General features: G+C 42.9%; 14 protein-coding genes and 1 pseudogene across 27 annotated transcripts in view; 7 read left to right on the top strand and 8 right to left on the bottom strand.

The window, feature by feature from the left end:
* nlgn3a (neuroligin 3a) overlaps window positions 1-8,098 on the top strand; it is a 171,642-nt gene extending 163,544 nt beyond the window's left edge. Inside the window, exon 5 of the mRNA XM_080415913.1 lies at window positions 6,103-8,098. Within this exon, the coding sequence (XP_080272039.1) occupies window positions 6,103-6,961 (859 nt within the window). The 3' untranslated portion in view covers window positions 6,962-8,098. The remainder of the gene's footprint in view (window positions 1-6,102) is intronic.
* A 26,913-nt stretch (window positions 8,099-35,011) lies between these two features.
* On the bottom strand, window positions 35,012-42,193 carry LOC308075922 (regulator of cell cycle RGCC). The gene is made up of 5 exons (XM_080415921.1): window positions 42,017-42,193; window positions 40,326-40,508; window positions 39,211-39,291; window positions 38,235-38,297; window positions 35,012-35,739 (listed from the first exon to the last, which is right to left on the bottom strand). The coding sequence occupies exons 1-5, from the start codon at window positions 42,036-42,038 to the stop codon at window positions 35,732-35,734; spliced, it is 357 nt and encodes a 118-aa protein (XP_080272047.1). The 5' UTR covers window positions 42,039-42,193; the 3' UTR covers window positions 35,012-35,731.
* A 4,054-nt stretch (window positions 42,194-46,247) lies between these two features.
* On the bottom strand, window positions 46,248-48,689 carry LOC308075855 (uncharacterized protein; the record flags this gene model as incomplete). Its single annotated transcript, XM_080415833.1, has 4 exons — window positions 46,248-46,313; window positions 46,883-47,228; window positions 47,815-47,905; window positions 48,512-48,689. 4 exons carry the CDS (start codon window positions 48,687-48,689, stop codon window positions 46,248-46,250), a joined length of 681 nt encoding a protein of 226 aa, XP_080271959.1.
* A 10,672-nt stretch (window positions 48,690-59,361) lies between these two features.
* Window positions 59,362-62,758, top strand: pcdh20l (protocadherin 20-like). Its single transcript, XM_080415912.1, has 2 exons — window positions 59,362-59,493; window positions 60,172-62,758. Exons 1-2 carry the CDS (start codon window positions 59,434-59,436, stop codon window positions 62,695-62,697), a joined length of 2,586 nt encoding a protein of 861 aa, XP_080272038.1. The 5' UTR covers window positions 59,362-59,433; the 3' UTR covers window positions 62,698-62,758.
* Window positions 62,759-69,783: 7,025 nt separating this feature from the next.
* Window positions 69,784-77,372, top strand: plp1a (proteolipid protein 1a). The gene is made up of 7 exons (XM_080415917.1): window positions 69,784-69,840; window positions 73,604-73,790; window positions 74,733-74,889; window positions 75,232-75,400; window positions 75,888-75,961; window positions 76,053-76,118; window positions 76,895-77,372. Exons 1-7 carry the CDS (start codon window positions 69,837-69,839, stop codon window positions 76,973-76,975), a joined length of 738 nt encoding a protein of 245 aa, XP_080272043.1. The 5' UTR covers window positions 69,784-69,836; the 3' UTR covers window positions 76,976-77,372.
* A 2,639-nt stretch (window positions 77,373-80,011) lies between these two features.
* Window positions 80,012-86,616, bottom strand: rab9b (RAB9B, member RAS oncogene family). The gene is made up of 3 exons (XM_080415918.1): window positions 86,534-86,616; window positions 84,239-84,499; window positions 80,012-83,675 (listed from the first exon to the last, which is right to left on the bottom strand). The coding sequence occupies exons 2-3, from the start codon at window positions 84,386-84,388 to the stop codon at window positions 83,214-83,216; spliced, it is 612 nt and encodes a 203-aa protein (XP_080272044.1). The 5' UTR covers window positions 84,389-84,499; window positions 86,534-86,616; the 3' UTR covers window positions 80,012-83,213.
* A 2,986-nt stretch (window positions 86,617-89,602) lies between these two features.
* pofut4 (protein O-fucosyltransferase 4) lies at window positions 89,603-96,476 on the top strand. Its single transcript, XM_080415915.1, has 6 exons — window positions 89,603-89,762; window positions 90,891-91,235; window positions 91,664-92,044; window positions 92,703-93,325; window positions 93,513-94,913; window positions 95,020-96,476. The coding sequence occupies exons 2-5, from the start codon at window positions 90,891-90,893 to the stop codon at window positions 93,661-93,663; spliced, it is 1,500 nt and encodes a 499-aa protein (XP_080272041.1). The 5' UTR covers window positions 89,603-89,762; the 3' UTR covers window positions 93,664-94,913; window positions 95,020-96,476.
* A 325-nt stretch (window positions 96,477-96,801) lies between these two features.
* On the bottom strand, window positions 96,802-118,186 carry znf185 (zinc finger protein 185 with LIM domain). Of its 6 annotated transcripts, none has more exons than XM_080415906.1 (32): window positions 117,999-118,186; window positions 116,922-116,984; window positions 116,059-116,188; window positions 115,239-115,343; window positions 114,623-114,649; window positions 114,118-114,177; window positions 113,317-113,367; window positions 112,777-112,857; window positions 112,207-112,287; window positions 111,971-112,033; window positions 111,503-111,616; window positions 109,765-110,148; window positions 108,821-108,889; window positions 108,628-108,687; window positions 107,949-108,017; window positions 107,730-107,804; window positions 107,384-107,458; window positions 107,125-107,205; window positions 105,375-105,545; window positions 104,210-104,269; window positions 103,809-103,868; window positions 103,576-103,641; window positions 102,888-102,953; window positions 102,642-102,704; window positions 101,787-101,909; window positions 101,244-101,291; window positions 100,573-100,608; window positions 99,103-99,177; window positions 98,907-98,981; window positions 98,709-98,768; window positions 97,580-97,685; window positions 96,802-96,921 (listed from the first exon to the last, which is right to left on the bottom strand). In XM_080415906.1, exons 2-32 carry the CDS (start codon window positions 116,929-116,931, stop codon window positions 96,823-96,825), a joined length of 2,643 nt encoding a protein of 880 aa, XP_080272032.1. In that variant the 5' UTR covers window positions 116,932-116,984; window positions 117,999-118,186; the 3' UTR covers window positions 96,802-96,822. The 6 variants fall into 6 exon arrangements, with proteins under 6 accessions (XP_080272032.1, XP_080272031.1, XP_080272034.1 ...); XM_080415905.1 differs by having other exon boundaries at window positions 102,888-102,959; window positions 117,999-118,185; XM_080415908.1 differs by lacking the exon at window positions 103,576-103,641 and having other exon boundaries at window positions 102,888-102,959.
* Window positions 118,187-120,671: 2,485 nt separating this feature from the next.
* nsdhl (NAD(P) dependent 3-beta-hydroxysteroid dehydrogenase NSDHL) lies at window positions 120,672-132,276 on the bottom strand. Its single transcript, XM_080415916.1, has 8 exons — window positions 132,222-132,276; window positions 131,510-131,580; window positions 130,748-130,909; window positions 129,661-129,807; window positions 125,985-126,113; window positions 125,451-125,593; window positions 124,166-124,268; window positions 120,672-122,780 (listed from the first exon to the last, which is right to left on the bottom strand). Exons 2-8 carry the CDS (start codon window positions 131,528-131,530, stop codon window positions 122,448-122,450), a joined length of 1,038 nt encoding a protein of 345 aa, XP_080272042.1. The 5' UTR covers window positions 131,531-131,580; window positions 132,222-132,276; the 3' UTR covers window positions 120,672-122,447.
* Window positions 132,277-132,476: 200 nt separating this feature from the next.
* Window positions 132,477-138,821, top strand: cetn2 (centrin, EF-hand protein, 2). 2 transcript variants are annotated; one of them, XM_080415919.1, is made up of 5 exons: window positions 132,477-132,560; window positions 135,215-135,379; window positions 135,495-135,623; window positions 136,293-136,430; window positions 137,825-138,821. In XM_080415919.1, the coding sequence occupies exons 1-5, from the start codon at window positions 132,540-132,542 to the stop codon at window positions 137,912-137,914; spliced, it is 543 nt and encodes a 180-aa protein (XP_080272045.1). In that variant the 5' UTR covers window positions 132,477-132,539; the 3' UTR covers window positions 137,915-138,821. The 2 variants fall into 2 exon arrangements, with proteins under 2 accessions (XP_080272045.1, XP_080272046.1); XM_080415920.1 differs by lacking the exon at window positions 132,477-132,560 and adding an exon at window positions 133,861-134,101.
* Window positions 138,822-139,622: 801 nt separating this feature from the next.
* LOC308076391 lies at window positions 139,623-143,471 on the bottom strand (annotated as a pseudogene). The gene is made up of 5 exons (XR_013935021.1): window positions 143,334-143,471; window positions 142,393-142,634; window positions 141,789-141,890; window positions 141,026-141,286; window positions 139,623-139,984 (listed from the first exon to the last, which is right to left on the bottom strand). The product of XR_013935021.1 is annotated as an uncharacterized misc_RNA (transcript).
* A 1,313-nt stretch (window positions 143,472-144,784) lies between these two features.
* On the bottom strand, window positions 144,785-156,501 carry gcna (germ cell nuclear acidic peptidase). The gene is made up of 12 exons (XM_080415914.1): window positions 156,408-156,501; window positions 153,385-153,563; window positions 152,781-152,853; window positions 151,970-152,019; window positions 151,625-151,691; window positions 150,881-150,954; window positions 149,607-150,074; window positions 148,881-149,169; window positions 148,529-148,673; window positions 147,730-147,868; window positions 146,605-146,809; window positions 144,785-145,562 (listed from the first exon to the last, which is right to left on the bottom strand). Exons 2-12 carry the CDS (start codon window positions 153,539-153,541, stop codon window positions 145,334-145,336), a joined length of 1,896 nt encoding a protein of 631 aa, XP_080272040.1. The 5' UTR covers window positions 153,542-153,563; window positions 156,408-156,501; the 3' UTR covers window positions 144,785-145,333.
* A 2,745-nt stretch (window positions 156,502-159,246) lies between these two features.
* Window positions 159,247-181,201, bottom strand: LOC308075911 (UDP-N-acetylglucosamine--peptide N-acetylglucosaminyltransferase 110 kDa subunit). 7 transcript variants are annotated; one of them, XM_080415902.1, is made up of 22 exons: window positions 180,671-181,201; window positions 178,165-178,345; window positions 177,145-177,388; window positions 176,452-176,520; window positions 172,658-172,774; window positions 172,462-172,541; window positions 170,789-170,984; window positions 169,953-170,093; window positions 169,706-169,806; window positions 169,303-169,456; window positions 169,109-169,210; window positions 168,740-168,919; window positions 167,892-168,050; window positions 167,259-167,348; window positions 166,999-167,124; window positions 165,502-165,672; window positions 164,859-164,975; window positions 163,520-163,690; window positions 162,650-162,802; window positions 162,038-162,290; window positions 161,376-161,499; window positions 159,247-160,680 (listed from the first exon to the last, which is right to left on the bottom strand). In XM_080415902.1, the coding sequence occupies exons 1-22, from the start codon at window positions 180,705-180,707 to the stop codon at window positions 160,497-160,499; spliced, it is 3,150 nt and encodes a 1,049-aa protein (XP_080272028.1). In that variant the 5' UTR covers window positions 180,708-181,201; the 3' UTR covers window positions 159,247-160,496. The 7 variants fall into 7 exon arrangements, with proteins under 7 accessions (XP_080272028.1, XP_080272029.1, XP_080272026.1 ...); XM_080415903.1 differs by having other exon boundaries at window positions 178,165-178,315; window positions 180,671-181,154; XM_080415900.1 differs by having other exon boundaries at window positions 169,953-170,111; window positions 180,671-181,151.
* Window positions 181,202-218,493: 37,292 nt separating this feature from the next.
* On the top strand, window positions 218,494-235,612 carry fhdc2 (FH2 domain containing 2). The gene is made up of 13 exons (XM_080415897.1): window positions 218,494-218,640; window positions 221,226-221,699; window positions 222,150-222,335; window positions 222,698-222,759; window positions 225,050-225,152; window positions 226,083-226,168; window positions 227,440-227,540; window positions 228,385-228,455; window positions 229,324-229,431; window positions 230,042-230,112; window positions 231,547-231,664; window positions 232,561-232,722; window positions 232,813-235,612. The coding sequence occupies exons 2-13, from the start codon at window positions 221,385-221,387 to the stop codon at window positions 234,802-234,804; spliced, it is 3,375 nt and encodes a 1,124-aa protein (XP_080272023.1). The 5' UTR covers window positions 218,494-218,640; window positions 221,226-221,384; the 3' UTR covers window positions 234,805-235,612.
* Window positions 235,613-239,056: 3,444 nt separating this feature from the next.
* On the top strand, window positions 239,057-243,748 carry rhogd (ras homolog gene family, member Gd). Its single transcript, XM_080415759.1, has 2 exons — window positions 239,057-239,130; window positions 240,209-243,748. Exon 2 carries the CDS (start codon window positions 240,238-240,240, stop codon window positions 240,811-240,813), a length of 576 nt encoding a protein of 191 aa, XP_080271885.1. The 5' UTR covers window positions 239,057-239,130; window positions 240,209-240,237; the 3' UTR covers window positions 240,814-243,748.
* The last annotated feature ends 44,610 nt before the right edge of the window (window positions 243,749-288,358 follow it).

Here is a 288,358-nt window from a genome sequence, read left to right as displayed (position 1 = left end):
GCGCGTATTCATCAACCATTACTCCCCCGGCACTCCGTTTGACCCTGTGCACACACTGCCCCGACCTCTTTACCCCTGCTTTCCACTAATTACATCACTCATCCCACTCTCCCCCCATTCCCTCCCTCCATCACCAACATTTCTCTGGATGCTTTCTCCTGCCCCGCCACCCCCCCCCTGCCAACCACAGCTGGCTCCCCTCACCCGTCCTCATTAAGGCTGACTCCACAGAGCCAGTTTCGACCAGTGGCATGACCTGACCTGGCCTGGCTTGGCACAGGTTCAACCGTGGCAAGCAACGGCCAGTTATCTGGTGTAAACAGGCTCAGTGGAACAACAACAACAACAACAACAAAATCCGTTGACCATCCGCCTATCAACTCCATTATATAGGCACTCACTTGGATAGGAAGTTTGTGTAGCCAATAACCTGATTTGCATTAGAGCAGGTATGGAGGTCATATGGCTCGTTAAAAGGCCCTGTATGTCATTGATCGGCATCCCTGCTGTGGCCATGAATGTAATAAGAGGGGTAGACATGAGTGGGGAGTGGGGAGGGGGGGGGGGGTGGACAGATGGCGTTTGAGTGTGGCGTGCATGTGTGTGCAGCTCTGTGAGTGTCTGCCACTCATCTAATCCAATGTCGTCCATACTAAACACAGTCGCTCAGCCTGTTGAAGCGATGGCAGAGCCGGACGATTGCCATGCAACACTGTTCATCCAAATTGGTAAAAACAGCTCAGGCCCAGTGATCTGCCGGCGCGAGAGATGACAAAATTGCCTCCCTGGGCCAAGCCGAAAGTTTTACAAAACAGAATTAGACTTGGTAGAGAGGGATATTGAATCTTTTTTAATGAATTGCAAAGAATGAGGCACGCGATGGAGTACCTGTCCACCACCGTGGAATCTAGGGGTTTGAATCCACGGCAGTGCTTCCGGCTTGGTGGAGTCTATATGAACACAACTGGCCGTGCTCGAGGGAGGGAAGCCGGGAGGGGAGGGCGATCTTTGTTGATGCGCTAGTGACTCCTAGAGGCTCCAACAGATCCGTCCTGTCAGCGGGTGGTGTTTAACAGGAGGAGTAGGGCGATGGTGCTACGTCCTCCTGATGGGGGCAGTAGCACACAGAAATGTGAGGGGAGGTGTTAATTGGCATAATGACTGAATTGGGGTAAAACTAATTGGCTACTCTAAATAGAGAATGCGTGAAAATCCAATGTACCCCTTCTGTCATAACGGAAATTACAAATAGGTGTGCACCTTGTGTTACCTGGTAAGTAGATAAACACCTGCAGGGGATGAATTTGTTACACAACAACCACAACAACAAAAGAAAGTTAAAAACAGGGTCCAAATTTGCATATTTCAAAGGCTTAACTAAAGTGAACATCAGTGCCACTGCATTAATGTTCCTTGTTGTATATACAGAGGAGAGAGCTGCACGCTGCTCGGATTTATTCACCGACCTGGAGTGGAGTGAAAATAGATTCTTGTCGCCCGCCTCGGGGCACCTAAACGTGTCTTTTCAGATTTGGTGATGGCTCGCTCTATGATCACTCAAGCGCTTCAAATTACACCAGGATGAAAAGGGGAGGGAGGTACATGGAAAAGGGAGGAAAAAAAGGATGAAAATTATATTCATTCTTTCCCCGTATCTACCTTTTACATCAGCGCTCGCAGTGAGCCAGGAATAGGTAATGAGTTAAGTCTTCACACCGTCTCACAGGGGAATATTTGAGCGGTGTCATTCTGGTAGCACAGGCGGTGACAGACGTTATAGAAAAGGTGTTTATCATTGGTACAAGGGTTCAGCTGGACAGCCGTGTCTGTAGACTAGTCCCAGAGGTCATCTTACAGGCACACATGAACACACACACACACACACACACACACACACACACACACACACACACACACACACACACACACACACACACACACATAGTCAATCACGGATACAAACACACAGGCGGCGCCAACCCGCTAACCTGGCTGGTCAAGGTTAGCGTGGGTCTGCAGGTCACACAGAGGGGTGGGGCGCGGGGTGGCTGGGGGGCTCTGGAGAGATGAAGGAGTGGTTTATAGCGCCGTGGCCAAGTGGCCCCGGCCATATGAACACATCAGAGGAAATCAGAAAGGCCATTAAAACGCCTGCTTTTATGGGTGTAATAATCCCCCCTCAGCCTGGGAGGCAGGCCATGGTTCCCTACAACCATCCGGATTAAGTGGGAGGCCTGACAGGAGGCAGGCTATCAGCTAATGCAGGGGGAACACAGAGAGCCCAACAGGGCCACAAACATCGCATTATGACGGGGTGGTGCATATGCTACTGAGCCCAAAGCACACAGAGCGCTCGGTGGGTGTTTGAACAGCGGCAAGCTGTGTGATGATTTAACCCGTATCGCTTCGGATGTGAAACGACCAAAGTGAGCGCCGGGTTTAAGTGCAGATGTCGGCTTTGAATTGAGGTTGTCTTGGGGCAAATAAAATGGACAGACAGGTGAGGAACTGCTTCCCTTTTAGCAGCACTACCCCACACATGAACACACACACACACACCCTTCCTCATGCCAGAAGTATTTGGAACGATTAATATTCTAAAGTAGACTTGAAACTCTGCGGCCTATCGATGCGCATATTCATTATATATTTGCATAATTTTGCTCCTGGCTTTTCTGTATTTCAGTGCATCTATATTAGGATTCAGCTGTGACTGTGACTCAGCTGACATCATAGACATTGTGTCACTTCCCATCCAAAAGCAATAAGAACATCAGAGAGTGCCACTGTCCAAACATTTACCAGCCGCCTTCCTGCATGTCCGATACATGAGTCTTAGGGCTTCCCCCCAGCTTAGCAGAATGGCTTATAATTTTGTTGTCACACTGTATTTCATAGTTGGCGTACAGCATTTACACAGATTGTTGTCAGCAGGATATTATGGCGCTGTGTAAATAAGGCCACTATTGAGCCAAATACTGCAGGAAAAATAAGAAGTGCACTTCACTAAAGCGGATCTGACAAGGTTGTATCAAGCCTAGTTCAGACCAAAGATTTGCGAAGAGACTAAACCGTTTTAAGAGGGATTCATGCTTCGCCATACGACGGTGTCAGGTGCCAAAAATAGCCGATCTACAAGCTCACCACATTGTTGTGGGCTTGTACATCTGTTATTTCCGGCACACAACAGCACCATACGACGGAGCATAAATGTAAGCATTATAACGTTGCAGATAAAAATCACAGCGGTCTCAGTTACCACTCACGTTTTACCCATATTGCTTTAAAGTTTAATGCAAACATTGCAGGGTAGCCTATACCCTCAGCACCGACCCTGTCCAACAACAAAGACCCAGCTCAGATCTCTACCTCTAAAGCTTATTACATGACTTCAAGGTTTTACCTTCAGCAGCCGGCCCAAAGTTGTTCAGAGGAATGTAGCCTGTTTACTATTGACATTGCAACAATTACCCAAGCATATGTGTGTGTAATTAGATAAGGCAGCCAGTTGTTCTCTAATGCGGCAAATCAAATTAACTAAAGATGCCACATTGATTTCTTTGTGTTCCCTAAATTATTCATCTTCTCTTGCACTGAACCAGCCAGCCAGCCAGCCACCACCACACAGCATTTGAAACCCTGCCGCTCCCAATAGGCTCTGATTTGTTCTGTGAGATCTACCGCAAATACTTTGTACATATTTTTGCCATCACAATTTTACAGATTGATCCCCATGAGAAGAAAGCATTTACGGTGTTATGGAGACGCCAGGAATTCCCATTAACTGAAATTGCTCCGGCCCACCATGATTGGTTGTCATCTGTTCATGTGTGTGAATGTGTGTGTGTGTGTGCGTAAGTATGTGTGCATGTGTGTGTGTCCACGCCTAGGGAGGGAGAGAGGGAGAGAGAGAGAGAGAGAGAGAGAGTCCTGTGAATTCATGAAGCGTCTCTGCTCCAGACGGCCGTGCAGGTCTCTGCTGCTACATTGACGTTCTGTACTGTGGCATGTTGCGCACGGGGAGATCAATATGACCTTACCTCTGCTGCACGCTCCTTTGAAACTTAATTACTGATATTCAGCTACAAAGTCATCATAGCATGGCTGTCAATATTCATCGGGGATCATTACAGGCCTAATAAAGGAGGTTATTTACGGGCCGTTCCACTGACATGGCCCATGCCCAGGGACTCAGATTCAGCCATCTCAATTTGCTCTCCCATTCCATCTCCCTCTCTCTACCCCTCTCTCTCTACCCCTCTCTCTCTACCCCCTCTCTCTCTTCTCCCTCTCTCCCTCCTTCTCAATATCAGCCTCTTTCTCTTTCTCCCTCTCACGTCTCCCAGAAGCACTGACCTGAAAAAGAAAAATTGACAGCAGAAAAACGAGTGGGAGGGGATGGAGGGTGAATTCTTCTGGCGTGGCTTTTAATTCACTTGGCTGTGTTCGGAGCGTTTCAGACGGTGCCCAAAAACTGGAGCTGCCACATCCCCAAATCCCAAACTAAATTTGAACTTTGTTCGCCTCTGACTTCCCTCTCAGACCCGCACAGGGATATTTGGTGACATTTACAGCAAATGTCTCACAGATCCTCGCCCTTACACAACAAAACAGCCTGTTGACATCGACTATTGTGTTTTCGAGGCCACGGCACAATCCTTTTGCATTCTTCAACACAAGAGAAGTCATTTTTTCACAGAACATATGAAGCAATAATGCGCGCACGCACGCACGCACACACACACGCACACGCACACGCACACACACACACACACACACACACACACACACACACACACACACACACACCCTCCTTCACGGGCATCCATGCCTGACATTATAGCAACTTGGTCACATGGCAGAGTGTGATTGTAAGAGATTGCCATATGTTAATTAATTCACTCAATACCTCAATAGCTTCACTGGAATGGCTGGCCATCCAGGATGCTGAGAAGTGAAAAGTGAAACAGTGACCTCTGTAGACCAAAGCTGGTACTGCACCTTGGCACGCAGCTCTTATCTCGTTCTTTCTCCCCATTCCTCCCCATCCCTGTCTGTCCATTGCACACCGTGCACTCTTGTGCACATTCCCCATGTCTTGTATACACATGCATGGTCACAGGCATGTGTAGGCTATACACAGATACACACACATACAGCTCTGCAAGCTCCCTCTTAGTTAGCACCTTGATTAATATGGTCCACTTTCCATCAGTACACTGGAAGCTAATGCACACTGCGCTGCCTTCCCCAAGCAATTAGTAGAGGGGGCTCCACCGGCGCTGGATTATCAACAACTAGATGCCTCCTGACGTGAGCCCTGAAGCCTGCTGACTTATTCATATGTGTTTACTTAAAATGAAAAAAAAAAGCCTCATCCTGGATCTGTGATTGGGGGGGCGGCATCAGAGCCGAATTAGGAACGACATCAGGGGAGAGGAGACAGGTGTGATGCCTTATTTATGCTCCGTCGTAGGACGGTATCGCACACCGAAAATAGCCGATCTACAAGCTTGGGAGGTTGGCTGTTTTCAGTGCGCGACACTGTTGTCGATAAAATATGAATCAGATCTTATAGGAGACAGGCGGGCATGCTTTGCCCACCGAGGGCGAAGACTAAAAAAGGGAAAGCCATGGTTCAAACATGGCAGATTATCCTGACGATAGAAGTGATTTGGGCCGGAACAAATGAATGAGCAGCAGATCCGTTTTGTCAATTGTCTGCCAAGGACTGTATCACTCAAGACAGATGTAGAAAATGTAATACAGACCTCACCACAGACACCTGGATCTATTATTAATAGCCATCCCCTTGTATTCAGGGAGTGTTTGCTTTTGTCTGGTTGGAGTGCACTGAGGGCTGGGCTTTGTGCCAGACGAGATCAATACATCTGACAGTCGTAACTGAGCTGACCTTTCACAGTGTGACTCAAACTATATCCGATACCGCGTACCATTGTTTAATTGATTCATATCTTCCACAGCATGTTAGGGGAATCTCTCAATGTCTCCGGCTGACACTGACTCTCACCCTCTCTCTCCCTCTCTCTTGTTCTCTCTCTCTCTCTCTCTCTCTCTCTTGTTCTCTCTCTCTTTCTTCAGGGACCCCAACAAGCCTGTACCACAGGACACCAAGTTCATCCACACCAAGGCAAACCGCTTCGAGGAAGTGGCGTGGTCTAAGTACAACCCCCAGGACCAGCTCTACCTTCATATCGGCCTGAAGCCGCGCGTGCGGGACCACTATCGCGCCACCAAGGTGGCCTTCTGGAAGCACCTGGTGCCCCACCTCTACAATCTTCACGACATGTTCCACTACACGTCCACCACCACCAAAGTGCCCCCGCCGGAGACCACGCAGAACACCCTGTCCACCAAGAAGCCCAACGGAAAGACGTCCTGGCCGCTCAACACCAAGCGGCCCCCCATGTCGCCGGCCTACAACAGCGAAGACAAAGAGTCGTGGGACGACGACGAGGAGTCGGGCCCCCTGGTGGTGGAGAATCCGCGGGATTACTCCACGGAGCTGAGCGTGACCATCGCCGTGGGCGCCTCCCTGCTGTTCCTCAACGTGCTGGCCTTCGCCGCTCTCTACTACCGCAAGGACAAGCGGCGCCAGGATTCCGGCCACGGGGTGCCCAGCCCGCAGCGCCAGACCACCTCCAACGACATCGGCCACCACGCGCCCGAGGAGGAGATCATGTCGCTGCAGATGAACCAGACGCACCACGAGTGCGAGGCGGGCAACAGCAACGAGGGGGCACTGCGGCTGGCCTCGCTGCCCGACTACACTCTCACCCTGCGGCGCTCTCCGGATGACATCCCCCTGATGACCCCGAACACCATCACCATGATCCCCAACTCCCTGGTGGGCATGCCCAACCTGCACCCGTACAACACCTTCACGGCGGGGTTCAACTCCACCGGCCTGCCGCACTCACACTCCACCACTCGCGTATAGCTTTAAGGAGGCCAGAGGTTAGCCAGCGCGCGAGAGGCGGAGGCTAGCTGCATCGGTGTAGGCGGAGGACGAAAAGAGAGCGGAGAGGATTGTGTTTTATAAATACCACAGGGAGGGGGAGGGGGGTTGGCGATGGGAAGGGCAGGAGTCGGATTAAACGCGAAGAGATTTAAATATACTTTTACTACGAGGAGAGTCACTGAAAGCTCTCTGTGGATGTCAAGTTGTGCAGAGCTGCCAAAATAAAACTGCTTGCCCCCCCCCCTCGTCCCAACCCATGGGGAGGGGGACCTTTCTGCAGTGGTTTTCTGTTGTTGTTTTCTTTTCTAAATAATCATTTTAAAAGCCTTTTTAAGCAGACTGAGGAGAATATATCTATACACACTTGGTTGTTTTTCTTCTTGAATTCATAACGAAAACAAAGAAAAGTGCTTTTTATTTCCCATTCCCTCACTCCTGCGGGAGACATACCGAGAACAATGGCCTCTATACGTGAATACTCGCGCAATGTTTTTAATTGCTTTTTTCGGGGGGTTTTGTTTTATGGTTCTATGCCTTACAGAAGCTTGTTTTGTTTAGTTTTCCTATCTATTCTCTGAGACTGAGACTATTCCGAGTGGAGTGTGTTATACGCCGACTTAGACTCAAAGATGAGAGACTAAATCCTGGTTGGAATGGGAACCTTGACGTGCAGATGTGGAGATTTTAAACCCATTTTGGGCAACCTTTTTTTTGCGCTGCATAGCCACACAAATGGCGTCATCTTTTTTTTTCTTTTTTTTTTGCTCGCATAGAAATGATTTGTTTGGGACCGACTTTTGCCACGATTTCAGAAGGCCGAGATTAAAACTATGTTACTGTGATTGTTTTTGTTAAAGGAAAAAAAAAGAAGTGCATCTTTTACAGCCAATTTATCTGTTAAAAGCTATCTGATATTATCTCCACAAAGTGTGCACGTACCACATGCTGCTTAGAGCACCTGTGTGTTTGTGTGCATGTGAAAATGGTTTCCGGTTTCCTGCGCGCCCTCGCGGTTACGAGACTCCAGATAAAGGACGAGGCAGATTGTCTGAACGTGAGAAAGAAGAGGCAGTATGGGGGTGTGTGCGTGCGCGCGTGTGCGCGTGAGTGTGTGTGTCCGTGCACCTGTTTTGTTTTTGGTTCGTTTGTTGGGTGTATAATGTGGCAGGATGGGGGCGGGGTGGGGTTTATCTACTCATGTTGTTAATTTCGTTTCACAACCACCAGTGTATCTGCTGCGTCTCTGGGTGTCTGTCTTTGCGAAATAGCACTTTTGTTATTTTAAGAAAAAGTTATATATGTCTAATTTTTTTGCTTAAAGATTACAAAAATAAATCTATTATTTTACGTGTAAGAGATGAAAAAAATATAGCTAAAGATTCAAGCAAACTAACTGACATGATTCCATTGACTTTGTAAGAGTTCCTCTTAAGAAGCAGAGAGTGGCCTGTTTGCACTGAATCAACCTACATCAGTGCACACTTGTATTTCTTTGAATATATATAAATATGGGCATACATACATATATGTATAGGGCTTCTATGGAGATATCGCTCCGCTTGACAGGGCGATTACTGTTGGGGTCACACTGAAAAGCACCAACATAAATAAAGTAATTTCTATGTAATGTTGTCGTCCTTCACAACATCCCAATCCAACACCACTCTAGGTGTCTTTGTAAGAGCTCTATATGTATATCTATGTATAAATATATTTAATATTTATTTATGTATACCAGATGCATACATGCTGATTGTGCCATGTGCCAAATTAAAACTGTAAAAATGAAGAAGAGAAGGATTCTCTCAACTTTTTTTCCCCCTCGTGATCACAGTTTGTTTGTTTCTCTTCATATTTTACAGTTTCCCTTTCGAGCAAAGAGGAAACACTTGGTTCACGTCTCCCTAAAGGATTTCCTGTCTGCACCCCTTTCTCTCTCTCTCTGTCTCTCCATCTGTCTGTCTGTGTGTCTGTCTCTCTGTGTCTCCCCCCCCCCCCCCCGCCCCCCCCCACCCCACTCTCTTTCACTCTAAAAAAAAAAACCTTTGAGAAGAACAGGGTAACAGCTTGGGGGTCTATCTGCGCGCAACATTTCACTCTTAATTCATGCAAAGTCGTGCATGCAGCGATGGGAGATTGTGCAGAGATAGGCTCCATGGTGTACACATACTTTATCTTTTACAATACATTATCCTCATGGAGGAAATTATAGCTAATCATTGCTTGTAACAAACTACAGTGGAAAGTAACTAACTACATTTACTCAAGTACTGTACTTAGATACAATTTTGAGGTAATTTTACTTTACTTGAGTACGTCTCAGATATTGTCTCAAATATGGTACTTTTTACTCCACTACAATGATTTGAGATCTCTAGTTACTTTGCACATTTAGATTATATTATAAAACAATCATTACCACTTCAACCGTATTTTATACTTCAGCTATTCGAAATTACCGCTCTACAAGCTCACAACGCGTCGCAGTGTGACACGTTGTGAGCTTGACATTTCCCAAACATTTTGACCCATTTTAGTGCTTTTACTTTTGGTACTTTAAGCAAATGCCAATACCTTTGAACTTTTATTCAAGTAAATACAGGACTTTTATTTGTAAAATAGTATTCCCACATGGTAGTATTGCTACTTTTACTTAAGTAAAACAAAGAAAGAAAAATAATTCTTGCACCACTGGCTGTGACAGCCTGTCAGGCCATATTATGCATAAAGTGTTTTAGTACAGGTGCACACCACATGCATTTAGGACATCCTAGTAAAACCCGTGCAGATCTGAAACCAACCAGCCTCTGGAGGTTATGGTGCAGTGAAATGATAGAACTGACTACTGGTCCTAACTCAGCACTCCATCTCTCAGACACTTTGCTCGTGAGGGCACCAGACATTTCCTTATGAATCACCTACAGTATCTCTGGCACGTTTAATGACTGGAGACGCAGTCGAGCGGGCGGCACACTGTCCGGTCAGCTCATCGCTCGTCGGGCCGCTAGCACAGAGAGAGAGAGAGAGAGAGAGAGAGAGAGAGGGTTATTTGAGGGGAAGTGCTGAGCATTCCACTGATCTTTATGAGTCACCTCTCGCTCTCGCTCGTCCTGCCGTATATGGGCCTCACATCCTGGTCGACTGCTCTCTCGACTCTCGAATCATTGTCTCAAAAGTCCAATTTATACTCCATCGTACGACCACATTGCTCACGGAAAATAACTGATCTTCAACTAAACAACCCCAACAGGTTATTTTTGTATTATTTACTTGAAAATGTTCAGTCAGCAGTTATTTTCGCCGACTTCATAATAAAGTGGTATTGACCACAGGTCCTGTTATGTCTGTGTGACTACTAGAATATAAACAGCTGACAACAAAAAAAAACTCGACATCACTGTTGCCTTATAGTCCTACGCTGAAAATGCATCCCAATTGCCTGAGAAAACTTTGGGCATTTTACATTTCTGCAAACCATGGATAGTTTTTGTGAAGAATGCAGACCATGTCGGTTCAATAAACCAATGCAGGCACGCCAACAGAAGCGGTTGAAGCGTGTGTCGAGAATGCCGAGCGGTGTGATCGCCGTGGTGTCGACTCAGCGCCATCGGTGTTGCATACCAATAGGAATCGCTTATAATTTACTATAGCTCCAAGTACTTGGAGTACTATTACAATAAAAAATATAATTTAGGCAATCTAGGCCCCTACCCGTATGCTTCACATAATTTGGCCGTTGGGGAAAACCCTCACTTTAGGTGATTTTTAAGATTTTGCAGGGGTGGTGGGTTTAAATGTGAGTGTATTACTGTGTGTATGAATTAATGATTTATTTTCATGTTTAGTCTCCTACAACTCATCCGTTACAAGACAATACTGTAAGACACCAAGAACCCATAAAAGGTTAAATTCTCAACCATAGCTGCACAGTAAACAGTTTACCGAAAGAGAAGGAAGCGTTGAAATATTTGTAGCCTATCACACGAGCCAACATATGTCACATCATGTATATTCTCTTTGTACGCTTAATCACATGCTCTCATCCCATTCTCTAAAAAGTCAGAAAATGCAAATAGCTTGTGTTCAAAGACCATCTGAATGTATCTGCAATGTATCACGTAGGCTACACCTTTTTAAACACTATCTAGCTAAATGACAATAAAACAGGAGTTTTTTTTATTGCTTTCATTGTGTTAATTACAAAGCCATGCATTCTAAACACCCCCAGGAACGGTCAGTCTCAAGGTGCAGGGGGCAAGACCACAGACACAATTTGGGCACATAAGGATCTTTGTCTTTTTGATAACAGAGCACAAACATATGTTTCACAAGAAGAATATGTTCATAGATAGACCTTTATTGATCCCGCAGGGGAAATTCAGTTGCCAGTGTGCTTTTTATCATGCTGAGTTTGCTTCATACAATTTGTCCCCTGACCTTTTTTCTGATGTGAAACAAACAGGATTTGTTTAACCTAAAGGAGGTGTCTGCAGTATTTTGGAAAACATGGTATTGCCCTGATTTCTTTTATATGCTGTACAGTGTACACCTTTCTGTCCTCTAGCAGTTTTGTCACTGTGGGTTTGGCTTGTATTGTACTATGTGGGTCAGGAAAGCACCTGTAGACACTTTATCGACAGGATTTACAGGACACAGTATTTACTATTTACAGGATATTGATTTGCATGTAAAAAGAATCATCTTTATAATATTCCAAGTGCCAAGTCAAAAGGAGGATGTGTGGACTCTTGACTACAATGCTTCTCTTCCCAATAACCTGCACAGTAAAAAACTGTGTTAATTTATCACCACGTGGCGTTTATAAAACTTGATATTAAATAGGATATGCCAAAAGCCCCGTTGTGCAAAAGAAAAACGCACAATCTCTATACATAGGTGTGTTATTATCAGCAATGATAATTATTTCATCACAACAGAGTCGGTGCTGCTGCTATTGTTAATTAGAAGGCTATCATATTGGTAAAACCTGTGTTTGTGTGCCTTTTTCACAGCCATATGCCAAAATAATAGGGTAGGCTAAACACTGTTTACCCTATTCTTTTTGGCATATAGCTGCCGTGAAAAGGGTGTAGGCTATATAATATAGAAAAGTACCATTTCTTTAACTTTATAGGAGTCTCTCGTCTTCTTCCTAAGGTCGTCCACTCTACTCCATCGAGTTCAGCTTGTTTGACAAGTTCTGACTTAATAACTCATATAAGCTATTGTATAGGCTACTTAATCGATAACTAATAGCAAGCCTATAACCCATTATATACAGCATTCATATCTCTGAGTCCATACTATGGTGTCACGCTCATAACACATCAAAACAACATGTCGCTCGCAGAATGTCAAGTTCCGACGTTTTTGGTGACTTCCAGTCAGTGGTTTTTGAAGAAAATTATGAAATGAAAGGAACCTTTTTCATGAAATTATTCCCCTTCTTCCTTGACATCTTTCCTTTCCTTTGGGAAGCACCACTAGTGTTCAACGTCTCACAACACTCACGGCATCACTGAAACACAGACCGCTCAAGCCTCAAACAGCCCGCAGTGAACTGTAATCTGATTGGACAAACGACCATCCAACATGATTACAGTGGAATGAAAAAAATAATAGTAATAATAATATACTCTTTCAAACATGATGTGCTTCTTTGGCTATTCAAATATTATACATTCATTACAACAACGTTTTTGCATCATAACATTCCAATCTTTTCTGGTGTTGGGGATGAGTTCATTATTTCAAATGATCACCATGACCATCTGATTGAACAGGTGGTGTCAATGGGTTTGAGCTTGCAAAAAAAATTGAAATGTAGGGCTTACTCATAAAGTTTCTGCGAAATGGGGTGTTTGCACTGGATAGGCCTGTTATGACACTTGTCCTGTGAGAACTGTGTGAGAGATTATGAACAGATTTATATAGGCCTACAGCCTACTATATCGATTATATGTAGCAGCAGTGGCTCTGAGCCTCATGCCTGATGACCAAAAGCCTAATATCTCCCCCGGCCAAGGGGAATTCCACTTTAGGCTAGTGGTAACCTCGCATCACCAGTCTTTCCACCTCGGAGGAAAGCCTGGTATTCGTTATTAAATTGCCTGTGTGATCCGGTCTAGGCCAAGCCTACTGAAAAAAGGGTCTTGGTTCCCCCTGTTTGTTTCCCCAATCCCTATTTAAAAGGAATAGAATTTCCCCGTGGGATAACAAAAGGTAGACAGACACTAAATAGTCTCCAGAAAGTACACTCACATTTATATTTGTTTTGTATTTTAAAAAAATTTGCTAAACTACGCCGCATCAAGGATTTTATTAGGTAGGCCCTATTACAATGCCCTTGATCGCGGCCAGAGTTATTTTGGGGTGAGGCTTGCGGGTTCCGGCCGCCTGATGTTTTTTTTGTGTGGTTTTTTTTTGCATACTGCGAAAAGCCCAGAAAGTACACGCGCATCTTTATTATTGATTTGAATAATTAGTCATTGCAATTTTATAGTGTGCACAAACTAGCAATGTTGTCTATCTGTGCCATGGTGCGCTCTGCGCTGTCACCAATGTGTGCCGACAGTTTTTGTCATGTACCCCATCATAGTAGGCCTATCTTGATTTGAATTGCTAATTGCGAATGCATTCCTTCTTCTGTCGATAATATAAATTTAGAACCCTTTCTTTTTTCTCTATTCCTATTAATGTACAGAAATGACTGCAGTTCTGCCTATTAGTGGCCTGGTTGGTGTCCATTGTGCGGTGCATTTCACTGTTGAAGGTAATCTTTAAAGCTGCACGCTTTAAATGTTTAATGTTACCAGTGGTGGACAGTAACGAAGTACATTTAGCATACTTGAGTAGCCTACTGTACTTGAGTATCCTTTTTTTTTATATATTGTACTTTTGACTACACTGCATTTCTAGGAAGGGAACAAGTAGGCTTACATGGTCCGTATCTAGAAATTTGAAACATATTTTGGTCTGTATCTAGAAATATGAAACATATTTTGGTCTGTATCTAGAAATATGAAACATATTTTGGTCTGTATCTAGAAATATGAAACATATTTTGGTTTCAGAAACATCAATATGAAACGTATCCATGGTTTGCAGAGACTTTAAATGCAGTTTAAATGTCTCCAGTAACACCACTGGAAATGTACACCCATGGCGCTGCGGAAAGGAAAGACTTGTTTGGGGCAGAAGAAATGTTTAAACTCTTCAGACTGCAAAATAAGTATACGGGTCAGCATTAGGCAGCACTGATGCGAGGCATGGACAAGGAACTATGGCTGTTTTGTTACAGGAACAGGAAGAAGTTGTACCAAAGAGGTTGTGGGGTTTTGGCACAGTAGACCCTTTCGTTACGGTTAGGTTAGTTTGCACTCGGACAGCGGCACATGTCTAAAAGTGGGTCACCGCTGAGAGACAACTATCAAAGGCAAGAAAACTGTGTGTGTGTGTGTGTGTGTGTGTGTGTGTGTGGGGGGGGGGGGGTGGTCCTGGTAGCCATGGAGACGCGGTTGAGGATACACTGCCTCAAGAAGAGCCGCCTAATTAGCACCGGTGGTGTACCAAGATTTGACTCCCTGCCAGAATTTGACTTTACCTCGTATAGCAGGCCTACGGTGCCATAGATGGGGTAGAGAGCCTGGTTCTTCTCATGGAACGTCAGGCTTAAGGTAGAGCTATGTGTCGGGGTGGAGGTCAGTGTACGGCTAGTGACGGCGTGTAGCGGGACTAGGGTGCACCAAAGGTGGTTATGGGGGAGTTGGAGGGGTATACTGTAGGTGTCATTGTGGACGTCAGTGGGGTCTTGTAGGAGTTTAGTGGGCCTAGGGTGCCCCTCAGGCTGGGTAGGGTGGGTGTGGGTGTCAGTGCGTATCTGTAAGATCATACGTAGGCGTCTACTGGTGCTGTATGCAGAGCTGGTGGAGGAGTGTAGCGGGGCTAAGGTGCACCATAGAGAGCCTGGTTCTTGCAGTCGAACCAGATCAAATGTGAAAAAGAATGACCTTAGTGTCAATGACATAGAAAACGTACATAATGAAGAAAGCCTATCGATTGGATTTTGCCCCAAATAACAAGTCCAGTTCTAACAAGAATAGAGGAGGGGGGGGGGGAGTCGGATTACAGCAGGGGAATCAAATCTCAGCACAACACCTGTTCTGAAAGAGAGAGGAGCGGCGAGAGGGGCGGCGAGTTTCACAGTGGCGACGCGGCGGTACAGTAACAGAAAGAAACGGGGTCAGTCCATCAAGACGTCACCTAAAGGCTTGATTAGATCTGCACAGCGCTGCCTCCCATGATGCAACAGGACACATGAGTTACGCGTGAAACACTTCCCTACAGTTATGGTTTGTTTTGCAGCTCGGTAACCGTGCTTGAAAGTGACATCATTCATGGATTGGCTGGAATGCCCCTGTGGGGCGTCGTGTGACTTCCTCGACAGCACTGAAGACAAACCCCAGTCTAGGAAATGGATGTGCCAAATTACACAGTGCCACCCGTAGGGAGCCCAGGCACAGGTGTGTGTGTGTGTGTGTGTGTGTGTGTGTGTGTGTGTGTGTGTGTGTGTGTGTGTGTGTGTGTGTGTGTGTGTGTGTGTGTGTGTGTGTGTGTGTGTGTGTGTGTGTGTGTGTGTGTGTGTGTGTGTGTGTGTGCGCGCGCGCTACTGAGAATTGTATTTCTACCAGTGAGCATGTTGTTATCTATATTTTCCCTCTCACCCTCATTTCTCTTCTCCCGTCCTTCATCGTCTCTTTGGTCCCGTTCTCTTTCATGATGCTGTTTTTTTTTTTTTGTCCTTCCTTCTCAGACGAGTGCTTCCTTCCTGCACACACAGCTCTACCTCTCTCACCGCACACCTACGCTTTCATCCCCCGCCTCTTCCTCTTCCTCAACTCCCAACACTATGTGGGCCTTTCTGTGTGGAGTTTGCATGTTCTCCCCGTGTCCCCTAGGGTAGGTACCCTCACAAAAAAACATGCAGTAATCCTGGTCTCTATACTGCCTCCCCCAAGTCAGCCGGGGCGCCTGATGGAGGGGAAAGGAACTGGTTGGAATAAAGTGTTCCGATATGGACAAAATCGAGCTTGTAAGCTTCTAGGTCAGCTTAGTATAAACTGGTGATTAAATGAATAAGTGATTAAAACCAGGAAAAGACAACATGTCATCACGATATTCAAAGTCCCAGTCTCATATCATGATATCGATATATTGACCAATCCTATTATAATCTGGAGCACTTATGTTTACTTTTATACCAGTGGTTCTAAAAGTGGGGTCCCGGGACCCCCAGGCGTCCTTGAGGGGGTTCCAGGCAAAGTTCTTTAATATAGCATAAAAACCAGTTCAACCACATTTAACCCTGTATAGGCCTACATTGGCTATTTGAAAAAGTAAACTATCTACAAGCTGCAACGTGTCGTGAGCTTGTAGATCTGCTATTTTCAAGAAATCTTATTTCTGAAACATTTTAACAACACAAATCTTGTATGGGGGTCCCTGGCACAAAATATTTTCAGATGGGGGTCTGCTGCAAAATACAGCACATATTAATTTTGGGGTCCTTGACATGAAATTGTTTGAGAACCACTGCTTTATACACCGATAAGGTATAAATCAGGCTTTATTCATTTCCAATCACTTAGGAGCTCTTTTTTTGTGTGTGTTTCTCTGCTGTGGGAAGAAAAAAAAGAAAAAGCTAATGAATGTTTCTCATTGACCAGTGGAGTAGAACCGACACTCCTGTAGTTTAAATTTAAATGGCCTGTTTTTCTCAGAGGCACGTACGCGCCCACACTCCGTACTCTGCCAAAACATCAATAATCTGTTATATTACATTGTGGATTTTTTTCCCTTTTCTTCACTTTCACATGGAGCATAAACAATATTTGTCCACTTTAAAAGAAAAAGGAGCATTAAGCACAAGAACTAGTTTAAGCCAACAAAATTAGAACCTTAAAATACATAAATAAAGCAAGGCTTTTGACTCCCAATACAGTACATCATACAATCCCTCAGTTTATCTCTGTAATTGTAAAGACGATTAAAGACTATTAAAGATGCCCTGTATCTATCTATATTTATAGATTGTATTTATTTACAGTATACACTCTGCACACTGGTAACATAATCAGAATAAAATATCTTATCTTCTTTCTGTATTTTATCGTGGCTTCCTAATGCAGAGAGAGACATCCAAATTCGATTGTCCTTATGAGCAGGGAGCCATATGAGAACTTACAAAGTCCCCTTTCTGTAAGTGATAGAAGTTTTATGTCTGTTTCTGTTTTCTCTCCCTAAAACGTTGACTCTGTGGGATATTTTTTTTTTCTCTGCTCCTAAATTAATTACGCTGCCTGCAGCAAAGCATGGCAGGATATTGACATCGGTGCTGTCTGTTAGTGTGTCTGTTAGAGTGTGTGTGTGTGTGTGTGTGTGTGTGTGTGTGTGTGTGTGTGTGTGTGTGTGTGTGTGTGTGTGTGTGTGTGTGTGTGTGTGTGTGTGTGTGTGTGTGTGTGTGTGTGTGTGTGTGTGTGACTGTGTGTGTGTTTCCTTCCATTAGTTTGTTAGGAAGATCAGATTTTCATGAAACTTAGAGATGATGATCAGTGGGCTGCCCTTGAGAGAAGATCAGCCATTGGATTTAAAAGGTCAAAAGTCAAGGTAACAAGTCACAAGTAAGAACGGGTGGGTGGACTTTCAACAAACTTTGGGTGGGACTGATCAGTTGTGCTGATGCTCGTTGACGCTCATTAATGTTATATACATCAAGGTAATTATGTTTCTGCACTCATTTCTGGTTTCGGACAAGAATTTTCCTTTTGGTCCTAAAAAACGCCACTTATCAATGAATCGATTAATTGATCGATAAGGTATCTATCAATTAATGAATTCATCGATAATTTGCATCCCTACATTTAACCACTTAAACCCTCAATACTTAGTAAACTTGACATTTGGCTGTGTTGGTCTGCGTTTTTCACTTTCACTTTTTTTCACTTTGCCGAATTTCTTTGCCGAAAATAGCTGATCTACAAGTTCACAACGTATCGTGACACATTGTGAGCATGTACATCTGCAATTTTTTGTGAATGTACCCCCAGAATAGGAATGCTGGGTTTAAGTGGTTAATAAAAATTAAAAAAAAGGTAATGTTCCTATCACACAAACATTTGGCGCCCCCCCCCCCCTGTAGTAACTCTGAGGACCAAGAGATCCCAGCCATATGCCATAACATGTTGAATTATAGCACAAGTGTGTGTTATCTATGATAAACTTTACCTGAACCTAAGTAATAGAAAATGTCAAGAACTAATAGTGAATAATACAGTGAACTGTTAATGACACATTAATCTCGGCTAAGTAGCTTTGAATCAGAATTCTAGCTTTAGCAAAAACTGTTTGATGTTCCATGCTTTAGGCAATGTTTTGTCAAATATAAGGCTTGCCTTTATTAGGATGCCAATTTAGCCAAAAATGTGTGGAACATTAAAAGGGAAGTTTTTAATTGACAAGAAACTGGGCAGACAAAACAGAAATAGTATACATTCAGCTATAACCAGTAGCAAACTAGAAATAAGCTCTGGTATAATGTAAAATGTATGTGTTAACAGTGGGGAATGTAGAGGTACTGTAGAAAAGGCCCCCAACTTATAGATTTAAGCATTTAATTATATGTATCATTTCGTTGGCATTCTGATATTGCATTTCTAGAGGTCTGACTGTGAACACTGATTGCCAAGCTAAAACTATCCAAGTGCCTTTATTCTGAATAGCGGGTCAAATCCCTCGCGATCTCGCGGGATTTCAGTGAGATGCTCTGAAAGCCACGGACATTCTCAGAGACATTCCTGACGTCAATACAGAGTATTCAGTCATGTTAATTCAGTTAGTTTGAGTCTGCTCCTAACTAGAGTGTGTTGTGTGCGTCAATGACCATGTAAGTTCATTGTTGATGTTAATAATATTTATGGAACTAAAACATGCTCATTAAGTTTGTAAAGTGCTAACTAAGCTAAGTGCTATCTAAGCTAGTACCTGTTGCTATGCTAATATCTACTGTCTGAATTAGCTCCATGCTTGACATTAATGGCTGACATTCAGGGATGATTTAGTTGGGCTAATTTATACACTGTCATTCTCTCACAAGTCCTTAATATGTTGGTTATTAAGAATAACTACTGCATATGAGTTTATGACTGTTTATTCTATGTATATTTGTCATGTCATTCTAATGCATTCTGCCTAATTCAAGCTGCAGTACTTTCTACTCACAGCTGCATATGAGAGTTTCTATACATAATAGGAAGGATTGTATTTGGATGTACTTGAGCACTAAACTATACTACCTAAACTGTGAAGTGTTATATTTGGTATCTCCAGCTAAATGTCTCCATTTAACTGGTTTTATATGTGTTTACCTGAACCCCTTTGGTACATTGTACTTGATATTAATGCACATATTTCTGTCTTTATATTCTGTTTATTTCCAGAAAACCACACACACATGTGCATTGTTCAACTGCTTCTACATGTCTGTAACTGCAAAAGGGAGAAAGTAAAAGGAGAAATCCAGAATCAAGCCTCTCTCTGTCCTCTTCTTTAATATCTGGAATAAGGGCCCTAAAGTGGTGTTCTGGCCGACACACCGACATGAACCTAGTGAACAATAGCAATCGGCACCCCAAATTCAGCATAGCTGTATTTCCTTCACTACATTAATGGTCCTTCGAGCCGGATACTACTGGGTTTACGTCAAAGATGGAACCATTTCCAGAATATGAGGTTCAAGATGCACGCCCCAGACGACACATTCATCCCCCTGTACGCTATGCAGATTATGAAGTGGATCATCTGGGCTACATCAGTCAGAGATGGAGAGAGGAAGTAGAGACAATTCCCCAGGAGGGTAAGGCCAGGATGACCCCCCTCACCTTCCCCTATGACTCTCCCTCACCAAGTCACCAGCAGAGGCGGGATGCTATTCCTCTAGAGCTGGACCTGTGCTATGGCGCCGAGAGCCAACAGCACATCCAGGAGAATCAGCTAGCCCCCATGTTGTCTTCAGAGAGAGATTTTAGGGAACGGTTTCAAAGTCACACTACCCCCCTATCCCCCTCACTGAACCCCAGAGCAGAACTACAGGACATTCGCCATGAGAGGCACCTCCTTCAGCAGACACAGCAACACATGTCTTCAGAACTCACCGAGATGAAGGCATTGCAAGCAGAAATGAGACAGCTAGTGAATGCTGTCCGCAACCTACAAACCCCATCATCCCTCTTTGGTAGCAACTTGGAGTTAACGGCGACACAGCCAAAATCAACAGTTAAATGTGAATCTGATGATGAGGAAGAGGATGACTGGCCTGCGCCACCACCGTGGACAGGTCCAGTAGAGCAAGAGGCGGTGCCAGCACGAATCACTAAGCCGTTTGTGGGCCAGCCACGAGTCCCACTCTCAACAGGTAAAGTCCCCCCTATTAAGACACCTGATGCTGCCCATTATACACCTCCCTGGTTCAAGCCCGTCCAGCCTCCAATGCATCCACACAGTTTCACACCAGCTAAGCCTAGTTTCCTACAGTATCCTGTAGCTTATGGTGGTCATAGAAGTGACCCCGCCAGTTACCCAGCACTCCCACAGCAGGCTCCAAGCATGTCATGGGCACAGCCACTGCCCTCCAGGTTGCCTCAGAGACACAACCCTGCAATTTCAGAGTCAAGCTACCATGGGCCACGCCCAACAATCCCCATCTTCAAGAGTCATGACCCAAGTGAATTTACAAGACTCAAGATCTCACTGGAGAACCTCTTACCACCTAGTGCAACCGAGCTGTTTAAATATCAGGTGTTGGTCGATCACCTGCACCTAGAAGAGGCCAAGTTAATAGCGGATGCATACCTCAACTCTCCAATGCCCTTCACAGACACAATGAACGCCCTAAATGACAAGTTTGGCCAACCACATCAGATAGCACTGAGGCGCATCGCTGCTGTGATGGACTCACCAGATGTCAGGCGTGGAGACCTCGCTGCATTTGAGAGGTTTGCACTCAACATACAGTCCCTCGTGGGAATGTTGAGAACACTGGGCCGAGAGGGAGAAGTGGAATTACAGTGTGGCTCGCACGTTGCCCGTTTGCTAAGTAAGCTGCCACCTGAACAGAGAGCAGAGTTTCGCCGCTGCATGTTCCACCAGGGCACACGCACCCACACTTTAACTGATCTTTCACAGTGGCTGAAATACGAATCCTGGTGCCAGGACTCTGAAGGACAGTTAGCTGTGACAGCGCCTAGGGAGAGGCCGGTGTCCAGACCTGAGGTATGGCAGGGTAAGCGACCCACCACTGTGCTCAACAGCATGGAGGATACAGAGGAGGAACCTGAGATTCCAGGGGGAAGTAGCCCCCCCAAATGGAACAAGAGCAAACCATATTGTCCATTCTGCAACAATGAGGAGCATTACCTCAGTCAGTGTACTGCAGTATCCAGGCTGACCAAGGATCAGCTGACAGAATGGATAAAGACTAACAGGAGGTGCTGCCGCTGTGCACAGCCACACCAGGCCGCCCAGTGTAACCTGAAAAAGCCATGTAGCCTCTGTCAAGGGAAGCACCTCCAGGTGTTGCATGAGGTCAATGTGAGATTCCCTAAGGAGTCAACAACAGCTCCGGCTGTGGAGAGCTGTGGCACAAAGACTACGACAGAGGTACTGTACCTAGACAGGCCCACAGAAGGCAACCAGGTCCTTCTGAAAGTAGTAAAGGTCCACCTTCACCATGGTGACCGAACACTCAGCACCTACGCCGTACTGGACGACGGTTCAGAGAGAACAATGTTGTTGCCAGATGCAGCAGAGAAGTTAGGACTGCAAGGAGCCCCAGAGGACCTACCACTTCGCACCATCAGGCAGGATGTGCAGACCCTCCGCGGTGCTTCAGTGTCCTTCTCCATTTCTTCTCCTGCAAAGCCAAAGACTAGATTCAAGATTACAAGTGCCTTCACTACTGAGCGCATTGGCCTAGCAGACCATTCCTATCCAACAGAGCAACTTAAGGAGAAGTATAAGCACCTCAGTAGCCTCCCCCTACAGACTCTCATGAACGTTAAGCCCTTGCTTCTCATTGGCAGCGACCACCCCCATCTAGTCACACCCATTGCTCCTGTCAGGTTGGGACCCCCAGGTGGGCCTGCTGCAATCCGCACAAGGCTTGGCTGGACACTGCAGGGCCCATCTGGTGTAGTCAGCCACCCTGCCAGACCACAAAAGTGCCTACTGACAACAGTAGCACCCCAGGACTCTGCTGTTCCCCAAGCAGAGGCTCCCACGGCTGCTGCTCAAGCAGAGGCTCCCTCAGAGCTGCACAAGTCTACAAGCTGTGGGCTCACCAGAGCTGCATCAAATCAGCCTACCTCAGATCTGAGCAAGTACAAACCCTGGAGCAAGCTGCTGGAAGTGACTGCACAGGAGTTACATGGGGCGGCCAACCCTAATCATCCCCCTACTGGTGGAAAGTACTGCCGAGCTGAGCAGTTGGAACCCCAGAGGGCTCAGATGGAGGGCTTCCAGCTGGAGCACAGCCTAATGAGACCTGCTAAGCCAGTCCGCAGAAGCAGTCAACTTCTGACTCCGTCTCCACAGCTGGATGAGAGTGCAGAGCTCATCGGTGTTGGAGGACGACTTCGTCAAGCAGAGGACCTAGAAGTGACAGCTCTTCACCCACTCATCCTAGACACAGGCCATCGAGTGACAAGGCTTCCCAATGATCTTCTGATGGGGCGGCCTGATGCTTCAATACCTCCGGTAGTCTACACCAAAGACAAGCTCATCAGTCGCAGGCGTTGGAAACACTCCTTTGTGTTGTCTGACCACCAGGCTACACCAGCTGACTTCAAAGTTCCTAATCCTAATCTTCCCCAGACCCCCTGGCCCATTAGGAGGGTGATAAAGACTCACCCCAGCCCTGACGGGCACATCATGTCTTCTGACATGGAAGTGAAGGACAGAGTCTACAGCCAGCCAGTTGCCAGGCTGGTTGCCCTCCCTACCCTTTCTTCTGGACATTATGAGGTCACTCAACCTCCTGCAACCTCATGCCAAGTAACAGTGTTGCCTTTTTCGATGAGTAAATGTATTACATACATTTAGGGGCGGCTGTAGAAAAGGCCCCCAACTTATAGATTTAAGCATTTAATTATATGTATCATTTCGTTGGCATTCTGATATTGCATTTCTAGAGGTCTGACTGTGAACACTGATTGCCAAGCTAAAACTATCCAAGTGCCTTTATTCTGAATAGCGGGTCAAATCCCTCGCGATCTCGCGGGATTTCAGTGAGATGCTCTGAAAGCCACGGACATTCTCAGAGACATTCCTGACGTCAATACAGAGTATTCAGTCATGTTAATTCAGTTAGTTTGAGTCTGCTCCTAACTAGAGTGTGTTGTGTGCGTCAATGACCATGTAAGTTCATTGTTGATGTTAATAATATTTATGGAACTAAAACATGCTCATTAAGTTTGTAAAGTGCTAACTAAGCTAAGTGCTATCTAAGCTAGTACCTGTTGCTATGCTAATATCTACTGTCTGAATTAGCTCCATGCTTGACATTAATGGCTGACATTCAGGGATGATTTAGTTGGGCTAATTTATACACTGTCATTCTCTCACAAGTCCTTAATATGTTGGTTATTAAGAATAACTACTGCATATGAGTTTATGACTGTTTATTCTATGTATATTTGTCATGTCATTCTAATGCATTCTGCCTAATTCAAGCTGCAGTACTTTCTACTCACAGCTGCATATGAGAGTTTCTATACATAATAGGAAGGATTGTATTTGGATGTACTTGAGCACTAAACTATACTACCTAAACTGTGAAGTGTTATATTTGGTATCTCCAGCTAAATGTCTCCATTTAACTGGTTTTATATGTGTTTACCTGAACCCCTTTGGTACATTGTACTTGATATTAATGCACATATTTCTGTCTTTATATTCTGTTTATTTCCAGAAAACCACACACACATGTGCATTGTTCAACTGCTTCTACATGTCTGTAACTGCAAAAGGGAGAAAGTAAAAGGAGAAATCCAGAATCAAGCCTCTCTCTGTCCTCTTCTTTAATATCTGGAATAAGGGCCCTAAAGTGGTGTTCTGGCCGACACACCGACATGAACCTAGTGAACAATAGCAATCGGCACCCCAAATTCAGCATAGCTGTATTTCCTTCACTACAGGTACAGTAAAGCATGTATTTAGCTGCAGATTCCCACTGGAAAATATTCTGTTCCAGGAACCCCATTTGTGTTGTTGGAATGTTTCAAAAATATTCAAAATCTTTCACATTAAAAAAACAAAAAAAAAGAACATTCTTGTGAGCTAGATCTGCTATTTTCAAATAGCCAATTTATTTAGGGTTGAAGTGGTAAAACAGATTTTGATACTGCTGCGGGGACCTCCTGGAACCCTCTCAAGGACCCCTGGGGGTCCCCGGACCCCACTTTGAGAACCACTGCAGTAAAGAACAGCCTATAGTTCATCCAGCAGCAGCAGCAGTGGTCCCACCTGCCCCCCCCGGACTAAAGCTGCCTGTCGGCTCCATAATAATCTGCCCTCTCTGTAAGATGGATGGCCTGAAGATATGGCTGGGGCCGCAGAGACTAAAGCCAACACTCTCCCGGTGCGTGTGTGAGGCAGGGTACACAGGTAACAACACGGGGCAAACGAGCACACTGTAAAGCTCTACAGAGCATCACTCATGCTACTCGTCCAGTAAAGCCGTGCGCCAGGAGACACGGGCAAAGCCGTTTCAAGGCTGTTTATTTCCAGCGTTTCCCCCCCCCCCCTAAGCTGTGGAACAAGAAGGGAGGACTCCACGTTAAAAATTCTCAGCTCGACTAAATTCCTGAATCTTTCATTGCTTTTCTAATTGCACTTGTCAATTGCAACATTAACTTGCAGAGTTAGAGCCATTTTATGAGATTATTCATAGTGAGCAGTGGGCTACTTCTTTGTTTTGCATCGGCTGTATTTCACCATCAGATGGCAGAGTCCACATGTGCCTTCCCTAGATGTGGGTTAATGATGGAGCAGGGGGAAGGTTACATCAATGGACCTTCATAAACTAGGTGGTGTAAACTAGGCTGTGATACTACAGTGGACACCATAATAAGTTCTTCCAGAAGGTTATTGAACGGTATCTCATTCTTTTCATCTCATTCTATTTATGTTTGTCAAGCTGATTTCTTTTCTTTTCTTTTTTTTTGCTAATCTGGGAAACCAGGGCATACACACACAAGAAAAATCTGTCACATTAAATACAGTATGCTATTTTTCTGTGAAACATACAGAAGAGCCTTTTGAAAGTTGGAGCTGGGCACTCGGGTGGCGCAGGGTTAAAGTATACTGTCCACCACCACGGCGTCTAGGAGTTCGAACCCAGCATGGTGCATGCGGTTTGGCTACAGCATCTAGAGTATATGAACATACTTGGCCGTGTTCGGAGGATGAGGGAAGCCGGGTCAGGAGGGTGATGTTTGTTGCAGCGTCCCAGCATATGGGCTGGGGTGGTGGTGTTGAATGGGAGGAGTAGGACGGAGGCGCTACATCCTCCCGGTGGGGGAACCACAGAAATATGTGGGGAGTGTTAATTGGGAGGAAAAAAGGTTAAATATAATGGCTACTCGACATTTCTTTCTTTTAAACATTTTAAGTTGGAGCTGATCTGGACACAGAGGCCAAGACATCCACTTGTCAAGAACATCTACAAGTCAGTTCTGTGCTCTGAATTCTTAAAAGGGATTAAATATCAAATGAGTTTTTTTCTGAGGAACAAGCTCAGGATGTGTTTAGAATTGTAACTTTTACCAAACCGACAAAGGCTGTTTTGGGTTTTCATTGTACAAGTTGAACCTCATAAATCTTTTGCAAAGTCCTTTTAAAGGTCTTTTTCCTTTTTTCTCTGCAAAGAAACTTTCAGTTCCCACAGTAACTCAAATGCAGGTCTGTTTTGCTCCATTGTTCTCGGTTAATTAAAATCGAAACAAATCCTTCAAAACATCTTTTTTTTTCAATGCCCAAAATGCATGTGCAGCTCTATCTCACTGTCACATATTGTGGGTTCTTGTTTAGGAAGCTCAGCTGAAAGAATGTCATTCAAGTGAAATATGATACCAGTCATTGGCACCATAAGAGTCAATATTTCTTTCTTTCGTTTTAAAGTTATTTCTTCTGCATTTTTATGCTTTAAAAATAAAATAGCAAAAATAGCCGATCTACAAGCTCACAAGTGACCTGAGTAGATGACACACTGACTATTTTCACTACTCTTGCACAACCCTGTCATATAGTATGTACACTAACCGGCTGAACCAGGCAACATTTAAATGGATTTTCTTTTGTTGAATTTGTTTCTGTTTAAGCATAACCTTTCACAGAAAAACTGTAAGCATTCGGGAAACATTTCTGGAGCTATAACAAAGTAACAAATTCCAAATCGAGAATCCATTTAGCTTGCCAACTAGATAGACTACACTTCAATCAAGCCAGGGTGCCGGGGCATTCAAGGTTTCAGCACACTCAAATTCACCAGGGCTGTGTGCTCCTTCACCCCAATTTCTGTGGTATGTTCATGTGCACTTGTGGTGCTGGAAAAACTGACGATACAGATCTTTAACTGGGCTGTTCTCTCCCTCTGCTCACTTACCCAGAACTAAAATACTGGTTAGAAGTTTCATTGGATATCATTAGACATCATGGAACGGTCCATAACTGAGAGTAGAATTACAAATAAATCTATTTGACAAATTCTGTCCACCTAGCTTTTTGGAAGTGATTCAGGAAAGGAAATGTGGCAGATATAAAGAGGAGGGATAAAGTAATTCCCAGTAAGCAGTGATGTAATTCTTAATTTGAAGTCCAAAGAGGGTTTGATGAATGCCATTCCTTTGGAATGAGTATCTGCAAAAGGAATTCCACTGGTTTCCTGTCCCACACAATGAGGTCGGACTAAAGTCAGAACTAAACAGGAAATAGCATCGCTACCAGTATAGACGTGGCTTAAATAGTGTTACGTAAATGGGCCTCTAATGTCTCCTTTGTGCTGATGGGATTGAAACAAAGGAATATTGTGTTTTTTCCTTAAAAAGAGGGGATTTTTGCCTTGCATTTTTTACATATTTAATTCAAAGGGATTATTTGGAAACAAAACAGTGAATTAGTCCTGTGTCAACCAACCCCACAGCTGTTTCTATTGGTGCAAAGACTGTTATATCAGTTATGGAAGAATGATTCTGCAATAAGTTATGTAGAGTTTCATGAATAGCTCATGCAACTTTCGAAATGATGTCACAGGAGAGATATCGTTGCACAACATTGCAGAGTCTTTTGATGATGGCCCACGGCCCTCGTTTGGCCTTTTGTGAACTGAGCTCTGTCTGCAGAAACAGCAAAGCAGCCATGTGAGTCCTTGATCCTGGCTCTGGGACCGGCTCGTTTATGCAAGTCCCAGTCTGGATCTGACAGTTCAGCTGGATTGGGGGTGGGGGGGAGATGTGTCTGTAGAGCCATAGAGCCAGCTAATTCCTTGGGAGAGCTTTGTTAGCCCAGACCATTTGGAGAGCTCTCGAGGGAGAGACATAGCTCTGGTCTCTCATCATGCAGATGACAGAGCGCTGCGTGCTTTGCATGCAGGACTCATCTTGTCCACGATAAGCTCCCTGCGCAGGGCCCTATCCCTGGTTCATTTACTCGTTGTTCTGATAATAACACGTGTCTCCTTTCTGCTATAGTCAATTATGTCTTCATTAGGATGCTAACTAGCTAAAAAAAACAGCATTGTGCAGTGCAGAGAGATTAAGTCTGTGTGACATTTATTACTGAGACGCACAAGTCTATAGGTGAAAGCTGTAAAGGGCATAACGTGGTATGCATTGTCGCTCTGTCTGCTGAGACTGTACTTTCCTGTCTGATGATGGTATCAATTTATCATCTAATGAACTGAGTTAGTCCATAAATGTATCCGTCTGTTTCCCAGAAACAAGGCACAATTGAGTGACATATTATTGGCCTTCTTACTTTCATGTGCTGCCAATCAAATGACACTGCCATATATTAATTAGCAGGTAATACTCAATACGGAGGCTGTCCCACATGACAAATCTGATCCATTCTATCAAATCAACATGCAGACCAATTAATCTGGACAGATAATCCGCACAGCATAACCGCCTGCCCTTGATTAATCTAATAAAACGTAATGGCCTTATGGACGCGCCCCTGTGTCACACCTGGTAAAGCGCATAGCCTGCATACCATTATGGTTCAGTTCTTGCACAGCCGTCCTGGATTCGAATCCGACCCGGTGCCTTTTGCTGCATGACCTTCCCCATCTCTATCAAATAAAGGCCTGAAAATGCCCCACAAAAAAACGTTAAAAATAAAAAATAAATGTTGATTTAGCCATTTATAAATTGTGTACACTTTCAAGAGTTAAATGAACAACACTGAGGATTTGTATTGTGTAGGTAAACACCAAGTGCAGAAAAAGCAACGGTAGAACCTAGGAAAGAAATACACTGCCGAAAAGTACATGGGAATTTACTAAGGAAGTGAGTACCCATGAGAAAACCTTTCGGTTTCATCTTCACATAACCATTGTGCTTCTTTCCTTACAGTCATCTCCCATCTCGCACTCTCCTGTTCTCAAACTTTGGGGTAAATTCCCTTACGTTGGAGCCAAGTTTGTTTTTCAGGTTCCTGAACGGCTGTGTCCTCAATCAGTCATCCTCTCTTTTGTCTGAGTGGACCAGATCGCCCAGGAGGATCAGGTTGCCCTCTATACTGTATGATTATCCATGGTGTTTTAAACACTGTTTCTCTTTTTAGCCCCGCTAGTGGTGAGGCCCTAAGGATGTCTGTGTCAGTCGGTTTGTCGGTCCATCCGTCTACCTGTCCACATATGTTTCACTGTGCTCATATAAGGGAATATTTGGGTATCTGACCTGTTTCCTTGTTCTTTGTCTTTGTCTTCTTGTCTTTCTATTTCTATTCTTCTTCCCTCTCATGAAAACTACAAATGATGGGAGTTTGTACAAAAAAAATGTTCACCCACTACATCTTTAAACCTGTGCTGTGACAAAGTTGGAGTGGCTGGAGTGTCATAGAATTTGCTGTGTGTACATTCATGCTCCCCGGAGGATGAACCCTACTGATATTAGTAACCCCGTGATCTTTCCTCTAACTCGACTCTTAGGCCACAATTTCCACTTCCACACAAGATATCTCCAAATGTAATAGCCCAGTTGCTGGTTAGCTGTAGGGAGCAGCACGGCTCCTAGGGGCCACTAGAGGGGCCTTTAGACTCTGGCAGTATAGTATACAAACAAAGTGTTGGCTGCGGTGTCGGCAGGTCTTGCTGAAATGAACAAAGTTCTCTGAAGACTAAACTGTTTCATACTAGCTGTGGCTCCGTTATAAACAGTGATTTTACCACAGATCTCTACTGCTTGTTCACACCAATGTCCGATGTGCTTTGACATAATTTGGCAGAGACTTCGCCACTTCTGGCAACAGACACAGTGGACAACGTGTGTGCTATCTGTCTCCAGGAATTAATTGCCATCAGGTTGTGTTTGTAGCTCAGAGACGGATTATAGAGGATGTTACCTTCGAACAACCTCTGCCAACTTCTTTTCAAAACTGTCCATGGTACGTTGCTGGCAGAAATATAAATCATGAGCACATGGGGTTTCTGACCAATCACACACGATGTTCGCTTTGGTGTCTCTGCAGTGGTGTTCAGCTAGTTCGAAAAAGTTGGAGGTGCATGAACTACCAAAATGAACTTCAGCAAGGAAATGGCTTTGTTTCCTCCACAATGACATCATTTTGTTCTTAAAAAATGTACACTTCTTTTGGAGTACACTGCATGCAGGCTTTCGGCCTCTAGTTTGACGGTGGTAATGTTCGTCTTTATCAGCAGCCGAAATTAATGTATTTGCGACTTTGATAGCAGCGGTACAGGTACAGCAGGTAACTAACGTACCAACACACTGGTTTTTATTGCATTTTATGTTCAGTCTGTGCACCCTATGAGTCTGTGGTTCTCCAAATAAAGCGGAAGAGGAAATAATATTTGTGCACTGGTTGAATATGTCTGTCATTAATCAAACTTGCACATTGTCAGTGAAATATTGCTGACACACTCACATCAGGAACACCACATCCACTAGGACGGTTTCTGTTCCCAATACTCTGAATCTTGATGCTGATGGGAGATTTCATTAGAGCCTGAACAGAACTCGGATAAAATTGCGTATAGGAGTACGTGCCGGCCGAGTGCGCCAGTTTACCTCATACTAAAGGCCTTAGTCCTGTTTCTCTTTCATTGTTGTCTTCTCAACTTTTCAGTATTTACTTATACTTTTCAGTTCATTGTTCTCACTTCCTCTCTCTGCCTAGCCCCTGGTGCATTAACCCCCCCGTCCCCTCCCCTCCCCCCGTCCCCGTCCCCGTCTCTCCCTCCACCCCCCTCTTCCCCTCTCGTCACAGGCCATTGCCAAGGCCTGTCCTGGTCAGGGGGGTTAAGCAGTTGGCCAGAGTTCAGAGGAGATCCAGACGCCCTGAACAAAGTGTCCTGTAATGAGACATAAACAGAGCAGGAACAACATGTTTAAGGTTCAGCTTGGCTTTCCTTTGGACACGACCACTGACTGGAGTCAGGTCCATCAATCAAGTTTACCCATAGACTTTCACAGAGGCGGAGGGTATGGATGGCAGGTTACATAATCCCGCTGCTGCATGACATTATGAGGGAAAACAACAGTCAGACAGAAGACAGAATTACACTTCTTTGACTGTCAGCAGGGTGAGGTTCCATCACATGCACTGGAAAGTTCCTGACCACACGTTGTTCGAGGCGAGGTGTGGTGAGTAAGGGTTAGGCAGCGCCAGTGTTGATTTCGTCGACTAAAACTACGACGAAAAATGTTCGTCGACTACCTTTTTTCACTGACGAACACTAAATAAAAACTGAATAAAAACTAAGCTACGCTGACTAAAACTAAGACTAAATATATTGACAATTTCGTCAACAAATGAAAATTAGACTAAAATGTTAGTGAGGGACTAGTGGAGAAGAGATCCAGTAGAACTAAAAGACAAGTCATTTTATGTTTGGTTGCGCTCGGTGTTGCGCTCTGAAAATAGCGCTGCGACACGTTGTGAGCTTGTAGATCGGCTATTTTCAGCATGCAACCAAGTGTAAAATCAGCCATTACAACGCCATCAAGGCACCGCCAAAATACATTATAGTCGACTAAATCAACTGTAGATTTAGTCGACTATAATCTAATGATATTTACTCGACTAAAACTAGACTAACAAACATTTCAGAGACTAAAATATGACTAAAACTAAATGGAATTTGATTCAAAAGACTATGACTAAAACTGAGTCAAAATTTGCTGTCAAAATCAACACTAGGCAGCGCCTGTACCACCTCAGAGAGCTAAGAAAATTGAAAAGTCTTGCAGAAGGTCCAGAAATCCTTCCACTCAGCTACCACTCAGAGCATTCTGGTGGGGGCCATCACTGTTTGGTATGGGAACAGCTCCTCCCGGGACCAGCAAGCCCTGCCAAGGGTGGTGCGCTTGACCGTCCATGGGGACTTCACTTCCTTCCCCGCAGGACTCATACACTGGTGTTTGAGCAGAGCTCAAATGATTTTAAAGAACTCACAGAGACCATCCCTGGAATGGACCGTTTGTGCTGCTGCAGTAAGGCAAACGCCTGCATGGTCACAAAGTTGCTACGGAGAGACAGAAAGAGTTTTTTTCACTCAGTCTATCAGTCCTGAACTATGACATAACTGCCAGGTCAAATGTTTTCAAACTGTAAATACTCAAGCACAGAGCACACACTGCGTTTGAATTTCTTTGACAATTCGTTGGCACATTTCTGGACTTTATCTTGCGCAGAATTACTACAATTCAGCACATATAAAAATGTTTCTACTATGTATAAACTTTGGCCAGCCTTTGTCTGCAAGTATATCCAAAATAAATGTAGAACGTTCTAAAGTGACTGATAGTGATATTGCTTGCACACCCTGTAAGAGTATTCAAAACTCTCTACACTTTGACACACACTTTACTTACACTTGATCACTTAATTGTACCAAGTTTTATTTGTATCAAGGGTATTCAAAATTATAATAATGACATACCCAAAATAAGGATACCAAGTCTAAAGTAGCTAACATTCTGCTGAATATTTACAAAGCATAAAAAATAGGTAGGATATGAACATCCACATAATTACCTGTATAACTGGCGCACAACAAAAACTCAAACAATATAATGTTAATCCTGGCTCATGCTTTATTATTCAAACAAACAAACATTGTTTGTTTGATTAATAAATGACAGCATTATACTGTATGCAGACATTATCTTTCTTTATATTTACAAAGCATACCATAGTTTGTTTGGTTTTAATCACACACATACTATATGATCGTGAGAAATAAATCTTGATTCTTTCTCTAGATGTGACTTTTTTAGAAGACCTCGGCTCTCACTTTTCTTTTTTCTAGAAGACATCACACGTTTGACACCAAAAAAGGCTGTGATGACGGGCTGCGATCACGTCCTCGCTCAGCTTTTTCATGTTCCACACCTCAACAGTGCTGTTTACAGTCTCGCTTGGCATATTTTCCAGACAGATTATGCCGCTAATGTCAGCCACAGTAAAATCGTGAGTCACAAGTAAAAATATCACGCCTCCAACCACAGCTTTCATGTTTGCCTCGCCCTTTCTTTTAAGCCCCGTCGCTTTGACGACAGGCAGGAGATACCTGTAGACTTGAACAAAGGCTGACATCTGATGCACCCGATGCTGTGATGGAATGACAGCCGAGGAACAGAAAACCTTGTGGTACATATCTATGATGGATAAGTAAAGACAGAAACAAATATTAAAGTGTTGTTTTATCACCAATTCAATCTATACTTTTTTTTTTTTTTTTTTTTTTTTTCAAATCTGGCTTGCCTGTTGATGACTAATAATAGCGAAGTGAAATCCCCTGAAAGGAATAACAACTGTTTCCATCTCAATGCAGAAATGACGCACTTCCAAAACAACCCAACAACCCTCACCATCACTAGAATGTAATTTCAAATGTGGTCGGTGCACCCATTGCCAACACAGCTCAGTGCATTTCCTGCTTCTATCCTGTAACAGGAACCAGTACAAGATTTGGGGCACGATGTCCTGTCCTTATGGTGGTAAAGTACTGTATACAGTACAGTACTACACAAGACTAGAATGGCAAAACATCATCCTGCTTTAGAAATGTAAAGAAAGACAATGCATGATATTTTTACTATCTGTCATACAGAAAAGTATATGTGAAACTAACCCAACTACTGCCAAATCCTTGAATAGACTATGTGCCTGTGTGTTTTAAATAGATTTTTTTTTTTTTACTTTTGTTGTTTAACTATTTTATGCTGGACTTCTTTCACTTCTTGTTTTGTGGGATTGTCAAGAATCAAGACGGTTTATTTGTCACTACTTATACAGGTACAAGAAGCGAAATGCAATATTGTGAGGTCCTCAAAGTACTGTGCTATAAAATACAATGACAATAATAAAAAAAAAAAATAAAAAAAATAAGATACAAATTTAAATAAGAAGCAGCCTTCCACAGAAGCAGAGCCAATTTACTCGTCTACAGCATCTCCTGCCCCTTCTATTAGATTTTTTTGATAGAATTGATCCTTTGAAAGTCACAAACAACAACTTTTTTCTTGTCCTCCTAAAAATATGTATTCGATATCCATGTGTGACTGAATGGTTGAATCGGACTTCATGGAGCATTTGTATACTGTATAGAGTATGTCTTATATAATTTACAAACATTTTCTGAAATGTTAGTACATTTAAGCATTATGTCACTTTATGATTGCGAGATGTCTTGAGAATGGCGTTTGTGACCGAAACGTCGACAAATCATATAGAGTGTGCAGAGTCGCCTTTTTTCTTTGGAAATGACGCACTTCCCCATTTTAAGCTGTCTTCAGCCGGTGTCGGAGCTAAATTTATGGCTTTCCTGACGCGGTGGCAGAAGTGAAACTCTGAGCATAATCAGGAAAGGCATGCGGAGGCACCGGCACAAACAGAGAGAAGTGGGTGAAAGGCTCCACTGTCATGTGGTGTGACACTTGGATCATCCCTTTTTTAGGCTTGGTGGCGGCAGAGTCACACCGACTGCCATTCTTCTCTAGCATTGTTAAGCCGTTCGATCCGGGAACGCATCCGTGTCATTTTAGATTTGAGCTGTAACCATTATTTTGGCTATTTAAAAAAAATAGCAGATCTACAAGCTCATAGCGTGGCACCAAGTGCCGCGCTATGAGCTTGTAGATCTGCTATTTAAAAAAAATCATTAACATTTTAGATTTTTAAAGCGAACATTTGCAACTCAAATCTTTGCTTCTGGGGATTCTACAAATGTCTTCTAAATCTTCTGTTTAAAAAAAAAGCATATGTTGCTATAATCAGTGGTTCTCAAACTCAAGGACCCCCAAAATGATATGTATTTGGCCACGGACCCCCATCTCAAAACATGTTGTTCCAGTGACCCCCCAGAAGCAAAGATTTGAGTAAAAAATGTTCGCTTTAAAAAATATATATATATTCAAAGATTTACACAAAATGTTCACGATTTTTCAAAAATAGCAGAGCTACAAGCTCATAGCGCGGCACTCGGTGCCGCGCTATGAGCTTGTAGATCTGCTATTTTTGAATAGCCAAAGTATAAAATAATGGTTAAAGTGGTTACACAGATGCGTTCCCGGTTTTAATGGGTTAAGGAGTATTTCAAGAAAAGTGAAATGCTTATTATCAAAACTGACAACCCCGGGATACACCAAATATAGTAGCATGAAGGATAATCAGTGAAGCCCGATGTGTAGCATGTAAAATCTTACTAAGCAAAACATATGACGCCAAACATAATTAAACTAAAAAAGAACACTTTATTGATATGTGAACTCCTCTGTACAATATCAATGCTTAGTAAAAAAAAACTAAAATACTAAGTCTTCTCATGTGCAGCTATACAAAACTTTACAATATTAAACAAGAATATTAACAATAACTGTACATTTCATACGGTTTGTCTGGAATGTAAATGTCATTTGATCTGAATGCATAAAATTCAATTGTGAGATTTGCTCTGTGGCAATTAACCATAACTTGAATAAAATGAGCCAATTAAAATCTTCCTAAAGAAAATGATATATATGAACAGAACATAAGAGTATTTTAGGGCTCATAACTGGTGGTGTTGTATTGAGCGAATGTTCTAATGAACAGAAACAAGCCCCCCAAACCTCTAGACGGTGTTCTATGGCGCAGCCTGACAGATGGAGGGCTATGTGGTCTGGGTTCTTCAATATGTCACACATCTGGTCCGACCGCTGCGGGCCGCTGTGTTTCTGAGTGTCTGCAGTGTGTTGCAGAGGGCACTGCTGTTATTCCACCGTCGGTAGAGAACAGAATGCCCTTTTAATTCCTGATGTTAACCTTTTCCCTCGTGGCGGAGCAGAGCGGACAGGAGAGAGCAGGGGGAGCGTTTGCTGTGGTTCAGATGTGAAGCGTTCAGCCCTGTCGCCTCTGGCCTCCTCTCTCCTCTCTCCTGCTGCTCTGAGCGGCGGCTCTTCACTCCGTCTCTGCTCACATCTCTGTTCAGGAGCAAGAATACACACAATGCATACAGTCAGTCACACTGTCTACACACACACACATCATGCATGCACTCATACAAACATGCTAGCACTAACCCATTAAGACCTGAGGCGATTCTTAAAAATGTTTCCTAAATCCTAACAAATCAAAAAAAAAAATCTATATTTAAAATAAATTGCAGATCTACAAGCTCATAGCGCGGCACCGAGTGCCGCGCTATGAGCTTGTATATCTGCTATTTTTTAATAGCCAAAGAAATCTTAAGTGACACAGATGCGTGTGTACATATACTGTGTATATAAAAAATCTAACCTCCCAACTAGGCATGGAACGATTCACTCAACTCACGATTCGATTCACGATACCAGGTTCACGATGCGATTTTTCATGATTTTTAAACACAAAATTAGTTTCCAGACAAAGTCTCTTACACAAATCCAGTATTTTCTTCTCTTTTATTTTTTACAATAGTGTTTTCTCTAATCCTCTTTTCAATACAGTAGCAAATGATGAAATTTGCTACTGTATTGAAAACTAGATTTAAATTGTCACCAGTTTGAATCGATTTTAATCTATTTACGATAAATCGTTACACACCTACTTCCAACACAAACACACACCACCCAGTAACAGAACTGGAGAGCTGGGGGCGGATGGATGGTGTGTGTGTGTGTGTGTGTGTGTGTGTGTGTGTGTGTGTGTGTGTGTGTGTGTGTGTGTGTGTGTGTGTGTGTGTGTGTGTGTGTGTGTGTGTGTGTGTGTGTGTGTGTGTGTGTGTGTGTGTGTGTGTGTGTACGTGCGTGTGCGTGTGCGTGCGTGTGTGTGTGTGTGTGTGTGTGTACTGTATGTGATGCACTGAAACACTACTGCCTTAGTGCTGATAGCAGGAAACATGGTGCTCATGTAGTCTGGAGGACCATTATCACTGAGGGCTTTGCAGATAACCCACCTGAGTCCCCAGACGTGGCATTTACACAGGAGGAGAGGGTGCTCTGAGATAAGGGACTATATGGGGGGCGGGTCTGTATCTCTATAGGTAATGAACATATGATCTGTCATATCCTAAGCCACCCTTACATACTCCTCTGCAGCCCACTGTGTGGTTTATTGAGTACCACTCGCCACCGTATACTTAGTGTATCCACTTAAGACTCATATTGTTGCTGTCAGGCAGAAACCTCTTATCTTCATATTTTGTTCGTAAATGAACAATTACTACTACTACTTGATTATACTGCAACGTCACACAAAAACAGCAAAAGTACCAGATCCGCAAGCTCGAAACGCGGCGCGAAGCGACACGTTTTGAGCTTGTAGATCTGCTACTTTTGCTGTTTTTTAATGTTTATCCTCAAAAGTAACAGTTTTGGACATATGAGGTTTCCACCCGACAGAGACGATTAAAGTTTAAAGTAGTTAACATTCTGCTGAATATTTACAAAGCATAAAGATAGGTAGGATTATGAACATCCACATTAATTACTGATATACAGTAACTGGTGCTGGACAACAAAAACTCAAACAATATAATGTTAATCCTGGCTCACGCTTTATTATTCAAACAAACAAACATTGTTTGATTAATAAATGACGGCATTATACTGTATGCAGACATTATCTTTCTTTACATTAGCAAAGCATACCATAGTTTGTTTGGTTGTCGATTAATCATTTCCGTTCATTTTAGTCCGACATGAGAATCAATTAAACCATTATACGGTTGTTTTCGTCAAAGTTATATTATCATTGCATTTTAATGCATTTTAAAGCGTGGATTGATTTGACCAAATCTAACCGCAAATCGTCCCAGCAGTAAAGCTTGATTTGGGAGTATTGACTCAATTACTCTGGTAAGTTCAATAGTGTTTTAATAACTTTGGATAAAATGTAAACAAATTAACGACAACCATGAAGACCTCTGAAAATGAACGATCAGTGGCACAAGGATCTAAATTATGTTTATGTATGATATAGTAAACATTGACCGGTAAAGTCCTTCAACCACTTCAACCTAGTGTTCGGCATGTCATTATTGGCAAACCTTTTTAGAAAAATTCAAAGATGTTCAGAAATATCTCTACAAGTAATCTACAAGCTCACGACACATCACAGCTATTTTTGCTATTTCTTGTACAACAATAGGCTTAAGTGTTTAACTAAAGAAATGGTTCTCAAACATTTTTATGTCAAGGACCCCCACATTAATACAAATAGGCCACAGACTCCCCTTTGAAAATATTTTGAGCCGGGAGCCCTCATAAGAGAATAGTTTTTTTCTTCATTTCTTTTAGGGAGGGGGTTAGATTTAGTAAAGAATTCTACAACTGTCTATAGATAAGGAAATAACAGTACATATACAGTCTCCCTTCTAGCCGGTGAAATAGAAGTAAAGCTGTTCCCTCTGGTCCCCGGACCCCACTTTGAGAACCACTGAACTAAAGGAATAAATGGAACGTGGAGTGATAGTGGCGTCATTCTTTCAAATACGTACCAGCGAGTTCCCGGTCCAGACTGTCAATGAAACTCTCAAGTTCCCTCGTGTCTCCCAGCTTAGCTGAAGGAAGAGAGGATAGAATGTTAGAAACCAGAGAGAGAAAAGAAAAAAAACAGAATGGAACATTTCTGTGGAGAAACTCAGCTAAGTTCAGTGGTATTTCCTTTGGACCAAAAGCGGTGAGCTAAAGTAACTCTCAGAGTTGCATAAGACCCCAAAATGCTTTCATAATGGAATAAAATGAATGTCCGCATAAAACCTGATGAAACCTCTCAAACTGGGGTGGGGGGAGGGGTGTCTACAGCTTGATGCAACCACTCAGCAGTATTTTTCTGTATCGTGTTAGGCAGAATCTCATTTTTATTTCTTTTTTCCCATGGATCAATGCCATATTCTACACTTCATCATATTACAATGTCACGCAAAAGTATCAGCATTGGTGATCTACAAGCTCACAACACATTGCATGCATTGTGAGCTTGTATATCTGCTTTTTTTTTTTTTTTCTGAAAATGTGGGGGAAAATGTTTGCCTAAAATAACATGCCAGGTTGAAAGTGGTTAAGTCTGTCTGTGTGGGCTTTATAAATATTTAAACAATGGTAAATACTATGAATATATTACAAATATTATGAATATTTAACCCAACAGTGATTATATAAAGTCCGTGCTGATCAACACAGACAGGCTGGCACCCCCTAATCACCTTCCTAATGTTTTCATCTATTGAGATTTATCATCTGCCAACACACACACACACACACACACACACACACCGGAGTTAATCCCACCCGTCCCAGCTCCTGCAAGGCTTTCCTGCAGAGACCTTTAACAGTTGGAGATGCTATTAAGCATTGTTGTGTAAAGACACAGACAATCCCCAAGCTAATGTCCAGGCTGTTTGTGTGCATAACAGTGAGCATGGACACACTGTCAGATAGCCATCACTGAAGACAACCAGTGGCCTGTTATACCTTTTGGTGCCAGCGTTATGCCTGCTGTGTGGAGCTCCTCCTCACTGGCATTCAGGCTGTTACCCAAAGAAGCCTCACTGCCTAGGGGGGAGAGACAGAGACAGACATTATATGTATGTTTCTGACACTTGCATTGACAATGTAAACCTATGTTTTCTTATGCCAATAAAGCTCCATTGAATTTAATTAACTGGTTGAATTGACAGACAGACATACAAACAGACAGGAATACGAGAGAGAGAGAGAGGGGGAGGGGGGTAGGAGGAAACATTAAAGACAAAAAGAGAGGAGGTCAGACGACCACAGAAATGATAAAAGCAATAATCTTCTGTAGTCCAGGGGTTTCCCATAATTGTACGCGATTAAATGAAAACAATGGTTCACCGGTGACGAGCTCTAAGCGTGCGATTTACTGACGCTGAGCTTGCATGATGAAATGTAGTGGGGTGGGGTTTCATGGCAGCTACACACAAAACACTTATCTCATAACTAGAGACAAACTAAAAGATAGGCTATACAGTCAATGCAATAATTACAGTTCATTGTAGCCTATAGTGTGCCAAAGCCATTGTTGCCGGCGAACAGATAATTCTGATAAATGTGTCCCGTTTTTGGACTCATTTCATGTTCCCCAGAATTAATGTCAATGGCGTCACGTCTGACTCATGGGCAAATGACGCACATTACAGCGTGTCCCCTACTCTCCTCATTGTAGTTTAGCCCAGTGGTTCTCAAAGTGGGGTCAGGGGACCCCCAGGGGTCCTTGAGGGGGTTCGAGGGGGTCCCCAGCAAAATTATCTAATATAGCATCAAACTCAGCTTAACCATATTAACCATATATAGGCCTAAATCGGCCACTTGAAAATAGCCTCGCAACACATCGCATTGTGAGCTTGTAAATCTGCTATAATTTTTTAACTTGAAAAACAAATCTGAAAAAAATAATGAATGATTTTAACAACACAAATATTGTATGCCACAAAATATTTTCATGGCCAAATGCACGATTAATTTTTTAACAGGTCTGGTTTAGCCGGTATCTTAATCACAGAAGGATTGGGCATTTGCCTCATTATTAATTATGATAATAATGATAATTATTATTAGTTACTCACTGTAATCGGAGTCTTCAACTCCACTGTCATCCCCTCCTCCTCCTCCTAGGCCGGTGCGACTCTTGGCGTCCTTCAGCAGACGCTGGTACGTGTGATGGTTGCCCTGGGAGGAGGGTGGCGCCTTCAGCTCCTCCACCACATCCTGGAACTCCTGCAGCAGCTCCCCCAGTTCCAGGTCCAAATCTGACACCACAGTGTTTGCAAGATTCAGAGGAGGAAAACATCTGAAATAACTGACGGACTGATATGGTGGAGCGGTTCTCCTCAGCCCGATCAATGACGGTGGTGGAAAGTACTTCCACCAATCATTACACCAAGCTGCCCTTGCCAACAAAGTATACATACTTTGGACATATATGTCTCTGTCAGGCGGAAACTCTTTTAACCCATTAAGACCGGGAACGCATCTGTGTGTCATAGCGCATCTGTGTGTCATGTGCTCATGTGAGCTTGTAGATCTGCTATTTTATGAAAATTCATGAAAATGTGTGCAAATCTTTGAATATATATGTTTGAAGCGAACATTTTGTAACTCAAATATTTGCTTCTGGGGTCTTCTAAATCCCCCCCAAAAAAGTTTGCTATAATATCAGTGGTTCTCATACTTCAAGGACCTGTCAAGGACCACCCAAAATTATATGTATTTGGCCACGGACCCCCATCTCAAAATATTTTGTTCTAGGGACCCCCAGAAGCAAAGATTTGAGTTACAAATTTGCTTTGAAAATATATATTAGATTTGCCGACATTTTCAAGATTTTTCAAAAGTGTGCCTATGTGCTTGTAAATCTGCTATTTTTTAAAAGACATCTAAAATGACAGAGATTCATTCCCGGATTAAACAAAAAACATAGCAAAAATAGCAAAAGATCTGCTATACTTTTGTGTGACACTGTAGTATGAAGGTATTTCTCAGAGGCAAATATTGTAGCCTACCATTATTTGAAAACTAAACTAGTTAGTGGAAAACTTTAATTACAAGTTACTTTGTAGATATAATATCTACCTACAGGTACCTAAAAACAAGAAAATAATATTATGTTCTTATTTCTTTAATACTTTGGCTGTTGAAAAAAACAAAACATCATGCATCATGAGAAGGCTACTTTTACTTTTGGTAGCCTACTTTAAGTAGGCTATATTTTCATGCCAATACTTTTACTAAAATACAATTTTTAATACGGCCATTTTACTTGTAATGGAGTAGCTAGTATATTGCTACTTTTATTACTTAAAGTAAAAAAAATATATATATATATCTGAATACTTCCACAACACCACTGGAATATGAGCCAATCAATATTATGTAGCCTGCTGGAACAGTGACACGCACAGCAGTGTGTGATCCAATAATAGTTGAATTTATTTATTTATCAGATATAGCCTATATCTATTCTCAAAACGGCTGATCTATCAACAAACGGAAAATATATGGTGTCTAGTTGAATTATAGTATTCGAGAAATAGCCTAACTTTGGGTAAATGAAGCTGCTGTAGCCTATATAGGCAGTTTGAAACGATCTAACTCTTTAATCCCTTTGATCAATGCGATCTACCACAAACTGACACGAAAATAAACTCATTCCTATAGCTATACACGCTCTAAAAGTTCCAGGCTCAAACAAACTCAGCAGGCTAATACAATTGTAGTGAGATCAAACTCAAATAGAACTATATAGCCTAGGACTCACCTGCAATTTTCTCCGTGGACATTGTTGAAGAAATAAATGTAAAAATGGCTCTAAATAGAACACAGATCTGCTCTGTCTGAAGTCACACGGGGCTTTGAAGTTGACAGGTCGGGTCGGCCGTCACGTAGCATCAAGTAACGGAATGAATGAGCGGGTGAGAAGCAGCCAATCATTTAACAGAACAGCCTCTGTGTGGCTGCTGTGCTGGAGATCATTGGGAACCGTGCGGAAAGTTTAGGCTACTGTAAAAAAGGGGTGGGGGGGGGGACCTAATGGTTACAGTACTGTCTGTGAGACAGAAATAGAAACTTATGCAACATGGGTGGGAGAGAGTGAGAGAGAGGATGCCTTTACAGCACTGTAAAATCCAATAAGTTAACCTTACTAGAAAAAAGTTGGGAAATCGGTTCCAGCTAGTCAAGTTTACTTGATCATTTACTAGTCAAGGTTACTTGATCATTTACTGGTAAAGGTTACTTGATCATTGACTTGGTAAAGGTTACTTGATCATTTACTGGTAAAGGTTACTTGATTATTTACTTGGTAAAGGTTACTTGATCATTTATTAGTCAAGGTTACTTGATCATTTACTGGTAAAGGTTACTTGATTATTTACTTGGTAAAGGTTACTTGATCATTTATTAGTCAAGGTTACTTGATCATTTACTGGTAAAGTTTACTTGATCATTGACTTGGTAAAGGTTACTTGATCATTTACTGGTAAAGGTTACTTGATCATTTACTAGTCAAGGTTACTTGATCATTTACTGGTAAAGGTTACTTGATCATTTACTAGTCAAGGTTACTTGATCATTGACTTGGTAAAGGTTACTTGATCATTATTTAGTAAAGGTTACTTGATCATTTATGTGGTAAAGGTTACTTGATCATTATTAAGTAAAGTTCACTTGATCATTATTTAGTAAAGTTCCCTTGATCATTTACTCATCCATTACATTAATGAAAATTAAAAGTTTGCATGATCCCATTTAGACAGACAACACATTTGGAATACCGTAGGTTTATTCCTTGACAATAATATGAACAATCAACAATTTGTCACATGAGCTCAAACAGCAGCATCCAATTTAAAATGTACAGTAAAGGCATTTTACAGAAATAAATTGTATAAAACATAATATAATTCAGAAACACAAATCATATCCTGGCCTATAACAAATCAGAAATAAAACTTGTAAATAAAAATAAAAAATGTCTGGAAATAAAAAATCAAAGCCTTTAACATAAATCTGAACATTTAATGCTGTACTAACTTTGCAGACTAAACCAACGGTCTGACAAAACACACTGACAGGTAGGAATGGCTTAATTAATAAAGCCTAACGGGCCATCCACACATGCGTTATATATAAAACTATAAAATATTTTCTATGATTTTCTTTAATAACATTTTAGAGTAGCCAATGATTGTGTACCTCTTTTCATCCACAACGTGATTATGCCAATTAATTCCTCACATTTCTGTGTTGCTACTACAATTGTAGCCTAGTAGCCCCTCCATCCTTCTCAACACAACTTAAGATAGTTCTACAACGATATTGACAAAAGTGTTATGCTGAGTGTGGACAGCCCCATTACAGTCTGAAAGATTACATTCTTTCACACATGAACATACACCTGGCAATTTCAAAAAAGTTTTACTTAACAATTCTATTACATTCAAAGTCTTAATAATTTGCAGCTCAAGAGTGCTTAAAAGGAATAAAAGTGGCTTTGTTCAGAACTCCTATCACTAACATATTTTTTTTTTTACAATTTCTAAATAAAAGCTGACAATTGTGGAAATCAAAAATCAAATCCCGACCTTTAAAGGGATAGTTCACCCCAAAATGAAAATTTTCTATCGATTAGTCACCCCATGGAGACTTGAATTCGTGCTATTTTTTGTCGCATTCCTAAGCCAATAATTTGATGTCCGGTAGGAGACACAAAGAGTCTCCTTTGCATCTCCTACCGAAACCGCTGCCTACAGGTCCGCTGGTCATCGAATTATTGGCTTAGGAATGAGACAAAAAAATTCAAGTCTCCATAGGGTGACTAATCAATAGGAAAAACACATTTTTGGGGTGAACTATACCTTTAATCTGACAAACTGACAAGTGCTCTAGTAATACAAATGGCTTAATTAATAAAGCCTAACGGGCCATCCACACCAAGCACTATATATACACATTTTTAATTTATTTTATTTTATAGAATTTAGAGTAGCCAATGATTGTGAACCTCTTTTCGTCCACAAAGTCATTATGCCAATTAATTCCTCACACATTTCTGTGTTGCTACTGCAATTGTAGCCTAGTAGCCCCTCCATCCTTCTCCTCCTGTTCAACACAACTAAAGACGAACAGTATCTGTGTTGATGATGACAATATGAGTGTGGAACTCTGGAAGACATGAACAACTGCCAACTGAAATGATCATGTCTGCACTGTATTTAAACTAAATAATTCTACAACGATATGATTGACAAAAGTGCTATGCTTAGTGTGGACAGCCCCATAACAGTTTGAAAGAGAACATTATTTCACACATGAACATGTGAACACTTGGCAATTTCAAAAAAGTGCCTTACTTTTACTTAATGGTATTACATTCAAAGTCTTGAGAATTTGCAGCTCTAAAGTACTTAAAAGGAATAAAAGTGGCTTCATTTAGAACTCCTATCACTACTAACATGCATGAGAAAAATAAAATGCATGCATTTTAGTCTACTGTCTCAAAGGAGGGCTGAGGACAACCTGCCTACCAGTGACCCATATACAATCTTTCTAAAATGACAGGAGGTTTTTAAGACTTTGCAGTTTGGGGGGTAGTTTTTCCTTTCCCAAGCCAAGCATCACTCTTTGAATGAAGTTCAAAGTGTTCTTCATATCATTAGGGTAGTTCAAATTTAGTGCATATGTCAGGCCAAACAGCAGGCACAGTGCTTGAGGGAGGTTCTGGAGACTATCCATGACAATACCTCCTTCGAGGATGACGGCTGTTGACACTGGCTTAAGGTCGATACCATCTGAGGGAGGTGAATCTTCACTGCTCACAGTCAGCAAACCGACCGATACCTCTGTCCAGGCGTCTTCAATGTCACAATCCTGTATAGAATCAAACAAAAACATTACAACAGGGAAATGTAGATCACTTCACACACATCTGCATTTAGAAGTTTTATCAACATTGGTAGGCCTACTGTTTTTTGACGTGTATTACTCACTGTAAACTTAATCAGCACAGTAAAATGTGTCATCTATGAAAATATTTTAGGTTAGAAATAAGCAACTTGGTAACAAACATTCTGCATAGTGGCCATCTCTCTCTCCCTTGAGCAGCGTGCACTTGCAGGCTATAAAAACCAACACTGCACACGTGTGAGTGAGATTCCACTGTGCTATAGCCTGAAGGGATGGAACCTTCCGATTGGTTGCGAGGCCGTTTCAGACTGAAACTTCAAAATAAAATTAACGAAAATGTAATTTCACTGGACCTTTAAGATGTAACTTACCAAGGCAGTGTTGTAGAAACTGCTGGGGTCCTCTCCAAGCAGAAGAGGGAGGCCTCGGAGAACAAGTGTACGCAGCGCTGTCACGTCTGGTTTCTAAGTGGATAATGAACAAATAAGTTAAAAATAAATCTGACCCTCAAAAGTTACAGTACAGTTACAGCATGAGACACATGTCACCACAATTTATGCTTTATAGTGCATAGAACAGTTACTGATTGGAGGTGTGATTTAAATAGTACAATCCACAGCATTTAGTTATCAATAGTTAGCAATATCACAACACTTGATGTATTATAAATCGCCAACACTAAAACACTCATACAGCCAGGAAGCTATACAAGTACTATTTGGGGTTATAGGTTGTACATAAACTGGGTCATGATAAATACAAATATAAGCAGCATGTTGTAGACTTACCCCATCAATTTTCTGCACAATTCCGGACAATTTCTCTCTAATGGCACCTTTCTTGGACTTTAAGATAGTGACCAATTGTGGTGTGTAACGATCCAGAGCATCAAAGAAGTCCGTCTCTAGGTGAGTGGTGGTGATCCTGTTAAACTCAGCATAAACCTACAACACAACAAACCACAGAACAAAATACAGTGACTAAATACATTTGAAAGTGTGTATGGTGCAAGCCTAACATTACATGCATGTTATTATAGGGTATAACCAAAAAGCCTATGAATAACAGTACTTACTTGTCTCTCTCTAAAAAGAGCTGGCCACCGCTCCTTCATCGTTGTCACTGGAGGTTCGTCCACCACAATCTCCCGTCTACGCAGTGCAAAGGTCTGGTCCATCATTACAGCAATGCCACTTGCACTGGGGTTCCGTTTTTTCATTTCTTCCACTAGGTGCTCTCTCTGCTGCTCTAGCGTAGCTTCATCCTTCCCGTCAGGGAGATCCGGTAGGTAATTTGCCTCATTCCTTTTCGGTCTTTTGAGGCCTCTTGCTGCAGTGGCACCTCTTCTCCCTCCATTTATAGCAACCTCCAAAAAACACCCTGATTTTCTCAGTTTATTGCGGTAGTTTCCCATTTTGTAGTACAAATTAGTTGTCCAGGAAGAACATCCATCTGTGGAGCCTGGTTCTGTCAGGCAGGGATGCTTGCGTATGAGAGCTAAAGCCACAGCATGGACATGGTGTTCTTTTGGATACGCCAAATATTTGAACATCTCTTCAGAAAGCTTTTTCTTTATTTCATACTTCATTTGCCAGCTTGGATTGAGGCATTTTTGGTCTTTTAGATACACAGCATTAGCAAGTCTTAGTTGGTGTTCCACCTCAACTGGGAACATTGGAATGTCAAAAACATCTGGCCAATGATCTTGTCTTGTTGTTGCTGAAGATGATGTGGAGGGAATCTCAACAACGGATGAAGTGGACGGAATCTCGATATCTCCTGAGGCACCAGGTTGAGTGTCAACAATGGGCACCAGGTTCAGTGTCAATGGAATGACCTTCACAGTAGCTTTTCCATCTGGCAGGTCTTCTATGTCATCAAGGTTGCTGAAGGGGGAATTATGGAATTCAGTGTCTTCGTACTGAAGTTTGAAGTCATCCTGCAGCTGGCATTTTTCTGTTACTTTTATCTTCAGCTCTTCAAGCGTTTCTGGTTTTCTATTCAGTGTCACTTTCCTTATGTCATGTTCATTTATGATGATTCTCAATTTATAGGTGTCCATGGTCCTACAGAGTGAATAAACATATATTTAGTGTCCTTTCCATATACTCATTCAACATGATATGTAACGCTTTAGTGTCACATACACATTTCCTTTCACTTGATAGGAGGATAAGGGGAAAACATCATTCAGCTCAGACAGCTGTGTGACTGTGAGAGACCCTGCCCCACTGGTGCACAACTCGTACGCACGTAAATGCAGTATACTGACCAGGATTACTGCATGTTTTTGTGAGGGTACCTACCCTAGGGAACACGGGGAGAACATGCAAACTCCACACAGAAAGGCCCTTTCACCAACCCCACCCAGGGTATGGGCACTGATGACGCGGAGGAGAACACACCCCCCAGCGCCCACAGCGTACATACTTTTGGTACTTTAACGGTTTTTAAATCTGGTAGCATCACACACTGCAGGATAATCTTATATAAGATGCTCTCATCAGAGAAATGACTTCTCTTCTGGAGGTCCCTGGCACAATATATATTTTCAGACGGGGCCAAATACATATAGTACATTTGGGGGTCCCTGACATGACAAAGTTTGATAACGTGTGAGTTTGATAATGTGATTTTGATGCGAGTTCATACTTTGGCTCTCCGGTGGCAGACAGCAGGGCTCCTCCTTTGGGGTCATTGAGACCATTTCCCAGCAGGGCTCTGGGAGGAAGACCAACAGGTCCTGAGAGACATATAGTAAAACATACATAAGAGAGTAGTGGTCTATCATTTATTACAGTATAACCTGTGAGTAGTGGTCTATAATTTGTTGCTTTAACAGGTCAGCTGAGCCACGTTATGGAGGATTCATCTGAAATGCCCTTTCTTTTGCAGTGCCCTTTGATTAGAAAATGTGTTCAAACGCAATTGAGTATTGAGAAACCATTATGCACGCAGCATGCGCAAATGGTAATGTAGGTAATTAATGTATTTGTGCAAGATGACCCTGCTATATAAAATGTGTATATTACTCGTTCATGTTCAAATAGCTCAATCCATGCTGTAGGCCTAAGTGATGGGCTGTATTTACGCACCTGCTTGTCATTAATGCATAACAAAAAATGATGACCTTTATTTTTATCAGATGTCCGATAAATTTGAATCATTCCGGACATTGGGACCGGAAGATTAAAATCCTAGCGTGACCCCTGGTCTGTATAAGTGAATGTAAAAAAAAATCAATCATGGGGATCTCGGGATGATCACCACCTCAATTATTCGATGAATCCAAAAAGTTATCAATAGAATAATCTCTAAGAAAATAATGGATAGATGCAGCTGTAGATACCTGTTCTAGAAAAGACCGGGGTAACTGGAGCGGTGGTGGAGGGCTTCCTCAGAGGCAGGTTGGGACTAGCCGCAGTGGGACTGAACGAACCGCAGACCGGGGTGACTGGAGCGGTGGTGGAGGGCTTCCTCAGAGGCAGGTTGGGACTAGCCGCAGTGGGACTGAACGAACCGCTCATTGCATCACTCTACAAATATCTGTCAAGTTGAAGAAAAATAAAAACTTGCAATTATCATCCAACACTTAAAGCCTGATCGATAGTGATACTCATAACGGTGTCGCATGTCGAAAAACAGCAGACCTACAAGCTCACAACGTGTCGCCCCAGTCTGCTATTTTCCAGCGCAGGACATCTTGTCAAAAATGGATCAATGAGGCAACCACATTTACCCATGCTGTCTTAACCCTTTAAGACCGGGCTCATAGCGTGGCACTGAGTGCCGCGCTATGAGCTTGTATATCTGCTAATTTTGAATAGCCAAAGAAATCTAAAATGACAGAGATGCGTCCCCGGATCGAATGGGTTAAAATTGGCTTACAGGAGGTCCGCCCGGGACCTCTCATGTAAGCATGAATCAGCCATAACCATATAAGGAGTTCCCAATGCAGCTACGCCCCAATTATGGAGTGTTGTCTAACCTAAATGTGTCATCATGGAATCGGCAAACAAATTAGTCAGCTGCATACACCTCTAGTGTAATAAAGTGTCCATCACCTTACATCCTGGGTTGTACTGCATACAGCACTAGTGCTGTATGCAGTACAACCCAGGCTGTAAGGTGATGGACACTATTACACTAGAGGTGTATGCAGCTGACTAATTTGTTATGGTTATGGCTGATTCATGGTTACATGAGAGGTCCCGGGCAGACCTCCTGTAAGCCAATTTTAGCTGCATTGGGATCTCCTTATATGGTTACAATGTCACATTCCTCTAAAGCATATTTTCATATATCGCCCTGATAGTTCAATTGGACTGTTAATTCCCGACTAAACCCATGTTGCTCTGTAACTCGTGGGTTAAAAGGTGCCAACCTGTTCCTGGATGTCCTTGTAGTCAGATGATGGGCAGTGCCTGTTGGCAGGAAGGTAGCTGAGGTGATCCTGTTCAGGGCCCAGGCTGACTCCAACTGCGCACCTATACAAAACACAGAGGAGTCATTTTACACCAATGTCACATGGTGAGAATACAAGTTTTATCTGAACACCAAGTGCTCTGTCACAGGCTGACCCTGCCAAAGAATGCTTTTCATGTCAGCTGATAGAAAACCACCCAGATAGCATTATGTGAAACCCCAAAGTTGTGCGGAGGGTAACCGCCTTAGGGTCTAAGCTCTGTGGGGTGCAGTGCTCTGCCCTTCAGCATCTCTATGACCAGAGGACAGTGAAGAAAGCAGGAAAGAATCCGAGGGACCCAACTCATAACCTCAGCACCTGCTTCAAGGTCCTGCCCTCGGGTAGAAAACAGTCTAACATCTAAGAAACATAGTTACTGTTAATTATTGTTTATTATTTAACCATTATTTTAAATGAAACCCCCACCTGAAGTGTGCAGTTCTTCCTCTTGAGGAATCCCACCCTAAATTCTCCACACCAGGTGTGGAGAGATTAGATCGAAGGATTGGGTCTACACACAAAACATTATATAAACAATTGTAAAATTAGAAGATTTTAAAAAATCACTAAGAGTCTGTGCTTATAAGAGAGTATGCAAGCAGTAGTGCTCTTTGATAAACACACCCATTGTGTGACAACAGTTTGTGCGATTTATATTATTATAATTGTGACAGGCTTAACCCAAGGCACCATGAGCTGACAACAATAGCCTTAAAGGAGTTCACCCAAAAAATTACTTATTTTCTATCAATTACACACCCCATGAAGCCTTGATTTCATGGATTTATTTTTGTTTTTGTGGCATTCCTAAGACAATAATTTGATGACCGTGTGTATTTCCGGTAGGAGACACATAATCTACTTTGTGTCTCCTACCGGATACATTAGCCGGTAGGAGACGGGAATCAAATTATTAGCTTAGGAATACGACAAAAACAAAAAAGAATCCATGGATTCAAGGCTTCATAGGGTGTGCAATTGATAGAAAATAAGTCATTTTTGGGGTGAACTCCTCCTTTAACCCTAACCCTGTTTTCAACATGGGGGGGAAATAGATAATGATGGAAAACATTCAACATGGATATTCAACCTATATCTCATGTTCTAATGCAAGTACATCAACAATACATAGTGGCAAAAACAACATGTCTGCTATGTCAGTGGTACTCAAAGTGGGGCCCAGGGACCCCCAGGGTCCATGAAGGGGTTCCAGAGGGGCACCAGCAAAAAAAACAATATAGCATCACAATCAGTTTGACCACATTAACCCTAATATTCAGAAATAACTGTCCTACAAGCTTGTGAGCTTGTAGATCTGCCATTTTTGAGGAATTTTGAAAAATCTTGGAATTATTTGGAAGAAAATTAACACTAACACAAACTTTCGGGGGTCCCTGGTTCAGATGGGGGTCTGTATCCAAACATATCTATTTAGAGGGCCTTAAGATGAAAATGTTGGAGAACCACTGTTCTGTTTATTGTCTACACGAAATACACAGAAGACAGGGTATTTCTGCCACACTATTGACCTATTAACACCATGCCAATGGTTAAAGAAACAATGAATTACACACCAACACAACCCTGCAACATAACATGGATTTCCATTTCAAATGTGTCCACAAAGCGTCTATAAGGCATGTTATCTTGTGTAGGATAGCCTACACCAACGTTAGTGTAGTTGCATTTCAAACGCTGTTTTAACCCCAACAACAACAAGCCTCGTTTAGCGACGCATCTACACAGTGGATGCAAATCCTCACTTATATCTCGCCCTACGGCGTGTCGCACGCCGAAAATGGCAGATCTACAAGGTCACAACGCGTTGTGGATGCGACGCGTTGAGAGCTTGCAACTCCAATATTTGTTGGACGTGCGAGGTCCGCCGAAGCGCCATGTCTTAGCCATGGTTCAACCTGGTGTTTGCACTTTCTCCATCTAAACGCATACGTCTTCATAAACGTACAGATTATAAAATATAAAGTGCTTACCCCGCGGCCATGGATGTAACAAGTTGAATCGAGCGGGTTTAAGTACCCGTATAATCCGTATTGTTAAATAAAAAGCATTTTAATCTGATTGGTGGCCATTTTGTCCGAATTGTCATCAAATGCTTTCAACTACGCGACCCTATCGGTTGGGAGGTGTATTTCACTCTGATACATTATCTCTCTATGAGAAAATTGCCGGCGATCGGATTAAAATGCTTTTTATTGAACAAAACTGAAGATACGGGTACTTAGACCCACTCGATTCAAATTGTACCATCCATGGCCGTGTGGTCAGCACTTTATATTTGAAATCTGAACGTTTATGTAGATGTACTGGTTGTAATGGAGAAAGTGCCAACGCTATTTCAGGTTTAAGTAGGCTAAGTTTTCATGTGGTGGAAAAAACATTTCCAGTCGAAACCAGTCATCAATATTGACGTAACGTTTGGCAAATGTTCACTAACATAATGGCAGCAGTCAGATACACAAATTCACACTAGATAACTTACCTTATCGACGAAATAATGTCTTGAATTGTAGAAAACAAAACGTGTTGCTTCCTTCTTCCAAACAAATTACAACCCAGGTGCTGCTCCTCTGCTGATTGCAACTTGTTTCAAAATGTGTGCAGTGTGCAATCTGCGCATGCTCACATTAAGGCACGCCCAGCCAGAGTGACGTTACTGATCAATATAAAGTGTTCTAAAATACGAATTATAAGTAAACCATACTTAAACCACAGTGCAATTAATTGTTACTAGCTCTTGGTAAGTGATCTAAAATATAAATAATAAATAGATAATACTAAACTGGTAGGCCTAGACAAGGTTCATTGTTTGAGGAGAAGAAACTCACAGCAAAGCAAAATTTAAATGTGCTGTTTGATCTGTTAAAAGACACTCTGAGAGCAGACTCACTTGTCTAGTAAGCTACAAAGCAAAGACCTGTATGATTTTTGGAAAGAGGTCTAAGTAATGAACAACAGTAAAACATCGGACCCTACCCACTAACATAGAGGGTGCAACAACAAGCAGGGGTCATCGCCATGCTGGCTTGTGGTGGACATTTTATTCAAAATAAAAAAAAATCCATGGACATTGAGCAGACAATAATATTACCAGAAACACATAAAGAGCTAACCCTGAATGACCATAACAGGTCTGTAAGAGTGTACAAATGGGGTCCATTTGGTTCCATTTGTACACTCTTACGCCACACACAGTTAAAACAAGCGCTTTATGGCTGCCTTATGCCTTACATGAAGCATAAGGCCGTTTCAATTCATTCCCTATGGAAGTCACGTGGTTTGATAAGGCTGACTTGCCTTATGGGAGGGGGGATAAAGCCAGAGAGCCGTGAGGCACGCATAAAACAGCAAACCACGTGACTTCCATAGGGAATGAATTGAAACGGCCTTATGCTTCACGTAAGGCATAAGGCAGCCATAAAGCGCTTGTTTTAACTGTGTGTATGCGGCCTCAGAGTTATGGGGGTCTTTGACAATTAGATGCTTGAGAACCACTACTAGTGGACTCCTAATGTGCCATAATGTCAAAGTAAATCAGTACCATGACATATTGTGTACGGACAAATTGATGACCCCTGACAACAAGGCATGTGGCATGCATCACATCACAGCAGGACACCTCAAATTTGCAATCAATAAAATCTGCCCATTACTGGCCTTGTGTTTTACAGGTCTGTTGGGTCATGGGGTCATGGGTACAATTTGTAGCTGTCCTTAAAGACAAGGCAGGTAAACTAAACAACAGCATTGACAACAATAGACCTATCGCTCTGGCCAGCATCCTCTCCAAAGTTTAGGAAACAATCATGCGTGTGCGCCTTGAAATGTTTGTCCTGACTGCAGATAACCAGTTTGGATTTAAAGAAACACGGCACAGACTTATGCATCTTTGCACTTAAAGAACTGATTGCCAGCTACAGTAGCCATAATTCCACTGTCTTCATGCTTCATTGTCATTGATGTGTCTCAAGCTTTTGACAGGATTAACCACTAAAACATGTTTCACAAGCTGCTTGATAGAGGCACACCTAGACACATTGTACGTATACTGGTGTTTTGGTATGCAAATCAGAAAATGCAGGTCAAATGGGGTAATGTTACATCTGCCCATTTCTCAGTTAGCAATGGTGTACGCCAAGGGAGGATTTTGTCTACCGTTTTATTCAACGTTTACATGAATGATCTATCCATTGAATTAAACAAGTGCAATATGGGCTGTCTGATAGGTAACTCTATCATCAATCAGCTTATGTACGGTGTACGCTGATGACCTGGTCGTGCTAAGTCCTTACAGTGGAGGGTTACAGCAGCTATTGAAAGTTTGCTCAAAGTATGCCAATGATCATGACATAAATTATAATGCAAAAAAGAGTATGATTATGAGAAGCCATGAGGACAAGAAATCGTCTTTCCTAGCCTTTTACCTATGTGACAGGCATCTATCTGTGTGCCAGGAAATCAAGTATCTGGGACACATTGTTACTGACAATATCCAAGATGATAGAGATATGTGCCGCATACTTTATGCCCAGGCCAATATGCTGCTTTGCAGGTTCAGTGTGTGTTCTGATCCTGTCAAGTGTGCACTTTTTAAAGCATTTTGCACTCCCATGTATACAGCCTTCTTGTGGTGCACATACAAGAAGGGTAGTATGCGGAGGCTTAAGGTGGCATACAATGATGCCCTGAGGATTCTACTTAAGGTCCCTAGATGGCATAATGCCAGTCACTTATTTGTGACATGTGGTATCTACACTTGTGAGGCTCTCTTACCAAAAGTCAACTCATTGTAAGGTAACAACATCATCTAATAAAATAAAATGTCTATAATATCAATATAATATCTAATAAATCTAATATAATACAGTGATGTTGTTAGACCTTCAATAAAGTGAGTCCCGGGACTCACTGGTTGTCATTTGAATGAGTCCCACTAATCTTAGATTAGATGTAGGCCTATTTGACAGTGCAGAAGCATGCCTATAACAGTAACGAGTGTCAACGAGCGTCAGCTGGACCTGCACACCTGCCCTCAGTGCTCTAATTTGAAAGTGACTGGAGTCTGTCTCATTTCTCTGCAAAAGCCCTTGAATATGATGGAATATGATTAAGGATTACTGTGATTATGGTAAGCTCACATTTCATATCACTCCTGTAACTTATTTAAAAATGATTTTTTTAAAAATAACGTAAAAAAGCAATACTAAACACAGTGCAATTAAATGTTACTAGCTCTGGGCAAGTGTTCTAAACACAAATAACAAGTAAACAATACTAATCACAGTGCAAATAAATGTTACTAGCTCTGGGCAAGTGTTCTAAACACAAATAACAAGTAAACAATACTAAACACAGTGTAATTAAATGTTGCTAGCTTTGGGCAAGTGTTCTAAACACAAATAAGAAGTAAACAATACTAATCACAGTGCAATTAAATGTTACTAGCTCTGGGCAAGTGTTCTAAACACAAATAACAAGTAAACAATACTAAACACAGTGTAATTAAATGTTACTAGCTTTGGGCAAGTGTTCTAAACACAAATAAGAAGTAAACAATACTAATCACAGTGCAATTAAATGTTACTAGCTCTGGGCAAGTGTTCTAAACACAAATAACAAGTAAACAATACTAAACACAGTGCAATTAAATGTTACTAGCTCTGGGCAAGTGTTCTAAACACAAATAACAAGTAAACAATACTAAACACAGTGCAATTAAATGTTACTAGCTCTGGGCAAGTGTTCTAAACACAAATAACAAGTAAACAATACTAATCACAGTGCAATTAAATGTTACTAGCTCTGGGCAAGTGTTCTAAACACAAATAACAAGTAAACAATACTAATCACAGTGCAATTAAATGTTACTAGCTCTGGGCAAGTGTTCTAAACACAAATAACAAGTAAACAATACTAATCACAGTGCAATTAAATGTTACTAGCTCTGGGCAAGTGTTCTAAACACAAATAACAAGTAAACAATACTAATCACAGTGCAATTAAATGTTACTAGCTCTGGGCAAGTGTTCTAAACACAAATAACAAGTAAACAATACTAATCACAGTGCAATTAAATGTTACTAGTTCTGGGAAAGTGTTCTAAAATACAAATAATAAGTAAACAACACTAAACACAGTGCATTTAAATGTTACTCGCTCTGGGCAAGTAAACAAAGATATGTTTACTCAAAACAATTAAGTAAATTATATTTTTTAGTACACGTTACTTGATTAAACCTAGTATTGTAACAAATGAGTAAAGCTAACTCATTTATCTAAGTAAAGATAGCTATTGGATTTTACAGTGAGTGTACTCAATTCATAGAAACATTTAATGACAGACAAATATACACTACTATATGCAAAACATCATATAAACAGTTTGAAAACAAAAACAAAAATATGTACAGTGGTCAGAGGTTTTCAATTGGTGGTCTGTGGACCACTGGTGGTCCGTGAAGGTATTTCACGTGGTCCCTGGTCATCCATTCAGTAATGTATAACGTGAAGATTTTGTTTTTGTTCATCATTTTGTTTTGTTTTGGAGAAACTTAAAGTAATTTGGTATTTCTGTGATATGAGGACAGTGGAATCAAAAACATTATCAATGGTCATTCGAGGAGGCTTGCGTTTCAATTCCAAAAGTACTTTCAAGAGACATGTAACACAGTCCCTTGTGAAGTTCTGGATGAGTTTTCAGACAGTATGTAATTTACCTTTTGTAATGATGTATCTCTGTGAGAGTGTATCGCCACGCTGGCATACCTGAAGAATGTTAGTATTATATAACAGTATTATGTACAGGGCAAGGTTGGAGCCAGACTCTGTCCCTGACCACCACTATAGCCAAGAAAAGACAGACATGGACCACCTGTAATCATGCCATGGACCACTACTTGAGAAGCAGTGCACTAAATGACCTAAGATGACGAGTCAATGAAGTCAATTACTGAGAAGTGTGAGGTCAAGAAATTCCACAGAAAAGGGAGTTAGAATGTCAAGAAGGTAAAGTGTCATCATTATTAGGAAATGTGGCAGGTTGAAGTCAGGGTGGTGGTCCCAGGTTCACAATCAGTTGAAACCCCCTGGCTTAAGTGGTTAATTCATTATGTACATTTTCCCTTCCTAGAAATGTAGTGGAGTGAAAAGTTCAATATTTGTCTTGAAGTGCAGTGGAATGAAAGTCATAGGCATCCAAAATACAAACACTCAAGTAAAGTACACATACTCAAAAAACATTATTAAGTACAGTACTCAAGGAAAGGTACTGTATAGTTACTGTCCACCTCTGATCCTGTTACTATATTGTATAGTTCAATAGTTGTTATTTTTACATTCAGTGATTCTTCTATTTAAATTAACTACAGAGTGTTCCTGTCTCCTTCACAAACAATTTAGGCATTCAGCACAGCAAACACTCTTATCCAGAGCGACTTACAGAGTGCTAGTTCAGAGTGAATGGCCGTGAACCATGGATAACAAACGACAGGGTAAATGGTCACGTAAATCGAGTGCAAAGAAAACAATTAAGTAAGATAAGATAAACCTCTATCGATCCAGGACCCCGTGGGGAAATTCAGGTGTCTTGGCAGCAACAGCACTAAGCATGAAGCCCAGGATAGATGCAAGTATTACCTCCTTGGTTTTTATTTGATCTCATCCTTATCGCTCTACTCTTACCTGCCAGGTAACTAAGAGTAGAGAGATATGAACTAGATAAAATAAAATATAGATAAATACAAATAAATTGACTAATAGTCTGACAAGATTTGTGCCCTTGTTCTGACTGAGTTAACATTCTATAAATGTACAATCTAATTTATAACCTGAGAGGGAGAGATGAACAGACAGACAGACAGACAGACAGACAGACAGACAACAGTGAATATGAGACTAATATATGTAGAGTGTCAACTGGCCTTCAAAAGTGATCTGGATAATATGCACACAGTCTATAAACAGTGAATATGATGAGTATGATGGCTTCGAAAAGTGCAGTTTGGAAAGAAGAACAGTACAGGACGTAGCCATGCATAGGCTACTAATAATATACTTTAATTTTAAACATTTCTTGAAAAATGGTTCGCCTCCCCTCTAAGCTCTTCTACCTTCCCAATAAAATAAAATACAAGGGGACAGGGAAACCTGATAGCCGAGTTAGGGTGCACATGGTCACAATGTTCTGCTCTGCGAGTCCCTAGAGATAATAATTCTAATTCTGCCATTTAAAGCCATTTAAATAAGGATTATACTTTTTTTACTTAGTGCTCTTCCAAAGCCTTCCCTCTCAGCTTTCCTGCCATCTCTATAAAAGCAAATAAAATACAAAAGGGACAAGGTCTGACCACTTCTCCTGCTTTAAAAATACAGCATGTATTCTCCTTCGTGCCTAGGGTGCTAGAACAGCCAAAAATGACACTGCTAATAACATTCTTAACATCTCTGGACAAGCGAACAGTATATGTTTATCTAAAATGACATATGTGTGAATAAGTAGCCAACTCACATACATCTACATAGACTAACTAGCATCTATAAAACAGACAACAAGAAGTGATAGAAGAAAATGAAAGCAAACACAAATCAACTTCCCACATTCGGCAACAGAGGTCGCTCAAGTGCAAATCGCAGGTGAGCCACCCCACCTTCTTGAGGTTCATGCAACTAAACCTAAACATTATTGAACATTTCATGTTGTATTTTGTGCTGCATACTGAATTGTTGACATAAAATTGCTGTCAAAGACAGCAAAGCCTTTTAACAGGGTTATAAAGACCTGCATATTATGGAAGTGTAAACAAAACTGCACAGTTTTTTTTGTGGAAGTGAAGATTGTGGTGACCAGCAGCAGACAAATACATTGCTTCTAAAATAGGACAAAGGGAAACAAAGCCAATGCTATCATCATACAGAGGTAGAGGAGACCAAGCTGTGAATACTTAATATTTTCCTGTAGGTTTTTGCAGCACTGAATCAGAATTAGAATCAACATTATTGTCACATCACAGGTTTACATGTGTAAAGAAGTGGGTGAAATGTGTTTGGATTTTTTTCAGAAAGAGAAAAGAAAAGAAGAGGGGGGGACAGAGAAAAGACAAATCAAACAGTAGAGAAAAAACTAAGATATCTATATATACACTATAGCATAATCCTGCTGAATGTCATAACTAATTAGAACCGGTCAGAACCTATTTTGGACATGTTATTATAGGCAGAAATAAAAAAATAAAATACATTTTCAAAAATCACAACATTTCTAAAATAGCAAAACAAATAGCAAGCTCACAACATGTTGCATCGCAAAGCATTGTGAGCTTGTAGATCTGCCATTTGTGACATAGGGCTCAAGTGGTTCACATGGATTCCTTGCCCTTATCACTAATCCTAATGAATAATTGCACAAACACAGTTCACACAATCACAGCATCTCAGTTTCCTCTTTCCTGTGATTAAAAAAACCTGAGGAACCTGCTGTAGACTTTGGTTCAACATTCTACTACTGCCTAATTCATGCTTCGTCGCACGGCAGTGTCGCGTCACTCGCGTGCCAAAAACACCCGATCTACAAGGTCCCAACGCATCGCCTCCGCGACGCGTTGGGACCTTGTAGATCGGGTGTTTTTGGCACGCGACACCATCATAGGACGAAGTATAAATCAGCCTTAGCCCATTCTCCATGTAAGGTGTTGTAGGAGGGGCCTCCTTCAGTGAGTGAACCCAGGTACAGGATCCTACCTGGCTGTTCTCAGCACTCACACACTCTCTGGCAAAGAACTCCGTTACCATGAATGAGGGCTATGGGTCATGCTGGGTCTCCAGATAATATGAACCGGGCTGGACTACTGCAGGTTAGTTCATCCACACAATACTCGTGAAAAAATAAGAAGAACCAACCACATTTTTGACACACGCTTGAATGCCTTTTGATTTGACGCAACTGCTAAAAAAAGATGCCATCTATCGTATGTCTTGGTTGTCCTTGAGTGGTTGCGTTACATGGTCGCTTTCATGAGTGTGTGAAAAGTGATACCCTTCGAGTACCTCTGTACTTAATGAGCAAAAGGCTAATTAGAATATTTAAAGAACATATATAGAAGCTACAATGTCCGAAACGTGAATATTCATTTGTAACAGCCAAGATTTGATTAGTCATTTGATAAGTCCTGCGGGTTCGAGTAATTGGCTCGCGGGGGCTGAGGGATATCACATTACCTTCAACAGTTCCTGCTTTTAAAAGGGCTCACTGAGGCATAAATGCCACCATATCATTATCTGGGGAAATATTCATATAGTGTGTGTGTGTGTGTGTGTGTATGTGTATGTGTATGTGTATGTGTATGTGTATGTGTGTATATATATATATATATATATATATATATATATATATATATATATATATATATATATACACACATACACACACACACACACAGTAAATACTGTATATACTGTAATCTGTCTATCATTTTCATTGTGCTGGTGTACTTTCCTGCATGTTAATGTTGACTGTTTATTTTCTCCATTAGAGTGTGCTGGTCATTCTGCATCTCAGGCAGATTTTATGTGGTTCTGTCCGGTTTTCCATTCCAGAGGAGAGGGAGGCCGGTATTCGAGTCGGGACCATCAGCAAAGACTTCCCCCCTCCATACCAGCTCCTGACCCAGGAGTACCTATGGATGGCTGAGAACACGGGGGAAATCTACACCACTGAGCAAAAGATGGACCGCGAGGCGCTCTGCCCTGAGGAGACGCAAGCTAAGGAATGCGTCCTCCCACACAATGCCATCGTGGGGCCCTCCAGAGACCTTATACAGTTTCTCGTGGTGTTGGAAGACATAAACGACAACGCACCTCATTTTGAAAACGCAGAGATCCACCTGAGTGTGTCTGAGGACGTCGCGGTGGGGACCAGTTATCTTTTGGACGAACAGGCCCAGGACAGAGATGCTGGGCCTAACGGAGAAGTGTACTACCACCTAGAAGGTTCTGACGGACTTTTCAGTTTAACAGTGGAAGAAGGCCACATCATTATGCTAGTAGTGGAAAAACCCATAGACAGAGAGACCCGGGCCGAGCATCAGATGACCCTGGTGGCCTCCGACTGTGGCTTCCCTCCTCAAAGTGCCACAGTGAGTCTGACTGTCAGAGTGACTGATGTTAATGACAACTGTCCGAGCTTCACCTCCGACGGACCCAGCAGTGTCACCATCCCAGGGGACGCCCCCAGGGGCACAGAGGTGGCTCGGGTCATTGCCACAGACCAGGACGTTGGCCCCAATGCCGCCATCAGCTACTCTTTCAGTCCCAAGGTCTCTGAGCGGGCCAGGAAGCTGTTCAGCTTGGACAGTCACACGGGGCACGTCACACTTGCACAGGACCTGCAGAGTGACAGCTCAGAGGAGCTGGTGTTGAAAGTGTTAGCCAATGGCTATCACTGCCCCCCAACAGACACTCAGGTAACTGTATCCGTGCTCCCCGCGGCAGGCCAAGTGCCGGCAATAAAGATCGGGTTCATAGCCGAGCATCAAAACCAGACTATAATGTTACCCGAGAACCAGCCCCCCACCGTCTTAGCTCTCTTGGAGCTAGGGGGGGACGGCCACTTAAAAGGCACGTCTCTGTCCATCGAAGGAGAGGTGCCCTTCTCTTTAAGCCTGCAGAATGGCAAGTATCTCCTGTCAACAGCAAACCCCTTAGATTATGAGGTGAAAAGGGAATATGATATTTCGGTGGTGGCGTTAAGGCCCCAAGCTGAAGGTGTCGTGACTCCATATTCCAGGCGAGTGATAAGGGTCCTGGTGGTCGATGTCAATGACAACGCTCCTCACTTCCTGCGGTCTCACTACCAGCTGGAGGTGGAGGAGAACAACCAGCCCGGGGCGTCGCTGCTCAAGGTCAGTGCTTCGGACGCAGACAGCGGCCACAGCGGCAGGGTGACTTACAGGCTGGGCAAGCACGCGGCTGCCATATTTAAAATGGACCGCGTGACGGGTCGGCTGTCTGTGTCGGTCCCACTGGACAGGGAACAGCAGGACGAGCACACGCTCACCGTGTTGGCGAGAGACGGAGGATCTCCTCCGCTGGAGTCAGTGGCAACGGTGTGCATTCGTGTTCTGGACCAGAATGACAATGCACCCGCGTTCCTCACCCCGCACTTCATCTTTTTCGTTCCCGAGAACATACCGCCACTCGCCCAGGTGGGGAAGGTGGGGGTGACGGACCCGGACGAAGGGGAGAACGGCAAGGCAGAGGTGCGTGTCGTAAACGGCAGCAGCGCCTTCGTCGTGGACAACGCCCAAGGCACGTTGCGGTGCACCGCCAGCATGGACAGAGAGACAGAGGACCACTACGAGCTGTACCTCATGGCCACCGATAACGGCCATCCCTCCCCTTTGACCTCGGTTGCCAGGGTAACAGTCTTTGTGGAGGACATCAATGACAACCAGCCAAAAGTCATCCTTCCGAACAGCAACCTGTCCTGTCTGACCGTCTCTCCTTCGACAAGGACGGGCGCCATGGTCACCAAGATCTACGCCGTTGACGAGGACTCGGGACTGAACTCGGACATCACGTACACCATCGCGGCGCGGCAGCCCGCCCACCACAGCAGCCCCTTCAGGCTGGACTCCAGATCTGGAAACATCACCCTGGCCCAGCGTCTGATAGGGAAGGACCTGGGGATGCATCACCTGTTCGTTGTGGTCAGCGACAGGGGGAAGCCGTCCCCACTCCACACCACTGTTTGGGTCAATTTACTGGTCAATGAGTCCATAGGACCCTGCCACCTGGACAGCGTTCCCCGGTCCCTGCCGTACAGGCTGGCTCAGACCCCCTCCGAGGCACCCATCTGTGAGCTGGAGGAAGGGACCGCCAAACAGGCGCAGCTGATGCTGCTAGTCGGGTCGGGCATGATGGTAGCATCCATCTGTCTGTGTGTGGTGACAGCTGTTTTCTACCTGAAACAGAGGCGAAGGCGCGCACAGTGGAGCAGGAGGGGACATAATGACATTCCACTCAGGCTGGAAGAGAAATACTGCTCTGATGAGTTATAGGGGGGAAAAGCAAGCTGTGTTTGTGTATATATGCATATTCCTACACATACATACTGCATTTGAAATCTTTGTACAATGTTAAGGACGTGATAAACCTAAGAATTAAATCAATTTTCAAATATTTTTGTTGTGACAATTCCTGTTTTCATGACTAAATGCTGTTAATTATTCTGAATGGAAAGGTAATCATAGCTTTACGAAAAAAAAGGGGGGGAAAAGGAGAGACTTGATTAAGCTGTAGACTAAGTAAACAAGCTCAGTAGTCAGAAAAACAAATATCTGCGTTGACACATGGCGCATACAGCATCTGTGCCAAAACAAGCAACAGGAGGTAATCTGACAAATGATCCTGTGATGAGTCACATTAGCTTTTAAATGTGTGTGCACATGTGAGATTTTAATGTCAACTATAAAATAAATAAACAAAATACAAGCACAAGCTAAGACTGCAGAAGGACGGAATAAAAGTGGATTTTTACATAAGTAACTCTTGTGGTAATAGCACATCTGTCATACATCATTCTGTAGAATATATTGAAGCCAAAAAAGTTGCCATAAGAGCGGTAACTTAGTCATTCTATCTGGGGATTAGCTACTACCCATGACCCCAGCAGCGAGCAGAGAAGTTGTGACACTGAGGAGGCTGAGGTAATAGTCTACCAAGTTGATCAGGGATTTCCCACTTTTAGAGATGTGGAGTCTCAGGTATTTAGAAGCACAAAAGGGTTTAATGTTCCACTGGTGGGGAGGTGGTGAAAGTCTCTCATGGAGCAGCTTGGAGAGGGCTATTGAGCAGGCCCGGGAGGCACACACACACCAGTCCACCATCACCATCTCAAGTCCCTCCAGCATCGCTCCTGTCATCCGATAGCACCCTCTTCTCGCCCACCACACCTGTGCTGGCTCGCACCCAAAGCTACTTCAACTGACTACGTGCTTTTTTCCTTTCTTTCTTTTTTTCTTAGATGGCCGAGTTTTGAAACGATATCACGCTGTGTTCAAAGGAACTACAAAAGAGCGTTTCTCGCACTAAAGTTCTTTGATAGTGATTTGCTGGCGAACAGGATAATAACTGGTTAACTGCTTCATGCTGCGTTTTAAGACTCCAGATGAATCCTCTTGGTTATCAAAATGCAGCTGAGACAAACAGCAGCAACACTTTCCAGAGAGAGGCCTCTAGGTTCTCTCTACCCCCGCTACCTTCCCTCGGATCCATCCTGCCTCTATAAAGTAAAGTAATTTAACTTCTAAAATATCCCAGTGCAAGGTTATGAAACACCATGTGCAGCATGCCGGTAACTGCATTCAACCCCTGGTGAACAATTACAACAAAATGAACAACCTAATGGTTTACTGAGACTTTCTATTTTAGGAAAAAACCTGACTGGTACCTGCTTGCATAGGCAGGGGAAAGCCTGCCATCTACTGGCCAGATAGAGAACTAATTAGAACTCTTGTGGCATTTAGCCAGAGGAATCAGGATGGGTCCCTGGATGGGCCCAGTGTCCACACCACACACTCGCAGACTTTGATGCGCATTCCGGTTAAATCCGCAAGGGTTCAGGTACGGCTGACAGCCTCTATTGATTTTTTTGCCCAGATGAAGACCTGTTGTGGTCGAAACATGTCGGCGTTAGTCATGTTTTAATAAAGGCTTTTTTATTCATTATGCCTTTTTTTCTCCTTTTATTATTGAGTGCCCGGATCCTATGTTTTTTTCATAACCGGAAAAAAAGAACTGACATTTAGAACCAATAACTAATCTTTCTCATGTAGGTTAATCGAATAATCGAGAGGCAGGTTTATACTGTATACCGTGTGTGTGTGTGTGTGTGTGTGTGTGTGTGTGTGTGTGTGTGTGTGTGTGTGTGTGTGTGTGTGTGTGTGTGTGTGTGTGTGTGTGTGTGTGTGTATATATATATATATATATATATATATATATATATATATATAAACTATTATTGATTTGAAGTCATATCGCCCGGCCCTTGGTTCAGTGCTGTCCCACTATAAAATCGTGGGACTGACAGGCCTTTCATATCCCATGCATGCGAGACAAACGCGTGAGGGTTTCTCTGGCAGACTTTGTAGGTCTGCATACAGACTTTGCTCGAGGCAAATAGTCCACAATTCATAGCGCTGTGTGATGTTTAAAACCGCCGGATGACAGCTGAAGCCCGGAAGCAAGAAAAGAAAAAACAAAACAAAAAGGAAAGGAGCAGGCAAAACTAATTTTACATGCAGGTATAAACACATTCATGTGATTCATAATGGCAGCCCCTGTGTGCAGTGGTGGAAGAAGTAAAGCTAGCTTCTGAAATGTTCCGGTTCTACCCCCAGATAGGGGTCTCTTGCGTAAGTGTGCTACCTGCAGGCAGTACCACTTGTCTACCAGCTGTGTCAAATCAGACCCAGGATCTACAAGTCTCAATAGAAGAGCAAGTAAAGTAAATAAAATGTACCTCAAAACTGTACTTAAGTAAAGTACTTGAGTAAATACTGTCACCACTGACTGTGTGTAGCCTAGTTTCTACTATGATGGCATGCGGGGCAATTTCTAAATATGTTTTCATCTGATTTGATCCAACAACATTAGCCTACTACTACTCTGTTGATAAACATGGAGCAAACATCAAACGCTCCAGTTAATTAAATTAGGTATGCGCTGAAAGATGAGCCTCACTTTATCTCCATGGTCGATAGCGCCAACTGTCGTTGTCATGGTGATGTGACGTCACAAAGTGCGGCCCCATTCCTCATATTTATCACATTTAGAGCACTGGTTCTCAGCGCCAGGTTCGGGGGTCCGACAGGGGTCCAAATGGACTCTTACGGGTCTGTAGCTCAGAGAGTTAAATTGACACAGAGGATTTTACAGTGTAAATAAGTCAAATGGGGGTCCGTGGCCTAATGCATATCAAACACGGGGTCCTTGAAATTTAAAAAGGTTGAGAATCACTCAACTAAACTATACCGGAACCCCCATCTACAGCCCCCTATCCTCAGTCTTAATTCAACTCTGAGAGTGTACAAATCGATTCCATTTGTACACTCTCAGTGTGAGTTACAGACACACAAGGCTCCATTGTTTTTGGACCCCTGGTGGTCCCCGGACCCCGCGTTGAGAACCATGCAGCGCCCTATTGCACCTCTCTTGCACTCACGCATGGCCTGTACGCCGAACACGCAGGTGACGTTAATTAAAATCTGTGAGGGTTCACTGGTCAGGGCAGAGAGCCTGTCGGTTTGCCTGCAACCAGTGATGTTTCTACTGGGTAGTGTTTGAGCACGCTGCTCTGTTCAACTTAATGTGCATTCACAACACGTCACTTTATCACATTATGCAGCTCGAGAACTGGCGATGTTTTGGGGTATTGAGTTTACATTAATTGATATGGACAAAATGAAATTGGCCCTGACCCAAATACTGCAGCTAATAGATGAGCATGGGTGGTTTCAGATTATGAATGATAGAAAATATGCAAAGTTATAATTCTACACAATTAGGCTTATATACTATTAAAGATAATTCCACGTTATTGATGCTCACGGAGGGAAGCCACATGCACGACCATTAATTGACAGAACTATACTTTTAAGATGGCTATCTGGGAATAAGTTCATGCACTAACGTTCCCCGTGGTCATATTCGAGATGCCATGGACCCCTGAGCTAAACACCACCCACCCGCCCCACCATTTCCAGATAGCTGTCACACGCTGCGAATTATGCTTAAAAACATCCAGAATGTCGGACACATTTACATAGAAAATAGCAAATCATCATGGAACATGACAGGACCTATTTTGAGAGATGGTGAGAGAAAGAGGGAAATGAGAGCAATACTGACCACCCCGATCAATCCAATCCAATTCAACAGCCATCCTGTCACATCTGAAAGCCTAATCAGCTGCCACACAACACGAAATACATCGATTCAGATGTCAGTCTCCTTCCATTCAATAGCCAAAACAGTCAATGAACATGATTAATTAGCCTTGAGGTCACAATACAACAGCAATAGAGCCTGCAGGGTTCAGATCCTAAGTCCATGGAACCCTGTACCTGAGACTGCCTCAGGGCCCTCCCACCCGCGCAGTACAGTATTCTCTCTTTTATATCTTTTTGTCCTCCACTTCGTCCCGTAGGGTGATTTTTGCACAGCGAACGCTGAATGTGCGGAGGCTGCTTTTTTTCTTTCATTTGGTTCCCTTTGGCTCCAGCACCTCTCCTGAGTCTACTGGCGGATGAGCTGTGTTTTTTTTTTTCAACTATAAAAGCCTCTGCAGTACAATACTGTAAGGTTTGCAAAACATAGAATATCATACTGGGGCCCTATATACACTAGTTTGTATTTATTTGATAGACTGATTTATGTTCCTTCACTAACTTTATTTGTAACCCTAAAACATATGAGGGCCACTGTAATTACATTTTCCTGACTGATTTTAGTTTCAAGTCGGCCCTAAGGGGGGTCTCCTTTGGCCCCCTGACCTTTTGGCCCCTGGGCCAGGGCCCAGCATGCCCGTGCAGGGATCCAGAGAGCAGAATCAAATCCACACCATAACAGGCAGCACATAGCAGAACAGTAGGGTTCCTACCTTTTGCTGTCATGATGTCTGTGCAGCAAAGTCTTTGATCAGGTTAGTAGCTATTAAAAGACAGAAAACAGCTTCAACAATTGCGTTTGTGACAGGCAATACAAGGTAAAGCCTAAAGCAATATCCACGTTTGGGAAAATGAACTGTAGATTTCTCTTATCATTGGAGACTGTAACAAGTCTGGTGCTCATTCAATCTTTAAACAGAACCATCTCCACAAAACCTCTACAGAATACTCTGAACATCAGCAGACAGCAGCAGTATTTGCACTTGGTTCTTGTGCAGTACATTTACTCAAGTACTGTATTTCCAATTTTCAGTACTTTTACTTTTACTCCACTACAATTATTTGAAAACTTTAGTTACTATAGTTACTTTGTAGATTTTGTAAAATCTACAAAGTAAAATAAACATACATAACCCACTTCAGCCCTATATACATTTCAGCCATTTGAAAATAGCCAATCTACAAGCTCACAATGCGCATTGTGAGCTTGTAGATCTGCTATTTTCAAAAGATTTTTATACATTTGAAAACTTGTGAAATTCTGCATAATGAGTACTTTCTTCTACTTTTTAAGTACATTTTGATACCAATACATCACTTTTGTACTTTTACTCAAGTAAACTTAGAATTCCGGGCTTTTACTTGTAACATTGCAGTATTGCTACTTTTATCAATACTGGAGTTAAAAAAAAGGCTTGGGTTTCCGAGGCTAATACTGGAGTACTTCTTCCACCACTGGCTTAAAGGGATAATAGCCTTGATTATTCAGGAAAACCAAATGAGTGTTTTGTGTGACATTACCTGCGAGCAATTCCAGAAAAAGCCACAGGAGAATTTCCCACTGAATTTGCCTGACATGATATGACACTGACACTCCGTTGTAGATTCATCTCATCTGCTGTTGTTTTGCTGCTGTTTGCGTTTCGATCCATGTCCACTTTATAAACTTCTGCTACTGTGTTTGTTGGGGGCATGTTTTTGTTTGGGCCTCAAAAGAATTAAACTGATTCCGCAAGCAATTAATGCCTACATCTCAACAGAACAGGGACAGTTTTGCACTCTGTCAAAACGCAATACTTTTTCCGACATATGAATCTAATTTATGTAGCTCTGATCGTTTCCCCCCCAGAGAATTTTGAATGATGTCATAGCTTCCTCAGCCTTGGATCAAGACTATATTTTATTGTATTCGTATCTACGATAGTCTTGGCTAGCACCCCCCAGTGCGTCCTGCACTTTCACCAGTAAAGCCCGTAGTTCTCCGTAGATGTACAAAAAAACATATATAAGGTGCTTACCCGGTTGCCCCAAATGTTAACTCACGATTAGGAGTCTTTGTGTGATGTATTAGTCCGTATGAATCAATAGATATATGTTTTAATCCCGTCTGTGTTGGTTTCTGTCGGAAGTTCCCTCCTCAACGGGCGGTAGTGACGGGGCCTTCGGAGCGCATCCGGTGAAAGCCGGTATTACACTCAATGTGAACAGGAAGTAAACAAGGGGGGAATGGCGTTCAGGCACAGACGGGATTAAAACACATATCTATTGAAAGATACGGACCAATACATTGCACAAAGACGCCGAAGGGCGAGTTAACATTTGGGGCAACCGGGTATAAGCACCTTATATATTTTTTGTGTGCATAATATATGCCATGTGTAGTCAGTGACAGTGTAGACTATAGCCTACTGTAAAATCATCAGAGTAGACTATAGCCTAGCTAAATGCAATCAGGGTTATTGTTTTCTTTCTTTATGAAACGAATCCCTACTTTAATATCCACCAAGTCTCATCAGACTTAATATAGCCTGTTATTCTCTATCACATTCCATTCCTGCTTATTTCACTATTATTATTATTTTTTTTACAAAAACATTATTGTGCTCACTAACATTTAATTCTAACAGGCTATGTTGAAACACGCATGTCGCCCTGTGAGGGCATCATCACCCACCAATCAAACCTGCAACAGGTCTTTCTCCTTCCTTTGTTCCTGCTCTACCAGCTCTCCACGAGCCATCAGCGTTCTGTATTGTTCATAATATCAGATCATATCCCACATAGGCTACACATTATGACGCCGAAAATGTTGCCACTCCGGGGATAGCCATCTAAACCCAAAGGAACACCAGAATCATCGTTTTATTCTGATAAATGAGTGACCAACCAGAAGAAGAAGAAGACACTGCCATAGTGACTGCAGTCTTGTGCACATGACTGATGCTGGTGCCTACCACACACAATTGACTTAAAGTAAATTTCAGCACGCCCAAGAAACCTTGACCTCTTCATTATTGTCTTGCCTTGAACCCGAGCCCGCAGTTCATTGAAAAGCAACATTGTTTCTTTAAGATCGGACTCGGCAGTCATCAGCAGAGTCTGTCCATTGTTTGTTGGGGGAACAGAGACTGGGTTCAGATTGATATACGGGGGCCGAAGACAAGTTGTGCATATCATCATCATCAGTGTGGAGCAGCTGCAGTTGGACGCAGCAGTTAGAACATAAGACCCAGATCGCATCCTATCCAGACATGGGTGAGTAAATCTACCTTTAATTGGCTTTAGTTTCTGTTGAACTTGATCAGTGGTGGAAAAAAGTATCAATACTGCAATGTGGAAATACTTTGTATTCCGGAATTCAAAATTTACTTGAGTAAAAGTATTCAAATGTATAAAATGTATACACATCTTTTGAAAATAGCAGATCTACTGTGAGCTTGTAGATCGGCTATTTTCAAATGGCCGAAATGTATATAGAGCTGAAGTGGTTAATGTATGTTTTGTAATAATAATCAAAAGTACAAAGTAAATAGTAACTAAAGTTTTAAAATAATTGTAGTGGAGTAAAAAGTACAATATTTGCCTCTGAGATGTAGTGGAGTAAAAGTATAAACGCATTTAAATATTTGAAGAGTACCTCAACATTTACAGTACTTGAGTACATGTACTTACTAGTTACTTTACACCACTGCCTTTAATTGCCTTTTTTTGGTGAACTTGATCGCCCACTATAATAGGCTGCTCCCTCTGTGTAACGTTTCTCTCTGATGACACAGAGATATGAATGTGCCAGCTGAATCAAAAGTTATGTATTTTTGCTTTGGAGATCGACTGCTATGCGCTTGTTGTACTGATGCTCCTCCAGCCCACATTATGATGAGATTTATTCCATGCTTGAGATAGCAAGGGCCACTTTCAGAGGAGCCCTGTCGCCTTTGCTTTCAGTCGCAATCTCTCTCAATTCCAAAGGGCACTACTCTCCCATGCATTTTTGTTGAGAACTAACTGTGGCCTACATTTGTATTTGTGCCAGACAGTGGTGTAGTAACCAAGTACATTTACTCAAGTACTGTACTTGAGTACAATTTTGAGGTATTTCTACTTTACTGGAGTATTTCCAATTTTCAGTAGACCTACTTTTACTTCTACTCCCCTACATCTCAGAGGCAAATATTATGCTTTTACTCCACTGCAGTAATTTGAAAATGTTAGTTACTAGTTACTTTGTAGATTTTGATTACTACAAAACATACATTAGCCACTTCAGCCCTGTATACATTTCGGCATTTGGAAATAGCAGATCTACAAGCTCACAATGCCTCGCATCGCGATGCCAATACTTTTGTACTTTTACACAAGTACATTTTAATTACTGGACTTTTATTTGTAACGGAGTATTTCTACATTGCAGTATTGATACTTTTACTTACGTAAAAAAAGAGTACCTTTTCCACCACTGGTGCCAGAGAGATAAAGCTGAGGCTGCTTTGAAAACTGGAGTTCTTCTGCTGCTTCCTGGGGCTTATGGGGTCATTAAGTTGAGTTAATTGGTACTAGATTGGCTGTATCTCAAGGGCATGGACAGTCAGACTCAGAACAGTTTTTTGTGCATAATTGGCATGATTCACTATAGCTTGTTTTGTCGCATTTTTGTACAGCTACATTAATAGGAAATGGAAGTCGTGGGCCAGCATTTTTCTTTTTTACACCACCTCAGTTGGCAAAAGCGATTCCCATCGTGTAATATGATTATGTAATCTGGATGACAGCCTGGTCATACATTTGTTATCTATCAGCCCTCCCCCCTCTCTCTCGCTCTCTCCAAGTCTCTTTCTTTCTTTCTCTCTCTCTCTCTCACGCACACGCACACACTGCCATACCATCATGTAGGTATTATGTACCCAATCTGTGGGCCAGCTGTAATGGTACCAGCCACCGCCAGTCTGCTTCCACTACTGTATGTAGGCTGTGTGCATGTGGTGCACAATCATGCATGTTGATGCAACACAATCACATTGCTTGTTTACATTGTTTCCCCTCCTCACCATAGAATTATGCTCCCCTAATGTCACTTCTCCTGTTGCTCCCCAGAGGAAAGAGTGCGTGTGCGTGTGTGTGTGTGTGTGTGTATGTGCGCGTGCATGTGTGTGCGCGCGTTAAACAGCATTGAGGTGCCTCTGGTCTTTGTGTGTGTGACATTGGTGGCCCTTGTATCCCCATGAAGCCTTCAGACAAAGACCGTTGTCTCCGCAGTCACAAAAGCAGCCTCTCTCTTTCTCTCTCCTTTTTTTTTTTTTTTTTACTGTCTCTCCTCCGTGACCTTCCCCCTTTTCTCACACTCTGCATGCTGGGCGGCCAGTGAATGGAGTCAGGGTGAGAGTCGGGGTCAGAACAGGCACATCCCCATGCCCTTGGCTCTTGGCATCCATTCAAACAGCACATGACCGGGGGAGGGGGGAATGAACAGCCACACCATCAGAGCACCAAGCAAACAAGGCAGTCATGCGCTGGCTGACACACAATTCTTAAACCAGTGGTTCTCAAACTTTTGTCAATGTCAAGGATCGTCCAAATGTATTTGGCCCCCCCATCTGAAAACATTTTGTGCCAGGGACCCCCATACAAGATTTCTGTTGTTACAATGATTCAAAAATATTCCGATGAAAGTAGCAGATCCACAAGCTCACAACGGGTCTCATTGCAATACATTGTGAGCTTGCAGATCTGCCATTTTCAAATTTTTTATGTGTGTATATAGGGTTAAAGCGGTTACGCTGACTTGGCTGGGGACCCCCAGGAAACCCCCTCAAGGACCCTACTTTGAGAACCACTGACTTAAACGGACCTGAGTTGGCTCTGTACTTGGTGCCCTCTTTTTTCCCCTCTACACCAAATTTCTTTGCTGAAAAATAGCTGATCTACGCGTTGGATAGATATGTCAGATATGAATAGATTGTCTATTTTCGGCGAACGTTCCGGCCAGAATAGGGATGCTAGAGCGCACGTGGTTAAACTGCTGAAGCTGGAACCAAAGAGAACATATTGTAGTATTAGTAGTGGTGCTGGTCCCTTCACCTTTTAACGGTATCCAGAAAAGTAGTGGTTCTCAAAGTGGGGTTCAGGGGCTCACAGCAAAATGATTTAAAAACATTTATTTCACTAATATTTCTAGAAGTTAGCCCATTGAATGTATAATAATTAATATTCGTATCATAGGGTTCGCTCTCTCCATCGTTACCTCCTAGTCAGTGTATACGTGATGTTTTAGAATTCTGTACAAAATCTAATTTAACAACAAAAATCCTTTCTTATAGCGGTCCCTGGAACATAATCTATTCAAATGGTCGGGTCCGCGGCCTAAAGCGTATCAATTTGCGAGACCTTAGCGTGAAAGTGTTTGAGAACCACTGATGTCGACTACAGGCTGTAGCGTTATGGTGGATGTACCATTATATACTTGAAATATCCTTGCAGTGTCATCTCATCCCTTTCCTGTCTGTTCTCTTCTGGCTGCCATCTAAGCAAAGTCAAGTTTATTTCTATAAAGGCAATTCAAAGTGTGTTACAGTACATAATGCATAGAAAGGCATGATAAGGCATTTTAAGAGAAAGAGAATAAGATGTGGGGGGGGGGTAAATTGGGGGGAAAAAAGAGGTGTGGAAAAATATATAAAGGTCAAAATGCAATTATAGCTTTACTTATTCGCACACCATCTACAATAAACTCATACCGTAAGGAGTATCGTAGTGTATTAGAGCATTATCCTTCTGTTGAATCTCTGTTGCTCAGTATAGGAACCAACCCACCTCTATGCGTGAAACTGATTTCAACGCATGGGGCTCTAACCCGGAGCAGAAATCTCTTTAAAAAAAATCTATTTTAAGCACTGTATAGGGAACAGGCCGAGGCAGAGCTATGCATTATCCATGTACCGTATATACATGTAGTATGAAAATGCACCAGTGTATATGCGTGACATTCCATGTGTTAACGGTGGTGTGGCGTTTGTTCACGCAGGTTGCTATGACTGCTGCATGCGCTGCTTGGGTGGGGTACCCTACTGCTCCCTGGTCGCCACCCTGCTGTGTTTCTCCGGCATCGCCCTCTTCTGCGGCTGCGGGCACCAGGCTCTCACCGAGACGGAGAGACTCATCGAGACCTACTTCGCCCGCAACCTGCAGGACTACATCACACTCGCCTACATGTAAGTGGTCATCACTGAGAAGACCTGCAGTGTTTTCAACCCCCAGAGCTATGGCAAAGTCCTACTGGCAAAGTCCTACTCCTACTTCAGGTGGCTTCAGTTTAGATTCTTTGCAAACCGCTCTATATTACAAAGTGAGAACCCAAAGGTCTCCGGTTCAGTCCCCGGCACCGACAGGAAGGGTGTATTCCAGTTGTTAACTGGTCAGTGGAGGGTGGTTGGTGCTACATCTACAGTGCCCTCCAACTCTGCCAAAGTGCCCTTGAGAAAGGCACCGAGGCCCAAAAATGCCCCAGGGGGTGCTGCGTTGTCATCTGACCTCTGATGTGTAAAACATAGCTGTAGTAAACTCTACATATGAGCAGGAGGGAGAGGCTGAAAGAGACAAATCTCAAATCCATGTTAAAGGAGAATTCCGGACAAATTAAGTGTTATCTTTGATGTCTCGTTACTCACCTACCGATGTGAAAAGTAGCGTTCTTTTTTTTCATATATTCCCCTGTCGTCATTTTTTAAACCCCCTCCGTTGTCATAATGGGAGCGCGTGGCTAAGGGAAATTCGTCTATTATAACCGACGCAAAGTTGTTTTTTTCACTACTAGTATTCATAGTAGAGTCTCATGATAGTCAAACATGCGTTGAAACTATCTGCGAGGCTGCCGTCAATGGCGAACGATTTAACACTGGTTGCTTGTTTCCAGATTCTGGCAACACGAGTTGCCAGGTTCTGGAAGAAACAAGCAACCAGTGTTCCCATTATGACAACGGAGGGGGTTTAAAAAATGACGACAGGGGAATATATGAAAAAAAAGAACGCTACTTTTCACATCGGTAGGTGAGTAACGAGACATCAAAGATAACACTTAATTTGTCCGGAATTCTCCTTTAATTGACATTATTATATATTTGATCACGTTTCTTCTTCTTCCACCTACTCACCAGCATCCAGTACTTCCAGTATGTCATCTATGGCCTGGCCTCCTTCTTCTTCCTCTACTGCATCATGTTGTTGGCCGAGGGCTTCTACACCACCAGCGCCACCAGGCACACCTTCGGAGAGTTCAGGAGCACGGCGTGCGGCCGCTGTCTCAGCTCCTCGGTAAGAACGTGGGAGAAGGCTCTGTGTCTATGTGTCGCGTCACTGTGGCCGGTGCCGAGCGGCAACACTAGGAAGCATTTAGATAAGATAAGAATGCAGATTATATTTTGGACAGCTGGCTCTTGCTCTCACGAGGGAAAGATGGGAGAAATTAAGGTTGAGTTTGATCGTTGGTGAGATGTTGAAGCACAATTATCATCAAGAAGAGATTAGGGCAAAGAATGTCATTGTGGTGGAGTGTGGGCGCCAAGAGGGAACGTGATGGACTGAATAAAGGCTCCTACTATGTGAGTCAGAGCAGATGTGATGCCCTGGCGTTCATTGTGATTCCTCTGTGTACAGTTCATCGTGGTGACGTACATACTGGCCGTACTGTGGCTGCTGGTGTTCGCCTTCGCTGCCCTGCCCGTGTACTTCTTCTACAACATGGACGCCACCTGCCACACCATTGATGATCTGACTGAGACGCCAGCCAGCATCAACCAGCTCTGTGTCGATGCCAGGCAATACGGTAAAGGATAAACTCTTGTTTTTTTTATTATCCGTGAATCAAAGGGCATCCTTCTTCCTACATGAATGGAAAATGAGATGCGATTTAATGTACTAGCTGGTCTTTGTCATATCAAAAGCGCAGGCACTCTTGAAGGAAATGAAAGGGTTCAGGATCATCACATGAAGAAGCAAACTCGTTAGCGGGAAGGGATTCCTCCTCCACGCTAAGAGTGCCTTCTTCATGTGAATCAGACGTAATGTATTCAGTTCAGCTTGTCTGCAATCATCCACTTAATCCTGACACCGTTGTACAAGGAAAATGATACACAAAAGAACATGTCACGATGCAACATGTTTTGAGCTTGTAGATCAGCTATTCTGTGTGCGCAACACGTAACGTGTAGTAAATTTAGCAGATGGGCTATTTTTGAGAATTTCCCCTATAACAACATGCCAACATGGCGTTAAAGAGATGGAGATTATAAGTGGTGACACTTCTTTTGCAGGACTACTGCCTTGGAACGCAGTGCCAGGGAAAGCTTGTGGAATGACCCTGTCCACCATCTGCAAGACCAGAGAGGTGAGTTAGCAGGTTCTGACATCAATCTAACTCGACATAAAGCCAAGCGGTCGTCTTGCCGTCACTGACTCTTGATTGTCTTCCCCTCCAGTACCGAATGACCTACGACCTGTATGTTGCTGCATTCGCCGGCGCGGGCGTCACTTTGTTGGCACTGGTGAGTGATTCTGGCTTTTGGACCGGGGCCAGTATGGCCACTGGCTCAGCAGCACAATGGTGTTGTGGCCCGTGTGACGCTCAACGTGTGGGCGGAGAGGCATCTCAGGCCTCCATTGCTGATGAGTTCTGCACCATCGCTCTCTGTTCCTTGTCTCAGCTGATGCAAACAGCTTAAGGGGCCGTGTCCACAGAACGTCTTTTGAGCTGCCAGTGCCTTTCTATCATACATTTTAATGGTAAAAAAACGTTCTTCCATGCATTAAGATACACAGGAACACAACTCTTCCCAGCGGCAAGCATTGTGGCCATGTTTGGTCCTCCTGGCTGTGTCTGTCAACCCGGTCATTTAGGACCTGACTTTGAATCCTTACCAAAACCATGAGAAGTCTGTGTTTTTAGTTTTTTAATTTAATTTAATTTTAGCTAGGCTATTTTGTGCTAATAACGCAGATGACATGACATTCGAGCAGAACGGTTGATAGGTTCAAACATTGCGGGCGTCAATAACTGCTCCATGTGCTTGGTAAGAAGTGATCTGGACATGATATCCAAAGGTCTCCTGGACTCAAAGAATGCTTTCTCTGGACACAGGCCCTAATAACTCTGTAACATCTGGTGGTTCTCCAGCCAGGCGAATGAAGTGGCCATTAGACTTCATGCTCCATTACAAAAGTCGTTGTATGGAAAGAATCTGATGTCTAAATTGATATTAGTGGATGAATTGTCTATTTACTGTCTTGTTTTCTGCATTTCTCTCTCTCTCTCTTTCCATAGCTGACCTATATCGTGTCGACCACCTATAACTTTGCAGTGCTGCGATATCTGGGCAGAAAGGGCATAGGGGCACGGTGTTAGGCTCACCAGCCTCCTGTTCACTCTATCCGTCACTACTGCACATCAAACACACAGGGACCTAAAGGGACAATACCACCACCACCACTTTCATACCACTTCCTGTTCACTGTCTTGCCTGTGTTGTTGACTTTTATTATTGCCAAGCTCTCCCTTTTCCCCACAAGATTGCCCTTTAACTTTCTATTTTCTTAGCACAGTTTGTTTAGTTATTTTGTGGAACGATGTTGAAATACCAAGATTACCACATTTTTTTTGTTTTTGATTTTTTTCACAGTATTTTTATGGTCTGCTGCTTTTGGGCCTTTGGCTTTTTTATTTTTCTCATCACCAAAATGTGTGTAAATATAAGGAGGTTAGTATATATTTGAGCTTTCTATCAGTCCAAACAAACATAACAGTCTCCTAACAAAATAACATAGGTGAGGCGTTAAAACAACCAATTTATTTTGAAATGTGTGCGCAGCTCGAGGCATTTGGGGGTGGGGTGGGTCGGGGGGGGGGTATGGGTGGGATTATCATCACCATGGCTACCATCCCTCACATCTGGTTGCCATGGTGGCAGACAAGCGTGCTTTTGCAGTGTCACTCTGACCTCAGGACTCTTTCTCACGGGCATGAGAAAAGCCTCGACAATGGAGTCAGGCCCGCTTTGAAAGCCGGCCAATTGGGGGGGGTACCTGCACTGGGGGGCTAGTCCCAGGGGTCATATCGCATGTCAAGGGAGGAGGTCCGCTGGACAAAGAGGGTAAGACTCCTCAAAAGGTTCAATACAAACCTTGTGACAGCAGCCCTCCCCCCAAATAAACAACAAACAAAAACAAAACTGCTACATGACTAAACCACTTGCAACTTGGCATCCCTATTTTGGGCATGTCATTATGCGAAAATCTGATAAATACAAGATCTACAAGCCCATAACGCATCGCATCGACGCGTTGTGAGCTTCTAGATCGGGTATTTTTGGTATTCGTCGTATAACTAAGTACATAGGGCTTATAAGTGGTTAAAGGAAAAGAGTGACCCTCGGATTGAGAGGGATGATTTTTTTTAATTATTTGTTCTAAATGGTTTCTTTCTGACAAAAGGGACTTCCTTGTTTAATTAGTTTATATTGATCTAGAATGGTCTGAAATTGGTTCTCTCATAATTCAGAGATGGCAAAAGTGCTTACGGTGCTTCCTTATCTAGCAGCCTCGTGTTAATTGACCTAAAAGCCACAAGTGCAATGTGACTCCCCCTGCTGTTGCATGCATGGCTGCGCTTCGGTGAGAGAAATAGGGCTGCTCTGTTTCGTCTAATTCTCTAGGAATTTTTTTTGTAGTTATTGTATAACACTTTAAAAATAAACTTTATGTAGATAAAAATGTACTAACGATTTTACACATTTCAGTGTTACTAACAAAAGCTTTTGCGACATACTAAGTAGATTATTCAATTTGGTAAACTTTACCCTGCCGTGAGGGTTGGTTTCTGTGAATTGCCGGTTGGCAGCGTGTTAAGCATTTTTAAATGCGTTTGATAAATCGTTGATACTAAAAAGATTGATCTTTGTTGGTATTTATGCTGTGCCTCCAGACATCTATAGTCTTTTTTCCCTCCTTTTGTTTGTGTCTGTCTTTTGTGCCAGCGTGGGTGCCTGTGTATTGGTACGGTGTTAAACATAAATGCCATCTCTGGCTCAGAGCCATGTTTGGGGGACTGCAGTGGTGGAAGAAGTACTCATATTTGTTTTACTTAAGTAGCAATACTACATTATAAAAAGTAAAAGGCCTGTATTCAACATTTTGAGTAAAAGTACAAATGTATTGGCATCAAAATATAATACGAAAAGTAAAAGTACTCAAATGTTTCAAACTTTTTCTTCTACAGCTATTTTTTTAGCAATTTTACCCCCAGTGGAGTAGAAGTAGAAAGTATTGAAAAATGTAAAGTAAAAGTACCTCAAAATGGTACAGTACTTGAGTAAATGTACATGGTTACTTTCCACCACTGGTGTTGTGTAGTCTCTCCTTTCTTTTCTTGTCCACAGGTGCACAGTTGCCTTCAGCTGGCAGCCGGCCATTTGCACCTGAAGGAACTAAGGCAGAGGGCGGCGAAGGAGCACAGGAAGGTCTGGGACCTGTACGGAACCCTGCGGAGAGACCGAGGAGGGACCCTCAGCTCTCCCTACCCTGCCTACCCTGTGCCCCTCGACCTGACACCCTCCTCCGAAGCACTGACACCCTCTGAACCCGTGTCACCCTCCGTCTTAAGTCTGGAGTCTAATGACAAACAGGACTGAGTTGAGCCATTCAAATGCGGCCAGAGTATTATTGCTTTTTGAGCACAGAATAGTACACTGGTTCTCAATGTCTGATCTAGGGACCACCAGCAGTCCAAGTGGACCCTCACGGGTGTAACTCCCGAGTATGCAATGGTTAATCTCCGGGACACCAATCTACACTGCAATGTTCGTATTGGGTGTAAGTGTCCATTTGTGCACACTCAGAGTTACAGACCCACAAAGGTCCATCTGGACCTCTAGTGGTTCCCAAACCTGATGTTGAGAAACGGTGGTATGTGTAGTATATTTTTGTTGTGCACCAATTCATTTCATGTTCCCGTTGACCATTTTGAAGAATTGTCTTCTGATGTGAAGTTGTAGGATTATGCCAAGGCAGTTAGGAACTTTTGTCTCCTGTTGTGTTTTTTGTTTATTTTAGTTTTTTAATTAAGCCCATGAATATTATTAGAGCTTGCTTCCCAAATACTGTGCTGTATTTGAGATGTTTCCAGAGAATTTACTTTCCTCCATTGTTAGCTAGTGTTTACTCAATATGTCAAACCATATCAGAGGACACAGACTGATGTTGTACAATATCCGCAAAGAAACCTTTGTCATTACCATTCTGTGAGTCAAAACTTTTTTTTTCTCTGCCTATAGGCCCGATTTGTCCAATAAAGACAGTGTTAGCAAAAGTCTAACTATGAAGTCCTGCTGTTGTCAGTGTGTCAGAAACACAAGCACAAAACCCACAATCAGACAGTTTCTCTATTTGGTACGTTGCATGTTTTATTTGTCGTACAGTATTGATAGTATTCAGAACTACGCCGGTCTGTAAACACAACCAAGTCTTATCCTCCGTAGTGCAAAATGAGGAAAAAGGAGAGATCCATATCGGATCACTTGAAGCACAATGATCAGGGGGAAAACTCTGGGGTGAGTTAGGTTCAGTGTCAGTTTTTACAGCATTAACAAAATAAATGCCCTTTGTAAATGTATATAAGCCATTAGAGTGATTAGGCCAAAGTATGCAGTTTTTTTTTTTTCTTACATTCTTTGAAATTAGTGAGACATACATTTGTCTAAAACAAATCATAAAGGTCAGATTAGAGAGCAACAGAGGTTATCGAAAATACAAATAGCTTATTTTACAGATTATTCTCAGGTATCGTTAAAACATGACAAAAACGAATGCTGTGGTAAGCTACATCTTCGACAGCAAGGAAACAAAAAACAGTAGTCTGTATGACATGTTAACACAATTAACAAATAAAATCAACGGTCAGCCCTCATTTTCCCTCCAGATGAATGCAGGCCAACACAGCTATTTCCTGTTCAAATGCCCAGCTGAGTTCACAGTTATCAGATGCTTACAATGTGGGTACCTTGACCTCAACACTTTATAAAACCATTCATAGGAATACTATGGACACAAGGCCACTCTAACATGACCTCGACTAACCAGAAGAACCAGAATACAACTGACAGCGGTTGCTTCCACTTTCACAGTGAAGCCCTTCTGAATACAATTCAATTTCAAAAGGCAGATAATCTGACCTCAGACTCTTAGAGATCATAAGACTAAAAACATAGTATGAAGTTGAACACATGTCATTTATCCGTAAACACATGCAAAAAATTTATAGAAAAAAAAAATTGTCCTGTTAATGGAACACTGAACTGGCTTTTTTTGGTAGACACATTACCAAAATACTATGGAAACAATTAACCACTTAATCCCTTGCGTACCTATTTTGGACCATGTTAAATTATAGGTTCCAAAATATTCAAAAATAGCCAAACAACAAGCTTGTAGTTGGTCTATTTTCGTTATCACAGGGCTCAAGTGGTTAACTGACAATGTTAAGCACTTGAACCCCAACATCCCTACACTGGGGGGAACATTTGCCAAAAACAGACCTATAAGCTCGTGATGCATTGTGAGCTTGTAGATCGGCTATTTTTCGCAAAGAGATGCGGCATAGAGGGGGGGAAAAAAGAGGTCCAAGTACAGTTGTAACTCAAGTATAGACTAGAGGGTTTAAGTGGTTAATACCCGTCTGAGGTGTCACACATCAGCCATGTTAGAAACCTGAAGCCTTCAGAATCTTTACAGCAGTGACCTCCAGCCTACAGCAGTAAAACCAAGGGACAAAAGTCAAGTGTTTCTGTGGCAAGTTAGCTCCTATGTAAATCTGTATGATAAAGATAAATAGTACCAGTCATTGACCTGAATGCACCCAAGCATACAGAACAAGGCATTTTATTATAGTAATGTAACTCACTGGCTTGTTTTACTGACCAGAACCGCATGAACACGGAGGAAATGGAACAAACAATCCACATGTTAAGGTATAATTGTATTAGGACTCAGGCCATTTCCATACAAATGAGACTGAATGAGCTAGGCAGCGGATCGTACACAGCATATGTAACCGTAATATTAAAGCAGAGAAAACTGGCAGAAAACTGGCAAAGCTTAAGAACTGGAACGGAGACATCTGTTGGAAGGACAGACTGACAGGAATATGAATGTGCCATGAAGATCATCAAAAAAATAAATCACCTCCCCTTATTAATAACACTTAAAAAAGAACAGACTTGCCTTATTCAGATGCTGAAAAAGCAAAGTAAACGTCTGACCTCAAACAATGGCAGACAATAAAAGCCACCTGTAGGAATACGGATACATTGTAGAAGACAGGCGATATGCCTCACAAGCAACAACAGGCCTCATAATATTATTATTGATTTATTTTAACCACTTTCAACCTGGCCTCTCTGTTTTGGGCATGTCATATGCATACATTTTTAAAAATTGCGCAAATAGCTGATCTACAAGCGTGTTGCAATGCGACGCGTTGGCAGCTTGAAGATCTTCTGTTTTTACACGCCACCGTCGTACCAACGAAATATAAAACAGAGCTCCAAGTGGTTAATTGATTCTGAACCAGTAAACAGGCCCCCTCTTGTAAGTACCTAGGTAGGTTGAGTGAAACAACAATGACCTAACACTGCAGGTCTCATGTGAGCACTAACTCTTCTGGTGAAACTCCTTCTCTGGAGCAGCTGGGTGGCAATAAACACATAATGAGCAAACGAATAAGAGGACCACCACAACAGCTTGTACCCGCCGCACCATCGTGACAGCTCACAATTCCTTTCCCTTTTAACAGGCAAAAACACACCACCGCCATAAACACACCACCGCCATCTTTCCTTTCACGTACCACAAATTGTTTATCGCCTCGACAGTACCTCCTCGATGCGTGTTCGCCATTACACTGATGCAGTCAGCTCTTAAGGACGAACGCCTGATGGGAACAGGAACTTGCGCGTCACTTACGGGCAGTGTTTGTGGGCCTGTATTGGATTCCATTAGCCCTGCTGCGGCCATGGCTGACAGATTCACTATGAGATAAATTAATGGCGTGTTTAGAGTACAGCTGAAACGCTACAAGAATCAGGCAGCTCGGCAGTTAAACAGTACGAGGACTAGGGTTCTGTGCTACAAGTGTACTGTGCTCTTAAGAGAGATGATTGGGCACCGTGGACAATATTCTCTGGTCCACGGGGTTAAATGGGACATTAAAATTACTTGAGGACATTTAATAACACTCCCGCCCCCACACATACACACACAGACGAAGCTTAAGCTGGCAAAGAAGAGTGAACATTTTCTTGTGCAACACTGCTGGAAGCAGATAAAGAAGTGAAACCGAGTGAGTGCCTGTTCCTGTTCCGTGCGGCATACCGTACCATACCATAACCGTATCCATAATCCAACCATCTCATCACCGGCAGACCGTGTGACAACACTTTGAAATCCACAACATCGTTCAGTTTAGGGATTCCGTTCTCAGCAGCTCGTACCGAAGAAGACACCAAACCCTCAGCAGGCTCGTGAAGCCGCCACAGCTCGGCATCGGCGAGAAATGAAACCACGGATCCCCCCCCTCCACCCACCGGGACCGATCAGCAGCAAGACGAGCGGGAGGGTTTGCGGTTGCCGTGGAGATCGATGGTGCTGCTCAGCAGCGCGTGGTCGATCTGGTCCTCGGCGGCCAGGACCTCCCTGACGGCCGCCTCGAAGGCCGCCGCCACGTTAGTGTCGTCCTTGGCGCTGGTCTCAAAGTAGGGACAGCAGCCGTTCTCCTCGCACCAGGCGCGCGCCTCGTCGGCGCCCACCTCACGCTCCTCCTCCATGTCCACCTTGTTGCCCAGCACCACGAAGGGGAAGCGCTCGGGGTCCTTGACGTCTGAGTAGAACATGAACTCCTTCTTCCAGCAGCCCAGGTTCTGGAAGCTCTGCAGGTCGTCCACAGCGAAGGTGAGCAGGCAGCAGTCGGCGCCGCGGTAGAACGGCGTGCGCAGCGACTTGAAGCGCTCCTGGCCAGCCGTGTCCCAGATCTGCAGCGTGACCAGCCGCCCGTCCACCTAGGGTTGTCAACATCAGGACATTTTAGTTGACGATTAATTTGTCATACAAATAATTGAGATTAACGATTTAATCGTGTTTTTGACATTGAACATAGGAATAAAAAACAGGGCAGATATGACAAATAACTTACATTTTATACAAAACATTACTGACAATGACCGGTACCAATAATCAAAATAAATCATGTATTATGGCAAAAATAGGCCATATTTAATCATTTAATACTTTCAATTCAAAATAGCCGGTAGAGGTTAGAGCACGCGCCCTTTGTGCGGATGGTCGTCGGTTCGAACCCTGCCTGGGGTCGACGTCAGCAAGGGCATGCGGTCGCAACGGGTCCCTAACACCACATCAAATGGGTTCAGATCTGAGCTAAGTCTCCTGAGGAGGCGCGTCTGAAGCCTGTCCTGGACAGGGGTCTCCAGACGTAAAAAACAAACAAACAAAATAGCCACTACAAATGCATGACAATTAAGCAAAAGTAACTGCAATTATCTAAAAATAATTGCGATCAGCTGTCGATTATGTAATAATTGTGACAGGTTCTACGTCCGCCTACCTCCAGGTCGCGGTTGAGGAACTCCACGCCGATGGTGTGGAAGGACTGCGAGTCGAAGCGGTCGGTGACGTAGCGGTTCATCAGGGACGACTTCCCGACGCCGCCGTCGCCCAGCAGAATGACCTTCAGCAGGAGGCTCTTCCCGCTCATCACTGCTGCCAACCCGTCTCACTCCTGCACCGCCCGCTGGGTTTACCGACCGCTGGGACCACGTCCCCCCCACACCCCCCCAAGCGGTTGACCAACCAGGGTCAATTCAACCTGGAGGGACAAACGGGAGACAGAAAGGAGAGAGAATTAAAGAAATGCACAGGCTGACTTAGAGAAATATGCACCATTCACTGAAGGGTAGGTGCAGGACTTGTAAAAGTTTCGACAGTCTTCTTCAGAATTCTGAAAAAGACTGTTTTAGTCGACTGGGAGCCTTTAAGCCACACATGTGCGGACTTGAATTTTGAAGAGAAATAAACACAGAAACACAAGTTCAAAACCTTTGTATGGGCTCAATTTTGTTTTTGTCTTTTAAAGACAAGATCATTTTTAAATGCAGGAAATTCAAATAAGGTTAAAAAACAAAGCATAAAAACACAAGTATACATTTTGGAAATCTGTGTTTGATAAACCTGCCCCCATATTTCAGCTTCCAGAAAGAGCACTGCAAATATATGTATATGCCAATATGAAGTAGTCAGTACTGTTATGTACACTTGCGATGTCATTACTTTGCAGTTCCATTCTGCTACCTGTACAATCAACTTTTCAGAACCTCTCATTTTTAAGCTACCCTCTGCAACTTTCCTGTTTTACCCTGGATTCGAACCCAGGCCTCTTGCACAAGTACTGACATTTTTACCACTGAGCTAATACTAATGAGCTAATGAATTTTGACCTTCTGGCAAGTACCAGTTGTCAACCAGTCATATCAAACCAGAAACATGATCTAAATGTCTCGAGCAGGGAGACCAAATACAACCATCCCAATTGTGTATATTGTTTTAACACCATACATACAGTTTGGACAAAATAACATTGTAAAACAATGTAATCATAAAATATGATATTGTTGTCGAGATATGGACTAGTTGTAAATATCTGAAGTTGTCCCTTTTCTGTTGCACTACCTTTTGATTGTGTAGGTGTAGGGGGCTATTCTTTAAGTAATACCCGTCTTCAATAACAAACCGGCCTTGACTTGTGCTGGTAATGCTTCACTAAATTCAGGGACATTCTGCTGATAGGGAACAACCAGGACCCTTGCTCATTGGCTGGCTAGCTGTGGATCGGGCAAAATAAGTAGGTGATAGTTCCCTTGTGGTTGACAACGGCTCTACTGCTATTAGACCAGTAATGCTGTATCACTATGATCATCTAGACCAGTGGTTCTCAAACTTTTTTGTGCCGAAGACCCCCAAATTGATATACATTTGGCCACGGACCCCCATCTGAAAAGGTTTTGTGCCACAAACCCCCAGAAGAGAAGATTCGGTTAAAGAATTAAAACATTTTCAAACACTAAATGTTTTTCTAAAATGGCAGATCTACCATTTTGTAATAGCCATATTATTATTATATATTAACACATTTTGCTGGGGACCACCTGGACCCCTGGGGGTCCCGGACCCCCCTTTGAGAACCAATGATCTAGACATGGTGGGTTCCCAACTTCCCATATTTTGGACTGATCATCAACCCTTTTGTCAGTCAGGTTTTGTGTAATACACTGTATAATACTAACATTCCTTAAAAAATATGAAGGAAATTGCCATTTTTATCAACGCATTATCAAGACAGTGCGATCAGATTCAAGGTCCAACAAACAAACAAGGATGGAGGACCACCAGCTCACTTTAGGAGGCAGACACCCCACTGCGCATGCGCTCAACCCAAACGTGTACTTGATTGTTGTGACCATAACAATAAACCTGCTTTGTTATTACAAAATGTATATATAATTATTGACACAACCAACTATAGCGAGGAATTCGGAATAAAAAATGCTTAATCTTCTTCTTTTTTTCCATGTTTATTTTAATTTTATTTATTTTTAATTGTCTAGCTACGTGAATCAGCAATGCTATTTCATAATAGCATATAATAGCAAACAAGCTGCGAGTCGGGTTGTGTGTACTGGGTTAAACTGTTGACATCAGCTGCTGCAGCCAGCTAGCATCATGTGCTAGCATTACCAGCTACAGAATAAGCGGTTAACTCAACAACAAGAGCAAGTCAAACATTCACCCGAGCAAAGCGTTCATTTTGTATTTCTAACAATGTAATATTTGCTTCGTTTTTTACCAATATTGTTGTTGTTGCGTGGCTTCTCGTTCAGTTTCCCTGCATCTCAGATGACTGACGGTTCGCCGAGTCTAGAGGTCTACATAATCCCATGGCGGGTAGGGATGGTCGTCCTGTGATTGGCTTAGACTGGGTGCATAATTAGCTTTGCCGGTAGCGGATCCGGTCTAGAGCGGATTCGGAAACAATCAAGTGTGCTTGCGTGTACGCTTATTTTGAAATGGACCGGATACGTTTTTAGGAGTAGGCGGGCTTTAAACCGGATGGTGCTGGTTAAAAATGAAAAGGGTTTATATCAGGTACTGCGGAAAGCCTGGTGACGCGAGGTTACATTGGCTAGTTCATGCATGGGTTTTCAACTGGTGGTCCGTGGACCACTGGTGGTCCGTGAAGGTGTTGCATGTGGTCCCTGACCATGCATTTAGTAATGTAGGAAAGTGAAGATTTGTATTAGATTTTATAATATCAACCACTAGTTGAGAAACAGTATGGTGTATGATGACGCATCAATGTTGTCAGTTACTTGGAAGTCGGATGTCAAGAACTTCCACAGAAATGGGAGTTAGAATTTCAAGGGAAACTGTATGGGTTTACCTGGTTGAGTCATCCTTAGTAGGAAATGTGCCCATATCAATCGCATGTGCTTGCTCATACATACATGCAATGAATCAGTCAACATTAGTTTAATATGGAAGGTTAAGAGAACAGAACAGCATATCTCAGTTAAATAATGACTGTTAAGGGCTTGATTTAATTCACCTCGAATTAACACATTAAATTAAGGCCTTAACAGTCATTACTTAATTTGAAGCTTTTCCCCCCACACCACACCCATATCCCCGACCCCCCTCCCAACACAACAGTGGTCCCCAGGTTGATTCTCAGTCAGGGTGGTGGTCCCTGGCAGGGCCGCACCAAGGGTAGTGCGAACGGTGCGGCCGCACAGGGCCCCGCGCTTGGGGGAGCCCCGCAAAAATTTTAAATGAACAGAATCACATTTATTAAGAGTTATAAAAAGAAATAACCGCAAATAACCACCAAAAACTCGGAAATATCCGCCCAAAACCGCAAAGCGCGCGCGGGGACAGGGGCGCGCACGCGACTTCGCACAGGGCCCCGCATTTCTCCCGCACGGCTCTGCTCCTGGTTCATAATCAGTTGAAAACCCATGGGCTAGTTAGTTAATAAACTTGTTATGTCTGTTCGTTTTTTTTTAAAACTTCTTTATGCAGTATAGAGTGTTGTTTACGGTTATGTGAGGCTGGAGTTAATACTATCTGACTACATAGAACAAAATTTATGGGCAGAGTTTCCTCTTTTGTCAACCCTCAGGCCCTCAGGACCCTCTCTGGGGCCCTGATTCAACCACTTTTTGACTATGCTTGCACCTCCTGGTACTCCAACACCTCAGTGTCACTGAAGACTAAGCTTCAAACCTCCCAAAACAAACTGATTCGGCTACTCCTCGGATTGGGGCCCATGACCCACCTTTCTCCCACCCATTTTGCCAGCCTAGGCTGGCTCAGGGTGGAAGACAGGGTTAAACAACTAAAAATGGGACAGGCCTTCAAAATTGTAAATGCAAATTTGCCCGATATGCCCCCTATTCCCGCATATCTGAGTAAATACCTCCAAAAGGTTAGCGACACCCACAGTCACAATACCAGAGGGAGCGTTAACAACAATTTGGTACCACCCACCCATAAAACAAACATGGGCAAATTCTCCTTCTACAGCACTGCCACCCAGGATTGGAATAGTCTAACTCCATCCCTCAAAACATGCAGTTCGCTGGGCTCATTTAAAAGAGCCTTAAAAAATCACCTTTCAGGTGGCCAAAGGAGGAGGTAGTACCATTTTCCCGTTAGACAGCAGACCCCCCCCCCCCTGTTCTTGTACATATCTTTTTCCCCCTCTTTTTTATTTTTTTGTTGTACATAGTGATATCTTTTTTGCTGTTTTTTTTTTGTAATGATATTCGAACTGTGGTGCCACTATATATGTATATGAATTGAATACCAAGGCCCTCATTGGAAACAAGTCCGCAAGGACTTTTATGAACGGACCTGTTAGACAAAGTATTTTAAATGTAACTGTGCTGTTTTACATTTTTTGCCTAATAAAATATTAAAAAAAAAAAAAACATCTATATCTATCTATAGTGGTGTAAAGTGGACAAAGTGCTCAAGTACTGTACTTAAACTTAAGTACAATTTTTAGGTACTTTTACTTTACTGTGTTTCCAATTTTGTATACTTATACTCCACTCGCCTACATCCCAGAGGCAAAAAAATAAATATATATATTTTTCAGCTATCTGAAGATCTACGAGCTCACAGTGTGCGTTGTGAGCTGGTAGATCTGCTATTTTCAAAAGATTTTTGTACATTTTGAACACTTGTGAAATAGGACATTCTGCATAATGAGTACTTTTACTTTTTGTACTTTAAGACTTAAAGTAAAAGTATTGGCATCAAAATGTACTTAGAGTTCAAGTACATTTTGATACCAATACTTTCGTACTTTTACTCAAGTAAGATTTTGAATTCCGTAATATTTACTTGTAACTATGTCTACATTGCAGTATTGATACTTTTACTTAAGTACAATATGTGAGTAGTGTACTTTTTCCACCACAGCATAAGATAGAATAAAATAATGGTTCCACTCCAGTCCAGTAGATGGAGGTAAAACAGACGGGGGTTTGTTTGAGGGAGCAGAAGTCGAAAGATCAGAGATAGTGTTGCCATGTCCGCTTATTATAAGCGACTTTTGGCTTGCTTTTCTGTAAAGTGGCTTGTAAAAAAATATTGGTAGTTGCGGGTTGCAGTTTTTGGGGCTTGTTTCTAAAGTGTATTTGCTTCTTTGAGCTTGTTTCACATGTCTTAGCTTTTAGCAGATCTACAAGCTTGTAGATCTGCTATTTTCAAATAGCCAATGCATAGGTTCATTTAAACGTGCTTATGTGCCTAAGTTGCTTCTTTTGGGCTTGTTTTCATAGACCTAGTTGCTAGTTTCTCTCGCAAGACCTGGCAACACCAACTCCAGCTGTTTTTTGGTCCTCGTCGTTGTTGTTATGTTATCTCTGTGTGTGATTTACTCCATCTAACGTTATTCCACTAACGTTAGATGATTCATCCTTCATTTACAATCATACCGCTGGAGAATGGTGTCTTTTCATCGCTGCAAGTGAGGAACGAACCTTAATGATCCTCACACACAGTCCAGGGTAAGGAATAAGAACCTTAATGATCCTCACACACTGTCCAGGGTTAGGAATGTTAGAGACACTATTTATGTTGTTGTTTGTTAGTTTTTCTGGAGGCTGTTCAAACAGAGCTCGTGGTGAAGTTTGTACTAGAATGGATGCGAGTCACTTTCAGTGGTGGAAGTACTACTACAGATATTTGACTATTAATGTTTGAAAATAACCTACAAGCTCACAACGATCAGCTATTTTCAAATAGCCTATGTATAAAATAGGGCTAGTGGTTAATGTATGTTTTATAATGTAATAATGTATATCTATCTACAAAGTAACTGGTAACTAAAGTTTTCAAATAATTGTAGTGGAGTAGAAGTAAAAGTAGTGTACTGAAAATTGGAAATACTCCAGTAAAGTAAGAAATACCTCAAAATTGTACTTAAGTACAGTACTTGAGTAAATGTACCTAGTTACTTTACACCACTGCGTTATTGAGGAATGCTTTCACCCAAGACCATCTTCATCTATTTGAAACTCCCAAATTACGGGGTAGCCTACAATGATCCGTGAGGGAGATACAAAAAAAGTGTTTTAATAGTTAAAGATGCAATCCGTGAGTGTTATATTGTTCTAACCCGAGATTTGAACCGTACGTGGTCCCATGCGTGGGAGGCCAAACATCTAAGCAGATATTGTGCTTATAAGCTTCAGGCAGTACTACTTGTCACCCAGTAAATGTCTGAATGGAAGAGTAGGGCGACCACCACTGCAGATGTACTCTAGCTATATTGTATTAACACACTAAGGGCACGGTCACAACGCACTTTTATTTTACCCATTGAGCGGAATCTGCCAATGCTTTGTCAATAAAAATGCGTGGATTCGCAAGAAACTTGCGCAAGACCATGAATCCACACATTTGCATTGACAAAGCATTGGCAGATTCCGCCCCATAGGTAAAATAAAAGTGCACTGGGACCGTGCCCTAAGACTGCAATACAGAATGGTGAAAATACAATTTCATTCATGAAAATAACTTCCGGAATGCAGCTTTAACGTTGGACCTTGGTACTATTATGGCTTTACCCCTGCGGTCTTAAACGCTAACCTAATTGTGTCTGAATAATGAAAGGTCCTCTCTTCCCGCTCCAGATGGTGGTGAAGGGCAGGCTCGTGCCCTGTGTGTGTCTGGCCCTACTGGGACTGCTGTGTCTGCTGTTCTACTCCCATGCTCACCTCCCCCTGGAGGAGCACCACCACCAGCCCCTGATGGATGTCGGCGACCAGGCCGCCTTCCTGCCCCAGAGCGCCCTCTCCGCCGCCATGGAGTTCACCTCCATCGGCACGTACCGGGGCCCCGGGAACAGCGACCAGCGCAGTAACAGGGACCTGCCCATCCTCCTGTGGTGGAGCGCGGGGCTCTTCCCCCACTTCCCCGGCGACACGGAACGGATCGACTGCGCCACGTCCTCCTGCATGGTTACCAGCAACCGGAAGGTACGTCCGTAGTTTGATGATTGAATCGCTGACTTGATCGATCGATTATTCCCCTCTCAGGTCACTGCACGATTAGTCTCTCGAGACTGGTTCACAACATTGTTCAAGTGCTTCCGCAATACAATACGCAACGGAAGCGCCGAATATGCAAAGAATCTGCAGAGAATGTCCCCCCTACACACACACACACACACACACTTCCGTTTAGCCGCTGCAGTCACGTAAATTAGTCGAAGCTTATAGCTTGCTGCTTAGCAGAAATATAAATAAAACAATATATTTTAAAGATATTTTAAAAGATATTTTTGTGTACACAAGTTACAGACTCCATTTAGCGTTTGAAGATTGTGGAATAGCTGTCTGGCTTCAGAGACTACTCCACGAGTAAAACTGAACTTTTGGTCCCCCCCCCCCCCCCGTTTGTACAGGTCCAGCTGTACAAACGGACCGCGTCCATCATCTTCTACGGGACGGACTTCCGGGCGTATGAGGCGCCCCTCCCTCGCCTCCGCCACCAGACGTGGGCGCTGTTCCACGAGGAGTCGCCCATGAACAACTACTTCCTGTCCCATGGCCCGGGCGTCCGTCTGTTCAACTACACCGCCACGTTCCGCAGGGAGTCTGACTACCCGCTCACCCTGCAGTGGCTTCCCTCTCTGGAGTACCTGCTGCGGCCGGCGGCCGTGTCCCTGGCGGAGAAGAACCGCTGGAGGAAGGACGGCCTGGCCCCCGTGCTCTACATGCAGTCCCACTGCGACGTCCCGTCCAACAGAGACCGCTACGTGCAGGAGCTCATGAAGTATATTGAGGTAACTGTAAACTAAAGCTGTGGTTCTCAAGTTGTTGCATGTCGAGGACCCCCCCCACCACCAATTAATATGTATTTTGCCGCTGACCCCCATCTGAAAAGCTTTTGTGCCAGGCCCCCCCCCCCCCCCGTACAAGATTTGTGTTGTTGAAATGTTTCAAACATGTAAAGATTTTCACTTTTTTCAAGATAGTTTGAAAATTCCAGATCTACAAGCTCATGAGCTATTTTCAAAATACCAATGAATATAGGGTTAAAGTATTTCAAATTCTTTTGATGCTTTATTTACTCATTTAGCTGGGGACCCCGACTCCATCGAGGAATAGTGATTCTGCATTTTACTAATGTCTTCCTCAAACACATTGAGGGCAGCCATAGCTGAATGTGTAGAGTCCATCTGGGAATGGGATGGTTACTGGTTTGCCCTTCAACCCGCCCAGTCTGGGTCAAAGTGTCCCTGAGCAAGACACGTAACGCCTAACTGCTCCCTGGGCTCTGTATTAATAGCGCCCACTAATCCTAATAGGATGAGTAAATGCAGAGGACAAATTTCACTTACTGTATGTGCAAATATATAGTGCCAAATATCCTAACAACTACCTCTTATATACATTCAAACTATGTTGTCACTTTGTCTGCTGTCCCGTTTCTTGTTGCAGGTGGACTCCTTTGGGAAGTGCTTGAACAATAAACCTCTGCCCCAGCACCTGGAGGACACAGCCACCGCGACTGGCGAGGATCCGCAGTTCATGAACTTTGTGGCGCGGTACAAGTTCCACCTGGCACTGGAAAATGGCCTGTGCCCAGATTACATGACGGAGAAGCTGTGGCGCCCCCTGCATCAGGGCTGCGTTCCCGTGTACCGAGGTTCCTCCGTCGTGGCAGACTGGATGCCCAACGACCATTCGGCCGTCATCATAGACCACTTCCCCTCGCCGAGGGACCTCGCCAGCTTCCTCCGATCCCTCGACGAAAATGACGAAGCGTACGCGCGCTATTTGGACTTCAAGAACCCCAGCCACATCACCAACGCACGCCTGCTGCGACGGCTGGAGACACGCGAGTGGGGGGTCAACGACATGAGCAAACCCAACTACCTCAACGGGTTTGAGTGTTACGTGTGCGACCAGGAGAACGCTCGGCTGGCGGCCGAGCGGGCCCATCGGAAAGCTCCTAAGCAAAGTCCGCCTCCTCAACCCAAGATGGCCAATAACTCGCACATGGGGTGCCCACTGCCCAGCCCGGGCTACGGAGATGTGCAGGACCTGCCCCAGGACGACGGGTAAATTTGTCTTATTCCATTAAGTATGCAAAGTGTGGAGGCAAGAACTAATTGCTCTGTAGTCTGTACTTTGATTTCTCTCCCCTCGGGACACAGTCCCCCGCCCCCACAGCTCTGATTAATTGGCTTTCTCGTTAGGATAGCCCCTGATGTGATGAGCCTAATCTATTTGTATATCTGTTCACAGATGGCTGCAAATTTGGCCTCAGGATTACTGGCAGAGCTTGGAGCAGGCAGAGGGTTTGGAGTCCCTGATAAGACATAATGAGTCGGACCCTTCGCTGCTGTGGAGACACATGCAGGACATCGCTGTGAGGAGAGCCAGAGGAACACACTGACGCCAGGCCCAAAAAAAGACAAATGGAACGCGGCTTCCGTCCAGAATTACTGGGGGGGTTGTCCCGTTTTATTATGCCAGTCATATTTTAATGTTTGCCTCAAATGAGTCTCCTCCATTGACATGAGGCGACGTCACTTTAATTACTTTTGTTTTAACACAAGTTACAGTATAACATACTGCTGAACAATAGCAGTAACTGTTTAACCACTTAAACTCCAGCATTCGTATCCTGGGGAAAACGTCATAAAATAGCAGATCTACAAGCTCACATTTTATATTTAATGTAGAGAGAAAACCGAGAAACCACTAGTATTGAGCCCTGAGGGACTCCGGTCAACCAAGTATGGGGTTCAAGTGGTTAAAGCTGCAATCCATACGTTTCATGTCCAACCCAGGATTTAAACCTGAGCACACTTCTACCACTATTCCAAGAGCGAATATTGTGCTTATGAGCCTCAGGCCGTACTACTTGTCAACCAGTAGGCGTCCTACCCAGGGTCTAAATGTCTCAATAGAAGAGTAGGGAGAACACCTCCAACCACTGCAGATATACTAGTTAAAATAACTTTAGGTTCCCGATTGCAGCGTGCTGCGTACCCTGTTTTTTTAGGTCAGTTTTTTCCATGGTATATAGGCTTGCTAAAAAACTATTCCCCTCCATGCTATATAGCTATGTAATGGGCATTTGGTTTATCGGATGACTTTTTTCCTTAAGAAAAAAGAATCTTAATGTTTTCCAGGTGTTTAATTTGCATAATTTGCCATCATTCCCCCTGATGTCAATTCTGCACCAGAGCAGTTCTTCCAGACTTCTATTGGCCTCTAAACACCTGGACTTTCTAATAAAGCCAAGATTTCGTCTAACTGCACAGTAAAATCCTGTGTTAATTTATCCATTTGTACACTCAGAGTTAAATTAAAGGTGCAATCCATTAACTTTAATGCGCTACTTGGGAAGTGCCAAATTCTAGTGCTGAGCTGACACAGAAAGCCTGTTTGGACAGAGGATATATTGCGTTTTTGAGCCTCACGCAGTACCACTTGTCTACTAGTAGTGGTCGTACCAAACGACAGGATCTTAATAGAAGAGCAGGTACCAACTACAACCACCGCAGTTGTTAGTGATATACTGTATACATACTATTTGTCAAAAACAATGGTTTATTCACAGGAAAAGTTATGGATTGCAGCTTTAACAGAGGGTTTTACTGTGTGTGTGTGTGTGTGTGTGTGTGTGTGTGTGTGTGTGTGTGTGTGTGTGTGTGTGTGTGTGTGTGTGTGTGTGTGTGTGTGTGTGTGTGTGTGTGTGTGTGTGTGTGTGTGTGTGTGTGTGTGTGTGTGTGTGTGTATAAAGACCATCAGGACCCACCACAGTATTACCTTCATTACTGTTACACAGCAGGGGGCCGCCTGCAGGGTGTTTTTTTTAGATTGTTCTACAACGCTACCACTTAGACAGTGATGTTTCTGCAACGGAAAACATTGTTTAACCAGGAAATGGAGAAGATGATGAATGTAATATTTACCGAGCTAAGCACACCAGCCCAGCGGGAGATCTCTTTACTCCATTTTGTACCCTCTTCTGTGGAACATACTGCATGCTGTTCGGGGCTTTAACTCGCACCCGGGACCACAAATCTCCCATCTGTGCAATACTAAGCTCTCAAGTCTTCCTTGTTGAGCTTTGGGTTTTGTAAAAAGATGCACGCTACTGTCGCATGCCGAAAACAGCCGATCTACAAGCTCACACCGCGGCGCGATTGGCTGTTTTCAGAACCCGACACAAGCGGCAAGCAACCAACTATAAATGAAAGAAACACTACATCTATTTTCAGCCTTATCCTCACATAATTGGTCCGCACTAACGCTCATAAGATGGTACCATTTCCGTATACTTGCTCTGCGTCTAAGAGGTGGGCTGTAGATACTAGTTCCAAAATGTGCCTACCAATGACATCACTGGTGGAGATTCTGGAAACTACAGTACATCCTCTCTCTTATGTAGTAGCATACTGAATTTGAAGCCACTGTTGCATCAATAAAAATAATCTACATTTTGAAATGACCATTAAAGAGGTCATCGGTAGCAACATTTTTAACCACTCACTCAGTCCACCTCTGAGGCAGTAGACAGAAATGGTATCGCCTCATAGTGAGGAGACCCATATATGGAGATGTTGGAAAAAAAGGTGACATGTAGATTTAAAGCATAACTTGTACATGCATCATTTTGAGGACAATCTTGTACCACGCTAGTATTATTTTCTGTATTATATATTTATATACCATCTTTATATAAATCATTTTATTTTGTAAACAATGCATCACAGAAAGCAAACATGGTATTTTGTAAAAAGGAAAAGCCCTAAACAATAAAATCTCAGGAGAAAACCAAACCAGTAACCATTGAGTTTCTCACAGACAATCCTTAAATACAACTTAACTAGCAGAATGTTAACGTACCCAACAACCAACATGAGTCTGTTCAGTTACTTAAAATGTATAACGTTCTACAGACAATTCCTTCATAGTTCACCATGTCATATAACCAAAAATAAAAACTTGTAAATGCATACATTGGACGTTCAAACTGATTAATGTGAATTGTCTAATCATTATTGTTCATTATAGCAATCAGTCTGATAACCCCTAAACGATGAGTAATGCCCAAGTTTGAGCACAATACATTCCAATAACTGTCTTAAGGCCAGGGTTCTGCTTTCAGCATGTAAATGAGCGTAAGGGGGATGGGGAACCGATTTATTCTTGGTCGTACAACGGCGCCACGCAGCGAAAACAGCCGACCTACAAGCTCTCACCGCGTCGTGCATGCGATGCGTTGCGATATTTATTGTACGAGCAGGTCAGCTGTTTTCGCCGCGCAACACCATCGTACGGCAGAGTGTAAATTGGCCGTTACTCAGTCTCACACTTTGGAGTAGCAGCTCTCGCAGTGGACTTTGCCCCACTGTTTCTCAACGTCGGGTCCAGGGGGAAGGTGTACAAATGCCCATTTGTACACTCTCTGAGTTACAGACCCATAAGGGTCCATTTGGACCCCTGGTGTGCTCCGGACCAGACATTGAGAAACAGTGTTTTACCCCTGTGGCTGAGAGGAGGGATGGGGGGGGGGGGGGTCTGTTGGAAGCATGGATACTCAGTCGACTTTGGCGTAGCAGCTCTCGCAGTGGACTTTACCCCCGTGCAGAAACATGTTGTACAGCAGGTCTCCCATAGGTCTGCTACACACACCACACTGAAATGATACCAGCAAAAGAATTACAATTACACAGAAGTGTAGCGGCAATGATGCATAGTGTTGAGATGAACATTATAAACACACTCCTAGCTATTTTCGCTGAATGTTCTTCGCCCATTATGACATGCCCTGAGCAGGGAGGGACGCTAGGGTTAAAGTGGTTATGGGTACGTTTATTCATGGATTATCGCTAGCTTCCTCAAACCCTCCACCGTCCTACACTGACAGCATCTATTCATTGTAAGCAGAAGGGTGAAGTCTCCCCTGAGGGCTTTCAGCTAGAAAAGGGGGGCGGCCCCTGAGAAAGCGTGGCCAAACCCTTGAGGGGAGACTTCTCCCCTGAGCTTCATTGTACGTCCCTCCAGGCTATGGGGCGTTTATTGTCCCTCCAGGCTATGGCGCTTTTAGCGATGCAAACAATACACTGGAACACCCTGCCTCCAGGCCACTGAGCATGGATGTCCCCTTAATGCTAAAAAAAAAAACTGTGTTTTTACGAGTTCTGTCTCGTTTTATGGTGTACGAATTGATTATTCTGATAGTGTGCGTTTAACAGTGCATTTCAGGATCACTTGTTACTGGGTTTGGTTATGGCAAACAATTATTGTTAGAACTGTTGTTATTAATATCATTATTATGAAGATAGGGTGTATACCTGGAAGCAGGCAGGGTGACAGCTAATATTGAGGTGATCGATGGTGATCTTGGCGTCGTTGCCCACCAGTTCTCCACAGTACGTGCAGGGGGACGACTCTGAGACCCTGGGAGAGATGGAGACAATGGCACGTTATTGACAGTGGTGGACAAATAATCAACCCTCAGTACTTGAGTCTAAGTATAGATACTCATTGTCAAATAAAAAATAGCAGATGTACAAGCAAGCTTGTAAATAGTAAAAAAAAAAAGAATATGATTTTCAAGACATTTTCCAAAAATATGAATAGTAGTGTAAATAGCACACCTACGAACTTGTAGATCTGCTATTTTCACTATATTTGAAATAGGGCTTAAATGGCTAATTCATAATGTACTTTTTCCCCTTCCTAGAAATGTGGAGTCAAAATTGTCCTGTAATACTCCAAAAATCGACTCAAGTACAGTACTCAAGTAAAAGTACTTCATTTATTATCCACCAGTGGATGGAGACAACAGAGGCGGGGGCCATATTGACCCGAATGTCATTCACAAGCAACTGCAGCTCTGTGTGGAGATAACCTGCTGTGGCCCTGTGTGGTCGCTGCCGGTTCATGTGAGGGAACTTAAGAAGAGTAAACAATCCTTTGATGTCTTCGCTTAGCTTCCTAATGAGCTCACGAAGTGGAGTTTGTGTCTTATTGCTTACACATATCCAGTTTCCCAAGAGCTCCACAAACACCACAGACGAGCTATAGTCTCACGTAGCCAGACGATCGGAGCGCTCCACCTACCGATACGTCAGGGGAAATCTAAATGCAATGTATTGGGGCGGCAGTGGCTCAGGAGGGTAGCGCGGCCGCTTGGGAAACGCTAGGTTCCCGGTTTGATCCCCGCCTTCCCCTGGGTTAGTGTCGGCCGGAGTGTTGTTGAGCAAGACACTGAACCCCTAATTGCTCCCGATGAGCAGATTGAATGCCTTGCATGGTTTCCTCCACAATGTGTGTGTGAATGTGTGAATATAATGCTCATTGTAAAGCGCTTTGTATATTGTAGGACAGTGGTAAAAAACAAAAACAAATTTTTGCCCCATATTGAATTTAGATGTCACCATTATTGGTAGAGATCTCCGATTGGGAGTGGTTTACTACCTGGAGTAGTTGGAAGGTCTGCTGTAGGAGGAGGAGCTCGATGTCAGATATTCAGATCCGCTACAGACAAAAAGAACAACCAGTGATTGGTTTGTGATGATAGAAACTCCCGTAGTGAAGATTACGCTGAAGTAGTAATCAACAGTATTATTATTGTTGTTGTTGTTGTTGTGATTTGAATGCGTAAATCTGGTTTACCCTCCATCCTGGTCTCTGGCGTTATGTAGGGACAGCTCACTGGCGTTGACATACTCTTTAACAAACACAAATCCCCTAGAAGAGAGACAAGCACCATGGATTAATGGCTCATAGATGGACAAACATAATGGTTATAATATGTTGAAATTCATCTTCAGCTTAAAGCCAGATAATTACTGTCAGCCTTCAAACTCACTTTTTGGACTCGGGTTCTGGCGTTTCAACGCGACGGGCTTCCTCGACGTCTGGGGTCCTGGAATAGGTCTGATACCTGGAGAAACGGGGAGAGAGAGAGAGAGAGAGCAGTGCATCGTAATGTCATCTGTCAACCACTGACACCAGCCTGACACTTTAAGCACATGTCGGAAGAAAAGGACCTCCACTTCAGTCAAACGTGGGCTGGAGTTAATCACCCCCCCTCCCACCCCCACCCGTCAATCGCTAACAGGGTGCTTCTTAACAGGCTGTGATTTGACATCAAAAGGACAACTCTAACACACATCATTAATTTGATATCAGGGGACTGGAATGAGCTGGTGATTAGAAGAAAGGAAGGAAATGAGGGCAAATTGAAAGATAATGGGAGGGAAGAGCTCATCGTTGCCGAGATCAGTAACGCGGTTGATGGGGAGGTCGATGCAGGCCAGTGGACAACAGGTGCCGGTAACCTTAGATCCACACTGCCAGTGTGAAGCACATGCAGCTGTTGTTCCCACAGGGCTTTGGCCTAAATATCTCACTGTACCGGGCCGACACCTAAGACGCCTCTTATTATGAACCACAAAGACAAACGAGCATTAACACATTCTGAAGGGAAAGGGTTAGACCAGTTCAGGTGGCCTATACTATAACACACACACACACACACACACCTGGGTCTTATATGCACACAAAATATACAGTACATACACACACATATATGTACATAGATTGTGCGCAAATACACAGGGGATAATATTTATAAGTAGAGCCCTGCACAGCACCTGCAAGCACCTCTGTGTGTGTTATGACTAATGTATACTTGTCTTTACCTTCTATTTACCATTGTTACTATTCTTTATTTGTTGTTGATGTTACTGCTGCTACGATGTTGAGGAACCAAAACCAAAGAATTGCACTCCTGTGTACTTGTATAGAAGATGTAACAATAGAAGATGTAACAATAACAAATCTTGAAAGAATCTTGGACACCAAGTGGTTCACAAGGCATGGTTTTGAAAGTAGGAATACAGTAATATTTCCAATAGATATATATTGGGTTCTGATTTCACGGTCTGCGCAAAATGTTTGATCCCAAATTCCCAATGCAGAACCAGCTGAGAGCCACTGCAGTGGATTCATTTCAAGTAGCAATTCAGCAAATCATTCATAATACATTCATCAAGAATCCGGAAGATTCTTGATGTGTTGAAAGATTTGCTGAATTGATATTAGCACACTTGAGTCAAGAAGAGCAACATAAGAGTAATATAGTGAATGTATTTCTTTGTCTTATGCATTATAACTATTATCTTTGATTTTAAAACCCATATTGTATAACATACAGGATACATCCTTGACAAACTTCAAAAGACTCAGCAGAAGTCAACAGTCAAATATGATTGACACAGTGGCTGTTTTAAAAAACCACGCTGTGTTGTTAAGGTTAACAAGATCACAAACTCACCGATCCATAACTGGCTGCGGGTCGCTGTGCGTCTCCCTGGGAAGGAAAATAAACTTTTATTCCACTTTTACAAAGAGCCTGCCCCGGTCAATAACCTGGACTCAATCAATGTACCAGAGGGCTCCTCTCTTCATCAGCACATTGAGCGCCTCCGTAGCAGAGACAGTCATTCCGTCTTTCCAGTTTTTATCGAACCAGGGTGTGGTTTGTTTACCTCTTGCACCTCAGGCTTTCCTCTCACTCACCTAAACCCTCCTCCTACGCCGGAAAATCGTCTGTGTTCATTCAACTCTATGAGGGTGTACAAATGGAACCAAATGGACACTTAGGGTCCGTTTGTACACCCTCATAGAGTTACAAATGGATGCATTACCACTGAGGATTTTACTGTGTATTCCAATCCCTTCTAATGGTAAACATTACCTCATCTGATCCCTCCCTCCCTCCAGCTCCCTTTCTCTCCCCCTCCCTCCATCTACCTCCCTTCGTCTCTCCCTCCCTCCAGCTCCCTCTCTCTCCCAACCTCCACCTCGCTCCCTCTCTCTCTCCGTCTAGCTCTCTCTACCCCTCTCCCTACCAGCACACCCCCCCCCCCCACCCCTCTTACCTCAGCTGTTCGGAAGCTGTGACAAGAATCTCAATTAAACTGTTGATGTGAAGTTTGTCCTCACCTGATGGCGCTAATTGTCGGGATGACTGGCGTCATTGTATCCGCGGCGCTGTCAGAGAGACAAAACATTACAGCATCATTATGTCGGTGCCGATACAACTGTGGAAAGTCACTATACTATATAATGAGCATCAACTTCAGTGCCGGCCCAATTTATCCTTCAGGCTGAGCCGCCAGGTACAGTTAGATTTGAGGTGGATTTCGGTTCCTGAGAGTTGCGTTATCAACTCGATGCGTTTTGTCACAGAGTTCATAATAATGTATATCGTCTCTGTCGGGCGGAAACCTCAGATGTCCAAAAACAGTTACTTTTCAGGATTCAAATTCAAAAATAGCAAAAGCAGCAGATCTACAAGCTCAAAACGCGTCGCTTCGCGCCACATTTCGAGCTTGTGGATCTGCTGCTTTTGATGCTTTCGTGTGACGCTGTAGTATGATCAAGTAGTTAGAATATGAAGATAAGGTTTCTGCCCGACACCAACGATATGTAAAATAATGTGCTTTAATCTCCACTTAATGAGCACAGATACTGCGGCAAATATACCTATCCTCCCCCTCCGCATCCTGCTCATCTTCATCACCCTCCTCTTCCTCCTGTGTTGAAGGAGCATCGGTGTAAGCAGTAGGCGACGTCCACCTGTCCCACGGGGAATCGTTCTCCGTGCATCTGCAGACGACAAAACAAACATGAGATCTCCATCACTGTAGGATTAGAAAACAAACGGCCTGTACATTGTGAATTGCCGCGAGCACATTTGTTTACCGAGCTTGTAAGGGGAAAGTGGTAACGGATATGCGCTGCAGATGACCCATTTTGTATTGTGTTTTTTTTTGCAGCAGCACCAGTCAGTGCACAATTTCTTCTGGCTCAGCGAGTTGAGTGTTCACGCTGAGAAAGCCTGGTGCCCTTGTCGTAGTGAAAAAGGGGGCCAGGGGTTTGTGGGCATACAAATGGAGCCGATACGAACCTGGGGGCTTTTCAACAGTGGTGGAAAGTAACTACAGTACATGTACTCAAGTACAATTTTGAGGTAACTTTACTTCTTCCAATTTTCAATAATTTTACTTCTACTCCTTCAACATCTCACAGGCAAATAGTGTACTTCTACTCCAATACAATTATCTTAAAACTTCGTTACTTTGTATATTTTTTATTATTATTACCTGGAACACGTTATTATACCTTTCAAGCCACCAGAACACCTATGTGTGTAGTTGTTGGTATATGTGATATGATTTTTTTTGTTTTCTTTTAATAGAAAGTTACGTTTTTCAGAAAACTTAGGTCAGGATTTAGAAGGCGCTTTTAGAATCGGCCTCAGGTCTAAATGTGTTAACAACTTCAGCCCTATATATAAATATATACACTTTTACGCTTTTAAATAAAGAGGCGACTTACTTTCTCTCAAACGTGACCAGTGTGCGTTGTTCTTCCACATGGCCCGCAGGTGCACGTGCTGGGCTGAGAAGGGAACATACAGTAAAAGGCTTTTAGTGCACTAAAGACATGGGAGGATGGGCGGCAGATGAATGAAGAAGTGGACCGTATAGTGTGTCTGTGTGCGTCTTTGTGTGGTCCGTATAGTGTGTCTGTGTGTGTCTTTGTGTAAAGTGCAGCGGGTAAACCCAAGTGTGTCATCATCACCTCTCCTCTGCGGTGGCGTGTTCTGGGACCCCCGTCTCCCACGCACGAGACCAGGAGCGCTCGCTACTGAGACTGGAGAGACACACAGTGGAGATAGGGTTGTCACCATCAGGACATTTTGGTTGTTATACAAATAATTGCCATTAAAGGATTTAATTGTGTTTGACATTGAACATTGGAACATACAAAAAATAATAATAATCTTAAGCTTTTCTAAACACAAAATTGCACAGGACAGATAATTGACAAATAACTTAAAATGACTGGTACCAATAATCAAAATAAATAATATACTATGGTGAAAACTGGCCATATGTAATACTTTTTTTATAGTGGAAGTGGCTGATCTACATGCTCGCACCGAGGTCTGCTATTTGCGCTATTTAAAAAAATGTATGATTCATTTTTCAACATGGAAAAGATTATGCAAAATAATTTATATTGTCTCAAATTAATTGCCATCATGCGATGATGTAGTAATTGTGTGGCAGGTCTAAGTGGAGTTGGTCGGTGATGCAGAACTTTATGACAGACCAGGCGGAACAAAAAAAACAGCAATTAAGTGAAGTTTGAGACCACGGATTGGCCCACGCGCTGTTTTTCCACTCTGCCAGTCAGTCAGTCACTCAGTCAGTCAGTCACCCAGCCACCCACAACACCATTATGCACCAGCGACTGGCTGTAATACCGTTCAGTGTCAGTGTCGATGGGGATGACGTCCTCGGCGAGGGTGTCCAACGCGTCACCACTCATGCTATGTGAAGCACATACATAAAACATTAAAACACATTTGTTTGCAGCATTCTGTGCCATTGTTTTTGTGAGTCATGGCTATTATTCCATCCACGGATTATAATAACACCACTCAAGGCAATATGAGCTCAGTTGCCAGAGACATTATTTACTTAACTAAAACCTCACCTCATTTGTGGGCTTGGATGTTCCTCTTCGTCGCGGGTATGCGAGGTGCGATCTGCGGAGCTGCAGAGAGCAGAGTCAAGGTTTGCATAACAATAATGCATATCTTCGTGTGTTGATAGGTGGCATATCATGCAGCAAGTTATTACTGATCATAATTTACTAGGGCTGGTAATGGGCTGAGAAAACTGATGCAACTGTCACATTAGGTAGTGCCACACTAGGCATCAGTGGCAAAGGCAGAGGGTACCGTATAATAATAATAACTGAGAGAAACTGCAGCAGGTCACAGGACCTGTGATAGAGGCAAAGTGTCTCACAATCAGAATATGCTGCATTATGCATGCCCAGATACGATCAGCCTGGCTGCAAAACAGTCACAGCTTCCAATCCAATATGATTACCTGTTAGGGGATGTGGGGGATGTGCTCCCTATCGGGTATGGATCAAATGGATCAGCCAAGCTGAAAAACAATTTCACACTTATTTCACTCTCTATTGTTAGCACGCCCTCGTCATGTGTCAGAGGAATTGTTATGTGATCACATTGACTCCAACGATGGAAAAGATTTAATGTGCTCTGAATGGTAAATACAAACACGGAGGGGAGCGGAGGGCCAAACTCAGAGTGTCTCTGGCAAATGGCTGTACGGCAAAACACAGTTTTAATGCGTTGTTTATTTTCTTTGCTTCACCCCAGGCGATCGCTGGTCCTAATCAATACACATTACAATCAATACTCATTACAGCACATAAGCCTTCCATCCTAGCAAGTGTGTGCTGTTCTCTGTTTAGCCACTTTAAGCCTAGATACTTCGTTGATCGGGGTTCCCCAGGGCTCTAAACTTGGCCCGCTACTTTTTTCCCTCTACACCGCAGCGCATCTACGATTCATTGTGAGCTTGTGAGTCTGGTTCGGGGAGTGTGGGAGTTTTCTCATGGGAATGTTTTTTTTGGTTTTCTTTTCAAACTCTGAGCTGCTGGCTGTGTGTGTGTGTGTGTGTGTGTGTGTGTGTGTGTGTGTGTGTGTGTGTGTGTGTGTGTGTGTGTGTGTGTGTGTGTGTGTGTTAGAGAGAGAGAGAGACAGAGATAAGAGACTGGGAGGAGAGAGAGGAGAAAGAGAGAGAGAAGTAGAGAAAGAGAGAGGAGAGAGAAAGGAGAGAGCGAGATGTGCCTGGAGAGAAGGAATGTAAAGATGGAGTGATGGGAGGAGAGGAGGTCAGGATGCTGTCTCTAAAACATCATTTACTATTCCAGTCCATTAACAAAGCCTGAAACACACTGAGACACCAGAGAGGAAGGTTCCATCCATCCTGTGTGTGTGTGTGTGTGTGTGTGTGTGTGTGTGTGTGTGTGTGTGTGTGTGTGTGTGTGTGTGTGTGTGTGTGTGTGTGTGTGTGTGTGTGTGTGTGTGTGTGTTAGAGTTTAAGGAAGTAAAAACCGCCATACTTAATATTCATAAAATAATATAATCCATTCTACTTCTGAACTCGGGATTCTTTGACGGAGCAGGTCATCATCACATATGCAATTGCTTTAAGTGAACCCTGCCATCTCATCTCCTTGTACCTCTGAGCGTCTTTGGCCGTGTCATCCGTGCATGGTGTTGTGTCATCCGTGCGCAGTGTTGTGTAATCCATGCACGGTGTTGTGTCATCTGTGCGCGGCGTTGTGTCCTCTGTGCGCGGTGTTGTGTTGTCTGATGTTGTATCATCATTGCACGATTGCTCAGTGCTCAAGCTGAAGGAGATGAAAACATAGACATAATACTAATCAGTTTACAGCGCTCTGTTGACATTCTAGTCACATCCAAATAATCTATCAATAATCAAATAATCTATCAATCGATGGAGAAAATGTAATAAAATTCCAATGTAATAAAATTCCAGGTTTAGCGCTGTACATTATAACAATAAATATTTTGTACCTGCACTACCTGCAACTGTCACAACAAACTGCGAATGCTTGTCATTGTTCCATATTATAAAAATGAGAGGTTATTGTTTTTCGACTGTTGGGTAATCATTAAACAGTTTCAAGATGGGTTCTGATAACTTGTGGGTGTGAGGAGCATTCATCATCATTTTGTTCCTTATTACCTTATTTTGCCATCATTTTGTGGTCTAAATTAAACAGATTAGTCAAAGAATTGAAAATATAATCAACAGATTCATCAATTATGAAAATAATTGTAAGCTGCAGCGCTTGGCTCAGTCCCATCATAAATGCTGTTGTTGTGATTGTGACTGATGACAAGAGGCTGTTGAATTAAGACTCAGGGGAGAGCCGAGCTCTCCTTCTGACAGATTCTAGACTTAACCATTTAAACCCTATATGATTGACCGGAGTCACTCAGGGCTCGGTACTAGTGTATTTTAGTGGGGAAAGCTATTCAAAAATAGCAGATCTACAAGCTCATAGCGCGGCACCGAGTGCCGCACTACGAGTTTGTAGATCTGCTATTTTTGAAAAGCCAAAGAAATTGTGAAAAAAAACAATTATATATTTTTTTTAAAAACTGATTTTTTTTAAAAGAATCGCCTCAGGTCTTAATGGGTTAAAATAGCCGATCGACAAGCTCACACCGCGTTTTCTGCGAAAGCTTTCCCCACAATACGGACGCTAGTCTTAGTGAAACAGACCTGAGTTACAACTTCCACTTGGACCACTTTTTTTCCGTCTACACCAAATCTCTTTGCCAAAATAGCCGATCTACAAGCTGACTACGCGTCACAGCGTGGCGTGTTTCCGCCTTGGAGAACGGCTATTTTTGCCGAATATTCCCCCAGAATAGGCATGCTAGTGTTCAAGTGGTGCTTAAGTCAAAGAACAAAAGCGTTGACATCAAAAATATACACATTATGCAGAATGCCCATTTCATAATCATATACATCATGTTATTGGACACTTGAGCCCCATTTTATACTTTGGCTATTTGAAAAGTACCTTGAAATTGTACTTAAGTACAGTACTTTAGTAAATATACTTGTTGTGAATAGTCTCTGTGCTTATCCGTAGTTTGAAGGTGGCATACCGGTTTCCTGTTAAGTTCCCCATAGCTTCATTTAATTGGCTCAGCAGCAGTTTTGAACCAGAAACACATACAGTATGACACCTTCATATATTATTGTTATTATTATTATTATTATTATTAGCCATTTTGCAACAGGGGGCAGTAGACAGTCTGTGGCTTTTTGGGGGTCTTTTGACAACTTTGGGAACACCTGAGCTGCGTCATTTGCCAAAAGATCATTTCAAGTGAACACGATGGGAATATGAGGCCATCACCAGCATGTCTGTGTGTGTCTGTCCGTCTGACCTGTGTGTCTCGGTGTTGATGGGGATGACATCGTCAGCCAGCAGATCCAGACTGCTACTCGTCTTCCCTTGATCTGAGACACTACACACACACACACACACACACACACACACACACACACAGCATTAATTCGATACCTTACAAAGGAGACAATAAGACGAGGAAACGCTTTGACCAGATAGTGACAAGTGGACGATTGATTTTCTACTGATGAAGTTTTTCTTCTCCCGTTACTTTGGTGTCAGTGAGGAGGGAGTACCTGTCAGTTGGGCTGAGCAGATCGTGACTCCAGCGTCCTGGGCTGGAGGGAACCGGCTCTGCTGACTCCTCTGGACTATCAAGGAGGAGATGAGAGCAATGGGAGGAGAGGAGGGGGGGTTACATTCGGGGGGGGGGGGGGGGGGGGGTTCAGAGAAGATTTCAGAAAGTGAAGAGGACAGCTGATGTGATGAGACCGTTTTATCATTAGAAGAACAACAGTGTCCCCTTGTGGCCTATCTGTGGATAATATTCACGAGGAGATGATAAATGTCATCGTTGTTTTGATACACCATTTGTTTTGTGGTTTTATTTGTGTGAGGATTAGAAATGAATGTTTAACCAACCCATCAGTGAGAGACAGGAGGTCATCCGTCATTACGATGCAGTCACTGACTTCTGGCGCTGGTTCATTATCAATACTGCAGAGACAGGTGGAAGAATCATCAACACACACACACACACACAAAATGTATCACATAGATTAATCAAATAATCAACAAAATAACTGACAGATCAATCGATTATGAAAATAATGATTAGTCACATCCCTAGTGGTTTTCTACCTGTGATCTGAGGGCGTGTCCACCTGCTCTGTTTTGTCGTCTTCCAGAACGGCCTCAGCATCCTTAAAGCTGAAGGAAACATAAGCATTTATTTAACTTCATTTCAAATCTTTTAATATCATATTTATTGTCCCAGTGGGAAAATGCAGGTGTCATAGCAGCAACAGCAGTAATGGAACACAAGAGAGACTGAGGTAGGATTAAGAGAAAAGAACCAACACAAGATATAGATAAGAATAAAGATTTAAATTCAATTAAATAAGATCAAATGAAATAAAGTTAGATAAGATCATATAGTTAAACTTAAGATTCTGGCACTTGGCATCTGCACTGGATCACTGAATGAGTTAACATGTTATACTTAAATCAACCACTTAAACCTTCTATAGTTAGTAAACTGGACATGCGTTGCGTCTAAACTTAGTGTGCTCTTTTTCCCTCTACACCAAATGTCTTTGCCAAAAAAAGCAGATCTACAAACGCATTCTGAGCTTGTAGATCTGCTATTTTTGGCAAATGTTCCCCCTAGAATTTGGATGCTGGGGCTCAAGTGGTTAATAAAGACAGTCCATCACAAGAGAATACATATTTCATTAGGCCGTGGAGAGAGGCAGGGTAAATAAAACAAGTACATTGAAGGTTATAGTTTTCCGTGTTTTAATGGAAACTATGTCTATACCTGTCTGGGGCTGGTATAACAGAGGCACATGGATCATTCTCATCCTGAGTGTCCAACAGACTATTAAAGAGATGGATTAATTAATAAATAAATAGCAAATGCCATAAAACACAAAAGGCAATAAACTATGAAACAGTTGCACCGTGTGTGCACTGACTGCAACTTAATACTTATTCTCTTCTGTCAAATATACCTTGTTGAGCGCGTGTCAAACGATATGAGAGTATCCGACAAGGCGTCAAGCGATTCAGCAGCGTTGGCGCTGCAAAGACAGATGAGGAGAGCAAACACATGACATTCCATCATACGTGTTCAAAGAATGAGAACAAACAAACCATCGCAGGCAACCTAGAAAGGCGTAACCGCTGGAAAAACCAAGTCGTGTTTACTTCTCGTTTTTTAATGACTGTGAAAATCAAACATGGCAGAAATAAATCTTTGGGCAAACATGAGGCTGGTGCTCGGCTCGCGTGTGAGCATTGATTAGAGATAAGTGAGCTCACAGAACATGATCGCCATACCATAGAGTGCACTGATTCGTGGAGGCAGACCGATATATCGGTTTGGCCGATATATATCGGCCATACTTTTTTGATGACATGACTTAGCGTCAACAAAAGTTTGGAAAATGTTTCAAAAATAGCAGATCTACAAGATCAGAACTTGTGAGCTTATAGATTGGTTATTTTGGAATAGGGCTGAGGTTGAATTGTTGTGTTGAAAAAGTTGTTTTTATTTATTGTTTTACATATAAGTTGAATTTAACTTTAATCAAATCAAATCAAGTTTTTCAAATTGACAAAATACGGCAGAATCTGCCAACAGCATTATTTTTATTCCGACTAACCCTGTATTGAGTTCGGTCAGGTTTGTCTCTAAACTGTGGAACCATTAGGCGTATAAGCCTGTATATGAATTTATGATTTTATGTGGACTATGTCCGCCTTTGTATTTGTACAGTATGTCATTTTATTTTTTTATGGACCATGTGTCCTTAATAAAGTTTGATTGATTGAGTAATCGGTGGTATAGGACTCTCCAAGGTCGGGATTGACATCGGACCAAATTAATATGCCATCGGTCAGACTCTACTGGTTTGTGGTGTTGAAGTTCAAGTTGAGTGTTAAGAGGACTGACCTGTGCTTAGGAGACACATCTGGTCTGGGGTCTGTCTTCACAGCGTCCTCTGGAACAGACGATTCTAGGATGGTTGATGCCTGGACAGGGGACAGTGGAGGGGTGTCTTCTCTTCCAGAATCGTCCGAGTCAATAGGCTGTGGGTCTTTCCAGACCTCCTCCACCAGCACACACTCAGGTAGAAGTTCAGGCAGGGGAATGAACACCTTGATGCAGCCAGGCTTCATGTGCGCAAAGGGGTTTTCTCCTGCCGCAGGGGCCACCGTTGGCTCTTCTGTGAGGGAAAGTACAGGCGGAACCTCTTCTTTCGCAGGCTCCGGGACAACATCTACTGCTGCTGGAGCCACCGGCTCAACCTCAACCGTCTCGACTTTGGTTTCAACTCTGTAAATCAGCAAAAAGGCAGACAAGGGAAATGAATGTAATAAAAAATAACCATCATCTATATTACCTCCATATGGCAAAAGAGATAGAAAATAAATACATAATAATAAATCTCTGACGAGGCAGGCAAAAGTGGAAATGTTCCCAAAGCAAATCGATAAAGATTGTAAGATTATATAAGACTTATTAGCATCCATCTACTCTTACACTGACTGACTGACTGACTGACTGTCCGTCCATCTATATATATATATGTTACAGGGTGAATGGAGAACCAGGTAGATTGAAGAAGGCGCGTTCGTTTTTACCACCCACCCAGCAATTCTGTAGAAGCAACACTAGAGGGAGCCACAAGCCAGGCTTGTGCACAAACATGTATATGGCTGCGACCACACACACACAGTCACACACACACACACACAAGCGCACATGCTTTTTTTGGTTTATTGAAAGCAGGACTGTTAAGATACTTTTATTGTGTTCTGGCTTTTGTTTTACTTTCTCCCTGACACACACACACACACACACACACACACACACACACACACACACACACACACACACACACACACACACACACACACACACACACACACACACACACACACACACACACACACACACACACACACACACACACACACACACACACACACACACACACACACAGATCCATGAAAAGAACTATTCTGTCCCTATCTGTTTACAACTCAAACGGCGCTGAGTCGACTAGTAGAGCATCGGCCGGTCAGCGCGGGCACTCGCGCCTGGAGGCGCGAGGGCGCGCTTCCTCGGCCTCAAGCTCCACTAAGTCGGCGCGCCTCCGTCGTGGACAAGCGTGTGCACGCGTGTTCAGCGTTCCCCTAGCGTAGCTTCCTGGTTGCTATGTGGGGGGGAACAACAAAAGACAGGTCCGCGTCGGCACATCAAAGCCCCGCCTCTCCGCGTTCTCCTTCTCCTCGGAGGAGAAGGAGGACGGTTTATTTCGCGAGGAGGAGCTCCTCCTCGCGAGCCTCACGTAATAAACCCCCGCCTCGCAGCGTCCTCCTTCTCCTCCTCCTCCTCGCGAGCCTCGCTAAAAGCCCCGAAGCCCTGTGCCTAAAAACGAGCGCTCTGTCTTCAATCTACCTGGTTCTCCATTCACCCTGTGACATATATACCCCCAACCCTGATGTAAGCATGAAAGGGTCATGTCAGGTTTGAGATACCATAGCTGCATTTTGTGCAGAAGGCACTGAAAAGTGCAATCAAAATCATACAAATAAAAAGCAAAAAACTAATTGCTATACATCCGAGAGACGTCAAGACAACATGACTGTAGCCCCCAGGGTATTTGCGGAGCAGCAAGTCTTACGTGGTTGGTGTTGTGGGCTCAGGCACAGCAGCAGGGGAGAAGACGGGTGATGCAGGGGAAATGGAGGACAGAGGGGTGACGGAGGGTTCATCATCCTCATCCGTTATCTCCACCCTGTTCACACACAAACACACATCTGGTCAGGACTCCCAGGACTTCTTTTGCTTCAGGGTTGGTGCAATGATAAGATAAGATGTACTTATCTCACACTATGCTTGTTTTGTATTCAGTTTTTACCTCGCATTGTCTTACGTGCTGTGGTATCTGTTTTTATTGTTGTATGTAGCCTTCTTGCTATCTCCTTGTATATTTACACTGCTGTCTTGGCAGCACTGTATTGTGCTGTATGTGAACGCATTGTTCATTGATACATATATATTGACCCTCTCAAATAAACAAAGTAAAGAAAGAGAAGAGAAGATAAACCTTAACTGAGGGTTAGGGGGTGTTGGGAGAGACACTATTTACCTTTTGGCCACAAAAGAGGGACTACTGTTGACCTCTGGAGTGTCTGGTGGCTTTTCCGTGGAACTGCAGGGGTATTTGGAAGTGCACAATTAAGACATTGAAAAAAAGTTACAAATAAAAAACAAAATGTGACTTTTGTCAAGTATTTGTGTGACGTCAACGTGATATTTTCACCATAGAAGTTGGTTTCAGCACAAGACATGCAGCAGATGACAGCGAAACAGATGCATACATACTCATATTTCTTGGCGGCGGAGAGAACGTAGGAGCGCTTTCTGACCGCTGACGTCTTCAGAACGTTACTGGCTGCCTCTCTCCTGCAAGGCACACAGCATACTTAGTTTAATCCATTCAATCTGGGAACGCATCTACAAAGGTCTTCTAAATCCTAACAGGTTTCTGAAAAATGTATACTGCTGCTATATCAATGGCGCTCAAACTTTTTTGTGTCAAGGACCCCCATAATTATATGTATTTGGCCACCGACCCCCATCTCAATATTTTGTTCCAGGGACCCCCCAGAAGCAAAGATTTGAGATAAAAATGTTGTTTAAAAAAAAAAATATCAGATCTACAAGCTCGTAGCGCGGCACTCGGTGCTGCGCTACGAGCTTGTGGATCTGCTATTTTTGAATAGCCAAAGTATGAAATAATGGTTATAGCTCAAATCTAAAATGACGCAGATGAATGTGTTAATGCTAATGCGATCATGTCTTATCATCATCATCATCTGCGGCTCGGAGTTTCAAACCCGATCATTATCAACGGAATGAACAAAACAGAAAGCAGAGAGAATTGTCTCTCACCGTCTCTCCTGCTCCTCGGGGCTCAGCTGACCTTCCGTTTCCACCTGGGTCTCTGGAGTGGTCCGTACGGTGTGTGGCGCTCTGAAGGGAACACAAACACATCGTCACTGTGGGGTGGAAACTGTTACTTTTCAGAAAACGTAAAAAAGAAAAATTATAGTAATAATTATTTAGTCACAAGCTCTTGTTAAATACTTTTCATTGGTTCAATATTTATACTTTATACACTTTCACTTAAGTTTTCTTTTCAGAAAATGTCAAAAACAGCCGATCTACAAGCTCACAATACAGCGTGATGCGACGTGAGCTTGCATATCGGCTATTTTTGCTACTTTTGTGTGACTGTAGTATGACCAAGTAGGGCATCAACTTTCAAAAGAAAAACATAACAATTTGAAATATCTAAGATCTGCTGGATATTTGAGATACAAGGTTTCTGCTGGATATTTGAGATACAAGGTTTCTGCTGGACAGCGACGATATTCACTGAGAATTCTGTATTCTCTGCGATTCCTTCAGGAGTCCCCAGAGATCACTCACATTTTCTTGTAAGTGTCAGATGGCCTCTTGGTGAAGCTGCCTGATCTACCACTGCAAAGAAACAGGAAGAAAATATCAGAGTGTAAATATAGAAACAGATCATGACATTCATGAGTTTGGAACAAAAATGGGATTGAACCATCAAGGAACCAGAAAGGTCTTTTACCCAGTTATGACCTACTTAAAAAATTGCTAGGATTTTTTAAATGTTTCGCCTATAATGACAAAATAGGGACACCAGGCTGAGAGTGGTCAAAGGTCTTTCTACGATCGCTGATGATGTCTACTTATCACCTGAAGTAGTGTTCATGTCGTCGACTAAAACTATGACTATGTCACTGACGAAAACTAAATTAAAAAACTAAGCTATGATGACAAAAACTATGACTAAATCCACTGACAATTTCGTCAACAAATAAAAACTAGACGAAAATGTTAGGGAGGACTAGTGGAGAAGAGATCCAGTAGAACTAAGGCAAGTCATTTTATGCTTGGTTGCGCTTGGGTGTCACATTCCGAAAATGGCCGATCTACAATCTCACAATGTTGTGAGCTTGTAGATACGTAGATTTTTCGGCATACAGCTAAGTACAAATCATGCACTACGACGGCACCACGGCCCACCAAAAGTTTTTGTCAACTAAATCAACTGTAGATTTAGTCAACAAAAATGTGATGATATTAGTCAACTAGACTAAAACTCATTTCAGATAACTAAAATATGACTAAAACTAAAGGAATTTTATTCAAAAGACTATGACAAAAACTAAATCAAACTTTGCCGTCAAAATGAACACTGACCTGAAGCCATTAGTGGTCGAGGATGGAGCTGGTTTGCTCTCCGTCTTCGTGAAAACACCTCTGAAAAAAAAAAAAAAAAAAGTTAATGAGAGTAATTTCATTGGAATCAATTCAGTTTACGTAATTAAGTGAATGAAATTGCGGTGTAGCGTAGTGCTGGCACAGGTGTCCATTAACCCCCACAGTTGTGCTGTTGTACAAGTATTTCAGGGGATGTGTTGATGGACAAAAGCCTGAAACAGCTTGTCTGGCCTTTCAACGTTGATGAATAGTGACTTTTACTGTTCTGAACGCTGTGAAGGTTTTGTTTGTCACAGTATTGATAGTAAACACTGTTGAAATGGACCTGCATTTTGAGTCATGTTAGAGGCTACAGTACTAGTTGCAAAAACCCCATCAGCAAAATACATATTCAAATACATTTAACTTAAGGGTGTATAATTAATGTACACCATTCCGGGGAAATACACGTTTTAGTGATTTCATGTACGTAAGTTATTCTTACCTGATAAGGTAGCCTGAGGGGGGTGCTCTGAATTCATAACACAGACATAAAATGATTATCATCAGCAGTGTTCTTATCCTCACAGGGTTCATTTGAAATAACTTTGTAAGATCAGTACCACAGTGGTGGACAAAGCACTCAACCCCAGTACTTGAGTCAAAGGATACTGTAGATACAGCTGGTCAAATATTACTCAACTACAAGTAAAGGTTGCTCACAAATGAGTATTTTAATAGTTAAAGTACTGAAGTGCTTGCTGTTAAAAAATACATAAGTATTCAAAAGTACATGCCTTTAAAAAGCACAAATTACAAAGTAGAAAAAACTATCAATAGTGAAAATAGCAGATCTACAAGTACAAATTACAAAGTACAAAAAATGTCAATAATAGTGAAAAGAGCAGAAGTTCACAATGAATCACATTGCGACACGTGAGCTTGTATATCGCCTATTATAAGTATCATACAGTAAGTAGTTAATTCATAATCTACATTTTCAACGAGTCAAAAGCACAATATTTGTCTATGAAATGCGCTAATGAATGTCGTTACTGTCCACCACCACGCATCATTTCAAACACTACGGTGGTCCTGGCATGATGAGTATCAGTGTTTACCTTTCAGCGGCAGGTTTAACTGGGTTGGGGTCCGTGGTGGGGGAGGCCACTGGACTGGCCTCAATGGGGGATCCATTCAAACGACCGGCTCTCACCTCAGCCATCCTGCGCAGACAGACAAAGTGTTGCTGAAAACAGCACAGATCTACAAGCTCTTGTAGATCTGGCTATTTTCTGCAAGCAAACACCCTATTGAGGTACAAGAAGCAGTGGCGGAAAGTAACTAAGTACATTTACTTAAGTACTGTACTTAAGTACAATTTTGAGGTATTTGTACTTTACTGGAGTATTTCCAATTTCCAATACTTTTACTCCACTACATCTCAGAGGCAAATATTGTACTTTTACTCCACTACAATTATTTGAAAACTTTAATTACTAGTTACTTTTCAGATATAAATTATGATATTATGAAACAAACATTAACCACTTTAGCCCTATTTTATACATGGGCTATTTGAAAATAGCCGATCTACAAGCTCACAACGCGTCGCGTTGCGACGCGTTGTGAGCTTGTAGATCTGCTATTTTCAAATATTTAGTACTTTTACTTTACATTTTGATGCCAATACTTTTGTACTTTTACTCAAGTAAATTTTGAATTCTGGACTTTTACTTGTAACAGAGTATTTTTATATTGCAGTATTGGTACTTTTACTTAAGTAAAGAATTTGAGTACAAGAAGGCAAACATATACTTTGTGGTACGGCCGCACGTCGCTCGCTGCAAATCACTAAATGCATTGTCACCTCTCCATTTTGCATGTACAGGAAACGTTTATATTTAAACTCATAAATACAAATCATGGCGGTAAACATACCAAGGTTTCTCTTGTTCCTGGGCTTGAAGAGGTTCAGGTTCGGGATTCTTGGAGCGCTGCATCCACGAGTTGTCTCCCATGAGTTTGGTCCGCACCTTGGTGGTCCGAAACACGGTTGCTCTGTCCCCCTCTGAGAAAACAAACACATGTACAATGTCACACACACACACCAGTATATATATATATATATATCTGTAGTGTAGGTTGCATCAATACGTGCCAAAGTGCATGGACGCCTGAGCCACTGGTCTCTCATCGTCGGATCTTGGGACCACTAGGGGTCCCGATCGACCCTTACACGTCTGTAACTCTGAGAGTGTCCAAATGGAACCAAATGGACACTTACAGGTCTGTAACTCTGAGAGTGTCCAAATGGAACCTTATGGGTCTGTAAATCTGAGTGTACAAAAGGACACTTACGGGTCTGTAACTCTGAGAGTGTCCAAATGGACACTTACAGGTCTGTAACTCTGAGAGTGTCCAAATGGAACCTTATGGGTCTGTAAATCTGAGTGTGCAAATGGAATCAAATGCAGCCGTAAAGGATTCATTTGGTTCCATTTGTACTCTCTCAGAGTTAAATGAGCGCTGGGGATTTTTCCGTTTGAATAGATCGGGGTCCCGGAGATAGCAAACTGTATCAAATGGGGGTCCGTGGGCTGATGCATATAAAAATGGGGGTCTTTGAAACAGAAAAGGGCTGAGAATCAGAGGCCATCCTATATGCTGCTGATCGAGCATGGTCATAAACAAAACACTGGCTCAGTGGGACACTGTTTTGAGAAGACATGAAGTTCCATGCTGCCATCAACTCCTCCCCCACCACACAGCAGCTGCTGCAGGGAGGAAGCAGGTTATCTCACCGTTTGACATGGCTGCTGGAGTCTAGATGTTTCCTCTCCAATCTGCTTCCTTTTACAGGCTACCTGCGTGAGGGCAGAAAAGAGAACAGAGAGTTATGAGAGCGGATAGGAATTGATCATGACGTTATATCAGATTGAAAGGAACTTAGCCGAGGCCAGTTCCCACGCTGCGCTCTGCTCCCATGTGTTCCGTCTGTTTATAGGATTCTTTCAGTGTCACCCTACAAACATGCAGAAGAGCCTGTCCTTCCACTTTCTAGCTAATACTGCTGCTGCTACCTGAAAGATGGATGGACACACGCACGCACGCACACATCGATTTCCTGAGTTTTTGGATCCTACCCCCCAAGCCAATGATTGCTTCCCTCGTTTGCATATCCTTATTAGCTGACCCTTGTGTTATTTACAGCCAAACATAGACCGCTGGCAGGCGAACACATTCTGCTCAGGGGAGTTGAGCAGAAAAAGAGAACACTAATGAAACACTGGCGACTTTTTTTTTCCCTTATCAGAAATTAGAAGCCGAGGAGAGCTTATGCAAAACCATGGAGTGCCAGCTCATTCTCATCCCTACTGGGGAGTGCTGCCAATTTAATTCAAAATGCAAATACAAGTTGTAGGAAAGAGGGGAGAGAAAAAGAAAAGAAACTCCTCGGGCTGTGGATTCAAGCCTTCTGAAAGCATGTTGCTTTCAATATCTCAGGAGAACCTTGTGCCTGAATACTAATGACAAAACAAATATGCTGAGGGCTCAAGAATCCTATTTATTCTGGGTTATTATATACTACACAGTCCTCATATGATCAGTGATTAATTGTGAGTGTACTGCTAAAACAAGCCAGTTAAGGCAACCCTCCTGACAAACAATCATGACAAGGAAACACCCAGAAAAATGAGTGAGCAAACACCCCTGAACATCCACATTCTCCTGCTAAAATGCAGTGTAGCCTATCAGATTGATGATTGATTGTTCCCTGAGACTGTTAACCTAACAAGTTAAGCTCAAAGTGCCCCAAAATTGTTTACAGAACCGTGCAGAATCTCAATGGACATGCAGGCAGAGTCTTTGGTACCTACCCCAGTCACTAGGCTTGTTATGTCCAAATGGCCTCCAGATGCTAGGAACAAAAATCCACCCTGGTGAGTTTAGAGCTGGACAGCACGGAGGCAGCACGGTGTGTGTGTGTGTTGTGTACTGAGACTGCTGGCTGGTGTGAGTGAGTAAGCAGAGAGAAAGTCTTGACAGGTGTCTCCCTCCCTCAAGCTGTGAACAGGTACGGGCGTGGGCACTAACAAGCCCAGCAGGAAGGTGTGGTGTGGTGCAGTGAGTTTCTCTGGCCATACGTGTATGTGTGTGTGTGTGTGACTGTGTGTGCGCGGAATTTAGGTTGCTAAGACCTGAATTTTGTTTACTATACCAACCAGACCTTTGTCTTGGCAGAAGTGAGTTTGCACATAGCAGTCACAGGGCTGACATGTAACGAGAAAAGGGTGAGAGAGAGGCAGAAGACAGCGGGGGATGGGCACAGTGCACAACATGCATAAATGCACTGACTCAAGCAGGCAACAGGTCCTGTGGGGCAGCAGCTCTCATGCTCACTGGGCAGGAACTCACCGAACAGTGAACTTCATGACTGAACAAGACAGAGCAAAGACAAATAGCCTTTTCTGTGCTCACATAGCAAACTATAACACACTCATATATTTAACCCATTAAGACCGGAAAGCATCAGTGTCATTTTCAATTTTTAGCTAAAAGCATTATTTTATACTTTGGCTGTTCAAAAATAGGAGATATACAAGCTCACGAGCTTGTAGATCTGCTATTTTTGAAAAATCGTGAAAATGTGTGCAAATCTTTATATTATAGCACAAAATATTTTGACATGAGGGTTGGCGGCCAAATACATATCATTTTGGGGGTCCTTGACATGAAAACGTTTGAGCACCACTGATATAGCAACATAGGTTTTTCAGAAAACTGTTGGGATTTAGAGGACATTTGTAGAATCAGCCTCAGGTCTAAATGGGTTAACTTCAACCTAAACATCATTAAGACATGTCGCGTCGTGATGGTGGCCTTTCCAAGATGATTACAGCTAGTCGGTTAGCTGAATGCCAGTCATAAATTATTTTCAAAACCTGCCACCGAAACTCTTTGTAGCACGGTATGCAAATGAGATCACGTGTGGGCCGTGTGGCACATAATACAAGCTCACGGGATGAAAAGCAGATGTAAGCGGGGGGGGGGGGGGAGGGACTGTTGATACTCTAACTGTTTATATGAACGAGAGAGATTAAGATTAATGTCTTCTCTGGAAACCTGCACTCGTTCCTCCAAAATGGGTTCCAAACAGCAGTAAATAGATCTTTCCACGCTATAGGACACATTATGCCCTGTTTGAGCTGAGTGGAACCAACCCTAATACACATTTTCAACAAAAAGAAAAGGGGGGGAAAAAATCATCTCACACCCGTCGTGCTTACATTTGCCAAGGGCCCTTTCAAATGTGAACAAAGGTGTGGATGGATGTCGCAACAAATCCAGAACATTCATTATTAACGCGCTTCTGAGCCCACAGTGACACCTGCTCATTTGTCTCAGCGCCACGGAGGAGAAAGCGACAGAGGGAGAAACACAGGTAGAGGCAGAGATTAATACCAGTGACCACACAGAATCTGATAAATAGCATGCGAGAGAGAGAGAGAGAGAGAGAGAGAGAGAGACATACACACACACACACACAGGCAGACAGACAGACAGGTAGACGGGCCGAGACAGAGAGATGATGGAATAAGAAACTGGCAAGTAGAGGTTTCACTCTGCATGTTGGCATGTCTGCTTTCACCTCCCACCACACACACGCACGCACGCACGCACACTGAGATTTGTATTACTATACTTGTGAGGACATCAACAAGCTCGTGCTTGTAGATCTGCTATCTTCGGTGCAAGACACCGGTGCACAACTAAGTATAAATCAGGCATGACTAACAACTAACCCCTAATTGTAGTAAGTAAAGTAAAAGAAAATGTTTCAAACATAAAACAACCATTTATTTTGTGAGAACCAGGAAAACTGTCCTCTCAATGGCTATTTCTCAAATTCGACTATACTTGTGGGAACAGTTGGCCCTCACAAGTATAGTAATACATAGTACACACACACACACACACACACACACACACACACACACACACACACACAAACCAGTCGGGTGGCCTTGCCCAGTGGTTGTGACTCCAGCAGTGAATCATTTGGGTGCTGCTGGCTTAACGTTGAGGAGGGAATGCAAGGTATCTGAACATAACCCCCACCTTCCCACAAAACCACACCACCACACGGAATGACAAACACGCATCAACCAGCCCAGGCGGAAACATCCAACACACACACACACACACATTCTTTGAACCTGGACAACTGCAGCCGGTACGATTATTTTGACTTGTAATTGTTAAATGTAAAGAAAACAATGACTAACTATATGTCAGCTGGAATGTGGAGAAGTCTTGATTGCACTATGATTGCCCTGCCCATCCCATTATTGTAGTTTGACTGCCAACCAACGTTGGTCGGTGTTGTAACTGCTTCACTAGAAAAATAAACTGACACATGCCTTCTCAGTGATGCGTGCATTGCAATGTCGCAACAGCAGCGGAATGCCTATATTAGAGCAATATAAAATAAGGTTTCCATATTCATTAATCAGTAGGTGCCACACATCAGAAATATAGTATATATTTTAATGAAAGCAGTATCAAGAGGAACATATTCCACTGGAATGTATGAATGCAGTTTGAAATTAGGCCTACTAGCACTATTTAAATGTACAGCACATTACAGCGATCTACTGATATGTGTTAGTGCAGTGAACAGATCGGTTATGTTAGCAGGGCTTTATGCCATCTGGTTGTAAGTTCTGTTTGAACATTCACAAGTCTTGTTGTTTTCCCTTCAACCTTACGTCCAGGCTTTCAAGTCAACTGACTGAAACCCGGGAAATGTCTGCTGCCATCTGCTGGTGAGAGGTGGGAGTGTGGGGCGATACGAGGTGACTCACATTCACTTCACAGGTCCATGTAAAAGCTTTTAAAAGCCATCAGCGTCTGTCACCGCGGTGAAGGTTTGTGAACCTGCCAGCTGCTTCAACTTGAGTCGTACCCCTGAAACGTGAACTGCAGCCCATTACGCCCTCCCTCTGCACCGGCAAACCATTACAGTAATGTCCATAATTGCACATGACTCGATAGACCCTTCATCGTTTGATCTTCCACTTCAGGTGTTTTCAACGTGGGGTCCGGAGACCCCCGGGGGGGTCCTTATGAGGGTTTCAGCTAATATAGCATCAAAATCAGTTTAACCCATTCAGGCCTGAGGTTCCGATTCTGCAAAATGTCTTCTAAATCCTAAACGGTTTTCTGAAAAATGTATGTTTCTATATCAGTGGTTCTCAAACTTTTTCATGTCAAGGACCCCCAAAATTATATGAATTTGGCCGCGGAACCCCATCTCAAAATATTTTGTTCCAGGGACCCCCAGAAGCAAAGATTTGAGTTAATGTTTGCTTTAAAAGAATATATATATATATTCAAAGATTTGCACACATTTTCACGATTTTTCAAAAATAGTAGATCTACAAGCTCATAGCGCGGCACCAAGTGTTTTAGCTCAAATCAAAAAATGACACAGATGCTTCTTCAGGTCTTAACTCTCTCAGTGCCACGCCCCGACATATCCCGAGTTTTTCCCGAGTACCCTCAGTGCCAGCACGAGAAATCCCGAGTTTTTACTTTTGACTGTGGTCGCGCTATTCTGTATATTTTTCATGATCACTTTCGCTTCCTGACTACATCAGACTCACCCGGAGCCGGATGTAAAAAAAAAAATTCATTTCCGGGTCACGTTGTTTTTCTCCGGTGATTTTCGTCCAGAATAGGGAAAGTCACGGTTTTTCACACGGTATAAAAAGCGAACGGAGAGGTCCACGTCTACTCTCTTTGGTCTGGGTGACGATCAGTCATCGTAGTCGTGTATCGCATCGTAATTTAGCCTGATCAACGATTGTCAAAAATGTCAACATCCGGTTAGGACCGGATATGACGTGAGCCTGTTTGGGAGGGGGCGAGTGAGCCAGCGAGATCATCAATGTGTCGATTTGTTGCTCTCTACTGGTAGAACTGTATTATGGGTTTAAAACCCCAATCAGATCATTTATTTGAATGAAAAATTACAAAATTAAAAAATAAAAAAAAACGCAAATTCCTGGCAGTTTGGGAGTACTTTATAAAAATACTCTTGGCACTGAAAGAGTTAATGGGTTAACCACTTTAACCCTTTTTTACACCCTAAAAATAGCATATCTACAAGCGCGTAACACGTGGTAGATCTGCTATTTACGAAAATGTATGAAAATAATTTCCTCCTACGGGGGTCCCTGGCACAAAATATTTTCAGATGGGGGGGGGTCCTTCACATGAAAACGTATGAGGACCACAATTCCACCTCCACGTCCGATCCCCCGTCAAGCTCCCTGCCGCAGATGAGGGTAGCTGTCCACCGTGCGGGCGATGCCTTCCTTCAGACTGACCACGGGCGCGTAGCCCATGTCCTCCTTGGCGCGCGCACAGCTGTAGTAGTGGTGCGTGCCGGCCAGCGCCACTCTCATCGGGGTGAAGGTGGGCTTGAACGCCACCAGGGGGCGCAGCACGAGGGCCAGCAGCCACAGGAGGAGAGCCAGTCCGTACACCAGCGCGTAGGGGAGGTGATAGCGGGGCGCGGCGTACCCCAGACCCACCAGGATCTCAGACATGAAGTCCCAGAACCGTATGGGCTCGTCGTTGGTGATGTGGTACGGCTGTGGAGACACGACAACAGGGACAAACAAGACAGTCAGTGAAGAGGCCTTTCCCTGGACCGAGCTTTTCTAAAACCGGTCAACGTTGTCAGTCAGCCTGTCGACATTAGGCGGTGAAAAAGAGGGAGATTGTCTGGGGGTATCAGCTAGGGATCCTACGATTAATCGATCATCATATCGGCTTAAAAAGGCAATATCGGTATCGAACCGATATCAAAATAATGTCGCGGCTTTAGCCAATATTTTATCTTATAATATTTATGTTGGAATGTGAAGCTGAAAAAGCCTTTTGTGATGATGAAGGCTGCAGATTCAAAGCAGTCATTTCTGGGAACTTTAAGTTTAAGAACTTTAAGTTGTTTGAACTAATATGTGGAGGCCGGGCGGGGAGGGTGATGTTGGTCATTGCGCGTACTCCTACGGGCTGGGGGCGGCACCTGTCAGCGGGGAGTGTTGGGCGGGAGGAGTAGGACGAAGGCTCTACGTCCTCCTGGTGGGGGCTCCTCACTGGCAGGTGAGTCAGTAGGATACGACAGCAGTGACAACACAGAAATGTGTGTGGGGAGGAATCAATTGGCATAATAAAAGTTGGGGAGAAAAAGGGGTAAAAAATAATTGGCTACTCTAAATTAAAAATAATAATAATAATAAATATGTGCATGAGTAGGCCTAATAAATCTAATAATAAGAATGCACTGAAGTCTGCAACTGCACCCAGAATCAGTTACTGTATAACAGGTGTACTGGAAACTTGTGTTGCAATATCTGTGTCGTATCAGTCGATTTGACCATGAAATTAATCTGTAATCGGATGACAGATTATGACATCGGCCAATATTTCAATATCGTGCATCACTAGTATCAGCACAACCCCGCCCCCATATAAAATTATAAAATTACACCACAGATTAATGTTATACTTCAGCTATTAAAAAATTGCCAATCTACAAGCTAGCAACTCGGCACAATGCGACCCACTGTAAACTTGAAGATTGGTTATTTTGTGAAAAGATTTTAACATTTTAAAACATTTTTGAGTTTTTTTTATGACATTTTAGAGTTAGAAAGGGGAAGCTCTTGTATCAAGTGAACTGAAATGTAGAAGTATATTATTTGGGAACTGTTTCATCCACTTTCACTTTTCAGCAGCAAACTGAGCAGAGCGGCTTTGAGCAGTGACAAGCAACGCATGTCAGGCAGGGATGTTTGCGCATGCATTCCACGCGAAATAGGGAGATTAATGGGAGACATTTTTAATTGGGAGCACAGCGGGAAACATTATTAAAAAGGGGGAGAGTTCCCGTTGTAGCAGGAGTTTTGGCAGGTATGCACACAGGAGCTGCAGAGGGATGGATGCCTCTCTGGTTAATTCCAGTCTCTCTCACCTTGCCACATATGGGCGAGTCTGGCCTCAGGCGCTCAGCAGCCAAGATATGACCATGAACGACGTTCTCCACGAAGGTGAAATCCACCAGGTTGGTCCCATCACTATAAAGACACAAATAAAAGAGTGAACACCAATGACCACAGAATCTGATAAATAATGCAATTATACCTGTGTCTAATAATACCTAAAATGCAAAAACTAGAAGAGAGAAGCCTCTGTATGTAATGCAACTGGATAAATATAATTCTATTTTGTATTCATCACTTGTATGTTTAAAGAGTTATTAAAGAATTGTCTCGTCATTGCTGGATGAAAATGTATTTTAACTATCATTTTTGTATACTGTTATGTTGTAATCAAATTGCCCTTTTACTGACATTTGTGTGCTGACATATTCAGATCCTGGAGATACTGTTTCACCCATTAAGACCTGGAACGCATCTGTGTCACTTTAGATTTCTTTGGCTATTCAAAAATAGCAGATATACAAGCTCATAGCGCTGCACCGAGTGCCGCGCTATGAACTTGTAGATCTGATATTTTTTTTTTTTTTTTTTTTTCAAAAAACAGTTTTTTAACTGATTTAGAAAACATTTTTAAGAATCGCCTCAGGTCTTAATGGGTTAATAATGACTCATAGCAGATTAGTATGCCAGTTACTGCTCATCCCATCCTCTTGTCATGTTGTAACTTGCTATCTGTATCTTTTGGACTGTCCACTTTCTGTTCCCAGCTAACAAGCATTAGTCACATCATGAAGTACAGTCAGCTGGATTCTTGTCGACGTGTCAAAAAATGTAACGCGTTACCTAAATTCGAAGGGTTTAAATATGTACGACCGTTGGGCCACTGTCGGAAAGCTTCCTCTGGAATAAACCATTTGATTGAATCTCCTATTTGGTTCCACGTTCCTTAATGTTATTATTAACAATTTGATCTTTATTTACAATATTTTTAGATCTATCAGCAGCAAACATTTATTAAAACCCTTCAAATAATAATACTACACTTTATTTGTATAGCACTGAGTGCTTCACACAGCAACAAAGGGAAAAATACGTGAGAATTATAACAAAAGCCTGGAAAACATTGCAAAGGGCACACGTTTGAAGTCTTGGATAAATAATTGTTGTTGGGCTTTTTGCATTATACAGTGACTTTCCTCCCTCTCCATTTTTCATATTGTGGACTTTTGCCTTTCTGGGAACCTTTTTATCTTCCACTTTGTGTCCCGTCTGATTAAACCTCCATCTCTCTCCTACATGTAGGACTTGCTGACTCACCCAATAATGAACTTCATCTTGCCCCTGCGAGCCGTGTCCACTAAAATAGGCACCAGCTGGGGGTCCCGGGGGCCAAAGATGCCATGAGGTCGGATGGCCACCGTAAGGAGACCCTGGTCCTTGTCACAGGCCTCCAGAACCAACTAAAGCCCAAGAACAGAAATACATCCTTTATCACTGAATAAAGAACTATAGTACAGTAAGTTGGGCTGCAACTATCGCTTTCTTTTCTTAGCGAGTATTCAATTGATTACTTTATCAATGAATCAAATAATCGAGAAACAAATCAGCGCAAAAGTAATGTTAATCGATTTTTTTATTAATTAGTCTGATTAACCATGCACTTAAGCTTATATTTCATTGTACAGTGGTGTTGCGCCAAAATAGCCGATCTACGAAGCTCACAAGGTGTTACCTCGTAATTATTTTTTATAATGATTAAATCGATTGCTTTGATTAACTGTTGAACGCCAGTAAGCTAATGTGCAATAAAGTGGGATTTCACCATAAATCCAAGTCTCGGGAGAATCTTACCTTCTCCTGTTCAATCTTAGTCTCTGTGTAATAGTCGATGGGCTTCTTGGCATAGGGGAGGTCCTCTCTCCCATTTTTTATGTCTGTCCCCTCAAAGACCACACTGGCACTGCTGGTCAAAACCAGTTTCTAGCAAAATAAAAAAATATATATTGTATGTTACAATTACATTTGACAGAATTTGGTCAAGAAAATCATTTAAATAACAAAAACGGGTGAACACATAACTATTTGCATGATAAACTAGCATCTAGCAAAAGGTTACAAGAAGGGATAAAAGGAGAAAGGAGTGCTAGGGGGTGAGGTGGAGTCTGAAGAGGTGAGTGCTAGGGGGTGAGTTGGAGGCCTAAGAGGTGAGTGCTAGGGGGTGAGGTGGAGTCTGAAAATGTGAGTGCTAGGGTGTGAGGTGGAGTCTGAAGAGGTGAGTGCTAGGGGGTGAGGTGGAGTCTGAAGAGGTGAGTGCTAGGGTGTGAGGTGGAGTCTGAAGAGGTGAGTGCTAGGGGGTGAGGTGGAGTCTGAAGAGGTGAGTGCTAGGGGGTGAGGTGGAGTCTGAAAAAGTGAGTGCTAGGGGGTGAGGTGGAGTCTGAAGAGGTGAGTGCTAGGGGGTGAGGTGGAGTCTGAAGAGGTGAGTGCTAGGGGGTGAGGTGGAGTCTGAAGAGGTGAGTGCTAGGGGGTGAGGTGGAGTCTGAAGAGGTGAGTGCTTGGGGGTGAGGTGGAGTCTGAAGAGGTGAGTGCTAGGGGGTGAGGTGAGTCTGAAGAGGTGAGTGCTAGGGGGTGAGGTGGAGTCTGAAAAAGTGAGTGCTAGGGTGTGAGGTGGAGTCTGAAGAGGTGAGTGCTTGGGGGTGAGGTGGAGTCTGAAGAGGTGAGTGCTAGGGGGTGAGGTGGAGTCTGAAGAGGTGAGTGCTAGGGGGTGAGGTGGAGTCTGAAGAGGTGAGTGCTTGGGGGTGAGGTGGAGTCTGAAGAGGTGAGTGCTTGGGGGTGAGGTGGAGTCTGAAGAGGTGAGTGCTAGGGGGTGAGGTGGAGTCTGAAGAGGTGAGTGCTAGGGTGTGAGGTGGAGTCTGAAGAGGTGAGTGCTAGGGGGTGAGGTGGAGTCTGAAGAGGTGAGTGCTAGGGGGTGAGGTGGAGTCTGAAAAAGTGAGTGCTAGGGGGTGAGGTGGAGTCTGAAGAGGTGAGTGCTAGGGGGTGAGGTGGAGTCTGAAGAGGTGAGTGCTAGGGGGTGAGGTGGAGTCTGAAGAGGTGAGTGCTTGGGGGTGAGGTGGAGTCTGAAGAGGTGAGTGCTTGGGGGTGAGGTGGAGTCTGAAGAGGTGAGTGCTAGGGGGTGAGGTGGAGTCTGAAGAGGTGAGTGCTAGGGGGTGAGGTGGAGTCTGAAAAAGTGAGTGCTAGGGTGTGAGGTGGAGTCTGAAGAGGTGAGTGCTTGGGGGTGAGGTAGCCTGGTAAACCCTCCCTCCGGAAATCTCATTTCTATTTGATTCCAGGAGTGAGTCTGGCCTGATAGCCCTTTGTGGGGGTTTCTAGTGGAATTACCAGCTAACCGAGCCTATCAGCGTCGTCGCTCATTGTTCTGTGATTGACAGCTTACGTTGGCCAATCAGGTGGCGAGTTCGAGTGAGCCCAAAACACGAACTGCAGCCATCTTTTTCTTGTCCGCTATAATCTCCGCTATTTTTTTACTTCAAAAAGCTCTCTAACTTCTATTTTGAGGCACGGAATTTACTTATAATATATCGTTTGGATAGAATTTAGTTGTTTAACTTCATATATGTGGTCAATTAATCATGACAAAGCCTATTTAAAAATAAAAATTTAGAGAACCGGTAGGGGTGGGCAGTGACACCCATGTATCCGAATAAGGCAACCTATTTTGGCCATGGCTGTCTCAAAAGTCCCGTTGCGTCACATTAGACTGGTGAACTGCTGATTGGCTGAAGGGGAAAAAATATCATTGGCTGAAGGGGTTGTCAGTCAACGGTATTACTTCCGCCCAACTCAGCCTGCAGCCAATATTGCAGAATGGGCGATCAGCCCAGACTCACTCCTGGAATCAAATAGAAATGAGATTTCTGGAGGGAGGGTTTACCAGGCTAGGGGTGAGGTGGAGTCTGAAGAGGTGAGTGCTAGGGGGTGAGGTGGAGTCTGAAGAGGTGAGTGCTAGGGGGTGAGGTGGAGTCTGAAGAGGTGAGTGCTAGGGGGTGAGGTGGAGTCTGAAGAGGTGAGTGCTTGGGGGTGAGGTGGAGTCTGAAGAGGTGAGTGCTTGGGGGTGAGGTGGAGTCTGAAGAGGTGAGTGCTAGGGGGTGAGGTGGAGTCTGAAGAGGTGAGTGCTTGGGGGTGAGGTGGAGTCTGAAGAGGTGAGTGCTAGGGGGTGAGGTGGAGTCTGAAGAGGTGAGTGCTTGGGGGTGAGGTGGAGTCTGAAGAGGTGAGTGCTTGGGGGTGAGGTGGAGTCTGAAGAGGTGAGTGCTAGGGGGTGAGGTGGAGTCTGAAGAGGTGAGTGCTAGGGGGTGAGGTGGAGTGTGAACAGGTGAGACTTCAGGCTACAGTGGAAAATTTGGAGTGAGTCTGTAGTTCTGACTGTAATGTGGAGTTTGTTCCCCAGCTTGGCAGCCAAGAGGGAGAAGAGTCTAGTATGTGTATGTGAGGAGCTTTGGTCACGGTGGTTTAGGGAGGGTTTGAACAGTGTTGTTGGGTACCTGCTGAAACAAATCTCAGGCATCAGTCTTATCAGTTGCCTTATAATAATCAAAACAAATGTTTTGCAAAAATCGTCTTTTAATTATTATCATTACAAACTAATAAAAATAACCCTTGTTGTAAAAAAAACAAACAAAGCTGCCCTTTAAGTAAGTCGTCTTCATCTGTGTGTTGCTAAACTGCACTACTGCTGTTCTGTTGCTTAAGTCTGATTTTGTTAAAACTGTTTTGAAATGTCTTGCTCTGCTGTTGCTGCACATGACTGTTCTGCTTACGAAAAAATAAATGGTGTCAAAGGGTGATAGAAAGCATGGGGTGTTGGCAGGCAGCTAGGGAATGAGATTGTGAAATCAAAGTTTGCAAGAGTCAGACCTAATCATCTTCTAAAGGGCTCTACTGTCAGAAATGTGACTGAAGCAGTAAAAAAATTCCAATTTGCATATCTTTGCTGCCTGACAGAAACCTCATATCGCATTATTTAAATTTTTGGATTTTTGTCCTACAAGAGTGCCACACAAAAGCAGCCAAAATAGCAGATCTACAAGCTCACAATGCGTCGCGATGTGACGCGTTGTGAGCTTGTAGATCGGCTATTTTTTTCTATTTTATAAAAGGTTTTTAAAGTGAAAGTTAAAATGGTTACGCGTGGCTGTGGGTTGTAAAATAAGCAAGAGCAGTTGACTAAATAATAACTACTGTACATTGGATCCATTGGAACACAGGCTCTTTTTCCACTTCCTGAATAGTAACAGTTTCGGATAGGGATGCACCCATATATCTGTATCGGTCGATATTTGCCTCGCTGACTGCCATCAGCATATCAGCAAATAAGTTGACATTCAATCACTGACGGCAGTATAGCCGATATTTATCTGTTATTGTAGTGACCCAGCCTGTCAAGCTTCTGAACAGTAATTTTTTTCTATAATGAACATTGCATTTGTCCCTAGTTTTGGACATAATACACCCGACAGCAACAATGTGGTCCCACCTGTACTCCGGCCTCTCTGCAGGCCTCAATCACAGTGCGAGTTCCCTGGATGTTCACCCTGTGGAACAGAGCCCGGTCATCGCTGGCAGGGGCCGGGGAGGCACAGTGAAACACCAGAGACACCCCCTTTAGAGCTGGCAGCAGAGCCTGCGACACGCACGCACGCACACACACACACACACACACACACACACACACACACACACACACACACACACACACACACACACACACACACACACACACACACACACACACACACACACACACACACACACACACACACACACACACACACACACACACACACACACACACACGACATTTTACATGACGATTAGAATCAGAATCAGAAGAATCAGTTTTATTGTCACATCACAGGTTTACAAGGTAAAAAAGTGGGTGAAATTCTTTTTTGTACATCGTTCCCATCGCAACGTTAGTTTCCATAGAAAGAAGAGGGGGGGGGGAGAAGAAGAGGGGGGCAGGTGGGAAGGAGATCAAAAACAAGAGAGCAACAGAAGGCCAGACAAGTTATCTACATATTTACAAATTACCTGAGATAATAAAAAAAACTAAAGAACTAAACTAAGGTGCCTGAGCATAGCAGCAATGTATTGTATACTGTGCATGTTATACTTATACTGTGCATGATAGACAAAGGACGTTAAGGTGCTTAGAGGAAAAGGAGCACAATAATTATTAATTGTCACACTAATAATTGCGATTAACATAAAAATTACATTTCTGTTTTGGCTTTGAATATATATAGATATGACACATGACCTAAATATACAAAGAAATTACTGACATATTTAATAACTTTATACTTTAAAACAACATTAATAGTGGAAATAGCAGCTCTACAATGCGACACGTTGCTATTTCCAATATTTTTGAGAATGTATGAACATCTTTCAACGTGGAAACGATTATGAAGATCATGCCAAATGATTGTGATTATCTCAAATAATTGCGATTAGGCAATTATGTAATAATTGTGACAGGCCTAACACACACACACGCATTCAAGTTTCACTGCCAGTGGCCTTGTAGCTCACCAGGAGACAAAGGGGAGGTGACCCACCTGTTTGTCACACAGGTCCCCCTGGTAGAAGGTGACACCGGGCAGATCGTAGCTTTGTCGGATGTCAAAGATGGACACAGAGTAACCACGCTCCAACACCTTCTCCACCAGGTGTCTGCCCAGGAACCCTGAGCCACCAACGACTGCACACCTTTTACTACCCTATATATATGAGAGAGAGAGAGAGAGAGAGAGAGAGAGAGAGAGAGAGAGAGAGAGAGAGAGAGAGAGAGATGAATTGGTTGATTGAATAGGTTTTGTACACGTCGCGCCAAATGCAGTCCATTAAACATTCAACACAGACACACAGACAGAGACAGAGAGAGAGACAGACAGACACAAAGAGAGAGAGACAGACAGACACACACACACACACACACACAGACACAAAGAAAGAGACAGACAGACAGACAGACACACACACACACACACACACACACACACACACACACACACACACACACACACACACACACACACACACACACACACACACACACACACACACACACACACACACACACACAGTGCGAGCCAGAGAGAGAGAGAGAGAGAGAGAGAGAGAGAGAGAGAGAGAGAGAGAGAGAGAGAGAGAGAGAGAGAGAGAGAGAGAGAGAGAGAGAGAGAGAGACACACAGACAGACAGACAGACAGAGTGCGAGCCAGAGAGATGGAGAGAGGGTTTTAAACCGTAGCTCGTTAAACTATCACATAAACATTACCGTGATGACGCAAGTAGATAAATAATGCTGTATATCTCACCGGTCGAACACGTGTGGTCATGGTGATGATTTACACGTCAAAGGTCGTCAACAGGTTAACTGATGGTCGCACTGGAGAGAGACAAACTTGCAGTCAGTTGACAAGATGCAGTGGTGTAAAGTAACTAAGTACATGTACTCAAGTACTGTACTTATACAATTTTGAGGTATTTTTTACTTTTACTCTACATCTCAGACTGTACTTTTACTCCACTACAATTATTTGAAAACTTTAGTTACTAGTTACTTTGTAGATTGTGGTTATTATTACAAAACATAGAGTAACCACTTCAGCCCTATGTCGGCCATTTGAAAATAGCAGATCTACAAGCTGTAGCTTATAAATCTGCAAATTTCAAAATATTTTTGTACATTTGAAAATTGTGAAATGGGACATTCTGCATAATGAGTACTTTCTACTTTTGGTACTTTAATTACATTTTGATACCAATACTTTTGTACTTTTACTCAAGTGAATTTTGAATTCCGGGACTTTTACAGTTGTAACAGAGTATCTCTGCATCGCAGTATTGATACTATTACTTAAGTAAAACATGTGAGTACTTTTCCCACCACTGCATTTATTTTGAACAACACGTAGCACTGAATGCTAAAATGGTGCTCATTCATTACAATGTGCCAAGCTCACATTAATAATAGTCCACACTTTAGTTTAAAATCCCAATATTAAATGTAAAACATGAATATTTTACCTGCTGCCAGACCAGAACACCATGTAATGAAACCGAACCCGCGCACAGTCCAATGAGCAGGGTATGAGCTGAGTGCAGGACGTTCTACCATTGGACGAGCTGCAACCCGCCCACTTGTGCACAGCCAATCGTGAGAGGCATACGTCATGGAACGCCACTAGTTGGACCAATCGGAGGTGTCACGCTCACTATTCCCCCACCCCCTTACTTGTTGTAACCACGCCCCTAGTGTTGTTGTAGATTGAAAATCCCATACGCCCGAAGGACGGTGCGTCCGTCGCACTCACTGTGATTGGCTGCCTGGTTGTCAGGGCAACGATGGTTTTCGTTGAGATGAATGTAAATATTATTTATACTGAAAAATTATACTATCTTGTTTTTAAATACATTTATATTTTATAACTGTCTACCTACGTAATTGTATACAAACCTTTTTGGGAGAGAAAATTATAGTTTATAAATGAATCATGGGCTCTTCTCAGTATTTGAATGCCATGGAGGTGAGGGGGTGCTTGCCAAAAATAAGAAGAAAGAAGATCTATAAACTAACAACGCGTCCCATCGCGACGCGTTGTTAGTTCATTCATAGATCTGTTCTTTTTTTAACCTCATCACTAGTACATCGGGAAAGCCTGGTTTTGTGGTTTACATTTACTGTTCACTAATCATATCCGGTTTAAAGCCCGCTTTCTATATCCGGTCATTTCCACGACAACACATGCACGTAAACAAGACCGTTTCCGTATCCGCTCTGGACCGGATCTGCAAACCAAACCACACAGAGTGAATGTCCTTCAAAACGCTCTGTGATCCCGTGACTTCACACGACCAATCACTTTTGTGCCCGTTTTCTTGTGGCTTTGATTTGCACCGCTTCGTGTACCTGTGTGGTATGATATGGAAGCATATGTGACTAATTTGAATTGAAAATGCATATTTGAAAATTTAACTGAAATATATATCCTTTTTCATGTTCATGGTGTCATTTTCAAGGCATTTTTGAGACATAATTAACATGCTGGATGAAGTAGTCCTGAAACATGTCATGACTGTCATATAATATTATTATATGACAGTTATGGATGAACTTCAACCTGGTGTTTGCATTTTCTTCCTTTTTGGCCCGTACATCTACATTAACGTTCAAATGTAAAGTATAAAGTGCTTAACCCACGGACACGGATGTTAAAATTATGTACGGACCTTCAGAAATACCCGTATCTTCCGTATTGTTCAATAAAAAGCATTTTAATCCGATTGGTGGCCATTTCTCTTCGTATTTTCGCCAAATGCTTTCAACTACACGACCCCATTGGTTGGGAGGTGTATTGCACTCTAGTACGTTATAACTCTATGAGAAAATGGCCACCAATCCGATTAAAATGCTCTTTATTGAACAATACAGAATATACGGCTACCTTTGAGGCCCCGTACATAATTATAACATCCGTGGCCATGGCATAAGCACTTTATATTTTAAATTTAAACTTTTATGTAGATGTACGGACCAAAAAGGGAAGATGTGCAAACACTAGTTTGCAGTTCATCCATGACTATCATGTATCAGGTCTATGCCGGGCGTCAAGGATTCTCAAAGCGAACGCACCTCCAGCACCACAGCTCATAGCGGTAGGTAGGTGGGTGCGTGGATTTGATCAATAAGAAGAACCTGTTCCAGTTTGCTATGAGCTGCAAAACGTTTAATTTCGTGGCATTTGTAAAGGCGTTGCTGGAGAAACAGATTTAAGAGGTTCCAGGGAAGAAAAGAAAAAGAAGACATTATTTTTTGATCTGTATATTTACACGTGCAACCGATGAAAAAGGAGAAACAGTTTCATCAATATCATCATCTCCCTTTACATCTAGCTACGTAAATAATGGTGAGTGAAATTGTTTATGATCATTAGATGACGGGTTTAATAGGCCTGCTTTCTTTCGGGCCAGGTGCATGTAAGCATGTTATTAAGCCTGTATACAGACAGATCGCTGTATAATAACCAGCTGGCTGTGGTAAACACTATAGTACAGTCAAGGTAAATGTCTTATTTCATGGCTGCAGCCTCTCTTACTCATCCCATCTGCTCAGATCACGTGGCTCATGTCATCTCATCTGTTCTCTTTCACCAGTGCAGCTGTGGTGCACACATCCCTTCTATTAACAAGTGCTTGCTTACTGTAAAAGTAGCAATACCACTATTAGAAATACTACTAAGTAAAGGTCTTGTATTCTACAATGTACTTGAGTAAAAGTACAGATATATTGGCATAAAAATGTATTACAGCACCAAAAGTAAAAGTACAATAAGATATTTTAAAAAAATGATCAACCACCACTGCCCCCCTCCCCCTACACACACACACACACACACACACACACACACACACACACACACACACACACACACACACACACACACACACACACACAATATTTGCCTCTGAGATGTAGTAGAGTAGAAGAATATAATGTATCCAAAAACAAAAAAATCTCAACTAAAGTAAAAGTACCTTGGCGCCGATGGCCTTGTTGTTAAGGCGCATACCACATAGGCTCTAATGCAGCCTGACAGCAAGTCGCAGGTTCGATTCCCGAGCCTGGCGACCTTTGCTTCGTGTCACTCCCAGTCTCTCTCTCTCTGTTTCCTGTCACTCTCTCCACTGTACTATCCAAACAAAGACAGAAAAGCCCCAAAAAATTTTAAAGTAAGTAAATGTACCTCAAAGTTGTACTTGAGTAAATGTACTTAACCCATTAAGACCTGGAACGCATCTGTGTCACTTTAGATTTCTTTGGCTATTCAAAAATAGCAGATCTACAAGCTCATAGCGCGGCACCGAGTGCCGCGCTACGAGCTTGTAGATCTGCTATTTTTGAAAAATCGTGACATTTCTTTAAAAATATTATTTTCTGCTAGGATTTAGATTTTTTTTTACGAATCGCCTCAGGTCTTAATCCACCACTGCTTTTTCACTTGTTCTTCTGTGCTCTCTAGGCGACCATTGCAAAGAGGCCGTCCTTGCAGGGCCCAGTACCGCCTCCCAGGAAGAAGACCAGCCCCAAACCAGAGCTGACAGAGGAGCTGAAGCAGGAGATCAGGGAGGCCTTTGAGCTGTTTGACACAGACGGCTCCGGACACATCGACGTTAAGGAGCTCAAGGTAAAAGGACCCACACACTAGGTCACAATCTGCTGTTAGATGGAGGCAGGTATTCCTGCAGACCAGATCAATCTGTGTCAGCCTAATGACTGTACATGTCTGGTGCTCTGTACAGGTTGCAATGCGAGCCCTGGGGTTCGAACCAAAGAAAGAAGAGATCAAGAAAATGATCAGTGAAGTGGATAAGGACGGGACAGGAAAGATCTCATTCGCTGACTTCCTTACTGTCATGACACAGAAGATGGTAGGTGTACATTAATGGATGGTTGTTCTTTCTTTGAATCCTTTATCCTTTTATTTAACAAGGGTAAATCACCTTGAGATTTTTATCTCTTTTTCAAGTGAGTCAATCTCGGAACCCATCTGCAAAAAAAAAATATATATATATATATTCCCTGTGTAGAGACCGGATGTCGGCCCGTCGGATGTCGGCTCCTTCAGCCCTCCTCCTCCGGTGGTGCTCCTTTGTTTTAATTCCTAATAACAACAACCATACTCGTCACGTTGTAATGCGAGTTGCCGACAGATTCAGCAGCGGAGCTCTGAATCTGTCTTGAGAGAGTACATCCCAGTATAACCACAGTACTACAATGTTACATCCCAGTACAACCGTAGTACTACTCAGTCTGCTACATCCCACTCACGCTGGGCAAGACCTAGCTGGTTGAGTGTTTAAACGGAGGTTTCGGCCACAACCTTTAGGCGGCCGCTGTCACATTACCTGTAACCATAACAGTCACAGGCATACACTGAGGTCTGAGCTGACGAGAATAACTTTAATAATCTGAACAGTGGTTGCGGAGTCATCACATTCCTTTTCGGCAGTGTTTGCTATTTTTCGCAACGTTAACAGCAGGTGAATGTGAATCTGCTGAACGTGAATGAATGTAAAAGGTGTGCTCTCTCAATTCAGGCTGAGAAGGACTCCAAAGAGGAGATCCTGAAAGCGTTCCGCCTGTTCGACGACGACGAGACTGGGAAGATCTCCTTCAGGAACCTGAAGAGAGTCGCCAAGGAGCTGGGAGAGAACCTCACTGACGAGGAGCTGCAGGTACAAATGAACGCACACACGTTTAAAATCAGTGCTTGCTGCCCGGGTTGTAAACAGGCTAGGAGTGTGTTGTTGACCCGTCCTGGCGGAGACCTGCGCCCCGAGGAGCACACTTTTCTAGTCTGGTATAATGTATCTCCTCGGCTATTATAGTCACATGGTTACAGGTTCTATTTTATACTTTTTCAAAAACAGTGAAAAGTGCGTACAAACACACAACGTGTATCAATTTGGAGTCCTTGACATGAAAATGCTAAGTCAGTGGTTCTCAAACCAGTGGTTCTCAAACCTTTCCGCTTCAGTACCCCTTTCCCTGATTTCTGAATACGGACTACAACATTTTACTTAAAGAACAACAAGAGAAAACCACAGCTAGCACATGATGCTATGAATGAAGGACAACCCACCTTTTGAAGAATTAAATATTGCAAATAAGAAATGGAGTGAAAGAGTTGCAAATAGTGCTTCCTGAGCAGATATATGTTAATGGTGACCATAGCATTTCACTAAGTCCTTTGATCAATATGTTTTGGTCAATATGTTCAAATAACGTGCAAATAAGTATTGCTTTCTATCCAACAGTTGTGCTAGTCAAGTTTTTGATTTAATTTGGTTTAATACTTTACAGCTCAGCAGATTCAGACAAAGTTTGTCAATGTTTTATCATTAAACATAACAGTAAAATAAATTCTTCCATTTAACACTTTCTCTCACATACCCCCAAACACTGGTCTAAATAAAGCTAAAATTGTCAAATCTTCTCTGTCGGGTGGAAACCTCATACTGTATGTCCAAAACTGTTACTTTTCAGGATTCAATTACAAAAATAGCAAAAGTAGCAGATCTACAAGATCGAAACTACTTGTTGTTAACTAGTTGTACGAACGCTTGTTTTCTATTGTTGTATTGTTTATTGGATCTTGTTTAGTCGATACACTTATTTGTTTTAGCTCATGCTCATTTGATTTAGCTATTTTGTCTCATCTGTTTAACGAAATAGGTAGCTGATATATTGCACTTTTACCTTAGCGCTAGGTATACTCTTGGTTGCTTGTTTTTGCAGAAAATGCACTTAAGACTTCTGGTGATTAGTAGTTTTCGTTCCCTACCTATGTTGAATACACTTATTGTAAGTCGCTTTGGATAAAAGCGTCTGCTAAATGACTGTAATGTAATGTAATGAAACGCATCGCTTCGTGACGCATTTTGAGTTTGTGGATCTGCTATTTTTTTATGCTTTTTGTGATGCTGTAGTATGATGAAGTAGGGCAGTAACTTACAAAAAAAACACAAAAGGTTAGAATATGGAGAGACGGAAACAAAATATAAATGTTTGCTGGCTGCCTGCTCCTCTCAGTTGCCTCACAACACCTTTTATTCTGTTCCATTCACAGGAAATGATCGAGGAAGCAGACAGAGACGGAGACGGGGAAGTGAGTCAGCAGGAGTTTCTGCGCATTATGAAGAAGACCAGTTTGTACTGAGACACAGTGTGATGTGAGGGTCAGCTTCTGCAGGTCCTATACCACTGAACCACATGAGCCCTAATGCCCCCATTCTGGGACGAAGGTCCTGCGAAAATGGCCGATTTATTGTAGATCGGCTATTTTCGCTATGCTACACTGGCGTACGTTGTGTATTTTATTAAGCATATTACTAAGTATATTAGACTATTTTGGAGAATTTTCCTACCCAAACATGCCCAAAATAGGGGCACCAGGGTTAAATCATTATCTTTCCTTATCAGTCGTTTCTCAGTTCAAAGCACTGCAGTCAATCATCACAGTGAAAGGAAGGAAGTAGTTGACGGACTTGGATCTGGTCAAATGCCAAATAATTCTTCTCATTTGTGTATTAATGTATTAGAGAAATGCAGCAGTGTGGAGCAGTCTCACCTTCACACTGCAATGCAAGGTAGCTGTTTACTTGTATTTTAGTAATGCTGCATATCTAAAAAAGAAAAAATACATTCCATATTTGGAAAAAGTGAGTATTCTCGTGCCCTTTGTTGTCAAGTTGTACATTTATTTAAGACAGTGCCTGCCTGAATATGGTAACAATTTACACTACAATAATAACAATGTTTTGCTTTATGCTGGTGTCAAATTGAGCTTATCTCTGTGCCATATTGTAAAGGCTAAATTATACACCTTTGCATGACTCTTCTGTCCAGAAACTCTTGTGGATAGGGTCATACAATGAAGTATAAATTATCCTTTAGTGTTCCATCTGTAATGTTAAAAGGGTTTATGTTTACAGCTCCACTGTTGTGCATTTTGTCTGCAAGATATTGCATCATTTTTTAAAAAGGATGACATTTAAAAGGTTGCTGCTGTTAGCTAAATTGTGGTGTTGCTAGCCTGCTAGATATCCTCATAATTGTGTGTGTGTGTGTGTGTGTGTGTGTGTGTGTGTGTGTGTGTGTGTGTGTGTGTGTGTGTGTGTGTGTGTGTGTGTGTGTGTGTGTGTGTGTGTGTGTGTGTGTGTGTGTGTGTGTGTGTGTGTGTGTGTGTGTGTGTGTGTGTGTGTGTGTGACCTCAGTGCTGCTCTTGTGTTTGTGCCTGATTCTCTTCAAGGATTGATCCTTGAGCGTCACAATCAGAGAGGCTGACAAATGTCTCTGACCTGTTTGTATTGGATATTTGTACCTTCTTTGTGTATCTACAGTAGCATGTTTTCTCCACACTATTCTTCAATGTTTTGTACAAAACGTGGTAACTGCACGTGCAGATATACCGTATTAGTACATATATTATACATGAATATTTAAAGTACAATTAAATAATCAAACAAATAAGCAGTTTTGTGTGTGTCATTGTGATCATCTTTATTATTATGTAAGAATCTCATCTAACCCTGAAGCTACATTATCAGTTATATCAGACATTATTTGCTCAGTGGCTGAAATTGATTTTGTGTCATCACATTGACTCAGCTACATAAACCTTGAAAAACATTGAACATGTGCAGACAGACAGACAGACAGACTGCTCCCACACACAAAGACAGTATTGTCATTATTAAAGCAATAAAGGTATGTATTCCAGCTGTCTGGGGGGGATGCAAGCATGGGCTTTGCATTCCGAAGGCAAGGCACAGTATATAATAACAGCCCCATAAATACAAATCCCTGCGTTGTATATCGCATTGGTTCTCAAAGTGGGGTCCGTAGAAATAGAATAGTAGTAATATCTAGCTCCTGTTGTGCACGGCGCGGTTCCTCTTCATGCAGCTGGCTGTCTGTAATATCCTCTGCTGCAGCTCTCGTGAGCGGTACCCGTACACCAGTGGGATGAGCGATATTCCCAGGTTGTAGGTGACAACGGCCACAATGTCCAGGGCGTCGCAGTGCATGTAGCGGGGGATCAGGTAGCTCTCCATGACCAGAGGGACCGAGTAGAAGACCATCTGAGTGGCCTGGAGAGTCAGAGTGACCCCTGCCCGCTTGGTCCGGAGCGAGCCTCCGCCGGCGCCGCTCCTGGTGTCCCAAAACACCATGAAGAAACAGCCAGGATGGTCAGGTAACAGGTGGGGAGTAACACTCCGGTTCCCACCTGGCCAGTGGTGGAAGAAGTATACTCAGATTATTTACATAACGTTGCTGTCGGGCAGAAACTTCTTATCTGCAAATTTTAACTTTTTGTGTTTTTTCGTAAATTGATGCCCTACTTGATCATACTAGAGCGTCACACAAAAGCATCAAAAGTTGCAGATCCACAAGCTCGTCGATCTTGCTACTTTTGTTGTTTTTGAATTTGAATCCTGAAAAGTTACAGTTTTGGACATATGAGGTTTCCACCCGACAGACGAATACCACTATAAAAATACTAAAAGTCCTGTATTGTATACATTTTACTTGGGTAAAAGTACAAACGTATTGGCATCAGAATATACTTACAATACCAAAAGTAAAAGTACAAATTGTTTTGTCTTTCAAAAGAATTGCTGATCCATAAGCTCATAAAGGCATCACGATGCGATGCATTGTGAGCTTGTAGATCCGCTATTTCTATATAACAGCCGAAGTAAGACATAGGGCTTAAGTGGTTAATGTATGCTTTCTAACAATAATCTAAATCTGCAAAGTAATGGTGACTAAATCTGTCAAATAATTGTAGTGGTGTAAAAAAGAAAAGTAACATTTTTGCCTCTGAGATGTAGTGGAGAAGAAGCATAGAAAAATGAAAAAAAAGGGGTCCCTCAAAATTGCACTTAAAAGCCTCACAATGTAACTTCTTTTAAATTAATAAAATGTAATTTTGTCCAATCTGTATGGTAGATAGAGTATGTTAACTTATACAATTGGAGTGGTTGTATTTTGTCTCCCTGCTCTTCTATTGAGACATTTACATCGTGTCAAAGGTCATGTCTCACCTCGACACAGCATCTGACAATTTTTTTTACCTGATGGTCAATATTCAATTTATCCCCCGAGCAAGCAGGCCAGCTCTATTAGCTCAATGGTAAAAAAGAATCTGCACTTTTGCGCAGGAAACCGGGTTCAAATCCGGGGTAGAAGAGGAAAGTTACATAGTGCTGCTTTAAGTACAGTACTGTAATAAATGTACTTAGTTACTTTCCACCACACTGCCCACCTGGCAGAAAAGGAGCAGGGGGGAGGCGGGCGTCAGGCAGGGTGCGAGGATGAGCGTGCGGCAGCGAGGAAGGTTGGTGTGGATGTGGAGCGCGTTCAGGCCGAAGCACAGAGCCAGGCTGCCGAGCAGAGCGGACAAGGTCCAGACCACCGCCAGCACCGCTCCCTTCCACCGGGTGCACGGCAGGAGCTCGTAGCGCAGTGGACACTTGATGGCCATGCAGCGATCCACAGCCAGCAGTGTGCTCAACAGGAGCTCTATCTGTAGACCGAGAAATACATATACGCTGTATTAAAGGCCTGGCTCCAGCCCCTGAATGCTAGCCTGGCGTAGGTCTGGTGAAGCTAGGTTGAAAATCTAACCGGCCCAATGGGGATGGGGATGATCAAGTATGAACCAATCGCCAAAGAGTCCCACTTTGGCCACGCCCCCATCTCAGAAAACGGCTGCACTGAGAGGGAAAGTTAAATGTTAAATGTCACTTTTAAGTTAGATGTTCTGAAATAGAAACTTTAATGTTTTTCCGTTTGAATAGAAAATATTGCACTTTTTTGACAAAATATCGGTCAAAACATCGGTAATCGGTGGTCTATTACTCTCCAAAATATGAATTGGCATCAGACCCAAACCTGGCATCGATTGGGCTGTAAAATTTATGTCTATAATCTGTACAATGTTGTAATGAGGAGACATATTATAATTACATGTGATGTTATATAAGATATAAGGATTTTGCAAAGGATTTTGCATCATTTTAACAAACCAGGTTGAGGGTTCCTGAAGCAGCAGAGAAGACGATACACTGGACTACAGGAAGACCCTGCTGGGACAACAGAAGCACAGACTCCACTGTCCACACCAACAGCTGAAAGAACCAGAGAAGAAACAACACAACCAGGTGCTCACAGGAGGAACAAGTAGCCTAGTTAAAAGTATCAGAGGTGCTCCTGGATCAAACGGGATAAAACATGAAATAACATAATAAAGGCCTTTTCCTCCTTTTATTATTGAGTGCCCGGTTCCTCTGTTTTTTCACAGCTGAAAAAAATTTACTGGGAGATGTATCATCAAAAATCAATGTAATAATATAAAGAAACTATGTGTTATCATTCCAGATCATAATCTTAATGACATTTTATATACTCTAATGATGATTTCTAATAATTATGTGATGTGTTATATGGTAGCAGCAATAATAGTTATGATGCGTGAATGCACGCGTGCACATAGTGTGTGTGATAGTGTGTGTGTGATTGTGTGTGTGTGTGTGTGTGTGTGTGTGTGTGTGTGTGTGTGTGTGTGTGTGTGTGTGTGTGTGTGTGTGTGTGTGTGTGTGTGTGCGTGCGTGGGTGCGTGTGAGTACTTACTTGGAGGTCGTCGCAGCAGAGGAGGTGCGTGAGCAGGAGAAATCGTGTGTGTGTGAGGAGCGATGGGGACTGGGTGACGGCCATCAGCAGAGGGATGCTGAGCATGGTGTTGAGGCTGAAGCTCACGCAGTGGCTGACCACTTTGATCAGGTAGAAGACGTTGGAATCAATCTGGGTCTGGGACAGGAGGTCTGACACATTGCAGGGGCTCTCCATCACATCCAGCTGCTCCCCTCACCTGACTTCATAACACAACGATGATCATGCATTATAGTGGGATTCTAAGTCACCATAAGTGGTCATTGGGTGCTTTAACCCATTAAGACCTGAGGCGATTCTTAAAAATGTTTTCTAAATCCTAACAAATAGCAGATCTACAAGCTATGTATATCTGCTATTTTTGAATAGCCAAAGAAATCTAAAGTGACACAGATGCGTTCCAGGTCTTTAAGTAAAGTAATGACATTCCTGAATGGTTGGCATAAACCTTTTGTTTGGTCTCTTGATTTAAACCACTTAAAGTGACTTATAATCACACTATAATGAATTATAACAGTGGTTATAATGATTTATATAAATATTAGAATGTATTACAACGATGAGAATTATAATACACTATGATCCTGCACAAAATAAAAAGTGATTGTCCAGCAATTTTGAATTGACATGTATACTTTACCTAGTAATTATAAATAGCTTTTTAATGTATTATGATTACATTGTCAGTACTTATGAATGCTTATAACGATAATTATACAGTGTTATAAGCAGATTACAATACATGTACACTACCTTATAAGTCCTTATAATGCATTATAGACATGGGATGCATAGCAAGTGTTACAGAATTATCAAAACAAGTCTCCTTGGTGTGCTTTCTTAAAATCAAATAGTTTCCTTATTTCAAAAGTCAGCCAGATTAACAGTAGTGGAGTACTCACCATCAGATGTGTATCACAGTTGTGAAGCCTTCTTGATCATCCAATACCCTGGCAAATATTCAACTCATATCCCTCTCGTCCAGAAAGCCTCTACTTCTACTGAAGCTTTGTGTCCACAAGCTGAACCAGGAAGACCTGTGTGGCTTTGAAGCACATCGTTGTGGTCAGTGGTGAGTCAACAGCTAGCATGGTGTTATCAGGGATTGCATTTGTGTATGAGCAGTACAGTCAGGTGCAAGATGCATTTGTCTCTGCAGAATTGTATTGTATTCTGTGTGTCAATATTTGCCTAATTTTGTATACGTGGGAAAACCAAATTCATCCTACTAGTCTGTTTGGTTCCCTGTCCTTTTGATCTGATCATTGGAATAGCGGTTCCATGATGCTAAGATCCATGAGATATTTACAGTTCTGAGAATGTAAGACTAATTTGATATGGTATTTATTTATATTGTATTTAGCAAATAACTGTGTAAATTGTTGCTACTAGTACATATATTCCGATAGTACTCATTGCTAGTGTTCAGTAACAGGAGTCTCCATGTCTCTCCAGCTCTTTATTAAACAAAAAAAAACGATTTTATCCAATTAGGAGACTAAGGAGAGGGAACTCACACAGGATACAGATTAAACAAGTTTAATAATGACAAAAGAACTGGAACACTATCAAATTGAAGCTGATAAATGGGTACTCTGTCCTGATTGGCTGAAATTGTAATTGGACCTGAAAATGTATTTTCTGTTTATTAAAGAGCTGGAGAGACCCCCGTTACTGAACAAACACGCTGTAACGATTACTATATCAGAATATAGCGCTTTAACCTTTTAACAAAAAACGTTTTGTTTTAACCAAAATATATCTTTAATTCAGTATGAAGGGCAGCTATGACTTACTCCTCAAAAGCTCTATCTTCATGAAGGTGTAGGACGGTTCACATCATGTTTGGATTCCTGTCCCTTGGAGCGGTGAGGTGGCAGCAGAGAGGGGAACATTTTATGCTCCTGTATTTCCAGGTGATAGTTCATAATAGGTGATTATTACACTTTTGTGTGAAAGATTATATGCATTTCCTTATATGAAAAATAGCAATCTCACTATTAACACAAACGTTTTCAAATAAATATTGTGTTGCAGTGGAATTTTCACTCACTAACTTTCAATTTTCATTGGATTTGACAAAAACAAGTATTTGATGTATTCTTCTGCATAAACAGCCAAATATATTCAATATCAAGTTTTGGCCCCTCCCCCTAACAAGCAGGAATGTGTAATCATTTGCCACATAATTTCCAATACAACAAAGAACACATTAACAGCCATTTATTTTTGCAGTATCAAAACTCAAGATAAAATTTTCCCTTCCCTTCCAATAAATGAAGAAAATCAATCCTATCTGACTGTAGGAAATTAATGTTTAATAACAAAAAATACAAATAAATGTAGCCACAGGGACAAAAACAGAGCTTTTATTTAAATGATTCATACAATTCCCTTTAAAAAGCAAAAAAAATCAATAATTCATTCATGACAACAAATGCAAGACCACACACACCTCATCTCATAAACCAATATTTAAAAACATAACATGAAATATCACAGTACCGCACAAATACAAATGACAAAATGTATGTCATAGGTTCACCTCAGTTTAAACAGATTCACCAGAAGATGGGAGCCACATACAAATTATGTGGAGAGTATTGAGGTATTACAACATGAGTGTAAATTGGTCCTCCACAGCGCTTCTTTGGCAACTGATTCCCTGAAGAGAACAGCCACTAAAGCCCAACGCCGTCATGCGCCATGAACAGATCGGCAACACCAACTTTCAACATAATCATGAAGTATAAATGAAGTATATAGACCTACGCTATTTTTGAGAATTGCCGGCCTAAAATGACACCCCCTACACAGAGGACGCCAGGTTTAATGTGGTTAATGACGGAGGTATTGTTATGCGACCTGAGAACAACATATAAGACACAATATCACAGAGATCTCAGCTTTGACTCAGTTTAGCCTTGGCGGCGAACTCTTCACTGAGTTTGCGCATGACGTCGCCGTGGCTCTGTCCCGTCAGCTCCTGGCGTATGCTCGCGAAGTTCTCTTTGACAAAGACGGCGAACGGCGTGGCAGGCCGCTGACTGGCGTTGAGCAGGACAAACTTTCCCTTACAGTGTGCACACACGAACCGCTCCGTGTCCAGTGACTTGGAGTGACGGCCGATTCTGTGGAGAAGGAAATTAGTAAGGAATGAGAAGGAATGATTAGTAATTATTACGATAACTCGGTCAATCCACGTCCATGGCCAGATCAGACCTTAGTATTAGATATACCTTATATATATTTTTTATGTTAATTCTTTTTTTTCCTCTTCTTTTTATCTTTTAGCTTAATTAAATGTATGTACTTTTTCTTTATTAAATCCCTCTACTCTACTGTTTTTCTTGTCTCCTGCTCAGGTTTTTCCCTTCCTTTTGTTTCAGTTTGTTTTTGGTTAATATCGTCATTCATTCGACAGATAGACCTTTATTTTCCCTCAGGATCAAATGAAGATCTATCTATAAATCGTCTCTGTCGTGTGGAAACCTCCAAAACTGTTACTTTTCAGGATTCAAATTCAAAGGTAGCAGATAGTAGTATGGGACTGATTGGCCCTGTCTTTCCCTATAGGACTGACCGTGGGTAGCTACCTGCGACGTAAGTTGGGGCTTGATCAAGCTAATACCATTAGACGGCCCAATCTAGTGGTATCGGCCGAAGGAACCATCACGCCTGAAGGATATGTTTGGATCGGGATGGTGCAGAGGATCTGGTACAGCGCTCAGGTCCTGGACCTGGTGAGACGAAGGAGGAGCCCGGCCAGGAGGCCACCCACAGAGCCTAGTCCCTCCACGTGCCAGAGCCTCCCCCGAGTTCCGGCAGAGTAGTTCCGGAGAAGCGGACTGATTGGCCCTGTCTTTCCCTATAGGACTGACCGTGGGTAGCTACCTGGGACGTCAGTTGGGGCTTGATCAACCCCGGCTGGGTCACCTGGGCGAGGGTGTATGTTGCGAGACCCGAAACACCCTATGACCCCAGGCTACAACACTGATGATACGTTCCAGGTGCATCCATGTGATGTATTCTTTATAGTATGATCAAGTAGGGCATTGATTTACGAAAAAACACAAAAGGTTAGAATATGAAGATGGGAGGTTTCTGCTCGACACCAACGAAATGTTCATGGACATGACATTGATGCCAGTGACGTCAACAGTTTGCACGTACGTGTTCTTGCAGCGGACACACTGGTACTGGAATTTGTACTTGATGTCGTAAGTGTGGCAGCGAGTGACCATGGGGAGCTCCGGGTGTGCCAGCGTGGCCTTGTTGGCGTATATCTTCCAGATGCTGCCGTGGCCGTCCCGTATGCCATGAATCATCCAGGTGGCAGCGTGGCACATCTCATGAACCAGTGTGTCCCTCAGACGATCTACGAGGAAGTAAGAATTAAAATGGGGAAACTCTTGTCAAAATTGTATTTCAAAATAAGGACAACCGACAGCTAATTAATATGAAAAACAGAAACAACACACACTAGATACTAGTTCATAAGCGGGGTTGCATGCACCCCAACTACGTCGTGCAGACTTGGTGCTGTGACCGCGACAACCAATCCCCATGGCGAAAATGCTAATAAACAGCTTAAATTTGGGAAAGGTCAGTAGCTATATAATGCCATTGCCAATGCTCATGTGCAGTTTCACATCGACTGGTCAAACCACTAAGGAGAAACGTGTGTGAATGGATGAGGGCGGACAAAGTCTTAACTGAATGAGAAGTGAAAAATCAGCTCCCTAACTCCCTGCATATGCCAATGGTCAATGCACATGTGCAATGTCAGATCGAATGGTCAACTCACTGAGGAGAAAAATGAACTGTCCATTTCATAGTAGGATAGACCATTAGTTCTCAAAGTGGGGTCTGGGACACCCACTGGTTCTTGAGGGCGTTTCAGGGGGTCCCCAGCGAAATGAATGATAATTAGAAACCAAAAGGACCCTTACAGGTCTGTAACTCTGAGAGTTATGGGGGTCTGTGGCTTAAAGGAGAATTTTGGACTAAGGTTTTCTTACCTTTTCTATGATGTTATGATATCTTAGGATGAATGGTACAGTAAAAAAATGTCATAACTCCATCCCGGGTCCGCCACAGCTTAATCATATCATATCATAGAAAAGGTAAGAAAACCTTAGTCCAAAATTCTCCTTTAATGCAATAACAAACTGGGGGTCCTTGAAATCAAAACGTTTGAGAACGACTGGGATATGTTTATGTTTATTAAGGATCCTCATTAGAGACACATGAATGAGCCTCTGGTCTTCCTGGGGTCCTGGGATAGACAGATCTTACCTGCAGAGTCACACACTTTCTCGGACAGATCAATACGGGCGTAGCGGCTGCCTCCAGGGCCTCGGTGCTGCCCACTGATACAGTAACCTGCAGTCTTCCTCAACTTCTTATTCCAAGTGACTGACATATCAGTAGGGAGCTAGAAAAAACGTTACATCACATCAGGCAAACAAAACAATGGATACAATTAATTTATGAACACACAATTAGGCTGTAGCCTACCCTGAAGAATGAAGCCTGTAGATTCAGGAAAGGCTCATTGCCTAGCACGCACTTTCCCGATGTGATGATACAATTTGGAATGCCAATTAAACTCTCCAAGTGTGTGTGTCCCTACTGCCAGCAGCTGTTCAGGATCGCAAAATTGGTGGTCTGGTTTTTAATGTGGCTCTGGTAGCCTATAGCAGCAATGCATCAAACTGGCCCAATGAAATAAACATTGAAACAATCAGGATAATCCTGCAGTTCCTTGATCAGCAGGTGAAACTCTCCTTGCTCTTTACGCAATCTCAGGATGGACCCAATATTTATTTTTGTACTTTTGTGTTCAACAAGTGAGACGACCACACAATCATCCTCACTGCTTGATGACTGTTTTGTTTCGTTCTGTGAAATTTTCGCAACTGATAAAATACTCGCACTGCTACTGCTACAACTATTTAAGCCCCATATACAGACGAATAGTGAATATAACCGATCTACTAACAATCTAGCTTTACCAGCTATCTAAAATAAAGATTTTTTGTTGTTGAAATTTTCCCAAAATAGGGATGCCAGAGTTAATGTGGTTAATGTTCACCTTGCTGCCGAACACACTGGTGTTGTACAGCCTGTACAGTCTGCTGGTCAGTTCTTCCTTGTTGTGTTTGAAGTTACGTCCGTAGTTGGAACCCGGCTCTGACAGGGACTGCAGGAAGCAGCCTGGAGTTCTACAAACTGGCACTCTGTCAACAACAAATTTAACACAAGAAACACTTTAGTGCAAGACAGACATTTACTGGGCATCCAAGTACCATCAAGGAGAAGAATGACCTTTTAAATGCAAATACAATTATAAAATCACCAATCCAGATAGTAGAAGGGCAGTCTTTAGAACACCTTGACAGATGATGTGCTGATTTCTCTGCATAAAAGTAGCTCAAACCACACACCTGCTCACTGGGCCACCTCTGGGCTCCGTCTGGCTGACTGTGGGTTTGTAGACAGCTGACGGGCCCGGGGTCTTCACATTCAGTGGCGTTTCCCCCAGCGACCGACACCCCGGATCTCTCGGTCCCTTTACGGTTGGGACTGGGGTCTTCTTCACATTCAGGGGTGTTTGACCCAGTGTCAGAGAAACCGGAGCTTTCTGTCCCTTTATAGGCGGGCCTGGGGTCTTCACATTTAGGGGTCTTTGTCCCTTTCCAGGTGGAATGGATGATGGAGGCTTCATGATCGATCCTGGATTCAAGTCAGAAGATATTGGCCACTTGTATGATTGAGGGACTAGGGCTGCAACTTTCATAATCGATTACATAATGCAATTATTTAATATTAGTGTGTGTGTGTGTGTGCACACACACACACGTGTAATGAAGTAAAAAATAATGCTTATAGTCATTTGAACCCAAACAAAGCAAAACAAAACAAAAATACTACATGCTTGCTACCAATTTTTACACTAAATAACGGCATAACATAGCCTTCTCCACTCAGTGCAATGGTTTGGCTTCAGACGATTTTGACTATGCTGCACAAACTGTACGGAACAAAACATTTTGTGTTCGCCATTGAAAAAGCTGAAAAACATTTTTGGTAGGAACCTACCGTACCAAAATGTGAGTGTTGCTAGCAAAATAAAAGAGGACAACTTGAGGGCTGTAGGACTTTTGTGTTACCTGTGTGATGATGCGTAGGTGAGGCTGTGCTCTGCTTTACATTCTTCCTCTTCAGTCGTTCCAGTAAGGACAGGAACTCCTCATCAGAGCTGCTGGCCTCATCCAGCTTGGATGGAGCTGAGTGGGTGCTCTTAGGAGGGTGAGATGAAGGACTGGTGGGTGTATGTGTTGAGTGGGTGCTCTTAGGAGGGTGAGATGATAGGCTGGTGGGTATATGTGTTGGGAAGGTAAAGCAGAGGGAGGGAGATGATGGTAGTGAGGGTTGGCTGTCATCATCATCATAGTCTGGACTGCTGACCGTGGTGGATAGTTTTTGGGGCTTGGTGTGACGAGTACGCCAGGTGCTTTTCATAACGATACCACATTCGTCGTCATCATCATCATCACTGAGAAAGACAGGGGAATCCCACTGAGAAAACGGCCGTCTCACTGGAGGCAGAGGTGCAGCAGGAGTGGTCTTCTTAGACACTATAAAACAGCAAATTAAAAACTAAATGGGCCTCAATCACAAAATAAATCTTACATTTTTAGCCTAGAATAGCCTATTAACCCATTTAGACCGCAGAGGCCAATTTAAAAAAGCTCTCTAAATAAGATTTTCAGAAAATCTTCTATTAAAAAAAGTAAAACATTTCCTGTTGCATCTAAAATGACACAGATGCTTTCCCGGTTTTAAAGGTATAAACAACGTATAGGCTTTTCCAGTCTTGCGCTGGGCCTGGGGTGAATTTTCTGCCCATGGAAACTAGGGATTAGAATCCTCTGTGGTGCCTCTGGTTTGGCCGGGCGGCGGGTGCTCCAACTAACAGAATTGGCCGTGTAAGCCGGCCAGGGAGGGTGATTTATGTCACCGCACTAGCGATTTCTATAGGAGGCTGATCACTGGGTTGAGGAACTAGGTCAGATAGCATGTTCCTCTGCATGCGGTACATCCTCCCGGTGAAACTCCTCCTCACTGTCAGGTGAAAAGAGGCAGCTTGGGACTTGACGTGTACCAGACGAGTCACAAACTCATCAACAACCTCTCACATATTAACAATTCTAGGGGTTGTCAGTGCCACACGTGTGTGTGAAACATTAGGAATTGGCATGACTAAATTGGAAGGGGGATAAAAAACAGGGAGGTGGGGGGGGGGCCCCACAAAGGGGATAAAAAGTGATCAATGTCTATAACAGGACTTTTAGTGTGAATAGTACTGTGTGACGTTTCAATGGAATATTACGGCAAAGCACTGTTTAGGCTTGCAGGTCATATACAGTCATTACAGGGTTACCTCTAGGAGCAGACGGCTTCTTCTGAACAAAGTCATCATCAGATGATACGTCGTGCACTATGAAGTGTTTGAGGCTGTGGGGAAACCAAGTATTTCTCAGTATTTCACAAAACATGTTAATGTCAGACAGCGTAAGATGAGCAGTTATGGAAGACTCCACTGTTTTACAAGCTTATCTCCATAGCTTCATAGGACTAGTGATCAATACACAATGCCAAGAAGTCAGTCGACGTTCTGTATCGCTGAGGGACCCAATCAAAAGCAACACAGATTGTCCATGCTGGAATGACGGCAGCCGTTCTGCTTGGCCACTCTCTCGACCAATGGCCTCAAGAACGGATGAAGAACCAAGCCTGGATATAGAAAGCTCACTCAGCAAAATGTTGTTTTTAGAAAGGCATTGCAGGGTGCAGAAGCACAACATATGTATACAAACTGATGATGATGTTAAGATAGACCACTGGAATGTGAAGGTGAAATCGCTGTCTCACCTGACGTCTAATCTGATCACTTTGGAGAATGAAGTCTGGTCAATCTTTTTGCTACAGTAATTATTCTCATGACACATTGTGCAAAGTTCAGTTTCAAGCACATACTGGCAACATGGCTGGAAAACGTAGCTAAAAAATATATTTTAAAAATAGCTGATCGACAAGCTCACAAACATTTAATATTATTTTTTTCAAAAATCAAAAATAAATCATGATAAAAAAATCATACAATCACCAAAACTTCAAACCGCACCTGTCTTCACTGGTGCTCTCAGGTGTTCTCCTTGGCTTGGATTTAGGTGTTTTCATTCGGTTCACAACTTCAACATGCAAGGACAGACAATAACAGAAAAAACACATTTCATTTTCACCCATTGATGAGAACTTGCATCGGTGTTTTCCAATGAAGTGCACACCCAACATACAAACCCTGAAGGCTGATTTATACTACTGTCACGCTACCTCTTTCCCCTGACAAAATGACACATTTTCAACTGAAGAATGTTTGCGCTAGAAAATACATTATTTCTGTCAAGTGACACTCGAAAGGAGTCACAAGACGAAGTATAAATTAAGCTTAAAAATCTGGGGTACTCACATGCCTCAAAGCCGCCATCACTGTCTGAGCTCAGGAACACTGCATGGGAACTACAGAGAGAACAGAGCAGGTTAGCAGTTAGACCACATTGAAAGATCTGCTGCAGTGACAAATCTGAAACAAAATGGACAGAAACTTTTCATTTCACTCTGTAAGATCCTCATGTAACCAAATGGACCGATGTGGGTTCATTTGGTAACATGTGTACACTATACATGTTACATTAACCCTTTAAGACCGGGGACGCGTCTGTGTCATTTTAGATTTCTTTGGCTATTCAAAAATAGCAGATCTACAAGCTCATAGCGCGCGGCACTCGGTGCCACGCTATGAGCTTGTAGATCTGCTATTTATGAAAAATCTTGAAAAATAGTTTTAGATTTTTTTCAAAAAACATTTTTAAGAATCGCCTCAGGTCTTAAAGGGTTAAATGCTGCACAATCTATGCTATTTTCAAAGGCGTATAACAAGCGAACGGGAGGTCGCCATGACATTTTTTTCTTTTTTTGCGGAACCACAGTGAAACCCTCAGTGATTAGCAACCATCAGGGGATCGATCATACTGGAGATAAATATTCTGTGACTACTTGAAAAGGTACGAAAATCAAAAAATCGCTGGCAGTGGATGCACGCAGCCATAAATAAGTCTGGCAGTGAAAGAGTTAAGGGTGCAACAATTAATCGGTTACGAATCGATTATTAATAGTAATCTACGAGCTCACGACGCCTCGCATTGTGACGCGCTGTGAGCTTGTAGATCTGCTATATGTTGACACTGGGGATTTATTTTACCGTGTAACCTTTTTCTTACCGGCCTTTCTTCACAGCACTGCAGGGTTTCTGTGAGCTGGCTTTGACTTTGGGTGTAGCCTTCTCCTTCAGATCTGAGGATCGATCAATCAAACTTCATTCACATTTTGTCCATTAAAATATAATAATACTGTGTAGGCCTGGGCAATACATTAATATAATATCGATATTGCGATATGAGACTAGATATCGTCTGATATTGTAATATCATGAATCATGATATGGCAGCACGCATTGTGAGCTTGTAGATATAATATTTTATGTTATCATCACATGATATTCATTGATTTCACCCAGCCCTGAACACTCACAGAAAGGGATAAAAATAATAGACATTTTAAGGATGTTATTTATGTGTGTGTGTGTGTGTGTGTGTGTATACAGTATATATATATATACTGTATATATAAACCGGTATATATGCGTGTGTGTGTGTGTGTGTGTGTGTGTGTGTGTGTGTATTTTTAAGGTTTCCTTCTCCTACACGGCCTACAGGCCACTACTATGTGACACATTCGGTTCGCCTATTAATCATAATGACGGGACGACAGAAATAACGGGACTTTTGACCTCAACCAAAGGCCGTCCACATACTTAATACTTACACAGGTCAAACTCCTCGTCGCTGGACTCTATCAGGACATGACTTCTGTATGGAGTGTCTCTGGAGGGTTGGTTCTCCTTATCATCTTCACTGTCAGACAGCTGAAGTTCAACAGGAGACACTGCATCCACTGTCCCCATGACGCGTTGCTTCCACATTTGTCCCTTTGCTTTCCTACAACTTTAAAGGGTTGATATATGACATTAAATTATATTTATTTGCTAAAGTGTTAAATAGCTCTATATTCCCCACAGTAATCATCACTGTATAGCGTGTTTGTTTAGTAACAGGGGTCTCCCCAGCTCTTTAGAAAACACAAAACACATGTTCAGGCCTGTATGTATGGGATACCAATGTTATCCAATCAGGAGAATGAACTCAGGATAGGATGAGTTACATCCTGAGTTCCTGTATAGTATCACTATGCAGGATAGTGATACAGGCAGTGGTGTAAAGTAACTAAGTACATTTACTCAAGTACTGTACTTAAGCACAATTTTGAGGTATTTTTTACTTTACTGGAGTATTTTCAATTGTCTCCAGTATTGTCTTCTTTTACTTCTACTCCACTACATCGATCTCAGAGGCAAATATTGTACTTTTACACCACTACAATTATTTGATAACTTTTCAGATATAAATTATTACATAATAAAACATACATTACCCACTTTGGCACTATTTTAAACCTAGGCTATTTGAAAATAGCCAATCTACAAGCTCACAACACGTCGCATCGCGTTGTGAGCTTGTAGATCTGCTATTTTCAAACATTAAGTACTTTACTTTTAGTACTTTAAGTACATTTTTATACCAATACTTTTGTACTTTTACTCAAGTACATTTTTAATTCCGGACTTTTACTTGTAACAGAGTACTTCTACATTGCAGTATTGATACTTTTACTTAAGTAAAACATTTGAGTACTTTTTCCACCACTGGATACAGGATAAACATGTGAAATTGGAAGTGATGATGATGACGATGGAACAAACAAAAAATTAGCAGATACAATTGGAACGGGGAAAATATACAATTGAAGCAGATAAATGGCTTCTCGGTTAAATTGGCGAGTTTGGCAACCCACCTGAAAATGTATTTTCTGTTTATTTACCACTTAAATCCTCTAGACTTAGTAAACTGGACTTGAGTTGGCTCTGTAGTAGCCTGACACTCAGCCTGAATTTTCATTTCGCTTCCAGGGGCTGGAGCCAGGCTAGCTCTGTAGTGCAGGGGTCTTCAACCTTTTCAGGCCAAGGACCCCCTAGCTGAGAGAGAGATGAAGCAAGGACCCCCTCTATATCGTATAAAATTGTGTTTCAGATTCAACATTTTTTGTTTACGTGGTCTGCTCTTTTTTCCCTCTACACCTATTTTGCTTACACCTCTTTGCCAAAAATAGCCGATCTACAAGCTCACAACGCCTCGCAGCACGAGGCGTTGTGAGCTTGCAGATCGGCTATTTTTGGCTAAAGTTCTCCTCAGAAAAGGGATGCTAGGGTTCAAGTGGTTAAGGTAAAATAAAAAATCCTATCACACAAAGATTTGGCGGACCCCCTGTAGCAACTCTGAGGACCCCTTAGGGGTCCCGGACCCTCTGTTGAAGACCCCTACTACAGTGTACTTGGAAAGCTTTTTCAGTCTACACAAAAACAGCTAATATGTTGGCTTGTAGATCTGCTATTTTTTTGGGCTAATGTTCCTCCCATAATATGGATGCTGGGTAGGGATGTCACGATTATGACATTTTACTATACAAATAATTGCGATTGACGATTTAATTGTGGCTTTTAGGCCAGATATGACAAAAAAAAAACTTAAATACACAAAGAAATGACTGACAATGACCGATACCAATAATCACAATAAATAATGAATGAAAAATAAATAATGCCTCGTATTATGGCCAAAATACACCATATTTTATATTTTAAACTCAAAATAGTGGAAATAGCCATCTACCAGCTCCGCAACACATTGTGAGCTTGTAGATCTGCTATTTCCACTATTTTTGAAAATGTCTCAAAATGTACAACCATTTTTCAACATGGAAAAGATTATGCAAAATGAATTATGTCAAATAATTGCGATTAGGCGATTATGGAATAATGGTGACTGGCCTAATGCTGGGTTTAAAGTGCTGGAGACGTCCCCTGTTACTGAACAAGCACTACAGCATAGCCCCTACGGAACCTCTCCCTCCGCTGAATAGCTCCGAGATGAGGTTCCTCGTTTTGTCGGTGCGGTTTTAGCAGGACATTGTCACACATTTTCCACTTTACATGTTTCTTACCCCTTTCTGCACATCGTATCCAAAAAGTAAAGGTTTTCTGAAATTCTCTCAGATGTTTTAAGTTCTAGCTGGCAATAAAATCTCTCCAACGAGTTGAAAAAAGTATTTAATTCGCCTCTCTCCTCATCCGGTTACATGTTTTTAAGACATTGCGCAAGAGTTGCACCCGTAGAGATAACATTACTGATTCCCCTACTGGTCAAATGTTGAATTGCATCTTCTAATGCATAATATTATGGAACCGGCTGAGGAGAGAAGCGATTTAAACGCTTTTTTCAACTTATTGGATAGCTTTTATTTTACGTTAACATTTCAAACATCTGAGAGCATTTCAGAAAACCTTTACTTTTTGGATACGATGTGCAGAAAGGGGTACGAAACATGTAAAGTGGAAAATGTGCGACAATGTCCTGCTAAAACGGCACCGACAAACGAGGAACCACATCTCGGAGCTATACAGTGGAGGGAGAGGTTCCGTCGGAGCTAACTTTACCTTAACAAGAACAACAACAACACTTTGTTTCAACCAAAATACATCACTTAAAGCAACATTATGTTTATACATTACAAGTTTTAAACTATATATGGTAATGTTATAATCATCACTTTAAACCGAATCAAGCTTCCGTAGAGGCTACCATACATAAGTGTTAACGTATATTCAGTGCAGTCATCGTGTCTTTGTATAATCTTTCATATCTTTCACATGGAAAAAACAATCAATACATTACTTCACAGGCAGAGTAGTGTAATCCAGATCAATGAATTAGTAGTAGTAGTATTAATAGAAAGTGTCTGAGCTGCAGCACGCTGCTGTCTTTTGTTAAGGACTTTCAAATATTTAAACCGGATGTTGACGAGTGCGTCGCTTATTCTTCTTCGTTTGGCTTTCCGGCAGTCTGGACGCCCGTCGGCGTGTTGCTGCCTCCCACTGTTTGTGTTAGGTACTGCACATTTTATACTGCGGCCTTAATTCTACTGGAGTTTGTATATGGATCCAAGAGACTGTCAACCACAAAAACAGCAGGTCTGCCAGCTCGTAAGCGTGTAGATTTTCACTGCACAAGATCAGCACACGATTTGCATTTATGAATTCGTTTTCCCTATAACGACACGCCCAATATAGGGATTAAAGCAGTTATGGTTTCACCTCTCATTGGCTGCAGTTACATGGACAGTTTTATTCGGAATGAATACACTTCTATTTGGAATGAATGAATGGATGAATTCATTCAGAATAGAAATGCTCATGTAAACACCTCAATTGGAATAGAATATTCCATTCCAGTCTGACCCGAATTAATTTTCATTCGGGTTTGGAGGGGTGGTATATACCTTTTGAATCGGTATATACCAATCGGAATTGACCATATAAACACTTTATTCCGAACGTCTGTTTGGAATACATGGAATACATGCATTCCTTTGCGCATGTTCGTGCTTAGTAGTAGTGCTGTCAGAATTGTCCAAAAATGACCTATCAAATCTCTAATTCGGCCACGGCTGGTGCTGAGAAGCGCTCGCTCCTGCATGCGGGATAAAATGAATGATTCTATTCTATAGCGTCATTTAATAAGCCTGTAATGGTTAAGCCCAGACTTGTCCAGGAGAACAGACGCTCCGAGGATTTCTGGCCTATAGGGCATAGCAGTGGCGGCCATTTTCTGGTTCCACTTCAAAATAGTCAATGCATTTTTCCCATTGACATTTCCAAAAATATCTACAGTATATCAATTATTTTAAGCCTAGAATCAAGCCATCCAGGGTCCTGGTGAATCATGACCATAAAACGTTTGATTCTGTGAAAAAACTTTTTTGAAAACGGCAAAACAAAGGGTATTTATTAAATATAGTATATCATATAATTAAATATATATATTTTTTAAATCTCAGGGAAAAAAAATGTATGGTCATGATTCACCTGGATGGCTTGATTCTAGGCTTAAATTAATTGATATAAATATTAAATATTTTTGGAAATGCCAATGGGAAAAATGCATTGACTATTTTGAAGTGGAACCAGAAAATGGCCGCCACCTGTTTCCGCGGGAATTTACTGGAGCAAAAATCCTGTGTGGGAAACATCCTGCGGGGGGACCGGAAGTAGGAAATACCGGCTCAGTGTGTTTACATTTGCCAGCATAACGTAGCTCGTTCGCAGTACAGCTTTTTCTAAACGGATATTTTAGTCCTCCGTTTTTAAAAAGATTCCCTGGCCACATGACAAAGATTAAAAAAAATCCCTGTCCACACGTAAACGTAGAAACGCATTGATCAGCTAGCTGCAAGTTTCAATTTTAAAGTTTCAAGTCCAACAATCTTTGAACAAATGTTCAGTTGCTGCAGCAGTTGTGACTTTAAGGCTACAGACAGACATCCATACCAGGTGGTAATACAGTACTGAAGAACACTCATAATAACAGAAGTGAAAAACAAAAGAAGAATCTGTCTACTAGCACCAAAAGATCTCAGGCGGCGAAGGAAATAGACTCTTTGCTTTGTCTTCTTACCCACTGATTCAATCTGGTCTTTCCATGACAGAAGGTGGTCAATTACTACTCCTAGGTATGTATACGAACATACCTGGTTGATATATGAGGGGCCAAATACCTTTTTAATCCCCAATACTGCAATAGATGCATTATTTTAATAGCTACGTGAACAAAAATAAACGAAAACAACATTAGGGCGCAGCTACGGCGCAAACAGCTGAGTTTTACTTCATCAATTAATTCCATGGGCAGCCGGAACAGTCGTCCCAAAACACCCCGCCCCACGCACCTTTTGAGCGGGCCATCAGCGGCCGCTCCATGGTCGCTGGATTTTGACCCGGGGCGATTGTGTTTTAGGACGACAGACCCCGCATTCAACCCGGAATGCTTGCACCACATTACAACGCTGCCTGGCCAGGAGTCGTCGGTGCGTTGCTTCCCGTGCCTGCCTACGACCGCCGCTGAGGCACAAGGGGGCTATTGCCCCATGCCCACCAGGGGAAGCTCCGTCCCAGGTAGTGGAGCCAAGCGGCCCCTGGACTGGTCCATTATGCCCAAATACGAATGAATGCTTTGGGTCATGTAAACGAGGAATACTTTTATTCAGGTCCCATGTAAACAGGTGAGTGGAACAGATTCCTCTATTCGGAATGAGTTTATTCTGAATGAATACATTATGTCCATGTAACAGCAGCCAGTGTTGCTGGAGCACGGTGCATATCCTCCAACAGCAACACACTTAACATGGCTGATGTGTTAAGTGGTCAGATCTGGATAAGCTGTGTGCATTTTCAGAGCATGTTCATTTTAATGATCAATCAATCATGTTCTGGCTTGGCTCAACAGAACTACCAGAGTATTTTATGTTCCTATTCATCTGTATCACAATGAAAACACATTCTTCCAGGTTTTTAAGAAAACAAAATACCATGACTTTTAGTTTTTACATTATTTTATTTAGTGGGGGCCATATCCTCATGGCACACAGGTTGGGAATCGCTGCTCGAACATGATCTAATGGAAATTCAAATCACGCCTTAGCTTGAACTTTACCAGATGCAAAAGACAACACGCAATATATGCCATACATTTTATTTTTTATTCAGATTTAGTCAGGGTCTTGCAGTATCATTGACAGCATACAGTTAGAGGATACAAAACAAAAACCGCTTAGAAAATACTTACCTAGGCCGTTCCTGGTTCGAGAGATAAAAATAAATGTTTATGGATTCATGATAACTTAGTGAAACATATGTTAGGCCCATTTCAATGATTACTGACAAGAAACCCCCAGTGTCCTGCTTTGAACAGCCATCCAGTATTCTTACATTGACACATGACAATTTTTTTTCTCCAAAAGTTGGCATATTTGGTGACGGTGAAATAAAACTTTAACAAAAATGTGGTTGTTCCTCAAATTTTCACGTCTAACTCTCTGTAGTCAGATTTACCAGTAATAAGCTTTAAGACAAAATAATGAGCAGCCGCAAACAAAGTATGTTGTTTTTCTTTTCTTTAACAAATGCATAACAAAAGCGGATTAAACTTTAAGTCAAAAAGTTGCAACATTATCCCTTTGGGGAAAACAAAAACACTCAGAACGAGTTAATCCAATTATAAGCAAGCAGACCAGCGACAAGATGGAGGAAGGACATTCTCTCCAAAGATCCAGCAAGGAGTCCCATATGCACAGAGAAAACGGGGGGCAAAAAAAGAAATCCACCAATAGTTTTCAAGCACTGGAGTTGGGTGGGTGGGTTGGGGGGGGGGTGGTGGTAGGATGGGGGTGCATTCTTTTTCCCTGTCACACTCAGTACAAGTGTGGTTTAGGAGGAAAAATAGTCTCAGATGAAAGAGCCTGAAAGCCTCAGGTTACTCTCATCATCTGGCTTAGAGAAAACACACACGCCATGATCTGGAGGAGAAATGATGGGAGTGAAAAACCTGCAGGCTCGTTATCCAATCAGAGTCCTATTTACAGGAGAAAGAGAAGGGGGGCGGGGGCGATCAAGTACAGATACTCAAGGTGTCGGGGGTGGGGGTTGATGAAAGATCAAGCTAGGGTTCTGATATAGCAGTGGTTTTCAAAGACAGGGTCCTTGAGGTGGTTTCCAAATGGACCCTTGCAGGTCTGTAACACTAAGCGCATACAAATGGAACCAAATGGACCCATAAGGGTCCATATGGTTCCATTTGTACGCTCTCAGTGTTATGGGGATTGTTGAAATTAAAACAGTTTGAGAACCACTATGATATAGGATGAGGAAAAGGAGGGTGGGAGGGACTGGGTGGGGGAGTGGAATGGGCTGGAGGACAAGCATGTTGGTTTCAGGCGCTGTTGTCCCCGGCCTCCACTTGCTGGAGGTGGATCAGGTGCTCTGGTTTGCCTCCGTTGGCGTGGTGTTCCCACATCTGCAGGTAGAGCTTCTCCAGTTCTATGGAGTACTGCTTGGTGTTGAACAGAGGGCTGCAGATGCGCTGCTTCCACACGCGGGATCGCACCATTTTCAGGCTACACACCGGGGAAAAAACAGGCGGTCAGTTTAAAGGGTCATACTTTTATTGATTAAATTATTAACTTTGTAATGAGTATTTACGATTCAATTATCTTATTTTACAAACGTTTATATGGTCTAAATCACACAGATTAACAGAATTCACATATATTACCTGAATAACTGAAACACTAATCGGTTATGAAAAGATTGGTGGTTGAGAGCCCTGGTGTTCAGAGTGTGTAAAGGGAAATGTCACCGATTTTGAATCTAAAGCCCATTGTTCTAATGTGAGGAGATCAAAAACCCTATGTTGTCTGTGTATTTCTCAACAAAAACCCTATGTTGTCTGTATTTCTCAACAAAAACCCTATGTTGTCTGTATTTCTCAACAAAAACCCCGGCTAGCGTAGCGGTCCAGGCACTTAGGCTCCAAAGTAGCTCGACAGCGCGTTGCTGGTTCGAGTCCCCATCCCGACGGCCGTTGCCACATGTCACTCCCCATTTCCTATCAACCTACTATCCTATCAATAAAGGCATAAAAAGCCCATAAATAAATCTTGAAAAAAAAATACATACACTTCCACATTTTGAAGAAATACTTTCCCCCCACAGTATATACATGATCTCCTCACAACAATGGTATTTAGATTCGAAATGGTAAAAAAAAAGACCGGGGAACCCAAAATCAAGATTAAATGGTTTTACTTACTATTCCATGTCGGAGCCTAGTTTGACCGCCACGTCCTCGTACTCCAGACGAGTGTGAGCGATGAGCTCCGGACAGCCCAGACATTTGAGCTGTGAAGCTGCCACGCGGGAGGCCAGGGTCTCACCTGTAAAAACAAAGAAAGTTGGGATGGATTTCACACCAAGCAGCACATAATAAGCTTATCAATGATCTGTTTTGGCCATTTGCTGCTTTCCACTACTTGAGCCATCAGTAGGCTACATTGCCCGTTATCCAATTCAGCGGTTCCCAAACATTTTAGCCCAATACCCAAAAGATAAATTGGCTGTCTATCCGGAACACAAACTTACGAAAATACATAATTAATCACTTATGCCCCATTTCAAAAACTGTGAAAATAGCCAATCTTCAAGCTTACACCACATTGACACGTTATGGAGCTTGTAGATCTATTTTCACAATTTCTTGAGTTTTTAAAAAGTATGGAATTTCTTTTTTATCATTTATAAAAATATTTAACATTTTAAATAATATTTTTTTTTTTAAATATAGGAAACGTGGGGGAAAAGGGGACTTTTACTTGTGACCCAAAATTGGGTCCCATTGTTTCTCATTGATCTAATTCACTTTCTCGCCCAATGTCCCTTCTAACCGCTATGTTGGTTCTATCCTAAGCGTTGTACCTGGCATGGTAACCATGGGCGTCCCTGCCCAGAGGACATCCATGCCTGTGGTGTGGCCGTTACACAGAGGCGTGTCCAGGCAGACGTCTGCCAGCTGGCCTCTTCTCACGTGCTCCTCCTTCGGTGCCACAGGAGAGAAGATGATCCGAGAGCCGGGGAGGCCAAAGTTCTGGGCATACTGCTGGATGTTGGGTTCTCCCACCGCAGGGAAACGAAGCAGCCACAACACACTGTTGGGAACCCGCTTGAGGATCTAAAGGACAGGATTGCAGCAAAGTTCAGAGTTGAACATAAACCAAAGAAGCAAAAACAAAATAGAACTGATTTCAAGCTAAAGTAATTAAGTTGCCGTGGTCAGAAACACCCACAGCCTCTTAGAATCATCAGAAAAGCCCAGGGTTCAAGTGTTCTGTTCATAGGTTTCATATTTTACACTGTTAACCTTCCAATCTACAGCATGAGGACAGTTATTGAATGAGTAAATCTTATCAGATGGGGATCACTGAGACTACAGCTTATCAAATACAGGTCCGCAGCCTGATGTGTATACATATGGCGGTCCTTGATGCACACTGATCTAACCCAAAGTCTAGTCTATGTAGACTGACTTACATTAGCCCACATCTGCAGGGTGGGGGGGTCAATCTTGTAGAGCTGGTTGAAGTTGCAGTAGACAATGGAGTCCTCAGGGAGGCCGTACTGGGAGCGGGTCGTGACCACGATGGTGCGAGGCACCTCCTCTCCAGTTGCCGCTTTGTTGTTGATCTACAAAGGAGATCCAGAGAAGCGTTTAAAGAGATATTATCCCCCCTTTGTTTCTCCTGCTATTATAATCTCCACACCATTGGAAATAAAGGGCCTTTCCCTCAATATGTACTACTGACACATCTTTGCCAATTGACCGTTCAATAATATTGAGGGAAAGTGGTAAATAAAGGTAGTGACAAGTCAGAAAGGACCCACCCTAGTGGTCACAAGAGGATGAACAACAATAGAATTTGTGGACAGGCTGTGATTAAACGCATCTCATGCTAGGCCCATAAAGAACTGTGACAGACAGGTGTCAATCATATTGGCGACAGTGTGTTAGTGCGGTTCAATCTAACGCCACCATTGGTCCCACCCTTCACCATGAGCTCTGTGTGTTCCCAGTACACCCCCCCCCCCCCTACCTGGACGGTCCCATTCTCAGACACTACAATGTCTTCTCTTGAGAATATCTGGAAAAGTGTTATGTGAATAAATGGCTGCTCTTGCCATTGTGCATTTACAAAATGTTTAAACAGAAATGATGTTAAAAAGGTTAACAGTGCCTGTACCCGGCATCCCCAATTGGGGATTTAAAAAAAAATGTTTTTTAAAAAATGTCAATGCATCATGACACTATTTTGGCTGCTTTTGAAATGGGGTTCGTTAAGGATGTGTTTGAACAATGATTCAATGAATTAATTAATGTGTGTGTGTGATGTGTTTTCTCCATACCTGTGTGGTAGCCAAGCCGTTGCTGACAGTGAAGCCATTAATGGTGACCTGTATCTGTCCCTGGTTGATCATGTTGATGATGGCCTCTGCTGCTGTGTTCATTGGGATGACAGGCATGGACAACGCTCCGTTCGTGTCCCCAGCGGATTCCTGGTTGTTGTCACACTTCATCTGGACACAAAGCAAGGCAAAGTTCAACTTGAAGGAACACTGCACTGTTTTCAAAGCTCATCTCCATGTTTTTATTCGTAGTCATGAACAATACATGGTAGAGTGCCTGAATTCTCTGTATTGCAGGATCGGATAGCAAAGCACCGGAATGTTCAGACTGAGACAAAAACTTTGCTTTGTTATCAAAAGGTGTTTGCTTTCATCGATGGCTTAACACATTGAATGCCAATCGCGTAGATCTACGCGAACCTATTTAAAGCCGCAGCGTGCCAGTCGCGTAGATCTACGCGAACCGCCGATTCGCGTTGAAAATTTTCCAGGTGCACTTTCGGATTTTTTTTAATCCATTTCCGGTTCCGGTTTGAAGACCGGAAACAGAATTATTTGGGATCCGGTTTTGACGATCACGTCGGCTCCCATTCTAAAGCGCACACTGAAACTCAATTCTCTTCCTGTAGTTTTTTCTCCTCGCATATCACTGTTTAACGTAATCCGCTCTAACTACAATCATGGAGATCCGTTTGACATGCGGTTTTCACTGGGAGATACAGTGAGATGTCGCGGATGTAAACAGACCGTGTACGGCTCAATCTTAAGGATTTTAACAAGATCTATGGCGACATGAAAAAAACTAAAAAACAACAATAACACGTTGGCACTGGTGAGTACATTATGAGATTAACATCTGGCATGGAATGTGTTAAGGTAGGGTAAGTGATTTACTTTGGTTACAATAAGTGTTAAATGGCTCTATATTCTGATAGTACTCATTGCTGTAGAGTGTTTGTTCAGTAAAAGGAGTCTCCCATGTCTCTCCAGCTCTTTAATAAACAGAAAATGCATTTTCAGTAATCTCTCCTGATTGGCTTAGAGTTTGTCACCTACCTGAAAATGTACTATATTCTGTTTACTAAAGAGCTGGAGAGACCCCTGTGACCGAACAAACACTCTGTAGCAATGATTACTATCAGAATATAGTACTTTTTAACAAAACAGAAAAAAAAAAAAAAAAAAAAAAATATCACTTACCCTAGCTTTAAGTCACAGATTAACTAAACATCCACAAATTTGACAGTGGTGCATTCCTTCAGCAAGGCTTGGAAATGGTTTATGAAACAAAAACAGCCATAAACATTATGACGATTCCCTTCAGGACAGTGTAACTCACCTTAACAACCTTCACATCTGGCAGACTGTCCAGGAAGGCTTTCAGGTCGATGCCGTTGAGCACGATGCGATTGTCAAAGATGTGTCCGTTAGACTTGAAATCTATGACTGCCTTTTTCTGTTGGGTCACATAAAAAAAAGAACAGCTTAATTAATTAAAGTTTACCAACATTAAAAGCTACTATCAGTGTTCATTTTGTTGACTAAGACTAAACAATTTCAATTTCAGACTAAATCAGAATTTGCCGTCAAAATTAACACTGGTATAGGTACCATGCAGTGTTCATTTTGTTGACTAAGTCTAAGACCATTTTGATATTTAGTCGACTAAGAATAGACTAAACAATTTCAATTTCAATTTCAAAAGACTAAATCAGAATTTGCAGTCAAAATGAACACTCCTACTATTAGAAAAACATTTGACACGTCAGAAAGATGGAGCACTCGATACAAGACAGCAGATGAACTGAGAAAGGAGAGCAGTAGCCCTGACTTATATTTTGTCATACGACAGCCGAAAATAGCAGACCTAAAAGCTCACAACGTGGCGCGATGCAACCCGGTGAGAGCTTGTAGATCTGCTGTGATCGGAGAGCGACCCTGTTGCATGACGGAATATAAATTAAGCAGGAGTGGTCCCTGACCTTGAGGTGAGGGAACATGTTGGCATGGTCTCCAATGAAGAAGGTGTGGGGCATGTAAGCCATCTTCTCAGAGTACTGCTCAGCCACATCGGCGGGTGACGTCTCCTTGTCAGTGATGATGTAATCCATGAAGGGAGCGCCGCTGGTTCCTGGGTAGCCAAGCCACATGGTCTGAAGGACAGAGAGACAACACCTGTTATCTAAGTACATTATGATGAATAAACAATGCAAAAATGCATCGCTTATAATTCATTCATTAACTCTTTGACTGCGGACGACGCGATAACGCGTCAAGTGCTACTTTGTCCAGTTGGCCGTCGACGCGCTCGACGCGCTGGACGCGCGTTCATTGTTTAATCTCTGATTGCGCTATGCTGCTTAATATTCAATGTTATTCTCAAGTTCCACTTACTTCACGGACATCTGCATCCGGTTTCATGACCTGGATTCCGTTTCCGGTTTTTGATTCTTTTCCCCAGTCATTTTCGTCCAAAATAGGTAAATAAACGGTCTTTCACACGGTATGACGGACAAACGGACAGTTTCTCTTCTATAATCTATGGTCTGGGTGACGATCAGTCATCGCCGTCGTATATCACAACGTAATTTTCGCCGATCAAAACAATGGGGGGGACGTCACATCCGTTTTCATGTTTTTCCTTGTCTAATCTATGAAGAAGGGTGAGAGAGACCCAACGACATGATCAAAGCTGTCATGTGCTGCGCTCTAGTGGCGGATTTGTGCTGGGTCTTTACATTATGTGTCCTTAAATTATTTTCATGAGAAAAATTCAAAATATAAAAATAAAAAAACACGAAAATTGCTGGCACTGGGGGAGTACTTTATGAAAATACTCTGGCAGTCAAAGAGTTAACATTAAACTATTATTTGGCTTTTATTACCGGCCAAAAAACAACAACCTTGTTTTGAAGTTTGCCTCGTTATATTCACTTTCTGTAAGGATGTTCTCATGTCAAACAGCAGTTAATGCCAATTAATCACAGGAAATAAAACACTCCTGGTGTGTATGGACCTTTAGTATAATAATTCCCCCGATACACAAGTCATTTCACTGCATTGGCAATAACACCCTAGCCTTCACTGCACTGGCAATAATCCCCTACGCCAGTTAAGGGACAGCTGGCCGGATAGTGTGTCAACCACATCATCAAAACATCTCCACTTTCAATTCCTGCTGGAGGCCTGTGCTGCATGTCCTTCCTGTTCTCTATCTTCAGCTTCCTGTCTATTCACAGCATCTAAATAAAACAAAAAAAAACTGCTTGATTCTCTCTTTTTTTTTTATCTATAAAAATCCAGTGTGGCAGAACACCTGGGAGAAAACATACGCAACAGAATAGTACAACATATTTGGTCAAAGGGGCAATATATATCTAAATAAAACTCCTTTCTATAAAATTTAAGTAATTCCACAGACATGCATAATCTCACATTCCCCCCCAGGTCAGCACAACCTAACAGGACATTTCTCTGACCTGGATGGGGGCGGGGCGCAGTGCGAACAGCTCGTTACGTGCTCCTTTGGTGTAGCCGTTCATGTTGACCAGAATGTGAACGCCATCCTGGTGGATACGGTCAGCTGCCTTCCCGTTGCACGGGATCTGACAAGAGAGGAGGGCCAAGAGGGAGAGGTGAGTACAGATGGTATGATACATAAAGTATGTCGTATTATATACACATATAGACGAAAAACTAAAACAATCTATAATGGTCATAAAAAGGTCTAAACAGTGACCTGGGAGAGGTCTGTGAAGTGATGAGCCTCTGCAACTACTTTCACACGGAAGTTGGTGCTGTCGTCAGGGCTGAGGGCGTAGCAGAACACCTGAGAGAAAACATGCACATATTACAATTTTTCTCTTCTTGTCCACCATTTTAAGGCGACAGATACGTACAACATATTTGGTCAATTTCTTGCTTGAACTAAAGGGGCCATTTTATACTTGTTTCCACTAGAGGGTGCTTGAGTTCACGTGTTCAACTAAAACCAATTACATAACATTTCCACTGGGTTGCTACTTGCCAAAATGAAATTACCTGCAAATATCTGTACGAAATGTAAATAATGACCGTAAGACAATGGTATCAAATGCCTGAGGCAGCCTGCTTTGTAAGTAAGTAAAGTGAAGGGGATGAAGTTGGATGTAAACATAAGTGGAGTAGTTTTCAAAAAGAGACAACCACTCATATGGTACACTTATATGTCACACATTTAACATTTGATGCATATATTCCTGCATATATTTCCAGGCTATTTTATGCCAACAAACAGTAGAAAGGTGATATATAGGCGTGTCAGCTGAGTGAGTGAACACAAGCACCCTAGTGGATTGAAATTACACTTTAAGCGCACAAATCATACACACACCTCAAACTTCTCAGAGTTGTGCATTCCAGGAATTGACTGCATCAGATGAGAGGTCGGGTGGTTGCCGAAGTCGGAGCTGACGTAGCCGATACGCAGACGTCCTCCACTGGCCTTCAGGTCCTTAGGATGCTCAAAGGCAGGCTTATGCAGAGCATTGATCTGTTAAACAGCACAACAGCACAGACAGTTAGGATCCTTACTGTTGGAATGACTGAACTGGCCTAGTAGGGTGTGAAAACAAGACAGGGCCCATAACAGCGTGGCTTCCCTGGATCTCGGACATCATGGTGAGAACGGCAAATATGGTGCTGATCAGTCCAGTGGTTTTAGAGATTAGTTTCAGACACAGAGACAGACAGACCCTCTTTGAGACGGCTTGCCCTTCTAGGAGCCACACCATAGCAATTTGACGGTGTGGCTCCTAGCAAGCGAGCAGTCTAGAAAAGGGTCTGTGTCTGTCCGTCTATCTGGTGCTAATCTCGCAAACCACTGGACCGATCAGTGCCAAATATCATGTGCACATATTGTGATTTTTTTCTTTTTCACATTTTACAAAAGAAATCTAAATAGAAGTAATTCATGCTCAACCTTAGACCATACCTTTATCCTTGCAAGCAAACCACCCTCCACCACCCATTATTTCCTCTCAAATAAAAACTATACAGAGAGAGAGGGAGAAAGAGAGAGAGAACTCCTCAGTCCAGAACCAGACCTTTATCATGTCATTAAATCCTCCCTTACCAAAGCATGTGCCCACCCCCTGCAGGACAGACCCAGCCATCACCAGCAACCTCAGCAGCCATAAAATGTAAATGGAATGGTTTACTTGCTTTGATCAGTGCGTGTACCTTGTCCAGACAAAGGTTTCCGTGGCGCTCGGCAATGGCTTTGCGGAAGCCGTGAGAGAGGGGGTAGAGCATGCTGTGGTGCGGGTGCACCGAGGGAAGACGGTTCTTATCCAGCTGATCTGCAACTATGCTAACCAGCTTCTTCATCCTCTCGTCATAATCGGTCCAATCGCAAACGATCTGGAAGCAGAGGAATATTTATCAGTCTAAGGATGCAACTGAATTATCATAGTCACGTACATGTTGGTGTTATTCTTTCTATTATTCGGTGCAATTAATATAGACCATAAAATAATATAGGTACACAGGATTTCATAGTCACGTATAATATGCAGAGCAAAAGGTTTTAATGGATGGAGTTAGGGCTACCTGCAGGCAGTGTGCCAAGTTGCAGTAAGCATCAGGGAAGTCTGGCTTGAGTTTCAGGGCTGTGCGGTATGACGCAATGGCTTCTGGGATGTTGCCAGAATCCTGAGAGAAGACAAACGTCAGCAAAATGTCAGGGTCAAATGAAAGAAATAAAAAGACAAATGTTTGAATTAATAAAAAGGGCCATTCACTACCTTGTGGATGGAGGCCAGGTTGCTGTGAGCATCAGCAAAGGCAGGGTTGATCTGGATGGCACGGGTGTAGCACTGCAGGGCTCCCTGCACATCCTGCATTTCCTTCAGAGTGTTGCCCATGTTGGAGTAGGCATCTGCAAATGTGGGGCTGATTCTGAAACCAGAGGGGAGGAAGCATCAATACAAATGTAATGCGGTACAATTGTTACTCCCTGTCAGAATGCATAGAATTCACTATCACAATTATAACCCACTGCCACTCATAGTTTTGGTTAGTAACGCAGTTTTGGTTAAAATTGTGGGTGAATCTTGTTGCTAATCACTAGCAACCATGTAAATATATGATCAGTGATCACCTGGGCATCCATTTGTTACTTCCATGTACGTAGTTATCCTTACTAACCTGATAGCCTCCTTGTAGTGCATGAGCGCCTCCGAGAGTTTCCCTTGTTGTTGCAGGACGCTGGCAAGGTTAGAATGAGCTGCAGCAAACTCAGGGAATACCTAATGAAAAGAAAATAATCCACCAGCCATTGAACAAGGTAATGAAGTGCCAGTTATGACATGCTCACTATGAAAGCTATGATCTAAAAATGGATGACCAAAATAGTGGCAACACACCAAGTAAACACTTTGCTCAGAATGCTCACCTCCAGAGCTTTCCTATAAAGCTCGACGGCCTGCTCAATGTTGCCCTGCTCTCTCTTGATATTGGCCAGGTTGTTGAGGGAGTCAGCATGGGTCGGACACAGACGTAGGGCCGTGTTGTAACACTCTTCTGCCTCAGATACCTGTGAAATATGTGTGATCTGGTGAAGGTGAAATCCTGTCAATGCATTAGGCGTAAAACACACACAAACAGGGTACACTGACTAAAAGACTACACAGAGACAGAGACTTACTCATACACCTCTAAAATGGTCCTAACATTCTTAATATTCCTGGTCTGCACATATTGAAAAGCTTGTAAATAATACATCAAGGGGGGTGGATATGCACAGCAGAGTTGAGACCAAGTTGTGTACACACACAATCGGAAGTGAAATACCAATGACGTGGTGGCTAAATAACACAATCGGCTATACTGTGCCCGTACATTGGCTCAATAAACAGACAGGAATTAATAATGTATATAACGTGTCTGTCAACAAAATACATACATTTGTAGTGTGATGAAATAATGATTAGGTGTCTTGGTAAGGTCATGTGTTGACCTAGCTTTTACATTTAATGTGACACCCAGGTGAAGCAGAAAAACAATTTATTAGCAAATTGTGCAAATGTCAGGTGTCTGACTTGGAGTTGCAGCAAACAAACACTCAGTTTCGTGAAGTCTCTGCTCTATTGGATGTAAGGCTCCTTACACCAGTAGGATGATCAGTCAGGAGGTGCTAAAAAGGCAGTAAAAAGTAGCCAGGTGTAAATATTTTAATGTAGGGCTATGGAGCCGGCGGCCAGCGCCTGCGAGACGTTTTGAGCGGCTTACGTTTCCCTTCTCCTTGAGGGCGTTGGCCAGGTTGCAGTAGGCATCAGGGAAGTGTGGCTGCAGCTCAATAGCACGGCGGTAGGTGTCGATGGCCAGGTCGATGAGGCCCTGCTCGTAGTACACACAGGCCAGGTTGCCATGCACAACAGCATGGTTGGGACTCAGGCTGAGTGCTCGCAGATAGCCAGCCACAGCCCTGGAGAGAAAGACAGTGAAAGAGAAATCAGTGGAAAAAATCTAGGCCATAGTCAAAAACAGTGAAACAGCAGCAGCAACCCAAAAAGTGACACAAAGTGGCATCAAATTAAGGCTTCAAACTGTAAAAGGCCATATGCGAGTCTTTCATAAAAAAAGATAATTATGCCTATTGATGTCTAGCACTGACATCGCAGCGCTTCTGCATTCGCTTCACGGCATGCACACTCCCATCCAATTCATAACACTGGTGATGATGACCCACAGGGTAATCAAGGTCATGGCATCCCCTGAAAGCCATGATAACCCCCACCCCATTTCTTGCATCACTTCTTGTTGCCCATTTTCAATAGATGCTAGTTAAACAGATAAGACAGACATTGTTTCTCTTGTCCACAAATTGCATATTTAGATAGCACATGCCAAGTTTGACGTTTACCTGATATCCTAGTTAATTTAATCTGGATAAGAGCGTCTGCTAAATGCATAAATTGTAATCTTCCGACAACTGTAATGATGTAATGCAATCTCAGTTTACTTTTGATGGTAAATGTATCCAGGTCATAATTATTACACAATTAGCCCTGCATTAGTATATGTATATATTATGTATTAGTACCTGGTCTACATGATGGGGAAATACAATTAAACAGTGTACAGTCTAAAAGAAGGAGTTCATGTCCAATGTTTGAAACTTTCCAAAATAGACAGTCTGACATTCATGCCCATATTCCATTGCAACTGGTCAAGTGTGGAAATGGTCAGCGTTACAAGTTGTATGAAAATTCTATTCTGTTCATTTTCCACACAACTACTTCTGTCATCATGTTGACTGCTCAACTGCTCACCGTGAAGCCTCAAGGAGAAACTCCTTTTAACAGGATTTTTTAAAAATGTAATAAAGACTTCAGCCCCTCTCTCTCCCATACACACACAGCATTCTTGATGTCACCATTTTATGCAGAAATAGCCAGGGTTGCTCGAATCTATGTTACATTTTGCAAATGCTAAATCCTGGACTGAGTGACTACTAGCCCACCACCACTAAGGTTTATGCCACTCTCGTGCTTGATGTGAACCACCAGACCGCCACCAACAGATCTCTTATAGCAACAACAACGCTCCCCTCTCGATGATGGACAACTTCTCACCCCCACCCCAATAGTCACAAATGTTGGCTGTCCTTTGTGGTCAAACAATGTGTCACGATTTCTTTAGAACCATGCTGAAGGCTTAAGCTTGTGTTTTATTGGTCAGGTCACGTCAGGTGACAGTAACGTGGGAGCTAGAGGGACTGAACATAACACTATAGCAATAATATTAACAGATACAATGAAAACAAGTTTGGCAGCATTATTAAACAATGTCCTAAGCCAGGGTGTTTGTTGTCACGTATCAATGGCAAAAAGAACACTTCAGTAAACAAGGGAGTGTTTCACTGCCAGCATCACTGCCAGTATTTAACACAACTCACTCACCTGTCAAAGATGCGGGCTTCTTTCAGTACATTGCCCAAATTTATGTAGGCATCAAGGAAGTTGGGATCCAGAGTTACTGCCTATAAACAAAAAGAACAGTTTATATATTTACAGTATACAAAAATGCATTGTGAGCTTATTCACATATTTGAAAGTGGGTTGAATACATGTGTACATGAATAATATGCCAACTGACCTTTTCAAAGTGGTGTATGGCCAGCCATATCTCTCCCTGGGCATTGAACACACAGCCCAGGTTACTCCAAGCCACTGCAAAGTTGGGCTGAGTCTCAATGGCTTTCAGGTAACAAGCCTTGAATGGGTTAATGAAAAAAAAGGAAAAAAACACACAGGAAGGAATAGGTAGAGAGAGGTATAGTATATAGAAGGGAGGACAAGAGATTGAAAAATAAAATAAAATAAATAGAAGATTGAGAATAAAAAAGGAAGAAAAGAAAAAAAGGATAGAGGAAACAGAATTAGTGACCATCTTCCATCACAGCAAAAAGTGAGTCTGCAGCATGGGCTCGCGTGCGCTCAACTCTGCCGCGCTAAGCAGCTTTGCTTTTTCCCTACGCTGCGCAGATCCGACCGACACCCACACACAGGCCATCATTCTCCAGTTATAACCTCAGAACATGAGGTACCCCACACTAGCTGTACTGCTCCCACTAATAAGCTAGAGTACATCCATGTTACACAACATGGATGTCTGAGTCAACACTGTGATGCCTAAAGATGGCTGCATTTTTTCCCTGAGTTCCCTGTTAAGATTTCACACAACCTTGAATAGTGGACTCTGCGTGCAGGTGAAGGTCCCTGTAATGCATGCGCACAAAGCCAGGTGGGCGTGCAGGTGTGCGTCTACAAGCACCACCTTAACGCACCGCATATCGCCGCTTGCGCGACCCTGCTGCTTGCAGTGGTCATGGTATCGCTATTGCGCTCGCTGACTGGCCAGGTGAGACAGCTGCAGACCCGGAACCCCTGACAGAACCCTTCTACCAGACTGGCACACACTCAGAACCCACCGTCACTAAGGACAGGTTATTGGAGGTGAGATAGGATAACAGTGTGTGGAATGATAACACTATGCAGTGTAGATCCAATTGTATGTTGTCAGGTTGTTTGGTAAAGCATTGATTTTGGGGCAATACAACAGATGAGCCAATTCTATCTCATCTGTGACATGAGGGCTTTCTGGGTGCGAGGCTAGCAGAGGGAGGGGAGGGGTCTGCAACCAGCAGGCCAATAGGGATGAGGGGGGCTTGGGGTGCTTGCGCTTGCCGTCTTTTGGGTGGTTGGAAGGCATTCGCTGCGCTGCCCCTGCGCGACTGCAGACTCACAGCGCAATATCTGCAACATCAGAACGCTGCAACTCCAAATAAAGAAGGAAAAACAAAACAAAACAGGAACAATAAAACCAACATGTAAGAGTTAGGGGGTTCTTACTTTTTCTTTTCTTTCACGTTTATTGCTTCCAAACCAAGTTGGCTTTTACTTGATTACTACAGATGTGGGCACTGCTGTTTAGTATAACATGTTTAAAGGAAAGCTTACTGTACTTCCCGTTTGTTACTTTTTTTAAATCTTGTTTTGCTCTTCTAAAGGAAGCCACAAGACAGAGGATCTCAAGCATGGAGTGAGGTGGTTTTCTTTTGCTGGCAGTTACAAACCCGTTACCATATTTTGGGGCTTTGTCAGAGTGGCGGTCACAGCTGGCTGGAAGAGGGGAGGAGAGGACTGATGCTGCCCTAGTGTTCCTTTCCGCCAGGCACCTACGCAGGAATAGTGTCACCCACCTGAAACCTTCTAAATAACAATATCAGTCGTGGAAAAAACCAAAAGAGACAAAATAAGAATACAAGATCGTTAGTATGTTTGCAAACAAATACATTGTTTTCTTGTTTCTCATATGGAAATAAATAAAATTTTAAAAGTGGTTCTGATAACAAAACTTAAAAAACTGTTCTTATTTTTCATTCATGCAATGAATGTTTCTCAAAAGGAAATAAATAAAAGAATGCTTATCAGGGAAATCGGGGAGGGAAGAAAGGCTTTTTGTGCGTTCTATTAAATCACTGCAGTAACTTAGTTCTCCAATTTGTTATCAAACTAATTAAAAAAAAAAGGAGAGAGGTTACTGGCTTGATCTTCCCCAAATGAACTGATGACATTTCTTTGGGAAATAATATCATTGCATAATTGAAGGAAAAGGGAAGATGTAATAATCATTACTTTTCTTTTTTTTCCCCTTTTCTTTTTTTTGCACAAAAAGATTTTATACTTGGAATTTCTTTATCCTGTCCTGCTTTCTTGAATCCTGGCCAATGAGGTAAGGGAGAAAAAGACTGTGGTTTGATTATTTGTATCTAGAAGCCTCCACAGCTCTGAAATAAAGAGGTCATTGCCGTTTGCTGCGCGTGCTTTGTTTCTGTCTCTCTAACCCAGCATCTGACGCGGACGGCAGAGTGCAGAGAATGAGCTGTCTGCCTGGCACAGCTTGGACGACCACACAAGCTCCTGGAACTTTCTAAAGCCAGACTAGAACACCCAAGATTGACCCACTGGGCCTACGGAGAAGCACTGATATACAGGGGAGGGTTTGTTTGTAGATAGAGCACCATCGGGCCATCATGACGCTCGACGGGGGCCAAGCTGTGGGGTCAGGAAAACAGCTCTCTGCGCGCGCATTCTGCCGGTCCTCAGCGAGCGCGCGGGGGGGTGGAGCGACAGAGCAGGGGAGCTGGAACTCCCGTGCTCCTCCCCACTCCTTTACCCCCCTCTGGCACCAAATAAGATGGCCTGTAACCACATCTCCAAGTTTTTACCCAACCCAAGGACCCTGTAAATTAATGTTTAGATATGGTTTAAAGTGGGGAGGAGGGGAAGCGCACATGAGGAAATAAATTAAGTATAAGCAATCGTGCAGCTTGAACATGTGGTGTTTTCTTTTTTTGTAATATTTGGAGTACAGTGGTTTGGTTAGAGACCATCTCATCTTTTGCATTGCAAAGGTAAACTAGCTTCTCATCAGTCCATTTATTCCTCAAAGACCGAACCAGCATTTTCCCTCCAAATATCAGCATCATCAGAATGCATGCATTTAACGTAAAGACAATCATCTACATCAGGGGTTTTCAAAGTGCGAGGTGCGCCTACCTGGTGACAAGGTGAAAGTAACAATTGAGTGACAGGATGGATGACATAAGTTGCCGTTTCATGCAACAGAGGTTGCAATACTTGTAATTATCCGACAGTGCTAGCAAAGATAGCAGTAATGTCATAGGAAAGGTTGGTGTGTGTGCTTTTGTGTGTTACGATGGTTGTCTGATCCTTGTCTCAAGGGAGGCCGCTGTGTGAGACTTTGAAAACCCCTGATCTAAAAATCTATATAAAACTGAGAGCTCCAGCCTTTCTTCCTGAAAAGGGAGGGGGGAGGTCACAGATCAACGGTCAGGGTGGAGCAAAGGACATCTGGACCGAGAGTCAGTGGTGGGGGGGTGGCGATTATGTCTCTAACTAGACAGGAAAAAATATTCATATATATAAGTTTAACTAACTGAAAAGTCATCAACAAAAATAGGAAGGTTGGGATACGGGGTGAATAGATAAAAGATTATGAAGGAATTTGTCTCATCTGGGAAGTGACAAGTAGTCACATCAGTCCAGTGTTTTACATGTGTTTACATGTGTTTGTAAAGTTATTGTTATAGACTTAAGGGTAATAATAACACTGATGTACTTCACTTGTCCAGGGCAGCTGCATCTAAAGCCTGACAACAGCCAGGATGAGATCGATGGGATGTACAGGGAAGGGTGCCATGGAAGTACGGGGGAGGAGTAGAGTTCAGAGGTCAAAAGGCTAAAAAGATGTATGGCCTTGGTGTTCAAATGGGAGCTAAAAAAAACTAAAAATAAATAAATAAAAGTCTGCAATAATGATCAAATTAAAACAACGGTGTGTTGAGACAATCGGCTGGGACATACCTTGGCCTCTTCCAAACGTCCAAGGGCTTTAAGCAAGTTGCCCAAGTCGCTACGAACACAATAAAGTTCCTGGAAAGGAAATAAAATAGAACTTAGTTACAATAACTAAACAAACCCACTGCAGATCAACATAATGACCATTTGATGTAGACTAAAATGGTTGGTTTCATGGCTTCCCTTAACACATTCCATGCCAGAGTTTAATCTCATAATGTACTCACCAGTGCCAGCGTTTTATTGTTGTTTTTTTGTTTTTTTCATGTCGCCACAGACCTCGCTAAATAAGTTAAAAATGCGCGTTCATTTGGTTCTAAACACACAGCGGATCCGTGAGAAACGGCCAGCGAAAACAGTTTCCAAATGCGAGCCGCCATCTTGAAGATACAGCCGATCAACGCTAAACAGTGATCAGCGAGGAGAAAAACAACAACCGAGAAAATCGAGTTTTAAACAGGATCCCAGACAGGAAGCGGATACGATCGAAAAAACCGGAACCCGAATAATTCTGTTTCCGACCGGAAACTGGAAACGGAAATGGATCAAAAAAATTCGGAAAGTGCACCTGGGGCAATTTCAATGGGAATCGGCGGTTCGCGTAGATCTACGCGACTGGCACGCTGCAGCTTTAAATAGGTTCGCGTAGATCTACGCGACTGGCATTCAATGTGTTAAGCCTCGACACCGGACACTTACAGGGTTATATTGTAAGGCGGAGACGTAAGCCTGCACCGCGCCCTCCATGTCCCCTGCTGCTACCAGAGCAGCAGCCAGGTTGATGTATCCGTCTATAAAGTCTGGCTTCAGTCTCAGGGCGTGGCGATAGTGTTCGATGGCCTCCTGCAGCTGCCCGCGCTCCTTGTACACGTTGCCCAGGTTGGAGTAGGCCTCAGCCAACATTGGATTCTGTTTGATGGCCAGGGTACTGAAGTGAGCAGACCTGTAGGGTCAGAATGGATAGTCACAAGACTGATGGAGGCCAGCGATGCTGAACAAAACAATTCCAGCAATGAGTCTGCGTTGATTACAAACTGTAGCTAAACAGTATTGTTTAAAGTCCTTGTTTCTAGGGGTGCAACAGTTAAATCGAACTAATCGATTTAATCGATTATCTAAAAAAATATATAATTTAATAAAATAATCAATCCCTATTTTTGGCATGTCATTATAGGTGAAAATTCAAAAATAGTGAATAGCCGATCTACAAGTGCAGCTTGTAGATCTGCTATTTTCACTCGACACCATTGTGCGAAGTATAAAATAACGCTTAAGTGGCTAATCGATTTGTTGATATATAAATATATATATTTATCCTTATCTATAAAAACACACGCTTTGATTATTTGATAAACAAAATAGTAATAGAGAGAATACTCGCTGAGAAAATAATCGATAGTAGAAGCCCTATTTTTCTTAATCTGTACCCTGAAATCTAGAAATTGAACAGAAATTATATTTACAGAAAGCAGGATATAAAGTTAACAGATTTAACAACCTTCACCACTGACACCTGAAAAGAAACAAAATTAGCACAGTTTAAACTGCAAGGCAGATTTGTATAGGAGAGAGATTATTCAGAGGAGACAACAGAATGTCCTGCCCTGGTAGCCTCATCCTGACTCCCCAAACACCACAGCTGGCCCAGTGCTTCCCTGCGCCTCCACCTCTCATTAGGAAGTCGTGTGCTTTGAGCCCGTCTCCCTCACCCCACCTCACCTGTCGAGTCTGCGGCACTGGAAGTGGATGGAGGACAGGAGCAACAGGACGCCGGTGTTGTCCGGCTCCTGCCTCCAAAGCTGCATGCAGTGGCGCTCTGCCGCCTCAAAGTCCCCTGACTGATACTCGCGGTGCGCCAGCTCGGCCAACCCTTGGAAGGAAAGCATACGTTTTGTCGGTTCTGGAGCACCAACACGGCCCCAGGAGGTGGGAAACAACACGTTAGGGATGATGGAGGAAAAGGAGGCAGACAAATTAAAAACAATGTGTGAGAAATAATGGAATCCAGGAGAAATGCAAGCTACAAGGCTATGCACCTTCAAATTGTGGATGCAAATTTCAAAATAAAGGAAACATTAAATTACTCAAAACTAGTGTTAACAGCTTGGAAATTTGGCCAGATATTCTGCTACAGGGGCTCAAAAGAAATTTTGAGAAGTCAACTAATCCTCTTGCCAAACAAATTGTGTGTGTATTAAAAGTGCAAGTCAGTATTTTGGACATACTGCTCAATGGTCTCAGATACAACATTAAACCAGAAAGGTGTGCAGACCAAATAACTCCCATGAACAGGATTGTATTTAATGCAATGGTTTCAAGTAACAAGCTTGTCTTTTTTATATTTTCGTCAGTTGCAACAGTGCCATGAATAAAGCCTGAGACTGACCAGAGTTGTTAAATGTTTATAAAATGAATGTACTTATTATTTGTTTCCTTTCTTTTGACAGCTACCTATTTGAACACATGCAACTTTGATCAACACTACCAACCAAAGTTAACACTTACTTAAAGGCAAAAAATCCACCAAAAAAGATTCACATGGTTTCATGTTTCTGGAACATTGGTCCTGTACTTGTCTATTACCATAAAGAACCCTCTTAAACTAGGGGAACCACTGGAAATGGAGCTTGGCTTAGAGCTGGCATAATGAAGCCAGTAATCAACTGGTAATTTTCCATTTTGGCGCCCTGTGGAATATAGGCGCTAGAGAAAGAAAGCAAAAGAACTGAGGCGAAAACATATACCCTTTATAGATGTGTCAGCTACAAAGCAGCAGCACAACTGTTTTGATTGGGTCATAAAGTAAACAAGGTCAGCAGCTATTCATAGTGGCTCTAATGTTGATGGGTGATATCAAGAACTACAGCCCTAGCTTTAATATGTCCACTCATAACTTGTGAGATGGATTCATGTGTTCTATATACAATCTATCCCCAACTACTGTTTTAAGGTGGACTTTTGCTTTAAGAAATGTAGCTTTGACACATGACAGTGATATCTAGTTCCACATCAAAGTACAAGACAGCATAGACAATTAAATATGTTATGTGTACTGGAAGAAAAAAAGAACTTGGATGCAACATGATCTCAGGCAAAATGGTGTCTCGAATGGTTATGTTTAGTATTGAATGGCTGTTGTGCAATAGTGCCACAGATATGGAAGACAAGACCATGCAAAATTAATGTCAACAAAATATTGAGTTAGCAACTACATGAGGGATCCCATGCATCAACAACCCAACGACTGTAAGACTGGCTGATAACATTAGCTGGCCCATGACTAGATGAGAGATTAATTACGGACAATCTGGACATGTTTTTGTCTAAAAAGGCAAACAAGTAAATACATATATGAATGCATCGTGCTAGCTGTAGTATACAACCCTCGTAGACGTATTTATGATTCTGACGTCTTCAATCTACGACGTCAGAATCATAAATACGTCTACGAGGGTTGTATACTACAGCTAGCATCGTGCTATGGAAAGCAAACTGGGTCTGTAACATCACCACAATTATACATTTGGATTAACACAACCCACCCACACCAAACAAATCCCCGTTTAAGTAGTAGTATGACCATAAAATTAAGCATTAATATGAAATAAAACAATACGTTAGCGTCCTTCAGTGAACATTTCCAACCAACAATAAGACGACCACATTGAAAATGAGAACATTACACTTTGTGTTATCCTCGGATTTATATCTTGTATGCACTTAACTTGCATACATTTTTACCAGAAAAAAAATCAATCACCAGGCTAACCACTGCAACAACAATAATGCAAAATAATAATGCAAGTTTTAAGCTACAACCTACAACATGTGGATGAATAGCCTTGGATCAAGACTATATCATATATGTATTTTATCGAGCCTGACTTCTACTTTCGTATCCATGACATGCAAATGTCAAAATCAATAAAATACATCTATGATAGTCTAGATCCACAAGGCTAGCGGATGATAATTGATGTATTGATATCAAATTGCTGGTAATGTTACACTCAGCAGCCATGTTGAAAAGCTGCTATTCATTTCACGTGCAACCATGATAACTGACTTTTGTACTTTTACTCAAGTCAAATTTAGAATTCCGGTCTGTAACAAGAGCATTTCTACATTGCAGTATTAGATACTTTTACTTAAGTAAAAAAAAAACATGAGTACTTTCCCCACCACTGCAACAGTCAGCATCATGTTTAGCTTGTAGCTTCAATACCTGTGCTGTCGGCCACGTTCCCCACGGAGCTCGCCATCTCCTCGGTCTTCGAGTCTCGCACCGTGGTCGTCAGGGTGTTTGTCGGACAAATTCCGAGTCCAAGAGAAAAAAAGGATGACCCCCACAACACACCACAGCCCCCGGCCTCCCGTGTGCTCTTTGGCCAAACAAAAAGGGCGTCGTTTTCGAGCAAACAACCACCCACCACGTTGCTAGCAGGTTCACCTTCAGCAGCCCAAACAGTCACCACTGATTTACTTCACAATAACCATTAAAATACCCGTCGACGCGACCTCCTCGAAGCCTACAGGTCAAGCTAGGTCTTTCAACGACATCTAATCTCTTATAAACGTCGATTTAAACCGACTAAAATGGCGTTGTTGTTGTTTGTTACACGGCTTGTTTGTTTTAAAGATTCCGTGATGGATGCTTCTTCTTCGTTAACAAACAACAAGGCGGTTAGGGGGTAGAAAATGGCGATACGCTGGCCGGGACTACTTTTCCTCTCACAAAGTAGACCCACCACTAAGACGCGTGTGGGTGCACGGATGTTATTTTATTTACTCCACTGCGCCCTCTACAGGTCTGGTCAATCGTAATTTATATTGACCAGATCCGTAGAGGGCGCAGGTGAATAAAGTAAAATAATTTCTGTCTGTTGGACATATTTTATTTTCTGCCCAAAAAGTGTATTATGCAGATAAAGTGGGGTCCTGAGAGGCCTCCCACAGTGGAGACTAGACTTTCAACAACACAAAACTGCCTTTGTTTTGGTGAATAGCGATGTCGTTTTGTTTCTTTTTTACTAAAGTTGGAGACCTCACACGGCAGTGGAATTTTCGGTCTATGAGAATAGCAGAGCGGCTGGCAGAGCGTTAGAGAGAAGAGAACTAGCCAACGCTCTGGACCCGAGCTACACGCATAGATGGTCGTGGTACGCCCCGTGTTTCATTTAAAAAAAAAACATAACTCGATCATTATTATTAATGATCGAGTTATGTTTTTTTTTTTAAATCAAAATGCATTCATTTTATAGTAAACGAATGGCCAATATATGCTTTTCTTTGGGGAAACAAAAAGCATATTAAGAAACAACGTGGGTCTATTATTACGTATATAATTCTGTGCGGACTGCGGAGGGATATTGGTGCAGGGAGTGAGACCTCACTGCGGCATTTGGAATTCTGATGTAACTGTGTAAAATAATTTCAGATAATCTCTCTCTCTCTCCTCTATTTCTCTCTCCCCCTTGACCCTCTCTCTCTCTCTCTCTCTCTCTCTCTCTCTCTCTCTGTGTGTGTGTGTGTGTGTGTGTGTGTGTGTGTGTGTCTTTGTCTTGACGTGATGACAAATTATATTGTGTATTATCAGTGGTGTAAAGTAACTAAGTACATGCACTCAACTCAAGTACTGTACTTAAATACAATTTTGAGGTATTTTTTATTTTACTGGAGTATGTCCAATTTTCAATACTTTTACTTCTTCTACTATATCAGAGAGAGTGGGCAAATCGAAAGAGTGGGCAAAACCAAACCTATATTAAATTGTTCATAGGGTCAATACGAGTAAATAAATATATGATAACCTTTCCACAGGAGCAGCTTTTTCATGGTTATCACACATTTTGTTATTTTCCCCATACGTACATGACAGGTGAAAAAATGACAAAATTTAAAAAAGAGTTATCATAATGAAACTTCCTGAGTTGATTACTTACATGAAGACAATGATTTATCGTATTACAAGTTTTCTGAAATTGTATATTTAAATATGCAAATTAGGCATAGGAAAATATGCCCAAATTTGCATAACTTTCCAGAATCAACATTGGACAAAGCCAGAGTCAACATACTTATTTCATTTTGTTAAGATGTTGGATTCAAAGGTTTTTAACGAGGGAATATTCAATATCTGCTCAATTTTGGGGCTCTGGCTCATGGACTAAATGCCTAATTTGCATATTTAAATATACAATTTCAGAAAACTTGTAATACGATAAATCATTGTCTTCATGTAAGTAATCAACTCAGGAAGTTTCATTATGATAACTCTTTTTTAAATTTTGTCATTTTTTCACCTGTCATGTACGTATGGGGAAAATAACAAAATGTGTGATAACCATGAAAAAGCTGCTCCTGTGGAGAGGTTATCATATATTTATTTACTCGTATTGACCCTATGAACAATTTAATATAGGTTTGGTTTTGCCCACTCTTTCGATAATTTTTGCTCAATTTTGGGGCTCTGGCTCATGGACTATTACATGTAGAGAAGAGACCCGACATCCCACCCTGAGCAAGCAATTTTGCGACAGTGGCAACGAAAAACTCCCTCTTAACTGGAAGAAACGTCAGGCAGACCCTAGGCTCTAGGGTGGCGGCCTTCTGCCTCGACCGTGTCGGGGGAAAGAAGAGAGAGAGAGGGAGAGACAGACAGAGGAGAGACAGAAAGAGATACAGTGCAAGTAGTAACAATAACACTAGCAGCAATATAATAGTGTAAGATAGTATATGATAATATAATATAATAAAATAATATAGTACAGCAATAGTGTGTATGCAGTATATAATGGTATAATAAAAGAATGTTAAGATAATATACAGTATAGTGTAGTGGTATAGTGTAATGTAGTAGAAATCCACGGTCGTGCTCCATGGAGAGGCCCGGTCCGCAGTCACAGTATTGAGCCGCAGCTGGGGGTCCATGGACCTGCGACGTGGGAAATAAAAGAATAATAATAAAAAAAATAAAAGAAACAGGTCCCCGGTTGTAGAATTAGTGGCAGGCCTTACTAGAGCGTGAATCTGTACAGGGTTAATTACGATTGTACCAATGGGACACAAACCCACACAACCAAAGGGAGGACGAGAAAGGAGAGGACGAGAGGAGAGAGGAAAAAGGGGGGGGGAGAGGATGACTATAGGGTGACTGAGTCTATACACTTTGGCTATAGGCTTTATCATAGAGAAAGGTTTTTAGTCTAGTCTTAAATTTACAGAGTGTGTCTGCTTCACGGACTGAGACTGGGAGAAGGTTCCACAGTACGAGTACTTTTAACTTTCGGTACTTTAAGTACATTTTGATGCTAATACTTTTGTACTTTTACTCAAGTACATTTTGAATACGGTTGTATCAATAACACAATTTAGACAGCGTCCAAGCTGAGGTGAGACGAGGTAACCCACCATGGTTGGAGGTGCACTGCAAAGTATCATGGTCTCCAAAAGGGGGCGCCCTCCACCTATTCCTGAGATACAGATAGACAGTTGGACATTTCGGGAATTAACCTTGCAAAATGACTTTATCTTACATTTTGGAATTTCCAAAACATAACCAATTTCATCATTAGGTTATTAGGTTCCCCTGTCCCGTGTTTTGCATCTTCGGTTGTGTTTTACTGAATCAGAAGCTAGAAAAAATAAGCTTTAATGAACCCTTTGACCTCATTTTGAAACACTCCTCTTCTTTCATTTATTAATGAGATGACATGCTATTGTTCAGACTCCACCTCATCCACTAGCACTCTTATTTCTCTATGATCTATATGATTCTGATTCTGATTATGTGTTCACAGGTGCTGTATGTCTTGAGTGGATCCCCAGGAAATGAGGAGCAATTTAACCACTTAAACCCTATTTTATACTTATTAAAAAAATAGCAGACCTACAAGGTCCCAACATATCGCATTGTGATGTGTTGTGAGATTGTAGATCTGCTTTTTTAGACAAAAACAATTAGTGGAATATAGTTTCACAAATCTTCTCTCATGGGGGTCCCTTGCAACAAATCTTTTCAGAGGGTCCACAGCCAAATACATATCAATTTAGGGGTCCTTGACATTAAATGTTTGAGAACCACTTGTGTATTTATAAAGATATGCTATTTGCTTGTTCACAATGGCTAAGTATGTTAATTTGCACTATTTATATATAGTATTTAGATGTATTTAGACAGGCGCTTTGTTTGATGTCTACCTAGTTACTTTTCAGCGCATACTTGCTCTTATTTATTTACCTCTCACCTTATTTACTCCACCAATTAGGCTTACCCTAGTTTGTTGAGTAGAGTTTCATGCTGGTTACTCCAATCTTGCACTTTGTAAACCTCTGTGAATAAGAGCGTCTACTCAATGACTAAATTGTATTGTGAGGTATAGCCTATTGCAATCTTATCAAACTCTGCCACCAACATCCATTCTCACTTGGCCCATATAACCCAAGTCCAGGCAGGCAAACAGATCTTGATTCATTTCCCTACTTTCCCTCTATAGGTTCTCCACCTGATTGACAAGTTTAAACACATTCAAGAGCATGTGGCCTCTGGTGTGATACTCATTAACTTCCCATTCTAGCCTGAAGATGGTGAAAAGGGGGCCACTGCTTGGTGCAACCCCCCAATTTTTCCCATAGACCCTATGGGAAAACAGTTGACATCATTGGCCATGTTGAGTTTGCTCTGTGTGCTCAAAGCAAAGTCCACTTCCATCCGTCCCTCTCTGGCCCTGCTCTGCTGCCTCTCCGCGCTGCTTGGCGGTCGCTAGTGCAACCGATGATGTCATGGCCAGCGTGTCTATGGCGATTGCATCTGACATGCTTTATCTTTGTGCAAGCTTCAATCACTGGCCATGGCTGTCAGGGTGAGCCCATCCTCTCCTGGCTTTCAAGAGGGCTGGGTCTCAAGCTTTCCACAACAAACCCTGCTTTCACAAAAAAGCTATTTTAGGAAACACGTGAGCGTTTGAGGGTCAGTCACTCACTGGTCAAACTGGGCTATGTCCCCGATAAAGTCTCGGCATAACTGAGAGATGACTGATGTTGAGTGTCATTTAATTGCAGTGCCAGCGGCGTTATGAAATGAATGACCCACCAAAATTACTTAAGCTTGTTTATTTAGGATAAGGTCCAAATTAAGCTGTGGACTCAAATTATCGGTAGAATTTTGGAATGCTAGCCTAGATTCTTGATTGTGTTGCATGTTTGAAACAGAAAGTGATTATTTTGCCTGGTTTGGTAACTTGTCTGTACAGTTGAAATCACAGATTGCTCGTGTGGTGCAGGCTGCTATGAAAATTATGGGTGTTAAAAAACACTCGTCCCTCAAAACAATCTATGAGCAGCAGTCTATTATCAGACAGGCAGAGAAAATAGTGTCTAACCCAACTCCATTCTCCACCCAGAGTTCCAGATCTTACCCTCTGGTAGAAGACTCAGGGTTCAACAGAGCAGACTTGAAACATTAATTCCTGCCTCTGTTCATTAAGAACTGTGAATGAAGGTTGTTGGTCATGGGGTTGTGCAATTTGCCACCATTTGTACTGTGCAAACTATTACATGAAAGCTAGGTATGTGTTGATGAGATGACGTTGACTTTTATCTTCAGACAGAGTACAGAACAAATCTTCCTACGGGGATATTAACATGTATCTCGATCTTGATTTTTGTCAACTGATGATATTCAGTGTGCAATGCCCTCTTTTGTAGCATAGACAATGGAGTTCAGGCCTAAACAGAGACTGTGATCATTTACATCAGCAAACTAACCCCACTCAGACATCATCAGATTCAGCACCCTTACACACAATCATCTCATAACCCAAATAAAAATAAGACTAATTATTATTAATTAATCATTATTTAAGCTCCTCTCAAATTGCCATGGCAGTGGTAAGAGATAACATGCTTTTAAGTACTTCAAGAAAGCCTTAGATTCTTTCAAGCCACATTCCACTTATGAACCGTAACCTCAGGGAAACTATTTCAATGTGAAATTATGACAGATATGCTGTAGTCCTCTCTCTGCTTGAACTGTTGAGCATTTCATAAATGAGACACATAAACCTTAAACTTGGCTGGCAGTGGCACTGTAAGGCCAATCTACAGGATGTTTTTATATAAAATATATTGCATTAGGTTCAAGACAGTGCAGCATGTAGTTTTTAACATGAAGGCTGAATTGTAGCCAAACGATCATGCACCATACAAACACACAACATTACTTTCCCATGTTGTACTAAATGCATCAAATACAAATTAAACAGCTAATCCACAGCCATGCTTTTGCTGTAAAGTAACACTTCCACTACTTAACAATTCTGTTACAGTAGATTCTTCAATAGCCTTTTATTTGTATATTTTTTAATACATCTTAAACTGGAAGGTTCCCTCCAAAAGCATTGAATCTTTCTTATGACAACAACACAAGAGCATCTACATAATTTGAACGAGCATCGTCTGCCATTCAGTACATATAATTACTACCTACAGTACATACAGTACGTATACTTACTACCTACATACAGTATAGCTACTTACTTTGCTTGTTGACACACTAACACACTGTGTGATTCACACCAACTGAGTCAGTTCCAGATGTGTGAGCTTACTGTAAAACGACACCCTGATTCACTTTATCATAATTCATATCACATTAGCCATTTAAGCCCTGTTTTAGACTTTGTTGTATGATAGTGTCGCGTGGTGTTCGCCTGTAATGACATGCCCAAATTAGGTTAGTTGTCATTCAGAGTGCTCTCAGTGAACTGATGTGTGTGCAGAATAGCTGCGGTGTGGAAAACAGTTAGAGTAGTCAAACTGCTCTGGCAAGCAGGCAGGCAGACAGATGTAATATTGGACCTCTAACCGCCAGCCAGCTCTTAATCATCAGGTGCTAGCTATTTGATTCACAAGGTGCCGGCCTTTTATTTAAGACATTTGTCAGGTGCCGACTGATACACGTGTTTTATAGCCACACATTTTGTGGTTAGGAGTTGTTTGCCTGAACAAAACAGCTATGTAGAAAAATGCACCCCTGTAAACCGTGCGTTTCTGTTTGAAGTCGCTTCGTCTTCTTCCAGTGATGCACATGAAAGAATATTCGGCACAGATGGGGAAGAATGCAAACTGCCAAAGCACAGGGCCTATATACCAGCACGTTAAAATATTTTTCTATTATTATACAGCTTATGATGTCTTTGGATAATTTCTCATATAAACAGTGTTACATCACTTCAGCATGTGGTTGGAATGATGTGATGATGGTATATTAACCACATGAACTCTATTTTGGGAGTGATGTTATAGGCAAAAATATTCAACAATAGCCTATAGGCCTGCTACTTGCAAAAATGGCAAATCTGCAATGCAACACTTTGTGAGCTTGTAGATCAGCTACGAAGGTGTCAGGCTTAAGTGGTTAACCATGGCTGGATGTGTGGAGGCTTGAGAGGTTAGTAGGCCAGAGACAAGGAACCGTGCAGGTCATGACCAGCACATGCCAACACGTTCACGCGCACGCCGAGGTGTCAGGACCTGTCCAGTGTACCCTCTTTAAATCTCCCCATTCATCCCCTGTCATCCCCCTGACTCCCTGACCCCTCTCTCCTCCCGTTACACCCCTTCGTTCTGCTATCAGTCCTTCATGTGACGAGACCCGATGACACACTGGTCATGACAGCAGCTGTCAGTCCCTGCTATGAATTACGCTGGCTGACTGACAACTTCTCTGCTGCTGCTCCTCGGGCCTTTCTATTTTTTTTTATCAGCCCTCTGAGAATCTCCACCAGCTCATACTATACGCCCCCACCTCTGTCCCGTCCACCCTCCTCCTCCAGCCCACACCCACCCCTGTCTCCACAAAACCTACACCAGCTCCTGTACCACTACCTGGGGGAACAGATCTCCCCTTCCACTGCTGTTCCAAGGAGGCAGACATGCAGCGTTTCACAGCAGCCCCCTTTACACCAACCATTTACAATTTAGGCATTTAGCAGACGCTCTTATCCGGAGTGACTTGCAAGTGTGAGATCAGAGTAAGCATGAACCCTAGTCAACAAAAAGTAAATAGTCACATAAGTAGAATGCAAAGAGAACAATGTATGCGCCTCAAAGAAACTAGGATGCCAGGCAAACATGATCAAACCTAGCATCTGTCTAAACAACATGTTATCTGCGAAACATGTACTAGATAGAGCTCTGAAGACTGAGCTTACCTCAGCTGTCACATAGTGTTAGTAATCTTCCACAAACAAGCTTGAAATGATTGTAATGAAGACAGCCAACAATGGCCTTATAAACAGCTTTCCCCTTCATTTCTAAGCCGTGTAGTTTTTTTGCACAAACGCAGGATGTTTTGTATTGTTCCACTGAAAGTGCTTTTTAATCATGAATGTGTGACTTTTTGCAGGGCTTTAGAGCAAATCTCCTTCATATGAAGTCCCTTCAGATGGAAAAACCCCACTGATCCGGGCTTTGCCAGATCTAATTTAGATCCACCTGAGGGGGGCAGAGAGTGGCGTGCAATCCAAGAGACTAGATGTCTGGGGTGGGGAGGATTAGAGCATACTCCCCCCTGGGCTGATGGGGTTCTGGACCAAGATGCTCCCCCATATGTGTTTGTGTATGTGCGTGCGTGCGCTCGTGCGTGCGTGCGGTCCTGCATGTGTGTGTGCGTGCGTGCGTGCATTTGAAAAAGAGAGAGCGTGCAAGAGAGAGAGAAGATTTAAGAAAAACTACGCACAGCAGTTAGATATTCATGAAATAGATTTTTAGCTGATTCCTCGACTTCAACATGTTAATTGACTTCCCGTTATCTACTGTATCAAGTGGGCTCCACTAGAGAATGCAGGGTTCAATTCCAATACTGCTGGTTCCATCTGACTTCATTGTGACTTCTAGAGCGTTTGCCTATAATATGACTCTGTTTGTCATGATGAAACAGAGGTGGAAACTTGAATCCTTTAAACGAGACACGTTAAGTCTTCTTAAGCTAACCTTTCAGATACTTCTATGTGTGGTGATGATGAATTTGGGTTAAGCACTCCCACTCCCTCGCACATCATGATCCCAACGATAAAAACATCAAAATCTCTCTAATACTGTCTTATTTTTGGTTGTGGGGCTACACATTTTGTTTACATTTGAACCTGAAAGAGTTACTGGAGCGGACTGGAGCCTATGATTCACCTGACACCCCCACAATGCATTGTTTTTTTCTCTCCTCTCTGTTCTTGCCCCATATCTACCATCTCTCTCTCTCTCTCTCTCTCTCTCTCTCTCTCTCTCTCTCTCTCTCTCTCTCTCTCTCTCTCTCTCTCTCTCTCTCTCTCTCTTCTCTCTCTCTCTCTCTCTCTCTCTCTCTCTCTCTCTCTCTCTCTCTCCATATGTATAAATGCAGTGACTGGCCCCGCCAGGCATTACAGCATAATTGACCCACGGCCAGCCTTGAGCAAATAGGCTGTTTCTCACTCTCGCACAGAAGTCATCCACTTTGTGCGCCCTTTCCCCCCGAGAAAAATGGATCACCATACCCCCTCCCCCTCCCACTTGTTGCATAACGACCCATACCTTGTGAGTCAGGAGGGTTGGAGGGAGGGAACACTCTGTCCAGAAAGAGGGTCATCACAGAAATCAGTCTCTCCCTCTACCCCAGCTGGGGCACAATACAGCACTGTTCACCCTAAAACCAGTGGTCACCCCGGCATCGGCACCCTGACCTAGCTTTGGGTGCGCTGAGCAGCTGAGCTCTACACTGCGAGGCACCTGTTCTCATTGTGAGGCTGATAGTTCAACCATCAAGTCTGAGTCATTATTATGCCCTTTCTGTCAGAGTGAGAACTTTCCCCCCCCCCCATAGTACAGGTCCAATGTTATGTAACTGTGCACTACGCCATAATAAAGGATTAGCCCAACTTTGAGATGATAAGCCTCATAATAATAACAAGCTCCAGCTTGGAACCTCACATCATTCCCTGGTTCAAGGTGTTTATGTCTAATCCCATTCAGCATCAGAACATGCTGCACAGTGAGCACACACACACACACACACACACACACACACACACACACACACACACACACACACACACACACACACACACACACACACACACACACACACACACACACACACACACACACACACACACACACACACACACACACACACACACACACACACACTTGCTGTTTGTGTGGAAAGCAAAGTAAAGTAAAGCAATTAATTAAGCAGCCAATGTTTCTGTCAGGTGTATTTATCAGCACCCCTTTCAAATGTCATTTACCAGTTCATATTATAATTACAGTACATGTTCAATTGTTCATATGGCAGTTCCAACAGTTTACCTCTAATCTCAACTTCCCACCCGGTTCCTTTCCTCTGCAGGTATCCTGTTTACATGGCAAACTCAGTTATAGAAATATTGTGGAAACCGGGACCGGGCCCATGTTTGAATCCTGGAATGACAACACTTATCCTGCCACAAGTGTTTGTGCGGAACAGGGAAGTGTTCTTTGATCACAATTTAATGTCATTTTCAGTCTAATGTAAATACTGAGAGAGTGTATCAGCCTTTTTCCCATGTGGGTTTTACATATCGTTTGCCATTATTGAGATATAACGGCCTATTCATAGTTGTTATTGAAGTCTGAGGCCTCTCAAATCATATCTTAAACCCCTCGAAATCAGACAAAGCTCACCACACCACGCATCAAAATGCTATTCTGATGTTGCTGTTCTCACTTAGATTTTGTAATTTTGGTCCATTCCAGTGTGACATAATCCATAAGTAGGTCCCATATGGGGACTTACTTATGGCACAATGGACTTAAATTATTAAATCTAAGTGAGAACAGCAACATCAGAATAGCATTTTGATGAAAGGTAGTACGTTCTGTGTAATTTGTATAACCACCAGATCTACAAGCTCATGATGCAACCTGTTGTGAGCTTTGATGTCCCCCCCCAGAATATAGATGCTAGGATAAGGATAATTCCTTTTAACAGGACGTTCATGAAAGTCCTTGCGGGCTTGTTTCCAATGAGGGCCTGTGAGCAATTAGGGGTTAAGAGTCTTGCTCAGGAACAAATTTCATTTCATCGACACATATGCTGGCGTGGCCTGGAATCGTACCAACCAGGGCCTCTGGCTCCCTAGGCGGGCTCACTAACCACTCAGCTATGGCCGCCCCTATAGGACTCAGACTTCAATAACAAACATGGATAGGCTGATGTATAGCCATACCGCAATAACGGAAGAATATGTAAAAACAAAATGGTTTGAGGAATGAAATTCTTTTAAAGTAATAGTGACAAAGGAACCAACTGTACTTGAACCGTCTTTTTACATCTACATCATATCGAGGCATTGTAAGCTTGTAGACCGGCTATTTTTGGCATATGTTCCCCCCAGAATATAGGGTTGCTGGGGTTCAAGTGGTTAAAGGCTGGTCTGGTCCTTTAAGGGTGGGGTGTACATGGCTCTTTAGAATGGTCAGCGTGGATTTGAGTTCAGTGTTTTAGCTCACGGGTCAGGTTGTTTTAGTTGCTGGGTGTCTGCATGTTACTTTGTGCATGTGCAAGGGTGTGCACGTGGCTTTTTGTTTAGCCAATGTGGTGTGTGTGTGCGTGCGTGTGTGTGTGTAACATGTGTGTAACGTACGTGTGTGTGTGTGTGTGTGTGTGTGTGTGTGAGTGTGTGTGTGTGTGTGTGTGTGTGTGTGTGTGTGTGTGTGTGTGTGTGTGTGTGTGTGTGTGTGTGTGTGTGTGTGTGTGTGTGTGTGTGTGTGTGTGTGTGTGTGTGTGTGTGTGTGTGTGTGTCTGGACGGAAACGGGGAGCAGCTTGGAAGGAACAGGGAAGGAGTGGGGAGGAAAGGGCGTGTTAACAGCCTGTCGAAGACCACATCCACCCGCATGCACCGCTAGCTAGTCGCTGGGCGCCATAAAACATGCACTGCACACAGGTTCACACTCACAACCAAATGCATATTATGCAAACACACACACACACTCACAGAGGCATGTTATAATAATGCATGCACATGTGCACGTGCACGTGCACGCTCACAGGCACACAGTGCGGTGGGTTAGTTGACCGACCCATGGACAGAATCACGGTGGAGTCCATTATTACAGAGTCATTGACACCGGGTCTCTGAAAATGTCACGTCACAACAAGGGTTATAAAAGATTTGTGCGCAGTAAAACGTTGGGCTGAACACCTCCCAGGGAGTGATGATGGCAGTGATTTTATTTTGGACTTGAGGAGTCTGAGAGAGGGAACAGGGGGTTACACTGGCACTGAGCGGGGTGGTCTCTAACCACTGAAACCATATACTTGGTTTACTGGAGTCCACCAGGGGTCCATACTTGGTCCCCTCCTTTTTTCCCCTCTACATCAAATCTCTAGGCTGAAAATAGCCGATCTACAAGCTGGTAGATCGTCTATTTTCGCTGAAGGTTTGCCTATTACGATATGCCCAGAATAGGGACGCTAGGGTTCATGTGGTTAACCACAGCAGAAAGGGACGCTTCTCCAGTAGCCAGCCGTTGCAAAGTGAAACTGATAATGCTTCAATATGCAGACCACTGCAGTAATGCCAGTTCAAACTCTAGTATCACTCTCAGTTTTGGCAGACGCAAGCACGGACTGTTCACCCTTATTTGCTGACTGTATGTTCCACTGTTATGCGACTTATGCAGAGTCTGCAGACACTCAATGTATCATTCTCCACTGCCATTGGCACTCTATGAAAGATCAAATATCAAATCATGTGGATCTTGGGATCCACTTGGGAACGGCGTGGCTTCAATGCCGATCTCGGCCTTCATGTGGCCAGCCGGTGACGTCAATCATCTATGACATATGACGTTAAGTTAAAGTTAAATATTTCAAAAAGTTTCAAATGTATGTGAAAAGAAATGAGTAGAGGTACTTCATTGGCCGACTGGTGTTTTGAGATTAGCTCCGGTCACACATGCACACACACACACACACACACACACACACACACACACACACACACACACACACACACACACACACACACACACACACACACACACACACACACACACACACACACACACACACACACACACACAGACTGACCCTCTTTCAGACGGCCAGGCTCCTGCACGCCGTAAAAACACGTGATGGAACAAAGCAAAATTCACCAATTCCAGTATCCTTTCATGACTTCTATAATGAATCAACAACAACAAGAAAGAATGTCTGTGGACAGTGACATTTATATTTCAGGTGTCATTGTTTGAACATATATAATTAACTCTGGGGGAGAGTGGTTCTCGTGCCAGAGTCCTCTGAGTTAAGGAGTCGTTTTAGCCCAACGAGGAGACTGCATGCGGTGGCATTCACTCGTAAGAGGTCAGCAACACTGTAAAACTGAAGGATTTTACTGTGTAGCCTATACTGCAAATTATGGGTTCAGCAGTTAATTGAACTAGTCAATTATGAGGGGAAAATTATTATATTACATCTTTCAAAGATTTTCAAAAGTATTACAAAATGTTCAGACATGTTAAAAAAGAGTGAAAATATCTACAGCTCACAACACATTGCAATGTGATGCGTTGTGAGCTTGTAGATCGGCTTTTTTCACTCTTTTCACTCTTTTCGTCTACTGTAAAGTATGGCTTAAAGGATTATGTTGACCCATTTTCAACACATCTTCATATAATTGGTCCTCACAAATGCTTATTATAAGATGGCACCATTTCTGTCGACTCACTGTGTGTCGCAGAGGAGAGCTGTGGACAGTTCAGAAACACACCTACCAGTGACATCGTTGGTAGGCAGGTTTGATCATTTCAGACCAAAGAGTTCAAACCTTTTTTTAATCAATGCAAGAATAACTTTCCAGGCTGTAGTTTCTTGAAATTCCCATCGATGATGTCATTGGTAAGCAGGTTTCTGAATACAGTACATTTTCTCCCCGACATTTATCTGCAAGTTGTCAAGTTGAGGGGAATTCATCCTCTCTAAGTTTCCTGTGTTATCTCTTGTACTACAATTGCAGGAATTACAGGGACTTTTTTGCCCTTTTGCCTGTGTGAATGAGAAAGTGAAAACAAAGAACACATATAATATCGTATCGTCGCTGTTGGGAGGAAACCTCATATGTCCAAAAAACGTACATTTTCAGGAAATGGAAAGAAAATGTTCAGAAACGTGACATGTTGTGAGCTTTTAGATCGGCTATTTTCACTACTTTTGCTTAACACTCTTGTACGACGGAGTAGGGCGTTAAGTGACATGGAGATGACAAGGCTTCTGCCGACAGCGATGATATAATAATGCTACTTCAGGCTGATGCTGCATTAAAAACAACAGTACATTTATGAGAACAATGACAGATATAAATTATATGATGAGATCTGGTTCAAATGGCGTTTGATAATTCTTCAGCATCTAATTTAACATACTGACCCACCTAACTTTGGAACTTTCCCATTAATGCAATAATTCACCTCCACCCAGTGCAGTCTGCTGAACGCATCTGTTGCAGATACCAAGTGATAATCAATTCAAAGGTGTAACTTATATGACAGGTTTTATTGGAACTAAGGGAGCAACAGTTAAACTAATCAATTTAACCGTTTACTTTGCGCTCGTGAGTTCACCTGTGGTGTTTTTATCTGCAAGCTGAAATATTTTCAACTTGGGGGGGGGTTTGTACGCGTTTTTAGGCACAACCCTTGGCGTTTTCAGCAGGGGATTATTTTTTTGGGTGGACAGGTTTGAACATCTGCATCATTTCTGGCACTGTCCTCTTGCCCGGGGTGACAGTTTGGGACACTACTGGACCAACCAGGGGGGACGCAGAGGGGTGAAAGGTCAGGGGTTATTGATGCAACAACAGGGGTCAGTGAGTGAGTGGACAAGGGGTGGTGACCTCTGACACCGTGGCAGACAGGGTCTGGGTCAGCTGGCTCAGCCCAAACACACAGCTGGAATGGCCGGTTAAACATCACCCAACCGTGTTTACATTCTCTGTCATTCTTTAAGTCCAGTGGTGGACAGAAACCAAGTAGATATACTTATGCCTCACCACTTAAATCCCTGTAGTCTTAGAGAACTGGACTTGAGTTACAACCGTACTTTGACCACCTTTTCCATCTACACTAATGTTCCCCCCAGAATATGGATGCTTGGGCTCAATTGGTTAGTACATTTGTAAAAAAATAATAAAAATAAATAAATAATAATAATAATAATAATAATAATAATAATAATAATAATAATAATAATAATAATAATTTGGAAGCCTATAACTTTCGCTCCACTACATTTCAAAGACAAATATTGTACTTTTGACTCCATTTCTAGGAACGGACCCCCAAACACAATACATTATGAATTCACCACTTTAGCCTATTTATATATTTTTTTAAAATAGATTACCGTATATACAAGCTCACAATGTGTCGCGATGCAACGCATTGGGGCTTGTAGATTGGATATTTTCATTATTTAAACAATTTGGTGAAAGTTTCTGAAAATGTTTTGAATCTTTTTTTGGAACATTTAGCAACTTTCATTTGTAGTTGAGTTCATATTTGATCAGCAGTATCTATTCTTTGACTCAAGTACTGGTTGAGTAATTTGTCCACCACTGGCTAATTCAGTTGATTTTACAAGCTCTAGTCTATTTACATGTCCTAGGATTCTGGTGGCCCTAAGCAAAAAATAAAATAATGTTGTGGCCCCCCCACAAAACAATCCCAGCACAACCACCAAATTGAACGCACGCACACACACACACACACACACACACACACACACACACACACGCACACGCACACGCACACACACACACACACACACACACACACACACACACACACACACACACACACACACACTTTTAGGGTTATCCTAAAAGTATTTGGGCAATTTGGACAAATACTTTTAGGCTTTATAACCAGCCTGTTAAAAAAGTATTGTGCCTATGTTCAGATTAATTTAGGTAGGTTAGCTAACAAACAAGCAAAGTTAGCTTTACAATGAAGGAGGCAAACATTATGCTTATATTCCTACTCAGGTTAGCTAACAAGCAATTAACTACAGGCATAATAAACAGGAGATCAGGTTAGATAAGAGGAGATTGCTGAAGGAGGGAGGGGGAGGGGCCACAGGTGGACTGCATTCAACTGCATGTGGCTTATTATAAAATCCTTCTGTTATGAAACATGTTCGTTTTATTCAATTTTAAAATAACAACAGTCAGTTTTGGAATGGGGGATACATAACATAATTTCATGTTATGTATTTATCTTTTTTGCCATGTGCCCCCCTAGTGGTTGTGGCCTGAAGCGTCGGCTTATATTGCTTACGGTAGCGGCCGGCCCTGAGGGCTTGTTTAGTTTATATAATGTACTAGTGTCCACAAACTTGTGGAAAGCAGTGTTCATTATAAGTGGTCTGGCTCTGGCCATTTCCATGTCTCTGCCCTCCTATTATTATTGTTGGACTGGCATGCATGTGGGTGAGGCTTTGAAGTGCAATGCGGGCGAGACAGCAGTTAACATGCCCCAACGTGGGGAAGTGATATAAATCCATTAAAAATGGGTATTGGCTGAGATTGAGGCACTGAGTTAATTACATGTGAGAATGTTTGTTCCAGATAAGGTTAGATTGTTTTCTGATAAAAAATAAGTTAAAAGCCCTTATCAAGTTTGCGGGGATGCTGTTCTGCAATGCCTCTAAATGTGAACACACAACAGACAGTGACCTGAATGTGTCAATTTGTGGTGCTCTAATTTTCAGGCCAAAAACAAGATAGAGAGACATTGAGTTTAAAGACAATGGCCAATAAATAGCAGTGGTGGAAAGTAACTAAGTACATTTACTTAAGTACAATGGTAGGGTAAGTGATATTCTTTTGTGAAAAGGAAAATGTACTTCGTAATTTGTACTTTTGAATGCTTGAGTATTTACTTTGTCCACCACTGATAAATAGCACAATGTCAATTCAATCTGGATGATGTTGGCCATAGTCTAATGACCTCTGACCTCTGTCTACAGAGGAACAAACAGGACATATTTACTCCTGAGAAAGTGACAAATGCACAGGGAGCCGCAGACGAGTATTTATTTTTATTTTTACCATTTTATTCTTCTTATCGTTACCTATTTTATCCTTCGTTGTTTAGTTGTAGTAGTAGCAGCAGCAGCAGCAGCAGTGGTAGCAGACATTAGTAGTACACTAGAGTTGCCATATGAATTGCTGTGAAACTTAGAAAGTGAAATAGAGGATCAGTAACATTTGGACAGAGCTAGCCTCCATGCTTTGGGACGTCCCGGAGCAGAACGGGCCGATGCTGATGCAGAGAAGCTGTCAAACCAACCAACCACAGGCATGTAGGCAGTGGGTACGGGCCTGCTCTCTGGCACGACCCTGGCATGGACCAACCTCCCCTCTTTGTCCGCTGCAACACAATGCTGGGAACCCACCAGCTGATAATTAGCAATGCCTGGCAAAGACCTGCCCATTCCACCTGGCCCAGAGGGGAAGAAAGATGACTGGCTGCTGTAAAGAAGCAGTGGAAATTATGTGCAGGTCATTGGTATTTACATCATGTCCTTGAAGATCCCTGTAATACAAGGTTGTTGTTCAAATACTTCTAATACAGCCATATAAGGATTGTTTCAACGTCCTGTCACAAATAATCTGGTTGGTTAAGGATAAAACTACCATGAAAGCACCGGGCCCGGGCATAGCACGGCACAGCACGGCAGAGGAGGCTTTATTACTGCTGTCAGCTATAATAAGTACCCTGAGCTTATCTGTTTTTATGGGAGCACTGTGTTATTATGCCTGTACGTGGAGCGGTTTGGCTGCTCAGCTTGGGGGCCTCGACTGTTTTTATATCCCTATCAGGCACCTGGTGGGAAATACTCCCAGAATTAAAGTTGAGACCCGAAACGTGTCATTACAACGCCTTCCTTCCCTCCGTTACATCTTCCCCCGTATTTCCTTTTACCGTCAAGCACCTTAGCATAGCAAGCATGCCGTAACACAGAGCATGGGGGGGGGGGGGAAAGTCCTGAGATCTTTTCCATCTGTGTGAGATGATCTGTGATCATATTTTGATCACTGGAGCAGGAACACAAAGGATCCGTTTCAACGCGGTTCAAACAAGGCCTCTTTGGCTCAGGCGGTTTGGTCCTTGCCTAACAGCACTTCAAAGTCATGCCCACGTCAGTCACAGATCAAAGGGCCCACGTTACGTATCAAAGTCCCCCTCAGCTGTGCCCCCTGAGCCCCCTGCACTCTACAGCTCCGCTGTGCCACATTAGCGGCACCCTGCTCCGTGTTGACGGTGGCATTGTCACCAAGTCCTATGGGAGTAATCAGGCAGGCTTGTTTACGTTCGATCACAGCGCCATGCAGTGAATGCTGGGCGTTGCGACCGCCATGTTGTCACATATATGCCACTCTTTCATTGGGTCACTGCAGATGACAGCAATCGGTCAGTATCACAATTAGGGTCTACCGAGAAACATGAACCAAAACAAACGGTGACGCCATCAGGCACAGTTCGGAGGGAGGTCCAACGCGGGTCGATGTTGCCAGACTAATATGTAATATGAAGAAGTGACTGCAGTTCCCGCTTAAAGCTGCAACCCAGAACTTATTTTGATGAATAAAACATTATTTATACAACATAACTGGTACATCTGCAGTGGTTGGAGTTGGTCTCTCTACTCTTCCATTGAGACATTTAGGCCCTGGTGTCGGATAGATGATTTTGGCTGATCTAGAATCAGTGCAAAGTGTGGCAGCATCAGCAGAAGGCTCTCAGAAATGAAACCAAAGTGTCCCTAGTTGTGATTCTCCACCAGGGGTCCAAATGGACCCTTATGATCTGTAACTCTGAGAGTGTACAGATGGAACCAAATGAACCCCTTCCATTTGTACAATCTCAGAGTTAAATAAACACTCAGGTTTTACAGTGTAGTTTTGGGTTCAGTATAGTTCAGCGATACACTCATAGAGTTACAGACCGCAAGGAGGTTGAGAAACAGTGATCTAGTTCCTCCTTCTCCTCCTCCACCCACCCCTCCTATTACCCCCCCCCCCCCCCCCCATGCCCCCCCCACCCCTCCTGTTGCCTCTCCACACCTCCTTGACTCCTTTAGCTGCAGTCACAGTTGGAAGACCATTAAGAATGTACTACACTCTTCAGCATGTTGTATGTGGGAGGCGTCAAACGATTATCATTCAGCCTGTGTGCGTGCGTGCGTGCATGCGTGCGTGTGTGCGTGCGTGTGTATTACTATGCTTGTGAGGGCCTAATGTCCTCACAAGCATAGTAGAAATTGAGAAATAGACATTGTGAGGACCAAAATCCTGGTCCTCACAAGAGAAACGGTTGCGTTACGGTTCAAAATGTTTTTAGATTTTTGTTTGATTTATACCTATTTGTGCGCTGCTGTCGCACACCCAAAATAGCTCACACCAAGCTCACAACAATACGGGTACGCGACACCAGCGCACAATTAAACTAAGGCTTTAGCGTTAGACTTACCAAATTATAGTATAGTAACAAACGTGTGTGTGCATGTGTGTGCATGCATGCATGTGTGTGTGTGTGTGTGTGTGTGTGTGTGTGTGTGTGTGTGTGTGTGTGTGTGTGTGTGTGTGTGTGTGTGTGTGTGTGTGTGTGTGTGTGTGTGTGTGTGTTGTTTTTAGAGGTTTCCAAGTTTATGCAGGCCGCCCCTTAGGTGAAAAACAAGTTATTTCCATGTATGTGGGTTAGGATATAATTAAGTGCAGTGAGGTTCCTCTCAGTTTAATTTCATTGCTGTCGGTCCACAATATGCCTGCATGCAGTTAACTCTTTGTGCTTCTGACACAACAGGCAGGTGTGTGTGTGTGTGTGTGTGTGTGTGTGTGTGTGTGTGTGTGTGTGTGTGTGTGTGTGTGTGTGTGTGTGTGTGTGTGTGTGTGTGTGTGTGTGTGTGTGTGTGTGTGTGTGTGTGTGTGTGTGCGCGTGCGTGCGTGTGTGTACTTGTACTATACTTGTGAGGACCAAATGTCCTCACAAGTATAGTAGCATTTGAGAAATAGACTTTGCAAGGACAATTTAGCTGGTCCTCACAAGAGAAATGGTTGTTTTATGATACATTCTTCTATTGCAGAGTTAGGCTTATACAATTATGAAGGATTAGATTCAGGTTGGGGTTAGGATTAGGCATTTACCAGGTTTGGTTCAAATAGACGATCTACAAGCTGCAACACGTTGTGAGCTTGTAGATCTGAATTCTTTGGCATTCATAAAATCGCAGTATTAAATTATTGATGTCCCCAAAAGTGTAGTGTGTGTGTGTGTGTGTGTGTGTGTGTGTGTGTGTGTGTGTGTGTGTGTGTGTGTGTGTGTGTGTGTGTGTGTGTGTGTGTGTGTGTGTGTGTGTGTGTGTGTGTGTGTGTGTGTGTGTGTGTCTACAGCCGTGCAGTTAACTCTTTGTGCTCCTGAAACAACAGGCAGGTGTGACCACTAACAACAGGATGGCAGAGTTCAACACCACCACCCCCCCCAACCCGCTGACTTCCTCCTCTACACACCCCGAGTCTACTACTACACACCATCGACCACACCTACAGCAAGCAGCCATACAATTCGTCTGCTTTATGTGTGAATGGCTAGGTGTGTGTGTGCGCGCGCACACACGCGCACGCACCTATGCAACCAGACATACAAGTCATGGTGATTGTGTATCTATGTGTACATGTGTGTGTGTGTGTGTGTGTGTGTGTGTGTGTGTGTGTGTGTGTGTGTGTGTGTGTGTGTGTGTGTGTGTGTGTGTGTGTGTGTGTGTGTGTGTGTGTGTGTGTGTGTGTGTGTGTGTGTGTGTGTGTGTGTGTGTGTGTGTGTGTGTGTGAGAGTGTGTATGCATGCTGCTTGTGTGTGCTTGTCTGTTTAGTTTTGGTTACATTTTTTAGTAGTTTCAGTTTTTCTTTTCTTTTAATATGTGGGATGGTTGTCAGAGACATGATTTAAGAAGTTCAGAAAAGGTATTTCAACACAAACACAATAGTTTGAAGCCATTTTACACACAGACATGTAGACCAGTGGTTCTCAAAGTAGGGTCCAGGGACCCCCAGTGGTCCAGGGGGTCCCTTTGCGAAATAAGTTAATATATCAGTTGAACTACTGTAACCCTAAACACATCTGCTATTTTAAAGAAAATTCAGAAAAATCTTGATTTGTGACACATTTTTAATATTCTTTAATTATATTTACAGACATATTTTCTTATGGGGGTCCCTGGCACAAAATATTCTCAGATGGGGGTCTGTGGCCAAATGAATATCAATTTTGGGGTCCTTCACATGAAAATGAATGAGAACAACTGATTGGTTTGTGTGTATTTGAGTGTGTGTGTGTGTGTGTGTGTGTGTGTGTGTGTGTGTGTGTGTGTGTGTGTGTGTGTGTGTGTGTGTGTGTGTGTGTGTGTGTGTGTGTGTGTGTGTGTGTTTGTGTGCGTGAGCGCGCATGCTTGTTTGTGCCCGCATCGCATGCTTGTGTGTGCTTGTGTGCGTGCGTGAGTTCCTGCGTGCATGCGTGTGTGTGTGTGTGTGTGTGTGTGTGTGTGTGCTTGTGTGTAACATATACTCTGTGGCTAGGTTAATAGTATGGATGAGGCCCTGCTGCACTTTGGCTTTAACCCCTGAATACCAGTGTCCACTGGGTTAATCCATTTAACTGTATAAGTGCTCATCTATTCAGGCAATTGTTTCTAACCCTAAACAAAGAGAGATAACCTCTGTGCCTATAACCTGCGACCTCTGGCCTTAATGTCAGGCCTCTTCAAACGGACTTTGGCCTGCAGGGACGCAGTGGGCACATGTGAGCTTCTCCTCACCTCTCCTCTAACTGCCGTTTCAGGTTCAGATCAAGCTGTGGTTAATCCTCTAGTCCAGTGGTTCTCAAAGGACCCACAAATTGACACTTATTAGCCCGCGGACCCCCATTTGAAAAGATATGCCAGGGACCCCCATAAGAGGAGATTCTTACGGCTCTATAGCAGTGATTTTCTCAACCATTTTAATTTGGGGCCCCCAGTTTGACATGCATTAGGCTACGGACCCCCATTTAATGGTCATTTCTATCTCTGGGACCCCAATGTATATTGTAAAATCAATAATTTAACTCTGAGTGTGTACAAATGGAACCAAATGGACCCGTTAGGGTCCATTTGGTTCCATTTGTACACTCTCAGAGTTACAGACCCATAAGGGTCAATTGGTCCCTAACTATCTATCATTTAGCTGGGGACCCCCTGGAACTCCCTCAAGGACCCCTGGGGGTCCCCGGACCCCACTTTGAGAACCAATGCTCTAGTCCAGCTGCAGTGGTGGACTCAGTACATTTACTCTTGGTACTGTACTTAAGTACAAGGTACTTTGCCTTTACTTTAGTGTTTGCATTTTCTTTGATACTTTATACTTCTACTCCACAACATATCATTGGAAAATAATGTACTTTTTGTTTTTTACTCCACTACAAATATTTGACAGCTTTAATTACGTTAAAAAATATATTATTATAATATATTTTTTTTAATTTAAATTATCATTATAAAACATCCATTAACCGCTTAAGCTGTATTTTATACTTCAGCTTTCCGAAAATAGGTCAATCTATAAGGTCACAATGCATCATGACCTGTTGTGAGCGCGTAGATCTGCTATTTTTGAACACATTTAGTTAATTGTGAGTACTTTTATTTGGTACTGTAAGTATATTTCTATGCCAACACTGTACTTTTACTCAAGTAAAGTTTTGAATACAGGCTTTTTGCTTGTAACAGAGTATTTTTAAGTATATTTTACCTTAGTAAAAAAGACTAATCCAGCACTGGTTAATCCTCCGAGAGTCGAGCTGTTCCTTACTGCTCATCCTGAGTTTTCACAACAGACAATCCGGCTGGGTATACGACATTCGATACACGAGCAGAGTAAACACAGATCAGTTCTATCCAGCACGGTATACAAATACAGAGTAAACACAGTCACATAGATCTGTATATGTTACACACGCCGAGCAAACAAAGTCACAGTCAGTTTTATCCAGCAGGCTACACACGAGTGGAGTAGACACACACTCACATAGATATGTTTTATACACGTGGAATAAAAATAATCTCACATTATTTGTTTTATCTGGCAATTTCTTTGGTTAGCTGATACTCTCTTGGTCAAATTGCTTCTGTTGACTTTAAAGGTGCAGTAAAATAAATGTCAAATGGCTCTAAATTCTGATAGTAGGCTAACCGATGCTATAGAGTGTCTGTTCAGTAACAGGGGTTGCCGTGTCTCCCCAGCTCTTTAGTAAACAGAACATTTACTATGTATATAATGCTTACTATCAGAATATATTACTCTCAGAATACAGACGCTTGACCTTTTAACAAAAAACTATTTGTTTTAGCCCAAAAATCTCACATACCCTACCTTTAATGTCACATTCAGTAGGCCTGCCTTTTTTCATTAGGCGCCATCACATATGGACACAAATATAGCTACAGATGGACAGCCAGATATGCTGCAGCTTGCGGCAGTATATTCCTCTTAGATTATTATTTAATTCAAATATTATCAAGGCCAATAGATGGCCTGATGATCCAGACCCCTGTTTGTTTCTATCCCTTAAAGTTTCCACTGTTATATATGGTCTGGTGTTTTTGACCGTTTATGTTTCCTATTAGGAAACCTAATCTGGACAATCTGGAGGTGGTTGCAGAGGGGCGGATGAGGAGGCTCTCCTGGACAATCCCTCTGTTATATAACCTCATCCCCTCCATGATGAGCTAGCTGGGATGAGGAGCAGAGACTCATCACACCACAAAGCGCCTGGGCCAGTCTGTTGTGCCAGTAGCCATCAGGCTCCACAGCCAAGCCTGAGCCCCATAAAATATGAGAACTTCATGACCTGCTCTATCTGTTCTGTTATCTGGGATTACTGACTACTGCTTGACTCTGGCACGCTTGCACATGGACTACTGTGATGTACACCAGCGGTTCTCAAAGTGGGGTTCCTGGGGGTCCCCAGCAAATTCTGTTAATATAAGATCAAAATACACATGCTATTGTCAAATAGCATGTGCCACTATTTAAAAAAAATATCTTGAAAATCTTTTGGAAAGGAAAATGTGGAATATATTTGAACAACATAAATCTTGTATCGGGGATCACTGGCACAAATTATTTTCTGATAGGGGTCTGCGGTCAAATACATTAATTTGGGGGTCCTTGACAAGAAAAGGTTTAAAAAACGCTGGTGTACAGAACAGATGCCTGTTGAGAGACTCCAGGTACTCACTTCTGAAAGCTGTTTGACACTATCTGTCACATTCACTTGATAGTTTGTACATATATCCATTCATATATGCAATGGTGATAGATGAATATGTTCATGCATATAAACGCTGGTGATAGATTGTGCTTTTATACTTTCAGCCAGTTACAGGCAGGTCGGGTGCGTCACAGGTTAAGTACAGAATGACTAACGTTTCCAAGTTAGTACATCTTCATCAGAATCATGGCTGATGAAGAATGCACTTTCTCAAGTCTTATACATTATGTTAAGTCAGTCACACCCAGTGCAGATGTCCAGTGATTTACAAATGTGTAGTTATAGTGGAGACAGTATTTGAAATTGAATTACTCTATTTTCAAATGGGTTATTGGGGCTTCTTAAACAAAAAAAATGCATATTTTTTCACCTCTCATACCAAATTTCTTGTAGCCTACAACTGTAATACCAATGATTAAAGTCAATAATTAAAGTAGCTATTCTTCTTAATAATAAACAAAATTTGTAAAGTCATATATTGAAGTTATAGCAGTGACTGAGACAACAGGCTGAAAAAACAAAGCCAAGTAACAGCTGCGTAAGTAAACGTGAGCGAGCTTGCATGCGCGTCCACAACTGGTCGCGGCCTCGTTCATCAAGCCACCTTTCGTCCTATGCGGCCCTAACCCTGAAAAGAGTTTGACACCCCTACTCTAAGTGTATTGTATTTGATCTGTACTCTAATCTCTCTACTCTTACCTGTACCTCTCCTGTGTTTCACTCGTAAGAGTCGTAACTGCTGTTGTCGCTATGACAACTGTATGTGCTTACAGGGGATCAACAAAAGTTTATCTTATCTTATTTGATCTTATCTTATTGCGAAGCATACTGTTTGAACTGGTCTTCTTTACATTATGTGTGTGTGTGTGTGTGTGTGTGTGTGTGTGTGTGTGTGTGTGTGTGTGTGTGTGTGTGTGTGTGTGTGTGTGTGTGTGCGTGTGCGTGCGTGTGCGTGTGTGTGTGTGCACTAAGCGCGTGCGCATGTGTGCGTGTGCATACATGTGTGTGTTTTGGTGTGTGGCATTGAGGTATGTCAAGGACACAGCGGCCGGTATGCTAACATCATTGGTCAACCCCTGGTTTGACACCGTGTTTAATTTGGACCGCGGTCGTATTTTTCCACAGGGGTTGGAGGCCACGCCAACAGGTCAGTGAAAACCCAGAGGTATGTCCTGTCCGTGGGTTAGGGAACCGCCCTAACAGTAGGTGGCGGCGGGTCTGCGCTCTGTGCCATCGGGTCATGATGATAACGTATGACCCACGGTGGAAATATCTAGCCGTTTCTCTGAGCTATGAATGCAATGTTGACGTTTTCTTTTTGGGGCCGTGGAAGTTCTTGGCACGAGAACGGTTGTGGTTTGCTCTCTCAGCAACTACAGTGTTCGTTCCTCAGCCACAAAAACATAATATCTATGTATCATCTTAATGCTGTGGATGCCGCCTCAGAGGGAAATAGTCTTGGACTGCTTTTAAAGATATTATGTATATGCTTGCTGCTCTTGAACATTTTGACACTGCTGATATCATACCTGTCTTAAGGGGTTCATCATACCTGCCGTACTGCCTGTACTTTAACATTATTTCTTAGTTATATATATAGCAGAGTGGCTCAGAGCCTGTGCCTGAAGACCAAAAGCCTAATATCTCCCACTGACCAAGGGTGGGTTCCCCTTTAGGCGAGTGGATAAGATGTTTGGCTTTAGTATTCCTTCCCGCATGGCCAGAGTTCAAAATACCAGGCATTACACACATTTTTTTTAAACTTTATTACATCAAAGTAATAGAAAGGTTTGCACAGTGTTGCTCCCTTCTATGACTTTATTTTGGCATCCAGCTGAGTGACATTTCGAGCACACTGCTTTCCCTCAGACAGTCTGAAGAAGTGCAGTGTGCTCCAAAGTCCAAACGTCACTCAGGTGGATGCCAAAATAAAGTCATAGAGGGGAGCTATAAACGTCACTCAGGTCAGGTGGATGCTAAAATAGAAGGGAGCTACACTGTGCAAACTTTTATTTTTCCTTCGATCTTTGTCTCCTTCGAGTTCAGCACCTCCATATTAAGAGTGTATGGATGTGCGTGACCTCCTTTGATCCTCGTTAACTTCATTACATCCAATTGTATCACTTTTTTATTATCTATTTAGCACAGTCTGAGCCTCTGCGGAACATGTCCCACTAACATTTCGCTGCATGTACCTGTGAGTGACAAATAAATCCCTCTTGATTCTTGAGTGCTGACGATTTAGGGTCTCCCTCGACCGCTCAGTGACTCTCTCAGATCACCATCAACAGGTCGAGAAGCTAAGGATGGCTCAAATACAGCGATTGGAGCTGAAAGCGGCTAATAATACTAATTGGTGGTGATTGCAGTGCCTCCAAAGTGGTGCATCTGTGTGAGTAAACACAGCCTGGTTCTTTTCAGTGAGCACAGCCGGAGTGCCCTCTCTCCTACACAGCATCGCCTAGCAACGGCCTGTCCTTCCATCTTACTGGGTTTTGACCAAATAACTCAGCTGGCCAGCCCACAGTGGTGCAAAGTAACTGCATGTAACTACATTTACTCAAGTACTGTACTTTAGTAGGCCTACTTCTCAGAGGCAAATATTGTACTTCACTCCACAACATTATTTGGTAATTTAGTTTAGTAATTTGTAGATTTAGATGATTACAAAACATGCATTAACCATATAAACTCTATTTTATATTTTGTCTATTCGAAAATAGCATACCTACAAGATTGGGATAATTTCCGACAGTACATTTGAGTACTTTTTACTTTGGCACCGTAAGAATATTTTGATGCCAATACTTTTGTACTTTTACTCAAATAAAAATGTCAATACAGGGCATTTACTTGTATTTCCACACTGTTGTATTGCTACTTTTACTTTTAAGTAAAAAATCGTAGTACTTCTTCCACTCCTGCCATCCCAGCGCTGCATCGGTCACTCATCCTTTTGTCCCGGCTCTTTTCTCCTTGTGCCAAACAGTCTGTCTCTCCTCGTGTCAGAGGGAGCGAGAGGAAGGAAGAGGGAGAGGGAAGCATGTGATTTCTTTGACCTACATTAGGCCATTTTTCTTTTGCTCTCCCTCTTTTCTAAATGACGGGTGTGGAGATAATTAAAAAGTCGTTTTTTTATGTGTTCATAAATGATAAAATAGCTGCGGTGCCAAGATTTCCCCAAGAGTCAGGTGAGTTGAGATGAGTTCAACTATATTGTCGTCATGTGTATTATGTTACTAAATACTTGCTCGATCTCTCTCTGCTTTAATAACTTTCAACCTGGCATATTTTGGGCATGTTATTATTGGTGAAAATCTGTTGGTGGAGTGTGATTTGATGCCCGGTAATATTTTTGGCTAGGGTTCTTAAATGGAGCTCCTAGCAGAAGTTCAGGAGCAGGACCACAACTACATTCAAGTCACCTCCAATCAAATCGTTTCCGGGAGCTATGGCGGGGCCCCTTTGAAGCTTCCCCAGCTCGGCAAGTTCATCATCGAAGACTCTCCATCAAAGTCTCTGCATTGAAGACGCACCATTGAAAATTCTGCCAAAGTCAGTAGTGTCGTCCTTCTCTAGTGAATGATGTTTTGGACTTTATACTTTTACAGTGAGGGGTGTAAATGTCATGACGTTGTGGCAGTTCTGTGCCAGTGATTTTTATTGCTGTCTTTACAGTCGTTTGTAGCAGTCTGCAGTCCCTGAGCAGACAGGTTGACAAACCACACTGTGATACCTCCTGTCCGAACACTCTCAATGGTACAAACCACACCGTGATAGAGCCTGTCGGAACGCTCTCAATGGTACAAAGGGATAGAAGTTCACAAGAGCTTTTATCCTCATACCATGTTGAGATGCCTCAGAAAGTACATCCTCTGCTGTGTAGTTGTGAGGATGCAGTTGGTGTTGAGAGACCATGTGAGGGTGACTGAGATGTGTACACAAAGAATTCTAAAACTATGAACCATTTCAACAGATCCATTGATAGAATGGGAATGTGTTTTATCTTTGTGAACCAATAAATATAAAAATTACATGATCCAGAAACAGAATTTAGATTAGAAGATAGGTACTCTACCTCACTGCAGTTGCAGTACATTCATTATTAGTTTAGGTTCCACATACTGTAAGAGAAGGAACCTGGACCAAGGCTCTGAGCTGCAGGAGCCTTGTTTAACCAACAGCTTCGGGCGCTCTGCAACAGGCAGGCCACATTGTTATGCAACAGTTTAGTGAGGATGAATAGGCTTCAGCGCAGGCCCAGTGAATGCTAGTGGAAATGGAGGGGAGACACAGGCAGTTAATCCCAGTGGCTGGCCCCCAGGGGCCAGGCCCTAACATCTCCACTGTGTTCCCCTTTCAGTCTTAAATGTGCTGGCTCTATCATTGCAAGAGAGCCCAGAGAAAAGAGGAGGCTGGGTTCTGTTGGTCTGGAAGCAGAACAGGCTGGTTAATCCCTGGAGCCCACACACCTCTTCTCTTCTCTTCTCTTCTCTTCTCTTCTCTTCTCTTCTCTTCTCTTCTCTTCTCTTCTCTTCTCTTCTCTTCTCTTCTCTTCTCTTCTCTTCTCTTCTCTTCTCTTCTCTTCTCTTCTCTTCTCTTCTCTTCTCTTCTCCTCTCCTCTCCTCTCCTCTCCTCTCCTCTCCTCTCCTCTCCTCTCCTCTCATCCCTGGGCACTGTGCCAGCAGTCCCACTGTCTCTCGATGGGTGACATCACTGGTTGGCACAGTTGAGCATGGGGGCGGGGAGAGGGATTAATGAGGTTTCGCTGGTTGAAGTGAAGAGTTTGGATGTGAGCACGGTGAGTGTGTGTGCAGATGGTGGGTGAGTGTGTGCGCTGATGTAGAAGGGAATCTGTGAGGCTTTGCTCCACGTGAAGCACGTAGCGGAGTTATGGTTGCTGAGACACAGAACGGAGGGAGGACTGCCACGACCAAGCTAAACGGCGGAGGTTTTGCATTCAGTATATAATAAGCTAAACATTTCATTTCATAATGAATGAACCAATTCTCAAGACATCGCAATGGAAAAAGGATTCAGAATAACTTTCCCTTGACATTCCTGTAGCAAAGAATAAGTGCAAAAGCTAGAAAGCCATGCAAAAGAGTATGTGCAGACAGAGCATGTACACAGAGTTAAATTAACACTAAGGATTATACTGTGTGTGTGTGTGTGTGTGTGTGTGTGTGTGTGTGTGTGTGTGTGTGTGTGTGTGTGTGTGTGCGTGCGTGCGTGCGTGCGTGCGTGCGTGCGTGCGTGCGTGCGTGCGTGCGTGCGTGCGTGCGTGCGTGCGTGCGTGCGTGCGTGCGTGCGTGCGTGCGTGCGTGCGTGTGCGTTCGTAGTCTTCGTACGTGCGTGCTTGCGTGCGTGTGTGTACTGGTGTTGGGAGTTGATAGTGATGATGGGGGAGGTAGAAGAGCCGGCTCTGCTTTGATAACTCACTATAGCCTCCATACATGACCACCCTGGCACGGCCCAGCCCTCCATTGCTCTCCTTGCTATATACACAGCCTATTTGGGGACGGGGGCTTTGTCTGTGCAACGCGCTTTGTCAACCTCCTTTTACAGCGAGCCCTTTGAATATGGACTGTGTGATCGCTCTTTGCCACACTGGCAGGCCCTCCAGACCCCCTCTCCTAGAAGAGCTGCCCCAGCTCTTTGCACTCTGCCTGGGGGCTTTTTGCCCAAAACCACAGCCTGGATGAGCCTTTACACCAGTGGATCTCAAGGTCTCTCTCAAGCAGCCAGTTCAGGGGAAAATGTAATTTCCATTGCTTCGCACTGACATCATTTATGATGAAGCGTCTGATTCATTTCACAGCTGAGGACGCAACTGAACTGGAGGGTCGGAGGATATGAGAGGAGTCTGTCGCGTTCGGCCAAGCGCACAAAAAGGCAAAACAGACAAGAGGAGAGGAGGGGACATTTGTCAACTTCACCGCGTCATTGTACGACTCTACTGGAGTGAGACTGTGTTCCTTGCTGGTGTAATGACCATGGCAGCTGGGACAGGAAGGGTGCTGACGGTGGGGGTGTCTGGACTGGTGTTTTTGCAGGCCAATAATCCCCTTTATTGAGACTCAGGATATCCTAATTGGAGTCGGAAGTGGCTCCAACTCCCCTGGCCAGATGTGTGCAAAGACAAACAGTTACTGGAGCCCCAACCCCCACGGACAACTGACCACACACACCTACTACGCACGCACGCACGCACGCACGCACGCACGCACGCCCGCACGCACACACACACACACACGCGCACGCACGCACGCACACACACACACATGCTCAGACGTCTAATACTAAAAGTACTGTGGCAGTAGACAGCTTGGTAAACACAGAAAAGCTTCAGCTGTGCTCGTCCCGCAGCCTGCGGAAATGGCCTGCGGCATGTGGCCTGTCCTCTGATTGAAGTTCACAGACACAAAACGCTGCGCTGCGGCAGCACCGAGGAACACATAGTGGAGATTCCTCTCGGATCCGCCAATCAATCCCCTCGTTGCCGCATGTGTCTGCTCTGTCACAAGGTCACCGCAGAGACAGTAGGAGTGTTTTCCCTCAGGCTATCAGAGACACAAACAATTAAGGAGCGATATGCCAGGTCAAATGTCTTCAACCTGTAAATAACTCTTACTCGCAGCAGAACACACGCAGCTTCTTTAGGTCAAAACATTTAAAGAATTTCCTTTCCTTCATGAAACATCAGTGAGAAGTCTGGCGGTGAACTTAACCCATTTGATCCGGGAACACATCTGTGTCATTTAGCTATAGCCATTATTTTTCAAAAATAGCAGATATACAAGCTCATAGCTCAAGTGTCGCGCTACGAGCTTGTACATCTGCTATTTTTGAAATATCTTGAACATTTGTGAAAATCTTTGAATATCTATATTTTTTAAGCGAGAATTTGTATTTCAAATCTTCCCTGGAACAAAATATTTTAGAAATGTCCGCTTTAAAAAATATGATATAAAAATGTTTTTTCTAAAATAGCAGATCTACAAGCTCATAGCGCGGCACTCGGTGCCGCGCTATGAGCTTGTGTGTCTGTTATTTTTGAATAGCCAAAGAAATCTAAAATGACAGAGATGCTTTCCCGGATTGAACGGGTTAAAACAAGTCCAAGGCACTGTGTTCAGTTGCAATTATTTATCCATGGCAAAGAATAAAATGAAACGCAGGTGACCAAGGCGTTACAAGGCCTTCATCAGGGTCCACTGAGTCTCAGTTTGGTACAACCAAGGACCCACACAGTGGTCCTTCATCTCTTATTTGAACACACAGCTTATTATTTCCTTTTTTCTTTTACCTTTGAGGGTCAAACCTGCACATACTGTACTTGCACAAATGATTGTACCTTGCTCTATGTAGATATTGTATACCAATGCATTGATTCTCAACCTTTTAAAGGTCAGTTTGATTCAGTATAATCTACGGGACCCCAATGTACACTGTAAAAAAAAAATACATTGTTTGTACAACTGAAAAAATGGACCTGTAACCTTAACTCCTAATGACCTAACAGTATAGTATAACCATAGTTATATACTGTATAATATATGCCATTTGCTAAATGATTCTCCCGTCATATCCTGTACATTCAACCAAATAACTTTGCTCACAACAGAGCATGCACGACTGTATGTTGTATATTCTGAGTTGCTAAATCATTCTCTCAACATCTTCTGCTGAATGACAAATGAAACCTTTTGAGTGACTGTGGGACAAGACAGACAGACAGACAGACAGACAGACAGACAGACAGACAGACAGACAGACAGACAGACAGACAGACAGACAGACAGACAGACAGACAGACAGACAGACAGACAGACAGACAGACAGACAGACAGACAGACAGACAGACAGACTGTTTAATCTACTAAAGAAACAAAAGAAACCAGAACTGCAACATTGTGGCAAAAGTTTGACCTCACTTGTCCTCAACTCACAGTCAAAGAAAGAAAGAAAGAAAGAAGAAGAAAGAAAGAAAGAAAGAAAGAAAGAAAGAAAGAAAGAAAGAAAGAAAGAAAGTCAGATACAAAGAATCCTTCCAGCATTATTTTTCTCTGACTGACAGCCTGTCATCTCATCTTCTGGTTCTTGTCTCAATAATGTTTGCAACAAGGTCTAATGGCCTGTCTGTGAACCCATACTGACAGTCAGTGCTGTGGGAGCATCTCTCTCTCTCTCTCTCTCTCTCTCTCTCTCTCTCTCTCTCTCTCTCTCTCTCTCTCTCTCTCTCTCTCTCTCTCTCTCTCTCTCTCTCTCTCTCTCTCTGATTTTAACCACTCAAACCCTAGATACATCACTGACTGGAGTCCCCCAGGGGCCTATACTAGGCCCTGGTCTGTTTAATCTCTATGCTAAACATCTTCACAGCAAATAGCTAATTGTAGATCAGCTACAAGCAAGATTCAAAGACTCTATTTGTCACATATTCAGGAGGAGGAGGGCATGTACTTTATATATAATGTGGCAGGTGAGTGTGTGAAAGTGGAGCGAGAGAGAGAGAGAGAGAGAGAGAGAGAGAGAGAGAGAGAGAGAGAGAGAGAGAGAGAGAGAGAAAGAGAAAGCAAGACTGAGTGCGACTTGCTGTCTCTCCTTATCAGTTGTCGCAGTCTGACCAAAGCCAGAGATCCTTGTCCTCTTCCTGCACGTGAGCAGAATGCAGCTGTGCATGGAACTGAGACCTGAGAGCAACCTGGCTTTGATTAGAAACAACCCCCCCTCCCCCCAAGACCTACTGTTCCAGTCTAAGATCAGACACAGGTTAGTGTGTGTGTGTGTGTGTGTGTGTGTGTGTGTGTGTGTGTGTGTGTGTGTGTGTGTGTGTGTGTGTGTGTGTGTGTGTGTGTGTGTGTGTGTGTGTGTGTGTGTGTGTGTGTGTGTGTGTGTGCACGCGCGCGTGTGTGTGTGTGTGTGTGTGTGTGTGTGTGTGTGTGTGTGTGTGTGTGTGTGTGTGTGTGTGTGTGTGTGTGTCTATGTGAGGGCCTAATGTCCCCACACGCATAGTAGAATTTGAGAAATAGATTGTAAAGTAGGTAGCTGATATATTGCACTTTTACTTTAGCGCTAGGTATACTCTTGCTTGTTTTAGAAGAGAATGCACTTAAGTTTTGTTCCCTACCTATGTTGAATGCACTTATTGTAAGTCGCTTTGGATAAAAGCGTCTGCTAAATGACCGTAATGTAATGTAACAAGCAAGATAGATTGTGAGGAACATTTTTCCTGGTCCTCAGACTCCTCTCAAGATAAATGGTTATTTGTATGGTTAAAAAAGATGGGCTTGGGTTAGAGTTATGCCTGATTTATACGTAGTTGCATGCCGGTGTGTTGCACATCAAAAACAGCAGCTCTACAAGCTCAACGTGTTGTGAGCTTGGCTATTTTCAACACACAACTAAGTAGGTAGTAGGTTAGTGTAAAAAATTGCCAAAATTGTACAAATGGTACTTTGCCGTCCTAAAAGTTTGATGTCCTCACAAGAATAGTAATACAAATGTGTGTGTGGGAATGCGTGTGTGTGACCTAGTTGCTTCACTATGGAAGTGGTGGAACCCCAGGAGGTTCCGCACAGCACAGCAGACACACCAGAGGCAGAATTTCAGTCATTCTATAACGTTGCATCAATACTTTGACATGGAATAGTTTTCACTGTGGTGTTTTTATGGCCATATATATGGAACAGCTGGGTGAAAAAATCTATTTCATTGATTCCTTTACATCCGCTTTCATTTCTGCAGCGTGAAATGCCAATTAAATCGGGGGTCACTGCATAGAACTTGATCGCCATAGCAGAAGCAAAAGTTCTGAATGAGAGTGTGTATGTATGTATGTATGTATGTATGTATGTATGTATGTATGTATGTATGTATGTATGTATGTATGTATGTATGTATGTATGTATGTATGTATGTATGTATGTATGTATGTATGTATGTATGTATGTATGTATGTATGTATGTATGTATGTATGTATGTATGTATGTATGTATGTATGTATGTATGTATGTATGTATGTATGTATGTATGTATGTATGTATGTATGTATGTATGTATACGTATGTATGTATACGTATGTGTTTTTGTGTCTGGATATGTGTGTTACGATTGTGAGTGAGTGTGAGTTTGCCTGTGTGTGTGTGTGTGTGTGTGTGTGTGTGTGCATGCGTGCGTGCGTGCGTGCGTGCGTGCGTGCGTGCGTGCGGGCGTGCGTGCGTGCGCATGCGTGCGTCCGCTTGCGTGCGTGCGTGTGTGTGTGTGTGTGTGTAAGCTAAGCAGTGAAGGAGGGAGGCTAATAGCCTTCACCTTTACGTAACCCTGGTGCGACATCAAAGGGAGATTAAGACGGAGAGAGGGAAAGAGAGACTAACACTTGCTGCACGGCTGCAAACCGCCCCATCACGCTAAGCACGCTAAGCACCCCCACTTCTGAGGAGGGGAGGGGTGGGGGTTCGGCACAGTGTGATGGGCTCTTATGAGTTAACCCTTATTTCGTCACTGTTCGGGTGGAAACCTTGTATGTCCAAAACTGTTACTTTTCAGGAAATGGGAAAAAAGTACCCGTGTTCCAATGAATCCGGTAGTTATGATTTAGTCACAAGCTCTTGTTTACACTTTTCATTGGTTCAATATTTATAAAACCCACAGACACACTTAACCACTTTCCCTGTCACTTAAAAAAAAACTAAAATAGAGAAAACAGCAGATGCGACATGTTGTTAACTTGTAGATCAGCCATTTTCACGAATTGTACGTGATACAATGAAGTATGGCCTTAATGGAGATACAAGGTTTTTGCAACAAATGTGTTCATTGAAGAGGGAGGGAGGGAGCAGGTTCCCTCAACAAATCTGAAAGATCCTCACCCTTTATGATCTGACGCTTCATGGAGGTGTTGATGAGAATCACTTGTACCGTCGCGGCGCTCTTTGGTAGACAAACACCATCCCACCGTTTCTCAGCCACCGCAGGCCTCCCAGCGCTGACGTCCACACAGGGCGGTTTTAACCTTGAATGCAGTCATTCACAAAAACACTCAATGAGATGCCTTCCCTCTTGCGCTCACACACATAAAGTCTTACACATGAACACCCTCGCGTACATTCATTCACTGAAGAATGAGGGCCCAGTGAGGACACACAGGCTTGGGGGGGCTCTCACTGTTATGCAAACGGGGGCTCCCCTGGCTTGGGAGTGGGCCTGGGAAAACGCCAGAGCGCAGACTGGTTTGCCTTTCCCAGTTCCACTGTCATGGTGAAACAAGTGAGGGATGCTAAATGAACTGCTATGGCTCTTCATTAATCACTGTCGCTGTGCTCCCGTGTTGCACTGGACCATCACGGCACACAATATACGGAATTGTACAGGGTTGTTCGGGGCCTGTATGGGATTTAAGTAGCCTGTCGCTCAGCAGTGGCATTTCCTTGTATTCTGAACAGTTGCACTGTACTCGGAGGAGCGAGCGACTCAATAGAAAGTGAAGTTTCCTGAGAATGGTTTATTCTGGCACGAGTGGGCCCATAACATGCCCCCCGGCGGACAGCGACAACAATAGCCAGATCTCAAGGGGTCCTAACCCCCTAATTACTGTTCCAAGCCAGAGAGGTGCTGACTAGCACTTGTCAGCGGGCCATGAGAGAGGGGTCACCTGAGCTGGACCTGGTCCTGGGTGCACCAGGTGATGTGGGCCAGAAGCGCTCCAGCACTTCGGATGAAAGGGCCCGTGTTATGACTCTACACCCCCGCGTGTCAACAGCTCGGCCGGCCATTTTCAGCACTCTCGCGTGGGACTTCTAGCTTCTTCATGTCTCTCTTTCTTCCAGGCGGATCCTGGAGAAATGAGGAGAAATGTGGACACAATTTCTGACAGCCATCGTCTCTCTCTCTCTCTCTCTCTCTCTCTCTCTCTCTCTCTCTCTCTCTGGGTCTCTATAGTATATTATTTTCAGTCTGATCAAACCCCTCTACACTACAAGGATCACATCCCGGACCCCCCCCCCCCCTCCTCCCTCTCAGGTGACTTCTCTGAAATAGACACTTATCAGGTTGTCAATATGCTCCTGGCAGAAGACAGCCTTTCATCTATAATCTTATCTGGACTTGACAGACATTGTTCTGCCCAGTGAGGGGAAAATCAAGATCACTGTTTGTCTATAATTATGACTCTCTCTCTCTCTCCCAGGTTTTGCCATTAATTAGGGATTTAAAGTGTTCAGACCAGCTATAGTCTGAACACTTTTACCAATACACAGAGGTGCGAAGTACTCACGACTCAGTTACATTTAAACGTTTTGAATAAACTGTAGGCTAGCCTACTTAGTAGTTTTACGGCAACATACTATTCACTTTCACTAATTTGTGAAGATTTCTTTTTACTTTTGCTCTTTTAGATTTGGGCTAAATGTAAAAGAGCAAAAGTGACATTTGTAAAGCTTTTGGCTACATTCCACTTTCCCCTTTCTTCTATCACATGCATGTTCTGTTTGTTTCTTTCTCTCAGAGACACTTCAGCCAATTTTGTTTATTTCTATAATAGAAGGACTTAAATAATTTCAGATAATTACATTCTGATTTATTTGCATTGCATGAAGTAACTCATTATTAAGTCTTTTCACTGGATACTTTCTTACTTTTACTCAAGTAATTATTTGGATGACTAGCCTACTTTTACTTGAGTCATTAATAATTGAAAGTAATATGCTACTCTTACTTGAGTAGTTTTTAGTTATTCTACCCAAGATTTTCAACACAACATAATTTTCAACACAACAAAACATGCATTTCTAGCCCAACGTGTATGAAGACTAGAAGTAAGACTAGAAGTAAATAAAAAGTTGCCAAAGATTGTTGAAGAGAGTAGTAGTACCGATATATTATAACTCTATGATCAGTACCAAGTGGTGGAAAGTAACTAAGTACATGTAAATCAAGTACTGTACCATAAGTACAAGCTGAGGAATTTGCACTTTACTGTATAAGTATTTTACATTTTTCAGTACTTTTACTTCTACTCCACTACATCTCAGAGGCAAATTGTACTTTTTACTCCACTACAAAAATGCTAAAACAAGCTCACAAAGGGTCACAAAGCAACACATTGTGAGTTGTAGATCTACTATTTTCAAAAGATTTTGATTACTTTTATTTTTTAATGGGATATTCTGCATAATGAGTACTTTAAGTAATTTTTTATGCCAATACTTTTGTACTTAGTTTTACTCAAGTACATTTTGAGTAAAAAAAAACAGAGTACATTGCAGTATTGATTGATTGATTGAATACTTGTTTTTTTTACAATTTGAAAAAAAAAGCACAGAATGTACAGTTTAATTACTTTAATATAACAATACTAAAAGCATTGAACCCAAGAAAGCACTATGGCTTGTTTCCATTGGAATGGGGTCCTGTGTATTCAATTCATAGGAACATATTGATACTTTTACTTAAGTAAAAAATCTGAGTACTTTTTCCACCACTGATGATCAGTACCTGCAAATGCCATTCCCACCATCAATCCATCCACCAGCAGCATACATGGGAAAACTGGGAGGATACTTGTCTGATCTGGCCGCGGGAACGCGCCTGCCTGCGTGCGCGTTCCTGGAAAGCTTTGGAAAGTTTCCCTAGAGTTGAGTTTAGTTCAGACTCAGAGACAGATCGGAGCGATCGGACAGGATCTCAGCGCTACATTACATTACCTGGAGTTTATATAGTTTAGTATTTGTAGAGTGAAATGCTGTAGTTGTACATCTCTGCTGGATATTTGTGGAGATAACTCACTGTGGAAGTGGATCTGTAGGCTACTACTGTAAGTATGATCGTGGAATTGTTTGGTTTGGATTGTGGCAAATAAATTACAATAGTCAAAATATTGCTAAAGTAAGTGTCAAGTCGTTTGTAAATGTAAACTAAAGATGGAAAAATCGCTTTGTGAGGAAAAGTTTGACTGAAACCACAAATAAGCATAGCTTTACTGACTGGTTTGGATCGTTAATTAATTAACATCAAAACCTGTGACAGGTTTTGTGAATCTTATTATTATTATAGTCTATAGATCTACTAGGGACTCGTTATTCCACTTAACATCTTTGAAAAATTAAGAATTATAACTTTTTAATAAGTACCATTGGACCGCATTGAACTCAATGAACGGTGGCTGTCCAGATACATTTTTGATGGTTTTCGTTGCACAGTCCTGCAGTGGTGTAAAGTAACTAAGTACATTTACTCAAGTACTGTACTTAAGTACAATTTGAGGTACTTTTACTTTACTGGAGTATTTCTCAGTTTTCAGTACTTTTAGGCTACTTGTAATCTCAGAGCACTTTTACTCCACTACAATTATTTGAAAACTTAAGTTACTAGTTACTTTGTAGATTTTTATTTTTATTACAAAAAACATACATTAACTACCTCAGCCCTATACATTTCGTCCATTTGAAAATAGCAGATCTACAAGCTCACAACGCATCACATCGACTTGTAGATCTGCTATTTTTGAAAGATTTTTATGCATTTTTTAAAACTTGTGAAATGGGACATTCTGCATAATGAGCACTTTATACTTTTGATACTTTAAATACATGTTGATACCAATACTTTTGTACTTTTACTTAAGTAAATTTAGAATTCTGGAGTATTTCTACATTGCAGTATTGATACTTTTTGTTTTGAAGTAAAACTTTTTTGTATTTTTTCCACCACTGGTCCAGATACATTTTTGATGGTTTTCATGTCATGTGGTGGTTGGCCACCCACTGGAACAATTTGGCAATCAATTATGATCAATACTGCTCTTCTAGACACGTTATTATGGAGTTCTGGGCTAAATCTACAACCTATGTTAATGATTAGAGCAGGGGTCTTCAACAGGGGGTCCGGGACCCCTAGGGGGTCCTCAGAGCTAGTATAGGGGGTCCGCCAAATCTTTGTGTGATAGGATTTTTTTTTTTACATTAACCACTTGAACCCTATATAGAATTCCTTTTCTGAGGGGGGAACATTAGCCGAAAATAGCCGATCTACAAGCTCTCAACGCCTCGCAGCTGAGAGCTTGTAGATCGGCTATTTTTGGCAAAGAAGCTATAGGTGTAGAGGGGAAAAAAGAGCAGACTAAGTAAAAAATCACCTTTTAATCTGAAACACAATTTTATCCAATATAGAGTAGGGGGTCCCTGCTTCATCTCTCTCTCAGCTAGGGGGTCCCTGGCCTGAAAACGTTGAAGACCCCTGGATTAGAGGCTTTCCTTTAGAAGCAGACACTATGAGTCATTCGTAATTGCATCGACTAATCCTTCCCAAAACTTGCTGGTGCAAGTGTGTACAATATGCTCTCAGATTTGTTTTGTTTTTTTTTGATCAGAGGTGACTGACCTCCCTCAAGGACAAAACAATAGACATTTTCTTTTCACAGCAGACATTTTGATTTGTCATAAACACTGCTGATAATAGCCTAATAACATAACTTCTCTGGGTTTCATTTAGGTGTTACTGTGCACCAGTGTGGGCAACTCCTGTACAGTTGACTTCATGCTGGCACACAGAAACACAGATTTTCTGGCACATAAACACCTAAATGAGGTGTTCATCTGTGCCAGAGTGAAGTTAAATGTTCATTTACTGTAGGTCCTAAATGAAATAGATCTCCAACAGTTGGAGAAAACAGCCCCAATGACATTAGTTGGAGTCCAACTAATTTTCACTCTTTCATGGCCATTGGCCAGAATGTGTGCTGTGACAAAGTACTTCAAATAATATCCAGGATTTTTATGCAGCAAAACCTGTAGCCCCCTTCTTAGTCTTGTGGTTACCTGTGCCCCATTGCTTCAGGTAGGTGTGTGTGTGTGTGTGTGTGTGTGTGTGTGTGTGTGTGTGTGTGTGTGTGTGTGTGTGTGTGTGTGTGTGTGTGTGTGTGTGTGTGTGTGTGTGTGTGTGTGTGTGTGTGTGTGTGTGTGTGTGTGTGTGTGTGTGTGTGTGTGTGTGTGTGTGTGTGCGCACACATGCAGTGATGTGAAACTGAACAGGATGGAACAAGCTGTTCAAACAGCCAATGAAGGAGGGAGAGGGTTCATCTCACAGCTAGTACTTTCCCAAAAACGCCTTGAACTTCCACTGAAAGTTGAACCCGAGGTTACCAATGTTCAGCTCCAACTGGCTGCTGAAGCCACGCTAATGAAAGGACTTACAGGCCAGGTGTCACAATTAGCTCGCTGGCTAATTATGGAATATTTAGCTGAGGTCATCACCTTTTTAGCTGAAAGAAACCCGCCCGAGAGTCCAAAATATCACCTACAGTCTCACATGGTTACAACAAGAAACTCCAAGATGTTTGTTTGTGTTCAATAATGTGGTCTGAGGTAACATTTTTCTTTGTGTGTGTTTTTTCCCCTCTAGACTGGAGCCAGAGCGATTGATTGACCTTTGAACTGGATCCCACTGCATGGTAGAGAGGGCATCCTTGGCTGAGCAGAAACTGTTGGCACACAGGGATTAGCCTCCATGCCTCCATGCCACAGTTCTAAAGCCCACTAGCCACCCTTCCCGACCCCCTCTATGCTTATCAACCTGAGCGTGTCCGGTAAGGAGCTGTCCCGCGCCTTTCATGGAACGCCGCCTGCCGTCGACCCTCCTCCCGCTTTCCCCGCCGCTGTGGAAGTGACTGCCATGGATATGCCGCCCGCCCCGGCCGAAACCACCAGCCCCCCGCCACCTCCCCTGGCGCCTCCTCCGCCGCCTCCACCGCCCCCTCCTCCACCCCTGCCCCCTCCGTCGTCGCCGTCGTCACCGTCCTCCCCTTTCGACCGCGCGGACATCGCCCGGCGGAGCCGGCTGAGGAAGCTGAACTGGGAGCGGATCCCCAAAGAGAAGGTACCCCCCTTCTTGCCACCTTCTCTCTCGATGGATGCTAGCGACTGACCATAGATATGGCCACTAGGACACTATGCAGACTTTATCTTGGTCACTTGTTCTCATATATTTTGTTTCTTAGGTTTGGTTTTCCTTGACCCCAAAAGTCAAGAATGCAATTTAGATAGCATGTTATTTAGACAGATGCCAGGCTCATTGTTTACCTGGTATCCTATATTCAATTCAATCTTTATTTCAGACCCAGGGAGATATCACTATAGTTTCGATGTACAGATTGTTATTCAGATAGCATGTTGTTTTTAGACAGATGTTGGTTCATGGTTTACCTGGTATCCTAGTTTTCTTGAGGCACTACAGGCTCCCACTGCATTCTATGTGTTTATTTACCGTGCTTATTGTAAGTCTCTGTATAAAGCGTCTTATAAATGCCTAAATTGTGTAAACTATAAGGTGGAGGGGAGAAAGAGCGTGTGGAGTGGAGCGGCGACGGGGGAGGACGAGTTCCCCATCGACCTGCACTCTCTGGACGAGCTGTTTGGCCAGCAGGACACCAGGCCTGCGGACGGCTCCGGCAGTCTGAGACGGCGCTCCGTCCTGCTGCGCTGCGGCTCCCCCCAGGAGAGCACCGCGGATCAGGTCAGAGGGCGCACCGCATGGCACCACACAGTGCTTTGTCTCATTTTGGGACCTTTAGATGTGGTTGTAAAACGTAGACTCTATTGTCCTATTGCAGTGGTTCTCAAGGACCCACAAATTGATATGTATTTGGCCACAGGCCCCCATTTGAAGATATTTTCTGTACAGGACCCCCATAAGAGAAGATGTGTGTTGTTAAGAATTGTGAAAATCTTCCACAATTTTTCAAGATAAAAAGAAGAAAAAAAAAGACCCCCTTGAACCCCTTGAAGGAGCCGTGGGGGTCCCATTTTGAGAACCACTGTCCTAATGATCAAAGCGTTTGACTTGTTTGTGTCTTTTTTTTTGTTTTGTTCTCACAGATCTGCCTCTTGGACGCCAAGCGCAGTATGAACGTCGGGATATTCCTGCGTCAGTTCAAAACGTAAGCCTCTTGACGGACTATCTGTTACACTGTGTGTGATTCCGTGTCTCTTGGACAAAGTAATTGCGACCATATGGACCTTTTTTAGTTTGCCCTTGCTGGAGGTCATATGCATCAATCAAGCGTGCCATTAGTTTTAAGAGCAGGAAACAGAAGTGTGTAGAACTGTGCCCAGGGGAACGACACTTCACACTTGAGACGGACACTAGAGTACGGCTTCTGTCAACGAGGTGTGTGAGTGAGTGTCAAGTGTGAAGGAACCATTAAGCGATGGGTGTCTGATGTTTGCGATGTTCGGGGCCGAGCGGGGGGAGACAGGTGGAGGGAGTTTTCACCCACAGCTGTGAGGCTGGGGGTCTTGAAAGAAGGGTTGACGGGTGAGGGGCAGCGTTAGGCTGTAGAGTAGACGGTCACCCCTAGGGTCAGAGTTGTCACCTGCTGACAGTCTTGTGTAAAAGCTGACTCCCCGTGGAGAGAGACCCTGCTGGAGACTTGTCATATTCATCCCTCCTCTCACTGGCTTTAGGATGTTTGCCTGGTTCAAACAGGGTTTCGCTTTCTCATTAATGAGTGGCTAAGTAATCAGGAAATCAGGCACTTTCTGAAGCACTTAAGCCCTATTTTAGACTTTGGTTGTTCGGAAATAGCCGGTCTACAAGCTCACAGCACGTTGCATTACAAACGTGCTGTGAAAACTTTTATATAAATATGACTGATGTTGACTTTGTAGATAATATATGCATTTATAATCTGAAAGAGAGAATCAGGGCAAAGCCCTGTGCAGAGCTGGTATGTTGTCGTGTCTGCTTGTGTACACCAGAGTTGGTGGAGGTGGTTCAATTGTGCGCATCCTAATTGAAGAGCGGGCCTCTCTAAACTAGATTTGTCAAGACTTGTAAGAAGTAAAGCCATTATGTGAGATGAGCTGCTTCTATACACAAAACACTGGTCCTGTCAGGAGCGTATTTGCCTTGTGTCTGTGTGACCAGCACAGAGACCGCCCCACTTCTGAAATAAGGGTGCAGCTTCAACAAAGTACTTTTTTTTTTACCCCCCCCCTCCTCTTATTTTGCCAGACACCATGTTCTCCCTTCTGTTTCCTACCTTCTCATTACTGTCATTTTTCTGCTATGGGCAGTTATTGAAATCAGTATCTTGTTTTTACACGGAAAGGACAAAAGAAAACCACAGCTCTCTTTGAGTGCCTTTGAAAATGAAAGAACAGAGTTACTCATTCTTACTGCACTTTTGATGTCGATCCCTTCAGAGTTAACATTAGAATAGTGAGGTGTGTGTGTGTGTGTGTGTGTGTGTGTGTGTGTGTGTGTGTGTGGGTGTGGGTGGGTTACAGAATAAAGGAAACTTACTGTAACACACAAAGTGGGGTATGACTACCTAAGACAGGCTGAGTGATTAGGCTGAGGGGAGAGGGTAGGAAGTGTGTGTGTGTGTGTGTGTTGGGCTGGCATGGTGGACAGATGTGTCACCAGGAAGAAGTAAGACAGACAGACTGACAGAGTTCAAACGTTCAGGGCCAGCTCTCATGTCTGTCCTCTCCAATGACACCTTGACATCCAGGAAGTGTGTGTGTGTGTGTCGGGTGCCTGTGCTTATTTGTTCAGTACAGACGCCACTGTGAGTCGCCAGTGTGGCGTCAAAACTCCCTCTACCCTAACAGTCAAGATTGATAAGGTGTGTGTATGTGTACGTTTGTTAGTTGAACAAAGTCAATGCTGCTCACCTCGTTGAGCACCTTGCTCCCTTGTTACAGCTTTTGGTAGAACCTTGGCTTGTATTGCTACCTTGACATGAAATGACCCATAATCTTCATCCGTTCACAATTAGCACATGAATGAATACAAACAAAGTGGATCCTCCCCATTTAAACATAAAAAATGGAACTGATATGCAATTTGTTTCACCTATTTCGCCTGTTGGTGGCATTGTCGGTGACTATACATTTTTGTTGGGCTATATTAAAGATTAATCCATAAATGTAATTATTTTTTAGAAGTAGTGTAAATAGCAGATCAATAAGCTTACAGCGGGTCCCATCGCGGTGCATTGTGAGCTTTTAGATCGGCTGTTTTCACAGTTTTTGAAATAGCGCTTCATGATGTATTTGTGTACGTTTGGGTCCTGGGAACACACCCAATTTCTCTTTTGGGTCTTGAGCTGAAAGGTTTTGGGAACCCCTCTGTTCTACAGTCATTGATGCTTTCCAGCTCCAGCCTCATTGCGTGTTTAAAGGCGATGTCATCATGCTAAAGATGGGCGTGTTTTTCCACAGCGCTGCTAAGGAGATAGTGGAGGACATCAGGCAGGGGGCCAGTGAGCGCTACGGGGCCGAGAAGCTCGCAGAACTCTGCAAAATGCTGCCTGACGTGGAGGAGGTAAAGGCTGCTTTATGTCTGTTCTGGCAACCAGTGGTGGACACTTGTAATTAAGTACATTTACTTCAGTACTGTACTTGAGTACATTTTACATCTGTACTTTACTTGAGAGTTCCTATTTTTTGATACTTTCACTCCACTACATTTCAAAGACAAATATTGTACTTTCGACTCGACTACATTTCTAGGAAGGAAAACAGTGCAATAAGAATGAACCACCAGCACCCTATTTCAAATATAATGAAAATAGTTGATCTGCGAGCTCACAAGCTTGAGGTTGTAGATCTGCTATTTTCACTATAATTGACATTTTTTTAAAAATATTCTGGAAAATGTTTCAATGTTTCAATTTCTAAAAGCATGTACTTTTGAACACTTAAGTATATTTAAAAGCTAGTGCTCCAGTACTATAACTCTAAGTACAAATTTGACAGATCAACTTGAGTGAATATTTGCCCAGGAGTGCTATCTATACTTTGACTCAAGTAACTGCGGGGGTTGAGTGCTCTGTCCAGCACTGCTGGCAACGCCCTTCATTACAGCAACAACACTGACCAAACCCCCACCAACACCATCGCCGTCATCTGGTCCCCATTAACATGATCAAGAGTTTACCATTACGCCATCCCGCCTTATGTGGAGTGTTTCCTGACGAGGGACTTTGGTGAACGATATTATAAGTGACTGCTAACGACATGTTGGGGTTTGGGGTATTTCTTCTACGCTGCGTTCCAGATGTTTGCTTATTGTCTGGTGTGTGTGTGTGTGTGTGTGTGTGTGTGTGTGTGTGTGTGTGTGTGTGTGTGTGTGTGTGTGTGTGTGTGTGTGTGTGTGTGTGTGTGTGTGTGTGTGTGTGTGTGTGTGTGTGTGTGTGTGTGTGTGTGTGTGTGTGTGTGTGTGTGTGTGTGTGTGTGTGTGTGTGTGTGTCAGGAGTCCCGTCTCAGGAGGTTCAAGGGGCAACGTGGAAGTCTGGGAGAGCCCGACCTCTTCATGCTGCTGCTAGTGGAGGTCCCCAGGTACGTTTCAACCAGGTCACTATAGAGCAGTGGTTCCCAAACGATGGTTTTGGGACCATTTTGACTGAGCTAGAGAACTTTTTCAAAATGCAGCCATTTTACTTTCCCCAAATGATGTACCAGGTCTAGTTTTATTTTATTTTATATATTGGCCGAATCGGCTTCATTTAGATTTTGTGATTGTACTTGTTCTGCTTTCTCGCTCATGGAGCAGAGAATCAACAGATAAAGATGATCAACATTATTTGGACTTAAAGGGATAGTTCAGGAGTTCCTATCGATTACTCACCCCATGGAGACTTGAATTCATGGTTATTTTTTAGCTTTTGTCGCATTCCTAAGCCAATAATTTGATGACAATCGGACCGGTAGGCAGTGGTTCCAGTAGGAGACACAAAGGAGACTCTTTGTGTCTCCTACCGGAACCGCTGCCGGTCATCAAATTATTGGCTTAGGAATGCGACAAAAAGGAAAAAATATCCATGAATCTACAAGCTCACAGCGCGTCGCGATGTGACACGTTTTGAGCTTGTAGATCTGCTATTTTCACTTTGGGTCACGGGGGATCAAATTTCTCTTTTGGGGCTCGAGCTAAAAAGTTTGGGAACCACTGTCCTAGGGCTCAGATGGCCTCATTAATTGAGTCCACAAATGCTGCTTGACCTGTTCTTCATACTCTACCGGTACAGCCTAACTTAATTATAGCTTTGGTTGATCTATAATTTTTTGGGAAGTTGTTGAAAACCCTACTTATCTTTCTGCTACTGTACATGCACACATGCACAGTAAATCCTCAGCTAATTTATCCATTTGTACGCTCAGATTTTAAGATGCAATCCAGAACTTATTTCAATCTTTATTTACAATAAAATACAATATAACTAGTACATCTGCAGTGGCTGGAGGTGGTCTCTCTACTCTGCTATTGAGACATTTAGACCCTGGTGTCAGTGTAGGACAATGACAAGTAGCCCTGTAACGCTGATAAGCCAAGGACATTTTGGGATTGTAGCTTTAAATGAACATGAGGATTTTGATGTGTACTCCTTTAACACACACACACACACACACACACACACACACACACACACACACACACACACACACACACACACACACACACACACACACACACACACACTAAACTAAAGGCCCATTCCTTGCCTTTTCGCTTCATTCTCACTTGTGTTTTTGTTAGAGATGATTTGATCACACTCACGTTTTTCTCTCTTTCTCTCGCTCTCTCTCTCTCTCCTCCTCTCTACGTTTAGTTTTCGTCTGCGCCTGGATGCCATGATCCTGCAGCAGGAGTTTGACCCCGCTGTGACCTCTCTGTGTGTGGCGGCCAGATGTCTGAGGGAGGCGGCCAGAGGTAAAGTAACAGCAGGGGGCGCTATATGCAAATATGACACCTGTATGACTCAACCATTTCCCCTATTTAACCACTTATGACCTATATAATGACAAATGCTCCACACATTGTGAGCTTATAGATCTGCTATATTTGGGAAACGAAAAAAACTTGTTGAAAAGATTTTGAGTTTGCCTGTAATGATATGCCCAAAATAGGGACGCCAGCGTTATGTGGTTAAGTGCTCTTATTTGCATTTATTCTCGGTGTTTACGTGTGAAGCCAGAATGTAAATAGAAGATGAGTTGCTGCGTATATTGTCCGTAGAAGGTAATATTGGACTCTGCTGCTCACAGTAATAACTTCCATGCACAAGATAACTTCACTTCTGTACATTCTGTACATGCCACTGAAAATCATAAAGTTTCTGTTTTGGTACTACTTGATCTCAGTGCTGCCCTCGACACAGTAGACCACACCATTCTTTTTTTGTCGACTTGAACACTGCTTAGGCCTTAAAGGCATTGCTCTAAACTAGTCATCTTATCTCACAGGAAGGTCTTTTTCTGTTTCTATTGGCAACATTGAATCACATAAATAAGGCATTTCATATGGAGTCCCTCAACGGTCGATTACTGGTCAGTCTGTAATCTCTGTATATGCTTCCACTCAGGTCCATTATTCAACAATATAACGTTTCCTATCAATCCTATTCTGATGTTGCACAGTCTGTTTCTGCTACTACCTTAGTCCAGTGAATGACCTCATCCAAAATTGTGCTCATCTAGTGTCTTTGACGTCAGCCATGTATGTAGGTCATTCAATGTTTGCACAAAAACACTGATATTATTGAACCTCCTCCTAGAACTGCTGAGCTGTCCAGAGTTACACTCCATCCTCCGTTTGGTGCTGAAGGCAGGCAACTATATGAATGCTGTGAGTATGCCTCTAATTCTTTGGTTTTATTTCTCCTAATTTAGTTATGACAATTCCCAATTTCCCTTTGTACTGTAGTCCCTTGTCGCTGCTGACCACTACTGGGGTGGTTCATTAGGGAGGGTGTAGATCACTGTTTCTCAACATAGGGCCCGGGGTCCACCAGGGGTTCAAATCTATTTGTAGAGTAGATTGTGCTATTTTTTTATTTTTATCAAATGAGGGTCCTTGGCCCAATGCATATCAAACTGGGGGTCCTTGAAAGGAAAAAAAAGTAGAGAATCCCTGTTGCAGACAACCACATGTCTCCTCCATTCCAAAACATGTGACGTCATCAGTCCGTTCCTTTTCACCTGCCAGTGAGGAGGAGGAGTTTCACTGGAAGGCCGTAATGCATATAGAGGAACACTCTATTCCTCCTGGTTCCGCACCCCGCTGAACAGGCACCCTGAACAACCTGTAGGAGTTGCTAGTGCAGGGACAGAGGTCGCCCTCCCCGCCCGGCTTCCCTCCCTCTACCACGGCCAATTCTGTTCGTTGGAGTGCCCGGCCGAGCTGGAGGCACCGCAGAGGATTTGCGCCCCTAATCTCCATGGTGATGGGCAGGAACTTTACCCCTGTGCCACCCCAGCGCCCCAGTTTGCCTCTTCATTATGTCACCTTTCTTTTCCTCAGTCCAACTCTTAAGGGATAAAAGGAGAAACGGGTTCTTTATTTGCGCACAATGACCCGTGGCGTGCAGGAGACCGGGTGTGTGTTCAAGAGCGTCACTCCAAGACCATGCACCTGGGTTTCGTAACGCTGTTTGTTCAACCGCGTCATAATGTTGTGAGACGGTAAGAGTCTGACCTTGTGCTTCACCTCGCAGGGTGGATACTCAGGCAACGCCGCCGGGTTCCGAATCAACTCGCTGCTCAAGCTGGCTGACACCAAGGCCAACAAGCCTGGCATGAACCTGCTGCATTTTGTGGCCATGGTAAGAACTTTGGTTGGGAGAAGAAGACGTGCAGTAACGCTGAGCAGGTGCTGCATGAAAGAAACGATATAACCCCCCCCCCCCCCACACACACACACACACACACACACACACACACACACACACACACACACACACACACACACACACACACACACACACACACACACACACACACACACACACACACAAAGGGACAGACAAAGGAAGAGCATTATTCATTTGCTAAAATGGCTTTTGTTAACATAAATACATTGAAGATGAAGCTTAGGGAGCTATTAGTTTCACCTCCCTTTCCAAATATATATTTAGGAAAAGCTGCTATTTATCTGTACCCCACCCGTTGTTTTATTTCAACAATGCATTGTATTTATTTTTTACAGAATTTCTTTTTGTTAGAACCCAGGCCTCCAGAGCGTAAAGACTATGCATTCAGTTTTAGTTTTCAATACAGTTTATATTGTGCCAAATGAAGTGGGTTTTTTTGTTCAGAGAAGAGTAGCCACACTGTCCCACAGTCCAAATGATTCCCATCAGCAGCATCAGAAAATGACTTGCTTGCTTCTTTTGAAACAATAGCTGGAATAATCATTTGTCTTGTTCTCCGCAGGAAGCTGTGAAACGGGACCAGAGCTTGCTGTCCTTCCCCAGCCAACTGGGGCACGTTGGCTCCGCCTCCAGGTCAGTCTTTTCCCAAAACATGGATCTGATCAATGCAGCGTTTTGTGATGGAGGCTGGAGGAACATGCATGAATTACCCCAATGTTTCTCAATGTCTGGTCTGGGGGCCTACCAGGGTTCCAAACTAGGGCTGCACGATATTAGGAAAACAGGCGATATGCGATGACATTGTTGAATGTTGTGATGACAGTATGACTCGTGATAAGTAAGCAAATACTGAAGAATACCGTTTTAATGACTCTCTGCCATTGGTTTGCTGCTTACACAGAATCCAGACAATGATTAGCCTACTGTATGCACACACTGAAAAAAAAGAAGAAAAAGGCGTGGATTATTTCCATTTCAACAAAATGGTTTTACTGAAAACATTGCACCTGTCTACTACAACTGCAATGAATATATACCACCAATTTAGCCATACAGTCCTTTATACCTGGATTGTTGTATTGAATAATGAATAAAAACCTGAAAACAAGATAAAACATTTCTTTTGCGATATGTAAAAGTCTTTTGTTGATATTGCGATGCCGATAAATGTTCGATATGTTGTGCAGCCGTAGTTCAAACGGTACCTTGCGCGTCTGTAACTCACAGTGCACAAATTCAACCATTTTCATCTCTAGGACCCTAATCTACACTGTAAAATTATCTGCGTTCATTCAACTCTGAGAGTGTACAAATGTGGTTCCATTTGTACTCTCAAAGTTACAGACCCATAAGGGTCTGTTTGGACCCCCTGGTGGTCCCCGGACCCGACGTTGAGAACCAGTGCATTACTCAATAACGTCAGTACACTCCAGCTGACTGCTAAAACACAACATTACAACGTAGCTCTGTTGAATTTCTCTATCAGTGCTTTATGTCCAGCTGTTAGCAATAGGAATCTGGCTGCATGAAAGTGGGTCATGACTGCATTGATAATCTGAGCCAGTATTCTATCTCTGCTGGAGAGTTGGCATGCTGTTTCTATTACCTTTCTTCTATGCTCTAGAAATCAGAACAGAGTGCTAAAACTGCGAACTGTGTTAACTTTGCCGACGTTTGCTTTCTGCACATAAAACCCCCAAAGATGTATAGAAATGCTAATAGAACTAAGAACTAAATATCGCCACTGTCGGGCAGAAACCTTTTATTTCCTTTACTTTTTCAAACTTTAATGCCCTACTTTGCCATGCTACATACTACAGTGTTGCTGTACTATGACATCGCCACGCGTTGTGAGCTTTTGGATCGGCTATTTTGGAAAGTTTTTTTTAAGTTAAAGTGGTTAAGTGTTATTTATAAATAAAGGATTAACAAGAGCTTGTGACTAAATAACTACATTTGACCCATTGGAACTTTTTTTTCCTGAAAAGTAACTGTTTTGAACATACAAGGTTTCCACCTGACAGCGACGATATTGTATGAATATGTGTCCATTGTTGTTCTCCCCAGATTGTGTGAAGAGTCTGTGTTGGAGGACCTGTCTAGGTTACAGAGCAGACTGCTGGCCCTCAGTGTCAACACCCAGACGGATGCAGAGATCCAGCGACTGACATTGCCCTTCCTGGAGGTATGATAAACACACACCGTCTACTGACCCACAACTAGACCTGTCACAATTATTGCATAATTGCCTAATCGCGATTAGGTGAGATAATGGCAGTTATTTTGCATAATCGTCATAATCGTTTCCATGTTGAAATATGTTACGTACATATACATTTTCAAACATTTAAAAAAGTAGTGGAAATGGCAGATCTACAAGCTCACAACGCGTCACATTGTGACACATTGTGACACATTGTGAGCTTGGAGATTGGCTATATCCACTAATATGCTGTTTGGACCCTCACAAGTCCATCGTTATATTATCAGAGTTTAATTAACATTGCAGGATTTGCAGTGTTGTAAGTCTGCAGTTTACAGTTTGGTTCACCAGGAACATTTTTACTGCCTGTCTTCTGTTCTGCCAATTGTGTTCAGCTGGTGTTCCAGGTCCCCCTACTTCCTGAGTAGACAGCTAGTATGATAAGGAAATCAGCTTCCTGGGAGGATGGAAAACCAGAAGTACTCTGGTCTCCCATGACCAGAGTTTAGAATTTCAATTCAATTACATTTTATTACAGTGTCAAATAAAAACAAGTTGTCTCAAGACACTTTACATATTTAGCAGAGACCCGACATTGTCCCACCCTGAGCAAGCATTTTTGCGACAGTGGCACAAAAAAACACATAACTGGAAGAAACGTCAGGCAGACCCAGGCTCTAGGGTCGATCTGCCTTGACCGTGTCCGAGGGGAAAGAGCGAGGGAGAGAGACGGAGAGTAGAAGAGACCGAAAATTTTAGAGTGGGAGGGAGAGATGGGGGAGAGAGACAAGCAATAGCAAAAATAGCAGCAACAATCACTAAAATCACTGCTATGCTAAGAATTGGATCAATCCTTTGTGATTTCCTTTTGTGTTCAGATGGCAGAAGAGCGGCTGAAGGAGGCAGAAGATGAAGTGGAGGGCATGAGGATGTCCAGTCAGGCTCTGGTAGAGTTCTTCTGCGAGGACGACACCTTCAAACTGGAGGAGGCTTGTCGGGTCTTCCATTCTTTTTGCCACCGTTTCCAAAGAGCTGTCCAGGTCAGACCCATAGATGGATGCACATGTCTGATTTAAAGTTAGAGATTGTCCTGAGGCACATAATCAACTGATGCCCTTCCTTTTCTACAGGAGAACGCAGAGCGGGAGCTGAAGGAACAGAAACGGATCGAGCGTGAGCGTGAGATCGGGGAGAAGCGTCGCTCTGTGGCCGTGTGTACGGGACTGGAGCTGGGCCTGGGCCTGGGCCTGGGCCTGAGGCCGGCCAGGGAGCCTCGAGGCGACGAGAGCCAGGATGACCTGGAGAGACTACTAGAGAGGAACTTGAGCCACACCTGGAGCCGACGGAGCCTGAGGAGCTCTGAGCACCGCAGGCACTCCCATCACCTCATAAACTACACCGCCCACCTGCAGAATTCATCCACCCTTAGGAACTTCCCAGAGCTGGGCAGCAGTCCCACATCAACCAATGACAATGTTCTTGACCATCACACTGCTCCTGGGATTTGTAGTTCCCCATTGAGCAAGAGGGAAGCTGATAGCAGGACACAGACCAATCATTACCATGCAGAAGGCCAGAATGTGGAAGCAGTACAAGCCTCACATATTGCTAAAGTTAGTCCATCTCAGCATGGGCTTTGCTTCAAGGTCACACAACAGAGGCTTGACATCATTTCTTATGTTTCGCAAAGCCTGTGTGAAGTGGCTACTACGCAAACACACAGACCTAAATATGAAGTGACTCAAATCCCACACACACCGAGTACTGTAATGACCACTGAATCTTCATCCAGTTCTTGTACCAGCACTGTATCTGTTGCCACTACTACCCTGAGTGTTAAAAGCCAGGACTCTGCTCTCAGACACAGATTTGGCCAGCCTGTATCAGACACTACTCGCCGGCCACAGACTAAGTCCAAAGACACTTCAGTTAACGAGTCTGCACCAAACTCTGTTCATATCACAGCAATACTCTCTCATTGTGATACCAGGGCTGTGTCTTCAGCTTGCCAGTCCTCAGAGAGTCGGTCTGAATCCTTCATGGTCACAGATGGTCCAGCTGGTACACATACGCAGCCAGAGGAGAAAGAGGAACCAAGCCAGCCTGCTGCTAAACCTAGCGCTCTCCAATTGAGCCTTATGCCTGAAGGAGGGCTAACAAGGCAGACAGACATGCAATCGGCCTGCACACCCGTGGAGAACTGGACGCCTTCCAGTCTACCAGAGCTGAGCCCACAGCGAGCGCAGGAGTACCCCGACCTTCCAAATGCAGAGAGGGAGAAAGACATGTCTTATACTCGTGTGGGTGAGACGCTGGAGTGCCACACTCTGGTGAAAGGCCTACGATCATACGATACCTTGTCACACCAGACATCTCCACTACCACGACCCGCACCTAGCCTCTGCTCCAAGTGGAGGAAAGAGAGGGACGCTGACTTGAGAGAGGGGGCGGTCTCAACGTCTCCAACACCTAAGGGGGATTCTCGGACCACCAAGACACCCGTGCGTAGTGGAGTAGGAGCCAAGAGAGGTCTTGTTTCACGCACGGGACCTTCCAGTAGTACAGGCATTCCTAGGGTGCGCTCCAAAACGGAGCCCACAAACAAAATCCAAGCCCCACCTGACCCACCCGTCACACCCCGCCCCACCCGCCTGGCTGCTCCTCGCAGCATATCCATGCGCTCCTCTCCCATCATGCGGCCCGCTGGCGTTCAGGCAGAGGTCAAACGAAGCAACAGTGCAAGGGAGAGGGCGCAGGCGGCGGGCGAGCTGCAGACTCCCGGAGAATCCACTCTGACCCGTAGGACTTCAGACAGAACAGTGCCAGGGAAAGTCCCGGGGAGTCCCCAGCCGTCCTTCATCCGAGGGAGCCCCCTCCGTGTGTCCAAACGAGTAGCCCCAAACTCTGAGTGTCAGGCCCCTTCCCAGCCTCGCGCTGCCCACAGTCCGTCCTCCGCCACAGCCAAGACCATCCGCACAGCCGTCATATCTGCAGCCCGTAGCAAAGCCGCCAAGACAGCAAGCACAGAGGCCCCCACTGCTGGCTCCAAAATACCCGGTGCTACACTTATTCCTGGGCCCAAAATGCCTCGCTCCACCCCAGCTTCAGCCCTCTGGAGGTGATGGAACTTTATAGGTCAGTTTTCCAGTTTGTCCACACTTTGTTATGTGTTATCGAGCTTGTCTCTATGTGTATGCGGGTATTCATGAACTGTATCTCAATCTTTTTTTACTTGTATTGTTTTCAGTATGTGCTAGGGCATCATTCAGCTCTACTAAAGCCCTACATCAATGTTAAACTTTAATAAAATGTGCACATTGTCTTGAATACATGAGGTATCAATAGATAAAGAGCCACATTCAGAACAATGGGACAATTCCCCCCCATGCTACCTCCATGCACATCTAACAGTGTCCTGTGCAGGCTATAGGGCACTGCATAGAGACCTGTCATTCATCTGCTCTCAATATTAAAGCCTTTAGTACAGTATGTTAATCTATCAAAATGTTCCAAAAATGTGTGCTTGAGGTCTCATCAGTGTGTAACAACTGTAATTATTGAATTGTTTAATTTTCAGTGGCCTATAAAAAACAAAATCCTATTATTGTGTTTACAGTAGTACTGAATTGTCCAAAATAATGATTTAAAAAAAAAACTGTGGGCTGTTGCTGCAAGATTATTGTAAGCCTCACTTGGCCAGTAGCCCAACCTTCAACCGATACGATATTGAACTCATCATCCTTTATTATTCCGCGAGGTCTCATCGTTCTGATGCACTTTACAAAACTGAAGAAGAGACTGTGTGAAGAAGATTACTGACATTCTTCTGCTGTTGTCATGTTTGAAAAAAAACTAAACAAGAGAGAGAGAGATATTATAACTTAATTGAAAAGTATGGGTTGTTAATGTTTGTTACTGTGCATTTGTAAATAAGAGAAGATGAAATAAAGAATGTAATCAGAATAGTGGCCCGTGAGAAAATTGGTGTCCATGTCAAAGTGACAGTCCTATATATTCACAGCTGTGCTTCCTTTTGTATTTGGTGTGAAAGCCACAAGGTTTAAAGCCCCTGTTATATACCTCTCTTAACACACACACACTGCAGTGGGACGGTCACTTCAGAATTGTTTGTTTAGAGAGCCTTTATTTTCAAGTCCCGTCCACTTCCTCTGCCCTTCACCTCTGCTGTGTCTACTTAACCACTTAAGCCCTATATACTTCATCATACGCCAAACTGTAAAAATAGCAGACAAGCACATGGCGCGTCTCAATGTGATGCGTTGTGAGCTCGTACACCGGCTATTTTAGCTGTTTATGAAAAGAAGACATTAAGTGAAAGATGTTGAAAGGTTTTGGAAATTTGCCCAAAAATATGGATGCCAGGGTTAATGTAGTAACCCCCCCCCCCCCTCCCCCCACACCCCCCCAGCCCCCCGCGCTACTGCATTTATGGAACCCCCCCAGCCCCCTGCACGCACACACACACACACACACACACACACACACACACACACACACACACACACACACACACACACACACACTCGGTGGTGGTTGTCATGGAGATGCTATAGGCATCCCGGGAGAGTCTCCCGGCAGAATGGAAGGGTGCAAAGGGGGGTTGGGGTGCAGAGGGTGACAGCGGGTGCAGGGTCCCAGTGGGAAACGTCTCTTTATGGGGCCGCGGTGACGCCAGCGCCTCTTGGGAAAGGCAATAAACTGGTGCCTCTTTGTTGTTCCCGAGTGTCCGGTTGTCGGTCAGCACTGCCCTCTTAACCTGCCTCAGTGTATAGAAAGTGACATCATCAGGGACCCGGAGCACTCTTCAAGTGATCCCCGTCTTTAGCTGCCTTTATGGTGACTTGGTGAGAAGAATACCATGATGTCTAAAGGTGAATAAGTGATATATGGGCTGTACAAACCAAACCAAGACCTTTTACTGACCCATCTCTGTGTGTGATGTATGTGCGTTGGTCAATCGTAACAGACCGAGCCTTTAGTTCAGTTATTTCTGAACCTTATGAAGCATTTGTGTATATATATATATATATATATATATATATATATATATATATATATATATTTATATATATATACACACACACACACACACAATCCTTAGCATTAATGTAACTCAGAGTGTGCAAAAAGGTCCATTTGGTTCCAAGTGGTACACTCGTACAGACAAACTCCGTAAGGATACCTGGGGATCCATGGACCCCACGGTCGAGAACCAGTGGGCTAGAGAACTTCCTTCAACTGTAATTTAATGCAGCCATTTTACATTCCCCAATCCCCAAATGGCAGAATCCATCTCATTTTCATTTTGTAATATAATCCGGGTTCTCGCTAATGGAGCACAGAAGCAACAGATAAAAATGCACCAAATGGACCCTGGCTCCAATGTGTACACCCACCGACCTCTAGGGAAACATTTGGTTCCTAACTATCAATCATGTAGCTGGGGACCCCGTGGAACCCTCTTGAGGAGTATTTTGTCCACCACTGTTTGTTTAGTAGAAAGTAGAAACCACAAAGCAAGACTAAAGGGAGTAGTAGGTGTATGTGTAAACTGCACCATCCTACTTTCAGCTAAATGTTATGATGTGAGAACCGGCTTCCACCAGTGACAACATGACATATAGCTATGGGAAAACGCCCCTTTCTGCAGATGTCACTTTTAAAATGCAGGTAGGCTACTAATCAGTGCTTTGTAATCTACACAGCTTCAAAAAGAACCATGCTGTTATTTTTTTAGGTCAAGGGGGTCAGCTTTTGGGATCAGCCCAACATTTGTCAAATTCCATGACATGGCACACCCACCTCTTCCCCTGAACACACAGCAGCAGCATAATGTGTGTGGTGGTGATGATGATACTACACAGTGGTGGACAGTAACAAAATACATTTACTAGTACATTTTGTTTTATTATCTGTACTTTACTTGTGTATTAGTATTTTTGGATACTTACTTTAACTCCACTACATTTCAAAGACAAATATTGTTTAAAAAAATTGACTCCACTACATTTCTAGAATGGGAAAAGGTACATTATGAATTGACCCCTGAAGCCCTATTTCAAATATAGGGAAAACTCGAGATCTACAAGCTCACAAAGCATTTTCACTATTGATATTTTTTTGGAAATTCCTGGAAAATCTTTGAATTTCTTGGAAGACGTGTACATTTTAATAGAGCAACGCATTGCCATTAAAGTGCACTTTGTCAAGTACTTAAAATGTATAGCTACATATTATGTTTCTTATGTGCTGTGGTGCAAAGTAACTAAGTGCATTACTCAAGTACTGTACTTAAGTACAATCTTTAGGTATTTTTTTTACTTTACTGGAGTATTTCCAATTTTCAGTACTTTTACTTCTACTCCACTACAAATATTGTACTTTTCACTACAATTATTTGAAAACTTTAGTTACAAGTTACTCTGTAGATTTCGATTATTATTACAAAACATGCATTATAACCACTTCAGCCCTATACATTTCGGCCATTTGAAAATAGCTTGTATAGATCTTCAACTTCAACTTCAAACAACTTTATTTTCCTTTCGGAACTTGTTTCGTGCAGTGGTTAAAAGACAACACAGCCAATACATATATACCTAGGTCACTATAAAAGACACAAACTACATTTAAAACTACTACTTTAAAGCATGATAAAACGTAAAAGCATGATAAAAAATTATATAAATAATATGCAAAAGATCTGCTATTTTCACACATTTGAAAACTTGTGTACTTTTACTCAATTACATTTTTAATTCCGGACTTTTACTTGTAACAGAGTATTTCTACATTGCAGTTTTGATACTTTTACTTAAGTAAGAAATGTGAGTACTTTTACCACCACTGCCTGTGTGTTGTCGCAGTGAGTTTAATTTGGACTACACATTAGATTAAAGTAACTTTAAAATGACCGTTTCACAATAACAGAAAACTAACACGGTTCACTAGTGCCATCTAGTGCCAGATGTCGCTATCATGAAATAAAACCAGCGTTGCCATGTCCGCTTAATATAAGCGACGTTGGGCTTGTTGTTCTGGTAAATTGCTTGTAAATATAACATTTTGCTAGTTGCGGGTTGCGTTTTTTTGGGACGGGGGGGGGGGCTTGTTTCTAAAGTGTAGTTGCTTATTTGGGCTAGTTTCCACATTTTTTAAACGGCCGGCCTGGTCGGCCTGGAATGGCGCGGCCGTCCCAAATTTCCCAGTGGCCAGCAACCTCACATGTCTGCCCTAGTTGCTTCTTTTGGGCTTGTTTCCCTAGACCCTGGTTGCTTATTTCTCTCATAACATCTGGCAACAATGAATAAAGACCACAACTCCCGTGGTGCAGCGCGTCCAGGTTACGTAATGGACAACTCCCCGGATGCGGCTGTCTGTGATTGACTGACTGTACGAGGCGTAAAGAGCTCCAAAGCTAAGTGGCGGTAAGTTTATAAAGAGCTTCAAAGTCTGCGTGTTAGCGCAAACTGCGTATTCAGAATAATGTAATATGTAATTAATAAGATGAACTGCGTGTTTATTGTTTGTACAAGAACAGAAATGTCTTGAAATTGTGTTCGCGAAGTAACTTCCAACTTGTTTGCTAACTTAGTTAGCTTGTGCTAGTTCCTTAGCTTGATGCTAGCACCGTTAGCCAGTGAGGGAACGCCTAGTGGCTTGGGGACTGTTATTAAGTCCAATAACATCGTAAAGTACTTGACACCAACTAGTTGGTTTTCTCAGTTTTGGAATCCATCGATATGCTTCGATCGTCTATCGACCAAGAAGCAAAGTCTCTGGGGAGATCGTACTCAATCACAATCTATGCTCGTCGATCAGCTTACGGTTAGTTTAGCTCTCATCCGTAGTTAAACAGAACCAAAAGCTGTTTTGGGTCTGGTAACAAACGTTGTTGTGCGTGAAAGATTGTATTTATCATGTTTATGAAGTAATCTGCCATAATAGGAAATGTGGAAACGATGGCTATTTGTATTGACGTAGACGGAATCAACTTTATTGTCACATCCCCGGTTTAAAGAAGTGGGTGAAAAGTGGTGAAACATATATTTTTTTGTACAAGCTCCATCATCTGTAGTTTTCAGGAAATGTAAGAAGACTATTAGATAAAGGACAATAATAAAATGGGTCAGATATTCCTGAGAGTGAAAATATACACATGTACAAGCTGGTCAGATATTCCAAATATTCATGGGAATGGCAATGGTTTGAGGCGGTGTCTTGCGAAAGTAGTGAGCTTGTAGTTTAGTTCGGCTATTTCTGCTATTTTAGAAGAGTACTGAAAGTGGAAGTGGTCAAGTGTGTCTGCGGGTTTTATACATATTTATTGAAAAGAGCTTGTGACTAAATAATAACTACACTGGATCCACTAGAACACAGGTTCTTTATTCCATTTCCTGAAAAGTAATTTGTTTTGGACATATAAGGTTTCCACCCACCCAACAGCCACAATATGGTGAACAGGTAAATTACTCTCATTTTACTCATAGTTCTGTGTTTTCCTAGGTGCTGCAGCCCCAGTGGTTGAAGGCAGGATGCAGACCATAAAGTGTGTGGTGGTGGGCGACGGGGCGGTCGGTAAAACCTGCCTGCTCATCTCCTATACCACCAACGCCTTCCCAGAGGAGTACATTCCCACCGTGTTCGACAATTACAGCGCCCAGATGAGCGTGGACGGCCGCACGGTCAGCCTCAACCTGTGGGACACGGCGGGCCAGGAGGAGTACGACCGCCTGCGCACGCTCTCCTACCCCCAGACCAACGTCTTCATCATCTGCTTCTCCATCGGCAGCCCCTCGTCCCACGCCAACGTCAGGCACAAGTGGCACCCGGAGGTGTCCCACCACTGCCCCAACGTGCCCATCCTGCTGGTGGGCACGAAGAGGGACCTGCGAGGCGACGCCGAGACTGTGAAGAAGCTGAAGGAGCAGAGTCTGGCCCCCACCAGCCAGCAGCAGGGCAATGCTCTGGCCAAGCAGATAGGCGCGGTCAAGTACATGGAGTGCTCTGCCCTTCTGCAGGAGGGCGTCAGGGAGGTGTTCGCCGAGGCCGTGCGGGCCGTGTTGTACCCCGTCACGAAAAAGAACACCAAGAAGTGTGTGCTGTTGTAATGGACGAACGGTTCCCGGACTCTGACTTGCGGAGGGGGAGGAGAGAGAGGGGATGTGGGACCAGGAGGTCCTTGTCTAGCTGCCTCCACCTCTACCAGTGTAGACTCTTCATTCAGCTCCTCTGTACGCTCCTCTCTTCCCTCATTCATCTCTTGGGGGGGATTTCATTCCATCAACACCAAAGTGACTTATGATGCCAAAACAGAGGCTACAGAGTGGATCTTCTCTCTTTCTTGGTCTCTTTGTCTTTTAACTTTTGATATTTACACCCTTTTTTTCCCAACAAATGTTTCATCTTCTAGATTAATAGTTTCTATTGCTTTGCCTTATAAAATCTCATGCTGACTGTGCTTGTCACAAGCCATAATAATAAGCAAACCAACCAGGCTGCCCTGTTTGACTGGAGAGAAGAGATCTGCCTTTTGTTCAGGTAGAGCAATAATGACTACCTCAACCTCTCACCTCGGGTGCATCTCAACAGTTTCAAAATAAGTTCCCCACCTGACCCTGAATCATGCCCTCATTTGCCCTTTCAGAGGTAAACGGCATGTAGAGGGTGAACGCAACGTTTAATTCTAAGCCATCTGGCCACAGCCGAGGTGTGACGTCTCCAAGGTAAATTCCAGTGTGCACAGATTAGAGGTTAAACTCAAGAGCTGCAGTCTCTCCTGTGCCCGGTGTGGCACGTAAGAGCTGCCAGTCTCTCCTTCCGCAGCGCACAGTGGAGCCAATAGGCCCTGAGAGAGATAAGCCCTGGATCATTAAAATCAGCCAACCGTTTGCCCTTCTCCTGTAATGGAGGAGCGGGTGTCCATAATGGCCAGACGAATGAACCGCTGCCAGTACTTGGTTTGTCAAAATGTCATTGTCAGGAAGCCTCTGGTTGTGGTGCCGCTCTGCTCTGGCTTTGTCTTAACGCTTTCAGGCTCACACTGAGTGCTGTTTAAACCACTCCTAAGCATAGCTTACTGACAGGGTAGAATCATTCAGTCACTGTTTTTGGCTAAGTATGTTGAATTTACTCTGATGGTTGTTTTTCTCCCCACTATTGTTTTTAACCCATGAGTGTGATCATGGCCAAAGTTGAATATTTTTGTTATAACCTATGTCCAATTGATCCGTAAGATGATATATTGTGTTGTCTAGCTAATATACTTGGATTTGATAAACCAGGATGCATAAGTTTCCCTGTCAATTACGTTTGTCGCCTTACATTTCTCTCAACAGATTATAACTCAATACAGGATTGAAATTCAAATTACCATACTTGCAATGCCATAAATAGGTTTGACTGATTTAATTGATTGAGGCTATAGCCTACTTTTGTGTTGGTTTACTGATCATCATTTAATCTCAGAGAATCTTTAGTGCCATGACTGCCATAGCCTGGTATAAATGCAGGTTTAGTTCCTTACCGCATCTAAGGGGCCTTTAAAAGAAAAAAAATTGTCAGGTGCCTTATCTAAACCAAAGACTGTAGCAGAGCCCCTCTATCAAACTCAAAGGCTCTTGTTGTAGTGCTGCAAGTGCCACCAGGCCTGTCTGTGTTTGATACAGGGTAAACCAACTCTGGTTTCAGTTTCATGTGTATTTCAGAAACTTTATGCAATACTTCCTGTTGAAAAACGCCCATTCTCAGACTGTCTCGTGACACACAGGTGCTAAACCGATGTCAACTCAGGTCTGATTTGATATGCCTGGTGTGTGAAACGGAGTGCTCTTAACCCACAGTTCTTCTGAACAGAGAGTGGTTTACATCCCTGCGTTGTGCAGAAGCAATAAGGCCAAGGCTTACAGGCACACCATAACTCACACATAAGTGTGGCAAGAACTCTTTAGTGGAAAGTGCCTTCTTCGCCAATCTGAGAAATTTTTATATTCCATTTTATGAATTTTTAAAAAAACAAATTGGTTGCTTGATGCCCACAGCGGTCAATAACAGTAGACCTTTTTACTATACCGTTTTCTTGTCAGTTATTTTCATGTACTCATATGAACAGGGCATACTGTTATAAGTAAACTTTTGAATGTGGCTTGTCTGTGTAAAGTATAGCAAAAATGAAACGTGACACGGGTGCCAGGTTTCGTATAACAACAATGATTCCGTTGGTCTGAGGTCTGTGGAGAGGAAGTGTGACGTCTTAACAGATCCATATGACTTAATGTGTGGAGGGGTGAATGTAATGCTTAATTTATGCTCCGCCGTACGCCGGAAATAGCTGATCTACAAGCCCAAGGCGTGTAGCATCAGTATGTGACGTACAAACTTGATTTAGTATCTCCACACCATTATCAGTCTTAACCACTTAAACCCTCTATTCTTAGTAACACGGACCTGAGTTACAACTCTACTTGGGTCGCTTTTTTTCCATCTACACCAAATCTCTTCCCTAAAAATAGCCGATCTACAAGCTCATGTAAGCATGTAGATCGGTCATTTTTGGCGAATGTTACCCCAAGAATAGGCATGCTGTGTGGTTCAAGTGGTTAAAAACGCCTCTTTTGGCCTGGTGAGGCTTTTGAAGATCGTGTCGAGCGAGCAAGAAGACCACCCTGGCCTGGAGAACCAATTAATGGTGAAGGCATGTAGGTCTGCTATTTCCGGCACGCGATACCGTCGTACGAGGGAGTTTGAAAGTCGGGCTAAAGTGTATGTGTAATGTGTCAAACTGTCAACTGTGGTGAGCTTGTGTTTCTGAACGTCATTCAGAGACGCCGTGGAAGTGGAACACACCTGTGGGGCGCTCTTTGTCTGTGTCCCGGAGCTGTCTGTATGCTACCGTGTGCGTGGTACTACACTTTTACACTGGGAACTTGATTTGTAGAAATCTATTTGTAATTGTTTTATATATAACAAAAAGCATATTTGTATAAATGAACTAACAGTGAGATGATTTTAAATTATGCCAAATAAAAAAATGGTGGTCAAACCAGATGAAGTATTTTTTGTTGTTTGGGGTGGGGTGGTTGTTTTTTACTTCCCTATCTCTTAATGCTTTAGTTTGAGGAAGTACTTAAAATGTGTTGACTAATGACTACACTGCTGTGGGGCTGGACGATGATGCACACACGAACAAAGCATTGCTGACATCCTCATTTAAATTCTAGTTTAGATGAGGAAATCCCCGTACAATGTCCAACCTTGTAAAGGCCATTACCATTACTAAACACTAGATGGACACACAGACCTCTCATTCAACTCTGCATTGTAATAGAATGAGCGTGCTTCCTTTGGGCCTACTACACAATGTTTGTCTTGTCTGTACATTCAGAGTTAATGGTCTGAACCCCATCCTTGCATTCAGGGCCATCATTCATCCCCAGCACACCCACACCTCCAATCAATTGCATGGGTGTACAAGCTCAATGTGCTGCTAACTCTGAAAAATTCCTCTGACCTTTATGGGTGGTGGCTCTGGCACATGACAGGTGTGTGGAACTCCACCATAAACCATTACAACACTGCAGCAACATTTTAGAGGCTGTTTCATCTCCAAGACGGAGAGGCTGTCCCTAAATGTTTTATGAGCTCACACCGCTTCCAAAACTGTCAAAGAATGGTATACAGCACTTGACATTTATGTCAGTAAATTACCTGTGTGGAGGTCCGTGAATTGCCTGAGGGCCCATTCAGAGGTAGTAGTCACCCAGGAAAGCAATCAATATCACAATAGTCGATATCATATGCCTTATGTTTTCAAAATCATTGTTAACAAAATGTATGTTGTTCACTCATATTGCTGCTGTGACAACTGAATTTCCCTCAAAGGATAAATAAAGGTCACTACAATGAATTGCGTGGTAAAGTTGTGTTTTGTCAAAACTTTTCAGATATTTTAAGATAACCCTTTATAACTTTTGTCAAAGTTTGAGTTTAACAGGGTTGCAACAATAAATGTAGACATACAGTAACACAACTGTGAATGTCACATCCCATTATTGTTATATCATCTCGATAATGTTCCACTGATAGACAATAAACCATAACATTGACTTATTGCTCAGCCCAAACAATTACAGACACGCCGGAGTAGAAGTGATGTCCAAATGAGATGAGGACGGATCAGCGAGGATCGTTGTCCAGACCCTTTAACTTAACTAACACTAGGTGGCTTATGAGATTTACCCAAACCTTCCACTCTCGGCTGTGTATCCTCAACTGACCTCTGTCACCATGTGGTGGACAAAGTACTTAACCCCAGTACTTGAGGCACAGTATACTGTAGATACTCCTGGTCAAATATTTCTCAACTACAAGTGAAAGTATTAAAAATCTAGAAAAAGTGCTCCTCGGAGCACAGGTCTCCGCCAGGTCAGGTACGTTATTCTGGCCTCCTGGTGGCGCTATAATAGGCCAATGTGAAAAGGGTGCCAACCGTGCCATTTATTCTTGCATTGACACTACACTGCATTCATGATTTGAGGCATTTTGTTCCAAAAATGTGTTTTGCTAAATTAGACCTGCTGGTGGCGCTATAACAGGCCAATGTGAGAAGGGTGGCATTTCTTCCTCGGCCTAGTGGGAATGTGCGTGTGAAATTTCACGGAAATCGCAAGCTGTTTGTATACTTTGAGGCTTTTTGTTCAAAACTGACCAATCCTGCAAACTTTGGAAGCCAACCTTAGGCAATGAGGATGGAATATGGGAAATCGGACAGATCCGTGTTGATCACATGACTATAGTGATACTGTGTAGTGATTTGCATGACGTTTGGATAAAATTTGTAGGAGTAATATTAAAAAATGGGTTTTGCACAAATCGGCCTCCTGGTGGCGCTATAACAGGCCCATGTGAAAGATTTGGGGCAGAAGTTCTGAATTGGCATCCAGGGAGTGTGTGTGCACAGTTTCGGAGCGACCGGGCCAACGGTGCCGGAGATTAGCTGGTGACAGACGGACACACGGACGGACACACACACGGACGGACGGACAAGGGGTAAAACATACTCTCTCGCCATGCCTTCGGCCTGGCGGAGACAATTAATACTTTACTTTACCTTTTACATTACTGTCCACCACTTAATTTGGGTCCGTGCAAACGCCAGGAGGGACAGCGAGTGCATTTTCCGGCAGCGGCTGCTGCCGGTGGCGGCGGCGGCGGCGGCGGCTGGAGCTGCCGGTGGCGTCAGCTTTGGGAGTGTGCTGCGTTTGTGTAACGCAGTCCCCACTAATATTATTTACGATTCTGTGCCTATCGGTACATAACTCGGACGCCGCTTAGTCGAATAGCAGACCATCGGCCGGTCGTCGCGGGCACTCGCGCCTGGAGGCGCTCGGGCGCGACTCCTTGGCCTCAAGGTCTGCTGATTCGGCGCGGCTCCGTCATGGTCCAAAACTATACTTTATCGGCGGAAAAAGAAGTTGACTGCCGCTCCTCCACCGGCAGTTCTGCGACTGCCGCTCCTCCACCGGCAGTTTCCGCGGCAGTTCCGCTGCTCCGACGCTCCACCGCCGGCAGTCACTGCCGGGAGCTGCCGCTCCTCCACCGGAAGTTCCGCGGACGTTCCGCGGCTGTTGCCGCTGCCGGAGAATGCACTCGCTCCTTCTGAACGCCAGGGCTATTATTTGCAGTTTCTTCAGCCTATTTGGAACTGTAACCAAATAATGGCCCGGTGCAGGCTGGTGCAAAAAGAAATAAAAGCCTGCTGTAAATAGCCGCCAGGTTCCTTTTAAACACCCGGGGTCCAAATAAATTTTGCGTATTAAACGCCCAGGCTAGTATTTGGAAATATACGGTATCTGCTTTGTGAACTTTAAGGACTCTTAAATCCCTCATTGTGTTTTATTTATCAATAATAATACTTATACTATTGTGCATAATGTGCTAGTAGACAACTACTGTAATAGTTTTGTACTTTTGTCTCTTTTGCATGTGGATGTCGCCCACTCGGCACCTGTCCACCCTGGAAGGGGGTCCCCTCTTTTGTGAAGCTTCCTGGGGTTTCTTCCTTTCCTCTTCCTGTCAACAGTTTCTACTTGTGATAGGAGTCTTTCTTCACCCAATTGAGGGTCTAGGACAGTGGGTCAGTTATTTCCTCTGATAAATGCCTGTCTATGAAGCCCTTTGTAACTGCAACCGTAATTAAGGGCTATAAAAAAGAAACATGACTTGACTTGACATGGCACAATTAAGGTCATCCATTTGTTAGGCCATTGGACAGCTAGCATAACTGACTAGATTTTCTTTCCTTTTTTTATCATCTAGATGCAGTGCTATAGTTGAGATTGAGATTGCATTTTATTGATTGCGCTGGGATAAATTCAATCATTACAGCAGCCAAGACAGATAAGGGCACATAAGGATCCTGACTATCAAGGAGATGCTTCTGTCATTCTGTCTCTCTTTAATCTTCCATCTTTTAATTTCTCTCTTTCTTACATCCCACCTTTAGTTGGATTATTGTGATAGGATCAAATCACTGTTTCAGAACACAAAACACAGTAACCGGAAGAGTGGGAACTTAAATATTGTGGGCACCCCAATGTACAATTGGCTATTTTCCCCCGAAATGTATAAAAAGAAAAAGAAAGAATTAGGAAAATCTGAAGTGATATATGCAAGTATGCATAGTTTGAACATACTTGAACATTTGACATTTAAGTCCTAATATGTCAATACAATTGCTACACATTGCTACAAAACCTGTGGCTGGCCAGTCATTTTGGATATAAAAAGAAGTTGAAGGGTACATTTAGGTTTGATAATGATGTACCGTGCATGTTTAAAACAATTCTTCTTCTTCTTATAATCTTTTACATCTAACATTGAGGTGCCCACAATGTTATGTACTGTAGGCGCCCACTCTTCCAGTATCCCAAAACTGTGACTAACTCTCTCTCTCTCTCTCTCTCTCTCTGTCTCTCTCTATGTTTGTGTCATCCATGTTGTAGTGACACAGGCATGGCATAGGGAGAGATGGGTGTGACGCTGAGGGTCTGCCTGCCAGCAGAGAGCCCCTTCCTTTCTGTTCTGTGCGTCATCAGCGTTCACAGAGTGGGAGGGGGTGCTATCCTCCATGGGGAGCTTGATCTGGATTCTGTCTCTCACCTCTCCATCTCCCTTCCCTCCCTGTCTCTCTCCATCAGTTGCCAGTGGTGGAAGTAGGCTACGCAGATTTGTTAGTTAATTCAAACTATGCCCCAACATAAAAATGCTCTTGTTATACAGGTTAAAAGGTAAGTATTCAACATTTTACTTGAGTAAAATAATTTAAGTATTGGCATAAAATATAAAAGTACCAAAGTAAAAGTAACCAAATTTTCAAAATCTTTCGAAAATAGAAGATCTACAAGCTCATAATACGTTCTAACTCAGAAAAGTAAATAATGTATTCAAACAGTAGTGGAGTAAAAAGTACAAAAAGTAAATTTGCCTCTGAGATGTAGTGGAGTCGAAGTAAAAAGGGCATAGAAGTACAACCTATACAGAAGTAAATGTAATGTTAATCAAAGTATAAAGACATGTACACCCTATACAATCATCCTGTCTGGTGCAGAACACAAAGACACCGTCAATAAATAATCAAGTATACAGACACCCTATGCAATATTTCAACACTTTTATTCCCCTGGAAGATGAAGAAGCCGAGACCTCGAACTAAGCCTGCAGCGAGAAAGCTGTTGTTTGGGCAATCAAATCAAGTGGAGAATGAAATTGTAGGATAGGAAGGAACACACAGGGGATGAAGGAGGCTCTGGGCTGAGCACACACCTTTCAGAGGAGAGGGAACAGAGTGTGGTGTTGCTTAGGTACTGATGAGGGAGAGAGGGAGATGGACAGCAACCAGTGGTGGAAATCTACCAAGCACATTTACTCAAGTAGCCTACTGTACTTGAGTAACATTTTGAGATACTTTTACTTTACTTGAGAATTTCCATTTTTAGATATTTCCTACTTCTATTCTGCCACATCTCTACATCTCATTACTAGTTACTTCATATAGTTAAAATATTATTACAAAACATACATTAACAAACACATTTGGACAAATGTTGGAAACGTTTACTTTGGTACTTTCAGTTTTTTAATACAGGACCTTTACTTGTAACAGAGTATTTTTTTATATTGTGATATCGCTACTTCTACTTGAGTATAAAAATTAAGTTCTTCTTCCAGCACTGAGAGCAACAATGATCGAGAACATGGAGGTGATTGAGGAAAGGGGAATAGGGTTAATAGGGTTATTTAAAAATGTAAAAGAAAGGTGAGAGTAAACAATGAGAGAGAGAGCGGAAATGACAGATGAGGAGAAACGGGGCAAAGTGACTGAACTCTCGTTCAATTCCCAAGGTGGAATGAGACACGGGTTGGGTCTAAATGAGATGTTTATTGTCTCATAATGTTTAGATTAGTATTCCGCACGGCTCTGGGAGCAGACTGGAGCCTCAATTGAAAACCTGCAAGAGCCAAGCCATGAAGCAGGCCCAGGTGGAAGGAGGCGTGTGAGTGTACGGAACATAAAGAGAGACGAGTGGAAAGAGAAGGATTGAAGAAATTGAAGAGCGCTGCATAAAAAAGATAATAAACACAGCAGGAGTTAATTATGCTGGTTTGTGGTGTGCAGGTGGTGGGTGACGCTGGTAATGATGACTTTGTGAACACAACATCCTCAAGTGTCCTCCCAACACCCTTGTGCCTTGTTGTACCTGTACCTCTCTGATTCTAGGAACACTTGGAGAATTAAACATGGCTGATTAGATGTGCAGTGTCGTGTGTGTGTGTGCTTGTTTGTGAGTGTGTGTGATGCTGTGCATTGTTGATGTACAATCCCCTTGAAACCACAAGAGGTTTGCTCTCACGCTGTCTGCCACTGACGTCTGAATCACCTGCACTGTGGTGAGAAGAGGCCAGATGGCACCGGGTGCCACTTAACACCGGCCACTGTTCAAATGTTCAAATGCAACGCCCATGCCGCCATGCAGTTTCACTGATGATGGAGGCATGGAACCAAACGTGAGGAGAGCAGTCGTGGAAGAAGATCACAGATTTTGTTTACTTGAGTAAAATGAGCAATACCACAATATAAAAATGCCTTGTTTACAAGTAAAGACTTGAGTGAAAGTACAAAAGTATTGGCATCAAAATATACTTACAGAACCAAAGTAAGTACTAACATTTTCAAATCTTTTCTAAACTCGTTTCAACATTGTGTAGGCTATATAATGAATGGTCTTTGAAAGATGAACTGTGGTTCAACTTATGACTTATGAGTAAGCTGTTGACAAGCTTAGTTTGACCTTTGCTCTAATTCACTGTTATGGTGGGCGGGGGCAAATGACCACCCAGGTAAACATGCGTGTGTGTATATGCACGCACCCGCATGCACCTGCATAAACAGTACTCTTCTTCCTAGGTTCTCAACAACAAGACAGACCCCCTAATCATGTGTGTCATCACAAACTGCGAAAGTCCTCTTCCCAGATTCAAAAATAATTATGTATATCTTTCTTTTGCAGGTACAGTAATCTGAAACAATCTTTTGCTAAATTGATGACAATAATTCATCTCTCCATGGCTTGAAACGGCTTTATATTTTTTTTTTTATAATTTCCTGCTGGGGGGGGGAGATTTGCCTGGGTGATGCTGCAATACTTCGGCTGCCTCAGGGCTAAGCTACACCAATCTGGGAACCCATCGCCAACTGAAAATGAAAAACAGCGCCCTCTGCTGTTTGTTCTATGTCTGTTGGCTCTGGGCGGAAGAAAACGTAGCACCAGAGCGCAAAGGAAACCGGTGTTTCTCATGCCTTCAGCGCATCACTTCCGGTTGGTGCGACTATGTTTTCATTCCCACTAACAATATTTCTACACGGAACACTAACACCACTTCTCCCAGAGAACATGGATCGTTTTGGTTATAAGCCCACTTGTTTCTATGATGAAAGAACAAGTTAAAATGTGGATATCTTTCCGTGGTTTTGTCTGCTCCGCGGACGCTATTGTTAAATTAGTTTCGGTTTGTTTCGAGGGGGGAACGATCGACGGACACGTGAATCCCGCCCACTACATTTGATTGGGTAAAGCGCGGCCCGCTTCCTGATCTGAAGGCACGCCCATGCGCACTTGTTATGACGAACCTCCCCGACAGATTCCAACGCAGTGCAGGAATCTGTTCTTGAGAGATTAAAGCTACACAAACTTACAATCTCTCTTTTCCCCGAATTCTCATATCTATCCTTTAAGTATCTATTACTTATACTGTCTGTCCTCTGAAAATCAGCATTTTTGCTGAGTAGAGCTCAAAAGTATTTAAACAGCCTTTTATGGTGTTTGTTATGCTTTTGTCCCCCTGTTTAATAAATACATTAAAAAAAATAATAATATACGTTCCAACCCAACCCATCCTGCAGCGATAGCTCCATTGTTATGATAGCCTCTGTATAAGCTGTCAGATGGCTAAAAAGACAAGGTAGGCTGTGAAACCAAACTCTGGGGAGGCAAAAACAAACACCACCGCCTCTCCGCCAGCCCTCTCTTCAGAGACAGACTTCATTCTCTTTTGTTTTGCTGTCCAGCTTGCAGCACTGCCAGCTATCTGGTGGATCTGCCAGCGAGATTGCAGAGCCTTTTCACAAACCCGTCAATTTGATCAGTGAATGAAAGGTCACTCTGCAATATGCCGCCTGGTTCTGAATCAGCTTGACCCAAGCACTGCTTCAAACTCAATGCATCTCCAAAGCTCAGGCTTTTCTACTCTGCTGTCAGACACACAGCTGGAGCAGTCAGCGCTCATATTTTTCACAAGCTCCAATGCCTCGCTGCATCTGTTTTTGCACATTGTGTATCTCTGCTCTTAAAGGACCATACCAGGGTTCTGGCCTGTTTACTTTATTGATTATGACTCACTGTACACTTGACATTACTGCCGTCTATTTTCCAAAGAGCATACCATGGTTTGTGGAAGCCAGTGTTTTCCATTCAGTTTGGTATGAAAATCAAAATGCAGAAACTTGCTTGAAATAGGTAATCCAACATGCATTGCATTATTGTTGTGTTTTAATTAGGGCTGTCAATTGACACTTCACCGGCGTGTTTCACAGTTTCAGCACTCCTTCAGCAGCCGCTGCTTCTAAATGTCGGCGCTTTTCGGCAATAGTTATGTCTTCTTTCACTTTCTCCACGCTGTTTGATGCCCCCCCAAGGTTTCAGCACTGTGTTTCAACACCTAAAGCCCTTCCGTTAAGCTGGCACTGTTGATGTTGGTTACTCAAGTCCTCATTGGTTCGGTTTCATTCATCAGGCCGGTGTTGTCATGGGAGATGACACGTTTACTAAACACTTTCAGGTGATGCACATGGCGTGGGGGGCACGGGGGGGGGGGAGCCTCGTTCCAGTCCAAGAGTTAATCCAATTGTCTTAAGTTGCATGTGGGGAAAGACGATTGGGTCCTGTATTATGCGTATTAGGTGTATGTGTGTGTGTTTGTGTGTGTGTTCCTCAGATATTGCGGATTACTGGAGGGGCGTGACTGTGTGGCTGAGCCTCTTCTAGACATAACCTGTTGTACTAGGGCCTATGATTCATAAACCTAGCCTCATGGAAATACTGTTAGTGTTCCATCACCACACAAAAATGTACAGAATGAAACACGATATATTGTGTAAAGTTGTTTTCCCCCATTGGAAAGGAATGTCTAGATATGGCCTCATTATGTTTCTCTGAGTTGTTGTGGTATAGGGGGATAACGGTTCCACGAGGATCGCCATTGACTGATGTCATTTTTAGCTCCAGACCTGTTAAGAGCAGCTTCGAATAAGACAAAGATGCCCCCCCCGCTCCACCCAGGGGTAGCGCCTCCTGTCTAAGTAAGAAAACAAAGATTAATATCTCTTCACACCCCCCCCCACCCCATATTCCGTTTTTATCGCTTTCTCTCTCGTCCATGATGCCACAGAGGGACATCTGCATTACTGGCTGCTTTCCATGAATTTGTCTGTTGTCATGGCTTTTGTGTAATGATTTTCATTATATCATGATGGGGGATTATGAAGTAATGCCTTTCTCTTAGTGTGACCTGGAGACACTCAGCAGCAGTGAGTACAGTAACAGTATATTCCCCTTTTCATTGCATGGAGGCTTGATGTGAACTTCTCAAGTCAGCAAAAAGTTACATTTTCTAAAACAAACTTTCTGTTAGTTTTGTTGTTGCTGCTCATTATAAATCTGCATTTGTTTCAAGTGGAATAGGATATTTATAGTTTGGCAGCTGTGCATTTGAGTGGTTGAAGGTGTGTACTGTATAAAGTGTGTCTGTTCTTCTGTGCAAAAACATGGGTTGCTTTATACAGTATCTGACATACAGATACTGACAGCTTTCTCTGTGGCCATGGAAACAAGAAATTAGCCAGTGCACGCTGCTTAAAGGAATCTACATGTTCACAGTTCACACACATATTTACATTGAGAACAGACTACCTGGGGGGAGGGGAGGAGAGGAGAGGAGAGGAAAAGGGAGGAGAGCTTGAGAAGAGGGGAGAGGAGAGCTTGAGAAGAGAGGGGAGGAGAGGAGAGATAGAAGTCTCTGTAAGACCGTGACGTCTTCTCCAGATGTCACACCGTGACATTGGTTGTAAAGTGGCAGCATATGCAGTCACTTCCCAGTGACTGGGTTAGCATGCTGTGTGCAGTAATTGAGACTGGCCCCCTCTGGGGCTCAGCGCTAATCACTAATAAACCCCTCCTCCCTCCCCTCTGAGCAGCAATGCAGGGTGGGTTTGACCCCTGCCTGCTCTCCCTGTGTGGTCCCATGGCACTCTCACATACTGTAATTCCAGCCATAATGAAGGTCAAGCTGCCTTTATTGCACACACACTTTCTTTCTCTCTCACACGCACGCACGCACGCACGCACGCACGCACGCACACACACACACACACACACACACACACACACACACACACACACACACACACACACAAGCATTTAGCAGCTGTGTTTATCCACATAGTGACATCAACAAACCACAAGGTAAATGGTCATGTAAACAGAGTGCAAAGAAACACTTTAGTGCATGCACCAATGTAACTAAGATACCAGGTAAACATCAAACCTAGTAGGATATCTAGTCTGTCTTCTTAACAACATGCTAAATAGACCATATTTACACGGTGGCTATTTTGGAATTTAACATTGAAAATGCCACCCTGTTGCTGTGGCAACTGGGGTGGCATTTCATTGACTTAATGGCAATATGGCCGCCGTGTGAATATGGTCTATAGCAAGCAAAGCAAGCAACCTCTCATCAGATCAACATTGCATTTAACAATTTGCCCCGTGCAGAGTATATGCAGTAGGCCTAGTATTATAGTCTGAACCCCCCCCCCCCCCCCCCCCCAATCCCTCTCCACCAATTATGGAAGGGCACCTGTACAGCATTTCAGCAGCGCCATCGCAAGTGAAACAATTTAAAATGCTTTCACAGCATTTTGACCAGTTTTGACAGGTATTGTGAGCACAGCTGAAGGTAACTACATTCATTGTGGGGGTGATCTGGGTGTTCTGTGTCATCATGGATAACTCCTGTACAGTTAGCTGACTCACCCCACATAAATACCTAAATGAAACACACCCACAACTAATAGACTATTTGTTATTACCTTCAGCTGCATTAACTGCTGAGAAAAGAGATCATTGACTACATACTTGAAAACAGGAGTAATCCAAACATGACAAGCACATTCAGGAGCCTACCACAACAAATGGACCATTATAGTCTACTTAGCGATAGCCAAATTCAACATGCTTGCCTTTGACCAGCGGAGACAAAACAGTTTATTTTTCTAAAAAGGAGTAGACTATTGTAGCAGCATATCTCCATTGAGTCTACTACGGCCGATCATCAAATTATTCAGGAATATGACAAAAACAAAAAAATCTCCATGAATTCAAGGCTTCATATGGAGTGTGTAATCGATAGAAAATAAGTAATATTTTGGGTGAACAACTCAACTTTAAATACAACCCTAAAACGTAAACATTGTCCTTTACTTTTATAAGCTATAGTGTTTGCTTCTTGATGTCTTGAGTGAAAATTCCATGAGTGCCCATAATAAGTCTGACTAGAAAAAAGCGCCAAAGCGATATTTGTGGCAAGTGTGGATCCATTTGGAGTTCTAGTGTGCTGTGAGACCCCTGACAACACTAAGCATGCACACCATGGTCGATTCTCTGGCCTATCAATTCTAATAGGGGGCAGCAGTGGCCTAAAGGTTAGACGAGCGAGTTTGTAACCGAAAGGTTCCCAGTTCAATTCCCCCGACCGGCAGAAAAAAAATCTGGGTGGGGAAGTGAATGGCCACCACCTACCTCACCGCCAACACCGCTTAAGTGCCCTTGGGCAAGGCACTGAACCCCCAACTGCTCCATGGAGCTGCTCAGTGGCCAACAGTGGTTGTACTGGGCAGTTCCCAGGCTTGATGTGTGTGTGAGTGAGAAGCAGGGTGTTCCTGAAAAATCGTTTTTTTTTTCTTTTTAAGGATTATTACAGAATGTCACTCCCACTGGACCAGATGGCTGATTCTACTGTTTACCAAAACAAAGTAATGTTTCTGTTTTTTCCAGCCAACAGATAGACACAATAAAAGTCTGAATTAATTGACCAATTAAGCCCTAGGCTATATACTTTTGATATTTTTTGTATTTTTTATATTTTATTTAGACTACTATTTTCAATATGCCCAATATAGGGAAGCCAGCTGAAAGTTTTATTAGACTGAATTTTTTAATGACCTCCGTCCAATCAGAGAGAGCCTCTGTCACCTGTGTCAAATCAAACAGATATGCTAGGCAGGCTATTGATTGAGAGAGTTAGGAGACTCCCTGCATAGAATTACGTTTTAAACGAAGAATATTCACATACTCGATATTCACGTATTCGATATTCAATCATTTATTGCCAAGAGGTAACAACAGGTCAGAAACAAGAAGAATGTGGAATAATGCTTACCATCGGGAGAACAGAGTCCCAATATGTTGATGAAGAGCGTGCCATACGTCAAAGTGTGAGGTGGCGAGATCAAAGAGTGTCATCACCACTATCACACTCTCATCTGGGTTGACACTGGACTGAACCACCAGTTGGCGTCAAATGAATTTGATTTTGACAAAACTAAACCGATGAAAACTGTGGTCCCGAAAAGTTCTCACATTTTGTTCGAGAATGTTGAACTGTTGCCACAACAAGAGGAAGAATTGACACCCACTAGCCTTGCCCTTGGATCAAGACTATCATAGGCTGCCCCAACGCTCCTGATTTCGTGTATAGAGGGGCGGGTGTATAGAGCCGGCGAGAGATTGCGTCTGATGCGTATTGATCTGTCCGTCAAACCCGCCCCGTTAACACAACATTACGAGCGACGCCCACTGCACTCTGGTTGGTTGGGAAATGAAACACTTCCTCATACCGAGTACACCGACGCGCTGGGCCAGGCTTTTATCTTTTAGCAAAACTAAACAATAAAAGCCTGGAGATCGAGGCTAAGACTATCATAGATGTATTTTATATAGTCTGACTTTTACTTTCGTATCAATGATAGTCTTGGGCTTCACCCCCCAATTGTCACTGGACATCCGCGCGGAAAGCCCGTACTTCTCCGTACATGTACATTTTTAAAAAAATAAAGTGCTGACCCTGTAGCCCCGGATGTTAACTCGACATTAGGAACCTGTGTGCAATGTATTAGCCCGTATTTTTCAATAGATATGTTTTTTTTCTGTATCGGAAAGTTCCCTTTCTTCCTCAATGGGCGGTAGTGACGGGGCGTGTCCGGTGAAAGCCGGAATTACACTCCATGTAAACAGGAAGTAAACAAGGGGCAAAAATGGCGTTCAGGCACAGACAGGTTTAAAACACATATCTATTGAAAAATACGGACTATTACATTGCACAAAGATTCCGAATGCAGAGTTAACATTTGGGTCTTATATTTTGCACTTGTACATGTACGGAGAATTACTGAAAATCGATAAAATACATCTATGATAATCACAGTCTTGATCCAAGGCTAGACAGCCACCGTTGCAGAACGATATAGCCTTGTTCGTTGCTGTGGCAGGTAGTCTAATAATGGACTTGGGGAAACACTCCGAGGAGGCTGCTCAATTAGAACAATATTCTCACAGCCAAGAAGGAAGTAAGTACATAATACTGTTGAACTACCAGTGGTGGAAAAAGTACTACAATTTTGTACTAGTACTATAGTGTACTAAGTAAAAGTAGCAGTACCACAATGTAGAAATACTCTGTTACAAGTAAAAGTCTGGTAATTCTAAATTTACTTGAGTAAAAGTACAAAAGTATTGGCATCAAAATATAATTAAAGTACCAAAAGTAAAAGTACTCGTTATGCAGAAAGTTATCATATGTATATCATTTATAAAAAATCTTTTGAGCTCACAATGCATTGCACAGCGATGCATTGTGAGCTTGTACATCTGCTATTTTCAAATAGCCAAAGTTTAAATAATGCTGTGGTTAATGTGTGTTTTGTAATAATAATTCAAATTTACAAATTAACTAGTAACTAAAGTTTTCAAATAATTGCAGTAGAGTAAAAAGTACAATATTTGCCTCTGAGAAGTAGTGGAGTAGAAGTAAAAGTATTGCAAATTAGAAATACTCTAGTAAAGTAAAAGTACCTCAAAATTGTACATAAGTACAGTACAGGGGCGGCCATAGCTGAGTGGTTAGTGAGCCCGCCTAGGGAGCCAGAGGCCCTGGTTGCCCCAGGTACGATTCCAGGCCAGGCCAGCAAATGTGTCGATGAAATGAAATTTGTCCCTGAGCAAGACTCTTAACGCCTAATTGCTCACAGGCCCTCATTGGAAACAAGACCGCAAGGACTTTCATGAACCGACCTGTTAAAGGAATTATCCTTATCCTTATACTTGAGTAAATGTACTTAGTTACTTTCCACCACTGTGAACTACTACTAGACTGCTCAAATGCCTTGAAAATCAATTACAGCCAGTGTAAACCTCAGGGTTCCTTGAGGGGGTTCCAAACAGACCCTTAACCGTGCCGGGTCTATAATAACTATGAGAGAGAGTGTACAATTGGAACCAAATGGACCCGTATTTGTGCACCCTCAGAGTTATGGGGGTCCTTGAAATGTAAAAGTTTCAGAGCCACTGCCCTATAATTGCTGACATCATATTCTTCACTGCCAATGCAAGATTTGGGAGACACGTTAGGTCAGTGTTTATTTTTGTGCTTCTATTCTTATTTGTTCTGTATTTTAGATTTGCTGTAGCTTATGTAATGTCTGGATTTGAGCCACAAGGGCCACTAAAGCCAAACATACACAACCCACTGGTTCAAACTCTTTTTTTTCTCAGTCAGTACCCCTTTTCCATGATTCCTGACACCAATTACCCACTTTATCCAACTGTAACGTTTTGCTTAGAAAACTGAAACAGACGACATAGAGGTATATGATGCTCTGAATGAATGATAATGTGGTGTAGGCCAGTGCAGAGCCGTTGTGAGCTTGTAGATCAGCTATTTTCACAATATTTATCTGGAACAGAGTCAAACTAAATGTAATGCCCCAACTCCTACAATTCCAAGTGCTTGCCAGGGTGGTGGGGGGTCCCCAGTTCAAATATGTTTATTATATGTTAAATATGATTATTTTGGGGGTCATGGCCTGAAAGGTTTGGGAAACCTTGGTGTAGGCTACTTGTCTCTGTTTATTTGCTGTGGTGCTGAAAGTGTTTAATCATGTCTGGAGTGTTTCGTTGGTGGTTGTTGTTTGTTTGCAATGCGGCTGAAATATTGTATAGGGTATCTTTCTATATTGTTATTGGAAGAGGCTCATGTTACTGGGGATTTATTGTGGACATAATTGGATTCACATGCAGTAGGTGCTGTAGGCCTTATTGCCAAGTGCTATATTCCTAGCCTAGCATGTTGACTAAACTTAAAGGAGAATTCCGGACATTTTAAGTGTTATCTTTGATGTGTCGTTACTCACCTACCGACGTAAAAAGTGGCGTTTTTTTTCCCCAGAGATTCCCCTGTCGTCATTTTTTCAACCCCCTCCGTTGTCATAATGGGAGCGCGTGGCTTAGGGAAATTCGTCTATTATAACCGATGCAAAGTTATTTTTTTTCTACCTGGCAACACCAAGTTGCCAGGTTCTGGAAAGAAACAAGCAACCAGTGTTAAATCGTTCGGCGTTAGCGGTAGCCTCTCAGGAACTTTCAGCGCATGTTTGACTATCATGAGACTCTACAATGAGTAGTAGTAGAGAAAAAAATAACTTTGCATCGGTTATAATAGACGAATTTCCCTAAGCCACGCGCTCCCATTATGACAACGGAGGGGGTTGAAAAAATGACGACAGGGGAATCTCTGGAAAAAAACAACGCCACTTTTTACGTCGGTAGGTGAGTAACGACACATCAAAGATAACACTTAAAATGTCCGGAATTCTCCTTTAACAGCAGACAGGCAGGCACAACTTAATAGTTCAACAATATACATTCATACACAGTAACTAACATGTATAGATGAAAATACATGCAGACAAATGCAAAACAAAAGGTTCATGGTTTTTTATGTCATATGCACTTATATTCACACATACAGATTGTACAAGATGGAACACATTTCTAACACAAATATTTGCTCATTTAGTGTTTTTATGATGTTGTTGGAGCGTCATCACATCAGTCCAAAATCTCCTGTACGTGTTCAAATGGGTTGAGATCGGGTGAAACAAGGCCATAGAATACGATTCACATCATTTTCATTCTCATCAAACCATTCAGTGACCCCTTGTGCCCTGCTGTGGAGGGGGGCATCGTCATTCTGGAAGAGACCACTCCCACCAGGATAGATGTATTTCATCATCGGATAAAAGTGAAAGGTACCGTGATGACTACATGAAGTTTGGCTTCACTTTTATGGGGGACCCATCTAATCCTATTCCACTGTGCATTGTGTGCGGAGACAAGCTCGCAAACAGTGCTATGGTTCCCAGTAAGATGAAACGTCACCTTGAGACCGACCATGAAGAAATCGCCACAAAGGACAAAGACTATTTCGTGAGTTTGAAAGCTAGTAAGGCGAAACAGAACGCGAAACAGACAACTGCATTGTTACACAGTACCACTAGCACCAAGGTTTCTGACAGAGACAGAGAAAGACAAATCTTTTTATTGAGTTTTTAAAGTATTTTTCTGGGAAGGTGAATCCAACTCCTCCGTTCCTTGCACTGACAGTTTATATATTTGTAGGCCAAATTGAACATGTGTGTGCTATTTTCTAGTTCGAGTTGTATGTTTCCAAAAATAAATCGGTGAAACTGAGGCACTGTCTCTTTCCTTTTTTTCCTTTTAAAGTTATTTGGTGAGTGAGTGCTGTCATAAATGTTTGGATGTTGTGTTTTTAGAAGTATTTTGGGTTTAGTACCAAAGAAGTTTTACTCTGGTAAGGTGAAATCAGACTCCTCCATTCATTGCACTGACCCAAGTTTATATATTTGTAGGCCAAAGACATTTTGTAATGTTCAAGGTTTATATAAGTAAATAAGTAAATATTTTGTAGCAGCAATACAATTAAGCTTGCTATATATATATACATACATACATACATACATACATACATATATATATATATATATATATATATATATATATATATATATATATATATATATATATATATATATATATATACATACCGTATATCTAGGTGTGCCCTGGGATCTTTTGGCTATGCCAGGTGTAACTTGGCACCAAAAAGGTTGGGAAACACTGGTGTAGACCATTGCCTATAGTTTTTGCACTATTGAACTCTCAGATGTGCATTTGTCTTTGTAATGAGGGATTATGCACTGCAGCCCTACTATAACATCACTCTATATGTAGTTATTCTTGCTGACAGTCTGGTCACATTCTCAGTCACCGGAGGAAGAGTTGCACTCTGCTTTTTTTGTCGCACTATTGCACGTGCGTCATTGTCTTTCCCACAAAATACAGATGTCACTTTAGTCACTTATTGAAACACTAGCCAGTTGAGCAGTCTTTGTGACTGAAGCTCCTGCCATATCCAAATAATGAACCCTCCTAAGTGACTCTTCACAGTCACTTAGATCTTTTTCTCTTGCCATCTTGATCCGAAATCATAATCATAAATCATTCTTTATTTGTCCCAGAGGGATATTCCATTTCACAAGTCTGATCAACAAAAACACACAACAAAATACAACACAACATAAAGACAATACATTATTGTCCCCAGAGTACACAAACAACATATCAGCGAGGCTGTTTGTTGGACGAACATTTTCCCATCTCAAAGTCCTGTATCTCCGTCCAGATGGCATGGTTGTAAAGTGACGGTTGAGGGCATGATGAGTGTAATTTACTATTGTGAGTGCTATGCGTGTGATAGCTTTATCATTCATATCAGAAAGTGTGGGTGTGGGAAGGCCAATAATCTTGGAGGCAATAAGCGTAATAGCCTACTCTTGTTAGACATTGTCAAATATATAGAAAAACATGGGGAACAGTACAACAGAATAGGTTGAATAATGCTTTTGTAGAGTAACTAGAGGTACGGCCGGCCCGCTAGCCGCGCACGGGGCTCTATTATTAGGCCTACGTCGTCTCCCCTCCCCCCCCCCCCCCCCCACACCGCACACGTTCGGTCGCGTCGCACGTTTGGGGGTACAAAATCATGGGATAAAAAAAAAAAATACCCAGTAGGGGTCACGGCCTGGGGTCTCCAGGCCGTGACCTACAGACACGGCGAAGGAAAACTGTAAAGCCACAGCCACGCATGCAAGATGTTGCACATGAACTCTGCAGCCGCACTGAGGCGCTCCAACACAAACACTCTGACATTAAGCTTCACACAACAAAAATCAGCAGCACACACAACATTCAGCACAATGACAAACAAAATACGTCCGCGCAAAAATAAGCGAGGGCTCGCTTATTTTATTCTCTCTCTCCCACCCTCCCTCTCTCTCCCCCTCTCTCCCTGTGTGCGCGCATGGCTGTCCCCCCCGCCCCACCCCCACACACACACACACACACACACACACACACACAGAGACGTGCGTGGTGTCACTCTCTCCCCGTTTTTTTTTGCAATACAAAGCCTTGACTACAGCACAACAGATCTGTGTGTGTGTGTGTGTGTGTGTGTGTGTGTGTGTGTGTGCCAACATACGCTGGTGGGTGAGTACGCACCGTTTTTCGCCTTCAGCCAATTGCAGTGCATTTTTGCCACCTCCGCGACTAATGTGACGCAACGGGACTTTTGAGATGGCCATGCCCAAAATAGGGTGCCTTATTCGGATACATGCGTGTGACTGGCCGCCCCTGCCGGTTCTCTGAAATTTTATTTTTAAATAGGCTCTGTCATGATTAATTGACCACACATATGAAGTGAAACAACTAAATTCTATCCAAACGATATCTTATAAGTAAATTCCGTGCCTCAAAGAAGAAGTTTGAGAGCTTTGTGAAGTTGAAAAGTCCGGAGAAAGCTGGCCACAGAAACAATGGACAGAAACAATGGCTGCCGTTCGTGTTTGAGCGACGACGCTGATAGGCTCGGAGAGTGAGGTTGGGTTGCCATGTCCAGGTGTTGTAAGCGTGAAGTGGGTGTAAATTGGTTAGAGAAAGTGCGTCGACGCATGCGCAGTGCGCAGCTTTGTGTTTTTTCATGAAGCTGGTTGCTTGTTGCTCGCGCACGATCTGGCAACAGCGGTGCATACGCATGCGCAGTGCGCAGTTTTTTATTTTTTCCCGTTTATTTTTTCCCGTTTTTTCCCCGTTACCGCAAGTCTGCCAATTGTAGTATAGATAACAAGAGGTGAGGAGCAACAGCGCTCTTAGCTTACGGATAACATGGAGTCTTTAATGGGATCGTGTATGGAGTCTATTGTCCAAGAAGACTAGATGAGTCCAAGTTATTTAAAATTATCAACCTGTTCTACTGTCTTTCCATGAATGGAGAGTGGGGTCAGTCCAGTGTGAGTTGCATTAATGACCAGTTATTTTGTTTTGATCGAAATCGAGGTCATCTGGGCCTGTTTTATAAATGCCCACAGAGCATGACACAATGTTAATTGCTTGCAGTATGCCTGTATGGAAGTGTTTCTCCAGTCATTTATTCAGGTTTTTCCCTTTAATGTGTGACCTGTCTGCACACAGACACGCTCCCGGTCACGGTCAGACAGTAAACACACCGCTGATATTCATGGCTGGCTGCGCATGAATATCCTGACACTAAAACATTTGGCGGTGCTGTCTAACACACCGAAGCAGTAAGCATGAGTGCACCGGAATCAATGGGTGCATTTAAAGTGTCTCTTGCATAATATTTCTGTAATACCTATCCAGGGTTCTTTTCTCTCTGGGGTGTTGATTTTTCACAGCCGAAGAGAGCAGACAACTCTACACACACTTGACTCAAAACACACTGGTAAATGAACAACATTTTAACTGAATAAAACATTCAGTTTTGTATTCTCTGTCATGTGCCCACAGCCTCGAGCTGAGCTGAATGAAGCCAAGGCTACGCCATACCAGGTGAATAGACTGCTGCACTAGAGGATGATGAAAACATGTCGCAGAAATTGCCAGGTATGTTGCGAGGAATTAGTGTCGGTGACATTGGTGCAGTGAAGCAACAGTATAGAAAAAGTATTACTATATACTCAAAATATACGCTCTCTCTACACACACACACACACACACACACACACACACACACACACACACACACACACACACACACACACACACACACACACACACACACACACACACACACACACACACACACACAGAATACAGTATGCTTTAATTAATTTCTTACAAGCATATTTCTCATATGCTTTCATTTCATGTTTCCATCTGCTACAGAAGCTGAGAAGTAATTTATTTTGTGAACATTGACAGTTAGACAAAAACTATGTTTTTTGTGTCCTCAAAACACCACATTTCCCCTGCAACTTTACTATTTAAAACACTTCTGGGTCATGCACGACTGAGGAACATGTCTGCGTGTGCATGTGAACCCCACATGCGTATTTCTCATATTGTTGCTGTCGGGCAGAAACCTCTTATCTCTAAATTCTAACTTTTTGTGTTTTTTGTATATACATATTAACACCCTACTTGATCATACTACAGCGTCACACAAAAGCATCAAAAGTAGCAGTTCCATAAGCTAGGTGTCTATCCGACAGTAGTCTTGCATAGCCAGATAACTATTCCACAATCTCTGAATGCTAAATAGAGTTTGGAACAACACCTCCGGAAATCCGAGAGAGGAAACTGGCACTTCCGTTCAGAAAAAAATATTTTAAAATATCTTTACATTTTATTATTTAATTTCCATTTCTGCTAAGCAGCTAGGTAAATATACTTAGATGATTTGTATTTATATTAGGATAAACTGTGCGACTGTAAAGACGAAACGGAAGTGGGGAGGAGGCTTCACATCCGGTTTATATTCTAATCATCATCAGAGCTTCCGAGTCCCAGACTGTATGACCGGAAACATTTGAATGTTCATTTGATATGTTTCAAATGTATAATTTCCACCAACATATGAAGGTGTAATTTTCATCATGCAGGAGGTTATTATCCCCACCCCGGAAGGGCCGAGGTGAGGGATTATTTTTTCACTGTCCGTGAATCTGTCTTTCTGTCTGTGTGCAGCTTATCTCAGGCTACCTGCTGGACCGATCGGTGTGAAACTTGAGTGTGCACAAGTTCTTCGTAGGTCTAGGAAGAACCTCCATCCGAAATTGTTCAAATCGGCCTCATGGTGGTGCTGTACAAGCCCACATCACATTTTGGCCTATAACTCTTAAACTATAACATTTTCAGTCTATAACTCTTGAACCATCAACATTTGTTTCTCATCTATGATGTCAGTACTATCATGCCAGCTATCTCCATATATTGGCATCTCAAGAGACAGACGGACAGAGAGACAGACAGACAGAATCCTGTGTGTGTGTGTGTGTGTGTGTGTGTGTGTGCGACTCTCCTGTACCTGCGTGCTGCGTCCGTTTCTTCTCCATGGGAGTTCCCATCACTGACATGACTGTAATTATAGGCTCAGCTTCTCTCTTCTCTCCCATACCAAAATAGATTTGTGATTCACCAGCCCATGCAGTTCCCCCCCTCCACGCACACACACGCACACACACACACACACACACACACACACACACACACACACACACACACACACACACACACACACACACACACACACACACACACGCGCGCGCTGACACACACACACACACACACACACACACACACACACACACACACACACACACACACACACTGGCACAGGTACAGTCACTTGCACAAACACACAGGCAATCAACTCTAGTGGAATACAATTAATATCCAATTCCTCCAGCCTTTCCCTTGGATTTGAAAAGAATTGTGTTGCTTCAGGGGTTATTGACTCATGAAAGCCATTATTAACAGAGGTGACATTGCCTGTACGAGGTCAGGGATGAGTAGATCTTTATTCCTTCATGTGGAAAAGCACTCACTGAAATTGGTGAAAAGAATATCATGACGTCAATGCACATGTTGTTTTTCAGCCTGAGAGAGAGTGCTTGCTGCTTGGTATTCTGGAAACTACAGGTATTGGGGTAGAGTCCGACCGAGTTTTGGTATCCCAATTTAGAGACTGCAGAGAATCCTAGACCACCGATTACCGATGTTTTGACCGACATTTTGTCAAATAATTAAACATTTTCAGATCAATTTCAAAAACTGAGCTTGTAGATCTGCTATTTTTGAAATTTGTGAAAACTTTTGAACATTTTATCCTGTAATGAAATGCCCCAAATAGGGCCACCAGGTTGAAAGTGGTAAAAATTGATACATCGGGTGCATAATTGCCGATACCAATCAAATAATGGCCGATATATCGGTAGATAGGCATCCAATTCATCCCCCGTTCGGACCTCAATTGATAGAAGAGACATCATTCTTCACTCGGTCTCTCTTTTTTAAAGCATGGTTATTATGCAAGGAGCTGAGACGAGCCCCTTCATCTTACAAGGTTGAGGTCTGCCTCAAGGCAAAGGCTACGCTCTGCTGTCGGTAGCGATAAACAGAATCTATATATGCATGTTTACTCCATCTTGAATTTACATATTGCAGGGGTGTGGAATACGGTCTCAAAAATAGGGAGCAAAAATAAGTTGCCATCTGGGGGGGGGGGGGGGGGGGGGGCTATAATGACATGCCCAAAATAGGGATGCCAGGTTGACAGTGTTAATAAATGTATGAAAACACATAACTACAGTATAACATGTGTCACATGTAGTAGATGGACAGGCATGGATTGAGATGCACTCAGATTAATCTGCAAAAAAAAAAATCAGAGTTGGGGAAAATATGCACAAAATAACTTAATTCGAGGTTAAATGGGAACACTAGGGGTTGGCATTTCCATCCCCTGACACCCCTGGTGTCAAGTAGAAATTTGAAGTGAGTCTCCGTGAACATAATCTCTCAAGAACAGATTCTGCTAAACAGCAGAGGGCGCTGTTTTTCATTCTCACTGGCTCTGGGTTCCCAGATTGCCGTGAACATAATGGTGATGTATTTAAAATTACCCACACAGGTGTTATTCAGGGTCATTGTCAGCAGTTGCTTATTGTGTTACATTAACTTAACTTCATGCCCCAAATGACCTTTCTTTCAATCAATTACTCACCCTGTGGAGCCTTGAATTACTATATTTTGTTTGTATCACAACCCTCACAGTGAATTAAGAATCCAAAAACGAAGATAATGCTTGATGAATTGAAGAAAATAGGGATCCAAGATTAACAACAGCAAAGAAATATATGAAAGAAATCTGACTATGAACTCCAAAACAACTCTCACAGTTTAAATCCATGTGTCTCATATCCGGTCGGTGTCCTCATTACTTCCAAAACGCCACATTTGCTATTAATTAAAACACTTCCGGGATACACACTACAGGCTCATGCACGAATGTTGAGCATGCCTGTGTGCATGTGAACTCAGCTCTCATTGAACCCCACGTGAGCTGAGAACACCAAACGACCGACGGGAGGGGCATGGTCACCCCCTGTAATTATCTCTCTTATCGCGGTGACGCGATAAATACACCTTAATTACAACAAACAACAGTGAAACATATTCCCTTGCACATACTTAACTCATTAGTAACCACAATGAAACGCAGCATTTCCCAGGATGTGCCCGAGGAATGCTGGGAAGTCTCTCCCAGCCGCTAACAACCTAGGGCAGAGGGTCTCAAAGGACCCCAGGCCTATAGCATCATAGTCAGTTTAACCACTTTAACCCAATCTAAACTAGCTAAGATTTTCTGAAAATTGCTGATCTAGAAGCTCACAATGTGCCACGATGTGACGTGGTGATCTGCTATTTTCCCCAAAAAAATGAGTATTTTTGAAATATTTTAGCAACACAAATCTTGTATGGCGGTCCCTGGCACAAAATATTTTGGGGTCCGCGGCCAAATACATATTAATTTGGGGGTCCTTAGGGTCCTTGGGGGTGAGAACCACTGGCCCAGGATACTACCCCCCCATACCTGAGGAGTTCTATTGCCTCCAGTAACCCACTCAGCCACCGGATGCCCCCCATGCTTTCCCAGGGCCCGGAGGCTCTGATGCCCCAGCAGTAGTGTAAAGTAACTAAGTACATTTACTCAAATACTGTACTTAAGTACAATTTTGAGGTATTTTTTACTTTACTGGAGTATTTCCCATTTTCAGTACTTTCACTCCACTACAATTATTTGAACACTTTAGTTACTAGTTACTTTATAGATTTTGATTATTATTACAAAACATTAACATTAACCAGCCCTATATACATCGTGATGCGACGCATTGTGAGCTTGTAGATCTGCTATTTTCAAAATATTTTTTACTCATTTTATACATTTGTGAAATGGGACATTCTGCATAATGTTTACTTTTACTTTTGGTACTTTAAGTACATTTTGATACCAATACTTTTGTACTTTTACTCAAGTAACTTTTGAATTCCGGACTTTTACTTGTAACAGGGTATTTCTACATTGCAGTATTGATACTTTTACTTACTGTAAGTAAAACATTTGAGTACTTTTTTCATCACTGTGCCCCAGTGTGAGGGTCGTCCAGTAGTGTGGAGGATTTCTCCGTCTCCACTTGGTCCTCTTCTTCTCAGGTGGGCCGATTGCTCACATCCATGCCTCCGAGACATGGATGTGAGCGGCGCCGGTTAGGACCCTAATCTGAAGAAGACTCACCTCTTCGGACTCCACCTCACCCCGTAGCACTTCACTCTCCCTGTACCCCTTCAAGCCACCTTCTCTCTCCATTGATGCTAGCGACTGAACAAGATATGACTACCATGCAGACATATCTTGCTCATTCGTTCTCATGTTCTTTTTCTTAGGTCCTCCCCAATTTAGTCGTTAGGCCAATTGATTCCTCCCCACACACATTTCTGTGTAGTCAGTCACTGCTGTCGTATCCTACTGACTCACCTGCCAGTGAGGAGCCCCCACCAGGAGGACGTAGAGCCTTCGTTCTAATCCTCCCGCCCAACACTCCCCGCTGACAGATGCCGCCCAGCCCGAAGGAGTACGTGCAATGACCAATATCACCCTCCCCGTCCGGCTTCCCTCCCCCGAACACGGGCCAATGGACCCTTCGCTAAACCCCACCCCAAAAGCGATTGTCCAATGCCAGCTTAGCAACCGTTGTTAGCCTGGCATAAGTCTGGCAAGCTTTCGTCACCTGTCATAGCTGTCAATGTTATTTCGCCCGAACACACACAATCATTTGCAACATAATAGCAAGAACAGGAATACCACGATAACACAATGGTGACTATGCACCAGCAACAGATTCCACGTACCCAAAACCGTTGGAGTGTTCTTTTCCCAAGCTGAAATCTGCGCTTAAACGTCTGTGTTGTTGAACACATACACAGCTTAAAGGAGTAGTTCACCCAAAAATGACTTATTTTTTATCAATTGCACACCCTATGAAGCCTTGAATCCATGGATTCTTTTTTGTTTTTGTCGCATTCCTGAGCTAATAATTTGATTCCCGTCTCCTACCGGCTAATTTATCCGGTAGGAGACACAAAGTAGATTATTTGTGTCTCCTACCGGAAATACACACGGTCATCAAATTATTGTCTTAGGAATGCCACAAAAACAAAAATAAATCCATGAAATCAAGGCTTCATGGGGTGTGTAATTGATAGAAAATAAGTAATTTTTTGGGTGAACTCATCCTGTAACGTCGGGAAAGTTACACCACGACTCACTTGCCCAGGTGGTGTCAATAATAGTAATCACCGTAATCGTAACAAAATACAGAATCACAGCACCGCCTGTTTCGGATTCCGCACGTTAAAGTATATTCATTCATTTGTTCGCCTATTTATTAACTGCTACTGTAGTCTTACCCTGCGGTACATGAAAACTCCTGTTACAGTCATGGATCAACTTCAACCTGGTGTTTGCAAATATAAATTGCTTACCCTATGGCTTACTTTTGAGAGCCCGTACATAATTGTAACATCCGTGGCCATGCGATAAGCACTTTATATTTGAAATATGAACGTTTCTGTACACATAGCAAGGACTCTGGAACCAAACTCCTGGACAAGGGGTGGACCTTGTTTTATTCTGGAGTTGCTCAGGGTGTGAGGTCTCAGGCGGGTGTGGGGATACTCACAAGCCCCCGGCTGAGTGCCATCACGTTGGGGTTCACCCCGGTGGACAAGAGAGTCGCCTCCCTCCGCCTAAGGGTTGATGGGGGGAAAACTCTGACTGTTGTCTGTGCGTACGCGCCAAACAAGAGTTCAGAGTATTCGGCCTTTTTGGATACCCTGCATGGGGTCCTGCATGGGGCTCCGGTGGGGGATTCCATAGTCTTGCTGGGGGACTTCAACGCACACGTGGGCAATGACGGGGATACTTGGACTGGCGTGATTGGGAGGAACGGTCTCCCTGATCTGAACCTGAGTGGTGGCTTGTTATTGGATTTCTGTGCTAGTCATGGACTGACAATAACAAACACCATGTTCAAACATAAGGATGCTCATAAGTGTACTTGGTACCAGAGTACCCTAGGCCAAAGATCAATGATCGATTTTGTAATCGTATCAGCTGATCTGAGGCCGCATGTTCTGGACACTCGGGTGAAGAGAGGGGCGGAACTGTCAACTGATCACCATCTGGTGGTGAGTTGGTTCAGATGGCGGGGGAAGCCTCTGGACAGACCTGGCAAACCCAAGCGTGTAGTGCGGGTGAACTGGGAACGTTTGGAGGAGACCTCTGTTCGGAAGGAATTTAACTCCCACCTCCGGCGGGACTTCTCTGGCATCCCTGTGGAGGTTGGGGGCATTGAACAGGAATGGGCAATGTTCAAAGCCTCTATTGCTAAAGCTGCGGCTGTGAGCTGTGGTCAGAAGGTCTTAGGTGCCTCAAGGGGCGGTAACCCTCGAACACCCTGGTGGACAGCGGTGGTCAGGGAAGCCGTCCGACTGAAGAAGGAGGCCTATCGGGGTATGATATCCCAGGGGACTCCAGAGGCAGTTGCAAGGTACCGACAGGCCCGAAGGGCGGCAGCCACAGCTGTGACGGAGGCTAAGCAGCGGGTGTGGGAGGAGTTCGGGGAATCCATGGAGAAGGACTTTCGGGCGGCACCAAAGTTGTTCTGGACGACCATACGGCACCTCAGGAGGGGAAAGCGGGGAACCATCCAAGCTGTATACAGCAAGGATGGGGCTCTGCTGACTTCAAGTGAGGAAGTCGTAGGGAGGTGGAAGGAACACTTTGAGGAACTCCTAAACCCAATGACATCAGACCCACCCTCCCTGACAGGAGCAGAGCCTGAGGATGATGGGGGATCGGCGTCAATCTCCCGGAAGGAAGTCACTGAGGTAGTTAAACAACTCCACAGTGGCAAAGCTCCGGGGGTTGATGAGATTCGTCCAGAAATGCTGAAGGCTCTGGGTGTTGAGGGGCTGTCTTGGTTGATACGTCTTTGCAACATCGCGTGGAAGTCTGGGACAGTACCGAGGGAGTGGCAGACTGGGGTGGTGGTCCCACTTTTCAAAAAGGGGGACCAGAGGTTGTGTGCCAATTACAGAGGTATCACATTACTCAGCCTCCCTGGGAAAGTTTATGCCAAGGTACTGGAAAGGAGGGTCCGGCCGATAGTCGAACCTCAGATTCAAGAGGAGCAATGTGGTTTCCGTCCTGGTCGTGGAACAACTGACCAACTCTTTACTCTGGCAGGGATCATGGAGAGGGCCTGGGAGTATGCATATCCGGTCTACATGTGTTTTGTGGATTTGGAGAAGGCATATGACCGGGTCCCCCGGGAGTGTCTGTGGGAGGTGCTGCGGGAATATGGGGTGAGGGGGACCTTGTTGAGGGCCATCCAATCTCTGTACGCCCAAAGCGAGAGCTGTGTCCGTGTGCTCGGCAGTAAGTCGGATTATTTTCCAGTGGGGGTTGGTCTCAGACAGGGCTGCGCCTTGTCACCTATCCTGTTTGTGATTTTCATGGACAGGATCTCGAGGCGAAGTCGTGGCGGAGAGGGTATACGGTTCGGTGAGCTAAGGGTTGCGTCACTGCTTTTTGCGGATGATGTGGTCCTGATGGCACCATCGGTCCGGGACCTTCAGCTCTCACTGGATCGGTTCGCAGTCGAGTGTGCGTCGGCTGGGATGAAAATCAGCATCTCCAAATCTGAGGCCATGGTTCTCAGCAGGAAACCGGTGGATTGTGCAGTCCGGGTAGGGAATGAGGCTTTGCCCCAGGTGAAGGAGTTTAAGTATCTCGGGGTCTTGTTCACGAGTGAGGGGAGGACGGAGCAGGAGATCAGCCGGAGAATCGGAGCAGCAGGAGCGGTATTGCAGTCGCTGTACCGCACTGTGGTGACGAAAAGAGAGCTGAGCCAGAAGGCAAAGCTCTCGGTCTTCCGAGCAATCTTCGTTCCTACTCTCACCTATGGTCATGAAGTGTGGGTCATGACCGAAAGAATAAGGTCGCGGGTACAAGCGGCCGAAATGAGTTTTCTCAGACGGGTGGCTGGCATCTCCCTTAGAGATAGGGTGAGAAGTTCGGTCACCCGGGAGAGACTCGGAGTAGAGTCGCTGCTCCTTCGCTTGGAAAGGAGCCAGCTTAGGTGGTTCGGGCATCTAGTACGGATGCCTCCCGAGCGTCTCCCTAGGGAGGTCCTCGCTGCACGTCCCACTGGGAGGAGACCCCGGGGCAGACCAAGGACCAGATGGGCGGATTACATCTCCACACTGGCCTGGGAACGCCTCTGGATCCCCCAGGAGGAAGTTGCTAATGTTGCTCAGGAGAGGAAGGTCTGGAGCTCTCTGCTGGAACTGTTGCCCCCGCGACCCGACTCCGGATAAGCGGTTGAAGATGGATGGACGTTTCTGTAGATGTACTAGTAAATGGAGAAAGTGCAAACACCAGGTTGAAGTTCATCCATGACGGTCGAGACAGACGACCGTCGTGAAATGATCGATTATTTTTAAGGGGAAAAGTCATAATTTAACATGCAAGTCCGGTGAGAAGTAAAGTTTGCCAGGCCTGGGTGTGACTAACTTGCACCACCAGTCACAGAGTGGAGTGGGTGGGGCTTAGCGAAGGGTCCATTGTGTTTGTATAGACACTCGACAAAGCCGGATGCACCAACGGTGGATTCAAACCCACAACCACCACACGAGCGGCACGTAACCTAGTTTCTTGCACTGTTTTCTCTCTGCCTTCTATTTATGTGATTATTTACCTTGTTTATTGCGAGTCACTCTAGATAAGAGTGTCTGCTAAATGCCTACATTGAAAATTGCAGTTGTAATTGACCCTTCTGGTTGGTGCTGCGGTCGCACTCGCGTCTGAACAGCCTGAACTACTTGACGAGTAGCTCCATACAGCATGTAGTACAATTTGTTCGTCAGAGAAAATCCCCCAGGCACATTTTATCCCGAAGTCCACTTGAATCCCGTTTGCATGGTGTTTAAAGCCAGTGCTCCTTTCACTATATCTGTCTATTTTCTCCTTCTTACCATCCCTCCCTTCCCTCCATTTAGTGTCAGAGATGGATGGCTGGTGATAAAGATGGAGGCAGCCTCCTCACACAGCCTGAGTGAGCCATCACTCTTCTAATGAGCTGCCAAGACAGACAGAGGGACAGACAGAGGGACGGACGGACGGGGGCGGGGGTGACGGGACGGGACGGGGGGGTGGGGGTTGGGGGGCATATGGGGTGCAGCTGCCACGGTAGAGGTCATCGTGGAGGCAGTGGTGGAAGAAGTACTCTGATTTTTTTGTTTTGTTTTTTACTTAAGTAAAAGTAGCAATGGCACAATATAAAAATACTTGCCTGTGTTCAACATTTTGACTTACAGTGCCAAAGTAAACTCACAATTTTACAAAATGTGTCAAACTTGTTCAATGCGACACATTATGAGCTTGTAGATCTTGTATTTCTGAACAGACAAAGTATAATATAGGGCTAAAGTGGTTAATGTATGTTTTGTAATCATAATCTAAATATGCAAATAAAGTTTTCCAATTAATAGTTGGAGTAAAAAGTAGAACATTTGCCTCTAAGATGTAGTGTAGAAGTATAAAATAGCAAAACATTGGAATACTCAAGCAGTAACAAAAGTACCTAAAAATTCTAAGGCTAAGTGGTGTCAGTATGGGGGCATGGATAGCTGGGAGACGTAAAGGTCAAGGGGTCAGGTTTGTGAGGAGGAGGAAGGAAGGGTCAACAGTAACTTCCACCCTCTCCCACCCCCAGCGGTGGGTGTTATTGTGTGTGGATATTGTCGCCGTCGGGTAGAAACCTTGTATCTCCTTATGTCAACTTTTTATGTTTGTTTGTTTTTTCTTGTAAATGAATGCCCTATACTTCGTCATACTACAGCGTCACACGAAAGTAGCAAAAATAGCCGATCTACAAGCTCACAACACGGCGCATCGCGATGCGTTGTGAGTTTATAAATCTGCTATTTTCAGCTATTTTTACAAAAATAAATAAATAATACATTAAAGGGAAAGTGATAATGGTTAAGTGTGTCTGTGGATTTTTTAGGCCTAAATATTGAACCAATGAAAAGTTCTAAAAAGAGCATGTGACTCAATAATAACTACATTAGATCCACTGGAATACTGGTTATTCTTTTACGTTGTAGATCTGCTATGTTTGAAAGAAATGTTTATAGGGAAAGTGAGTTTGTGAGTTTGAACACAGTAACAGTTTTGGACATATAAGGTTTCTACCCGACAGTGACGATTATGCCAGAGGCTGCATGACCCCTCGCTGCGAGTGGGAAAGCTTATTATTTGACTGCAGCGCTGCTGGGGAGGTGTTTGTTTAAGGGCGGGGGGGGGTCTCCGGGAAGCCTCTAATGAATGCCAAGGCAGGAGTCCTGGCGAGGCCTGCCCTTATATTCAAAGACCTGAGCCAAGCGAGCTGCCTCTCCCCCCGCCTGCGTCGCCCCTGGGTGAGACCTGAATTATTGATCAGAGAGAGAGAGAGAGAGAGAGAGAGAGAGAGAGAGAGGGGAATGGATCTGGAGTTTGTGAGTGAGTGCACATCCTCTAGTGTGTGTGTCAAGGGTATGTATACATTGTTATGGAAAAATATAAACTTCACATCAATATAAAGGAAATAATTCCACAGAGAGTAGAGTGGATGAATCAGCATATATTTATTATACTATACGAGAGCTCTCGGAGACTGCCTACATGCAGCCTCTCGATTGCTCAGTTGTGTGTTTCCTTTATACACAAGAAGAGAACACAAATAGCTGGAGGTGTGGTTAGTGGACAGAGTCATACATGGCTCTATTTAGAAATAGTTACTCTGACAGGATACCAACAGGTGAGAACACGGTCTGTCTACTACTACAAACTCTGTAAATAGACCTAGAAACAGCAGAGTGTGCAAATGTCCTTTCTTTAGAAGGCTCATAGAAGTTTATAACCATAATCATACAGGCAATAGTGTAGTTTTCATATTATTTCCATTATAATCCTCCCTTTGATTCAAATAGAATCATAGACCAAGAGATATGAAATACTAGACTGTAATGAGATATTACTACAATTATTTACTCTCTAGACCTCACCTGTGGGCCTCTGAATTCCAACCAGTATTTTCCAGAAGCCTAATAGTTCTATGTACATCCTAAAAAGGAGAAATACATTCATGGCATTTAATGTCCACTAACACAACCACTCCTTACAAAGAAATATGGAAACATACAAGACACTTCTGATCGCTGGTAGGGGCGAAAACCCTTTTCTGTCTGCATTCTTTGGGGAAATTCCACCTACGATCCTCTGTATTGTTTTTCCGAGCGACCACTTGTAAGCCAGCAATCAGGTGTGTTTTTGTTTTTGTTTCTTCACATGAGCTCAAATGTCAATGAGTCTCTCTTCTCTCCTCTTGGCTACAGTTCCTCGTGGCTACAGTTCTAAGTTGTATGGCATGTGTCTTTTTGTCTTTGTTTGGGCACCGACAACTGCACTTGCTTGGCCTCCGGTAGCCTGGAACCAGACAAATCTGCCATCGCATATTCGACCAGGCTAGGCTCACAGTGCTCCTCCTACCAGTGCACCCATCACAGCTGTCACTGGGGATACAAGATAGTAGGCACTAGGGACATCCGGGCACCTTTGCTGCAAAATTGGCTACTTTCACAGTCACTGGTCACTGGTCACTGGTCACTGTATATCCTTTGGTTTTCCATAACTGTAAAAAACATCTTGTGCAGGTAATTGTGCTTCACATAGATTGGTTCCACTGTAAATTAATACGTTTGTTATATAGATGTCTTTTTAAATGTTTAGGACCTGGACAACAATTTCTAGAATGTGTATATAGGACAGCAAGTAGACAGTGTATGATGTGCGAGTAAAAAACTATACAATTATACAATTGCTCAAGATACAAACCAAACTCCTTATGTGGGAAATGTCATTTCCCAACACATCTCCTTATATCTCCAGATTACTCTATTGGATTTCAAACTGCAAAATAGACAAACTTCACAACAGCTTTGGTTATGTCAAATCCTAACTCTAACCTAAAATATTTGTTTTATCCTATATGTGTGCCTGATAACGCTTCTAAGTACTTCCTTTAACTTAGTCATTAAATGTATCTTAAACACAGTTGCCCAATTACTGGTTCACAACCTTTTCTATGCTTATTCTACAGGTTATTTGACCAAACTATGAATCTGTAATTGTACTTAATCCTTGTCCCTCTAGTCCTTGTAATGGCAAGGGGAAACTTATACCAGTCTTATTACATGGTATTGTCAAAATGAATGTTTCACTGTATGGTGATGTCAACACTATAGGAATCACCATTACAAGATAATCAATCTATAGTCTAATATGTCACAATACATATTTTCAATAATGGATGAAATCTGTTACATTTCCATACCTCCAGTTGTTCATTAGTGGGAGTGTTGTCTTACCACTGCAGACGTAATGTTGAACTTCAACATCTCCTGTAATTGCATTTTTTCCACAGACCTCACAATGCATCGCACTAACATTCATTGTTTTAGACATGTTAGGGTTTTAGTAGAGTTAGTTCATTTCTCCATATTAACAAGACCCATACGATGGAAGGGAAATAAATGCTTATTAACATTTCACCACAACACAGTATTGCAAAGATACCCGCCATCCATTACTCTGCACCTGAAAAAGAGCATCGGTCCAAGATTGGTCCTCCCCTTGACAAGTAGGAAAAATCCAATTAGCATTAGAATGACGTACAACATTTGTAACCAGATATCAGGCTTCCTATTAGAAAAACAGCAATTTGGTTAGCATGATTTTCTTTCACCTCAAAGTTCTCATTACTCAGAAACCATCCATTATAAACTTGTACCTTTTAGTTTTACCAAAACTGTGGTTGTAATGCATTCAACATTCTTCCAAACATACCAGTGATTCTCAAACCATTTGCCTTCCTTAAAAAACTACTTGAGAGACACCCCTGGTCCACTCATACAAGTTCACATACCCGGGTATCATCCATTCTCATCAGACTTGCTCCGCATCCTTGAATACCAACTCGTGGCCTTGTGGCCTCAGAGTGTCCGCTCCGAGACCGGGAGGTCAGCTCACACCCGGCCTAGTCACACCAAAAACTCTAAAAATGGGACCCAATGCCCCCCTGCCTTGCACTCAGCATTAAGGTTTGGATTGGGGTCCGTCCCTGTGACACACTAGTGTCATGTCCAGGGGGTGTATTGTTAAATACACTGCCTCACACTAAGGACACATACTGATTGGTGATGCTGTTACTCTGCTCAAATATCTCCTAATAAATTTTCCTCCTTCTCCTTCATCATGACTGTATATAATATTTTCCACAATATTTGGCTATTCATTATCTCCATTCTTAACTGTTCACTGATGACTCAGCAGGGATCAGCTGCTCACTGACCCAGCAGGGGACCCACTGGCCAATAATAACTGAAAAGGACTGAAAACAGGTGACAAAAACAAAGCCTACTTTTGTACTACCCCCCTTTCCTAATAGCCTACTCCCCTCTTTGAGAAGCACTGAACCAATGTAGGAATGTACACTCGATGTATCCTATAGTAGGTTAATTACATTATTTTATCACTAAAGGTTCTTCACGTATGACATATATTATATACATGTACTACTAGTTCAATATGTAGTCTTTTTCAGCAATATTATACTTTTTATCAGTCTATACTTCTTTATCTTCACTCTCTCCCAGTGTATAATTACATTACACCAACAAGGATGAGATGAGTTTTGTATAGACAAAAACTGAAGTGACTGATACTTCTTACAGTGGAGCTAATTACCTTGTGCCACAGTATCCTACTATAGGACAGTGGTGTGAAGTAACCAAGTACATTTACTCAAGTAATGTCCTGAAGTAAATTTTTGATTGCCAATTCTCAACACTTTTCCTTTGTCCACTACACTTATTTGAAAACTTTTGGTTACTAGAACTTTGCAGATATAAATTTAAATATACATTAACCACTTTAGCCCTATTTTATACATAGGCTATTTGAAAATAGTCAATCCAGTTCACATTGCAACACGTTGTGAGCATGTAGATATGCTATTTTCAAACTTTGCAGTACTTTTACTTTTGGTACTTTAAGTATATTTTGATGCTAATACTTTTATATTTTTATTTAAGTAACATTGCGAATACAGGCCTTATACTTGTAACAAAGTATCTCTACCTTGGTGTATTGATAGTTTTACCCAAGTCAAATGTGAGTACTTCTTACACCACTGCTACAGGACTCATGAAATAAAACCCTGTACTGGCTGACAGTATGATTCAACTAATATACTCCTGCACTCTGACTTGTCTCTCCCTATTCTGTCTATCCTTAATAACAAACCCTATTCCTAACCTCTTCAATTACTGACATTGTAGTCGTCACACGAAGAAACTGCTGTCTTAATATAGTCTCCCAAATACTCTTATTGTTGTTGAGTGTGGCCCCTGTGGGGGCCACCACAGCTGTGATCTGGCTATTATTGGTCACTCTGTGGCATCTCCTCTCTGCATGCAAGTTTGCATTTTCGTGCTAGAGATGCGTCTTATAAGTCTCATAAATGTCCTTTTCCTAAAGTAGTATTAGCCATCGGAACTGTATATAGTAAATACTCCAAATTCAGTGTGAGCAACATACACTTACACACTATAATTGCTCTATAGATTTCCAATTTAGCATGTTTTATGATAATTTGATAGTTGATTTAATAGCAGTTGTACCATCTGATCATATCGACAAGCCACTAGTTTCTGTCAAATAAAATCATCTCGCCTACGAAATATTAAGACTATGTAGCTATAGACGTTAATTTTCAGGGATCGTTAATACATTATCTCTATAGGCCTAAACTTTTCAGGGATTCATTATGTTCATAGGCCTAAACTAATAAGCCTGCTACTCACCTACTCACTGTGAGACCACCAATGCAACACCATCACACCCGCACCTCACATAGAGGACAACAGCTAACAGTCCCATGAAAAGAAAAACAGAGTCATTTCATTAGTTCATCATGGCTGTTGAGTCGATGCATGTCCCACCCTAATGCATGTGCCTCAGGAATGCGTTCAGAGTCCTCCATGTTGCAAGCCACATAAAGAAAGCCACCTGTCCATTGCCTCCTAGGTCACTGAAATCTGCTCCTGTCAGTCCCAAAATGTCACTGGAAAAGATTCCATTTCAGTGTCATCGTGTTGGCCCCATTCCAACACATTCTGTCTGAGATGCGGACACAGTCTATTTGACGATTAGACTGCAAGTGTGACTGCATTGTCCTCTCCTTAGTAATAGCACGATGTGATAGGTAGAGCATTTGATGGACACGCAGTAAGCAGGCTATGTAAACTACAGTACACTTTATGTCTCTCCAGTCGCAACTGTCATGAAGTTACTATTATTGCAACAGTTATGTGTGTCACTCCTATTACTAAAGTCCATGTTCATATAATGTTATATACAAATGCTCCTATGCAGCAGTGAATCAACTTTACTTTGTTACCCTCATGGCATTCTTGTCGTAAAGTACTTGGCTTGTCCATATGACCAAAGCAGCACAACCTTCAACCAAATTGAATAATTCATCCAGATTGGATAGATCTATCACTCTATTAGATGGGTATAGCTCTTCAAATAGACCAGCACCCAACTATCCCCAGATTTATGATACAGTACTCTGACACTAATGCCACAACTTCACCTATTACTACAATTTACAAAAAATAATCATAATCTACTCTTACAATAATGATCTAGTCCCCACTGTTTCTGGGAAATTTCTGTGCAATGTTTAAACAAATTTGACACTCACCTAGGCTCCTCACTTAAGTGGTGTTTCCTATCATTACCACCCAGTGGGCATCAATTCTGGACCCTTGGTTGCTGTGAGGGGGAGAAGCTGAAACACTCATTACTTCCTGCATACTGTCTCTCTCACCCTGAAACTTTACTATCTATACTGGGAGTATCCCTAGAACTAACCACTAACCTTTTCTGTAGTGTAAGATACCAAGGAAAAAATAAGACGATAGTTACAAAATGACCTATCTCTTCCAAAATAAGGAAGGTAACTAAGTACGTTCACATACTCTATTTGAGTACAATTTTTCCCTTTTTCTTCCCTTTTCTTGATTAGCAGGGATACTGGTTAAATATTTGACTTCTATTGTATTATACTTCAATAAGGGGTAATATAGTCATATTAACCTCCACTATAATCACGTCACTTTGTCTCCTTGAATATGACAACAAAGCTCCCATTAACCATTAAATCCTATCTATCCGTCTATGTTTAAAAACAGCTGAATGACAACATTGCAGGGGGTCTGCTTGTAGATCTTCCAGTTCTAAGACTGTTAGATGACAACTGCTAATATACTCACAATATTGTCACTCCTCTATCTATGTCTGTGTTTACTCCAACATACAGACTGTTCCTACTCATATTACATAGTGGATATTACTATTTGACTTATTCTTACATTCATACATGTAGGCCTACGCACACTTTCATCCTGTATACACATACACACCAGCTGCTCGAGTCTTATGCAAAGTTAACAGAACCTATGAACTAATTTCTTGCTGTTTACCATCCTCCCTTTATCTTCCCATTTGAGTTGTTTGTTTCCACAACCAGAGACAAAAAAGCAGAATAGAGGTAAACACCTACTGTAATCGTTCCTAGATAAAAAACAACTAACTATATATATTTTTTCTTTTCCCACACCGTTTCCGGTTAAGGACTTTGTACCGTTCGCAGTACAGGTATTTATCGATTGAGTACGAATGGCTCGTCTTACACGACCTAGTTTGGCTTTCACCACTTTGCACCGGAGTACAGGTATTTTCCGACTTTCACGGACGGCTCGTCTGTCACGACCTAATTTGGCTTTCACCACTTTGCACCGGAGTACAGGTATTTACCGAATTTCACGGACGGCTCGTCTTACACGACCTACAGTTTCCTTTTAAGGACTTTGCACCGGAGTACAGGTATTTATCGTTTGACTACGAATGGCTCGCTTTTCACGACCAACTTTAACACAATTGATTTTATCAATACAATATCCTTGGCATATATATTGGGTCATACCACTCTTACCCGTAGTTCGTTTGGAGTGTAGTCTCTGCCGGTCAGCACCTCTGATCCACAGGCCCATCGCTGCGTTTGTGAGTGATAGATTTGCCTTGTAGCGCTATTACTGACATCCTGGAAAAGAGAGTGCTGACGGACAGTAGATACACCCTGCTCACAGCGCCATCTGTTATGGAAAAATATAAACTTCACATCAATATAAAGGAAATAATTCCACAGAGAGTAGAGTGGATGAATCAGCATATATTTATTATACTATACGAGAGCTCTCGGAGACTGCCTACATGCAGCCTCTCGATTGCTCAGTTGTGTGTTTCCTTTATACACAAGAAGAGAACACAAATAGCTGGAGGTGTGGTTAGTGGACAGAGTCATACATGGCTCTATTTAGAAATAGTTACTCTGACAGGATACCAACAGGTGAGAACACGGTCTGTCTACTACTACAAACTCTGTAAATAGACCTAGAAACAGCAGAGTGTGCAAATGTCCTTTCTTTAGAAGGCTCATAGAAGTTTATAACCATAATCATACAGGCAATAGTGTAGTTTTCATATTATTTCCATTATAACATATCCACTGCTGTGTGTGCGCCCGCGCGTGTGTCTCCATGTATTATTATACTTGCGAGGGCCAAAGGTCTTCGTAAGTATAGTAGAATTTGAGAAAAAGACATTGTGAGGACCATTTTACTGGTCCTCACAAGAGAAATGGTTGTTTTAGGGTTAAAACATGTAAGTAAGCTTACAATTAGGGAAAGAGTCAGGTTAGGATTAGACAATTAGAGGTTAGGTTTAGGGGTTATGGTTAGAGTTATGCTTGATATATATTTTGATGCATGCCGATATCATGCACCGATCTAGAAGTAGTTCTAGAAGCCCACGATGCATTGTGAGCTTTTAGCAGTGGTGGAAGTTACTTAAGTAAAAGTATCAATACTGCAATGTAGAAGTACTCTGTTACAAATAAAAGTCCGGAATTACATTTTTACTTGAGTGAAAGTTCAAAAGTATTGGTATAAAAATGTACTTAAAGTACCAAAAGTAAAAGTACTTAATGTTTGAAAATAGCAGATCTACAAGCTCACAACGCGTCGCGATGCGACGCGTTGTGAGCTTGTACAGTAGATCGGCTATTTTCAAATAGCCTAGGTTTAAAATAGTGCCAAAGTGGTTAATGTATGTTTCATAATGTAATAATTTATATCTGAAAAGTAACTAGTAACTAAAGTTTTCAAATAATTGTAGTGGAGTAAAAGTATATATTTGCCTCTGAGATGTAGTGGAGTAGAAGTAAAAGTAAAGACAATTGGAAATACTCCAGTAAGTAAAAAATACCTCAACATTTTACAGTACTTGAGTAAATGTACTTAGTTACTTTACACCACTGGCTTTTAGATATGAGCTATTTTTGGCTTTAGGGTTAGTATTACAAAAAAGTGTAAAATGGCATTCATAAAATCACCGTCCTCAAACATCGATGTCCTCACAAGTATGGTAATACAAGTGTGTGTGTGTGTGTGTGTGTGTGTGTGTGTGTGTGTGTGTGTGTGTGTGTGTGTGTGTGTGTGTGTGTGTGTGTGTGTGTGTGTGTGTGTGTGTGTGTGTGTGAGAGACACTGTGTGTCTGTGCACGTGAGCCAACAGGAAGTTGTACAATGTTTCAGACATCTATAGGGGATGATGAGATTTACCCCGGGGGGGGGACAGGGACCAGGGGGGTCCGTGGGGTGATACAGGGGACGGGAGGGCTGTTAACAAACTCCAGACTGAAGTTTACAGAGTAACAACACCCACACATGACAGACAGGAGGGAGCAAAAGACAGGGAGAGAACGAGAGAAGCAGGGAAAGGAGAGTACCAGAAATAGCAGTGGTGGAACTTTACTTAAGTACTCAGATTTGTTATGCAAGTAGTAAGCAATACCACAACATGTAGAAATACTCTTTTGCAAGTGAAAGAGCTGCATTCCAAATGTTACCTGAGCAAAAGTACGAAAGTATTGGCATCGAAATTTACTTGAAGTACCAAAAGTAAAAGTAGTCATGTTACGCAATTTTTTGGGGGGGCTTAAGTGTAGAATAGGGGTTTTGTATTAATAATAAACATCTGCAAAGTAACTAGCAACACGTTTTCAAATAATTGTAGTGAAGTAAAAAGTTTAATATTTGCCCCTGAGAGTAGTGGAGTAGAATTATGTAAGTATCGGGGGAAAAAAGTACAGTACTTGAGTAAATGTACCTAGTTACTTTCCACCACTGGAAATATAGCCAGGGGACAGAAAGCGGTGTCTGATGTGGGAGTTTGCAAATGTGTTGAAAGTGTGACTCATGAAGAACAACTGAACGAAGTAAAACAGAGAGAGAGAGAGAGAGAGAGAGAGAGAGAGAGAGAGAGAGAGAGAGAGAGAGAGAGAGAGAGGGGGGGGTAAGTGATGAATGTGTCCCTGTGTGAACAAACGGCCGCGACAGTGCATCCCAGCGTGTGAGAATGTTGTGATGCTTTTCTGTCATTGTGCGTGTGTGCGTGTGCGTGTGTGTGTGTGTGTGTGTGTGTGTGTGTGCGTGTGTGTGTGTGTGTGTGTGTGTGTGTGCGTGTGTGTGTGTGTGTGTGTACGCACGCACGCACGCACGCACGCACGCACGCACGCACGCGCCACAGCTGGGTCTATAGCTCACAGGAAACAGATGGGAGGTAATAAAGTCACGTAGGTGGGTGGATGCTGCGGATGGCCACAGTGGGCTGTCTGCAGCGGGAGAACACTCCATCCTGACGCATATACGCCCACGGATGATGACTGGTGGGCAGCGTGACTGCTGACTACTGGGGCCAGGGATAAAATTTGAGACAAGAGGCCTCGTTCAAAGGTTAGGGCATAGAAACAATTCACCAGCGGTGCAAAGAGAAGTACTCAGATCGTTTTTTACGTAAAGTAAAAGAGTAAAACCTCCTCCTTCCTCTCGCTACCTCTGACACAAGGAGAGAGAGACTTTTTGGCACAAGGAGAAAAGAGCAGGGGCAAATGGATGAGTGACCGATGCAGCGCTGGGATGGCAGCAGTGGAATAAGTACTCAGATATTTTACTTGGGTAAAAGTAGCAATACCACAGTGTAGAACATACTCTTGTTACTGTACAAGTCAAAGTCCTGTATTCAAAATGTACACAATGCAACACATTGTGAGCTTGTAGATCAGCTATTTTCGAATAGCTGAAGTATAAATTAGGGACATTAATTTAGAATCTCAATTCACAGTTGAGACATGTGTCTAAACTGATTTTGTTGCTACAGTATATTAACGTCTTCAAGGACCCCTGCAGGGTCCCGGGACCCCACTTTGGGGACCACTGGCTTAGGCAACAGTTAGTAATAAGTCAGTGTGCATCCCGGGACCCCACTTTGAGAACCTCTGGCTTAGGCAACAGTTAGTAATAATAAGTCAGTGTGCTTAAAATTCAGCTTTCCTCTCTTCAGTAAATGATGCACATGGCTCCTCAGGTATCCTTTCACACTCAAGTCATCTTCACTGATGCAACAAGGCACTGGTTCTGGCTCAGGAGGTAGCGCGGCTGTCATGGAATCGGAAGGTTCCCGGTGTCCCGGTTCGAATCCCCGGCTCCTCCTGGTTTTATGTGGAAGTGTCCTTGAACAAGACACCTAACCCCCCAACTGCTCCCGCCTCCCGGTGAGCAGGCTTGATCCCTTGCATGGTTGCCTCCACCGTCGGTTGTGTGTGAATGTAATGTATGTTGTAAAGCCCTTTTGAAGAAAGATGATATATAAATGCACCACTTTGAGAGTCATTTAACAGAGGTAAACAGCGCTGCTGTCATTGCCTGAGCTACCTTGAAATTGAACAGATGGCACGAAATCTCTGCGGACCCGGAGTCTCGACACTTTTTGCATAAATTTCAAAGGCTAATTAGCCTTTGGTGATTAGCTGCTGCTTTGCTTTTATTTCCTTCTCTTGTAATCCGGTCTCATCAGCCTACGCCCAGCCCCCCACCCCAGTGTTCTGTGTCACTGCTGAGCTACCTGTGCACAAACTGAACGAATAAACAAATGGCTTGTGTCAGGCATTAATCAGTGGAGCCCATGGGGAATAAACAGGGAGAGAATGAAGTCAGCAGGTTTGCTTCTTTTACTAATGTATTTTTAATCACCCGTCTTCAGCTGACGCACATGACAGATCTTAGTCATTCGCCACTAAATGTTACTTATTTTTGTTGCAAACTGTATGTTTGCATTGTAACGGGCGTCACTGCATAGAGATATAAAGCATAGAGGTGATATCATTGCTGTCAGGCAGAAACCTGGAACATCCAAAATCGTTTTAGGGAATGAAAACAAAACGACTGTGTTCCAACGGATCCGATATAGTTATTATTTGTCCAAAGCTCTTGTTACTACAAAAAAAGACAGACAGAATTAACCACTTTCACACAGAATTGCAAAAACATCCGATCTACAAGCTTGAAATTGTAAATCGATTTGCTACTTTTGTGTGACAATCTTGTACATCGAAGTAGCACATTAATTTACGAACAAAAACAATTGGTACAGATACAAGGTGTCTGCCCGGCAGCAACGATATGTGATTTAAGAATCCCAGTTCCAAGAATGTTGCCAGAATGCTCAAGGCTGAACAGTCAAGCCAGAGTTTTTTTTGTTTAGCCTGAGGCCGTCAGAGACTTGAACCAGGACAAAAACAAAACACAAACAAAACTGCATTCAATCTGTAACTCACAACAGAGCATAAAATGTATTATTCGTCTTCTGTTTTGGGACAAAACCCCCAACCACTCACTCCATATTGTACTTTCCACACACTGTACAGCACTTGCACTCTGTGTATATACTTTTTATAACATAGTCTATGTTATCCGGTTGCTGAATCATTCCCTTTTCATATCCTTCAACATTTTGTATACATCCCATTGCTGCTAAAAGGTATTTTTTACCTTAAAGTTGCACTATGTAACTTTCCTGTTCTACCTCGGATCTGAACCCGGGTCTCTTGCGCAAGTGCTGAAGAAGTTGAATTTTGTCAAACCAGAAATAGGATCGTGTCAAAGGTCGTGACAAACCAGACACTGCAGGATCTAAATGTCTCAATAGAAGAGCCCAAATACAACCACCCCAATTGTATACGTTCTATTGTATTAACGTATTATACCATACAGGTTGGACATAATCAACTTTTATTCACTAAAACAAAGTTAAATAATACAACTTTAACTTGTCCAACCTTGTTAAAGGTGCATAATCACCACCTGTCCCCTGGGTAGACAACCATCGGAGGCTGGCCTCTTCGATGTGGGACCTGAGACGAGGACGTGGCTACACAACATTTAGCTGGATATCTGATGATGATACACAAAAGAAGAAGAAAGGTGCTGTAAGTGATATTCTTCTGTTAAAATAAGTGTTAAATATCTCTATGTTACAATAGCAATCAGTGTTTGTCTTCAGGTCTTTAGTTAACAGAAAATACATTTTCAGGTCTTTGAGCTTCAGCCTATACCTTTTTGAGGTCGTGATACCTATTTCATCCAATCAGGACTCATTCAGGATACAGGAAAAACAAGTGAAAACTAGAAAAAGTGCTCCTCGGAGCACAGGTCTCCGCCAGGTCAGGTAGGTTTTTGTTTGCCAACAATGTTCGGAATTTGCCAATCAGGATGGAATATGAAAAATCGGACAGAACCATCTTGATCACTTGACTATAGAGATAATGGGTACCGATTTGCATGATGATTGGACAACATTTGTAGGAGTAATACAACAAAGAAAAGTTTTGAAAAAATTGGCCTCCTGGTGGCGCTATAATAGGGCAATGTTAAAGGGTGGCATTTGTTCTTCAACTTAGTGCGAATGTGCTTGTAAAGTGTCACCTCAATCGGACGCTGCGTTCATGATTTGTGGCATTTTGTTCAAAACGGGCCACTTCTGCAAACTTTAGATGTCATTGTTAGCCAATCAGGATGAAATATGAAAAGTCAAACAGTTCCATCTTGATCACATGACTATAGAGATCATGTGTACCGATTTGTGTGAAATTTGGATAAAATGTGAAGGCTTAATATCCAAAAATGTGTTTTACATAAGTCGGCCTCTTGGTGGCGCTATAAAAGGCAAATGTGAAAAATGCAGGGCGGATGTTTTTCCTTGGCCTCTAGGGAGTGTGCGTGCAAAGTTTCACGCAGATCGGTGCAGTTATAGTTAAAAACACAAATCAGCCTTTTATAGCGCCACCATGAGGCTGATGTGAAAAATGTCAGGTGGCATTTCTTCCTCGGCCTAGTGGGAATGTGTTTGTGAAATTTCACGGAAATCACAAGCTGCGTTCATGATTTGAGGCATTTTGTTCAAAACGGACCAATCCTGCAAATTTTGGAAGGCAACCTTAGCCAATGAGGATGGAATATGGGAAATCGGATAGATCCGTGTTGATCACATGGAGATACTGTGTACCGATTTGCATGACGTTTGGATAAAATCTGTAGGAGTAATATAAAAATCACACCCTGTGTGAAGTGGGCGGTGTCTTGCTAGCTAATCACAATACTGAATGGAGTCAACCAATCATGTACAAAAGATAAATACATTTATTGAAACACTCTTTATGATGGACGAAACCATAACTTTAAAAAAACAAATTACGTTTTTTTTAAAGTTATGGTTTCTTATATAGGGCTATGCACATGTGTCATGTGACACTGGCCAATCACAGTCCTGAATAGATTGTGATTGGCCAATCACAGCGCAGGATAATTGTACAAATTTCCAAACCTCACTTATAGGGGCGGTTTCACTGCCCAAGATAATTGTACAAATTTCCAAACCTCACTTATAGGGGCGGTTTCACCGCCCAAAAATCACACCCTGTGTGAAGTGGGCGGTGTCTTGCTAGCTAATCACAATACTGAATGGAGTCAACCAATCATGTACAAAAAATAAATACATTTATTGAAACACTCTTTATGATGGACGAAACCATAACTTTAAAAAAACCAATTTATGTTTTTTTTTAAAGTTATGGTTATATAGGTGTCATGTGACACTGGCCAATCACAGTCCTGAATAGACTGTGATTGGCCAATCACGGTGCAGGGTTAGGCGGGGTACATTTTTAGCCAATCACAGCGCAGGATAATTGTACAAATTTCCAAACCTCACTTATAGGGGCGGTTTCACCGTCCAAAAAATGGGTTTTGCACAAATCGGCCTCCAGGTGGCGCTATAACAGGCCCATGTGAGATTAGCTGGTAACACACGGACAGGACACACACACGGACACACACACGGACGGACGGACGGACGG

This window comes from Gymnoscopelus braueri, assembly GCF_963280865.1.
Source record: "Gymnoscopelus braueri genome assembly, chromosome: 20".
Lineage (NCBI taxonomy): Eukaryota > Metazoa > Chordata > Actinopteri > Myctophiformes > Myctophidae > Gymnoscopelus > Gymnoscopelus braueri.
The sequence above is the reverse complement of the archived record's forward strand: the minus strand, read 5'-3'. Positions and strand labels throughout refer to the sequence as shown.

Bases quoted from the DNA above. Each gene is read 5' to 3' on its own strand.
- LOC308075922 (XM_080415921.1), bottom strand. From the start codon at position 42,038: ATGTCCACGGAGAAAATTGCAG. The intron at 39,292-40,325 runs GTGAGTAACTAA...TCTCCCCCCTAG, and splicing joins AGTTGAAGACTCCGATTACA to GCAGTGAGGCTTCTTTGGGT. The intron at 38,298-39,210 runs GTATAACAGGCC...CTCTTCCTTCAG, and splicing joins CATAACGCTGGCACCAAAAG to CTAAGCTGGGAGACACGAGG.
- pcdh20l (XM_080415912.1), top strand. From the start codon at position 59,434: ATGAGGGCTATGGGTCATGCTGGGTCTCCAGATAATATGAACCGGGCT. The intron at 59,494-60,171 runs GTTAGTTCATCC...TTTCTCCATTAG, and splicing joins ACCGGGCTGGACTACTGCAG to AGTGTGCTGGTCATTCTGCA.
- plp1a (XM_080415917.1), top strand. The intron at 73,791-74,732 runs GTAAGTGGTCAT...CCTACTCACCAG, and splicing joins TACATCACACTCGCCTACAT to CATCCAGTACTTCCAGTATG. The intron at 76,119-76,894 runs GTGAGTGATTCT...CTCTTTCCATAG, and splicing joins GCGTCACTTTGTTGGCACTG to CTGACCTATATCGTGTCGAC.
- rab9b (XM_080415918.1), bottom strand. From the start codon at position 84,388: ATGAGCGGGAAGAGCCTCCTGCTGAAGGTCATTCTGCTGGGCGACGGC. The intron at 83,676-84,238 runs GTAGGCGGACGT...TGACAACCCTAG, and splicing joins TCCTCAACCGCGACCTGGAG to GTGGACGGGCGGCTGGTCAC.
- pofut4 (XM_080415915.1), top strand. From the start codon at position 90,891: ATGGTGGTGAAGGGCAGGCTCGTGCCCTGTGTGTGTCTGGCCCTACTG. The intron at 91,236-91,663 runs GTACGTCCGTAG...CCGTTTGTACAG, and splicing joins TGGTTACCAGCAACCGGAAG to GTCCAGCTGTACAAACGGAC. The intron at 93,326-93,512 runs GTAAATTTGTCT...ATCTGTTCACAG, and splicing joins GACCTGCCCCAGGACGACGG to ATGGCTGCAAATTTGGCCTC.
- znf185 (XM_080415905.1), bottom strand. The intron at 105,546-107,124 runs GTCAGACGGACA...CATCTCCTTCAG, and splicing joins ATCAACACCGAGACACACAG to CTTGAGCACTGAGCAATCGT. The intron at 98,769-98,906 runs GTAAACCAGATT...TTTTGTCTGTAG, and splicing joins GCCAGAGACCAGGATGGAGG to CGGATCTGAATATCTGACAT.
- nsdhl (XM_080415916.1), bottom strand. From the start codon at position 131,530: ATGACCACACGTGTTCGACCG. The intron at 130,910-131,509 runs GTGAGATATACA...TCATATATATAG, and splicing joins TGACCACACGTGTTCGACCG to GGTAGTAAAAGGTGTGCAGT. The intron at 125,594-125,984 runs GTAAGATTCTCC...CTTGGGCTTTAG, and splicing joins CTAAGATTGAACAGGAGAAG to TTGGTTCTGGAGGCCTGTGA.
- cetn2 (XM_080415919.1), top strand. From the start codon at position 132,540: ATGGTTTTCGTTGAGATGAAT. The intron at 135,380-135,494 runs GTAAAAGGACCC...TGCTCTGTACAG, and splicing joins TCGACGTTAAGGAGCTCAAG to GTTGCAATGCGAGCCCTGGG. The intron at 136,431-137,824 runs GTACAAATGAAC...TTCCATTCACAG, and splicing joins TCACTGACGAGGAGCTGCAG to GAAATGATCGAGGAAGCAGA.
- gcna (XM_080415914.1), bottom strand. From the start codon at position 153,541: ATGTGGAAGCAACGCGTCATGGGGACAGTGGATGCAGTGTCTCCTGTT. The intron at 152,854-153,384 runs GTAAGTATTAAG...ATCGATCCTCAG, and splicing joins CGACGAGGAGTTTGACCTGT to ATCTGAAGGAGAAGGCTACA. The intron at 147,869-148,528 runs GTGAACATTAAC...CGTTTTTTCTAG, and splicing joins CCAGTGTGTTCGGCAGCAAG to CTCCCTACTGATATGTCAGT.
- LOC308075911 (XM_080415898.1), bottom strand. From the start codon at position 180,707: ATGGCGAGCTCCGTGGGGAACGTGGCCGACAGCACAG. The intron at 178,346-180,670 runs GTATTGAAGCTA...TTGGTGCTCCAG, and splicing joins GAACGTGGCCGACAGCACAG to AACCGACAAAACGTATGCTT. The intron at 169,457-169,705 runs GTTAGTAAGGAT...CTCTGGTTTCAG, and splicing joins CACTACAAGGAGGCTATCAG to AATCAGCCCCACATTTGCAG.
- fhdc2 (XM_080415897.1), top strand. From the start codon at position 221,385: ATGCTTATCAACCTGAGCGTGTCCGGTAAGGAGCTGTCCCGCGCCTTT. The intron at 226,169-227,439 runs GTACGTTTCAAC...CTCTACGTTTAG, and splicing joins CTGCTAGTGGAGGTCCCCAG to TTTTCGTCTGCGCCTGGATG. The intron at 229,432-230,041 runs GTAAGAACTTTG...TGTTCTCCGCAG, and splicing joins TGCTGCATTTTGTGGCCATG to GAAGCTGTGAAACGGGACCA.
- rhogd (XM_080415759.1), top strand. From the start codon at position 240,238: ATGCAGACCATAAAGTGTGTGGTGGTGGGCGACGGGGCGGTCGGTAAA.